The sequence below is a fragment of the Rousettus aegyptiacus genome, unplaced genomic scaffold, assembly GCF_014176215.1.
Source record: "Rousettus aegyptiacus isolate mRouAeg1 unplaced genomic scaffold, mRouAeg1.p scaffold_m13_p_4, whole genome shotgun sequence".
In the NCBI taxonomy this organism is placed as follows: domain Eukaryota; kingdom Metazoa; phylum Chordata; class Mammalia; order Chiroptera; family Pteropodidae; genus Rousettus; species Rousettus aegyptiacus.
In genome coordinates, this window is record NW_023416307.1 from 30389202 (window position 1) to 30674352 (window position 285151).

A 285151-nucleotide genomic window follows, 5' to 3' on the forward strand; every position below is an offset into this window, starting at 1 on the left:
CGCAACTTTATCCCTTTACACTATTGCCCACCCAGGTATTGCATAGATAAATTCCTTGCTCATCAGGTACCCCCAGAAGGTTAAAGAGTAGCAATAATGACCCAGTTATGTGAAGATCTTAATTTCTGGTCCAGCTTCAGCCCTCATAGCCAATAATTCATGCATCTTTCCATCCATTGTTCAGTAAATATAAATCACTGATCAATATACACGAGGCAAGCAGTTCTAAAACCTGAGGATATAACTGGTACAAGATAGAAAAGGTCTCCAGCCTCTTAGAAGCCTGTTTTCCAATGAGGTGAAATAGACAATAAACAAGTGTACGAATGAGAATATTTGGAGAATGGTAAGTGTTCTTGAATATATTAAAGTGGCCCAGAGATCCAGGGAAGGGTGAGGCCAGGGCTTTGGCTGAGGGTTAGGGAAGGCCTCTCAGAGGAGGTGACATTTGAACAGATGCCTGATAGAGAAAAGTTCAGTCACACAAAGATCCCAGGAAATGGCTCCAGGTAGGAGACGGCAGTGCCAGGGTCCGCAGAAAGGAAGGAACTCTGCTTGTTCAGAATGAGGCTTTGTGAGTGAGGGGGAGAGCGCAAAGGGCTTTATATGCCAGGGTCGGAGGGGAGGCTTGAAGCAGAGGAGTCTTGTGCTCTGATGGAGAGGCCCCGCTGGCTGCTCTGGACAGTGGACTGCAGTTAGGAGGCTGTGGCAAGAGAGGCGCATGGCATGCATTCGATAACAGCATGGAAATGGGAAAAAGGCAGATTCAGAATATATTTTTAATGTAGAGACAACAGGATTGCCTTAGAAGCATATTATAAACACTTTCCATAGAGTCTTCAATGCCTTGATTTATAATGGCTTCATCACTTAGCTTGCAAAGAAACGAGAGCAAAAAGTGTCCAAATTTAGTTTCATAAGGCTGCCATAACAAATTACCCCCAATTTAATGGCTTAAAACAACACAAATGTATCATTTTACATCTCTGGGGGTCTGAAGTCTGAAATGGCTCTGGGGCTAAAATCGAGGTGCCAGCAGGGTTGGTTACTGGAGTCTCTGGGGGGAGAATCTGTTTCCTTACCTTGCTCAGCTTCTAGAGGCTGCCTGTGTTCCTCCATCTTCAAGGCCATTGTCACATCTCCTCTGTCTCTCCTGCCTCCCTCTTTCATTTATAAAGACTGGTGATTACACTGGGTCCACTCAGATATCCCAAGATAGTCTCCCCACCTTGAGAGCATTAACTTCTTCACATCTGCACGAATGTGAAAGACAACGTAGTCACAGGTTCTGGGATTACAACGTGGACATCTTCGAGGGGGTCATTATTCTGCCTACCATACTCTTCATAGATTTTTATTCCCTTGCTGCTTTCTTTATTGTCACATGTAACCATTTCTAAAACTTTAGCATTCTTTCTATTAGTTATACATTCTTTTCTTCTTCCCTTCCTTTATTTAACAACCATTTTCTGTGCATCTGCTATGTGCTAAGCACTCTGCCAGGCATTGTGGGGAGACAACTATGTATCCATCCAGTCTCTACCCTCATGGAATTTGCAGTCAGCTTTCCTGAATAGCCTTGTTACTGCTTCAATTAAAGTGAGTTGGTTGTCGTGCAAGGACATTGCAAACGAAGCAGTCGCCACATTGCCACCTCTGCTGAGTTTCTACCACTGGAGTCAGTAAAACACCATTTAAGACACAGGAAGAAGCATCAATAGATTCACCAAAAAAGGAGAGAGCTAACAACAAAGAGTGGGGGTCAAGATGTGAAGTCTTGGTTTTCACAAAGTGTGGAACTGATCTCTCCTGAGTAGGCACTGGTGCTGTGGTGGCCTCTAACGCACTCACACAGGGCTTGCTGCTGACCAGCACTATTGTCTCTGACCACTTCCTCACTTCTCCAAGTGCAACCTTCTGGAAAACATCTGAGCCATTTATTGGCAAATATCCCATAATCTAGTCTCAGGAAATGCTTTACAAAACACTTGGCCCCCAAAGATTCCTTATCTCTTAAAGATACATACTAAAATATTTATAGATGAAAAGATACAAAAGTCTGGGATTTACTTATGAACAAACCATTTGGGAGGAAATGGATAGGTATAGATGAAATAAAACTGGCTGTGAGTTAATAACTGTTAAAGCAGGATGATGGGAAGGCTGGGGTTTTTTATATATATATATATTTTTTTGCATTGTTTGACATTTTTTAAAAAAAATTAATGGGAAAAGGCCTTACATTTCACTCTATGTCATTGAAACAAACTTAACATTTGGATATATTTTGCTTTTAATAATTACCTAGATTAAGTAAATAAATAAATTCAGGCTTACAAATACCTGACAAAACAACCATTTTCTACAGGCTCTGGGAAGAGCTGGGAAGAGAAAGTGCTAGATCTCTTGCCTGCTGCTCGTCTTGAAACAATAATGGTACTGTCCTCCAGGGAAGAAACACATAAAACTCTGGAACATTATTCTAGTAATTAGATTCAAAGGGCAAAAAATATCATCTGGGAAATGGTAATTTAACTTGAGTAAGAGATAATCGTGGTTCTTTATGATGGATGTGATAAACTGGCGTGACCTGTCTCAGAATTTTCATACATTAATTTCTAGGCAGTATATTAGCATTAGACTCCTTTTGGAGCATGAAAGTGGTTGTCAGTCTCAGGACAAATTTGAGAAAAACAGCTGCGAGATGGATAGACTATTCTTTGGAATGTCTTCACTTGCTTTTTCAGCATTCCTGTGAGGCAATATTATGCAGTGGAAAGACCACAGAATTTGAAGCCAAAAAACTTGACTTCTACCTCAAATACCCGCTTTGTGACTTTGGGCAAGCTATATAACCTCACTGAACCTCAGTTTCTTCATCTATAAAATAGGCCTAATCATATGTACTTTGCCAGGATGCCATGAGGATTATGGGTAATGTATGTAAAATGCCTCTCCCATCACAGTTACTCAATTTATGGTAGCTTATTGTATTCATAATTGCATGTTCCTCTTTACCACACTCAGTAGTTCCCAATATAGTGCCTAGTGCACAGGAAGAATGCAACAAATGTTTGTTGCATTACATTGAACTTTGAGACAGTAGATAGAGTTAATGGGAAGTATTAATAATATTAGAATCCTCCCCTTTTCAGGTCACTCATTCTCATGAGAGCTTCTCCAGCTAATTGCCCAAGCCAGAAAACAGACCCATTTGTGACAGCTCCCTCTTCTTCCACTTCACATTTAATCAGTCACGAGATTCTCTTTGAGTTCTCAATTAATTATCACTAGACTCTATTCACTTCCCTCATATCCTACTCTGCTACCACCTTGGTTCAAGACCATCTTCTTTTTCATCTTGTCTATAGCAAAGTTAGGTCTCCTCATATCTGTTCTTACTCCTCTACAATCTTTTCTCTTCACTGTAGCCAGAGGTATTTTTTTCTTTTTCTTTTTTCCTTTAAATTATGGAAAAGTTTAAATAGTCACAAAAATAAAGAGTATAATAAACTTCCACGTACCCATCACGCAGCTTCAATAATGATCAATAATTGTCCAATTTTATTTCCTATATACCCTACCCACTGTCTCCAATATTCTTGGATTATTCGAAGCAAATTCCAGACGTCATAGCTTTTGAGGGGGCATCTTTTCTTGGATTTAGAATACAATTCTAAATCCTTCACGTGGCTTGTGGTGATCTGATCCCTGCTGACTTGACTTCTCCAACTATGGATCACACCTGGCTAGCCCCCCTCCCCAGACCCAGTCAAACTGCCTCTTCTCAGTTCCTCCTGCATTTTATGTTGTCTCCTTATGGTCCTGAGGCCTTCAAGGCGGGCTATTTCTAGTGTCCTGTAAGCTCCTCTTTTATCCTCTTTCGCTCTCTTTGTTCAGCTTCAGCTACTCCTGCTTCTGCTATCACCCGGCTCATCACTGCTCCAGAGGCCCCTCACAGCTCTCTCAGTACCTTGTGCTTCTCCTCCAATTATATATAGAAAATTTTGTAAGTAGTCACACAAAGTTGTCTTCCCTGTTAAAAATAAATTCTGTGGGCATAAGACTGTGTCTTATTCCCTCATGAGGCATCCAGCAAATGGTTCAATGCCTTCCATATAGGGGGCCCTTCATAAACACCTATTGCTAGACCAGTGTCCTAAACTTTTTATAACTACAAGATCAATGTGCAGACCTTTAAGTGTATTTTGTTATAGTTAATATGACTTCTTTAAAAGAGTGTAAGTTGCATTATGCTAGACACTGAGGATTCAAAGATGAAAATACATGATCCTTCCTCAAAGAGCTGAGGCTAGTGGAAATGACAGTCATTTAATTATTTGAAAACTGGTAATTTCTCATATATTATATATAGAGGCCAGAATATTTAATAAGCTAGAGAACCTGCAAAGTGTCAGACAACTAAGAATAAATGGAAGTTCATTATAAAAACGACAGCTAACATTTACTGGGTCCTCCCTTTGAGGGGCCAAGTATGGGACAAAGCCTCCTTTACAAATGATTACATTTAACCTTTACAAACAATACTCTTTAAGAAATGACTTATTCCCATCTTGCAGATTAAAAACAAAAACAAAAACAAAAACAAAACCCCACCAAGGCTTTAAAAACTTAGATAACTCTAAGTCACCCAGGATTGAAATTAGGAGTCTGATTCCAGAAGGAGCACCCCTAAACTTTATGCTGGTGCTTATGAGTAATCTTTGAGAACTGCTGCAAGAGGAAAAAAAAAGGACACTTCACAATTCATCAGTGCTTTCCACTTGGTATGCTGGTTTCAGGCCCACGTATGCACACCTTCATAGGAAAACAGCGGCTATTGAAAACCTGTTACTGATAAGGCCAGGTTCCTGGGGGCCTAGGGCACTGAATATTAAATTTGGACTTTGTACCAAGTCTTACCTGCAAAGAGAAATATGCTAGAGGCTCTCAGTTTGTGAAGCTGCTGCCCGCCATGAACTTAGCCTATCTTCTCAGCCAAATTGAAAGCTCTGCATTGTTTTCTTCACTGCACAGTATATCCCGTCTGCTTATCTTCTACAGATGGGTACTGACCAAGAAGAAATTTATTATATTTTAAAAAGGAGAAATTGTTAGGGTAAATTGCATGTGTGGACCTTGAACCATCAAAAGAAATTTTGTGTTAATTATGAAATTTGGAAATTTGTTTTTCACTTTTTATTAAGGAAAATTTCAATCATATACAGAGGTAGACCAAATAGTATAATTTCCCTCCAAATACACATCACCTTGCTTCAACAACGATCAACTCATAGCCAATCTGTTTCATTGACATTGTCTTCGACTTCTTCCCCCTTTGTTTTACTTGGAAACATATATGTTTGTGAATGTTTTGAATGCTATGCTCAGCTGATAAAATGTAGAATGTATGAAATCAATAGAACAAATAAACATGACTTGGTCAGCAAGATATTTGGGGAAATAGGAACAAGAAAGAGGAATAGGCTTGTGTGGTTTTGACCACAGAAAAGACAAAGAACCAGTACAGGTTATTGGTGGCACTTTCCATGGGTGGAAAGTTTTGATTACAGATGAGGTTATGTGGTGAGTCTACCTATTAAATCAAGTTTCTTGAGCATACCGTCTCTGCCTTTTGTCCCCCCACACACCCCCGCATATTCACCACCAAGATATTTAAGTCACTCGTCTGAGGATCTAGACTGTTCCCCACAACGCCTCCCCCATCTTGCCGAAGCCATTGCTACATGAAAAAAAAAAAAAAAAAAAACCCTAGAGGAGCACTGTCAATCGAAATATGATGTGAGCCACACCCATAACTTCACATTTTCTAGTAGACATATTGTAAAAGTAAGAAGAAATTAGTGAAATTAATGTTAATATCATATTTTATTTAACCTGGTATATCCAAAATATTATCATTCCAATATAATCAATATATTATATAATTTATTATATAATATATTATCAACATATTATATAATTTATTATCAATAAATTATCAACATATTTTATATTATTTCTTTTGTACTATGTCTTTGAAATGCAGTGTATATTTTATAGTTACAGCATATCTGGATTTGGACTAGCAATATTTTAAGAGCTTAACAGTTATATGTGCCTAGTGGCTATTGAGTTGGACAGAGCAGCCCTAGAGACCCCAGGGAAGGGAAGCCAATGATACTTTGCAATTTACCTGAAAATAACGCTACTAAAGATTTCTGGTAAAAGGCGAAGTACAATGTGTGCATGCTAGGATTCTCCAGGAAATCTACTGAAATGAATAAGAGAAACAACAACAATAAAAAAAGATTAGACAAATCCAAACAAGGAAATAACTACAAACTCCAAAATCCAGTCTATAAAGAAATGTTCTTTAGATCTCGAGCAAGGCTGTAGCGAGCAGAAAGGAAATTAGCCATTCTGGAGAGTTCCTTTAGTTACAACAGCGTGGTAAAGTTCAGCCGCTCTGGGGACTCAAATCCTGGTTCTATTAGTTACAAACCGTATAGCTCAGACAAGTTATTTCATCTCTCTTTGCCTCCAGTCCCTCATCTTTAAAACAAGAGTCATAAAAAGGATGGTCGTAAATTTAAATGAAGTAATACATATCAAACACTTAGAACCCATGCTGACACAACCCCTGTTAATCTCTCCATAAATATTAACCATTAAAAAGAAAAACAAAACAAACCCAACAGTAACTGAATTGTGGGTGGACGAAGAGGAATGCGGGAACTGAGGCAAGTGGGGCTGATGATAAAACTGAATTCATAAGACATTTTTGTTTTCTCTGGAGTCTGGGTTCTATCTTAATGAAGTTGCTTGGGAGTGGGAGGGAGAAGAGAAAGGAAACCAAAACTGGTTTTGCAGGTGCTGACCAGTGTCCATTAAGCACAGTCACTAGTCAAAACACCTGTTATCTATGAATTATTACAGGTGTCCACAGCAACATCTTACTTGGGCAACCTGCTCACCTGGAGGGAAATTATCACATTGAGAAAAAGAACAACATAGATGACTTGGAAAGAGCATTCTGAGGCAGCATTTTCATTTTGAAGTTGTAAACTATGCTGGCTCACTCCACTGACCCTGTCCAAACTGTTTTTTAACAAAGAGCAGACCCAGATACATATAACTGCTCACATATATAGATGAGTCAAAAAGAAAAAAACTGTGTCTACGAGCATACTACCCTAAACAAGCCTGATCCCATCTGATCTTGGAAGCTAAGCAGGGTCAGGCCTGGTTAGTACTTGGATGGGAGACCACTTAGGAAAATCAGGTGCTATAGGTGTAAAAAAAACAACAATAATAAAAAATAAATTAAAAAATAAAATAAATAAGGGATTGTAAGCTGATAGGTCCTTGCAATCTGTGAAGTCAATCAAGGGTCGCCTTGCCTAAAAAATAAAAAGAGAAAAAATGCAACTTAAGCTATACGCATAGTACAACTAAAAAAAGAGACAAGTATATAAGAATATTTAAGAAAAATACTTCAGTCTCAAAGAATTTAACAAGCACCTATGATTCATTGCTAAAGAGTTTCAGAAGGAGATATGCGAAGACAGAGAGAAAGATGAAGTAAAATGGTATCAACCATGAAAAAATGAAATATAACATTGAAACCATTTTGGAAATAAAAACCACAATAGAAGCCGGAAGAAGTATAGATATATCTGTAAAAAGAATCAATGACTTGGCAGATGGGCTGGATAAAACATAGAAGGCAGAGGTAAAAAAAGAAAAAAAAGACAAATCAGTGATTAGAGAGAATAGATATGAGGAGAGATGACTCAGAGAATATGGTACTCATCAGCCCTTGTGGAAAAGGTTATTTGCAAAATCTAGATAATCAAAAGACAGTTCAAGATAAAGAATTCAAGAATCAGAGAGACATTCCGTTAATTGGTGGTGAGCAATAAATCCATGTAAGTATCAAACTAAGGTAAACAATAGCAAGAATTATTACAGAGCAGAATGAGTGGCAGGGTCGACATTGTCAATGTAAACAACATACAGGTGGTCTAGGAGGGCAAGCTGGGCATCTGGGCCCAGAGACAGTGAGGCCTTCATTGCAGCAGCCACCAAGGTGTGGTTTGGCCACTGTTCCTGTCCACCGAAGCGCACCTGGCTCTCTGGTCTGCCCAAAGAGTCTGTGTTCTTTCCTTAAAAAAAATTTTTTTTAAACTTAAATTAGCCACAGTTAATTCTCCTGTTTGTCATTAAGACTCTGACTAAGTAATTATTCAAGTAAAATTTAAGAGAGACAATATGTGTGGTCAAACTGGTAAGTGTCAGAGCAAACTGATGTTCATACATAGTTGGTAGGGATGTTGCATCAAACTTTTGGAGCAATTTGGGCAATTTGGCATTTGATTAAAATTTTAAACATAAATCCCTGTGACCCATAAATTTTACTTTCAGGAACTTACCTTACATATTTAAATACACTTTCATTCACTCAGCACTGTGCTAGGTGATGGAGATACTGCAACAAACAAAACAAACAAAAATCTCTACTCTCAAAAAAATAAATCCTTACCCTCTCGGAGCTCAGATTTTTGGGTGGAAGGATGGAGGGGAGACAGAGAGCAACAAAGGTAAACACTTAAAAGATACAGTATGTTGGAAGATGAAAAGTTCTAAAAGGAAAAGAGGAAGCAAGAAAGAGGACCAGGAGGTAGCAGGCACTTTGTAATTTGAGATCAGCGGTCCAGGAAGACTTTTATGTGAGTAAAGACCTGAAGGAGGTGAAAGATTAAGTCATGTAGTATTTGGAATAAGAGAGTTCCAAAAAAAGGAAACAAGTGCAAAGGTCCTCAGTGCAGAAGCATACCCAGCCTATTAAAACAACACCAAGGAAGCTTTTATGGCTGAAGCAGAGAGTAGAGTGTGGAAGGAGATGATTCAGAGATGTAATGGCAACGGGGGCAGACAGTGTAACTTTATAAGTTGAATTTTTACTCTGAGAGGGTAGCCACTGGAAAATTTTGAGCGGAGAGGGATAATATTTGATTAACATTTTAACATGACTCTTCTAGCTGCTACATTGCAGATGGGTTGAATCAAGGCAAGAGCAAATACAGGGAATAACTCTGGAAGCTATTCCAATAATCTAATCAAGAGATGGATGATGGCTTGGACCTGGAGTGGGAAGCAGTGGAGTGAGGAGAAGTGGTGGGCTTACATGAATGGACAAAGATGATCAAGTCAATATCATTTATAATTGAGAGAAACTAGAAATAACCTAAATGTCTATTAATGGAATACAGGTTTAAAAAGTTGCATTACTTTTTTTTTTTACTTAAAAACTTCGTTAGTGTTTGAAAGCGTGTATTTTTTTTAACTAAAAATCTAAGCGACTAATATTAATTTTTAATGCTATTTAATTTCAGCAAGAGGGCTATGTTATAGTTTCAACAAAAGCATGCTCTGGACCATTAAAATATCTTGTTTGGTTAAAAATACAAACCCAGAATCATTGAAATTAGAGTTTCTTATCTAAAAGACAGAGTCAAACAGAAATATGCACCTGTACCTGTTAAACCAGTATGTCAGCAGTTCATGATTGGTCACAACAAAGCATGTGCTTCTTTTCTTTTTAAAAATTTTTGGTGGAGCTAATATAGTCTAGGAAATGAGGAAGCAAGATGCTAGGCAAGTGATGGTTTTCAATGAAACTTTCAAGATTGACTTTTTGTTGCAAAGCATTTGAGATCTGATTGTGCAAAAAGATTTGTTTTAGGGGTGAAACTGGGAAGTAGATTTGTGATCTGAATCTACATATTGACAGGTATCCATTTGGTAGAGGCCAAAAACTGTTAGATGAGAATTATCTCAATGATCACTTATTAATCACACCAGATGCCAGGAACAGTGTCTTGTGTTTTTATGACAACTTCTAATTTTACACATGTAATTTAGTTTCACAAATTTACCCAAGGTCATTAGCTAAAAAAATGGAAGAGCTGAAACTCTTACTCGGATTGTCTGATGCCGAAACCTACCCTCTTTCTGCTGTAACACTTTGTATTAGTAGGGTTGGCTAGATGGGTTTTTGAGTCTGTTTTTTTTTGTAAAGAATAGTGTATCCATTAGAATTGTATTAAGTTGCTGTAACAAACCCTGATCAAGGGTACTTTAAACAAGTAAAGGGATTGTTTTGCTCACGTGATAAGAGGACTGTAGATAGGCAGTTTGGGTTGGTGCTGCTCCTCCTTTTCTCTTTACTGTTGCCCTGCGGTCACAAAACACGGGCTTCCTTTCCCACCTGATGGCAACCTCACAACCAGAGGGCAACAGGAGAAGGGGCAGTGGTGTCTGCATCAGGAAAGTAAAAACCTTCTCATGATGCTCTAGGCAACTTCCTCCTACATCTCATTGGCTAGAATTGAGTCCTGTGACTGTCCCAAAAGGCTTTCTGGGAAAGTGAGCATGTTAGTGTGGCACCTTGCTTCCCTGAGCAAAATCTGAGTTTTCTTAAAAGGAAAAATGGGGGAATGATTAGTGCGGAAGCAGTAAGCAGCATCTTCCCCATGATGAATATCTGACATTAAGAATATTGGAGGAGGAACAGCTCCCTCAGAAGTGCCGCTGGTTTAGGTGGATTCCAGGGACTCTGGGCACCACTGTTGATGAATTTTGCTGCAAGAGAGGCAGGAAAATGTAGTCTATGTTTTAGGCAGCCCCGGACTCAGGTTCAGTTCTATTTTTATGGAAGGAGAGAATGGATATTGGGGAATAACCAGAGGCTCTGCCACAGTTTCTCCACCAGCCCTGGAGACAGCATTCCCCTTGTGAAGGAGTCTGATATGCACAGCAATATACTCCTTAATCATTTTTAGACAGGACGGGTTATGGGGTAGTTGTTGATACAAGCTTTGGGAATGGAGAGATAGTAGTGGGCATTTGGGGATACTTAGAGATGCTGGGAGCATCCAAAGACAAATTCAGCCTCCTGGATTGGCCTGCGACAAGGCATTTAAGAATGCAGGCTGGATGCTCAGAGACACCTAGTCCCAGCCCTGTCAGTAGAAAGGCACTTCACCTTTCTAGTTCTCATTTTCCTCTTCTGTAAAGGCGAGTAAAACCCTGCCTTGTAGGGTTGGTGTGAGCCTAGGTTGAAGTGATGCATGTCCAGCTCCTGTTTTATGCTAGATACTCTATGGATGATGGGAAAATGATCTAACTCCCACAACCCCTGCCCTAACTCAGCTTACATCCTCTCCTTCTCAGCTATATGCACTTGCCATTCTGCTGTCAGAACATGCCCTCTGCGCAGCTTTCCACTTATGGCTTTGCAGCAGTGGACTCTCGGCTGAAACACCTCACATCCTGGTGAATCCTGTAGTCCTTTATGCCTCAGTTCACCTTTCCCCTTCTCCAGGAATTTCCTCTTTGACCTCCCCAGGTTGGGTCAAGCCCTTCCTCAGTGCTCTAGCAGCTCATACTTAATTCCATCATGGTTCTTATTGTACCCTCAGGCAGGCCTTAACTACGTTCCTTGCAAGGCTAGTCCAGGCTCTCTGGGAGATTAAGACAGGCCCAAGCCACTCCCCTTGTTCAAAGCCCTGCATGAAAAAGAGGAGGAGGAAAGTGCACCCTATTTTAAATGTTTAAATGAAAAGTCCTAGGTACTTAACAAATATCTGCTGAGTATCAAATTAGCACTGTTGACGCAAAAAAAGACAATAATGTAAGTGTGCTATTTGCAAATGTGCTATTTGCAGACTTTTATTTGCACTACAGGCTGTTTCTTAATAGCATGCACATTTCAAATTCTGTCCCCCGTGTATACCCCAACCCGGAGGCAACTGCCAAAGAACCTCTGACCACCCAACTGGGGAGGTGGAAGCTCCTTGTGCTGGGGTTGGGGCTTCAAGAGCTGGCACGCAGAAGGGGGTCTCACTGAGCGCCGAGCTTCTTCCACTTCTGTCACCCTCCACCTGCACCCTTATGATGGGTGTCACTTCTCCCAGCTCCTCTCCCGCGGGTCCGAAGGGGCAGCTTTCGTTGGGTTTTGCCGCCCCGCCGGCAGGCGGCGCTCTCCGCCGATCTCCCGCCGGGGTCGCGACGGGGCGTGCGCGCTCAAAGGCTGCTCGGTGCAGACGCCCGCACTTCCTGGTCGAAGCGGCCCGGGTCGCAGCGGGGTCCCAGGGGCGGTGCTCGCCGCTCCCTCCCCTCCTCTGGGGAGCGCACGAGGCTGCCCAAAGCCAGGCGGGCGGCAGTGCTTACGCCCCTCCCTTGGCGATCACCTGGGGCCGAGCGCTGCAGGTGCCGATGCGGCGACCTCGTCGCGTGTTTGGTCGGGCGCCCGGCGCGTGGGACGCGGAGCGCTAGCCGGGAGCCGCCGCGCCGCAGGTGAGTCCGGGTGGTCAACGGCACCCGCCGCGCTCGCCGCTTCCCAGACGGGCGCTCTGCGCGAGGAGGGAGAGGAATCACCCTTCCAGAGATTCTGGGGCTGGGGTTTCTGTACTCCTGAAGAGGTCCTGGTCTGTGTGTTGAGGAAGAGCGGTGTTGGCTGAAAGCTACAGATGCCAAACCTGACGTTTTTGGGGAGTGGGGGGTGGGGTGGGGGTGGGTGTTGCGCAGCCTTCGCGCCTGGAGCTCTCGTGGGCTTGGGGACCAGGAGGACAGCGGATGGAACCTGGTGGCCAGGGTTGGGCGTATACTCACACCCAGACGCTCGCATCCTGTTTTCAGGGGAGATAGCTCTTAAATATTATACATATATGATTTTATAGAAGTAGATGTTTGTAATTGCCGCGCACGTGTGTTCGTTGGGGCGGACTTTGCATTCCCCCTCTCCTGGGCTTGGGGAGTTGGGGGTGGTATCTCCGCGCGCACCAGGCTGTGGGATTAAGCCCCAAGGCTTTGCAGAGCTGTTTGTGTTTGGAGACCATGGCGCCCGGGTTGGTTCCTCTATGACTAGCCTGAGCTGGTTCGAAATTCTCTCTAGATAATCTGGGACTGCCCTCGAGAACGCGTCGGCTGAAGCTCTTTTTCTCACCTAGGCAGGTGGCCTGGTACATGGCAGCAGGGCCCGCTCCCTCGCATTCCAGAGGCTACCGCGAAGAATGCGATCACTTCGCCCTACCTTCTGCAAATGATTCGGGTAAGGGGCTGGGGCTGTTGCTCAAACTCAGAGCTAAATCCCCATAGATCAGAATTGCAGAGGACCTGAATGAGTGCTTGGGTCTCAAAATTACTAATTGCCTCAAGTTAAATCGTTTCTCTTGTGGTTTTCAGACTTAACTTCTCTGGTTATAAAACAGAACAGAATTATTGAGAATTGCCCGTGAAGACAAGCCTGGCTGCTGTGAGAATCAAAGGAACTGTGGTTTAAAAGCCATTTAAGAGACATAACACTAGTAATGCAATGTGTGAGCCTTGGTTAGGTCCTGAGTTGATGAAAAACGTTTTATAAAATTGGGCCAAGAGGAAATTTGTACTGGTTATTTCATAGCATTAAGGATGTTAGTTTTATTTAGTTACTTTAGGTAATGGTATCATGATTACAGTTTTCTTTTTTTAATTCTTATCATCTTTTAGAAATACATACTAAAATTGAAATACAGGTTGAGGATTTGCTTCAAAATAATCCAGTTCGGGGGAGTATTGCTAGTGGAGTAGTGACAGGGGGCCAAGATGAAAGGAGATTGGCCATGAGTTGTTAATAATTGAAGCTGGATAAAGGGTATGGGGTATGGTATTGCTTACTTGCACTGTTGTCTCTACTTTTGTATGTTTGGCATTTTCCTTTCAAAGTACCACCACCACCTGTGAAGCTTTGTTTGGAAGGCAAGGCTTTCCACAGACCCTTAGTCTTTGTAAATTGGGTGTAAAGACTGCCTCTCCAGCCTCAGAAAGTCTTTTTTAACCTCACGGGTGCCGCTTTATTTTGCTCAGAAAGTGTAGGGTGTTTGCTGAGTGTGGCAGAGCTGAGCGGATCAAGTTGATGCAGGTGGATGCTGCATCAGCTTTTTTTGTACAAAGGGCATTAGTAAGCCTGGGGTTGAGTTGTCTCCAAACAGACCGGTTGTGTAAAATGTGTTAGCAGCTTTTCTGAACTGCCCAAATCCTTTCAAATTACACTCATCAAAAAACAAAGCTCAGAGTAATAAACACACCCATGTGCACTTAGGATTTGTGTACATTTATGGAAACATTTTATATATCAATAAAAAGTGTGTATTATAAAACAAATCATAAGATGAGTGGAAATCTACTTATTACCTGAAAGAGACTTTAAACATACACACTTAACTTTATTTATCAATGTCGTTTAAAGCTTGATTTTATAAAACACAAAAAGACATTTTTAAGAGTTCTGTATCACTGGAATTTAAACAGTAGAAATATCGATAGCTTTTTAGGTGTAAGTTACATACATTAAAATAAAATAATTGGAGTTTTTTTCAAAATATGGAAACTATACAAATGAAATAAATGACAAAAGGACCTAGTAGCAATATTTTGATATTTATGGCTTACCAGTTACTTTAGGATGTAAACAAAGATTCTGAATATTCAGACTTCTTTTGCTGTGTTTCACATTCAGATATCTCCCTATCTATATTGAGTAAAGCTGCTCGACCAAAAGGTCTGATTTAGGAAGGCATTTAGCTTTATAGCAAAACTTTTTCCCTCTATATTTACCACCTTCAAAGGAATTGACATTGTAGCGCTGATATAATGTGCTGGTTGCCTTTTGAACAGTGTGCAGAAAAATTATGTCCACCCTATGAGAAGTCAAACTGGTACCAAAAAATGGGACAATTAAGCATAGCTTGGTGAAGTATGTTAAGTTTCCCCATCTAAAAATTGACCAGTGAAATAAAACACGTGAACTATAGTTGACTTCAGGAAAAGTACATTTGAGAATTACATCATTGTTGTCATCTCATCTTAAGTCATTTACAGAGATTTTGTAGGCCACCAAGCTATTTACTTTGTGGGTTATAGTAGTGAAGGAATGAAGATGGGCTTGCTCAGAACTAGTAATGAACTGTGGTCCTGACTCTTCCCATTTTTCAAGTACAACCAAATTATTGTCTGTATATATCAGTACATCAGATGAACAGGACACTTAGGTGGCAGGAACGTGACTGTAGCTGTGATCTGTCTGACCACTGAGCGGATTTCATCTTGGATAGCCTTCTGAGACTTTTCTCTGGGTGCGCTGTCATCTTTGGCAGTCTTGTCAAACTCGATATCAAATTGCCATCTTTCAAGGACCTCACTGCGTTCAGTGTTTGAGATGACTGCCACCAGTTTCTGAACTGAACACTTGTACAACCAATCTGTCAGTTGTTCCACCACATTGTTTAGGTATTTCATGAGCTCAGGACCAGTAGTTACAAGCAACGTGAGTCCATATTTCTGCACTCGAGTAAAGGTTTCAGATGGATATCCGCCATGCCGACATAAACTGCCGTTAATGCCAAATGAGAAGAACTCGGCCACAATTTTGGCGTTCCTACGCAGGGTGGTGCCCTGCTCCCGGGAGAGCTGCAGCACCACCACCGTCCCCCCAACTTATTTTTTTTTTAATGTCCTTTTTTTTGCTTCAGGCATCATGACATGTAAATATTTAGCAAAGAATTGACTCCTAAAAAATTTCACACTATTTGTTTCTTTTCTGAGAACCCTGTTTTGAAGAAGAAGGACATGGGGAGTAATATCTTTACTGTATGCATTCAATTTGCTCGTTTTTTTCCCCTTCCTCTGGATTTATCATATAATTCTTACTCATTCTGCCATGATTAGTAATTTGGAAAAGTAATGATTGTTTTAGGGAGCTATAAAAGTTCAGTAGAGGAAAGGTAGGCATGCTTCTCAAAGATAAACCCATATTTCTTAGCAGCTTCAGTGGAACTGATTTTAAGGCCTATTTGCTTTTAAGAGAAAACAAGCCAAGTAAATGTTCTTTGTGATAGTTGAAACGTTAGACAAATTTCTTCAGACTAGACCTTGCCTAGTATAGATTTGCTAGTATAAAAGAAGTGTTAAAGATGCTTTAAAGATTCAGTTGAGGAAATGCCAAAGCATGTCTCAGTTTTCTCTCAATGTATGGAAAAATGAGAGAATGAACAAAAGTCCCCTTACAGTAGGAAAATATCATAATGAATTCATGATATTATGTAAGTGAAATTGTTTGGCTTGTGGTTCAGGTTTCTTTGTGTGAATAAAAGATATATACTTCTGTTAAGTGACTTTATTTTCTGCCTTAGTTCTCTAAAACAAGAGCATGGAGAGAGGAAGGAAATTTCCTGGCCCTTAAGTGACCAGGCAGTGACTTAATAATGTTTATTCTCCCTCAGTGTGAAGATAGTGGAATTGAACTCTGGAGAGTGGATTGCTAATAGCTATTTTAAGGAGTAACCACAAATGTGACACCATCTTCTCCTTCCATCATGTTATTTGAGGGTATAAACACATTAGAAAAGCAAATTAGTGCTCTCTTGACCTAGAAATGAGAGGAAAGTGTGTTGACAATCAGAGCAGTAACTCTTCTAATTTGTAAGCACTCTGCTTTCATCTACATCGCTTCATCCTATTCTGTGAGGTGGAGCAGCTGAGCTGGAGGATTATTTAAGTTTTTAACAGATGAGAACATCGAAATCTAAAAGAAGCTAAGTAAGACTTGCCAACTCCTTTCTTTAGCGATATGGGGGAAAGAAATTTAACATTTGTTGAGAGTTCATGGTAGTCTTTACACATATATTTTTAATTCTCACAAATGTCTCTAAGTTGGGTATTGTCAGCTTGATTTGCAAATGAAATTGTAGATAAGAGTGGCTAATAGTTTACTTGAGGTCTTGCAGCTAGTGAAAGTAGAGCCAGGATTTAAATTTAAGTCTATTGGGTTTACATTATTTCCAGCCTCTGTGCTGTTCCACACTACCTTTAGCATTCAGCAGAGCTACGCACCCAAGAGTTAGTTGGTTAATCTAGGCAAGCTGTGTTTTTATCACACTTGACTGCCCTGGTTACAACCTGGGGCCACATGGGCCACATCCAAATAACAGAGAGGTTTTATCAGGCCAGCATAGAGTTAAAAAGAAAACTGAACCAATGTTGAAAATTGGGAGGCTTCAAATATTCTAACCACAAGAATTTCCAAAGGCAGTACCGAAGCAGCCTTCTCTCTAGAGAGTAGTAGTACACTCCTTGGTCTCTACCACTCCCTAAAGTGTCCCGTGTCCTTAAGGTGGTGGACAATAGTGCTCACACTGTCGTTTCTCTTACAGCATGAGGTCTTTCTACATGTGTGTCTATCTCAAGTGTGATAACAAAAGGTAGGTTGACAGGTTCTTGTCCCTAGAAAAATGGGAAAGGGTATATTCCTTTGAGGGAACGAAGAGTCTTGTGTTCACTCTGCAGTGCTTCCATGTCAAAAAAATACAAGATATGTCATTATTTTTCTCATACCCTGTTAGCTTTATTTATTTACATAGAACTTTAGAGTTTACCACCTCTGCAGTACAACAAAAAAATGGAATACATTTGTGGGCAAGCTGCCCTGGAGAAAAAGAATGCCTCTAGAATCCCAAACCACTAATTCTGTGTGTAGGTGAAGATGCGTCTTGGAAGGTCCCCGGGGCATCCTGTGGAGATGGGGCACCAAGGAGCCCTCTTTCTTTAAGCAGCCTGATATTGGAGTCCAAATGGATCCTGAGCTTGTGCATTGGCTCTCTGTGGCTGCTCTGAGGGTTCCCAGGACTTGTGTGTGAAGCTACTCCTTATTCTTCATTCTCTGCCCAGCCCTCTCCAGCTAATCACAGGTCTGTTCCTACACACTGCCTGGATGTAGCTCTGTCTGAAAGCTCTGCAGGGGTGAGGAACCGAGGTGCTCACAGCTCAGCCTTTGAGAGCTTTCTGTGTTGCAAGTCCAAGGGTGGCCTAATTTCCTCATTTTGAAATTTTCTGTTAAGTGTCATGGGACAGATGTCACATTTGTCTATACCTGGAATTTCATTACAGTTGAAGCTTCTGTTCAGATCTTTGTTTCCTTCCCCTGGATCTGAGCATTCACAGCTCTGTGGGGTAGGGGGTCAGGGGGTGAAGAAGGGCAAGAGGAAGTTGGAACCTTGTGGAGTGGTTTTGAGGAAATGTCATATGCTGTTTTGAGGAATCTGTCACTAGAATTATCAGTCTAGTTATGTACATTGTGGTGAGGAAGAAACTTCACCTTTCAAGTTACTTTCAGCTGGTGTAATAAGTCTACATGAAACAGATTATCAAGAGAAAATAACCAAATTTAATTATATAGATACATATATGAACCCCACGTACATAAGAGAGTCAGAGACCCACATACACGAGAAGTTCAGGGACAAGAGGGAAAATGAGATATATGTGGCATCCTGAGCCAAGGATGAGGTAAGGTGCCTTGGGGCTTCAGAGGAGAGAAAGGTCATTCACAAGATGCTAAGAAGAGCAGATGTTCAGTAATTAGAAGTTCTCCCTGCCATGTAGATAAGCTATAAAATGTTATTTCTTGTAAGGTCCTCAATTTAAAATCCTTAAGGGAGAAGTAAAGGTTTCTTGTGAGCCTACAGAGTTTCAATTGCTGTCAATTCAAAATAATTAACATGCCAAAGTGTGGCATGTTGGGGAGGCTGATTCTGAATGAATCCCTTCCAGGTGCCCCAGTGAGAGAAGAAGATTAGAACAAAGGAGGGCTGCACGCGCCTCGTTTGGTTGAAAGACATAAGCTTGGAGACTGAGGTGTTCTGTAAATGCCAGGCCATTGGTTGATTGGATCCTTTCCAGGAAAGCTCTGGGATTCAGGTGTGTGGGTTCGTGTTCCCTCAGGTAGGTGATCACTCGCTCCCTGGTCAGATAGGCAGGTGGCGAGGAAAAGTGGCTGGCTGATCGATTATCTGCCAGAGCAAACAAAGGAGAGAGAATGATCCTGAGTGTGGACTCCAGCCAGATTGCTGGATTATTTCTGGTTTTTCTCCCACCTACCTGCGTAGCCTCGACTATTTTTTTTAACCACTCTGCGCCTGAGTTTTCTCCTGTGTAAAATGGAAGTACTAATAATACCTACCGTGTTGGGCTGTGAGGATTAAATGGTATGTCAGTGCCTGGCATGGAATAAGGATTTGCTGTGGATTAGCTCTTACTGTTGTTAGAACCTTGCCTCCTTCAATTTTGCCTCTATTTGTGAGGATGGAGAGGAGAGGGTCCCCATAGATTTAGAAGGAAGGCTACAGGGTGGAAATGCTTAATAGCTCTCACCTCCCTATTTTCAGGGTGAGCTGTGGGCTGCTCATCTGAGCTGCCTCGTGGCCTTAGAGAAATGTTCTCCATGACAAATGTTCACAGGGAGTTGGAGCAGCAGCAGTTTTGGATTGATGAAGAGAACTGGGCTGGAGCGGGTGGCTGTGAACCCAGGGCTTTAGGGCTGTTGTTTGGGGATTAAAATCCACACTGACTCTGGAAAAGAGATACAATCCCCTGACATTCTGTGTGGGCCCAGACTCCACCCTGTTGTGGAAGAGCAGACTGGTGTCAGTGTGGAATAGGGGTGGATATAGGAGTCCCAGCCCCATGGCTGCCACTGCTTGGCAGAAGCTTGCAGCCGACTGAGTCCTCGGTGCCTCTGCTGTCAGTTGGGGATAAGCACACCTCACCGGAATGTTGTGAAGGGCTAATAAAAATGTTATGAGCAGGCATGGGGAAGGACTGTCTGACTTGCCCTTTAAAGGTGAAATCATAGAACAAGTACACCAGCAGGTTTAAAGATGTTGATAACTAATATTTACATAGTACTTTTTATAGTTTTTAAAAGGGCTGTCTAATTGGACCTTCAACCAGGGGTGCAGGTTTTTTTGTTTGTGTTTGTTTCTTCTGCCTTTTGCTGCCTGTCAGGAGAAATATAAAAGTGAACTAAGGTTCAGGCCAGAAATGAGCCTAGAAATGAGAACCTAGGAATGGGCTATTCATTTTATTTTATCAGAGAGAGCAACACAAGTTTGTTTCCCTTGTTCCCTTAAAAAGTCATAGTGAGCAGTGATATCCTGGGGAGGGAAAGGGAGAGATTCAAAGCTGAGGTGTTCCCAGGAAGCTGAAAGCGTGCATTGTGTCCAGGGAGGCTTAATGGACGGGCAGCTGGTCCCCTCCAAGCAGTCAAGGCAGACAGAGGTCACCCCTGTTAACCGCTCCTGCACAGACCATTTATAGAAGTGCCCACTGGGGGTCAGGGAAGAGGAGAGGCCTTGGGCTTTTGGACTCCTTCCTCTTCCTGCCCAGGTCCAGACCTTTCTTCCAGTAAGATATCTAACAGCTCCACACCCCTACCCCGTCCCCCAGCTAATAAGCCCTCAAGCCTGCTCCCTTCTAACCAGCCCTTGAATGGGTTTCTTTCCACTGCCTCTGCCGTTTTCCATCGTTATTCTATTCTCCATCGCCTCCTCATCCTGCTTGGCACCTTCCCTCCTTTTAACTTATTTTATTCTGGAGAATTGAAGGAAAAGAATGTCTATGAGCTCACTATCGAAGGGTCCAAAGCCATTAACATTGTGGTGTGTTTTATCCCACTTTAGTTTTGTTTGCCTTTGTTCTTTATACATTTAATACATTTTACCATTTTATAAACATTTAATTCATTTTATGTAGCCTTTCAACATAGTTGTCATAGTGTGATTAAAGTGTGTCTTTGCATTTTTCCATGTCTTTATAAATATCATTTGTAGTGATTGCATGCTATTTCAGCCATTTTTTTAGCCCTTAATATTTGGGAAAAGTGGTTACTCTTTTTTTTTTTTTTTTTTTTTGATTTGGTAAATCATTCTAAGTTGAATGTATATAAACTTTTGATTCTGTGATATGTTTTGTCTTCATCACTGGTTCCTGGTTCCTGGTTCCTGGTATAGAGCTGTTGGTGAACCGAGTGTCTTTTGTTATTTATAATAATAAGCCCCTGTCAACCATACCTTAGTTTATGCTAATGAGGTGCTTCTTGGTTGATGGGGAGCTGGTTGCCAAGGGACCCAACCAGGTGATTAGAGAGTTGCAGCTTTCAGTCCCACCTCCTGACCTCTAAGAAGAGGAGGCATACTAGGAATTGAATTCAGTCACCAGTGGCCAATGTTTTAATCATGAAGGTGAGGGCATGGAGGTTCTGCACCCTTTCCCATACTTTGCCCTAGGCATCTCTTCCAATTGACTGTTCCTAGGTTGTATCTTTTATAATAAATCAATAAGAGTAAGTGTCAACAAAAATTTCCCCCCAAAAATCCCTCCCTCCCCCCAAAATATTAGAAAATGGAAAGACTTGATTCATGTGAAGTTTGCAAACCCGGGAGATGCAGCCTCTGGTAGAAACCAAAAGTGTGCTCCACAGAGACATAGGGAAGGCTGCCTTTTATAGAGGAAGTTCCCACACAGGTCCCCAGTTAGGTCCATTTTATGTAAATGAGGTATCCAAATTCATACAATTCTGATGGCATGAATCTTACAGTCCTGATTTGTAAGCATTATGCGTCCTGATTGAGGATATAATTGTGCAGTTCTGAGGGGATGAGGCAGGTCTCAGTTCATTGGTTGAAAGATGAAACCAAGAACTCTCGTAATGATAGTTGGCTCAGAATGGTATAAATGAGCAGGGCACAGTTTGGGAAACCAAGACTTCAGTGTGAGGTTCTGTCCGGGTATAGAAAAATACTTAGAAAGCCCCTGTCAGGAGATAGCTACTAGACTCTGATAACTTATGAAATTTGGGCCCTCAATCGATCATTAGGGGGTCCATCCCAGCAGATAAATTTCTTCTCTGGGTTCACATCAAATGAATCTTTCTTCGTGGGGCTTATGTAAAGTGTTTCCCTGAGGTTTGTGAGCAATTAAAGCAAACTATTGAACCTGAGGGTCATTGGACTCCTTGATTTATAGCTGCTTGTTAGAAGTACAGGTGACAATCTGGAACTTGTAAGTGACATCTAAAGTGGGAAGCAGTCTTCTGGGACTGAGCCTTCTACCTGTGGGGTCTGCACTAATTCTGGGTAATTAGTGTTAGAATTGATTGGTATAGAAAAACCCACACATTTTGTGTCAGAAGTGTGAGTAGAGACAATGTTTTTACATTTTGATTCCAGTTCACATTATTTGGGACAGATTCCTATAAGAATAATTATTTAATAATTATTGAATCAAAGGTTTTAAATAGTAAAAAGTTCTCTTTTCTTTCCTCTCTTCCCTTAAAATTCTTCTGACTGGTCAGATAATTCAAATGACATACAGCAGATTAATAGGAAAAAAATTAAGTTTTAATATGGGGAATTCACTTAAGCATGAAAATTCCAAAGACAGCAAGGCAAAATGAGGTATATATATGTCATTCGGAACTTAGGGATAAGTAAGGCAATTCACAGCAAGATGAAAAGAGTTATTGTTTAGTAAACAAATGTGTATTGGGTCATCTTGAAAATGGGAGAGGAGACTTTGTCAAATAGGCCTTTCTAGATTCTCCTTGTCAGTCACGCCTAGCTCATATTAAAATATAATCATCTTATGATGGTAGCTTCCTGCCTGAAGCAAGTCTTTTGAATTCTTTTAAGCAGTAAGGGAGAAGGTCGGTTTCTTCCTGAGCCTTCTGGGCCTTGATTATTTTCAGCTGAAATAATCTGCATGCCAGAGTGGCAATTCTTAGGGCAACTCGTTCAGCACCACTGGTTTTTAACCTCCCCATCCCCCATTCAGTAAGACTATCTGAGGACAAGAGCACATTCTCTCAGTAACATGGATTCAGAGATCAGCAGAATCTCTGGGAGGCAGGGGAATTCCATTATGTTCCCCTGTGAGAAGCCCTGATATATACAGTTTTTATCTTGCTTCTATAGTTTAACATTCTATGTCAGCATTTTCCAGTTCTTTAAGTTTTCTGAAAAGCTTTTTTTTTTTTTTTTCTCATGGCTGCAGGTAGTTGTCTATCTTATGACTATCATAATTCATTTGATTACTTCCCTCTTGTTAGGCATTTAAGTTGTTTTGATTCTTTTGGGTCAGGAGAGTGTTCTGTATGTTAAGTACGCCGAAGTGAGCTGCTCATGTAGTAATTATTTCATTCAACTCTGATTATTTTCTTATGATAAATTTCTGGAATGGAGGTACTGAGTCAAAAGGCATGAACATTTTAAACACTCTTTAAAATGCAGCAGGAGTGTAGGAGGTGCCCAGACACTGTACCACCCCCCTCCCCACCCCGCCCCAGCAGTGGGCAGTGTGGTCTGTAAACAGACTCTCCTGGGATGCAGCGGCCATGCCTAGTTAGTCATCACACCTCTAGCCCCGGCCTAGAGCAGACTCTAAAGTGTCTGGGGGAGTGAAGAAGTTACCAGAAAGGTAGGTAGCTAGCTGCCTGTGGTGGTGGCGTTTCCTTGCTCCTGGCCTGAGTCCCAAGTTGTAATAGATGCCGCTGATCAGGCAGCAACTTCCTTCAGGGTGTGTTTGCACAAGCTAGCCTTACCTTAATGTGGCTGGAGAGGGCTGGAGGTGGAGCAGAAAGACCTGAAGTTAATAGAGGCTTGAAATGAGGACTTACACGAGTCCTGAATCTACTGGACCTGACTGGTATCGAATTTGTTTTTGTTTCATGTCTGTGTCTGTTTTGGTATCTAACACTTTTCCTCCCACAAGCAAACCAGGAAATTCATGTTAAATAAACTTTATTCTGTAAGGTACACTCAGATTTTGATATAAAAGTGAAATATCAGCATTGTATTTGTGATTGAGCCACTGTTTGAACTTGGATGCCTAGAATATGTTTTTGGCCTTCCATAAGTATTTTTGGAGTAAATGAGTGAATGAATATACAAAGAATAAATGAGTTTGACTGTTTTATAGCATACATATGTTAAATATATATATGTGTATGTATCACATGGCATAATTAAAACATTTAAAAAAGAGTATTAAATTATTATCCAGTCATTTATATTAACTATTTGACATGTTATGATTTCAGAATTGATACACACCATATCTTCTTTGGATCTGAAAATAAATACAATTGATTGATTTCATAGTTTGTCTAGTAGTAAGTCTTGTTTTTGGCATTTTTAATCATTTAAAAACTTACTGAGGTACATATAGTAAAATACACAGATCTTAATTGTTGCATTTTGATACATGTATACACCCATGTAAAAAACATCACTGTCAAAATACAGAAGCATTTTCATGCTCCAGAAAGTTCTCTTGTGAACAGCAATCTCCCTACCCCGGAGGCAATTGCTGTTCTGATTTCTAGCACCAGAAGTGAGCTTTGCCTGTTCTTAACTTCATATAAATGGAACACAATACAATAATAGAAAAAAAGAGAACACTCTTTTATAAATGGAATATATAGTATACAATAGAACAAAAGTGTCTTCTTTTGTCAACATGTTTTTGAGATTCATGCATGTTGTGTTTTTCAGTAGTTTGTTCTTTATTAATAGCCAATATTTCATCCTTCGATTATACCACAATTTATCCATTCTCCTTGGAAGACCATTTGGATTGCTTCCAGGTTTGGCCTATTTTAAATAAAGCTGCTATGGACATTCTTGTACAAGTTCTTTAAAAAAAATTTTATCGAGATGTAGTTTATGTGCCATAAAGTCATTTCATTGTAAGTGTGCAATTCTGTGGTTTTTATAGATTTGAACAGCCATCACCACAATCTAATTTTAGAATATTTCTATCACCTCCAAAGTTCCCTCTTGTCAGTCCTCACCCCTAAGCCCAGGCAGCCATTTATCTGCTTTCTGTCTCTTGCCTTTTTTGGATATTTTCTATAAATAGAATACTAAAATATGTGGTGTTTTGTGTCTGAACATTCGTATACAGGTATTTGTGTAGACCTATATTTTAATTTCTCGAGTCTGGAGTGTAATGACTGGATAATATAATACTTTTATGTTTTAACTTTTTAAGAAACTGCTAAACTGTTATCCAAAAATGAGAGGTTTGATTTGTTCACATTTTGGCCAGCACTCAGTATTGTTAGTTATTTTGATTATAACCTAATTGTAGTATCACTCTGCAATTTTAATTTACATTTTCCAAATGATTAATGATGTTGAGCACCTTTCCGTGTGCTTATTAGTCATTCATGTATCTTCTTTGGTGAAATGTCTAGTTAAGTCTTGTGCTCATTTTTAAAATTGGATTATTTGTCACTATCATCTTAGTGAGTTTCAAAATTTTTTATATATTCAAATAAAAATATTTGAATAAAAATGTTCAAATATATTTTAGATTCTAGAGGTAAGTTCTTTATCATATATATGATTTGTAAATATTTTCTCCTTATCTATGACTAATCTGTTTATTTTTTAAATGCTGCCTTTTAAAGAAAAAATTTTTAATTTTGTTGAAATCTCAGTTATCAATTTCTTTTATAGTTTATGCTTTTAATTACATATCTAAGAAATATTTGCCTAACCTCGTACAAGTCTTTTTTTAAAATAGACTTTATCTTTTAGAGCTGTTTTAGATTCACAGCAAAATTAAACAGAAGGTACAATTTCCTGTATACACCCTGCCCCACACATGCATAGCCTCCCCGATTAGCAATGTCCCACATCAGAGTGGTATATTTGTTACAGTTGGTGAACAGACATTGACACATCATAATCACCCCAGATCCATAGCTTACGTTACAATTCACTCTTGTTGTTGTACATGCTGTAGGTTTGGACAAATGTATGTCATGTACCCATCATTATGGTATCATACAGTATTTTCACTGCCCTAAAAATTCTCTATGTTCTGCCTATTCATCTCCCCAAATCTCAAACCCCTAGCAACCACTGTCATCCCTCTCCCCACCAATTCACAACATTATTAAGGCAGGTTGCCAGCCACCACATTGCTATCTAGAGTTATAGATAGTCATAGGTCATTGGACCTAATGACATGTATTCACCATTATAGTATTATACAGAGTGATACTGAAAATCCTCTGTGCTCTGCTTATTCATCCCTCTTTCCCTTCTAACCTCTGGCAACCACTGACCTTTTTACTGTCTCCATAGTTTTGCCTGTCCCAGAATGTCATATAGTTGGAATCATCCAATAGATAGCTCTTTCATATCAGCGTCTTTCACTTAATAATATGTTTAAGTTTTCTTCACGTCTATTCATGGATTGATAGATCTCTTTTTATAAAGTGCTAAATAATCACAGTTTTTCCAGTCACTTTCAAAGATCATCTTGGTTGCTTCCCACTTTTGGCAATTATGAATAATATAGCTGTAAATACTTGTGTACAAACTTTGTGTGGACATAAATTTTCAACTTCTTTGGATAAACACCAAGGAGCACAGTTACTGGATTGTATGATAAGAATATGTTGAATTTTGTAAGAAACTGCTATATTGTCTTCCAAAGTGGCTGTACTCCCACTAGCAGTGAGAGTTCCTGTTGCTCCACATCCTTGCCGGCATTTAGTGTGGTCATTTGTGGACACAAATTTTTCTCTCCTGGGTAGACTACCTAGGAGTGGAAGTACTAGAGCATAGGATAGATGTATATTAAAGTGCCAGACTGTTATCCAAAGGGTTGTATCATTTTACATTCTTATATCTTTTCTTACATTTGGTATCGGTTTAATTTTAATCTGATAGATATGAAATTGTATGTCAGTGTGGTTTTAGCCTTTTCCTGATGGCTAGTGATGCTAGGCACCTTTTCACCTGCTAGCAACCATTTGTACATTTTTCTTTTGAAGTGTCTTTTCAAGTATTTTGACCATTTTTGTTTTGATTTACATGTCTTTTTACTATTGATTTGTAGGCAAGGTAGGTAGGTAGGTAGGTAGGTAGATAGAGAGAATAATGGATGGAGGATGGATGGATGGATGGATGGATGGATGGATGGATGGATGGATGGATGGACGGACAAACGGATGGATAGACAGACAGACAGTCAGTCTGGCAGTCTGGCAGTCTGGCAGTATGGGCACAAGTCCTTTGATAGATAGATGTGAATACTTTCTCCCAGTGTGTTTCTTGCCTTTTCATTTTCTCATGAGAAGAGTTTAATTTTAATAAGTCCACTTTATTCATTTTTTTTTCTTTTATGGTTAATGCTTTTGCGTTTGGTTAAGAATTCTTTACATACCCCAAGGTTGTATTTGGAAAGATATATTCCTTTGTTTTCCTTCTGGAAGCTTTAGAGTCTTAGTTTTTATTTTTAAACCCACAATCCATCCTGAACTAATTCGTATGTATAGTGTGAAGCGAGACTGAGGTGGTTCTTTTTCATTTCGCTATCCAATTGGTCCAGCACCATTTATTGAAAAGACTTTCCTCCTTCGAATTGGTACTTTCTTGTCAATCAAGTGGACTGTTGGAATTCTCTACTCTGTTCTGTTTGTCTGTTCTTAAGCCAGTACCATACTTGTCTTCAGTTCTGTAGTTTATCAGTCTTGAAATGAGGTAGTGTAAGCCTTCCATCTTCATTCTTTTTTTACCCTTCTGGCCCTTTGCATTTCCTATACAAAGAATTTTAGGATGGGCTGCTCAATTTCTACAAAAAAAAGCCTAGTTGGATTTTGATTAGGACTGCATTGAATCTCAAGCTGGGGAGTGTCGACATCTTAACAATATTAGTTTTCTTAGGTCTTAGTTTTTCTCACCAGTGTTTTATAGCTTTAGCATTAATGTTTTATACACGTTTTGAAAGTGTTATTCCTATATATTTTATGTTTTTGAATCTATTATAAATGGTAGTTTTTATACTTTCAAATCTTGTTTATATTTTTATATGCAATTTTCAAAATTGATCTGCAATCTTACTAAATTAGCTTATTAATTCCAATACATTTTTGGTAGATGCCTTGAGATTTTCTGTATATATAAACATCGTCTATCAATAGTTTTACTTTATTTTTCTAATTTCTGTGCCCTTTTTTCTTACGTCACTGAACTGGCTGTGACATCCTAAAATGCTGAATATAAGTGATCAGAGCAGATATCCTTGTCTTGTTCCCAATTTTCACAGGAAAATTGTCTTTCACAAGTATAATAGCTGTAGATTTTTCATAGGTCCTTTATAAGGAAGTTTCTCTCAATTTCTACTTTGCTGAGAAGTTTTTATCACGAATGAGCATTTAATTTTCTCAGAAGCTTTTTCAGCACCTTTCAGGATGATCCTACAGTTTGTTTTCCTTCATTCTGTGTATGTAAATATGTCTCTTTTTCACTTGTTGGCACTTTCTCCTCACCTCAAATTAGGGAAAAGACTGCTATTTTAGTTCTAACACTTGAACATCTTGGCATCATTCATGGAATGTAGGTCGGTTCAGGAGTTTAATTTAGACACTTTGAATTAGACAATCTCCATAAAACACTTTATAAACTAAAAAGCACCATATGTATTTAGGTAGAATTATTTGACCAAAGCAACATGCCTACCTGCTCCCCCAAATTTCTCTTAATCTCTGAAACTTCTACCATTAGGCTCATGCTTTTTAAAAATCAGTCTGTGGAGAGATGGGTATGTTATATTTTCCGATTCTGGAAGGAGTGGGAACAAAACAGACGGCTGTTTATGGTAGTAGAGTAAGCTGGTATAGGTCTGTGATACTATTGTCAAAGACTTATGGGAGAACTAGACACTGGTTGACTGGGTAGCCTGTTCTAGATTGTGTGATGGCCAGAAAAGGATCTCCCTCAGGTGACTGGCCTGGTTCACTTTCTCAGGAATGACAAACAGACTCATGGTTTTGGAAACCACAGACGACTGAACTTGAGCAGCATCATCTTTCTGGTGGTTGAGTCATCTCGCGAGCTGGGTTCCGTAGCTTGGGGCTGCGAATCAGGGCTCAGGAACTGTTGAGCGTGATTTCTGATTGGTACTTTCTTGGTCATTCTATGCTCAAACCCCTTCCTGTAAGTGCAAGACTAAAGTTGATGACAGTCATTGAGAACTCGGAAGTAATCTCTAGTTTAAATGTCCTTTGAATACAAAACCTTCTATAAGCATGTTTGCTAAACAGTCATCCCATACATATTTGGACTTTTCTGATGATCATACAAACAACACTAGCTCCTAAACTAACACAGCCTGCTTTTTAACAATTCCCATTCTTATGACCCTTTATAACTGTTTGTCTTATGAAGCCCTTTCTCATATTTGTCGCTTCTTTAGGGATATTCCTGTTTATTGAGATCTTTCTTAAAATTTGGTAGCAAAAACTGAATGACTAGAACAAGGTATGGGGATTCCTTTCTCCTTAATTCTGAACATGATACTTGTATTATCTTTTCCTACCGAAATGATGATGTATAGTTTGCAGTAAATAAGAAGACACATTGTGAGGGAGGGATATATGAAAATATGCATCACCAGAATATTAATTTACAAGCAAACTTAGGGCATTGGGTAAAAATTAATGCTGGCTATAGGGAAAACTAAATCATTTCAGTGTAACCTAATTTTTTCAAGAATGTTATAAGGAATGTTAAGTGCAATATAATCATCAGTGGCTCAGGGAAACATAGTTTAGTTCAGATGACACCACAGTTACATAGTGGGAAGATCATACAGAGACATAAAAGGTTTGGTGCTGGTGTGGGACAACTCTTTTCAGTTAACCTTTCAGAGAATAGTCTGGGACGCTATTTAATCAGTTTTAATCCCTGACCAGTAATGTGTGTATGTTTATTTGTGTGCCAGAGATGCTGGATAAATTAGGTACTTAGAAATTGGACAAGTCAAATGAAGGCTAATTAATTTTGTAAGTAGGAAGTTCAAATTAGAGAATGATTGGCTCTGTGCCTGTTCCTGGCAGCAAAAGCCCCTGGGCCATGATGAATCTCAATGCAGTTGAGCCATCAGTAACTGTAATACAAGTACATGCAGAATACCACATTTCATGTCAGTGCTCAGGTTAAGAATACTTACATGAGGCGGAGAGCAGGTAAAAGAGTGAAGGCTTACAATGGGTAACTTTTGCAACAGAAGTTAATGAATCATAGAATTAGAAAGTTACTGTTTTGCAACATACCAAGAGGGGAGGGATATGAAAAGGAATAATTAGAAGTATTTTGTATTAAGTAGGATGGGCTAAAATGCTGTAAAAATTGACAAAAAATGTAATGGCGCAAATCCAATACAAGTTTATTTCTCTCACTTAACAGTCCAAATGGGTATACCAGGTCACTGGGTGGCTCTGTGAACAAGTGTTTGGACCAGAATATGTCAAGAGGATATAGGAGCTAGCCTGGAGGAACTCCAACAGCACACATTTAGAAAAATGTAGGTATTCAAAAGAATAATGGTGGCAGTGGATGATAACACACTGAATAAGTCCATGAATCCAGGGAAAAATTGCCAGCTCATAAAAGCAGAATGAATCATAGGATTAGAAAGTTACTATTTTATAATTCCCAATATGGTAATTGATTCAGGCAAGGATGATGGATGGATATTAAAACTATTAAATGAAACTTTGTTTTGGAACAGCATAGTCTAACAGTCTCAAGGTATTATACCCTAGGGATTAATTATTGATTACAAAAGGGAAAAGGTACCCCATACTGGAAAAATATGGCAGACATGTCTTTAATTAGGTGATCTAACTTCCCATGACCAGTTTTAGACAAACTGACATAATGGGACACATAATCCAGATAGTGTTCTTGAAGAAAATGTTTGTCTAATAATTACATGGACAAATCCAGATTGTGCAATATTCTACAAGACAATTAGCCTAGTCTTCAAAAATGTCGGGGTCGCTCTTGCCAGGCATCTGTCACAAGAGTGACATTGTTTTTAACCCTGTATGGCAATTCCACATGTACCTCCCAGATGCCCAGGGAAGACACGGAGACCTGGAAGCCCAGCTTCTTCCTTGGGATCATCTAACTTTTAGATGATTATCCTAACCGCTTCACTGTGGGAGCAGACTGTGGGCTCCAGGCAGGTGCAGCAGACCTGCATGTCCATCCGCGGGAAAGCTGTGGTGCCGACAGGCGAGAACACTGAGGTGCACGAGGCCATCCTGGGGCACCTGGAAAACGGCCCAGCTCTAGAGGAACTGTCACCTCATGTCCACAGGCACGGGCTTTACGTTCACGAGGGAGGACCTCACCTGAGATCAGCAACGTGCTGCTGGACAGTAAGGTGCCACTGCCCCGTGTGAGATCTCTGTGTCAGCCCAGAACACTGGTCTATGGCCCGAGAAGACCTCCTTCCGGGCTTCAGGCGTCACCACTAAAATCTCCGGGGGCACCACTGAAATCCTAAGTGACACGCAGCTGATGAAGCCTGGAGACAGTGGGAGCCAGCGAAGCCACACTGCCAAACGTGCCGGACACCCGTCTTCCCCTCCCAGCTCCACAGCCAGCAGGTGTTTGACAGTGGCAGCATCCACAGCCCTCTCCCTTAAGGGGCAAACAGTATAGTTTATTTTCCAGGTTTAAAAAAAATTTTATTTAATGAGTAATGCTGGGTATTTTTTCATGTTTAATCCCATTTATCCTTTTTTTGTGAATTGTCCCTTCAGATCCTTTGCTCATATTACTTGGGCTTTTGATCTTTTTCCTGTTTGATTTCCAAGAGTTCTTTATAAATTAGGGAGATTAATATTTTGTAATTTTTTTCTAGTTTGTCATTTTCTTTTGATTTCGTCTGTGGTTTTTATGCCAGGAAGTGTTGTTTATATTTGAACTTGTCAGTCCCTCGGAGTTCAAAGTATCTCTGGTTTCCAGTGTTGTGTAGGAGCCTGACTCTACCCTGATTTTTAAAAATATCTTTTTATTGAAAAACAAGATACAGAATCATAAAGCATACACAAACATGTAGAGCTTAATGAATTATCATAAGGCGAACACCCTTGTAACTTATCTCTCAGGTAAAGAACTAAAACTGCTCTGTCAGCCCCTTCCGTGTGACCTCTCCAAACCCCAGCCCCTCTCCCTGCTTTTTACCCTTTAAAACATTATTTAAGATGTCTTTTACGTGTCTTTCACTGTATAGATGACTTCTCCAAGCCTTTTTCTCCCTTGTTCTGTTGAAGAACGAGACCGCTGGACCTTTAGAGTTTTCCACAGTGTGACTTTTGCTGATTGCACACTCATGGTACAGCTCAGTATGTCCCTCTGTCCTCTGTATTTCTTTACTTTTTTAAAAACAGCCTTATTGTAGTATAATTGGCATACAGCAAACTGCACATATTTAAGGTGTAGAATTTGATATCTTTTGCCATGTCTGCACCCATGAAAATACCCCATCAGGATAGCTAATACACCTATAGGTGTGTTTATGTTTTCTAAGATTTTATGTAAATAGAATCATGAAGCATTCTTTTTGAGCCTGGCCTCTTTCGCTCAGCATAATTATTTTGAGATTCATCCGTATTGTTGCATGTACTGATAGTTGCTTCCTTTTCGTTGCTGAGTAGCGTTCCATTGTATGGATATACCACTGTTTTGTTTATCCATTCACTTGTTGATAGAAATCTGGATTGTTTCCAGTTTTGTGTTCTCTATATTTCTTGCATATTGGCAGCTGGGTCCAGAAATTTGATCAGACTCAGGTTTAGTCCCTAGGAGGCACAAAATGTCCAATTTCTCTACCGTTGTGATGATCATTGCAATAGGTACTTAATGTCTACATCTCTTAATTCAGGGATGGGAGGTTAGGGGAGAAGAGCTAATTACAAAATGGTGGAATGCTAAATCTGAGATTTGTTTTTCATTTAGAAATTGGAACACTCTTTGAAGAAATACTTCCCCTCATCTACTACTTGGTTACCCAGTGGTACCTCTCGTTTAAGGCAGCGTAGTTCCTTTATTCTTTCCCTTAATTTACTCATTTTTAATTTACTCTTAATTCTTTCTATATGAAATGTTTTTCCTCTTGAGAATTGGTAATCTCTTCTCTTATCACTGTTTTGAAATTTTTGCTGTGCCTCAGTGTGGGTCTGTTTTCTTCCATCAAGGTGGCCACTGATGGACACTTACTGTTTTTAGTTCTAGAGAATATTATATGCTTTTCTTCTTTGATTTGTTCCCCTTCAAGTTTGTTCTCTTTCTCTGACTCCCATTATTCAGATTTTGTACCTGCTGGATTGGTACTCTTTCTTATCCTTTTCTCCATCTATTGTTCTGTGTTTTCTGGGAAATGGCCTGAACTTTATTTCTAACTTCTGTTCAGTTTATCATTTCTGCCATCATATTTTTATTTCCCAAGAGTGCCTTATTTTCTGTTGTTTTAAACAGTTTCCTCCTTTTGTTCCATGTATGCAATATTTTCTCCCTGAAAACAATGAATTTCTAAATAAAGTTTTCTTCTAGCATGGTATCTTTTTCTTCCAAGTTATTTTTATGTTTGTGGGTTTGAATTTTCATAGTAGAGATTTTCTTTGACTAAGGATCTTTGGATGTCCAGTCATATTTTTGGGGTAGGGTGCTATCTAGAATGTTTCTGTAGGGAAGACTCAATGTCAGTACTTTTACATATTTCTGTCTAGGCTGATCACTAGAGAAGGATTTGTGGATATTTATGTTTCGTGATAATGGTATTCCTGAAATCCAGGTGAGGAAGAGATGTCTCAACTTTCAATATGTATAGTTTTATTCAGACTCCATTTTCAGCATTGAACCCCCCTGTCTGTAGCTCTTCCCACAGTCGAGACCCTGTCTCACACTTGCCAGAGGAGAAAACCCCCATTCTTAGTCCATAGCTGGGGTGAGACAGTCACCTGTTGCACTGAGTCAGGGAAGGGGTCTGGGACCTGTTTGTTTCATCTGCCTCATCTTTGCATCCCTTTTCAAAGTTACCTGGGCCAACAGTTCCTCAGCCTTTTGAGGATCCCGAGGCATAAATTAGGTTGGCACTGTGCTATATCAGCACTGCTGGCTTTCTTGTCTATTATCAGTATATGAGAGTCACCTGAGGATTTTATTAAAATGCAAATTGATCCAATGGGTCCATGCTGGAACCTGAGATTCTGTAACTGTATTTATAACAAGCTCCTGGGTGATGCTTATGCTACTGTTCCTTGGACCATACTTTTGAGTAGCAAGATGCTAAGTCATTTGTCATTCACCCAATCGTTTTTCTAGCCTCTGGATTTTTCCCCCTGGTGTTTACTCTCACATTCTTTTGTCCTGGAGGTTCATGACTTTAAACAAACAAACAAACAAACACATAAAATAAATAAACCTACACAAAATTTCAAGCAGATACACAAATAGCATAACCATTAACTTATAGACAGTCCTGCCCTATTTACAACATCAATACCCATCAAACACATACTGTGTTTCAAAGCAAATTCCAGAAAACATCGCACCTGTAAATATTGCAGTATGCATTTTTAAAATAGTTTTTTTAAATAGCCATAACAAACACCATATACTGGCTTAAATAACAGACATCTATTTCCTCATAATTCTGGAAGCTATAAGTCCAAAATCAAGGTCTCAACAGGTTTGTCTCTCCTGAGATCGTCCCTTGGCTTACAGATGGCCACCTTCTTATTGGGTCCCCACATCACTGGTTCCTGTGTGCACCCATCCCTGGTGTCTTCCCTTCTTCCAAGGCTACCAGTCAGACTGGATTAGGGCCCACACATATGACCTCCTTTAAAAGCTCTGTCTCTAAATACAGTCATATTCTGAGGTACTAGAACTTAGGACTTCAACATAGGAATTTTGGGAGAACACAATTTTCTGCCCATTACAACAAAATATCATTATCATGCCAAAAATTAGTAATTCCTTAATATCCTCAAATGTCTAATCAATGTTCAAATTTCCAGTTGTCATTTATAAGTGTAATTCATTGTTTTAATGAATTCAGTAAGTTCTACACATTGCACTTAGTTGCTTTATCTTAAGTCTCATTTAATCTTTTGTGTTGATACAGTTTATTTGAAGAAATAAGTTGTTTGTCTGGTAGAGTTTACCACCATCTGGATTTTGCTTACTGCATCCCATGGGGTTAACATGTTCTTTTGTGCTATTTTTTTGTTTGTTTGTTTATTTAGTACATAAATAGTTGAATCTGCAGGCTAATCAGGTCCTAAGTTTTTAGCAAGTCCATTTCACAGGTAGTGATGCATCCTTCATCTCTCCCTTGGGTGTTCATAGCTGTTGATGACCATTGGCTGCTTCCACAAGTACATCGGGGGTCCCAAAATGACAGTTTTCAAATTTCATTATTATTTATCCATTTATTAGAGTACTTGTAAAAAAGTAGACATCCTCTCACTTTTTTTGTCACCAAGTAGTACAGTTAGTATAGAAAAGACAGGAAAAATGCTTGATTCTTTCCTTGTATTTTCCAGTTTAAAAACATAATGACTTGGTTTCCTAGTATCCTTAAATGTGACAAATTTGGTTGGCTTGTTCATTTTAGAACCAGTTACAGACTCAATTTACTGATGTTTTAGTGGTATGAGAGAGAGTAGAAGTAATTACATTTATTCAAAAAACCATCTTCAGTGGATGTTGTGTCATAATTTATGCAGCCAGTTTCCTATTGTTGAATATTTAAATTTTAGGTTTTTAATTCCATATCCAGTACTGATATGGACAGCCTTTAAAAATGTAATAAAATACACTCATTTTCAGTGTATAGTTTGAATTTTGAAAAATGCATACACTTGTCAAACCACTATCCCAATCCACATATAGAACACGTTCATCTCTACAAAAGTCCCTGGTACTCCTCTGCCTCTGCTTGGCTCCAGAGTTCCACTGGTGGTCTCTCCAGCCTGATAGGTTGGTTTTGCTCTTGTAGAATTCCATATAATTGAAAGCAAACCATCTGTACGCATTTGTGTCAGGTATGTGGAATATTTACAGTTTGAAGCCATGGCAAATAAAGCTGCAACACACTTCTGTGGGTCTTTTTGTGGATGTAAGTTTTCATTTCTCTTGAGTAAATAGGAGTATTACTGGATGAAATGGTAATTGGATGTTTAACATTGTAAGAAACCTCCAAACCATTTAAACAATGTATGAGAAGTTCTCTTTGCCAATACATGTCAGTCTTTTAAATTTTAGCTGTTCTAGTGTGTGTAAAGTGGTACCTTGCTTGGGGTTTTCATTTGCATTTCTCCAGCGTGTCTATTCAAACCTTTTGCCCATTGTTTTTTTTTTTTTTAATGAGCTACTTTATTGAGTTGTAAGAGTCTTTTTGTATTCTGGATCCAAGTCATTGGTCAGATATTTACTGTGAATATTTTTTCCCAGTTTATAGCTTGCCTTTTCATTTTCTTAACTACGCTTTAAAAGAGATGTTTGTTTTTTCAACAAAGTCCAATTTATCAACTCATGTATTTGCACGAGCGCATGTCCAAAGGAAGCCAAGCCTGCTGTTGTGGGTTGACTAGTGTGCCCCAAAATTCATGCCCATCCAGAATGTCATCTTATTTGGAAATAGGTTTTTGCAGCTGTAATTAGGTACGATCATACCAGATCAGGGTAGGATGTAAATCCCTTGACCAGTGTTCTTGCAAAAAGAGGAGAGGATAAACAATGAGACGCGCCAGGGGAGAAGGCCACGTAAAAATGGAGGCCAAGATTGGTGTGATGCTGTCACAAGCCAAGGAATGCTAGGAGCCACCAGAAGCTGTAAGAGGTATGGAAGGATTCTCCTCCAGAGCCTTCAGAGGGAGCACGGCTCTGCTGACACCTTGATTTCAGACTTCTAGCCCCCAGACCTGTGCAAGAATAAATTTCCGTTGTTTGAGCCACTCAGTGGTAATTGTTATGGCAGCCCTTGGAAACTAGTATGTCTAATGCAGGATCAGAAAGATTTTCTCCTGTTTTTTTTTTTTTTCCCTAGAAATATGTTTCACTTCTGCATTTAGTCTTATTCTCCACTTTGAGTTTATTTCTATATCGATGTGAGGTAATGGTTAAGGTTAATTTCTTCCCATACGGGTATCACTTTCCAGTACCATTTTTAGAAAAGGTTGTCCTTTTCCCTACTGAATTACCTTGCAGTTTTGTTGAAAATCAATTGGCTATAAATAGTTAGGTCTACTTTTGGATTCTATTCTGTTCTGTTGACTTATAGGACTCTCCTTATGTTAATACCCACCCTCTTTATTTCTGTACCTTTAATAGCATGTCTTAAAGTCAGGTAGTGTAAGTGCTCCAACTTTTGTTCTTAAAAATTATTTTGGCTCTGCTAGGTCCTTTACATTTCCATATAAAATTATAAAATCAGCTTGCCAATTTCTGCAAAAAAAAAAAAAAAAAAAAAAAAACTTGCTGAAACTTCCAGTTCAATAATCAACTTAGTGACTGTCATTTGGATGTCACCTTTTTGTAAAGCTCTTTCACATACATAAATTGGGTCCCTTTCTACATTTCCAGTTGTGAGCTGAACCATTGAGACTCACTGCAGAACACAAGCTTTGAAATCAGACCCGAGCACTTCAGCTCCAGCACTTATCAGTCGTGCAATCTTAGGAAGTATGTTTACTAACTCCCAAGCCTGTTTCCTCCTGGGGAAAAATAATACATACCTTTTATGATTACTGTAAGGAATGTATGAAAGGTATGTAAAAGCCCTGGGCAAGGTTCAATACACAATTTCTCCCATAGGCTTTCTCCACTCGTCAGGATCAGCAAATCTAGCTATAGAGCTAAGTCCGTTTTTTTTGTGTGTGCAATAGACCATGTTAGCTGCGCTCTTCTTCCCATTGTACTGTTTCATGCACATGGTTTTGTTAAACTTTTCTGAGTATGCATAACACAACTGATTAATATTACAATGAAGTTATTCAGTTTACTGCCTATTTAGAAAAGATATTTTACTCAATCATGAGTGTACAGAGGACTTCTCAAAAGCTACGTGAAGTGTGATATTGCAGCTGATTAAGTATAGATGAGAATTCACCTGTCTGCTGTTGAGCCAGACACTAAAGCAATTTGTGAAATGTACAACAGTGCTACCTTACATTTTCATTTTAAAAAAATGTGATTTATATTAACATTGCAATAAGTGTCAAAGGGTCCTGTAACCAAACAGGATGAAAACTGCTAGTTTACACTCCAAAGCCTGTGGGTGAAAACTACAATATAAGCAAATATATTATATTTAGATATAATAGATGCCATATTATATGCACTCATATCTCAGGGGCTTTGGTGGACTCTGAGTATCCCTTTTCTTCCTTTTGCTGGAAAGATTATAAGCAGTTAGTTACTGGCTGTAATCCCACAAAGTTATAGCTTTTCTAAACAGAGATCTGGAGCCAGTTATAATGAACTCCAATTACTAAGATAGCTATTAGTGATGGTTATTTTTGTTTTCTGTCTTTCACACAGTGTTTATTCATGTGGCATTTTGGTATGAAGGGAACCGAAAATAAGATAATTGAAGGCCATAAAACCGAAGTAAAATAGGAAGGTCATCAGCCGAGAAAGACCTACAGGAGTAAGCAGAGTAAGTATGGTGGGGTTTGTTTGGTGTTTTAGTTTTTTAAAGAATTGGATTATAAATAGAAAAGCAGACACTGGGTCAGTGAAAAGAAATCATGGTTTGTTACCTTCAGGCCCTGCTAATACTTCTAAACTGGCCAGATCACAGAGCAAGCCCAGCGATGTCTTGACAGGACTTCCATGTTAAGTTTTTAAGTTGTGTGGAAGCAATAAGAGTTGGTTCATAAGTTCTTTAAAAAATTATTCAGGAAAAGAACTGTTTCTCATCAATCTCTGAATCCCTAGAGTTAATGTCAACATTTTTCAAGGGACAGTTCTGGACAGGTTGCCTATCAAAAGACTTTTCTTATCCTAGGAGTTGGTTTAAAGAACAAAATGTTTGAATTCTGAGTATTTTTTAGTGGTTTTAAAGGAGAAGTGGGGTATAAAATTGTTATCACCTTAAAAAGTATTGATTGATTTCCATGATCATGAGATTCAGGAACCATTATAAAACGACCCAAACCTCATTTTCTGATACACTTCCTTTCAGGTGCTTTTTATTGCCTCCAAGTTGCACGTCTTTCCTAGAGACTCCCCCCCCCCCCCATCTTGAAAGCTTCTAGCTTTATGATTCTCTTACATATTCCATTTCAGACACTTGTCTTCTTTCTTCACATCCTCTTTTAAGGAGGTTCTTGGTTAGTGCCTTGGTGGCTGTAGCTGGTCCTCCTCCTCCTCCTGCACCTTTGCTGGCCTTCCTTAGCTCCTAGGAGATACTCAGAGTTACTTCCCTTCTCCAGGGACTAGCCTGCTTTTCTGGCTTTCCAGTTGGCCCCACTCTGGGAGTCAGTGATGAAATGGAAACGGGTAACATCCCTTAGATGTTGCCTAAACGTGGATTCCTTAGCTTATTTTAATAGGAATTATTAAGGATGAAGTGATTTTATACAGATAATTATTTGACTATAAAGGTACTTTTTAAAAAATGGGTCTTTATAAACCCACATTACTTCTCTTCCTTACCCCCATTCTAAACCAACATTTGCTATTTAAAACTAGGCCTGTTTTTTTCTTGGCAGAGAAGGACTACACGTGATCTTATCATTCCATCTGCATTCCTTATCCAAGTAACACACATCTAAGGCCAGTGGCATTTGTCAAGGTTGTAATCACGAGTCCATGGTCCTTGTATATCGTATCACAAATCTGGAATGGAACTTTTTCAGGAGAGGGTCAAATTAAACTATGTGGTAGAGTTGAGTATAGAAAATAAGTTGAGCATACAAGAAAACTTGTTTCATTGGTTCTCTTATACCTATAGTTATAGTTAAATGATTATTTATAACCGTCTTTAGATATATGCACATGTGTGTAAATAGACCCATTATTTGTGTACCTTAATAAGTGAACTTATGACACGGAAGATTTATGGCCATGAGAGTATGTTAAGGAAAAATTGCCATGACTTCGTGAAGAATGGTAAGACAGACTTTATTCAGGACCACTGCAAAGGTGTAGGGACCATGACAGTATGGTTTAGCAGTGATGGAAAGAGATTGGGCTTGACTCCAGATACAAGTGGGAACTCACAGGCAAGGAGTAAGGTGGGGGTCAGTGGATGGAATATCACTAAGGAAATGGCAGGGGTAAGATGAATTCTTGCTGAAGGCAGGCCAGGGTTATCACACATCGCCTGGGGGCATGGTCAGGGATGAGGAATCTGCTACCAGGGGAGGTCAGATAGGGAACATGAGAGGTTCCGGCTAACCTGACTTAGCAGGATTCTTGCTAAAACTGGAGAATGAAAAGACAACACCGAAAGTTCACCTCTCTTCTCAACTAGGAGAAAGACTTAGTCAAGTTAGGATTCAGTCTGTCAATAGGACTGACAGCCCTCTCCTACACTGATTTCTTTTTTTTATTCTCAGACAATATCCTCATTATTTTCTTGAAACTATTTAATCATTGGTTATGTGCTTTTAATCAAATTCAGTTTTTTCACTTTTCAGACTTGATATTCCCTTATTTTTTCCTTAAAGTTTGAGAAATTAACAGACCTAGAAGTATACTACTACCATATTATTAAGTCAATGTGTACATTTTGTTTTTTTTTTATATACATGTATAACGTCTCAAAAATTAGATGACATGTTCCTGCATAATTTTGTAACCTACTTAACATTGTGGAAATTTATATTTTTTTTAACATGCAACAAATTCATAAGGTTTAACATTTAACAAGTATAGAAAAGGTGGAGTGAAAAATAAGTCTTCCTCTAAGTCAAGAAACACTTTTAATGGCATAATAGTATATCGTAAGGATGTACCATGTATCATTTTTAACCCATTTCCAGTTGGCATTTGTGGATGAGTTTGTTACTGTTTGTTTATATTGCTTTGTTTTATTTTATAAACACTTGTGGTTGAACAACTTTGGGTCAACTGTGATTTCTTTTTTAGGATAAATTTCCCCAATTTCCTTCCTTCTATCCTTTACTGATTTCTTCCTCTCTGACCTTTCATCACCTTCTCTTTTTCCTGCTTCCGAATGCATTTATCACTCCGGCCTCAACTCCCATTCCTTTGCCTTTACCCAGCACTTCTCAATGTTCTCAGGTATCCATACTCAACCCCTGTTCCTTCCCTGTGTTGTCTCTTCTCTCCAGGTGCCATACCATGCCCAGGAGATAAATCTTTATCTTTCTTTCCTTTGCCAGTGTTCCCATTATTTTCAGCTGACTATCTGTTTTATGTCTTTGAGCTTCAGAGATTTAATCTGAATGATGATCCTGCAGCTAAAAAGTTTTGAGAATTGCTAGAGGGCCCCATAAGCATTATTTCTAAAATTCACTGACAAAGAGACAAAAAGCGGGGGTGAGGTAACATTGTCTGGAGTCAGAGTGGGACTGGGTTAACAGCTATCAGTGACTGTTCTGAGTGTTATCATCAGGCTATTGTAAGCCTGTGTTTTGGCTCCAGTAAATAAAAGTATTTTATCTTTTTACAGGTCATTAAAACCTATACTTATTACAAGTTTAATAATTTACAAGTAACATTATGCTTATAGGTCTGAGAGTTCTGGATATTCTGGGTCTCAAAAAATGATCAGAGTATACACATTAATTCTTCCTCATATTCCGTAATCTCTAAGTATTATGAGAAATATAAATTCCTATTTATATATTTATTTAGGGAAATGACTGGATTAAATTAGACTTTTTGGGATTACAGGTGCTTGCACTTTGAAGTTTTACATAGAGATAGCATCAAGATAACATCATGGTTTTCTTTTTACTTTTCTTCGCAGGGATGGAAAATAAGCGAAGCACTGTTTTATCATATATACTTCAGCAAGCCTTCTGAAATTTAACTAAAAATATGACTGCTTTTTCTTCAGAAAACTGCTCTTTTCAGTACCAGTTACATCAAACAAATCAGCCCTTAGATGGTAACTGTCTGCTATTCTTAATTCTATTTGGAAAAATATTATTAAATATCTTCACATTAGGAATGAAAAGAAAAAGCACCTATCAAAATTTTATGGAATATTTTTGTATTTCGCTAGCATTCATTGATCTTTTACTTTGGGTCAACATTTCCATTATATGCTACTTCAGAGATTTTGTACTTTTAGGCATTAGGTTTACTAAATATCACATCTGCCTGTTTACTCAAATTATTTCTTTTACTTATGGCTTTTTGCATTATCCAGTTTTCCTGATAGCTTATATTGATTATTATCTGAATCTCTCAAAAACCACCAAGCTTGCATTTAAGAGTAAAAAATTATTTTATTTCTTTACAGTAATTTTAATCTGGATTTCCGTCTTTGTTTATGTTTTGGGAGATCCGTCTATCTCCCAAAACCTGAACGCACAGAATGTTTATTCTTATCGATGTCCTTTCTATGTCAGCATTCAAAGTTATTGGCTGTCATTTTCCATGGTGGTGATTTTATTTACGGCTTTTATAACCTCTTGGTCAGAAGTTATCACCTTGGTACAAGCTATTAGGATAACTTCCTATATGAATAAGACTATCTTATATTTCCCCTTTTCATCCCACTCTAGTTATACTGTGAACTCTAAAAAAACACTCTTGCCCAAGCTGCTTATCTGCTTTCTCGGTACCTGGCTACCATTTGTATTGTTTCAAGTAATTATCCTTATACTTAAAGTAGAGATTCCAGGATATATTGAGATGAACATTCCATGGTTGTACTTTGTCAATAGTTTTCTCATTGCTACAGTTTACTGGTTTAATTGTCACAAGCTTAATTTAAGAGACATCGCATTACCTGTAGATCCATTTGTCAACTGGAAATGCTGCTTCATTCCACTTGCAATTCATAATCTTGAGCAAATTGAAAAGCCTATATCAATAATAATCTGTTAATATGTTACCATGGTAAAAATAATTGAAACTTACAGCTACAACAAGAATCATCATTTTACAAACAAGAAATAATGATGACTCAGGACCTATAAAGAATGAACTGAACCAAAGCTGCCTCCTCCTCCTAGTAATCTTAGAATGTGTCTCTTGGGCTATGATATTATTTAGGTTATTTTTTTTTAACAAAATAATTCCAAGAAAATTGTTTATACCTCTTCAGAAAAACTGCATGTTACAGATGTTAATTTAATACAAAAAGCGAAATAAACGAGTTGACATTTGACCATACTCGTGTTTGTGTTACCCAAAAAACTACTAGATGCAAACTGTTACGTTAATCTGAGGTTGACTGCCAACTATGATACAAACTTAAACATTTTTATTAAATTCAAAGCAAGAAAATCAAGATCATTTTCTTAAAATGAGATGGTATGAATATTCTTTAATATAAGAGGAAGGTTAGCTCAATTTAAACCTAGCTAATTTACAAAAAAAATGTTTTTAATGCAAATATTCCTGGAAGCAAAATTTCAGTTGCTTGCTTCACAGAATTGGGAGTGGTGACTAGGTCTCTTTCTATGGCATATCAGATTCATTTTCAGTTATGTTATATGTCACTTGCATGTCAAATTATAATTACATTGACAATGTATCACACTATAAAAAAGTAAAGTAGGATTTCTTATCCTCAGAACTACTGACATTTTGGGTTGGATAATTGTTTTGGGAGGCTGTCCATGGGATGTTTAGCAGAATCCCTGCCCTCTACCCACTAAATGCTGGTGGCATTTCCTTCTCCAGTCATGACAACCAAAATGTCTTCAGACATTGCCAAATCTCTTCTGGTAGGTGAAACTGCCCCCGGCTGAGAACTACTGGAATAAAGCAGTCTGAATGGCAAAATAAGTCACCTTATGCATTAAACTACATAGACAGTATCTGATTTTGCAGTATCTAAATCTTGTTCTCTCTGCACTGTTACTTTTCCTCTAAATGTACTGCTTTCTAATTGAATAACATGGGATTGCTATCTAAAAATATATTGCACTTAATTAGTAAAGATTTATACTCTGCAGATTTTAAATCAGGAAAAGTTATAACTTTTTCAAACCCCTCATTAAGCTTTTTGTTTACTTAGAAATGTATTCCCTGTGCCTCAGGAGCTTAAAGAAAAAAAGAAATTATTCAATAGACCAGCCAAATGGAAGAGGCTTTTATTTGTAAAGAAATGAACTTAACAGCTGGTCTACAATATATTATTGAATTATAAACAGTATAAATAAATGATCCTGTAGGCCCACTAACCTTCCATCCAGACCCACATGAAGCAATGTTACAACAATATTCTATGTGAAAATGTGCAGGTAACAAAGGTGCAATTACAAGCAAGTTTAAGCAGCAGAATATAAGGTGCTTTAATTTAACAGTTAATGTTGCCATCAACAAACATTTGAATGCTTAATTTTACTTCACTGAATACAGACACAACAAATAGGAAAATCTAAAATTCATACACATGCTACTTGTTAATATGAAAGTGCCTTTTCTTTTTTAAAAAAATACACCAAATGGACAATCTTTTTACATAGATCATGGTGTGCTCTTATAATGCAAAATTAACTTCATTTTTAGATTATACAATTTAAAACTGTAGCTATAGACACCAATATAGGAATGCTAATACTAAAAGTGCTAAAACTAATTTCCTGTAAGGAGGACTCTAATACAATATCCAATGTAAAGAATACAACTATATATAATCTTAACATTTGTTTTCTGTAAAGAAAAAAAAATTGTTTTTTCCCCTTGGTGATGCTTTTGTTCATTCTGGATGGATAAACTGAAAGTCTTTTTTAAAACAATGGGAGGAACCAAAAGGAGGAATTAAAAAAAAATCAGTTAACATGTGCTTGAAGCATCAATACTTAATATTAAAAAAAATTATCACAACATTTGCCTTTGTTAAAACAACAACAAAATTTTAACAAGCAAAAAGACAAAAAGCACTTATGCAAAAAAGAAACCTGACATGTCTGCCACCAGTGTTTGTACCCCTCCTGCACACTGTCTACAACACAGACCTTCACAAGCTCACTCCTTACTCTGAGGATAGTTTTTAGAACCTATCAAGCTTTTGAATTGAGATGATTGGGAAGTGGTTAAACATCTTTTAAATTAGACATCTAAAATTATACCATCTTGGCACGCTCCATCGACTTTCTAAATTTTAAGAATGCGTATACAAAAAGTATATGTAATATATATTTTAACATAAAATACATGAAATTGAGTAAATTAAAACATTTTAAAAGTAAATTTTAACCAGTGCTATGGAAAACTTTTACACCCAAACTAGCTTGGTTACTTGGATGTTAGTGTTTCTATTTTCAGTTTGTTCTAGATTCTAATCTTACATGTAGGTGGACATTTTCCTGCTTTAAAAAACTGACTATAATGCATAAAAGGTCTTTTTAATATTAGTTATTTCCATTATTTATCTTTATAGAGAATGTCAGTATAAGTGATGTTAATATATAAAGCTGTGTCAATAGGAATGACAATGTAATTCACAAAACCCTCAAGTGGTAAGGAATCTCAGCCCAGTTAATAATCGACCTCATTCAATGTTAATTTCCCAAATACTTATCAATTTAAACATGGAACTGTTTTATGTTTACCAGTTCTGCATTTTAAAGAAAACCTTCCTTTACCATGTAACACATGGGTGCTTTCTAAAAAGTAGATATTTGTAATAACAATATATTTTATATAATCTTTCTTGCCTAAAAAACAAAACAAAATAAAAATAACCTGTTCAGCAATCTCCTTTGAGATTTTTCAGTTTTAGAAAATTACTTCACTGTCAACACGGTATAAAGCTTTTGTAGTTAAAAACATGTAAGTCAGTACTAGCTTCTTAATATTGTTCTGTCACACACCCTATGTAGCAACACCTCTGGAAGAGGTTCAAGTGTCAAAATAATTCTTAGAAATATGGGCTGTCCCAACAGTCTCAAAATGTAAATCCTTAATGTCAGTTAGGTACCCTTAATTTTGTAACTTAATCAGGTTGACTGTTTAGTATATGAGATGTTATATGAATTGATGTGATTCACTCAGATCCCTTAGATGTCATCTAGCCTAATACTTCCCCCAGTGCATAAAAAAATTCCCTATCAGTTCCAACTTTACATTCAGTACATCAAGTAATGATAATTACGTCCATTATTTATTTAAATTACAATCAAAATTTTGTTTGGGAAGATTTTACTTACTTATTACTAGTTCTTTAAGTCATGTACACCATATGGCACATAGTGAGTGGTCAAACGGTTTGCTAAATGAATGGATTAATACATAAATAATAGTGCTCATATATGTTCATATATCCAGTGGTTAACTAGCAAGAAGCATTTATAAAAATGTCCGCATTTGCTTGTCCATATGAATTTTCTACCTTATTCCTTAGGTGAACAAAGACTGTAGATGACCCAGGAAATGATGCTTAAAAATTAGTATCTTTTAGCAAAAGCTAAACCCCAGTTATATGTCATATTAATTTAATGATTATATTCCTCTGTTATTTACTATTGAAGTAGACTATTTAGTACTACCCTAAAACAAAAATTGACTTAACAAAGCATTCTAAACAAAGGTTTTAAACACTGGATGCTTCTGGTTTGCTTGAAACAAGGCTGACAATGAAAAGTTCCTTCTAAAATAGGTTGATGTTTATTTCACCACCACCCTCAGAAACACCAACTTCTTCATCTTCAAATAAAGCTCCAAAAAAGCACAGATTTAACACTGATAATGTTCCATAAACTATAACTTTTAAGCCAATATTGATGGCTACTATTAATCCTTAAGCAGATTACTAGAGTCAGTTTAAAAAGGAGGTCTAAAGGACTTACTATAGTACTTTTAAATTTGAAACTATGCCATCTTAGCATAACTGGTTTAAATTTATATTGGTTTCTTTTTTTCCAAATTAAAACTCATTCATTACTATACTTCTTTTAAACAATACATTTTAAAACCTCTGCACAGTTTTTCTTTCTATAGATTCATATTTACGCCAACAGTATCACTGGGCGTAACTATACTTTTCAAAGATGGTAGAAAATAATATTTTTCTAGTGTACCTCTTTAACATGAGAGAAAAACTGTCATCTTTATATAAAATGTTCATAAGCTTTAAAAAAAAAAAAAAGGAAAAATGAAACATTCACGGGAAACATTTCCCAGAAGGTTCCGTAAACATGATGCTTAAAAGGTGTGTGTTCATGTTTTAGAGCAGAAAGGGAGAACTTTCATTTGGGAAGCTGGGCATCAGACCTGAACAGGCGGGGTCATGCCCTTTTAATTATGTATACTAAGGTGAAAGTTGAAGAAAAGCCAAATGTTTTTCTCTGGAATATGATGATGATAATTATATTTGTATTAGTGTTTTACAACTTTCAAAAAAAGCTTTCTCATAGTATTATTTTAAAATAGATTAAGCTCTGAAAATAATATGTAAAACTTTAGACATCTTTAAAATTAAGGAAACTTTTTCCAAAGAAGTAATATAATTTTTAATGTTTTAGTAAAGAAATGGCTTGTGTTGCTGCTCTGAAGGAAATTATAGTGATACATTTTCTGACTTCTAGCAAAAGAAGATCTTCCCAAAGAATTCTTTTAAAGATGTACAGCTTTTAATAGGTTGTAATTAAATTTTAGTAAGACTGCATTTACTTTTCCTACTACTGTATTTGTGCTTATCTAAACTGAATCACAATCTTTCAGATGAAATCAAACATTCTAGATGTGTAGAATGCCAATACTGATGAATGTGGATTAAACAGTTTACATCATGATCCACACTACTGTACATCAAAGAAACAGAGGTACACTTGTGTTTACTGAAATCACACTAATAAAGATAAACCTATAGCTCTTAGACTGACATACGACCTAGCAAATAAAATATGCTCTTAAAAATGCTTTTCTTTATAAAAATCTCCAAGGTTGATTCAACTGTGGTATCTGAAAGTACAGACTCTCTATAATTCTGATAACTCAGTCATAATGATTAACCACTGAGTTTCTGACAGATATTCCCCAATTATAATGTCACTTTTTCAGACGTCAAAAATCACTAACTCATCTATCAGTTGATAGAGTAAAAGAATGAGTTTGATTACAGGTAAATCTTGACATAAAACTATAACTTATTGTTATAACTGTGTGTGATCCAACCATTACAACTTCTTATTTTGTACTACTGAAGGCCATATCCATATAATACACAACCTCACTCAGTTAACTATACTGTCCTCTTGGGTTCGGAATGCTTTTCCTTCTATGTGTCTCCTCTGCTTCCCTATCCTCCCTGCTGGAAAACCTTCCTCAAGGCCCAGCTAGCTACATATGTGGTGCACAGGAAAGACTGAGCAAACACTGTACATAGATGGGCCAGTTTCCACTGCCCAAAGGTTTCATTAAAACATGACTGTTAGGTATTAGAAAGCCCTGCCTCAGTTACCTCCCTAAAATTAACCCCATTACAAAATCCTCTGTGCATTTTTAGGCAAAATTCTCTTCAAGAAGAAAGTTTTCACCTGGAGTTTTCTTGGGACCAGAGGCTTTAGGGGAGGTAAGGAGTTAGTTAAAGCCCTTCCATGCTGTTAGGTAATTCTCAGTGCCAGCTGCATATATACAGGTTGTGCTCCTGCTAATCACCAAGGATGAGGGGTCTTCAAACCACACACTATAACCAGGCTGTTAACAACCAGGCTGGTTGAAAATAGATCTTTAAAATGTTTGAAGTATTCAGTCAGGATTTCATCTGCTCGATATGGCTGTGAGGATAGCATCATTCACATACATCTCTAATAGTTTATTCTCTCCAAAACTGTTTACACACACGTAAATACAATCTAAGACTGTAATGTATGTGTTGCCTCCCTACCGTACTTATGCCATGGTGGTACCAAAACCCTGCAAATGCAAATAATATGACTTTATAACATTTAATTGAACAAGTCCATGATGTGGGGCACTGTAACAGATTTCATTCTAATACTAGTATTTGAGTAAGTGTCTGACTATAATTTCACACTGGATATATAAAGATTACTCAAAGGCATGGGCACAATACTTATTCCATACAGTTCTAAGTGTTTCAACACACCTGGAAACAAAAATAGGAAGTGGGCTACTTAAGAAAAATCATTTCTATTTAAAACTAGGTAAAACATGAACAGTAACTTCAAAAGTGCAGAAATTTGTTCAGTGTTGAAGTGGGGTAAACTAACAAGTAGCAAGTCTCTCGCCCACCTCTCTCCATTCTCAAGTCTCTTCATCAACATTTCCTCCCTCTCATTCTACCTTCTCTACTTCTTCTAGCCCTTAAACTGGGAGTAAAAAATGTCTGTTTAGAGGATGCCACAGCAAATTAAAAGTACCATCATGGAAATAGTTAAATGCCACTTAAAAAGTGACAGGTTTGGGGAGAGAAGTCTGTCTCATACTATACTAATTTATCAAAGCTGCATAGCTGTGTCAGACACATACATCCCTATACAAGGCTTGATGAAAATCCATGGCATGTAAAAAGTAATTTTCACAAACCAGCTGTTGATTTACTTTCTTAGGAACACACGACTTAAAGGAAATAAGATTTCAAACTTGTAGGGTTTGTTTCCCTCAATAGGAAAAGAGTGCATATCAGTTTAAAGAAGTCAGAAAATGCAAACTTAGGTAGCAAAAGCAGGAAGAACTTCCCATATCCCCTTTCTGCTTGTCATTCCCTCTGAATCAAAATCCTAAAACAAATAGTGAAATAAAGGAAAATGAAAATAATAGCTTTCTCCCCACCTATATCATACTAAAACTGTTTAAAGCTCAAGAGAGAGGTGGACGCACAATGTTATCATATATATCCATTATATGTAACAAGCTTTGAAATTAAGATGGGTTAACTGTCTACAGAAAGACAGCTGAATCAATGGTGAGAACTACCAGTTAAAAGCAAATGAGCCATTTCTAAATAAAAACTCACTTGAAAAAAGCAAGTATATTTTCTGGTATGTTTTGAATGAAGACAGCAGAAGATCTGGACTAGTCTTAAGATTATTATAAGATTTAAGATTATAAGGTGCTCTCAAATGGAAATCCCTCTTATAAGCTTTCTTGGATACTTAACACAGTGCTAGGCACAGGGGCTTTTAGTAAGTATATAATGACTGCTATTAGAAAAGGGAGTAAATAAAGGAGAACCTATAACACAGTTCAAAGTTAATAATACCTTAAAGGCTATAGATAATATAGTTATGGGAGGTAATCATTATTGCAAGGGGAAATCTATTTCCAAATGATCAATTTTATATTACTCATTTATTATCTACAATAAAGTTTTAATTCTAGGGTAGGTTTCCTTTTGTGCCCCTCCCCTCATACAGTGGGCCATCTTCTACTAATGCTTAGCCTATACTAGTGTTCTGAAATTGCAAGATCAGGGGAAAAGTCAATCGTGTGACAACTGTCACAATGAAAACTGACTACAGAGTACCTACCTTTCCTTGAAACTTTAGCCCAATAATTTAAAATGTGATATAAAGAAATATGTAACATAGACTATAAGCTATTGTAGGTCTGGAACGTGAGCCTTACACTATATTACACATTCTAATCCTACATGTAACTATCAGTAAACATTTTTTTTTTTTTAAAACATGACTACACAAAAGAATCCCACAAAGCATACATTCAAACAAGAGGCATCTAAAGATTAAAAAAATTACCCGCCGTATTTTTGTATAAAAATAATCAACATTCTCTAATGTACACAAAGCCAAAAGATAAATATCTGTGATGTCTTTAATGACATCTTTAGTCTTCTACTAGCTCAACACAATCTTTGAAAAGAGCAGTGACAATGACTGAAACCGTTGGACTCTTCCTCACTTACTGAACTTCTGCTAAATATCTGTGTGTTCCTCCAGTTATGAAAAATTTCCATTGTATGGTAAAGATAAGATAAAAAAGGACTGAAACACATTTTTGATGTCCAGGACTATAAAGCCCTCAGGGCTCCCACAGCAATTTTGTTTTAGTGTCATAAATCTAATAGAACACTAACTTCAGTGAAAGGTTCTGTTTTAAATTTTTTCCCTTTTAAACATGTACATACTAAATTAGATCTGATTATTCAAAAGATATCACTTGGTAAGTGCTTTGTAGGAAGCATGCAAGGGTGTATTCAAGAAAAAAGGAATATATATTCTCGCTAGACCCAGCATGTTCAACATCAGAAAAAATGTGAAGACCAAACACATACCTGCTATAAACTAATGCCTTGCCAAAAGGCTGTACAATGGTTCATCAGGTATTTTATGCCTTCATCAGTACAGATGAGCACAGAGATATGAAAGACAATATGAATCAGTACCTCAGAGTCATTATTTGTATGCCGGGCCTTATTTTATAGGCCAATTTAATGGATTTTTATCCCTTTTTTCTAGTATGCATAAACTGGGAAAAATACTTTAGCAGAACATTGAATGCTACCTATCTGGAATACTTCCATTGTATAATGTATTCCTTATCATGTTTCATCTTTTAAAAATATTCCTTTGGATGAAAATGAAACATTTATCACTCCTACATCAGTATTTCTCAACCTTGGCACTACTGACATTTTGGACTGCATAATTCTCTGCTGTGGAGGGCTGTCCTGTGCATTGTAGGATATTCAGCAATATCCCTGTCTCCCACGTGTTAGGTACCAGTAGCAACCCTCCCTCTTTCCCCCAAGCTATGACAACCACAACATTCTTAGGTGTTGTCAAATGTCCCTTGGAAAGCAAAATTGATCTATGAGAACCACTGCTCTAAATATACAAAAACTAAGAGTGAAACTTTCTCAGCCACATCAAATTCCTGGTCAAGTTTGGAATAGAAACCAACTCTTTTCATTCCAGATCAGTATTATTCATGCTAGAAAGCAATCCTTTTTATAAACTTTCTAACAGACATGTTTTTTAAATGCATACTGATAACTCATTGCAAACAATTCCAGTCACTGGACTCCTAAATTATTCCTAAATTATCTCTCATGACAACCTATAGAAAACTTATAGGGTAGAAAAATGTATAAGAAAACAATCAAAAGAAGAGAAATGTAAATCATTAAATTACTTTTAAAAGGATTCTTTATATTAATGATAAACATTACCTTTAAAAATTATCTAGTATAACACGTTTCTTTGAAAAATATCATGGCCCTCTATAACAAGTCTTTCAATGTTACATGTAACCTGTAAAATTAATGTCATCAATGTTGGCTAATTATGAAAATGTATGATGAATTATAATATCTGTAGAAGAAATGTCAACTTTTAATGCAGAATCCCAATGTGCTTGGCTATCCACCACAATAAGTGATAATATTCTAGGCCAACCTGAGCCTTTACCTTACAAGTTTGTTTAAGAAGAGTTACATTGCTGTTATCTCAAAGCCTCATGATCCTGTTAAGATTCCTTCAAAGAGTTGATGCGTGCACAGATCTTTAGGGCCGGGCCTAGCTTGATATTCATTGCACTCATAAGATGGTCTTCTTTTAGCAAGAGAAGGGCTTGTCCATCAATCTCTTGTGCTCTGAACTCATCTGCGATATCCTGGCAGCCTGCAGTATGACCAGAGGAAGTTAGAATTAATATACAACAATTAGATGTTATTCCTAACAGTCAAAGTTATGCTCTCACTGGGTCTGAGTATCTGAAATACAGGCCTGAGAAACAAATGAAATTTATTTACGGTAGTCTTGAGTTCACTCCTAAAGAAGAGAATATTGTTTGGCATTCTGAAAATAAGAACAAATACAAAATCCAGGTAAAGCAATTTACTTGGAATTCTTGTTCTAAAAATAATATTAAAGAAATAATTAGTAAGAGAAAGGTAAAATGTACAAATTAATCTAGAAATACCATACCTTCCCAAAAGGACGATGGTGTTACCTCAAAGCATGTCACATATATAACAAGTTTGGATTAACTATTATACCTCATGAACTTATCATTCTATAATATATCCTTCACATATAGGTATAGAGAATAAAATATAACATTCTACCATTTAATTAACAATTTAGAAATATTTTGTTATGTACCAGAGTATCACTTTCATTTTCATTTGTACCTTATTCTAATTTACAATCTTTGATTGCAAAGCATATCTAAAACATTTTTATTGTTCACTCAGGACAGAACCAATCCATCAAAATTGTAGTATCACTCTATTGCAATGCTGCTGAAATATACTGCTTGACTTGTAATTTTAACTTCGAATCTTAATATTACTGGACTCATCTCCGCTTTCAATAAAATATAAATTCTCACTGAAATTATAAGCTTGCTGGCTAATCTTGCCAAATAACCAATATTTCAGCTCCCAGTATAAAGCAGGTACGTTAGCAGGCAACAAAAATAATGCTAGCATGTAGCTGAACCTCAAATGTTTTTATAATGCACCAAATTTTGTACAACTAGGTTACTGAATAAACTTCCCACTAAGGATGAAAGAAACCAGCAGAGAAGGTAATAAATTAAGGATCCAAGAGAAGAGAGAACGCAAAAATGTAGAAACTTGCTTAGACAGTAAAACTGTAAAAATGTATTTAAGAATAAATATAGCTTAAAGTCTATTCAAATCGGCATTCCCAGGGAAAATACAAAAACATAATAAAAAATGGAAATGGTTACATTAAACATTTGGATACCACAACTTTGCTGGAATGATCATCTTTCTACTGCAAATGTATTACCCTCTTGTTTACATAAGATAATGTTATCCCTATAACCCTAGGACCAAGCACAAAGCATTGTAGGTGCTATATATATATATTTTTTTGGATAAGTGAAGGACAATGAGTGAATAAACAAGGAACAAAAAATAGAATCTGCTACAGAGAAATTATCTGTAAGAGTAATATAAACTTTTTTCTGTATTCATCTGTGTTTCCATCTTTTGGTTATTTGTCATCTTCACCGTTGGCGGTGTATTTCCTGTTTTCTATATAGCAGCCAGCTTATCAATTTCTCTATTTTAATAATTTACCAGACTTTTAAAAACTGACATTTCAAAAGTACCCTATGCAAAATTGTTATGGTTTTTTCCATTTACCGTAAAAAGAAACTATATATTAAAATGGGATTACTCACCATAGAAAAAGCCCCTTTTCTTTTCCCAGAGGTAGCTCTCAAAACTGGGCAGACAAAACTGACTAATCTTGCATCTAGTTGTGAGTTCATCCACTTTATATGAAAGAACTAATGTTCTTCTCTCTTCAGTCGTACTCATAAGAACACAGGAAAGAAAAGAAGAGAGAGAAAGATAGGGTAGGGCTTACTTAGATTAAAAAAATAGGAGCAATGAGAAGTAATGAGGACCATAAGAGCTACATTTGGGAATAGAAACAAGGAGTTCTCCATGAAGAAAATATATAGCATGTTCCTTCCTCCTGTTCCTCTGCATTATGAGATCCCTCTTCAAACATTTTCTTATAGGTGGACAGTAAATTTAGCAAAATAATAAAGAATGAAAAGTAGGGAAGCAGCATGATCAAAATGAATGCATTGGCTTCAAAATTTTAGATCACCACTTGCTTAAGCCAACCACAAAAAAAAAGGTGGTTATACTACGTTAGTATAGAAATGAAAAAATAAAGTAACTTAAAAAAGAAAAAGAAAAATTAAATACACTCCCAGAAAATCATTAGGGGAATTGAATTTTATACAAATTTAGATGTTCAAGATATACTGCACTAAAGATCCATGGTTTCTGGCATCCTAGGGACAAAACATACATCTCAACTGCAGCAACCAGTCAGCTTAACAGGCTTTACACCAGAAGCAGCCACCACAATGGGCATGGACCTCTGCGCATGAACATGGGTCCCAACTGAATTTGGCAAGCATCCAATCACTTTTCCAGCTAAACCCCAAACAAACTCACCTCACACAAAAAAATGACCTCCCTAAGGTTGGTGAAAAGATATCATCTGCCACTCAATACTAAAGAATAATCAAGTCCCACTACTAGTATGAAAACTAGTAAAGAGTCATGTTTCTAGATGATTACTACTTTATATGCCTACAGAGAAACCAAATCTACTGCAGATTCACAGATCAATAAATACAGAATAAACTGATCTTTGCAAAAGGCAGTTCATTATCAAGGAAGAGTTAAAGAAGAAAACTGCAATTAACTGAAAATAAAAAGAATCGTTTCTATAGAGAACTTTTTAATGCACGAAAGTTTAGAAGAAAATAATTTTGCACTCTGGTAACAGCTCTGAGATTTGGGTGTACTGCATACTAGCTCTATTATGGCTTCACCAGGATAGTTCACAAGATGGCATTACAAAAAGAGAAGAGAAAACTCTAGGAATAATAGGTGCCCTGATGAAAGAGGGAAGCCTATCCTCAACTGGAAAGAAATAAAATATAAGAGATTATAAAATTTACAAACTTGTTCTCTGAAAAAAAAAACAAAAACAAAAAAACGTGGCAGTAAGACTACTTGGGGGATAAAAAAGCCCCGAATGAGCTAAGAGGCTCAAAAGGCCAGAGGAACATAGAGAAATGAAGATAAAGGCATATTCTGATAGGAGATTTACCTTAAGCTACAGGCATTATTCTGAAAAAGCTTTAAGAGGATAAATAATGATCACACAAATAAGCTTATTATTGAGCCTACCAAAGCAGTTTGGAAATATTCTCATTTAATCAAAGAAAAGCAGAGTTATATTAAGCAGACAAACAGTCCCAAGCAATTCTTAATCATAAAGCAGTCTCCTTTTAATGACATGTAATGTTCTCTAAACAATTGGCAACATAATTGTCCTGATGAACTCAAGAAGACAAGCATTTCAAATTATAAGCAGTAAGTTGTTTTTTTTTTTTTTTTTTTTTAACTCAAAGCAAGAACAAGACAAAGGAGCTAGCTAGTCTTTATTCTATTAAAAGCAGTCATGAGTAGCCTCATAGCAAATGGAAGCTTGGGAAAATTAGAAAATTAGCCGTAAAAAAAAAGCACATGAAGTGACGGAAAATTCACCACTATCTATTACTTTTTAATTATTTCACCACTTTCCTCAAAGTATGAACCAGCCCTCCTCCCCAAAGTAAAAGAAATATTTCCCCCCAAATGAGAAATCTGGTTGACAAAGAGCTCATGTTCACTTGCAAGACTAAGACTACTAAAGATGATAGAATCAGGAGATCAGATAGCTCAGGGGATCCAGTATAGATTCCGGGGTTAATTCTGAAGATATCTACATTGGTCTAAAATCTAAAATTTATTTCATTAAATATTAAAGCCACAAACAATAGTAAAGACTCACCATCCTCTAATACGTCAGTTTTAAAGCAGACTCTAAACCCATATGGTCAGCACTTAACTCACACCTAAGTTTTCTTAGGTACGTGCTTAAAAATCTTCCTATGAAAAATGTATCCCTCTTTAAAAAATTTCTTCTTTCTTTAAAAGTGACCATATCTTGTTTTTCTAAAAAACACAAAAACAAACTTATTTAGCATTTCTAAAACAAGCTATTGAAAAATAACTTAATAAAATCTCATAGAATTCTGTATGTAAAGTGAAATGGCTGACAGATTTCTTTCAAAGTAGTAATACTTCAGAATATACTTTATTCACTCACACAGCTCATTAGCTAAGTTTGCTTCTAAGATAGTGGCCACCTTCACAGAAAGATTAATTAGCAAAAATAGCTGGATTAATTTTAATAAGTCTGTAGACAAGTTCACAGGGGATATATTTTTCTGGAAAGCTTGTTTCAAGAGAAATGGTATGATTTACAATAAAACCAAAAGGGAACATTTTCAAATCTTGTTTTCCATATTTGTAAGGCCAAAGTGAATAAGATTTGCTGCTTTAAAAAAATATATTGCCTTAACATATATAATCAGTGTGAGTCTTATGAGCAAAAGGTACAGCTGTCTTTCATAGCCAACCCCTTGGAGAAAGTGGATATAAAAGCTTATTGTTGCATTAAAGAAAAAAGATAATGAACATAAAGACTAAGCTGATGGGAAGAATACCAAAATGAGAGAGCAGAAAACATAAATCAGAAAGTTACCCTCAATATTGGAAAAGAATATCATAACTGAATGTTAGCTGTCTACTTTAAAAAAGCAAATTTCAGATGTATTCTTGATGTCTACTTATTGCAAAGAGTCAAGAATGCAGCTTCTTTTAAAAGAAGCAGCTTGAATTTAAAAAAAAAAAATTTATCATATTCTAAAAGGTCTTGATTACTTTTCAAAAATGTAAAAAATTATAGTCTCTCTTATTTCTTTTTTAAAAGGTTAAATTAGGAAATGAGGAAACAGAATAGAAAAATAGAAGAGCAGAAGGGAAGAAGTGTCTGACTCAATCTCTCTACTGACCTCTCGAGAGAAATCAGACTGAAGAGAAGAGAGCACCTTTAATATCTTCACCGGCTGAGGTGTCACAGCAGAAGCAGGACTAGTCAGTTTTTATCGACTTGGGGGGTATGAAAAAATACCCAGTTGTGCTGAGGGAATAAGCAAGAGGAAAGAGATCACATTTCAATAGCAAATGCCATTTAATTTAATACATATACATAAGTACTTCTCTAGACCTTTTGTGCGGCAGGTGTGGATGGATCTAAAATCATTCCTGTGTGTGAATGCACAAGAAAAATATTAAGGCCAAAGTGCTAGACTACATACCAGGCAAAGAATGGATGAAGGCCCAGACGTCATCGACTGTCCAGATAGAGGGCTCTGTTTGTGCAACTGGTAGCAAGTCACTGTTCTCAGGGATTTTCCTAATTCTCACATCCCGGAGCTCACGCTCTCTTTCCCGCTCACTCTGCCTACGCAGACGTGTTGTCATAGCAGATGGCACAGAATCTTCATGAGAAGCCAAGTCTTCTTCTGCAGATGGATAAGTAATTGGAAGCTGGAAAATGTAGTACAAGTAAAATACAGCATTGCACTTTCCTTGCATTTCTGAAAAGGGTATTGTACATTGAAGCAAGGTTTCTACAGACCTGCCTAAGGATATGTTCTCTTGCTGCCCCATCAGGGCCACTTGGACGACGGCCACGATGCCCAAGACTTTGATTATCAGGCTTACGATTCCAACGACTAAGTGCAAATTTTTTAGAACAGCTAACATTGTACCTAAGAAATTCAAGTAAGAAAAAATATTACATGATATATAAGACACTCCATTTAGTAGTTCATTATGACTTTAAAGTGAGTTGTGAATCACTAAATGCCATATACTTCATCAAGGACTATAATACCTCAGAAAATAAACCATAGTGTTCAATGGGTTGACTTATGCTAACAGTCAAAAATTGGCTTCTGCATATATCATAATTTAGCTCTCAATATAATACTGGACACCTATAATAAGGCATTGATTTTTTTTTCCTAATAACGGCACAATAGGGGGAAACATTCTACAAAATAGAAAGGATAATGGATTTTTACAGCAGCAAAATAATACCTCAGAAATAATACCTCAGAGAAAAAGAAGTGATGGATTTAACTACTTAGATGTTCATCCGAACTGATATTATCCCAAGTAATAATTTCTAAACGAGGATTAACAAAAAGAGGTTAATAGAGTCAAAAAGAGGAAATCTCAAATGGATAGTAAAACTTTTTTCAAATATTACTGAAATCAAAGAGCAAAAATGTAAAGTTGAGATTTCAAAATTACACAAGGAATTCATAGCTCTTACTCTTTGGGAAATTTAAAAATACAGAATTCTTTAAGGTTGGTTGAAAGATTTTAATTTTATCAAAACAGACTATCAAATGTTTTTTAATACAGACCACCTTTAGCTCAGGGGCCATACAAATATAAGATATAGGATTGACTTGGCCTGGGCATAGTTTGCCAATCCCTGCCCTAGAGAATGAAAAGGAATAATCTAAGAAACAATTTTTGAAAAGCTGTAGAAAGGCTAAGAAAAATATATGCAGTTACTTTTTTTACACATATGAAACTGCCATTATAATTTATTTACTGAACTTTTTTGCTCTAAGATAATACTTCAGAAAAATGAAAAGAATAAATCCCAATTAACTTTGCTAATGATAACTGTTCTAGGACCAATATACAGATACCAAAATAAGTTTTCCTCACCTATGTTTAATGAAAATATCAGGAGGCGGAAGTAAGGAGCACTATGAGAATGAATAGGCTTTTTTTTCCCCTAAAAATATAAAAAAGAAAAAAGTGTCCAGATGGCCACTTCATTTTACCTCAGAACAATTAAAGAAGCTCCTCCCGTGTTAATTATGCTCATCTGTGGGCTCAGCTCTGTCGGTTTCTTACTGCCATTCATATCAATTGACAAAACTTCTTTCCCATTGACAACAGAAAAAAGGGACTAACTTTACACTTGCTGTTTAATCCCTAAATATTTATATCTCCAAGGCAGACAGGCAGTCATGTAAACAGCAGCAGTTCTTCCCTGACCTAATTTATCCTCCCTTTCTGCTCTCTCACCTGCATTTTCCTACATTAGGACCCCTAGCCTTCTAAAGAGGTTCACCTGAAGGTATAATAACATGATAACTCAGCAATCATCTCTGAAAGAAGAGTGACGGTGTTAAATGTCCTGAAATATTTCTAAATAGTCAAAACGTTTAAAATATGTTGAAAAGCAGTCCTTTTCCCTCTTTTTTGAATCTCTTAAAATCAGAGAGCCACTATTCTTTCTTGTGGTATATGCAAACTGGAAAATTCCCAAGTTAAACAGGAGTTACATAATTTGATTAGGACTATCAATGACCTAAAAGAATATCTGAGTAATAGACTGACCATTGAGAACCATTTTTGGAGGAGAATACTTCTACTAGGTTAATAGTACAATGCTTATACTAAGTTCTACTAAGTATAATTAGTGACACAATACTAAATAACAGGTTCAAGCAAGAAATTCTCTAGATGTATACAATTAAGACCTTAAACTCTTTTTAGAACAGAGAACAAATTTCAAAATAATCAACCTGTGCATACACTTCACCTTTAGTGGTAAATACCTATGTTAGGATTTATTATGTTGACTGTAAATAAAAAAATCAGCCAGATATCTCTCCAGCAGAGTTGGTTTATTTTAGAACAGCAGGGAACAATCCAGTACATGCAACCACAGAGAGTCAGATACTTCTTCCCTTTACTCTGCTATTTTTCTGTTCCATTTCCTCAACAAAAGAGAGGAAATCCCTTTATAGAGGCAAAAATTAAGTTGGGAGGGGTTATTACAAAGGATTTCCTGTTGTGCTTTGTGAATGAAGGACACAGGGCGTGAGAGCTCCCCCTTCTGGCCTCCCTACTTCACTTTAAATGAGGTTTCTGTGTTAATGAATTTTTTACAATCATCAGAATTGGAGGGTTTTTTTTAAATGTAAACTAAATGAGACGAGATCAATGAGGATACCAAACATTTCTTTTGTTATTAATACTATTCACCTGTAATATTACTAGTGAAAACACAGATTTAGAAAACAGATATTTTGCTGATAATGTAACAATGTGCAGAACTTAATGCTATAGCTATTCCACTTAGAAACCTAAAATTAACAGGACGTGGTTTAAACAAATGAAAACAAAATAAATCCAAGTATTTCAATACTGATTTAAAAAATCGGGTGATATATATTGTTTTGATATCTTAAGTATTAGTCTGTTCACAGGAAGGATTCTCCTAAGCATCTTCTTACCATCGGGAGATTGCTACTTCAGTATTAGATTATGCTGGAAAACTGTTATGAATTTATAGTTCTCACAGAGCAAAATTTAATAACTAAATACCAAAGCTGCTCCGAATAATACCTATTTGATATTATTCCTCTATATTATAATATCTAGTTTTGACTGATGGTAAACTACAAGTTTTTTGGTTTTGTTATACTGGTTGTTGGTTTGTGCTTTAAACTCAAGAGAACAGAAATACCTTTTGGCACATGACATGGTGCAGAATCGTTTTGACCGAAGAAATTCATTAGCATATCCCATCTTTCCGCAGAATTCACACTTAAGCAACTCACTGTCCATTTCTTCTAACGTTTCTAGAAAAGAAGAAAAGGAAAAATCTTACAAAAATTTAATTGTGGAAAATTTTCTTTTAGCCTTAACTTTGGCTGGATGCTACTAGTTCAGATCCTCTGGGAAACTTAAAGGAATGGTCTTTTAATTTTTCAATCCATAGCCACTTTGGCAGGACAAAAGCCTCCCAAAACGACCACCTTTACCAATTCCCTCTTTCTCCTGCATAAAAATTTTATGGAGTTTTATCTACATAAGCAAGCAACACATTTTAAAGTTTCGTTTTGCTAAGAGTCCAACATCTCAGAAATGTGAGAATAACTTTATTAAGCACTGTAAACAAAATTAAAATGAGTAAGATAGTCACTACACTGCAGGAGGAACATTTTCAAAAAGCATCGTGTGGGATATAAATTTGGTACACTGTCCTATGGAGATATACAGAAGAGAACATTTAATTCTAACTGGAGAGAATGAGGATGACTCCAAAAAGGTAAGAAGGTAAAATTTCAACATGTCTGATTTTAGAAGAACATATTAAAATAATTAACACTCTCAAAGATCCACAGTATACAAAAGAATATATAAAGTTGTACACATCTAATGATAAAACAATCCCAACTTTGTTATATTAAAACAAAAAACATTTAATCTTTAAAATCACAAATAGTTTTGTGATTTCTAACCTCTGTTCCTTTTCATCAGGATGTTCTCTATTAAGTTAGAGCATCCTTTCTCCACCTCTACATCCATAACTTTAAGTCATCCTATAGGACCCAAAGAAACTTCCTCCCTAAATCCTCAGGTATTCAGCAATCGCCTATAAGCAAGCAACTTAATCTTCATGACCCACAGTTTTCTCATCTGTAAACTGGAGTGTATAATACCTTTCCCAAAGAATTGCAGTGAAGATTATATGAATGCCCAAATTAAGTAGGCATAAAAAAGTGAGAGTTCCATTTCTTGTTTTCCCCATGAGAACTAAGAGTACCAACACCTATAACAGTGCTTAGGAAATACTTCAATGAAAACTGTTAAATTCTTAAAACCACCATATTTTCCCATTTTCTTGCATCCTCATAATTTCTATCCCAAGTCATAAGAAAATATGCAAAAAAGCACTCCACTAACTAAAACTTGTGGCTGTGAGCTCCATAGGTACTTTCCTCTGCTATTTATTTAACCAAGACTTGTTAAGATGAAGAAAGGGACTCTCAAATGTAGACCTGGATAACATATACTCAATATCAGTAAGTTCAAGCACTCATATTACCCTAGTGTTATTGAAGAAGGAAATGGCAAAGTACTAAATCTTGCTGCCAAATGAAGGCAGCAAGAACTACTAAAAAACATGCTGTGAAATAATATTTGAAGTTCCAAGGGATATCCAAATACATTGTCATGACTGATCAAATCATGAACTGGCAAGTGATCATTTTAAGGAAATTTTCAAGACTAACTTCATAAGAAAAAGTCATCTATTTAGTAGAAATGAGGAAGAAATAGTCTCAAAACAGGTAAAATAAAAATTGCTCCTTCCAACAACCTAGAGATGGCTTTAATACAGCTGTAGGCTTTAATACATTCCTGGGACTTGATGTCCTAACTTCTGAGAGTACTGTTTTAACTTTGTTAAGCATGTACCCTGACCTGACCTTGAAAAGCCTATACTAAAGACAGAATTTCTCATTCAACCACCACTGCCACCAATTCAGCCCCAAAGACTCCATTCCCAAAGTAGGTTCCATTTTCAGACTATACTTAAAGCTCTATTTCAAGTTTTAATTAATGAAAAAACAATATGCGACACTTGATAAAATACCTTATGAAGAAGAAAGAAATGTTTTTACTAGTAAGAGAAGGAAGATAGATCCCAAACAAGTATGGTCTAAAGGTTAACAAATCTAATGAAAATAGAATATCAGTTTTATTTCTCATAAAGAGCAGAACGTTAATAGATTCCAAAATCTCTGTTCTGTTTGATCAGAATTTTAACACATTTGGTTAAACACAAGGCTACTCTAACATTTGTGAATAAAAATTTACACAGGCAAATAAGTTTAAAAACTGTTGCTTTAGCTAATAAAGACTGGATTCTATGGCAGAGACAGCTGGTAATTCTCCAATATCCACTCTTCGCTTTTATCCCACAGTAACAGAATCTTAATTTTTAGCTAGGAAAGTGGACACTAAGAATAAAAACTAGTTTCTGCCCTAGATATGGCCAATTTCTGAACAATGACATATGAATGGCAATGCTTGCAAATTCCATGTGGTACCCTTTCTCCTGTCTCATTGATTAGAATGTGATCATGAAGATGAACTATCTTGGAAATGGGAGCAACATTCTAGGGATGGCAGAGCCTTAAGACACTGGGAGCTTAGGTGCCCAACATCATGGAGCCCCAGACAGCTTACTCTTGGGCTATATTAGAGAAAATTAAATTTCTATTCTGTTTAATCAAATATTATTCTGGGTCTCTAATGACGTGGCCAAAAATATAGACTCTAATAAAGGTCCCCAATTTTTTTGTGTGAGAAAGTTACTTTTTCATTCTCCTAAAGATCTGAGCTCACTTGAGGATCAGCAGTAAAAAAAAAAAAAAAAAAAAAGGCGAGACAGAAACCATGATCAGTGTGATTTATCATGGAAAACATAGATATTTTGGTAAACCGCAATCTACTGGTTGTAGATTATGGCTATAAACTGGTCCAAACAGAAAGATGGTTTACTCTTTAAAAAGAGAATAATCCTCACATTACACTGAATTAAACTGAATATACTACTAAAACTACAGCCACTAAATAAGTTACCTCACCATTTCACCCTATAGGACTTACATAAATACCAAAATACACAATAGAAACACATCATAAAATTACCTTGGTAAATTATGAACTATTTAAAAATTTTTGGCACTTTTTATGTAAAAATTTCTCCACTATGAAATAGCTATTGCCTTTTTGTTGAATATATTTAACATGTAACACTGTAAACTGAAGGTATACAACATGTTAATTTGATAACTTACATATTAAATATAATTGCTGTTGTAACAGTATTTACTACTTCTATCAGTTTACTTAATTATTCTTTCTTTTTAATTGTTGGGATAATTAAGTTTTACTTTCTTAGCAACTTTGATGACTGTAGTATAATACTGTTGTCTATATTTGTTATACTGTACATTAGATCTCTATGGCTTATTTACTGCTCACTGCATAGATTAATCATCTTTAAATCTTCCTTTTCCCTTAATTTGTCTGGCATGTTGTCCTATTACACTACCCTTTGCCTTGTCTTCCATCAATTCTTTCTTTCTTCTTCCCACTGTTACAAGTACATGCCAAATCTCCACATTCATCCTACAGATGACAAATAGTTTTTCCAAAATCACTCCTATTCATGTCACCTGCCTGAATATCTTCAGTAACCATCCTCTTGACAACATGATCAAGGCCATGATCCGAATCAATGAAAGATAAAATATATCATTTTTGCATTTATTTGTATTTGTTTTCCTGCAGTCATTTTGTACACCACTTTGACTTTTATGGAACATTCACTATTAGAAAAAAGTCTATAAAAAGAGGATTCCTTGACATTAAGGAGATTTAGTGGTATTTTTCTCTTTGAACAAATTTAATCACCTCTTCATTGAAGAGTACATCCTTAATACAATTATAATATCTACCTGATAGTAAACATCAGAATATAGAAAGTCTAAAACCAAACTACCCATGGAACCTCTAAATTTTTAAGCAGACTCATTAAAATAGTCATATTTTTAAGTCTGCTTCGAAAGACAGAAAAATTGTTTCAATGATAAATTTTTAAATTATTTTTATATATAATGGAATCTTTCCCACCCACATTCTTTCAAAAGTCAAACTAACAGTATGCAAATTAATACCAATCTCGCTATTTTGATTATTTGGCCATTAAAAGTCTGGTTAGATTTCTCATTATTTTAGTCAAATAATGCATTATATGAGAATAAAAGTGAATATTTCCAAGAGAAAAATCTGCGAGGAATAAAAATCCACAAACCTTCAGCAATCATGTCTTCCATTTCTGTGTCAGATGAATTATCTGCATGCTTTGTATTATTCTGTAACTCTGGCTGAACACACACAGAATTTATCACCTGATTATCCAAAAGAGGCCTTTTTTTCATAGGCTGTTCTATTAGTAAAGATGAACGACTCACCTTCAAAAGAAAAAGAATAAAATCAAATAATTTTTAAAACTTTCAGCAATAAGTTGGTTTCTAAAAACCTCTTTGAAAAGAATGATATGTGATAATTTATTTGTTCAACTGATCAGATCCATTCATTAAGTGGTTAGGCAATTTGGACACAGACACTTTATATTTCAGATCATCAGCAATATGGATACTTCAAAATCTTTGTCAAATGGAACCTAGTGTCCTAGTTTAGGCAAGCAGTTAAGAAAAAGTCTTTAAAAATCAGTTATAAATTTTGATTACCCAGTATCCTTAATTTTTCTTCTGCAACAACTTTTAAGATCTTTCATGTACATTACTCTTTATTTGTAGGGTTATCTCCTCAGAATAGATCATTATTATGTATATTTTAAAGATAAGGGCAAAAAATGAATAGAAGACATGAACAGACATTTCTCTAAAGATATACAGATGGCCAACAGACATAAGAAAAGAGTCTCAACATCACCAATCATCAGGGAAATACAAATCAAAACCACAATGAGATACCACCTCATACAAGTCAGAATGGTTATCATCAAAAAGTCAACAGTAACATGTGTTGGTGAGGATGTAAAGAGAAGGGAACCCTCGTGCACTGTTGGTGGGATTGTAAATCGGTACAGCCACTATAGAAAAGAGTATGGAGGTTCCTCAAAAAAATGCAACTAGAACTACCATACCACTCAGCAATTCCACTTCTGGGTATTATCCAAAGAAATCTGAAACCCTAATTCGAAAAGATATATGCACGCCTATGTTCAACACAGTATTACTTAAAATAGCCAAGATACGGAAGCAATAGGTATCTATCAATAAATGAATGGATACAGAAAATGTGGTATATATAAGCAATGAAATATTACTCAGCTATAAAAAATAATTAAATCTTGCCCTTTGCAATGACATGCATAGACCTAGAGGGTATTATGTTAAGTGAAGTAAGTCAGAGAAAGATCATATGACTTCAGTTATATGTGTAATCTAAAAAAGAAAAATAAAAAAATAAACAAAACAAACAAAAAACAGACTCACAACAGAAATCAAACTGATGGCTGTTAGAAGGGATGGGGGAGGTGGATGGGTAAAAAAGGTGAATGGGAATATAGTCACTAATATTAAGATAACTTTGCAGGATGACAAATGATTGCTAGACTTAGTGTAGTGATCACACAAGAAGGGTATATAAATGTCAAATCACTATATTATATACCTGAAACTAATATAATATTGTATACAAACTATAACTAAATAGAAATAAATAAATAGGAACTAATGTTCGAAGTGTTTAGGTGATTTCTTTATAAAAACTGAAAGACTAGAACTCATGTCTCCTGATTCCTAGTTCAGCAACCAAATCCACTGTAATCACAAAAAGAAATGAAAAAATTTGCAAACATCAACATTAAAATCAATGAAAAAATTCACTTATGTTCAGTATACTTGGTTAAGTCATAAGTAATACTTATTTTAGAAATGTTTTCAGCTAAAACAATCCAGATCAAAAATATTTACTGATTCACTAGTGAACCCTCAGTTAATCTGAAAAAAATAGAACCTCTAATTCTATTTAAGAATTCTGGTTAAGTCTCTAGTATCTGCCACATGTGGTGAACAATAGCTTACTGGAAATTGCTACATTTAACCTTAGAGAATAATCATCCATAAACTTTTAAATTTTGTTCAGTTAGTAAATTTAATAAGCCTCAGGTAAAATTTATAAGTTATTGCTGAAAAATAACATAAAGTTCAATGCTGCTAAAGGTATTGACTTCTGGTGTGTGAATAAATTTAAATAATCTTTTCAGAAAATAATTTAGTAAGATATACTGAATCTAACGAATACATATGTAATGTGATTCAATACCTGCATTTCTAGGAATTTACACTAAAGAATGTGGACAATTTATGTACGAAGATACTCTTTTCAGGACTACTTGAAGAGTGAAAAAGTGGAAACCTAAATGTCCGACAAAAATGAAGAATTATGTAAATTATAGTTGTGCATAAAGTGGAACATGGTTATTCAAAATGTTTCCAAAGTACTATTAATCATGAGAAAATAAATGCTCAAGATATACTAAGTGAAACCAGAACTATATAAAATAATAATCTTGATCATATGAAAACATATGTCGTGGTTATTAATGGGGATTTTTCTGTACATTTCCAAAATTTTCCACTAAAAAAAAAAATGTATTACTTTTATAATCTAAAAAAAAACCTGTAATTGTCACTAGTAATAACTGATAATAGCAGCTCTGGCTATTAAGTGCCAGGTACTACACAGAACAATTCATGCATATTTAATCCTTATAACAATCCTAAGAGCAAAGTATTAATCTCCATTTGCTAGATGAACAAAATGAAGATCAAAAAGACTGAAACTCAGAGCCAGGATCCAAACACTGAGGACTAGGGAGAAAAGACTTCCTCCACTCAGTAAATCGGGATTCTCATAGGGGATCCAAGTTTAATACACACATAGTAAAGTGAAGACATAAGCAACCAACTATCACAATGCAATATCTTCACTACCCATGAATCTGAAAAGTCAGAGAATTCTAAGGACTTCAAAATAAAATATTTTTAGGGTGAGTGGGTAAAGGGGATCAAATATACAGTAGCTGAAGGAAACTGGACTTTGGGTGGAAAACACACAATAGAATATACAGATGTCGAATTATAATGTACACCTAAAAATTATATTATTGTACATAATTAACCAATGTTACCCCCAATAAACTAAATAATAAATAAATAAATAAATAAATAAATAAATAAATAAATATTTTGTTTTCTTTGATTTTGGCCACTTGTCTTTTATTTTCTAAGGAAAAATGTTTTATCTCTGATAATAGCATATAAATTATATATAGCTACTCTCAAATTATAAGACTTTCTAGTGATAGATATGGCAGCTTCATTTTGAGGTGAACATTTTAAAGCATTTAAAAGTCTGATTGAAGGCTGAGATTTAAGAATAATGAAAAAATCTATTTGATAATTATAAACCATCAACTGGGCAACATAGAAGTATTAGGTCACTGGGAAGTTATTATTTTCTGTACTCAAGTTAAAGTTCCCAAAGTATCACATTATACAAGAAACACCATTTAAAGAAAAATACACTTAGGTGTCATTTCAGTCCCCTAAGAAGAAAAAATAGAAAAGTTTATTTCATTGGAGTAAACTTCCAACTACCTTTCTATAAAAATTTCTGATATCCTTATAGAGTGAAAACTTTCTTCTTAGTTTATACTTCTAAATAGCTAGCATAAAATTCCAGAAATATATTAGGAAGACATAAAGGATATGTGTAGACATAAGTTCTAGATAAAAGAATGACAAGTTTTCTAAAATAAAACTACAAGCTTTTTATTAGCAATAATAGACTAAATTTTAAATAATGCTACATGAATAATTTTAAAAATATAAATTTGCTTGTTACTTACAGGAAATGGCTCCAATCCCTCCTGAATCACAAAGCCTTCAATAACATGGGTCAAAATTTGTGGTTTAACAATGGCCTGTGGAGGTCTGTTTTCTATATTGGGAATACTACTGGGCATAGATGTACTATTACTTCTTGTGGTAGCAGCTGGAAGTAAGAGTGGAGGAGGAGGAACAGAAACATGTGAAGGATCTGAAGGAGATTTAATTACTGAAGCACTGACTGATGCCACAGCAGGTAATTCCACTTGCTCTGAAAAAAAAAAAGAAAATCATTTTTTTAATCTCTAGCATTCTGTCCAGGCAGATATGAAAGTTCAAGAATAATCATCAATAACAACAATAGTTAATTTCCGGTGCTTTAAAAAACCACTCTAAAAACTTTTTATTTATGATTGCATTTAATCTGCACAATGACTTTATGAGATAAAAACTACTATTATCCTCACTTTACAGAAGAAGAAGTAACTTGCTCAGTTGCCATTTCAACCATGGTTAAAAAGAACTGTCCCATAAGACATGAATATGTTCTAGAATGTCAGTTTAAAAATATTGAAATTGTTGCATTAAAAGAATTTTTAAGCTACATAGGTATTAAATTCCCTATGTTCTTGTTTATATATTCCAAATGGCTGTGGGGGCAGGGGAGCAGGGGGGAGTGATACTTTGAAAATATGCTTAGATAAATAGGGATCATGAAACCCATAGAATAAACAGAGATTTTAATGAACTACACAGGTCACATCACCTATATTTCAAGCAGTAAGGCTAATCCAAATCCATGTACAAATGTTCTTTGAGGGTTTTTTTTACAACTCTTCAATGGTACTATATGTGTCAAGGAGAACACTGCAGTACCAGGCAATTGCAAAATGTTGGGGTGGATCACTGTGATACCTCCTCCTCAAACTCTTGAGGACCACAATAAGATAAGACCTAGTAGCAGACTTTACCTACCCATTCAATAGCACTAAACCTTTAAGTGGAAATACAGAACCAGCTGATAGCTGAGAATATCAATGAGTACGGATATCTGAGAAAAAATTTAAAAGAGCAGTGATTTATGAAAACTGAATCTTAGATGGAAATAGTCCCTCAATTTTTGCACATTAATTTATCTCATGATTTGATGAGAGTTATTCTAAATACCAACCTTCCTGCTTTTCCCACTTATATACAATAGGAGAGTAATATGTACGAAGTAAGTTACAGGAAGACTCAAGTCTACATTGTACTTAAGACAGTTTAGCCAGATGGATATGCTTGACAGCATATTGGACTATACCCTGAAAGGAAAAAATGTGAAGACATTCTTGTGTTTCAGTATTTCAAAAATGTTTAAATTTCCTTTGAGTACCATTAGTAATGCTTATTGGGTAATTAAAGTCATAATGCAAGGTTAGTATCCAATTACTGTAATCTGCTTAATCTGCTATTTCTGTCTTTAAATCAAAATTCCAGAAAATCTGCAACATCATAAATTCATTTCCAGTATACAGAAACTACAAAGATTTCAAACTATAGATATTTAAAATCTCTCTTTTGAAGTATTGCTTTGAATAAGCAAAGGCAAAAACTTGTCTTAAACATTTTATATAATTTTACTGACTAAATGTTTTCTATTTTTCAGGAGGGGAAAAAATTGGAAGAAAATTGATTTCCCTGCTTCTATGCTTTCCAGAGATTCACACTGGTAGGAAGGGAATAAAAGCTGGTAAGAACCGAAGGGTTAGAGATGTGGCATACTGAAGAATAGAGGGCAAGTGTTGCTTTGGTAGCAAAGTCACTGTCACATTACAATTTGTTTCTATGCCTGTCATAATGGTTCTTCTTACCTGGAATGATCACAAGGGGCAAGAGATATTCGAAAAAACAGAATACTTACACAAAGCCTGAGCAGGGATCGGTAAGTTTTCTATAAAGGAGAATATTATCTCTGCAACTACACAGCTTTGCTGCAGTAGCAAAAAAAGCAGCCATAGGTAATATTTGAACAAATGAACATGGATGTGTTGTGAAAAACTTTATTAAAGAACAATGAAATTTATACTTTATATAATTTTCACATGACATGTTACTTTTTTTCGACCATGTAAAAAATTTAAAATCATCCATAGCTCATGGGCTATACTAAAACTGGCAGCGGAAAATATTTAAAGTGTGAGCTAGTTTGTCACCTAATGTATCCTTTTTTAGGACCCTGACACTGGGCGAGGTCATACTGTTTTAGTAAAATATCTAGGATTCACAGTTACTTTGATATTTTAAGGAGGAGCATATACAAAAGATTTACTTGAACTTAAAAGTATCACTGAAGTATTGAATATGAATTTGAATGCTTTAAGCTCAAGAATTTTTTAATCCATGTCTCCACTAAGAATTAATGAGGTTTAATTTAAGTACTGTCTGGGAAAGAACACTCTGAAAAGCATTTACTCAGTCTGGATCACAGCAATTATTAAGAATGTCAGATATGACTTAGAACACTCTGCGATTTTGGAAAGTATAATTGAAATCTTTTGATAGAATTTTGATTTATTCCAATTTGTTTGCTAGAAATAGCTTGACACATGAATCTGAATGGGCATATGAAACACATCTGTACAAACCACTAAAAATTAGAAGGCTATGATGTTTTTTTCATTTTGGTGGTTCCTCATTAATTGTTCTAATTAGCCCTCATCAAAAAAAAGTCTTGAATTCTAATGTATGCTTTCCTGCAATTAATTACATAACAAATTAGTTTAATACCATATCTCATGAAAGAAAAAAGACTTTCCGACTATTAACATTTATCCAATAAAAATTCCCCTCAACTTAGATATTCCCTCACCTAACAAAGGATGTTCGGAAGTCAACTCTTCTCCTCTCCCCACAGTTATAGCTGCTGGAGACAGTGTGGGTGGTGGTGGGGTTCTGTCCATCCGGACACATTCGTCTGACTCTTCTGGCATTTCTTCCTCACACACATCTTCTACTTGATAGACCTACAAATGACAAATCACGCCACCTTAAAATGTTTCTAAAAATACATTTAATAAGGCGTTAGTTTAAAAAAAAATAAATTCTAAATGTTTAAACTTAAAAACAAGGCAAAATGACTATATGACAGATTGAAAACAAAACTTTTAAATTCACTCAAATGAAGTTTTCCTAATACTTGATGATATTTTACTAAAAGCAAGTTGTAGATCAGTATCTAGGCTACAACTCACTAAAGCGTTCTAAAAAGGTGAGTCGAGTCAAGCCATACTTTTAATTTTGTGAATTAAAAGAAATATTTTGATTTTATGTATTCTTGGAATTTACTATTGTTTCTGTTAACTTCTAAATGTCATAAATTAAAACAGATACTATTTTTCAAAAGCACATTAAGTAAATCTCCAAAATGACACACAACATATCAGGAAATATACTGACTAAAGGAATACATCCCAAGCTCTTTATTATATTTATGTAAATTAAAGATTGAATTATGAAAAGTAATGTCTGAGTACCTAGAAAAAAGTATGTATGCAATTATATCTTTACATCTTTTCTTTAATCTTCTGATCTACTCAAGGATCTAATGATTTTTTATAAGTCAATCAGGTAAAGAGACAATATCTATCCTTGAAATAATACACACATATACACACATCCCATCCTAAACCACTTGAGACACTAATTTTAGTTTTTTAATATTGTTCCATACTTACAGAAGAAAGTTTTTAAGTCTTTAACTTAATTACTTTATTATCCAATGGTAAAGATTATACTTAAAAAGAAAACATGGACTCAAAAGCACTCTGAAAAGGAACCTCATAACTTAAAATAACTAACTTATTAATATTTCATTATATTATCATTATTTAACCATTATTTTTGAAAGATGAGAGTTTACAAAAAATTGCAACAAAGCAATTCACCTCCCTTCTTTTTACATATAAAGCTTATTACTTAAATGTACAAAGGTTGTGAATTCTTAAGATTACTTACCCAAACTGATTAATATTTCTAATAAATGTTAAAAGAAAAATCTTTAAACAAACTTAACAAAAAACTTTAAGTGATTATCTAATATTGTGCATTTTTAATTGAAAAAGTTAGATGATTTGATGTATATGTAATCAAATAGAAAAATGTCAAGATTTCTGAAACTAACATAAACCATGTTAGAAAAAGGACTACTACTTCATCTACAAAAGCATATCCGATAACAGTGAAAATTAAAAAAAAAAAAAAAAAACCTTTCCTAACTTTCTAAACCTCTACTAAGTAATCTTTTCTTTTGCTTTTTAAAAAAATTTTAAGTCTCATTGTTACTGTTAATTTTATATCGAATATAATATCCAGAACTGTGATCTGGATTAGCTACTAAGTAGACAACATTTTAAAAAGTATTTGTTCAAAACCCTGCATTGGAGGCCTGTTTCCAAGAGAGATTTCTTGCCTTATGTCTGGATCCCCAGAAGTGATAGTAGTTGTTTGTTATTGTGCAATGGAACAATGATTGCTAATATGCAACAATGATTGCTAATATCTGTCCATGATAACTTTTTAAAAATGATGATAATGTCCAATACAGGGAAAGTCATCCAAAAAAATGTCCTGGAAGTTAAAGGGGGAAACAAAGACCTTCGAGTGGGGCATCCACTGTAGTACTGATTATTTTAATTTAAGGGAGTGGTGAGAATTCTGATTCAGAGGTAATTAGCCAAGTATGGATTTACCAACCAGTTCAATTGTGTAGGTGTCACATTTTTTTTAGATATTACTTTCCCTCCAAAGATCATTATCTTTTTTTAAAATGCTGAAACTTTTTAATATTAATGTTGTCCCAAGTTTTACAAACACCTACTACAGTACCTTTTAAGGAATCAAAGTCTGATCATGCATAAAATTCTGTTTTTAAAAAATAATGTGAGGCATAACACAAATAACATATTCTGAAATAATCCATCAAAGAATACTGTAAAATACTTTTCATTCTTTATAGTTAAACCTAACTACACACACTTTCTTCCAAATCTCCCATGTAAAGACAAAATAAGTTCATGAATAAAGAAGCAGGCAAAAACAGATGTCACAGACAGCATCATCAGCATAAAAAAACCCTAAATTGCAACAACTAAAATATTAAATACAGCAAAGAAGTAGAGATTTACCTCACAAGATCATTAGAAAACTGCGCATCACAATTTTTGTTTAGCTCATAACTACAACTATTCTAAAACTAGAATGCCTGACCAATCAACCTCGATAAAGTATATTAGTCCTATCTGTCTTCCTTTCTTAAATAAACCATGGAACAATAAAGTATATTAGTCCTATCTGTCTTCCTTTCTTAAATAAACCATGGAACATTAGTTCTAAATGATCTACTCTCACCAAATCTTATCACGTCTAAATGAAAAATCTTAGTTTTATAGATATATCTTTTTAAAAAACACACTGATTTTACTTTGATAATTCACACTTAACTTTCGAATTTTCACATCTCTTAAGTAAATATATCACTATACTTTAAATACCTGAGAAAAACCAGGAAACTGTGAAGAAATGTGTAATTCATAAAATGTCATTTGATAAAAAAACAGATTTGATCAAAAGTGATAAAAGAAAAACATAACAATTTAATAAATAGGCTTTGATATTCAAAGAAAAGTAAAAGAAGGATAACATGGAAACACTGATAGCAAGTATGACTATACCAAAAAGAGAAGCTAAAGTTGTTATTTTCATGGGGGAAAAAAAAACAACTTCCAAAAATGGGGTGACAAATTTTTAAAAATTTTAAGAGATGACAGAAGTAACAAAATAAGACTGTAAATACTTTTAGCTTTCATTTGTTTTGATATTTCTATCTCATATATGTTCCTTCAAAGTATACCCTAACAAAAACAATTAGAAAAACAAGGCATACAGAAAAATTTTATTCTTGTTAAAAACCAATTCACTGAACTAGAAAGTGAGAATATAAATTCGATTCTTTGAAGGTACTATACACTTTGAAACCTATGTTTTTATGTTACAATATCCACTGTAAACTCTTTGAAACTCCATTAAAAGAAAATACGGAGACAGATAATTGAATGACAAACTTATTTCTAGATGCCCATTATTTTTTTGTCAAGTTCTGTTTTTAATAAAAGTGAATAGGAAGTGGAATTCAATCTTCTTTACACCTATTAAGGCCAGTCTGAATAAAGAATAAAGAATTTATAAATTTGCATTTTGAGAACCAAAATGTTTCCCATTAAGGAATAGACTTTCAAACTCCCTTCCTTTCTGAGCTAATGGTGATTAGTCTTTAAGTAATAAAATCTCTTCAGTGAGGTTTGATATAAAACTTCTTTAAGAACTGTTTTCTTAAGTTATAAATTAATTATGAATTTAATAATTCTCCCTAAACATTTATAGACCTTATATAAATTATAAAAGTGCTTTAGAAAATGTTTAAAGAAAAACGTTTTTCATTTCAGGCAACATGTACCATTTTTAGAGGTTTATTCTGGTAAATTTCACCACAATATAAATTTTTCAAAACTTTTACTCCTTCCAATGGATTTTTTTCATCCTCAGTATTCAGTTCATCCACTGAGATTTTTTTTTTTACTTTTTAAATGAGAGATATTTTAAGTATATATTTTCCCTGGGAATAAATTTTAATCACAAGTTGAATATTTCTAAAAGATGGTTTAGAGTTAATGTTTTGGCAAAGTTGGATTCTTTCCTAGAATAAATGTTTTTACAAAATTTTAATTATAAAATATAATTTTACCAAAAATGTACATCATACAAGCATACCTCCACCTTGAAATGAAAGACCTTAATGGCCCAGGACTTCAGAATGCATACCACCAAAAAAGGTTAGCTAGATAAACCATACGTTTAAGAACATACAAGCCAACAGAAGGGATCTATGAAGGATAATCACCTTAAGAGAAAAAACTTTGTGCAGATGACACTGGTTCAAATGCATTCCCTTGGGGAAAAAAAATCAACTCTGTAAAGATAGCAGATGGATTTGTTTAAATAGTAATAAAATTAACGCGGGACTTTAATAACCATCACAAATTATCAAGCATGCAACCACACTACAACAAACAGCAAATTTTTTTCTTTCCATACAACAAGTTCGTCAGACACTAACAGATGGAAATTTCAAGCTTTTTAAATTCATAGGCATGTAGATCTAGCGATACAACACAATGTGGGAGAAAATCGTTTTTACTTTCAGTACAGCAAGAAAGTCAAAGAGCTTCCAAGGGCTTACCACTGGTGGATCAACAGGTGCTGGCGGTTGTACTTGTAGGTTTACCGCAACAGTCTGTGGAGGAGGAAGAGTCTGAAATGGCAACTGGACCAAAGCTTCTGCAGCTGGAAGCTCCTCTTCTGACACCAAAGCATTCTGCACCAAAACCTGGCCCTGGGACAGAATTTCAGGCTGCACTTGTAAAGACTGCATAGACTGCAAGGGCAGTGGTGGAATCTGAGCTGGAGGAGATGTTGACATCTGTGGAGGGGTTGCAATTGGGATTGGAGAGGACTGCAGGGTTGAATATTGCTGGTGTGATGCTGGAGACACAATCTGCTGACCTGGGGACACCAAGGCAGACTGCTGAACTGGGCCAATGTGTACAACAGGGGAAGCTGGAAGTGAAAGATGGGATGGAAGATTCAGCTGTGCTGTAGGTTGCACCTGATTAGCAGTGGACTGCTGCAAGTTTGGCCCTGGCTGGAGAGCTGATGACACAAGAGGGTGTGGCTGAATAAGTGCTTGTGGATGAATAATTATAGTAGGAGACTGACTTGGTGAATGAGGTGGTGGAGGAGACACCACTACAGACTGCTGTGCCGACTGTGACTGGCTAGGCGACACTGTTAAAGGAGGGGGATGACTCTGAATTGGTGAACAATGCTGTGACTGAGCATTACTGGGAGAAGGAGCAAGGCCATGGTTTTGGAGTGGTATACAGTGCTGGGATGGGGGTGGATCTTGAGTTGGATTTTGGAGTGTGATTGGCTGAATTTGCTGTTGCTGCTGCTGTAGTATCAGCTGATGATGGGAAACCTTGGGAGGTGGTGAATGAAGAGGAATCTGCTGATGTTTTATTAGAGGATGAGGCTGAATTGGAGGATATGTAGCTGTGAGAAAAAAAAATGACAATTAGTATTTATATTAAAAATATCATAGAAAATTTTAAATCTAAAGGAGGAAAGTTTTTACGTCAGAAGGTCATAAACATCAGAAATCTATTAAAAGTCTTCCAGACAAGAGTGACTTAAAATATAATGACAAACAACTTTTCCTTGGAAAACTATAAAGATTTCATAAAATAAGATATACTGTGATAAGTTCCAAAAGAAAACCGCCTAAAACAATTACTTTATGAATCTGAATCTATGCATGATTAATTCTTATTACATTTTATAGGTCCCCAGAATAACTGCATTAATTTTTACTTTTTCAATAATTTAAATTTTATTAAATTTATTGGGGTGACACTGGTTAATAAAGTTATATAGGTTTCAAGTGTATACTTCTATAATACATTAACTTTTAACAAAGTTTATCCACTTGAATTCCTTCTTTGGTAAAGAGAGCAGTATCACTAAACAAGTTTAATATAAAGATAACTTCAAAATCATAAAAATGCAACATTAAAATCTATAGAATAAAGGTCTCATCTTTTCTATTCTATATCTAAACATTCTTCCAACTAATCAGTAAATGTAATTACTATAAAGCCTCTCAAATAAGTTTTCAAATTGAGCCAAGATGAAGAGTTGGTATTTGACCCAGGAAAAAAAATGTTTTGTATAAAAAGTTAATTCAGTTAAGCAAAATAGATGTGTGAAATTTAGAGCATGGTCAAATAATCACCATAACTAAGATATGAAATTTTAAGGACCCTTCAAAATACAGATCACTAGTTGCCTGCAGAGAGAGTAAGGCAATCAGAAGTCCATATTGTCTAAAAAAGAAGCTTGTTTTACTTCTCTCCCTCAACAAAAACAAAAAAAAACCTTTAGTAATCTGTAAATGATAGTACCAGATTTCTCCACGGAGGAGCAACTCACAACAGGGATAAGATATGTAAGAATTAGCAAAATCAAGTATTCCCATCATTATGCCTTTCCTGCATACTGGTGCATATGTTTATACACAGAGAGATGCTGGTGAAATCCTCTCTATCTGAATGAGAATGGAAATTGGATTCACTATATATAAATGTACAATCAGTATGTTTTATACCTCAAACAAATATAATATTGTATGTTAACTGTAACTGAAAATAAATTTTAAAAAGAAGAAACTCAGTTCACTAGAAGACAAACTGAAAAGATAGGTTAATATGTAAAAATTATAAACATTTAAAATAGATCTAAAGCCTGGCTAGCTCAGTTGGTAGAGCATGAGACTCTTGAAATAGAACTAAATACAAGACAAAAGCTTCTACTAATCTCAGAATGTTAAGCTAGGCTATAATGTCTTACATCTATTTTTATATTCAACCACACTGTGACAAAAGCCTTATAAAAAACTTCTAACAACTTCTAACCAAATTTTTGCTTTTGGTTGGTTAATAGTTAAAATTCTGGAGATCCTTTAAGGAAATTAACATCTAGTTAACATCTCAAGAAAGAGGCATTTAGAAAGTTCAATAAATATCCATGAATTATGAGGAAAAAAAGAATTTTAGATCTAAAATTCCATCTAACAAAATAATATTCACGTAACTAAATTGGTACTTCAAACTAAGACTAAAAATTTATGTGAGCACTTTATAAATGTATTGATAAAGACTCTATGTAGAGTATTTGATAAAATCTTGGATTTCTATATAGAGCCTCTCCACCAACGGGGTCAAGGTACTCTTGCATCTCTCATGTGAAAAAAAAATGTCCGTGGAGTAGGTAGGTATTATTATTCCCATTTATAACAGCAATGATAGCAATAATTCAACTCTTTAGGTTATAATTAAAATTTACATGTTCTTGGAGTACAGTGGATATTATAGTCACAGGAATAAAAATTTTTTCTGTGCTCTAGCAAGTAAACAATATTTTTTATATTCTAGAGTTGATAACTGAATAGATTAATAGTTTATCCTTTTATCAAGATTAAATTTTTCTTTGATCAGAAATTGAAGTGAATCTATTATATATCAGTCCATAAGTCCAACTGACAAGCACGTATATTACAAAATAATTATAAAGATATCTGAAACAATACTTCTGTATAAAAAGAGCCCTGGCGCTCTGGAGAATCATCATCATGTTTGTTTACTTCTCTGATTTTAATACACACTTTATTATTGTCGGGGGTCTTATATTTGGATAGTTAATAATTGGCATCATCTCTCTCACATGTAACAGAATTCTTTAATTTCTGTAAATAATTAGATATATTATTGGAAGCTATTAAATATATTATTTCATTCAATAGTTACAACGGCCCCATGAAGTAGACAGGGTACTACACAAATCCAATATATTACAAGTGAAGAAACTCAGCATTAAGTGACTTGCGTGAAATCTCAAGAACTCACAGTCCTGAGTCTCGGTTCCTATTAGGGACTAAATGTTTGTGTCCCCAAAAATTCATACTGAAGCCCTAAGCCCTAATGTGACTATATCTGGTAATAAATCCTTTAAGAAAGTAATTAAGGTTAAATAAGGTAATAAAAAAAAAGCGGGACCCTGACCTAGTAGAATTTGTGCCATTATAAAAAGAGTTAACGGGGAGCTCGCTATCCTGTCTCCTAGCACTCAGATGAAAGGCCATGGGAGGACACAGCTAGAAGGTAGCGATCTGCAAACCAGGAAGAGAGCTCTCACCAAAAACCAAACACTGCTAGACCTGGATCTTAGACTTTACAGCCTCTATAACAGTGAAAAAATAAATTTCTGTTGTTTACACTACCCAGTCTATGGTATTTTTTAATGGCAGCCTGAGCAGACTAATACAGACTTTTCACTACACACTGAATTAATATCTGCAAAAAATGGTGTATGTTTTTCTCAACTAGACTAATTTCATAAAAGCTCTAAAGTACTATAAAAAACTTGAGCTCTAAAATAATAATTTCTAGACATCTAGTTAAAGTTTATTATTATATATTAAAAACAGAATTATTAACTACCAAGTGGAATGCCACCTGCAAGAAGAAATGAATAAAACCAAATGATTTAAGCACCCTAGAAATACATGTAAGGAAACAATAACCATGTCCATTATAATACCACAGTACATCAGAACACAAATAGATTTTTTAATATTTGAAAGTGATCTGTAGGATCAAGCACTTATCTAACTGAGGAAAAGGATAAATTACCAATTCAAACATCTCCAAAAAAAAAAAAAAAAAAAAATAGCTTCAAACCAACTTCCCAATAGCAAGAGCAGAAAAACTAAAAGGGTAGGAAAAATATAGCTTTTGACTTTCTAAAAGATATAAATTGCTTTGAATAACTGCAGCATAAGGCTTGAAGGAATTTTAACAAATTTATAACTTTGATAGCTGCAAAGGTTTATGTGATTTAGGATGTTCCATTTGGTTTAGTTTCTAATCAATGACACCATGGAATACTGGAGTTTTGCTAATACGCATAAGATCTAAATTTGGAATTGCATTTGTTCTGAGACTCTTTAATGGTTTCAGCTTTCTGGTCACCTCCATACCTACATAAAATATTCCCATCAGAGGAGGGCAACTATAAGGATATTATCACACTATCAATGACAGGGGGAAGAATAAGTGTCAACTAGAACCAGGTATTGATAATTCAGGAAGACTGAAAATCTGAAAGTAGATCTCCCTTGCTTGAACTAACCCTAAAAGAGTTCCTAGCTTTCTCTGAAGGCAGTATTCCCTTTACAAGGAAATTAACTTACCCTCCTTTATCATCTATCAAAACTAGGGAATCACCAGAAACTGTCCCCTGAGCAGTCGTTCCAAGCACAGTAGGTCACTGCTGCCTCCTCACTGACCCCTTATCAACACTGGCCAGAGACTGGTTCGAGGCTAAGAATACTCTGGATATTTCAGGATAAAAATTCTGTTGTCAAGCCATAGAGAGAGTAGGATCTAGCACACAGACATGTATAAAAAAAATTCACATCTAACCATACTATGGATAAATTTATTAATTTAAACATTATAAAAAAGACTCCACTAATCTAGATTTAAGCATAAGCAGTGATATCTAATTAGTAAAAATGGAAAAAACTGTAATATAACTTCCACAATTCAAATGGGAAAAAAATAAATTATTAATCCAACAAATATTTACTGTCCAAATATTGTAGATCAGTACATGTAAGGTAACAGTGCTCTCCAGATAAAAGGATGAAAAGGTGATTGTGAAGAAAGACTATAAGAGTTAATAAATGTAAACTGCCTGACACATAAGTGCTCGATATTATTATCCTACCCTCAAAGAATTTACTATCTAATAGAAAAGCTAAGATCAGTTAGTATATAAATAACTATAAAAGAAAAAGTACTATCAAGGAACATAAAAATGCTATACCAGTTCAAAGTAATGAGAGATTTCTAACTAGGGGAATCAAACTATTCCAACATTTTGAGATTGGGTGATGTAGAGAATGTTATAGCAATATTAGCACAGAGTAAACATGAAAAGAGAAATAGGTTTAGGTGGAGAAAAATCAGACTTTGGTAGTGTAAAACGAATCCTTAAAAGTAACACAGAGTTATAAAAGGATAGAAAGAGGATGCTTACATGATGAGTTTGGATCAAAAGAGGATTTTGTTTTAATGAAACATATGCGAAGTATCTAGCCCAGTGCATAACACACATACACATACTTTCAATAAACAATAATTACACTGGTATAAAAATATGTGCAGATATATTAATAGGGGAAACCTAAATCTTGAGAAGCAAAAGAAAAAATCCAGCATGAGGAAGACAAAAGATACAATAATAACTACGAGAGAAGGTCATGACCAGGTAAAAAAAAAAGATGCAATCAATGACAAAGTAAATAGTGCTAACTTTAAAGAAGGCAGATAATTCCTTATCTTATTAGATATGAAGAAAGCTCAACACTGAGAAATTCTGAGATAGTAATGAAACTCACTCTAGATGGCCCCAGCATTTTCAGCATGAGAACCCTGTAGCAAGGTTATCTGTAAATAGCAGACGAAGAGCATGTAGAATTCAAAGATTAACAATGAAAATGACTTCGTTGATTCCCTAACGTCTTCTTCTGAGATGAAATCAGAGATGGAAAAAAGGCAATGTGGTAAAGACAATCATTATGCATAATTCTTATTTTTGGAAAGTGATAAATTTTCACCTATGACAACTAGAGCATACTAAATAAGCTACAGGTAAATCTTGTTTTCAAAGCTAAAAGGTTTTATTGCTATAATGAAAGACCAGCACATTAAGAAGATGTTATTCAAATGTCAACTGACCAAAAAAAAAAAAACTATTTTATTATTATAATTCGTCTTAGCTATTGGACTCTTGATTTTTTTCAATATTGAAATGTTCTTTTTCTTAACTTATAAAATGCACATTTTAAAATGTTTTAAAAGTATCATTCTTGTTCCAGCAATGAACATCTTTTGTTTTGCTCTGCCTGTTAAGAAAATGAATAATGCAACTATTTTCAACAAAGTTTTATCCCACCTGGTGCTATTAACTGGTGAATACTTGATGTCCGGGTGACAGCTGTGCTTCGTGATTCCAGACTTGGACTTTCTCCTTTCTTATTACTTTCTGGAGAAGGATCTCGTTGGCTGATTTTAGAGCTGGTCACTGTTGTTTTGTTATGACAAATTGTCAATGACTGAGTCTGACTAGTGCTTTTTGGAGGACCATTCTGAGAGCTAGATAATACACCCAACTTCTGGCTGCGTAATGTTAAATTCTGAACCTGAGAACCACATAACAAAAAATAAGGATGAAACAAGTGATATTAAATGATGTAGTCATTACCATTATAACAAAATGACAACACATTTATAGTATGCTTTTCATACATAAAGCACCAAGCACTTGAAACAACTGATTAATCCTGAAGAAAAGGGGACTTATTCTAAGTAATCTTATCTTAAATATTAAGTGGCATTCATAGATAAATATATAGATAATATATGGCAAATGAACTATAAATATGGGTAAATTACTCTGCAACATATTGCATTTTAGTTACCAGCTGGGAGACAGTCAAAGAGAAGGAGGAAGAGCAAGGGCATTCCAGATAAAGGGGAAAACTTGAACAAAGTTGCAGAGGTGGGAGAGCCCAGGGTGTATAGGAAAGAATGAGCAACTCCTTCAACTTCAGTCTCACTTCTCCATGCCAGGACTGTGAAACATTTTAAGGTTAAAAGCACCTCATAAACTTGTGAGAAGTTACTACATATAATTAGAGTACGGGTACAATACTGTTGTCTTAATAAAGAGATAGAAGTAACCAAAAAAAGTTGCCAGCTCTAAAGAGATTATAAAGAAACACTAATTTTGTAAGACAACAAGTTCATCAAATCACCTACTTCATTGTGATAATTATATAAAGCATTTCCCATTAACTCTTATTTTAAGATAAGTTAGATTTCTGTTGTTATTATGGAATACTCACATGCCTGTGAGAACAGAGACCTCATGAACTGAAAAGATTGTGCATGGCCTAGAAATGGTTTCGTGATAGCTCCTGTCAATATCCCAGGGTATTCTAAACACTGCCAGTCTGTATGGTGCCAAGGATTATTCCAATTACTCTCTCCTGAGGTTTATAACACTTCCAAATAGCAAAGCAGAAAATGCCTCTCCAACAGTTGTCTAAGTTTTTGCCTATCTGGAATGAATGCACCAAATACATTTACGCTAGCACTGGCCCTGGAGGGAAATTGAAGTAAGAGATTCTAATGTGACAAAGCAAATGATAGATTGGGACTTTATCGATATTCTTCAGTTTTATGTGTGTTCTGTCTCTACAACTGTATCATTAACTGATACTAAAGGATATACTTTCTCTTTCCCAATACTAAATGCAGTATTCAGCCAATAACAGGTACTAAACAAATGTTTACTTCAGGGCATTTGAGGTTTTAATAAATTCTATCCTAAGCTACTGAAAGAATTTTCTAAGTGAGACCATATGGAGTATCTTCTCTGATTTTTGTCAACTATTTCACAGCAATATAAGTGGACCCAAACCTGCTGTACTATTGAAGTTTAATGCAAAAATAAAATATGCTAAAATCTATATTTCTCATCTTGCCACTCAAAGCCCTCCAAAGTCTAGGCCCAAACTACTTCAAGTCCCATTTTCCACCACTCTAGTCCACAGTTCTCATATTCTACCCAAAAAGTTCTGCTCACCCTTATCCAAACTGCCTTGCCTTTCCTTCATTTAGAGCCCTGCTCAAGTTCCCCTTTTCTAAAATGCCCCTCTTCCTCAAAGCTCTTTCAAAGCCCAGTAAAAATCCTACTCACTCTCCCAAAGAAACTTCCCTGAAGTCCCTGGTTAGAAATCATTTCTCTTCCCCTATATAATGCTTTTCCCATAGAATTTGGATCATATTGGTCTACAACACTGACAAATGCCTAGCTTATTTCAGAATTACTCATATCTGTGTCTGTAAAATACTCAGACTCTGGCTGGCAGGCTCTCACATCTCTGACATTCATTTTTGTACACCCCGCAGTTCAGTGCTGCATAAATAAAAGAAACTCCAGAAGTCTGAGGTATACTCCTCTATCTGAAATATAACATGGAACTTTTTTTTTTTTGGAGGGGGAGAGGGGTAAGTATTTAGTTTTATTTATGGTCTTCTTAGGCTAACAATAAAATCTGTTCACATTTAACCAAAAAATCTCAATGAATATCTGAGATACATTAAAATCTTGAAAATTTGAGAATTTGAAAATTTTCCTTCAGATAAAAAGCATATTCACAACGTAAATGAAAATTTGACACAATGAACCCTAAAATCTGCAGCAGTCCATTTCTATAGAATATACTCTTTTCTTCTAATTTTCCATTTGTTTTCTGGAATTCTGAAAGAAAATGTATATGTGTGCATTTTATATATTATATACTATATATAAATAGATTTTAGACTATGGCGAAAATATCTATGGTCATCTTGGCTTGAACAATTACAATAAATTTCAAACACATAAACTACACTTCTAAAGTATTTTACATATTAATTTAGCTATTAATAGAAAGATCACATAATCAGATTTCCTTGACAGAGCTTCACTTTTAAAGAGAACCCACCTTTTCTATTCTAAATAAAGAATATTAAGATGTGAAAAATAAATCCTCTTTTGCAACCCAGAACTCATCATTCAGTATGAGTTTTGATACATATAAGAAGGAACATGATTTAAAAGAAAAAAGAATATTAGGGTACTCTAATGTCCAACTTTCATTTCATCTAACTTTTCCTATGATCAAATTATCTAATTTGGATCTAACAAATAATGCATGAATAATCATACCATCCCTTCTTTGCAGATGAGGAAACTAAGATTTAATGTCACATTGCTAGCAGAAGAGCTGAGCTTCTAGATTTTTAATCCAAAGGGCTGTTTTCTCCTCAATTCTAACAACATTTCCCAGATAGCCATAATAAATAAGATATCTTACTTTGCTATAATCATACTTTTATAGTCTTATGATATCTTTTTAAAAATCACATTTTTTTGAAACTAAAAAAAAATTTTTGCATGGTGGAAAGAAGGGATGGAGCATTTAAAATAGTAAATAAGGGTAGGATAGTCCAATTTTCTCACGTCTGACAATATGCTATAAATAAATATTAATACTAAGAAAAAATTAACTTATACTGACTTCTATCAGTTAAAAATATTAAAATAAAACTTCAAATTTGGTATTTCTTAATTACAAACTATTTTAAAAACTCTAAATATTAGCTTTAAAATCAACGAATTAGAGCACAAATTTTTCAAAACTAACAACCATGAACTTGAGGAAAGTTAACCACAAGAATATTCAAGGTATTAATATCACCTACCACTGCCAGCCTCATTCACTACCATTTCAAAAGCATAGCAGAAAAAAACGTTTGTAGAAAAATTCCTAAAGGTTAATCCATTCCTTTGGTTCTTCAAAGTCTATCCTTGAATTAGGTCAGATTATCACAGAGCCACTTACTTACCTGGATCACATCAAACTGAAGTCACTTTCATAAATTACTTTGACTATGTTCATAATGCTATTAGAGACACCATAAGATGTTTTCTCCTTAAGAATCCACAAGATAGACTGTGCTCTAGAGCGCATGTTAGTTGTATTTTCCTTACAACTAGTTTATTTTATCTTGGAAACTGTAAATCCTTTAAATGGTTGCATTTCTCTCCTTACTATTATTAGCTACCTCAAAGCTAAGAACCAAATTTGTGACTCATCTTTTGAGAATGTATAACAAAAATAGTAATTAGTGGCATGTGATATCTAAGTGCCAGGTAGTTATGCTAGGTACTTTATGATTATTGTCATATTTATTCCCTGTAACAACTATGAGCTATTATTTCTACAGTGAAGAAACTGAGGCTTAGCACAGGTAATAATAACAGCTAACTTTTAGTAAGTGCTAGCTATGTACAAGACACTGTTCTGTTTTTCACTTATTAACATATTTAATCCTTACTATAACCCTATGAAGTACACATTATAATTATTTTCTAAATATTTGTTTTGTATTGTCGAAACAGGTGAAGAGATTAAGGATATACACAGTGAGAAAGTGGTAGAGCATGTATCTCATATTAAATAACATCTGGCTTCAGAGTCCAAAGTTATAAACCCTATGCTCTACTTATGACCTTGTCTAAAATCAACCAACTGCCAAGTGACAAAGCTAGCAACTACTGCTAAAGTCAGAATTTGAACCCAGATACCCATATTCCTTCCCTTGGAAAAAAAGTACTAATGAGTTCCTATAATGATCCAGACACTAAACATACATATCACTCATTCTTCGAATTAGGCCCTGCAAGTATGTATAACTATTAGAGATGTTTGGTAACTTGTCTAAAACCATATTACTAGTAAACGAATAGTGGGAGTTGAACTTAAGTACATGCAGGACTTCATGCATGTGATCTAAATAGCTACTTAACTACTAGCTCCATGCTTCTTTCCTTTATTTGTGTTTTTCTTACACGTTTTCAATTTACCTTGTTTTATTGTATGTATCTTATAACTCAATTAAAATTTTAGCTGCGACAAAGTATAAATAAGAAATAAAATTTAAAATATTCTGGAAATTAATCATTATCTAGCTCTATTAGGTTTTAATAAACCGAAACCAAACAATAAGATCACCACTTCAACAAATTTATTCCACAAAGAGATATATAAAAGTTTAGAGCTGAAAAAACCTTAAAGTTAACAAAGACAAAGTTCTCATTTTATAAATACGTTGGAACTAAAGTCCAACAAAGGGAAGGAATTAAAGAGGGTCACAGAGCTCATTAGGAGAAACCCGAGTTTTAACTGATCATCATCTTTATATGCTGATAAACGAAAACTGGCCTTTATTATTAAATAATATATAAAGAGGTTTTATAAAAAGTACCAAAGATTATTATTACTCATTTTTTGCTTTTTACCAGAAGACTGAGACTACTAAATTAAAAATAAGAAGCCAAGATTGACTCTAAGGTACACCAATTTCTACCGTATATAGTCTAAAACATTAACTACGGAAAAACATCAAAATATTTTCATACAAAGTAATATTCTACTCAGTCATTTTAAATTAAAATTTACTCAATACATTTTTATCAACTTTAATGAGGTGTAACTTACATATAATGAAATGAACAAACCAGTTTGATGAGTTTTGATGTGTATATACCACATTATCACCACCCCAATCAAGATATAGAACATTTCCATCTCACTGAAAATTCACTCATGCCTCTTCCCAATCTCCCCAACCTTCTGCCTCAGGTACCACCAACTGGATTTTTTTCACTTTAGTTTTGCCTGTTCTGGAATTTTATATAAATGGAATTAGAGTATATATACTCTTTGGTATCTGGCTTCTTTTGCTAATTATAATCCTTACTATAGAGATGCATCATCAGTTGTTTGTTCTTTTTTATTTCTGAGTAATATCTCACAATCTGTTTATCCATTCACCAGTTAAAGGGCGTTGGTTATTTCTAGTTTGGGGCTATTCTGAACAGAGCTATGAACATTTGTGGATATATATCTATGTGAATATATGTTTTCAAATGTCTCATGGCAAACATCTAGAAGTGGAACTGCTGGGTCACGAGTTAAGCATATGTTTAACTTTATAAGGGACTGACAAACTGTTTTCCAAAGTGGCTGTACCACTTTACATTCTCACCAGCAATGTAGGAGGGTTGCCCCCACATTCTTGCCAGTCTCCTTCATATCAGCCATTCTAGTGAGTGTGCGGTAATATCACTATGGCTTTGATTTGCATTCCTATAATGATTAATGATGCTGTGGATTTTTTCATGGTCTTCTGTATGTTCTTTTCTGTTAAGTGTTCAAATCTTTTCTTCATTTATAACTGAATTGCTCATGATCTTATTATTGAGTTGTAAGCATACTCTGTATATTCTGAATACAGGTCATTCGTTCAGAAACATGTACTGTGAACATTTTCCCTCAGTCTGTGGCTTGCCTCTTCATTTTTGTAACAATGTCTTCTGAAGAAAAGTTTTTAATGTTGATAAAGTCCAATTTGTCATTATTTTCTTTTATGGTTAGGGCTTTTTATGACCTAAGAAAGCTTTGCCTACTCTAGAGTTGTAATGATACTCCCTATGTTTTCTTCTACAGGTTTTATAGTTTTGGCTATTACCTTTAGGTCTACATTCTACTTCTAGTTTATATTTGTGAATGGTGTGAGGAGAAAGTTAAGGTCTTTTTTTCCTGTAGTACCAAAGTTATATTCAATATTCTATTAATTTTTTTCGTTAAATATTTTATTCAATTTTTAATTTAAAATTTGCCCAATTTGACTCATTTTTAAACTTAAAAACCATCTTATTTAGTTATTACATAACTGCTTACAAAGGAATCTGCACAAAAGAATACATCTCACTTAAGGGAAATATGTCTGCTTTACAATAAAACTAAACATACGGTGTCACAGCAAAAACTCATTTCACTGTTACATAACCTAGATATCTGTTTAATGGTATTTCTATAATTTCTATAGAAAAAAATTTCTTGATGTTCTTATTGTATTTTATTAAATTTCAATCTGAAATGTATGACAACGAGCACTGAATCCATCAGTAACTTAAGCACAATATATGTTTATCTTTAACCTGAAGATCCAGAACTCAAGTACCACATTATGAAGCTAGACAAGCTCACCTGAGTAGCTGCAGACTGACAGGAAGATGACGATGACGACGAGACAACAGGAATGTCAGACTGTACAGCAGCCACAGTGGTAGCGGGTGTGAAAATCAGCTGTACAGACAGAAAAACCAAAAAAATACCCTAAGACAAAAGAACATGTCTCACACACAATGTAAAGCAGGCAAGAGACTGAAATCTGTGACAGAAAGACAATGCAGTTTAGGACTTCCTCCTAAGCAAAAGGGTTTACATGACAAAAAGAAGTTTCTGATAATAGAGAACTCAAAAAAAAAAAAAAAAAAAAGAAATCAAACATTTTTGAAACAGCTCATGATTCTGATGAGTAGAAAAATAAATCAGTGCTCAAAAAAGAATATTTTGGTAATATGAAATCCTCATACCAAATTCTGCCCCAAATAAGCTATTATATTTAAACTTCTCCCAACTCAAAACTACTGTGGCAGGATTAGACAGCAACAGCCACTACTCTTGAATACAAATTAAATTTGAGAAACATGAAAAGAAACACCAAAAAGTCTTTTCAGCCCTGTTTATCACAAAGGATAACCATGCCACTATTTCACTATCATATTTCACTCAACTACATAGATTTGTAGTATAAACCGAGGTTGCCCTTGATTTTAAAATTACCTATATAAAGACAAATTCATTCTAAAAGTAAATGCCACAACATGTCAAAATTCAACACCAAAACAGCCTGCAAAAAAGCTTCACATCAAAAACTAAGAATAAAGGAAGGAAAGACATACTCGATTTATTTACTTATAATCATCTCTTTTGAACTGACTTTTTCAATACTAAAACAGAAGACCATTAATTTAAAAAGGCAATACGATTACTCAGGGATTATCCAACCCAACTTAGTAAATTATGACAGTTGTTTCAAAGAATATGTAAGTACTTTATTTCAAAATTGCCTAGAGTTAATCAGTTCTTCAAAAACCATTCCTGTTTAAAGTTACCAATCAAAGGATCTTTTAAACTTCAGTCTTTTATATACTAAATTTAAGTGAATTAAACAACAAAGTGTAACTTTCAGGAGAAAGTAATTTCCAGAACAAATAGCTGAAAGCACTAAACCTAATTTAGCTTAAACCATATGAAACTACCAAAGGATTAAGAATAGTCAAATTACAACCATTTCCAAAGGTTTAGCCTAATTTTAAAGCATATTATTAATTAAATAAGATTTCATGGGGGCAAAAAAAACACAAAAACATGGTAATAGCTACTAAATAATCTACATATAAAAGGTGGGTCATGTCATTGCTTTCTGTTAGAAATATTATCTCTTTGCAATATTAGTTGAAATCTGAGGAGCCAGATAAATACATTCAGGTCATTGGACAAAAAATAGAAATAAATATATATTAGGCCAAAGCTTTTTTCCAGCTATCTGTAAAGACATCAAATAAAGTAAATGTCAACCAATATCTACATTTCTTAAAGAAGCTCAACAGTTAAATTAGGAAATCAGTAAGTACTATAATACAGAATAGCCAAATTAACATTCCTATATTAATAAAAGATCAAAATGAGCACAAAAACACAAATCACCTTGCGGAATTTGAGATGGAACTAACCACAGCTAAGAATTATCTGGTAAATTACCAGGAATTTCAATCCAGATTTCAGAAGATTCCACAATATAAATTCTAACAAAGTTAACGACCAAGTTAACATTTCTATTTCATCAAATCTAAGATATTAAAATACACAATGATTTTATATATCACCAATTATAACTGTAAGATGCCATCAATTATAAAATGCATCTCGATTTCAGAGATGTTAAAATGTGAAAAAAAGTTTGAAATCAATGAAATTTGCTATTAAAAAATAATCGCTATGTTACAGAATCTGTTAGCCTCCCAATGTTGCTAATTACTATTTGATACATCAAGAAGGCCTATTAATTAAAAGTAGAATTTTCATGACATAAATGTACAAGGGCTAAGCACATGCACATAAAAAATTGTTAAACATTTCTTAAATATTAAAAATGTCTCTTATTGCATCAAATGAAGAAACGTTTTGATCTCTCCCAAGTCCTTGAACACTGAAAAACTTTGGTAGCTCACATCTTACCATTTGAGCTCGTAGATACATTTGAGCTTGGCTTGCCGTTAGGGTAGGGGAGGTACTCCCTAGTAACATAGTCTGTTGGGTAATACTGCCGCTGGTAGAACTGGAAGCCTGGGAACGGCTTATTAACTGTGCAGGTGTAGGAGAAGTGGAGAGGTTGATCTAAGGAAGAAAACATATTAGGTCATAGGCTTCCATTTCTTGCTTCCATGTCACTGAATTTCATCAAGCCGCAGTCAGGCAATCAATGGTATATACAGTGGCTAAGGAACCTAAAAGAGAGGGCTTCATCTTTAACAGATGCTCCCCCCCTCCCTGCTTTGGGCAATTATTTGCACATATGAAAACCGATAGCATTTACTGATTAGTAATTAGAACAATTTTAAAGGACATCCTCAATGCGTCCCAATAAGATTCCAGTCTCTTAAAATATCATTTTCACTACCTCCCAAAAATTAAGTCTAATGTTCTATTATTTTAATATTCCACGTAACTTAAAATATTCAAATAAACAGTTTACACTATTTTGTCAGTTTTTGTCACATCCTGAGGGGTTTATGAAGTAAACAAAAATTAAAAGATAACCCTTTCATATATATAAAAACATACATGTAACACATAATTAGTATAACATTCCTTCTCAAAAGCTCTCAGACAAGAAACTACAATTGCTACCTGTTGAACAGATGGAAAATCCTAAGTATTTGTTATAAAATTAAATTATAAACACTATTTTAAAGTTTAAAACTGTATAATCTATTTCTAGGATACATAACAGACTAGTAACTGGTTGTATCTGTTAAAGAATAAACTAGTGCATAGTCTATTTCTAGGATACATAAGAGACTAGTAACTGGTTGTATCTGTGAAGGCACACTGGGTGGGGGAGGTAGGGCACAGGGCAAAGGAAGACATGTATGCCCTTTTTTGTCTTTCCAATATCATACCATATGCATGTAGTATTCACTTTAAAAATTAATAACATTTTTAACAATAGTAATATAATTTGACCTCAAATTATTTTTGTGGATAAAGTGGAGAATAAAATTAAGAAATCATTTACTAGACTTTTGATTCAAACAACAAGGCAGACTGGACTAATACATCCTTGTGCCAAATATACTCTCTGAAATGCCAGATCAACATGAAAAATTAGAATATATAGCTGAATTCAAAAAAGGAAAGGGGAAAAGGAAATTTCTAGGTGCCAGAAAGGAAGAAACTCAATGACGTAAAGTTCTAGCTGACACCAAAACAGTCTAGGGGGATACTAGCCTACGGATATAGAATACCTGGTTTTTTGAGCCTATTTCATAGAAGAGTTGCAAGTAAATCTCCCATTTTGAGCCAAGATCCTCAAAAAGGTTGTTCAATATGTGAAAAAAGAGCTGAGAAACAAGAAAGAAGCTTGCCATCTGCCCTGCTCCCCAGAGGGTGAGAGGCTCCTATAAGAATCAAAACTCCAAGCTTGTGCCATGTGAGGGTACAGAATCCATATTTACACTACCTGTAGAGTTCCATAATCCATCCCAAATATTAGCATTTGCACTAGTCCAGGACATTTGTTAAATTGAACAAGTGACTGAGGATGCTGAATAAAGACTATACAGGAAGACCTCTTGATACTATTTTTGTAACTTCCTTTGAGTCTATAATTATTTTAAAATAAAAGTTTAAAAACTTTTTTGTTTTTAAAAACAAGAGTTGGTTAATTCTCTAAAATTAGCTGTATCTCTTAAGTATTTAATTTTAATAAAATACTTAAACCTGTAATTCAGTACAGAAACACAATATAATATACAGAATTAGTCTGTAGTCTGGCTTTTACTTCTAGCACACTGCTAAAACACCACTTGCAGTAACCACCGATGCCCTCTACCGACAAACTCAGTGATGCTTTTCAGACCATTCCCTCTCAATCGTCTTTACCAGCTCTACTTTCAGGCTCAACTCCAAAATATTCATGCTTTGTTCTCAACACTTTTCTTCTTGAATTCCTAGATTATCGTATCTACTCCCACAGTTTCAAAGACTTCAATCCTGATGACTCTCAACCCTTGATGACAAACTCTTATTCTGAGTTCCAGATAAAAACACCTACAGAATGCATCTTTCTGGAAGTCTCTTACCAACTCAAACTAAAGAAGTTCAAAGACCAAACTCATCATCATCCCTTCTTAAACTACCTTCTCCTCAAATGGCAACTGGCATTTCTAAAATCTCCCAAAGCAGGTTATCTGGGAGTCATCCTGATTCCTCCCTCTCCTTTACCCATGTGTCTTATTATTTCTACATCTTTATTCTCCTTGTTTTCAAAAACCTTGATTTTTAATCACTTAGTTTGAGAATCTGGGCACTTAACACTTTCATTTGGATTAAACAGCTGCAAATTGATCTCCCTAACTTGGAATCTTGCCTCCTCCAATTTGCCAGATAACCTTTCCCTAATTTTACTAATATTAATCAACCATTTAAAAATCTTCTGGATAATGTTCAACCTCCCCTGACTCTCTAGCATCAGCTCCTTCCACTTCTCCATACACGCCCTTCACATTAGCTGTATTTGCAATGTCATGATCTCTCAGGCCTATATGGCCCTGGTAACAATGCACTAGACTGAACTGATCACCTCCCTACCCACAAACCCCACCCCACCCCCAGCTATATAGTAACAACTCCCTCTCAAATATATTCTGCTCTAATATAGAGCAGGCATCCCTACATCCCATAGTAAAACTCTTCTTTTTGCCTATTATCGTCCATATACTTCTAACATATACTTCTACTTCATTCATCTAAGTAAGTTGCTTAAGGGTGGGAACCATGTGTTATTCATCTTTATATATCCAATATCTATAAAAGTGCCTTCATTCAATAAGTTTATTAAGTTAATAAAAGTCAGGTTATTTTAAGGCATACTTCACAATTTTAATGTAATATATAAGCCCATGACAAAAAGCATGTGTGTATTAAAGAGACAAAAAAATTGTTATAGCCCCTAACAGAGTAAAAATGCAGATAGTGTAGTGATATTAGTACAACTATATTTTTGCTGTGCTATATATTATTAATAAACCTCCACAACCTTATTCTTCTTCTATATCACGCCATAAATACATACTTTGTATAAAGCCTTGCTCCAAAGATTAAATCACTTAGCAGAATAAAACTGTACCCAGGTTTTGCGACTCATGTATTTTGACATTCAGGGGGCTTTCCTATATCCTGAAAGCTCTAATTTAGGTCATTCTATACTAATAATGTCTTGGCACTTTTTTTTTTTTCAGTCAGTGATAAAAGGTGAGAGGAAAAAAGGGAGAGAGAGAGAGGGAGAGAGAGGCTGGCTAACTGACTCTAGTAAAGACAGACCACATACTCGTTAAACAAAAACATAATAAAAGTCCTTTTGAAAAACGACTGGCTGATAGCCAAAATATGTGAAAGTACTCTTTAAGGAAGTAGAATACAAAGTACAAACAGAATGCTTTTCTTTTTCTTAAAAAAGAAAAAAGGAAGAAAACTAAATAGTAACTTCCTAACCACCTGCATTCCACTTTGTCTAAGTTGTGAGACCAAAGGACAAATATGGTTATTTTTATATTTCATGTAGTAAATAATATTTCAGGCAGTGCCTACTAAAGAATGCCCAACCCATGAGAGCAAGGAGATCAGTGCCTACCTCTGCACGAGGCACATCTCCACAGCTGGCCTAACTTTAAAAACTTCCCTTCCTTTCTACAACTGATAAGGCTCTTCTCTATTTTCTGCTTTGCTCTACTAACCTGAATCAGATGCTCTTAACTTTTTCCATTACTTTCTCTGTCAATTCCATCCCAAGACTCTTAATTCTCTTTTACTTTAAAGCCCTGGCCAATCCTGGCACGTCATACCTCAAACTCTACACTTCATAAAGAAACTTTAGCACTAATACTGGAAGCTCTTTCCCCACTGGCACTAATTCCAAGAGTCACCAAGTCTGACAAGAAAAGCCACTTAGTGACCAACCACCTCTTGGTGCCCCCAAAAGAAGGTTACACAGGGTCTCTGGCCCAAAGTACTCCCTTAGAGCCAAAGCCCATTTGAGAGCCATTGCTACCATTTGACTGGTCAGAATCAATCAAGTATATCTACAGAGACACACAGTACACAGACATTAAAAGAATGATGTATACCTGTATTAAAGGGCATGAAAATATCTTAATGACCCACTGTTAGTGAAAAAACTGCAGAATAACATGTAAAGTATAATCTCACTTACATAATTACATACGAATCTCTATGTATATATACGTACCATTTGAGAAAAATATATTGAGAGAAAATGACTGCACTGTATAATACACACAATAATGTAGAATAGTTCCCCCTTATCTGTGGTTTCACTATCTGTGGTCAAGTCCACAATTACTAAATGGAAAGTTCCAGAAATAAACAATTCGTAAGTTTTAAATCATGTGTCAGAGTAGCATGATGAAATTTCACATAATCCCACTCTGTCCTGAAGAAGATGTGAATCGCCCCTTTGTTTAACATATCCGCACTGTACCCATTAATCAATTAGCCATCTATGTTATCGGATCGACTGTTGCAGTATCATAGAGCTTGTGTTCAAGTAACCTTATTTTACTTAATAGCCCCAAAGCTATTCACATAACTTTTATTATAATTGTTCTATTTTTAGTTTTTGTTGTTAATCTCTTATTATATCTAATTTATAAATTAAACACTATCATAGGTATGTATGTATAGGAAAAAACATAGTATATAAAGCATTATTATCTACAGTTTCAGGCATCCACTGGGTGTCTTGGAATATATTTCCCGCAGATGAGGGACTACTGTACTCATAAAACTGTATATAATTAGATTACACACACAGACACACACACACACCCTGGAAGACTGGTCACCAAAAAGTTAAAGATGAATAATGTCTACTAGGGGTAAAATTTGGGATGATTTATATTTTCTTTTTTAGTTTTTGTCTTTTCTAGGTAGGAATTAACTTCAAAATCAAAGTGGAAATGCTGTTTTCCTTTTTTTTTTAATGTTTACTTTGCTATATTGTTTTATCACTTTAGAGAAGCATATAAATTTTCTTGCCTCATTATTGAGTGGGAATTTGTGAGTGATTCAAATATATAGAAGTGTAAAACACTATACAGAAATTTCAAGTAATAATATCTACCCGTGAAGGATTTCTTTTTTAAGGAATGTACATTTTTAATAATGAAAAGAAATAAAATGCCTACACTATTAGAGAAAACCTTTAATTCTATTTTCTGCAATACAAGCTATAAAAACAACAGCAAAACAAATAAAAAAATCTCACAATTCCCCAATTGCTTTCAGATTTTGATACCCCAGAAAGAAAAGCTGCAATGCTGAAACATTAAAATATTGGAAATTACTTAAAATATCCAGCAATTGAGATGCTTATGTAAGATAAAGCGCATCCATACTGTGCAACAATACAGAGCAGCTTAAGTGAGACTGAGCTCTGCGTACTAACCTAAAAAAATCTCAAGACACATTGCTAAGTATAAAAAACAAAATGAAGAATACCTACCTGTGTTTACTGTGTGTTTAAAAAAAATGTGTTAAATATACACGCACATTTCTTTATGCTATATATGTCCATGATGCATAGGTAAAGATCTGGAGAGATATCCAGCTAATTGAGGAGACAGAAGGACTGACGGGGAAAGGAGGCTGAAGGGGACTTTGCACTTTTTTACTTTTTCTCTGCTATTGGACTATTTTACCAGAATGCAGTAAAGATGCTTGTGACAATACAAATATTCAGGTCACAGTTTTATTTTAGACTAGTAATAAGTTTAACAATAGGGTTCTAAGCTCGATCACTTGAAATCGTATTTTTTAAAATTCTTGAAAAGTTGTAAAACTTAAAGTACCTCCTAAAATAGATAACAGAGGATGAGGATGTTAGCAATAGAACACCAAGAACGACTGTTTATAAAGCAAGTAATTTTCTCTCAAATAAATTTGTAATGGATTCACTTGCATGTGGGTGAGCTGATTTAGACATTTTTAGAGAAACCTGTACATTTTTAAGGTTCTTGATCTAAAAATAATTTCATTGACCCAATAAGTGTTACTCTTAGTAAATTTTTAAAACGAAAATAACTAGGTATGTATCCAAAAATACATAACAGAATATTCAATGCAGGTTGACTTATAATGACAAAATGAAAAAGAAAAAAACTTAAAACTGTCGACAAGAGATTTTTTTAAAAAGGTAGTATATAGCCATTATAAATCATGTTTATAAAACAATAAATACAGAGGGTAATGGTCTGAGCACACCTATTCGCTTTCTCTACTACTAAAACCCACTGAAATAGGAGCTAATACAATAACGAAAAAGATAAATCTGGACTCTGGGATATTCCATTAAGTGACCCAAGGTCTTCCAAAGTCATGAAAGCAAAAAAAAGGAGGGAGGAAGACAGGCAGACCTTTTTATATTAAAGGAAAATAGCATGACATCCACAGGCAATGTGTGATCCTTAAATCCTACATGGGAGAAAAGGGAATAAAAGGTATTTTGGAGACTCCGGAAGGAATCTATATATGGCATATATACTAGATATTATTTCTTAATATTAAATTTTTTAGGTGTGATATGGTACTATGGTTATATAGGACAATCTCCTTCTTGGACAATACATGCTAAAGTACTTTGGACTGAAGGGTCATGATGTCATCAACTTATTTTCAAATGACCAGGAAAATAGTGTATATGAAAACAGAGAGGGACATACAGCAAATATGGCAAACTTAACAAGTGGTATAGAGAGCTACATGAAAGGTATGCAAAGGTCACTGTTTAGTTTTTCCATTTTTCTGTAGGTTTAAAAGTTTTTTAAAAAAAAAACTTGGGGATGAAAGGACATCATCAAACAAAAAAAACATAAATAAAGTAAAAAACAAAACAAAACAGAGGAGGGTGCCATCTGTATCAAGATATTTCATCATATTTCTAGACTCAAAGATGAGATCAAACTGATGGAAGAAACAGAGAGCTGGAAGCTATAGTCCAGAATACATGAGAAAATATACCAGAGTGAATTTAGACCCACAATTTAGAGACATGGAAGTAAAGTTAAGAATTGGAGCTGGAAACTGAAGGCTTATCTACAGGTCTACCCAAGACACAGATTTGCTAGTCATAACCCCACCCCTCTCCCACCTAGAACAGGCATTGAGACCTAGAGAAAAAGTCCTCCTCTAAGTCAAAGAACCACATGGACACTTGTACCTTGAAGTAACATTCTCCTTATTTTGAAACAGCTGCTCACCAGACTAATGGCCAGCTTCCTACCTGCATACCTTCAATTTTAAACTGTCAAAATATATTCTTCCCACTGTCACCAACGCTGCTATTCCCCATGCAAATACAGAAATTCTAATCAGCCTTTCCACTAAGGAAAGAGGTCTACTGGGGGCAGACCAATCTTCAAAACAAGGGAAGAAACACACCTTAATTAATATATATAATCATTCTTAACTGGTCTACGGCTATGCCACCCTGAACAAACCTGGTATCTGATCTCAGAAGCTAAGCAAGGTCAGCCCTAGTTAGTACGTGGACAGGAGACCACCTAGGAAGACCAGGTGCTATAGGCATAAATAATAAAATAAATAAATATAAATACATATATATAATCATTCTTAAATATAAGCAGAAAACCAAGCATTTTTAGAGAAAACTGCTTTCTCTTATAAGAGAAAAACCAGCAGCATGAAAGAAAAAGACCAAGATAGTTCCTAAGGAAAATAAATTATTCAGGAAACAGAAAAAAAGGTGGTTTAAAATCTGGTAAGTATTGTAATAGAGATTCCAAAATATTTCATTGATACAGAAAAACATGATACTATGAAAAAATAAGAAAATGCTCTTAGAAATTGGAAATACAATGGCTGAACTAACTTTTTCTAAATATAAAAGTTTTTTAAAAAGGCAAGGAAATATCCCAAAACAGAGTAAAAAGATAAAGACAGAAATGCGTAGAAAGCTAAAAGAAATAGAAGGATCAAGAAAGACCAACATCCAGTTAAGGAGCTCCAGAAAGAAAGAACAGAGAAAATAGAAAGAAATATTTTTAAAAACTTTTTTAGTTTCATATACATGAACACTAAACACCTAGTTTTCACACTAAGAGAGTCCAACAAGTGTCCTGCACAATAACATCTAGATGCGTCCTCATGAAACTCCAAAAAAGTTGAACAGGCAAATCTAAAATGATTTGTCTAGGCTGAAGTGAAAGAACCAATTGCCCCCAGAGGAATGATTATGAAACTTAACATCACCCTTGTCTGCAGCAATACTAAAATTTTTAAAACAATGGTCCCTGCTCTCAAATTTCCTAAGAAAAATTATTGTCAGTGTAGAATCTATATAAAAATAATTATTTAAAAAGATATGGGGAGAGGATTTTCCCATATTGTCAATGTAGAATCTATATAAAAATAATTATTTAAAAAGATATGGGGAGAGGATTTTCAGGCCTATAAGGATTCCAAGTTTATCTTCCATGTACCCTTTATAAGTAGTTATTAAAAGATATTTATTCTATTAAAAGAAAACTTATTGTAGTGTCCTTTGACTATTTACATTTCTGTATCCTATAATACACTGTACCCTAAAACTTTCGTTCACTTGGAATCCTCAGCACCGAACACCATGCCTGGCACCAAGTGGGCATTCACGAAGGATGTACTGGCACAGATTATCCCCATGAGCATGGGAGACAACACAGAATCCTACTCAGGAACAAATTCCTGAAAGTAAGCACTACTGTTTCAGGATCATGAGCTCATCATGAATCCTCTCCTTTGTAAACTCTACATATTTTTTCAGGTTCAGGTTAAGTCCCATACAAGATGCATTCCTCAACTACTCCTATCCCCAAAGATCTCTTTTCTGTTAACTCCCACAGCATTTATCACTTAATTATATACTGTTATGTTGCTTACTATTTGATTTGTCTAGGTGTAATTCTTTAAATGTATATTACTGTCCCTAGGGGAAGGGACTTTGACTCAACTGTACCCCCCAGGGAAACAAGCACAATGTTGGAGAACAGATAGATATACAGTACCTGGTAATTGGCTGCCCATCCATAACTGGCAACAAAATAATCTCATCACTGAGGTCAAAGTACACAATTTCTTCTACAACACAACTGCAGGCAATCAGAATATATTCTAAAATGATTCTCTGCATTGCAGATGGTCAACTTGTAGTAATCAAGAATTAAAATTTTATGCATTACACATTCTAGTTGATTATATGCCCAATAACTTCATCTTTCAACAAATATGTTCTACACCTACTATATGACAGGCACTGTTTTTTATAATAAAGTACTTAAGAAACTCTGACATAATATTAGATTTACATCTAAACTACTGGTTTTCAAACTTTGTTTTTAGAAAAACCTTTCTTCAAATGTAATCTTATCTAGAACTCCCAGATTCAAAGAGATCACAGAACTGTTCTGTCTATAGCTTAGGATAATGCCCAGAGCTGCATCTATCTTAGTCTGCTTGGGCTGCCATAATAAAGTACCACAGACTGTATGGCTTAAACAACAGAAATTTATTTCTCACAGTTCTAGAGGCTGGGAAGTCCAAGATCAAGGTGCCAGCCAATTCGGTTTCTAGTAAGAGCTCTTTCTGGCTTATAGATGGCCACCCTCTCACTGTGTCCTCCCAAAGCGAAGAGAGATCTCTGGTGTTTCTTTCCTCTTTTATGAGGACACCACGTCTACTGGATCAGGGCTCCATCCCTATGACCTCATTTAACCTTAAATCACCTCCTTAAAAACTCTATTTCCAAAATAGTCACAGGAAGTTTAGAATTTCGACATATGGATTTGGGAGAGATGCAATTCAATGCATAGCACCATCTCTTTTACACTTTCTCCTTGATCTAGACATCCAGGGACATCTGGATGAAAGGACTAAAAACCATCTAATTAGACACCTTAATTTTCCATAAAAGAAAACTAAGGTGTAAGAGGATTAAATGAATTGCCCTAAGTCATGTCACCAGTCAGTCATAGAATTAAAGACTAGAACCCAGGTCCTTTGTCCCCATTCTACCAAACTTTCTCTCATGATACTCCACAATTGATAGTGAAGTCATCATGTACTCATAACTTGAATTTTCAAAGATGCACAAGACATGACTAATCACCAGACCTTCCACATAAACTCCAAACTCATATATCCAATGTCTTTTCAACATATACAGGTGGGTCTCTAACATACCAAACTTAAAATGTCCAAAACCAAACTCCTGATTTTCTTTTCCAACACCCGCTTCAGCAGATCCTTCCAGATACTCAAGTTAAAATATTAGAGTTATCCTCGATTCTTCACCTTTCTTCACATCTTTCACGCATCCATCACCACATCCTGTTAGCTCTACTTTCAAAACATCAAAATTTCTATAATAAAATACTGGAGAAAAAAATATTCAGAATGTGGCTAACCACTCCTCATCTCACCTGTCACCGTCGTGGTCCAAGCCATCAATCTCTCTCTCTTAGATTACAAGAACCAATTATCTGGTCTCCCTGCTTTTATCTTTACTCCTTAGAACCTAATCTCCAACAATATAGTTAAGTTAAAATCTGTGTGAGATCACATCACTTCCCTACTGAAATAACTCTCCAATAGCTTCTAAACTCATGCCAAGTAAAACCCAAAGTTTTTATGATCTCATAATTGAATTACATCTCTAACGTCACCTCTAAATCGTACTCCCAATCATTTCACTCCAGCCACACTGCCCTCTTTCCTGTTCCTTAAACACGTTTGCCTCCTTCGCCTTCTTTCAAATGTCATCTTTATTAGCAGTACTTTCCCTGACCACTCTCATTAAAAATAGCAAATTCCCTCATCCCATTCCCCTTCCTGGCTTTATTTTTCTCTATAGTACTTAGCACAATCTGACATTTTATATACTAGCTGACTATCTGTCTATCTCTAGCTCTATAAGGACAGAGATTTTGTCTGTTATGCTGCTGACACATATTAAATGCTCAATAAATATTTGTGGATTGAATATTATGTATGAATGAAGTCATAAAACTGGGCTTCAACAGCTCACTTGGTCTAGCACCATAACTAGAAACCATTAAAAATAGGGTTTTTCTCTTTTAGACAGAATAGTACAGTGAATTAAAGTCAAAACACCTGGGATTAACATAGATTTTTCAGGCCTGAAAAACAACAAAGAAAGAGAAAGGCAATGAGATACAAACAGCCTTTGAGTCATTTATAGACTTATGACTGCAATTTCCAGCCACATAATCCTTTCTGGCTGAAAATGCCCAAAGACTCTGAAGTATATATGGAATGACGGCACTTCCTTATATTAAAACAAATAAAATTAAACATAGGCTATCTATGTACATTAGTATATAGAAATGCACAGTAATAAGACAGGCAAACTTCACACAAAAAAACTATGTCAAGGTAAAGGGTACTATGGAAGGGGAGAGTCATTTTTGCTCTATTGTCTGTCTCAGATAGCAATCGTATATTTTTTATTTAGGCGATATAAAAATTAACAAAATAAAGTTCTAATCTTCCTCAGAGATAACCACTGATTAATAGTTTGTTGTGTATTACAGATTTGCTAGGAAGATGGAATAGACATACTTTTCCCTATTCCTCCCCTTAAGTACAACTAAAAATCTTGCATGTTACATATAATATAAACATTAAAACAATCCTAAAAGGTGGAGATAAACAGATTGGCTAGAGACCTCAGGACACAGTGAACGACACTGGTTGTAAAGCCCTTGGATTTTCTTTTCATCTCATACAACCCAAACTTGGAGTTAAAGAAGTCGATAACCCAGAAACACTGATGGATGGACACAAATAAAAGGCCCAATGGAAGACCGCTCTTTCCAGAATAAATGACCAGGAAAGGGACAGCCTAGCAATATAGAAATCTTTTAGATAAAAATTTCTCTACTTCCGCCAAACACCACAGAAAACATTGTGGCCCCACCAACACCCACAGCAGCAAAAACCTAAACTGCCACCCCTCACTGCACTGTCATGAGGCACCCAACCCCCACTCCCTCCAAAGGGTGAGTATCAGCGAAGGCCAAGTAGAGAGCCAGGACTTTCACCCCAGCCAAGCAGTGATAGGCCACCACCACCAACAAACTCCAACACTGCAGTATTAGTGAAGCCCACATGGGGAACTGTTACAGGGCAGTCCTATCTCTCTCCCCCAGGAAGGCATACGTGGAGCCCTAGTGAGGAGCCAGAACTCTCACCCCTATGCAGCAATTACAAAGAACACCTCCTTGTGTGTCAATGGAGACCAAGAGGGAAACCTGGACTTCTACCCCTATATGATAGTCACGAAGTGGCACATGCTCCCTTTCAGAAGCCAGCCAAAAAAGAAAGTTTAAATAAGATCTATAGTCCCACTACATAATAATGAAAACATCCAGGTGTCAATCAAAAATCATTCATCATACCAAAAAGCAAAAAGACCTCAAACTGAATGAAAAGCAATCATCATAAAAATGTTTTGAATGAGCAGTTATGAGCCCATTTGAAAGAAATGAAAAAATGTACTCTCAGCAAAGAAATAGAAGATAGGAAGAAAAACCAAACGGAAAGTTTGGAACGAAAGAAAAATTGAATAACCTAAATAAGTTAAACGAGATCATACCAGACATTCTTACTCCTTTTTTTCAACTTAATGCCTAATAAAAATCTAAGTCTCTCTATAAACACACATAAAGCATTTTTAGTAGCTTTAATATTCTATTATATGAGTTAACCACCATTTATTTAATTAATCCTCAATTAATGGACATTTATGTTTATCATTTTTCACTATTATAAACCATGAATATCTGCATAATTATGTAATTTTTACATAATTATGTCAGTAAATGACATCACCTAAAATGACAGTGCTACATGAAAGGGCATGCGCAGGTTAAATTTGCATACACATTACCAAATAACCCTCCAGAAACACTGCACCAATTACATTCCCATTAGTAGTGTATGAGTCTACCTACTTTCTCACAACCTTGCCAATAATGGATGCTATCTCATGTTTTTGTTTTATAATTTGACGAGTGAAAATAGTATATCGTTGCTGTTTTACATACATTTATTAATAATATGATAAATATATTTTCATGTGTTTAAAAACCAAAAAGTCTTTCTTTCGAAAATTACCCGTGCAGGTCTTTTGTGAATTTTCACTGTTAAATTTCTTTTAACAAGGAAACTGCACAATTTCCCAGTATGTGTGCAACATAGCAAATTAGTTTTGTTTTACCCTCTTTCTCAAAATAAATTACACTATTGAGTAGATCTACCTGTAAATTTGATCCTGATAACTCAAGTAAGTGTAAGCTGAAAAGTATAATTTCTAAAATGTGAATTTCACAGAAAAAGCTAGAAACATTTAGGTGTCTATAAAGGATATGACATTCCTTAGTATGTCACAGTAATGCATGGCCTAATAATCCTACATTGTATATTTCAGGTTTTCATTATACTCAAAACCACAATCACTTACAACCACTTAGAATCACAAAAGATCTGAATATAATCAGTGGGAAAGCCTGTATAAGAAATAACACAAAAATATTTTTAAGACTCAGATTTTCAGTTAAATATTAGTTCTAAATTCTTAAACCTTATCATTCCTATTTCTAGGTACTTGTTACTCAAAGAGCATTTCAACAAATGTAACAGCTTTGCAAATATTAACAGTTTACTTTTGGAAAGCGATAACTAAAATTTCTAAATCTAGGGAAAAAATTAGGGCACTTACAGATGTCTGGGACATACTTGACTGTTGTGTGACACTTCCTGTCGGGGATGTAGATGGTCTTCCACTGGACAAACTTGCCTAAAATAATAAGATCTTTAATAATAAGTCTATAAAAACCTTAAGTTAAAAATTTTCTGGTACCACAATACCACAAAACCACAAGAACTCAAAACATCTACGTATGAACCAATTCATTTTATAATCAATGTGGATCAAGATTTGGCCATAAAGATTAAGAAAAAAAAAAAAAGCTGAATGTTGAAAACAGGAGACCCAAAAGCTAGTCTTATTTTAATAGCTACACTCATTATTAGTTTTACTCTACAGGTTTCTGTCTTCTTTGAAGTGGAATCACCACTCCAATGTTATGAAAAAGAAACTAAAGCTACATCAAGTACCAGCGGGTTTCAGTTTCCTAACTCATATCATAAATACGTTATTTAAAATTACAGTACCAAGAAAGAGCAACAGCTGGGAGGTGTTTACAACAAAAATAAACCTTTTTCAGGTTCACTCAACTGAGATCTTCTTCTAATAACATTGAAGATGAAATCTCACACATAGTTTTATTTAAATAAACAGTGGAATATTAATGAAAATATTTTGTAAGAAACAAGCATTTAATCATAAAATCGTCCTGTTATCAGCAGGTATAGTAAGATTAGATTTTAGAAAGGTGCGTATACATATTTTTATATAAAAATTTCTGGAGGGGTACATATTAAACTGTGATAGTGGTCACTTCTGAAAAGTGAAAAACAGCAGTGGATGGTGAAAAAGGATACTTTACTTCTTATAAACAATTTTATACTGATTTTTTTAGTAAGTGTAAATTACCTGCATACTAAAAAAGAAACATTTTTTGTTAAAATGTAAATATAATTCATGTAACCCTAAGCATTCACTGTTGTACCTAGATTTTTACACAAAAAATCATGACAGTAGCATAGCATTTCTGTGATGCAGATAAAAATCAGTGGTACAAAAGCTAGTGGAACCAAAAAGATCCATTATTTTTTAAAATTAGCTTCAATTTGGCAGCCTATTATATTTCCTTAAAAAATAATCACAAAGCATCTGAGAACTCTGAAAAAATACCCAATATATTTATTGTTAGTAACTACCCATAGATAACATCAGCTTTGGCCTCATAATTCTCATTTCGGTCTCACCTGAACAGCGGCAAGGCTCTGAAGCTGGGAGCTGCTTAAGTGCTGCTGCTGAAGAGCTGCAGTGTGCAGCATCAAGTGCTGTTGCTGAGCTGCATACATTTGCTGAAGGTACTGAGCAGCTGAGCTGGGGGGACGATGCAATGCCTGTTGAATTACCTGTGATAGGTCAATTTAACAAATGTCAAACCATCAAAGTATTAAAAAAGTAGTCTAAAATTTCACTACTTTAATATTCTGCATCATCAAGCTTTTAACACAGTTCTCTCCTAATTACATATCACCAGGATTCATTAATCTGTAAAAATTAAAACTATCCAGTATAGGGAATTCACAAAAGAAAAAAGGGCCAAACAAGCATTTTAAAAGATCTTTAGTAGTCAAAACTTACAAATTAAAACAGGATACTATTTACCAATTTTTCAGAAAAGTTTTAAAATACTACTACTTACTGGGAAATAAGACATTTTCACAAATGTTAGTAAGAATGGAGCTGATATAACTATTTTGGATAAAACTTGATAGAATTCAGGGCTTGAATGTAGAGAGAAATATGTATAATCCTGCAGCCATTAATAGTAATGTGGATCACTGCTGTCCAATATAGTAGCCATTAACCACATGTGTCTCCTGAACAATTATAATGTGGCTACTGAAACTAAGAAATTTAGTTTTTAATTTTACTTAATTTTAATTTAAATATAGCCATATACAGCTAGTAGCTACTATATTGAATTACACAGATATATCTGTATTAACAAAAAAAAAGTTCCCAAATATATAAGCGAAAAAAGCAGATTATTAAATAGAGTGTATAGAGTTAGATACCATTTTTATGTTAAAAAATTTGAAAGAATATTCAGGAAAACATTAAAAGACCACCAATGGGTAGTTAGATGAGGTGACTTTTATCCTCTCTTTTGTATTTTTCTTTAAATGTCTAAAAAACTTAGAATGGATATTAATAATAATCACATAAAATAGTGATTTCTATTTCATGAAATTAGTTTTTCAAATGTAATTTTTCAAATGTTTTCGAATTTTTTTTAAATGTCAGCAATTCCTTGTTTTAATCATGTCAACACAGACTAAAGCTATTCTTACTAAAAATTCCTGAAAAAGTAAATCACTATGAATATTTATTATAATATAAAAGCTAAGCCTGAAACTTCATAAATAGATAAATGTAGAAAAGTCAAAAATTCTAACAACAGAAAATCCTTTATCTGTCCAAACTGGTACTGGTAAGTCATGACTATGCCTGTCCTCTGCAACTACATCCCCAAGTCACATCATGCCCACAGTGACTGAAATGGCAAAGAACCCTAATAGCAGCATCAAACTAGAGTTTTCAAAGAACTACAGGAGTGACAGAGACATATCCTACAGCATGAGGGTCTAAGACAGGACACCTTGAACCACGAAGCCATGGAATTTCTTTATGCAAATTCCAAGAAAGCATATTTCTTTGGGTTGCTTGCTTTCATGTGTTCACATCTCATCTCTTAACCATAAAATGCTATACTTGCTACTGATTCCTGTCACAAATCAATGTAGCCTTCTGGCCCCTAGCTTCAGGGGACTATAGCCCAGCATTAAGTAATTTAGAATTATAACAATATGTCTCTTTTGGTTAGATAAATCTGTGTTCTTCTAATTCTATAACAAAATTCTAAAATCAAACTGAAATAACAAATTAGAATAATCTCTTTCACAGATGTTTTTATCATAGTAATTTTTTCTGTTGTCAGTATAGTCTTTCATTACTGCCCAATGCTATACTCATGGGAGAGAGACTTTTTAAACACAAATTAAAAATATAGGACACTGTTCTTATTTTGTTCCTCTAAAGGAACAAACAAGAAGGTTACACAGAATTCACAGGACTGAAAAAGAAAGCTGGAAGGTATTAAAGAACTACTTAGGTTCAATAATAGTTCAATAAGTATTGATTTGACTACATTTTAAGGGAAACAATTCTGTGATCTCATACAAACTTGTGAGATATATCTGTATCTATACTTCTCCAGCAACACTTTTTCAAAAACTTTATTAAAATATAGCTTATATACAATATTATATTCATTTCAGGTGTTGTTGTGATTTGACATCTATATACTTTGCAAAGTGATCACTGTAACAAGTCTAGTAATCTTCTATCACCATACAAAGTTATAATATTACTATATTCCCTATGCTGTACATTATGTCCGAGTAACACTTTATTTTTTAGCACATCCAGCTTAAAAACTAGAGAATGAAATAAGCATATTAAAAATACCCAATCACCTATCTGTATGTTCGAAGACTTAGATCCTCTTCCCTATGTCCCTTGCCTCAGAGAAAGGTGAAGAACATTAAGAAATTCTGTATTCTGGTTTGAATTTCTGAACTGACTGGATCTCTAATAATTCTGATTCTACCAATGGTATGAGTTGAGAATCCTAAAACACAGAACAGTAAAATAGCCATTATACTTGGACAGTTACTCTACAAAAAATGAATGGGAAGAGGACTGTATCACAGTTATTTTCAGGGTAGAATGCAACTATGGGAATTCTATAAAGTAGGCAGGTATAATGGAAAAAATAAATCACAGAGTACTTAAGGGCACAACTCTCAAGGAGAACTTACTATGTGAGTTTAGGAAAATTATTTAGCCTACTTAAAACATCGGTTTTCCCATACATAAAATGAACATAATAACAGTATCTACTTCCTAGAGGTGTGTAGTGAGAATTAAAAGAGATAACCTGTGTAAATCATTTACCAAATGCTTGGCACATAGCAAATGCTCAATAAATATTAGCTATTATTATTTACTGGGTATATTTAATGTGCCCACACAGTTCTAGATGCTTCCTTTAATCTTCATAATAACTGATCAAGTAAATGGTCTCACCCTCATCTTACAGTTTCCTGAGGCTCAAGGAGATTATGTCACTCACTCAAAGCAACATAAGCTACTAAAATCTAAGGCTGAAACTGCATAAATGTAGAATTCAAACAAAGAACATGCCCTTTTTATGCAGTATCACATTGCCTCAACTACCATTATTATAAATAAACCAAGTAAACTTCATTTTTCAACTCAGTGAAGAGCCTAAGACTTTTCCTAGTTAAATATTCCCTTCCCACTCTGCTCCTAAGAGCTTTAGAATGAATCTTTCCACTCAGGTTTCTCAGACCACGTGGGTTTAAAATGAACCTCTTAAAGCATCTACAGACCTGAATAGATCTCTGTAAGTGTATATTTTGGGTTTAAATATAAAATAACCCATAACAACCTAGACACATTCTGCATGTTAGAACTCTAGATTGTCTCCACATTGTAGCAGCAGCTAGAGACCTTCCAATTATAATTTTAACATATCACTGTATAAGCTACATGCTGACAACTGTAAGCTCTCTCAATAGAATGATTATTAACTTTTCGCTTGTTTCAACCATTAACAATTCTAACTGTACTCATTTAGAGGACAATGTGTAACTTATTGGAGGATAAGAAACAACAGATTCATCTGGCTTAAGCAAAAAGTAATGACATCCTAAATCTTAGCCTATCCATCATTATAACTGAAATACCTGTACAGCATGCCGGTCTGAGCCACTGTAGACAGAGATCTGTGGTTGCTGCATTCGAGAGGAGGAAGTGGTGATAGTGGTAGTGGTGGTGCTACTGGTTGTTGTCGAAACAGATGTTCCAGGGTTTGATTCACTATCCATGGCTGTACTGTGGTCCTTAAATCTGGTAAATAACACAAAGGGTGTGTATTAGCAAAAGCATTATCCTACAGGCTCATAGAATATTTAATTATTTGAAAGACATAATCAGCAATAGTCTAAATTTCTAAAGTGGCCATCAAAACACAAATACCACAGTCACCATAAGCACTTAGAAAAAGTACTTCACAAATATACACATTTAATACTTAATACCAACTAAATTTGAATTAAAATGATTCAGGATATGTGACTCCAATAAAGACTGGCCTAAAGCTTATCTTTTCATTATTGAAAGAAGATGAGTGTTTTGAAACCAAAACAGGTGATGAGAGAATACTAAACTACCTAGAAAAATAAAAAACCAAGCAACATCAGAATACTTTGAAATATTTATATTCTTTTGACCATAGTAATTACAAATTAAAGTCATTCTAATCTATACGTTAAATAAGATGTCTAAGGACTTGAGTGAATAAACTTCATTTGTGGCTACTGTATACGCTTTGCTTTAAAAATAAGTTCTCTTAGAAAAAAATTAATAAAAAAATCACTGGCTTTTCCTATAATTAACAACACTGTCGTTACTACATCTAATAACTCTTATAAGCAGACTACTCTGGGTAGAAAAGCAGCTGACAACAATTTCCCCACTTCCTCACAAAAAATCTTTTTCACAAAGAACTGCCTGAAATTTTGAAGGCAGCAGAATTATGTCACTTTCCTCAGGTATAGACAGTAAAGTGCATTTTTGTACAAGACTTATTGATTTTGTTTTCCCTCCAGTATTACAAATTCACTTCGCTATTGTACAAAATTCCACTAAGCACAGAATCTGTATCTGAATAAAGTCAAACAACATTTTAAGTCAATTCTGAGGGCCACAATATTGTTAGAAACTGAAACCACGAGTAGTTTTTGTAGGGTTAGAAATGCACCACAATGGGAAAAAGCACACATGAGAATATACTGGTTTTATCTGCCTTTTCTTCTGAGAAACAAAATCTGACCCACCTCACATTAGCGGCATTGACATGAATGTAACAAGAACACTTTCTACTTCAGGAAAAGACAAAGGAATTGGGCACTAATTGTGTTCATATACATTACTCCCATATGGTGTCCTTTTATGTCCAAGTTTTCTTTGTTCTTTATATCATTTATGTAAATATTTATAGACTCTTCAAGGAATCAAATGTTTTAAAAAATAAGTGGAAAAGTGAAAGAAAAAAGGGGGGAAGCTAACTTCACTTACTTTTTTTAATTAAGAAGTGACTCATAACATCTTGATGCTTGTTTTTTAAATAGTTTTTAAAACTGCCTTCCAATAATCAAATTACAGCCTCAAATCAAACTGTTCAACGTTATACAGATTAAGTGGTAGATAATGTAAACTTTTTCCAAATTACTGGCTGTCATAACACTTATGAACTGCGTGCCAGGGATATGCAAAAAAAAAAAAAAAAAAAAAAAAAAAAACTCAGCTGAAATTCTGGTCCTTTTAGAGTGCTATTCTGCTCAACCATATCCTGAAATCCAAACCCAATGGTAAGCAGTTCAGTAATTATCCAAAAATGGTCACAGAGAATCCAAATTTCAGGCACAAGTCTAAACATCGATGAGCGGAACCAGCCAAACCACTGAAATGCATTTGGACACCTGGCACAAAAGAACAATTTTTGTAACTCCACCGTCTACGCACAGTAAAGCCTGCAAAATACATCCGGCAGTCCTGGTGCACAAGAGGCCTACCCAGGAAACACTAAGTTTGGGTCGCTAACTATGCATACCATCACACCGCCACACAAGAATGTGGCCCTCTAGGGAGTCATCCACTCTGCAGCCAGAGACCTGAAGGAAAGATCTTTCTTTCCAGAGTGTTTTCAGCCTGGTCAGACCTGCAGGACACCCCTCTGCTTTAAGGCCGGCGCTGGGACACCTCCTCCATGCCTGCCGGGGGAGGGTGGCGAGCAGCTCCACATCTCCGGGTCTCCCACGGAGTAGGGTGGCGCCGGGGCGGGAAAGAAGGGAGCGCAGAGGAGGCCTGGCAGTGCTCGCCCAGCCCACCCAGCCTCCGCAGGGCCCCGGCGCGGACAACCGTGACAAGGCTGCCCGCGGGGCCCGCTGGCAGGGATGACAGCGCCTGAGAAGCCCACAGGGGCTCATCCCCCCGAAAACCCTAGTGGCCGAGGTCTCAGGGGTGATCCTGCGCGCAGGGCCCCGCTGATCCTGGACCAGACGGTAGAAGGGGCGCTCCCGCCTGGAGGTTAACTGGACGCTTTACACTTCGCCTCCGCCCCCCGACACGGGCCAAGCAAGCTCCTCTACGATAAGGAAGCTCTCGAGTTTCCCTTTCCCCGCACTGCCCGCGAAAGAGCCCTGAGCTTTCCCCTTGGGGACGTGTCGCTGCCCCACTCGCCCCCCGGTTACGACATCAGTCACCAGCAAGTCACTCACTCCGCTTCCGCCATCTTCTCTCCTCCATCACTAACACTGGCTGCGCATGCGCCCCCCGGCGGCGGCGGGCGGAGCGGCGGGGTGGGCTCGGGCCCCCGAGGTCACGTGGGGTCGTCGGCTCCCAATTCCACCCTCGAAACTCAGGCTCTGCTTGTCTCTGAACAGTCACCGGGTTCCCCAACTTAGATACCAGAAGCTCACCTCTAGCCCCTCGCTTTCTCTTGCCTAGGGTCTTCCTCTTGGGGAGGGGTCTGTAACCAAAATATGAAAAGTCTTGTTTAGACTGTTAAATTAAAAATTGTAAGAATATATAAAATATATCAAAGCTTATGCAAACTGCAGAGTGAGATGAAAGAAAATACCAAAAGGATTATTAGATGCTTAGGTCTCAGAGGGAAAGAAAATGCCGTGGTGGCTGCAGGGCTATTACCTGGGAAGCATTAGAGTTTGGAATCTGAACCAGCAGTCCCCTCTCTTTCGCTCAAAGTGTTCTGGATGCTGGTCAGGTGGGTGGTTAAGGAATCATCTTGACTATCCTGTGAATATCATTTATGTCTTTGGCATGAATTTACTGAGTACTTAGGATTGCAAACAAGAATACCATAGACTGGGTGGCTTAAAAAACAAACGGTTATTTCTCCCAGTTCTAGAGGTTGAGAAGTCCAAGATCAAGGTACTGTCAGATGTGGTGTCTGGTGAGAGCCTTTTTTTCTGGTTTGTGGAGGGCCACCTTGTTTGCTAATGTGGTCTGCAAGCTGGAATGGAGACTAGTTTGCTAATGTGGTTATACATATGGCAACCACTGTGAGTCAGAATGAGACAAACACAAAAGTGAGTATAAGAAGTCCCTTTCTTCCAAGAAGTCTTAATCTGGAGAGTAGAACGGGTTTTATAGGTATCCACACAATCTAATGTGTTCTGAAACATCCATTACATGCTTTGGAAACCTTAAGTTCAAGGAATAATAAACCTTTACTGCCTTTCACAGAAAAAAAAAAGAAAGCATAGTCGTCACAATGTCTTCTTTGTGCATTTTTTTTTCTTTTTCCCCTTCTTTAATTCCCGTCCCCCCCTCCTTCCCCTACTTCCACCTCTGACCTGTGGATGTTGCAGTCTCCCCTTAAGAACTGGATCTCTGAAGGTGGGGCGTTTCCTCCCACGCACTTGTACAATTGTGGTGCGCACCCAGGGCCTGCCACCCCAGGCACACTCTAGGGGCCCAGCGCACCCTGGGTATGTCCATGACTCCACCTGGCGCGTGAACGCAAGGCCTTCTGCATTAAAGCGGACGTGTTAACCACCACACAATGGAGCCAGCCCCTGTGCTTTTAAGCTGGTGAAGTCACACTAATTTCAAGAACTGAGAAAGTATGATATAAGTCTCATAAAGTGTAATGCAGTCTAATGAAAAGTAAAGTATACTTGATCTTAAAAATCTTGGGTTCCACAATCTCACTAAAGAGGGGAAAAGAACACTTCTGATATAAGCTAAATTGTCCTTTCACCTTATGTCCCCATCTCATAACATTGTTTATTTACCGTATTCTCCTCTCTGAGAGCAATTCCCTTCCTATGACTCCTGGGAGAACTCATTGAGAAAGTCCCCTTTGAAAAGTCCCTGTAGATGCTAAAAATAAGATATTGCTTCTTTTTCTTTTTTTTTCTGACATGCTCACGTGATATCATTGTCATTCAACACTCAGTAGTCAACTGTCCATTGGAATTACTGAAATTTTTCTTTAGAAAAACAATAATGAAGAAAGCAGTCTTAGACATAAAGATGGCAAATGCATAAGTCAAAGGGGTATTTGGAATAAAAGAGCCAAAATACTTTCTTTTGATCTCTCTTTCTTAAGGCCTATATCTATATCGTCACCTCATGCAGATTGGCTTTACAAGTCAGAATGTGTTAAAGTCAGACTAGTATTCAAAACTCTAACCCTAACCCTAACCTGACCATAAATTCCTACTCTGACTGGTGAACCACAGTGACATTTGGGTCTCATGTAGTGCCAGTGCAGAGCCAGTGTCCAGTAGTCCCCAAAAGATCTGATTATTTCCATTTTCCCAGGGCACAGTTACTCTGGAAAAAAGGTTTCATCTCCTTTGATGAAAGGAGAAACAGTAATAGTATAAATTTTTTGGTAGTATACCATTGTCCTGCCACTTTGCCCCTGCCACCCTAGGATCCAATTACTATTGCATTTAGGTTTCCCAGTTCAGTGACTGCAGTTCCCACTGTAAGGTCTGACCTACAGAGAGGAGTGATATCAGAGGTCTTCAAAGATGCCCAGGTTCCCCTTATATACTGCTATGGACTGAATATTTGTGTCCACCCTCTAATCTGGTGAAGCCCTAATCCTTAATGTGATGATATTTGGAGCCTCTGGAAGGTAATTAGGTCATCAAAGTAGAGCCTTCATAAAAGGGATGAGTGCCCTTATAAAAAGAAATATGAGAGAGATGATCTCTCTCCCTACCATGTGATGCTACAGAAACAAGATACCCCCCTGCAAACCGGAAAGGAGCCTCTCACCAGACACCACATCTGACAGCATCTTGATCTTGGACTTCCCAGCGTCTAGAACTGGGAGAAATAATTGTTTGTTGTTTAAGCCACAAGTCTATGGTATTTGTTATAATAGCCCTCTTTTGGGTGTTCCGAGGCCCAATTGCCAATATGAAGGGGAGAAGTGATTCCCCTACCAACAAACAATTCTTGGACACTCTACCCAGACATTGGATTCCACATGTTAAGGGTTCACTCCTACAAGACTGTCCCTTCATCTGCACTTCAGATGCCGGTCAAAAGCCCAGGCTGTTACCAGTGCTTCTGATCAACAGGTAACAGATTGGAGATTTCAACGACACTCTCCTTGGACTTCTGACTCCAGTACCAAGGCTAGGTTGTTATTGTTACCTGTGCTTCTGACCTAGTGACTATAAATCAGAGGTTCCCACATCCCTTCCTCAAGTTCAATTAATTTGCTAGAGTGGCTCACAGAACTCTGAGAAACATTTTATTTACTAGATCATTGGTTTATTATAAAAGGATACAACTCAGGAACAACCAGATGGAACAGGTGTATAGAGCCAAGTATGCAGGAAGGAGCACTGAGCATCCAAACCCTCTCCAAGCATACCACTCCCCTAGCACCTTCATGTGTTCACCAACCTGGAAGCTCTCCAGAACCCTGTCTTTTTAGGTTTTGATGGAGACTTCATTGCATAGTTACGTTTGATTAAATCATGGGCCAGTGGTAATTGATTTAACTTCCAGTCCCTCTCCCATCCCTGGAGACAGGGGGTGAAGGGAATGGGACTATAATTACATAATTGGGTTTCCTGGCAACCAACTCACATTCTAAGTGGGGTCTAAAAGTTACCTCATTAACATAACAAAACACAGCTTTAGGGCCGTCTTCACTTAGAAAATTACAAGGATTTTAGGAGCTCTGTGCCAAGAATGGGGTTGAAGACCTATTATATATTTATTATAAATCACAGTATCACAAGCCCAAACTGATTAACACAAGCCCTCGAGCCAAACATAGCTTGCTACTTGTTTTCGTCCAGCTCTCAAACTAAGAATGATTTTTACCTTTTCTAATGACTGGGGGTGGAGGGAATCAAAAGACAATAAAACTCTGTGACAAGTGAAAGTTATATGAAATTTAAATTTCAGTGTCCCTAAATGAAGTCCTATTAAACACATATTCGCTCATCCATTGATGTACTATCTACAGCTGTCTTTGTGCCACAAGGGCAGAGCTGAGTAGCTAGCTGCAACAGACACCATAATGGTCCACTTACTATCTGGCCCTTGACAGAAAAATTTTGCTGACCTCTATTCTATGGCACTGACCTTGTGCTGGACCCTTTCAGGGTAGTTAATACAGCACACACTCTGACCTATGGTTCAACTAGCCTGTGATCGCGCTCATAAGATCCTACGTGGTGAGACAAAAAGTCCAGCAAACCCAGACTTGAATACTGGGCTAGCTACATTACCAAGTGAGCTACCTTAGGCACGTGGTTGAACTGCTTCAAGTTTTGGGTTTGTAATGTGAAAAAAGAGGAGACGACACTTTATAAGATTCTTGTAAAGTCTTAAAAAGTAACATGTTAAATCTAAAAAACTCCTCTTTTTCTTTAACTTTTTAGCAAAGTCTTCCCTCACCTAGATGTGTTCAATACATGTCATTGAGTATGCCTAATGTGCAATAGGTATTCAATGCTTCAAATAGTATTGAAACTGAAAAGACATGCTATAGTCTTGCCACCTCTCATCTCCTCTAGCAATAATCAGTATGTTAATCATATGCTTATAAGTCTTATCTTCCCTTGCATATCTGTGGGCCTCACTGTACACAATCTCTAATGTATCTCCTTCGGTGCTAAAAAGTAGAAACATGGAACACTAAAGCTGTAAGGGACATTAGATGTCATGTGATCCACACTGAGAAAGAATCCATAGCAAAAGAAAATTTTGAACTCTGATCGCCTACTGATCCTGTCCAGAGCTTTTTGCCTTTTGCCCCAGTCTTACTTCAAGAGAATAGGTGTTCAATTAACACTTGAAGATGTTATGTACTTTCACTTCCATTCTGCTTTTATGCTTTGTGTTTGCTTAACATCATGGCAGCCTAGAAGAGCTGTTGTAAGCAGCGCTTTAGAATCAGACAAACAAATATGAATTCTGGCTCTTCCACTCAAATAGCAGTGTAATCTCTTGCAATCCTATCTGCTCCACCTTTAAAATGTGACCTCATCTCTGGCCACACTATCATGAACATGCATGAAATCATCAAAACACAAACCAAATCGGACACTTCTCTCTAACTCCCCTGTTATCAGCCAAGGCCCAGCTACCGGACCACTGCGATAGGTCACTGTGTTTCTATTCTTGTTCCTCTACAGTCTATTCTCCACCCAGCAGCCTAAGTAAGCTTTTAAAATGTAAATCACCCAGCAGCCTAAGTAAGCTTTTAAAATGTAAATCAGATCATGCCACTGATTCGATGCTCAAATCCTCCAGAGGCTTCCCATCACACTTAGCAAAGAGCCCAGAGTTTTCTCTTGTTCACTCTACTCCACCTGTACTGGCCTTGCTTTTTCTCCTCTGCACAGCTGGGGAGCTGGGAGTGCCTTTCAGATCTCACTTCCTCAGCTCTTTCAGAACTCTGCTCAGAGAGTACTCCCCACCATCTACCCTAATATGGTCTTCTGACTTTCTGTCCCTAGCCCACTTCAGTTTTCTTCACAAGACTGAAATGCACCAGATATTATGTTATGTGCATATCTGTTTATTTATTCACTACTCCCATCAACCTCTGGGTTGTAAGCTCCATGTTTTGTTCACTACTGTATTTCCAATTCTTAAGACATTAAGTACTCAATAAATATGCATTGAATGAATGAAGTTACTTAACATCTCCTATCCCCAGTTTCCTAACCTGAAAATAGGAATATTTACCACAGTTAGAAATAAAAAAATGAAATAATGTATACAAACAGTAGAGCATAATAAATACTCAGCACAGCTATTATTGTTGCTCACTTTTTTTGGTTATTTTTGTCCCATATTATTATGCTCGAAGTAAAGGAAAATAATCCTCCAATTCTATTTCCCAAGGTTATGATATTTTAAAATTATAAGGTAGTCCTTACTTTTGAAAGTTAGCATTATCCATTTTTTAACTTGCATCTGTCATTTTTTAAAATATTTAGTGTCAGTAACCAAGAATAAATTTTTGCCTATATGCTCTTAATGTATTAAAATAAACAGTGCCATATCAGTTTTATATTAAACCTTAATTGTAGTTTTCTATTTATGATAGATAAGTTTCTTTAAATACATAAAATTCCAGAGATGACAGGAGGCAGAACAAAATGCATTGTAGGGAACAAGCAAAGCTAGTAAACAGGGATGAAAAGTTGGGGAAAAGTTATATAGCAGAAGTGTACAAAGATACTGAATTTGATTTTAACATTTAGCTTTAGTAAATCCTGAATATAAAATTGTGCAAAATTTTAAAGAATGCAGAAATATATATGAAGTAGAAAGTGAAAATCCCCTCTTTCCGTGCCCCCGATCATTATTAATAGGCTTTTGTATATTCTTCTTGATTTTTACGTGGCATATATATAAGTGTATATATCTCTTTCATTAAAAATGGCATTGGACCAAACATACTCTTCTGCACCTTTTTTCACTTAACAATATGTCTTTCCATGTCATTGTGTATGGTTTCCTTTTAGTTTTCCAAACATCAAGCTTTGCTTACCTAAGGGCCTTCCATTGAACACTGGAATATTCTTTCCCATACTTTGTAAATCTAGTTCCTTCTTTCCCTTTAATTCTCTGCATGAATATCATTTCTTTGGATATATTTTTCGTGATCAATTTAGAGAGTCCTCTCCACCATTATTCTCTGTCACTACACCATATTTATTTCCTTTGGAGCAAGTACTACAGTTTGTAATTGTATGTTTGTTCATTTGTTCTTGCCGATTTTTTCTATCTAAACTGTGACGCACAAGGACAGGGACCGAACCTGTTTTGCTCATTAGTATATTCGGTGCCTATCACAGTGCCAGGAGCATAATAAGCTCTCAATAAATAAGTGTTGGACGATAAACAAACTTGTAATTAACACATTAAAAAAAGTATATTTGATCTTTTCTTCCTTTGCACAGTGGATGGAGTATTGCCTTCTTTTTTCTTTAGTTCTTTATTTACTCTTAGTTAAGAAACAATATATACTTATCTTGATTTGTACCTGAAATTTGTTTTAACCAGAGACAACTGCTTTTAAAAGAAGAGTTTATTATTTACAGTTCCCAAAAGAAGGGGGTGTGGCACACAATGCAGAACCACATGGGGAAGTGCCAGGGTCAGAGGCAGGAGTAAAAAAGAATGATCCAGAGCCTTTATTGTGGTTTCTGCAGGAAGAAATGAGCGAAGCAGGATAGGAAAGTCTGAGCAAATTTGAGACTGACAGTTTGAATAATTTTGGCAGGCTCTGGTCTATAGGGGTGGTCTCTAGTTGTCCAGTAACTGGCCCTGGGGTGATTTAGGGCTAGGGGAATATTGTTTTGGTATGTGAGAGTTAGATAAAGGAGTGGTTGGGGATACCAGTTTTGGATTGTTTGTTTGCATATAAAAGTCACATCCACAGGGAAGTCATTGGCTATCTCTAGGTTAGCTAGCTCCAAGAGGGGTAGTCTCTCTGTCAATAAGACCACCGAGATGTCAAAATACCATAAAATATACCCCCCAAAACATGTTTAATACATTTCTTTATTTAGGTATTATGAAAGTTTATTGTTAAATTCTTTGGATGAAAGATAAAAACATTATTACTATGTAGTGTTTTAAATACACTATATACTTATGCAAAGCACAGTACAATATGCATTGATTTCAGAATGATTTGTTATGATGATTTAATGTATATCTAGTTTTATTTAAATAATTCGTATGATATTGCCATATTTTGAGAAATGCTTTGGTTACTCATTTGAAGCAGTTTTAAGGAAATAAAACATGTAACACCTGATAATTTTCTCTTACCCAATATCATACTATTTAATCTTAACCTACAATAAATGTCCTCTGTCTTAATATGATATATTTAAGAGCCAAGAAGCAATTTATTCTTTGTAACAAGTATGGAATATTTTGTAGGTAATTAAATGTGTGTGTGTGTGTGTGTGTGTGTGTGTGTGTGTGTTTGAATCTTTGCCTATTTCAATGCAGAAAGAGAGGTAGGGCTGAAAATATGGAGTTAAAACCTGAGTTTAGGCATTGGTTCTGCTCATTTCTAGCCGGAGCTCTTTGATAATTCATGTAACCTCTCCGAACACCAAGTTTATCATCACAAAAGTAAGGATAACGGCAATCTTTACCAGATGATCTTTAGGGAGAAATCAAGTAATCTAAATGTGATTGTATTTGTCAAAGTGTTTTGTAACTACAATGTGCTATGTGCATGTGTTTACTTTTACAGCAATATGCTGCAGAGACATTTGTTTCAGAATAAGAATTCAGAAGGTTTTTTGTTTTTGCTGCAATTGTAGAAGTGTTCAAGTGCAAGACAGGCCAGAGGGGTGGGGATACTAAAAATTGATTCAGGAAAAGAATAATAATTCGTTGTCTATTTATTTAGTGAAATTTTGGGTTTAAAGGTACTTCCCATCAATGAACTTCAAAGAGCTTTGAAATATTTATTTCTTTTCATAATATTTGAAGTCAGTTGGGTTAAAGTTGTCGTCATTTGCTCTCTGAAAGGGAAATAAACATGCAGCAAGTTACATAACCTGCTTAAGTCAAAATTGGAACAAAGGCTTTCAGTTTTGCCACATAGTACTCAGACTGGAAATTGCACTGCTCCCCCATAGCAAGTACTTTCTTTTGCTGGACTCGTCTAAGGTTTTGTTTTATCAAAATACTTGCGGATGCAAGCAAGTAAGATATAGAAAATCTGTCATTGAATGATTATTAGCAACTCATTATCAGCAAATAGGCCACATCAAGTGCCTCTAAGATACAGGCCTTAGGTTACACTTAATGAAGTTAAGAATCTGAATCCTCCCCTGCGGTACCAGAGTTACCATTTTTATCTATTCTGGGCCACCCTTTCTCCTGCTTTCATTTAAAGAACAAATATCTTCACATTCCTCTTCTCCCTAAAACTTTACTGATTTAGGACTAAATGTAGGACTAAATCCAAAGCTGCTTCCTTGGCTTATGAGGTCCTTATTTTCTGACACTAAAACACCTTCTTCTGCTTCTAACTGCCTTTATATTTAAGCCTCTTTGAATTTCTCACCATTCAGATACAAGCTTGGTCTTTTCACTGCTCTACCTTTACACTCAACATTAACTCCACTAAAAATGGCAAAAAGAAGAGATTGCAGGGAGAAAGAGAAGATACACTTGTTGAATACTTATTGTGTGTTCTACAAATAATCTTACCTAAGATATAGTAATAAGATATCTAAGATATATGCACAGCAGACCCATGAAGTAGGTATTATTATTAACCATTTTGATGATGAAGATAATTATTTTAGCAGGATTAAGTAACCTGTCCAAGGTCACAAAGCTAGTAAGTAAGTGGCAGGACTAGCTTTGAGACCAAAGTCCAACTCCAAAATACATGTTCTGGCCTGTTCCATCTTCAGACTCTCTCCATCCACTGTTGTTACCTGGCATTATTCTTCAGATTCTGCTCAACAGAATCTTCCCTCAGCTTTCACAGCCTCTCCCAGATGGATTTAGCTGCTCCCATAGAACCCTGTTTATACTCCTCTACTAGTACTTATTGGGTATTTGTTTTTAATTGAGGTATAACTCACATAATATAAAATTCATCAGTGTATATTCACAATGTTGTGTAACTGTCATTACTAATTCCAGAACATTTTCATCACTCCAAAAGAACCTCCATGACCATTAAGCAATCAATCCCCATTTCCCCTTCCCTGCTATCCTAGCAACCACTAATTTGCTTTCTGTTTCTATGGATTTGCCTATTCTGGACAGTTCACACAAGTGGAATCACACAACACATGGCATTTCATGTCTGGTTTCTATTACTTAGCTTAATACTTTCAAGGTTCATCCACATTATAATATGTTTCAGTACTTCATTCTTTTTTATAGATAAATATTATTCCATTTTGTGGATATACCACATTTGGTTATCCACTCTTCAGTTAATGAACGTTTGGGTTGATTTCACTTTTTAGCCATAACAGATAATGTTTCTATAAACATTTATATACTAGTTTTTGTGTAGATATATGTTTGTAATTCTCTTGGAATTGTTGGGTCATGTGGTAACTTGATGTTCAACATCTTGAAGAACTGTCAAACTGTTTTCCAGTGCAGCTGCACCACTTTATATTCCCACCAGCAACATATGAGGGCTCCAATTTCTGCATATCTTTGCCAACATGAATTATTACCCTTTTAAAAAAAAATTATTATAGTCAACTTGGGGGTGTGATGTAGTATGTCACTGTAATTTTCAGTTGCATTTCTCTAATGACTAATGATGAATATTTTTTCATGTTTTTTGGCCATTTGTATGTCTTTGGACAAATATGTATTCAAATCCTTTGCTCGCAAAGAGAAATTGAGTTATTTGTCTTTTTATTGTTTAGTTCTAAAACTTCTATATCTGAATACTAGGCCCTTATCAGAGATATGATTTGCAAATGTATTCTCCTATTCTGTGGGATGACTTTTCACTTTTTAATAGTGTCCTTTGAAATACCAGTGTTTTTAATTTTGATGAAGTTCATTTTATTTATTTATTTTTTTATTTATGCTTTTGATGTCATAAGAAACCAATGCCTAATGCAAGGACACAAAGATTTACGACTATGTCTTCTTCTAAGAGTTTTATAATTTTAGCTCTCCCATTCAGGTCTTTGATCCATTTTGAGCTAATTTTTGTAAATGGTTTACATAGGGATCAATTTTATTCCCTTATATGTGGATATCTAATTGTTCCAGCATCATTTTTAAAACTAAAACAAAGACAAAACTATCATTTCTCCAATTGAATTATCTTGGGCCTTATCATGTGTTTTAAATAAATGTTTATGACACATATTTGCTACTGTGAGCTCCTTGAGGGCAAGTTCCTTTGTATTCCTATTTCCGTGTCTATCACGGACTATGATATAGTAAATCCTCAACAAACATGTTCAATGAATGAAAAGCTGATTGCAGATTCCTAGCGTTCACCAACAAATACAAAGTGCCATAGGTTTTGCTAGGTGTTGAGAAGTTTTATACATGAAGCTCAAGTCTAGTGAATTTTTCAAACCAAACGTTTGCAAGGGGTCCTAGAATCTTGCAATCGTAGACTAGAATGGGTCTGTGAGATCATGGACCCCCTTGTTTGCCAGTAAGGAAAAGCAGAACTCAGAAGGCTAAATAGCAGCCTGAGGCCTACATCATGTAAATTTGCCAAGGGGGGTTTCGGGTCTCTTTGAACTTATATTCTATTATAAACTAACAAAGAATTTTTTCAGTTAGTTTTTGATAAAGTCCTTTCCAGATGGAAGACAATGCTTCTGTTTTATACCACACTTATCTTCTGAGATAACTGCTTATTAGAGATTTTTAAAAAATTTTCTCCCACCCTAGCTGTACATAATTACTCCTTTCTGTGATTTTTTAATAGATCTTACTTGCTCTCCCACAAAATTAGCAATCTGTTTTGTACTGTCTATTGTTATGGATTGTTATATAATCTTGAATTATTATTTATCACAGGTTTATGTGTGGCTTCCTAATAGACTACTCAAATAGACACAGGGGGAAAAATTAGTTTTTACATTTTATTGTGCCTACTGGACATGGAACAGATGTTTCTTGATATTATTTGTGTTTTTAGATAATCCATTTTGTTTTTCATTTTTTAAAATAAGAAACTATTAGGCCTAAGTTTCATTCTCTTTCCCCTTCCATAGATAAGACAACTTACTCTTATGTTCCTCTACTTGCTTTCCTAGAGGAATAGAAAAACTGTAGACCTGATAATAGGTATATGTATATATATAATTATATATAACATATATGTATATACAGAATATATACAATATATAGGCATACATGTAATATATACACAAATGTATTATATCTGCATATATTTATATATGTACTTATGTGTATATTTAAATATTCCTTAATATTACTATAAGAAGTTTTCAAATTCTATTAAAAGGATAAAAGAATTTGGCTAAGTTCCCCCAAGAACTCAGTAAATTAAACTAACTCTCAAGAGAACTCTGAGTTGTAGTTTTGAATTACTGAGTCAGAAAATAGAGAAAGCCATCCTGTTTCTCTTAAGCTTTCTTTCTAGTTATGAGGTGGAGGAAGGAGATAGAATAATCTAGCCTCATACTGAACGGTGCCTCTAGAACATGACCAGAATCTTTGCAAGCGTTTATCTGAGTTAAAATATAAAATTAAGACTAAATAAAAGGTTGCTGAATGAGAAAGAAAGAGTATGTCATGACATAATACTTAGTACACTGTTATGCCTCTATGGGAATATAACAAGTCTATTAATTTACTGTGATAAGAACAAATTATGTGTGGGCTAAAGTGATTCTCTAATAACAATGAATACAGACATCATTTTAGCATGGGGTTAGATCATGGAAAACTAAAAACTAAAAACAAAACTAAGGATTTTGTAAAGTTAGTTTTTTTCCTCATCTGCTAGGAATCCCTTAATCCCTGTTTCAAATTCAAAGCATTTTAAAATTATGCTAAAGAATATAAACATTGAAACAATAATAAAATCATTGTCATTTCACTTCTCTGGACTTCATTCATAAAATGAGTCCTAGTCTTTATGCTCCTCAAATTATAATCAGTAGATCAGCAACATCAGCATCATGTGAAAGTTGATTTGAAATGTAGAATCTGGGTCCCATCCTAGACTTTTTAAATCAGAATGTTCATTTTCACAAAATCCCCACTTAATTTGTATGCATGTTAAAGTGTGAGAGGACTGGCCTAGATGATATAAAGTAACTTCCAGCTAGTAAATTCTACCATCCCACCATTGTAGTTGAAAGGTTGCAAGTTAGGGAAAATGACACTTTCTTAGGAGTTGTGCTTGACTTGAGTAAACAGATTGCTCAGCAAGTTGAACTAACCTTTCAGGTCACAGCTTTAACAAGGCAAAGAGAAAATAACGATTTGCTCAGCTTTCTTCCTATCACACTAAGATTAATTTTAGTATTTAAGTGGACATAAAACAATGTAAAACTATTTAAAAATTAAATAATAGTTTAAAATTTGTTGCATACCTACAATTTTCTAAGTGCCAAAAAGAACTTAAAGGTAAGATTCCTACTCTTGAGGCACCTAATAAATACGGTAGCTTTGTTTTAAAAGTCTCAGTTTCTGGAAACCATTGTTGATTTATTTATAGGCTGATTTGTAATTTGTCATTAACCAGAACAGGAAGGCATACCAAGCCAATAAAATATCTTGTGCTTAAGTCACAGGGTAATAAGCACGATGTGTGGAGTGCTGTTCTCATTGACATTGTGCCAGTGATTAAGGAGTCAGGCATCAGTATGGACTATGAGTTCTGCTTTTTCTTCTGATATCTCTGTGGTCCCTATTAGGGTCAAGGTCAGCACGAATTCCATACAAAACGATTTGAGTCCAATAAGTAGGTGGAGGGGGTGAAGAAATGACCTAGCCCTCATGTCGAGGGAGAAAGGCTAGCAACCTCATGGGGGAGGGGAGTTCATTCCAGAGGCTGTGAAAGAACTAGATCGTGGAAGGAAGCCAATGCTAGGGTAGGTGATCTGCTGGAGCAGGGAAAATTTATTAGGTAATGTTTACATTTTCAATTGAATATACTATTCTCAAGAGCAAATTTTCCATTTCAAAGCAAAGGATAGTTTACATATGGTTGATTGTTATTGGTGACACCGTATTTGGTGTGTCAATGCCATTAAACAATAAATGATACTTTTAAATGAAGTTTCTATGTTTTGCTGGAGGCTCTTTCAACATCATTTTACCAGCAAACTTTGTGTCTTTCAGTCTAGCCAGACATAAGTGGGTCCTTCTGGATTCCAAAGAAGAGGGGTTAGTACTCAGCAGCTGCTGCAATAATTGTCATTTACTGGCACATTTGCATTTTGTTCTCTTTATTAGTATATGTCCTGACATTCTATTTGGATTGTAACTCTCTTGAAAAGAAAGAGAGAGCATAGTGCTTGGCATCAATTAACCCCATAGGAGTTAATTATGTTGAGGTTTCTTAGACTTCTTTAACTATTCAGTGACTTTCATTAAGTAAATGAAATGATTTTCACTAAGTAAATTTATAAATAAATTTTATATTTTATTTTATTACTGACTCTTTTGCTTAATGGAATATTCCATTGATGGTTAATTAAAACAAACCTCTTCTTTTATGTGGGTTTTTTTTTTGTATTAACAATATGCTATTTTACATTTTAAGAATTAAATAATTAGTTCAGTCTCAGGAAATCCTTATCAAGTAAAGCAAATGCTTACCCTTTTTCTTATAAATAGGAGGAATGAAGCAAAGTGGTATCATTCAGTGTCAACAGACATTATTGAGAACCTATTGTGTACTAGGTGCAGGGAACACAGAGAAAAAACAAATTATAGTCCCAACCTTATGAAAGTGCCAGCAAGAAAATAAATTATGATACTGGGCAATACATGCTGTAATTAATATATAAGCAGAGTGTAGAGCAGGAGTACAGAAAAAGAGGAAACATGAAGAGAATGGGTACCTAATAGCCAGGGGAGCAGAGGTGAGTTTGTAAATGGTTACTAGAGGAGAGTGGAAGTTGGTCAGGAGTGGTAGGGACTGAGTTAGGGAGGGCATTTCAGTCTAGGCAGAGGGTGCTATATATATAAAGACAGGTATATGTGTCATTGGCATCAATGAATGAGCTTTTTTTTCTTTGATTATCAGGGAACCTATGACATGAATTTTTAAGTTATTTTAATTTCAAAGTGAAGACATTTTGTTCCAAAGGCAAAAATAAGTGAAGGCCCAAGCTGTTATATGTCATTATCTGTTGTGTGGAAGAGAGATTGGGGAACTATAATGGAAATAAGTTTGTGTGGATGGAGCAAAGGGAGCATCCAGATAACTTGGAGATAAAGTTGGCCTAATGTCAATGGGGCAGTGAGAGGGCATAAGAGAAAGAAGGGGGAAAGGGAAGTCATGGGATATTGTTTGCTACCCATGCTGACGCAGTAAGGTTAATTAAAGGATAAAAACTAAATTCTCTTACTAACCTCAGCTGTCAGGGCTCTCATCAGGAGTTTAGGTCATGTCTTCTGCTCTTGAAGGTTAAGTGAAACAATTAATGTGATATTAGGACATGATTACACAGGATCCGTGTCTACTATTTATTATCTCCTTCGCCTTTCTCTAAGCAGGTTATTTTCTTGGCTCTACATTGGGACATGCATTCCGATGATGACAGAATGAAAGAAATATTGGCCAAAAATATTTAAAATCCCTTAAGCTTGTGGATTTGAGCATTAATTATTTTTTTCCTATTAAAGTTATTGCAGTGAGCCAAAGGCAAGCATAATTCAGCCCAGGGCCCAATCTTTATCTCCGAAGGTCACAAATTCCCTCCAAATGATCAGGACTTGCAGTTTAAACATTTTTCTTTCCTTTAAATGACATTATCACATGCTCAGTGTAACCACTGAAGAATGCTAGGTTAAGAGCAGCAGGCTTATCCAAAGTTGAGGCTATTAATAAGTACCATTTTAAGTACAACAGGAAGAAAATGGGCTGTGGGAGGCTTGTTCACAGTGTCTACCATTGACTTCCCATTTTATAGCATTTGGTTCTCAGTCGAGAAACAGGCATGAAAGATCCAATAGCAGAATTTATTAGATGATATAAAAAACATGGCAAACAAATGTTCATATCTGGTCCTTGCTGCAGGGCTCAGTAGTGATGCTTAATTAAGACTGAACATAAAGGTCTGTCTATTCCGATTAGTCATTTTCTTGTTGGAGCAGCTCAATCTCTAGAAAGAAAGCCAGTTTTTCCTAAAGATATGATTAATGTGATGCCAGATTCCTTTTAAAGCCTTTTATAGACTCCTGTTTTTTTTAAAACCAAAGAGATGGCTCAATATTTTCTAGTATTTTGTTGCTAAAAATAACATCATTTCCATGCCCTGATCATTCTATCTGCATGACTGTGCCTTATATCTATTTTAATTGCATCATATTCCATGAAGAGCTCCCTGTATACTCTCTCATTAATGAAACAACCATAACTGGTGAAAATTATAAATTGAAAAAATGATCACTGGCTCAGACTGCGAAGCAATTTATGCCCAGGGCATTGTCAAAAACACTGGGGCAATCAGTTGCCAAATAGTGGAAGCTAACAACTGGGACTGATATCAATGAAGGCAAAATAGCCAAAACTTAATAGGGAAATGAGTGAAAGAAACTGTCAAAGAGAACCTAACTAAAAACACCGTCATTCCCCAGAGAAAGGAGGAGTCAGGGTGACAGTGTGCATGCCAAAGCCGCACCCCTGAGGAGAGGCATTAGGGGCTACGCACTGTGGTGGAAATAGAATTTACTGAATTTGTCTAGCTGAGTCACTAAACAAATAAACAAGCAAACACCAACAATGATGACAAGCCCTGGAGCCAGTCTGGATCAATCTTCAGAGTTGCTACAATAGAAATGTATAGTCTGAGACCAAAAAGTGATGAGACATGTAAAGAAACAGGCAAGTGGGACCCATACACACAGAAGCTGCCTTTTAGATGTTGGCCTTAGCAGACAAAGACTTCAAAGCAGCTATTATAAATTATCTTTAAACAACTAAAGGAAACCATGCTTATGAGTATAAATTCAAGATTTCTCACCAAAATTTTAGCAAACTGAATTCAGCAATATATAAAAAGGAGTATTACCATAACCATGTGAGATTTTTCCCAGGAATGCAAGATTGGCTTACATCCAAAAATCAATTAATGTAACATACTATATCAATAGAATATTGGACAAACCACATGATTAACTCAATAGACACAGAAAAAGCACTAAAAAAACCCCAACACCCTTTCATAATAAAAATAGTCAACAAACTAGGAATGGAATGAAACTTCTTCAACCTGATAAAGGATATCTATTTTAAAAAATGTAGAATAATCATCACATTTGATGGTGAAAGACTGAAAACTATCCATGTAAAATTGGACATAAGACAAGGGTATTCACACTCTTCTCTTTATTCAGCATAGTACTACAGGTTCTAGCTAAGACAATCAGATAAGAAAAAGAAATAAAAGGCGTCCAGATTGGAAAGATAGATGTAAACCAATCCATATTTTAAAAGGGTATAATCTCGTACATAGGATATTCTAAGGAATCCACTAAACCCTATTAAAACTAATACAAGATATATGCAAAATTAATTGTATTTCTATACACTAGCAATGAATAATTAAAAATGAAGTTAGGAAGGGAATGTAAATTGGTGCAGCCACTATAGAAAACAGTAGGGAGGTCCTCAAAAAATCAAAAATAGAACTATCATATGATTCAGCCCTCCCACTTCTGGGTATTTATCCAAAGAAAACATGAACACTCACTCAAAAAGATATCTGCACCCCCATTTTCATTTTAGCACTATTTATAGCAGCCAAGACATGGAAACAACTTGAATATCCATCAATGGATGAATGGATTAAAAAAAAAAAAAAGGGATACACACACACACACACCCAAAAATCTTATTCATCTGTAAAAAAGAAAAATATCTTGCCATTTGTGACAATGTGAATGGGTTGTGAGGGTTTTACACTAAGTGAAATAAGTCAAACAGAGAAAGACAAATACTGTATGATCGCATTTATATATGAAATCTAAAATTTAAAAAAATAAAAACACAACCTAAACTTATAGATACAGAGAGCAGATTGGTCGTTGCCAGAGGTAACAGGAGGAGGAAGGGAAGAAATGAGTGAAGGTGGTTGAAAGGTATAAACATTCAAATATAAAATAAACAACTCCTGAAGATGTTAAGGTATAGCATGGTGATTATAGTTGATACTGTATTATACATTTAAAAGTGGTTAAGAAAATAAATCTTAAAGTGCTCATTTCAAGAAAAAAACCCAGTAACTATGTGGTGATGGATGTTAACTAGACTTATTGTGATAATTTTGCAAAATTTACATATGGAATCATTTTGTATACCTGAAACTAATATAAAACTATGTCTTTTATACCTCAATTAAAAGAAAAAGAAAGAAAAAAGAAAAGGCAGGAAGGCAGGAAGGCAGGAAGGCAGGAAGGCAGGAAGGCAGGAAGGAAGGAAAGAAAGATTCTGATGCTCAAGATACCACCCTGAGGTTCTGTTTCAATTGGTCTGGGATGCCCCTGCTACCACCACCAAAATAGTTTGTAAAATCTCAGGTGATTCACATGTGTAGCCAGAGCTAAAAGCCACTGGTGTCAGAACCATTTTCTGTTCTTATGGGCTAACTCAAATTCTAAAATCTCATGAATTAACACACTTTCAAGTAATTATTTCTCAAACAGTTCAGGATTCCAGGCATATAAAATGCTCACTTAGAATTCTAGAATAAAAAGAGGAAAAAAAAATGAAATTAAGAAAAGTCATTTATAATAGTATCAAAAAAATAAAATACTTAGAAATAAATTTTACAAAAGAAATGCAAAACTTATCCTATGGAAACTATGAAGCATTGTTGAAAAAATTAAAAATCTAAATAAATAGAAAAGACATTGTGTGTTCACAATTGGAAGGCTATGTATACTATTGACATGACCATATTCCACACACTTCTCTACAGATTCAAAAATATCCCTATCAAAATCCCAATTGGCTATTTTTGAGGAAATTGACAAATTGATCCTAAAATTTATATGGAAATATAAAGAACCCAGAACAGTTAAAACAATCTTGAAAAAAGCAAAGTCGTAAGACTCATATTTTCCTGTTTTAAGAGTTACTACAAAACTACAATAATGAAAACTGTGATTTTTGCATTAGGATAGATATATACAGATCAATGGAATAGAATCGGGAGCTCAGTATTGGTCGATCGATTTTTGACAATGGTGTGAGACAATTACATGGGACAAAGATAGGCTTTTTAACAAACGATGCTGGAACAACTGAATATCCATATGTAAAGAAATAAATTTAGATCACTTACTTATATTACACAGAAAAATTAACTCAGTTTGGATCATAGACCTAAATGTAAGCGTTTAGACTATAAAACTGTTAGCAAAAAATAGTTGTAAATCTTCAGGACCTTAGGTTAGGCAAAGCCTCCTTGGACATGACACTGAAAACATAAGCAACGACAACAAAATAGATACATTTGACTTCATCAAAATCAAAAACTTGTGCTGCAAATGATACCACCAAGAAACTAAAAACAAAACCAAAACCAAAAACAAAACCAATAACAATGCACCGAATAGGAGAAAATATTTGCAATCATCTCATAAGGGATTTTTTCCCCCCAGAATATATAAAGAACTCTTACAACTCAATAAAAAGAGACAGATCACCCAATTTAAAAATGGCCAAAGGATTTAAATAGACATTTCTCCCAAGGAAATACACAAATGGACAATAAAAACATGAAAAGATGATCAACATCTTAGTCAATAGGGAAATGAGAATCAAAACCATAATGAGTTACAACTGTCACAACCACTAAGATGATTGTAACAAAGAATACAGTCAATAATAAGTGCTAGCAAGGGTGTAAAGAAATTGGAACCCTTACACAAGGCTAGTCCAAATGTAAAATGGTATTGCCTTTTTTGAAAAGAGTTTGGCATTCCCTTAAGATGTTAAACAGAAAGTCATCATACAACTCAGCAATTCTACCCTTAGATATACACCGAAGAGAATTAAAAACATATCTCACACAAAAACTTATACATAAATGTCCATAGCACCATTAATGTGAAACACCTATACAGTAAAACATTATTCAGCACATACGGGAATGCAGAACTGATAGGCTTTGACATGGATGAAACTTGAAAACATTAAGCTCAATGTAAGGAGCCAGATATAAAAGGTCATATGTATGATTTCATTTATATGAAATGTCCAAAATAGGAAAATGCCTAGAGACAGAAAATATACTAGTGGTCGCCAGAGGCTAAGAATGGGGAGTTACTGCTAATGCATGTGCAGTTTCTTTTTGGAGGAATAAAATTGTTTTGGTATTGGATAGTTGTCATGATTGCATAACTTTGTGAATGAACTAAAAACTACTGAATTGTACACTTTCAATGAATGAATTACATGGTATGAGAATTATATCTCAATAACGTTGTTAAAAAATTAAGGCCATGCTTTCTCTGACAATCACAACTAAAAGGTTTCATGATTCAGAAATGGAAAACTTATTTATATGGTGGGATTGATGTAAATTATCAATATTATAGATTCTTTTTTATGACAAAGTAAGCAATAAACTTCTGAGAAAATGGTTACTTAACCTCGAAGCATGATGAGGCCAATGATAAAGGATTTTTCAAACTGCTAAGGAATAAGGATCCAAAATAAAAAGGTTTTCGTGCTTTACTTTTCTAAAGTCTCACTTCCCATATAGCATAAATCTCCTTTTCTATAGCATTATATTCTTTCAGATTTGTCTCAAGTATACCAAATTTTCCATTAATCTGATTAAATTTTCATAATCTCACTTTACAAATAGTTTATATCCATAGCTAACTGATTCACATTTAACATGCTGATGCAGGTCCCCAATAGCCAAAAACCCAGATACCAAGTCTTTCAATGGGGATTTTTATTGAGCATATAATCCAAGTTTGTAGCAGTTGAGGAACACCATACTAGGCTGTGTCACAAATAACTCTGCTGAGTCAATCTCCCAGCCGTATTTTATCATAGTAAAAAGAAGTTATTTCTATGATTAATCTAACCCGTTTAGCATGGGTTGGTACCATCGCTGATGAAGGAACTGGATTTGTGTTACCTCTAATTGCAGTATGTGACAGAGCCAAGACCAGTGGATCGTCAGGGACTATGCTACAAGGACGGATTCTTTAAACCCATGGTTAGCCAGTGTTAACAGAAAAAAAAAATGCTGATTGATGGATTGGATAAATATCATCGTGCACCTGATCCACGCAATGGCGATATACTAGGGCATTGATATGGGGACCACAAAAGAAGAAAAGTCAGTCTTCCATCGTATTTTCTAGTTGAGTTTCCTCCTTTACTACATTCATTATTATATTTGTTACATTATTCTTTCTATAAAATAGGCTGTGCTAAGCAGGTAACTGAATTCTTGTTCCCAAAAAAGGTACTGTATAATTGAGATGATTGATGCAATTGGAAGGAAAAATTTATCAGAGAACAAAGTCTAGATCGTGACGAAACTCAGCGACCTGAGATACCGAAGGTGGATTCAGGATTTCCACGCCGACGGCTCCTGGAGAGCGTGCAGGAGACAGACTGTCAGCTAGAGGGCGGGGCGCTCTACACGTAAGGAACCTCAAGTCCCAGAATGCCCCAGGGACTCCAAATCCCAGAAACCCGCACTACAAAACTACCCGAATCCCAAGTCGGCTGACCGCGGACGCGACCAAGTTAAGAAACTGGGTGAGATGTCGCAGCACTTTTCCACTACCATTTTCCCTATAGGGAGAGGGCTATTTTACAGAACTATAGTTACACGAACCTTCGCATTCTCTCAGTCACAGCTTCCACGACAAGCCCCCTGCAGGCGTATTTGATGTGATGGTCAGCGTCTTCCATTCACTATCCCCCTTTTTCTTGCAGCCGGCCATTACGGCTCGAGTTGGATCCGTGGTTGCGCCCACCCTCCTCCGGAATGTGGGCCTTTGGAGCCAAAGAGGTGGGAGGAACCTAGGCTGGGAGGCGTGCTGGGCCCGGGCGGCCGTAGAGGCGGCGGCAGCTGCGGGCGGTGGGAGGAGCCGCGCGGTTCCGGCTGCCGGGGCGAGGCGACCCTTAGGTCCGCGCCGCGGGCGTGGAGAACAGGTAGGGGAGCGGACATCCGCGGCTCCGGGAGAGGCTCGGGCAGCCGAGTCCCGCATCGCGCCCCCGGCACCCGCGGCCTCTGGCTTTGAGGCGGGGGAGTAAGGAGATGCCGACCCAGAGGGACAGCACAACCATGTCTCACCCGATCGCAGGCGGCGGCAGCGGGGACCATTCGCACCAGGTCCGGGTGAAAGCTTACTATCGCGGGTGAGTGTCCCGGGGTAGAGGGGTAGGAGGGAGGGAAAAGACCAGTTCGTTTTGGCCTGGAGGAGAGAGTGAGAGGCTGGAGATGTTGTGGCGAGTTGGTCTGGGAGGGAGACCCTGAGGACTCGGGATGGAGACCGAGGGCTCGGGGGAGGAGCATGGAGCGCTGAATTGGGGCACCCCTAGGGTGTGCAAAGCTCCCGGGAGTAGCGCGGCTGAGGGTCCAGAGTAGAGTCCGAGAGAGAAGCTTTGGAATAGAATAGATCCACCTGGTGGGTTCGAGATACTCTCCTACCAAGAAATCTACAAGGGTTTACGTCATTAAGTCTAGATATATTTGGGGTTGAGAGTTGATTTCGAGTGATGCCTCAGTTAATTAAGTTTGCTATGGGCTTTAAAGACAGGACTGCTTCAGTTTGCTGACCCTTTTGATTTCCAGCAGGCCTAAAGCCTCTGGTTCTCCAAGTCAGGTTTATTTTCATCGCCTAAGAGTTAACGAAGTGCATCTGGACTGTGGTTCGGCTGCCAGTAAATTAGATAGTTATTATTTAAGAGTTAAGTTGGTGCGTTTTCAGGATGTGCATTAGATACTTAGTCTCGCCAGGATTATGTTGTGTATGTGCAAATTAAAATATTGCGAACGCAATATTTGCGCTCATTGTTGCTTCAAGGATCGTCCCATAGGGTGAAGTATTGCAAGGTGAGAAGAGGACGAGCCTAGGCACAGCTTGAAAATCTGTGGCCCTTACTCGTATTATTCCCTAAGTTATAACTCCTTTGATTACCAGAAATAATCCAGTTCTGAGATCGTTGTATTAAGTCATATTCTGTAATCAGTGACCTGAAGTGTCCCCCTTCCCTTGAATTAAGTTGTAGTTTGAAATTTCTTTGAGATAATTATGTTTAGGCACATTGGAAAGCTGAAATGTTACTATGAACATAAAGGTTTGAAACTAAGGGTTAACAGAAAACCCAGCCGTTTTGGCCTGTCTTACAGCTTGTCCAAGCAGAAGAAAATTGCTATTAAAAAAAAAAAAAAAAAAAAAACCTCAAGCACTAGGAGGTTGAAACTGCAATGCATACTTTTACATTCCTGAGAGGATCAGTGAAGATAGCAAACTTTAAAAATGCCTCTCGTTTTGATTTCAAAGAAAATACAAGCCTCTAAATGTCTTACTGATTTGATATAAAGACACGCTAGTTCGGTTTGTGTGCTGCCATGAAGCCCCTGACCTCTGTGTATTAGCATGACTGTATTCAGTAGTTTACAGGAGTTATTTTGGACAGTATCAGTGTTTTTGCTTAAACTGATCAAGGAAGTCTTGGTTTTAAAACAATACCAAGAAGTGTGTGTAGATTTTTTGAAAGTTTGTAATTGTCACAGAACTGTTTTGACTTGAGGATGGTCAGCTATGAACTTTGCACTGTGGGGAAAAAAGCTTTGCTTTTTTAATTTGATAGATGAGATATTTCACTTTAGAATGTGTTCCATTTTATAATGTCAACAGCCCATGAGTTGTTTTAATACATATTCCTTTTTTTTTAAGGTGTCCGATTATTGACAATTTAAAAACTAGATTAAAAAATGCATATACACTCATAGTAAGAAAGTGCAAATCGTACAGAGGTATAAAATAAAAAGTTTCCCCAGCTCATCCTCCCAATCTCCAGAGGTAACTACTGTTTACAGTTTATTTTTGGTTCTTCTGGCAGTTGCTTTTTTTGCTTTAAAAGTTATACTACTGTTTTGTGATTTATCAGCTTTAGATAGTATCTATTGATACTCTAAGATGAGAAATTGGGTGCACACTACCCTTTGCCTTTTCCTGGTGCCTCTTGATTTTTGATAAACTGTTATTTTTGGTTCAACAATTTACTTTTGTAACTTTAAATAATATACATTCTTTTTTTAATTGTGAGGCACTCATCATAAATTCTTGACTTATTAAATTTAGATAGTTTCCAATGATTCCAGCTATGAAAGACGAAGAAACTAGTGCTTCTCTCTTTTTTTCCCCATTTTTATTAGTTTGACAAATGTAAATAGGCCTAATTGGTAAATTTAAATCATTGTGAGCTTCTCTTTTGCAAAGAGATCAAAGTCACTATATTTTAGAAATACATTATCATATATCTTAGTTTATTGCTCCAATTATTTAAAAAAAGAGACAGAATAAGGTTATATAACCTGTTTAGTGCTTGACTAAAAGTTCTCCCAAGACATTCAAGTTAACATTTTCTAACACCTAGGAATTTTTGCTAAGGAATGAAACAACCCTTTGCTCTTTAGTGCTTTTAATTTAATATAAGCTTTCTAATAGTACCTTCATTACAAGACTCATTTAAAGACAACATCAGTACTCTAAATTGTACCAATTTCTGTCTTCTGAAATGAGATCTGTTAAGATTATATGTTTATTAACAATAGTCTAAACTGATGATTATGATATTACAGTCAGCTGCTCATTACTACAGATGAAACTAAAATGAGTCACCAGTGAGGATAGTTAATAAACAGGTTGGCTAACTAGAACACCTACCTAATTTTAAATTAGAAAATCCTTCCTCTATCAAGAAATAAAAGGACAATCTGCACTGGGAAAAGTTTCTTTTTCCTCAGATCTTCTGAATGGCCATTATCAGAGAGTTTTCCCCTATTCCCTTTTAACAATTTCTTTCCAGTGAATGTTGAACCTTAGAATAGCAGCATCTTTTAGTGAATAAATTGCCCATTCAAAGATATGTATAGTGTTATAATTATGTTAAATTTGTTTTCACTGTAAATGCGATGTCTCTCTAGATATAGCAGACATTTAATTAGATTATTTTCTAGTTTTGAAGCAGATTAATAGCACTGAGAATTTGGTTTTATTGAAGACCCCTTAAGAGTACCTGTCTCACAGCCTAAGAGTACTCCTCTTTGCTTGCCACGGTAGCTTGTCAGTGAGTGGCCTTCCTTCTTAAATCATTACTTAGTGGTGTTAGTTTGGAGGAAGAGAAACAGGTTTTGTTGGTTAGTGATAGATTGCCATTGTATGTGATTATCCTTTTTTAAAGTTATTTGATATTTTGGAATAAAATTTAACAAGAAAATGTCTCAACTACTCTTTTCTTTACATTATAAGTGTATGGGAAAGTACAAAAAGCTTGTAAAATATGCTTTTTAAACCACTGCCGTTGAGCAGTTATGATAATGCAGAGGATTCTTTGCTTGCACATCTACAAATAAAACAATCGTTAACTTGTACATTTGGAATGTATAGCTGGTTCAGTGAAGAAATGGGCAGGATTTTTTTTTTTCACTCTTAGCAAGTCTTGACAAGACTTGTTTTTAAAAGTATTGCAAAATAATTTTAGTGATATACTTTAGTAATGATTCTAAGTAAATAAAAATAATATATTGAATTGAGGTTGGGGGAATGTTAGTTATTGGTCCTGGAGCTTCTGGCGTGGCACCTAACCGAAGGGTAACTGCTCCATAATTTTACCAGAGAAAAAGGACATGGTGGCCTGGTGCCAACAATGAAAACCAAAACAACTCTCAAATATTTAAATTAGAAATCGGGGAGATAAGTTGCTTGTTAGCAGTGAGGACTGAAGCTGAGGGTTGAGGGAGAGGCTAGTGAGGCTGGGACCAACCATGTGCAAATTAAAGGCCTAAGGAAGCAGAAGAGAAAGAAGCAGCGCTCTACAGAAAAATTCTCCGTAGAGGTCCATGATAGCTTTCTAATACAACTCCCAGCCCTCTTTTTAAGATAACTCGAATGTTTGGTTTTTTTATGGTTGAAATGAGCCTAATTAAAACATGAATTTTTAAAACTCCAATCTTGCTTAGGATTTCATATTTTACTTAAGTGTGTTTAAACCCAGTTTAATAAATGTTGTCGAACATCTACTATAAACCAGGCACCTAGTACTAGGGTGGGCACAGAGGATGTAGAGGTGGATAATACAAGGCTCTGCCCTTGAACTAAGAGACCTGTAGGAGGAAAGATATAGAAGAGTTAATAGGTGTGTGTGCGTGTATGTGTAAGGTACTTGCAGGATGGATATTGGGGAGGAGTTTGGGGTGAGGGAAGCCTTCCTAGAGGATGAAATATTGGAGGCTTTTAAAAGATAAATAGATTTGCCCTGTGGATGGTGATGTTGGGTGGGGCATCATCATTCCAGGCATTGCACAACTGCATGATATGTTTGAGGAATTAAGATCATTTTAGTTGGTAGTCCCACATGCATGCTTTATTAAGACACAAAGTGAGAAGTGGAAACTGATGAGCAGTAAGGCTAATATGAAGGTTCACAGGGACTAATTTGTGAAGCCTCTTGAATATCTCATACTGTGTGCTTCAGACTTTTTCTCAATGCTGAAAGTTTTAAGAAAGAGAGATGCATAATTAGATTTTCATTGTAGAATGAACACTCTTGGAAACAGTATGGGAGATAAATTGGCAATGGATGAGACTAATTTGGAGGCTTTGGAAGTAGTCCAGGCGAGAGTTTCTGAGGGGATGGAAAAGAGGATATGGATTCAGTGGCGATTTTAGGGGGTAAAATCAATATGAATTAGAGACTGATTGCTTATAGGGAAGGGGTTGGGTTCTGACAACTCATAGTTTCTTATTTGAGAGAGGCTAGGGACTGTAGAAGGAAGGTATTTGTGGAAAGGGCAATTCTGAATTTTGAGCCCAAGGTTCTTTGGGGGCATCCAGGTGGAAATGTCCAGAATTAATTGAACAGTCATTGTGTTCTGCCTCTATGTTCCAAGCACTGTGCATGACAGCTAACCCATACAGGAATGTGGATGATAGAAACCAAAATACCACTAGTGGCCTAATATAGATCACAAAGGCAAGGCACTAAAGCTAAACATTTTAAATACAGAAATGTATAAAGTGGAAGGTTCCCCCTATTACTTCCACTTACTAGGGGGTAGCCACTGTTAATAGTTTGGGATATTATACATCATATCTATAAGTATAGATATGTGTACACACATACACAGACACACCCATTTATTTTTCCAATAAACAGGTTCATACAGAAGTTTCTGCAACTTGATGTTTTTCATTCATAGTCATCTTTCCATGTCAGGATAGATGATATATAGAGATAGATAGAGCAACCTGCCCTCACACGATAATTTATTTAATCTTTTTTTCTCATTGATGAATATTTAAAGTTGCTTTCATTAAATTACTATTTCAAATCACACTGAAGGAACTTTCTTGTTTTTAACATACATTCTTGCACACATGGTCAAAGATATGCCTGTTTTAAAACTTGGCAATTGTCCTCCAAAAACTTAGGAATTTACATTCCCAACAACTGTATGGATGAAGCATTTCCTTTTGCTCTCATTGCATGTTATCAGTCTTTTAAATTTTGCCATTAAGATTGGCAAAAAATATTAAATTTTTTTACAAGTATCTTTTTATATATTATCGATCATTTGTATTTTTTCTGTGGGTTGTCTTTTTATGTCTGTTGCCTATTTTTTCTCTTGGATTCTTTTTTTTATTATTAATCTCTTTGAAGGGACATTCATTGACATTTTGCTTGTTAAAAAAGTTGCCAGCAGTTCTCTAACCTGTTGCTTGTCTGGAGTTGCTCTTTTTTATTAATCAAATTCGTCCTTTTCTTTATGGCTTCTGGGTTTGCTTTCTTTAGTAGATGTGTTTCTCATCTAAAACTCTTCTATTTTTTCTTCTATTATGCAGTTTTTTAAGTGATCCTCTTTTCAATCAATCTGGTATTTGGAGATTCAGTTATTTGTGGGGTACTAATACAACTTAATTTTTTTGAAAATGTACTCGAGTAATACTAATATTGAGTAGGTTGCTCTGACAGTTGAATTTGAACTGGCCACAGTGTTCTAATAATTTCTCAGTTAATTGTCTTATAGGTAGATGATGTCATCTGTAGATAAAGATTTTGCCTCTTCTTTTCTATACAGCTCATTCATTTTTCTTAACCATTTAGCTAGGTTTCCCAGACAGTGTTGAATTTTAGCAGTGATCGATTATTTAATGAAATATCAATAGTTAGAAAAATTTGATAAATAATCTTCTAAGATGCCCAGTCCCCTTTCTCCCTTTGAAGAATGTTAAAAATCATAGAAACTTTTTTTCCCCGTAGAATCATGTAATGTACCCACAGGTTCCAAGAACTGTGATAAGTGTTTGGCATTTGTTTTTATTTAATCTTCACAAAAATATTCAAAGGTAGACATCATTATCTCTATTTTATGGATGATTACATTGAGCCTTAGTGAGCTACAATACAAAGCTGAGTCTTACCCTTTAGGGAATTTTCCTTTTTACTATATCAAAGAGGCTTTTAAAATTACTTTTTTTGTTTTATTATCATAGTCATATTTCACAGTTATTCTTTTTGAGTCAATTTTCTATCTCCTTGATTATTAAGAAATAGAAGTTTCTTTATGACTTCTGTAATTAGCAACTAATTTGAAAGATGATACTTTGAGAATGTATGAATACTCCATTCCTCCAAAACCTCTTACCCAGTGGTTTTACCATTTATAGGTAATCCTGCCTAAATATATTATATTGGTGATTACATTTAATTTAGGAGAAAAGTTATATTGAGATAACAGAAGGACCAACTGTGATTCTTTTCCAGGTATATTCTGAAAGCAATTAGTCCTAAGGAAAAATTTTTGATTCCATATTTTAGAACATAGTAACATAATGAATGCTTAAAGCAGTTTGTCTTCTGAAGCCCAATAACAAGATTAAAAATGCTTTTTATTCTTTTTTAAAAATTCAACTAAAATTGTATCTAAATTTGTCATTTTGGAAATCTTTGTGTTGAAGCAGACTATATTCTTTCAAAGACCAGCGGTAAGATAATTTGCACTAACACTGAAGTTAAAACCAGCAAAAAAAATATCTTTTATACATAATTTGTTTTATACCTTTAAAATGTAGTATCTTTATTTTGAAACACATTTTTAGCTCAGGTACTATAAGGATCTCAAGATTGTGGAGTGTATGATGCTTTCCCAATTACTTAGAGAAGTGTTTATATAAAACTCCCTTAAATATTTTAGTTCCTGGAACCTAAGGAGTGGCAGTTGATAAAGCATGACTCCTTCATTGAGTCTCTTTAGGAAGTATGTACTTAAGTTTTTTAAAGATTACACAGATGTTTTAAAAATATTTGTATCTTTCAATAAATATTTTTTAGCTCTTGAAAAATAAGATTTCTGAAAAATCCCTATTGTTTATAAACAAGCTTACATGTGTGTTAATTTTAACTCCATGTGGACCTTTATAAGGAAGTCATAATTTGAGGATGTCTGATCACACTAATTTCTTTCCCCTTGCATTCAAAAGTGGTAACACCACACCTGTTCTTTGCCAGAGAAAGTCTGTGGGAGCCTTTCCTTCTCTTCTGATTTCATTCTAAAATATGTTACTCAAAACCCTTACCCTCTCACACTAGTAAACCTGAGAGTATTTTGAAAGAAAAATTGCTTTAAGGTAAGCAGGTTCTCCTTTAATATCATTAGAAAAGTAAACGGTTTTCTGTTTTTATTTTTTAAATAAAAAATTAAAATGTTTAAAACAATTTTATTTATAGAAGTTATTCAAAATTTGTTTTATATTTTATTTATATTTATTAGAAAGTAAATTTTATCATACTTTTACATGGTAGAAAAAGTAATAATAATCTATACCATTCAGAAGGGTCTAAATACAAAATACATCTTTTTATCTCTAGTCTTGCCCCAATCCCCAGTTCTACCACCCAGTGTTAACTACTTTAAAATTTTATTTTGTTTTATTATAGCTGTCGACCAATATAAAAGATGAGAAATTTAGCACTTCTTCATTGCCTCCTTCCTATTTTTAGTTCTCTTGTGGTTAAGTACAAAGCTTAAATAATACACCTCTTATTTTTCTTTTTTATTTATCATGTGATTAAAAAAAAAACTCTATTGAATTTATCTACCATCTTAACCATTTTAAAGTGTATAGTTCAGTAGTTAACTACATTCATATTGTTGTGCAACCAATCTCCAGAACTTTGCATTTGCAAAACTGAACCTCTGTACCTATGGAACAACTCCTTATTTCTCCTCCCCCAAACACCTGGCAACTACTGTTCTACTTTCTGTTTCTATGAATTTGACCACTGTAGATACCTCATGTAAGTGGAATCATACAGTATAGGTCATTTTGTGACTGGTCTTTTTCACTTAGCATCATGTCTTCAAGGTTCAAGCACGTAACGTTGTAGTACAGGCCAAAATTTCCTTACTTTTTAATCCTTTGTGTTTATGTACACTTTTGGTTGATGGACACTTGGGTCGTTTCTTCCTTTTGGCCATTGTGAATTATGCTGCCATGAACATGGGTGTCCACATATCTCTTATAGTCTCTCTGATTTCAGTTCTTTTGGATATATATACCCAGAAGTGGAATTGCTGAATCATATGGAAATTCTGGTTTTACATTCTGCACAAGGCTCCTGTTTATCCACAACCTTGTCAATATTTGTTATTCTCTTTTTTGATAGTAGCCATCCTAATGGGTGTGAAGTGATATTTCTTATGGTTTTGATTTGCATTTCCCTAATTATTAGTGATGTTGAATATCTTTTCATAAGTTTGTTGCTCATTTGTATATCTTCTTTGGAGAAATGTTTGTTTACGTCCTTTGCCCATTTTTTATTCAGGTTATTTTGTTATTGTTCCCTGCTTTTATTTTTAAATTACTAGTTTTAGGTAGTGTATTGACTCCCCACTAGGAAAGACATTTTCGATTTCATACTTCCTTTCACTTTCTCCATATCTTGATTTTTTCCTTAGTAATTTTTACATTTTGAAGGTTTATAACATTATTCTATTTTTTAACTCGTAGATTTTTCTTTAAAGTGATTTTTAAAAGCATTTACAATAAATGCTTATGTAAATGTTATGCACTTAGGCCAAGAAGTGTGATTAGATGCTTAGAGAAAGAAAATTAATCTTGTGTCAGTAAAATTTCTCTTTTTAAAGGTTCCTCTTAACTTTTTTTTTGTTTGGGGCTGGTATGTTTTCTGGGTCAATTTTATCCCATCTGTTTTCAGTCATCTAGGACTTTCTCTTATTTTATAATCTGCTACCGGTGTCTTTTTCGTTTTTTAAGGCTTTGATAATTTAACATTTCAGTGGGCCCTTAGCATGAAAGGCAGTCGATGTGTGTAAACAGAAGCATCTGTGTGTTGTTTTTAGAAGTTTGGATTGTCTTTATCTCTCTAATGAGGTTTCACTTCTATTTAAAGCATTATATGAACACATAATGTTTTAAAAATTTATTAAGCATATAGAAAGGCTATATGCTAGGCACTATTCTAAATATTATAAATATTAATTCACTTAATCCATTAAATCCTTATAATACCATATGAGATATTATTTCTATTTTATAGATGAGGAAATTGAGCCACACAAAAGTAACTCCTGTTACTTAGCTGGTAAGTGATAGAGCTTGGATTCAAAATCAAGCATCCTATCTTTAACTTTCATGGTCTTAACCATTATACTGTAGCTAGATCTTATAGGCCTTTCCTCAGGCTTTCGTTAGAGTCCAACATGTGACACCTCCCTTGACTTAACATTTATTAACAGAATGTCTACTCTGGACCAGATGGTGCTGCAACTATTGGTGATACAGCCATGACCGAAACAAAGTGCCTCCTCTCATGGATTTTATACTTATTTGGGGGAGACAGACTATAAAATAGGTATAATTTATATGTACTAACAATGTATGTTCTCTGAAGAATAAAAAAAATTAGCTTCATGTACTAAAGTAGACTGATTAGTCTCTAAAACAAGGATTACATTTTTCATTAGCCAGTCTCTATAAAGTGAGATTGACTGTTTATATTCATTATGTTTTTGTCAAAAATTATCATCTGATAATAGCTATGCATTGAATGGATACTGCTGTGGAAAGTGGTGTCTCAGATTAGCATGCAGAAGGTTTATTCAGGAGTGCTCTTGAGACTGACAGCTGTGAAGGGAAGGGAAAGGAAGGAATCACACTTAGGTCGGAAAAAAAATCAAGATGCCCTAAAGTTTCAGCAGAAACCTCAGTGGACCTCCAGGGAGCTCTGAAGATGAGTTGACACTTCGGAACTTTCTCGAGTCACATCTAGGACCTTTATTACCCCCACATCTAATCAGTTATTGGTTGTGGGCTGCTCTAGGAAGGGTATGTGACCGTACTGAGGAGTCAGATCTCTGAAGGAGGCTGATAGCTGGGGATTGTTTACTGGTACCACTTCTAGCAGTTGATGTAATGTTCCATTGCTAATGGGGACTGCTGGGGGTGGTGGGGTAGAGAGGGGGAAGGTCCAATCACAACATCCACCCAAGAATCATTAGGAGATTTGGATTTGAATTCATAGTCTGTTTCCTAACTGAGACTCTGGCAAATATTCCAGAGTTAAAAGTGTTTTTGCTTTTTAAATCTGTAAAATAGGTTTGTATGTCTCATTTGATGGTTATTTTGAGGATTATATAAGATAAAGTTTGTTTAGACATCTAGAACTTAATGGAACATACTAAGTATTTTATAAATGTTCATAGGCAAAGGAAACAAGCAGTGACATTTCCTTGTCAAAAGTGTTTTTTCTGAAAGATTGGTTTCTCCTATAAAATCTTGTACATTCAGTTAAATATTTGAGTCCCAATTATGTTAATAGTTATATGCATATGCTAAAAAGTCTAAGAATTTTTGTCTTCCAGTTTATAACTTAGTTGAAGATGTATTATTAGTATATAATTAGTTAAATAACAAAAGATGGAACATAAGATACTTGAGCAGTTTTAGAAGTAGAGACCATTGGGTTTGTGTGGTTGGAAAAGTATTACTGGAAGTTGATGTTGAAGTACCTGTTAAAGATTGATTCCCACCTCTATCCGTAAACTGAGTCTTAAATAGAGGAAATGTCGGGATTAAAGCTTGGATCATCAAGGTCTCATGTGTTGGGGTTGGGAGTAAACCAGATAGATGTCCGCAGTAGAGTATTTGTGTTGGGAATGGTGGGATCAAGTTGAATAAAAATTAGAACCAGATTATCAAGAGTTTTAAATGCCACACAGAGAACTGGAATTACAGATTTAGGAGACCCCTACATAGTGATAATAGTTAAAACACTGAATGTAAATTAGGTTTCAGAGAGAAAGAGTGTGAGACAGAGGCAGAGAATGAGTATGACAGCTGGTGTAAAGAATGTCTTGTGACTGAAGACAAAAAGAATTAGGTGTTCAGAATAGTAGAAAGAGCCATGGAAGCATACTGTTATGAAAGCCAAGCAAGAAGGTTCTAAGAGCTAGGGGCAGAAATAACTATGAGATGCTTAGGAAGAGAATGATTATCAAGCAAAAACCATTCAATTTCTATGCTTGGCTCTCTGCTTACCTTTAAGAGCCCCTAAGACTGCACATGTAACACTTTTTTGCAGATGACTAAAAATTTTAATTTATTTCCTTCTCTATGTTCCAACTAATCATATTTGTTCATAGTTCCTAACACAGTATAATTTCCTTCCTTCAACAAATATTTATCCTGTACCCATTGTGTGCTAGGCACTGCATTGGCCACTAGAAATAAAATGAACAAAACAAAATCTCCACTTTCACCAAGCTTACATTCTAGCAGGGATAGGTGGTCTACTATAAACCTAGGTTTATCTTTCTGGTAGTAGAACAGGTAGGTCAGAGAGGTAGCCAGGGCAGGTACACAGGGCCTTGTAGACTGCTAGGGACTTGGGATTTTGCTCTGCTTGAGAGACAAAAGACATTTGAAAAGTTTAAAATGGGAAAGTCATAAATTGCACTGATTTTGTAAAACCCTTAGAACAGAGTCTGACACGTAGAGGTCGTTATATAAATTAGTCATTCATTTGACTTATCTTTGAAAGGATGACTGTGGCTGGCTACTGTGTGTTTAGATCATAGGGAGCCTTCTTATGGCTCCTTGGAGGAAACCCCAGGCTTCTGCTCTAAAACATTTTGTTGAAATTGTAAGTTTTATAGTGAATAGCTAGCTGCTAGTTGAACTTGTTTAAAGACTCTTGCTTACACATTTATGTCTAGTTCTATGTTTTTTGGGTATGAAGCAAATTTAAAGCCAATTTTAGCAAATGGGAATTCTTTTGAAAAAAGGTAAAACTTAAGGTGTAAGATCTAAAAACAATGCTGTACAAAGTGGTTGACATTCTGATGGTTAGTTAATCTGTGAAAGTTAAGGTCGAGGAAGAAGACATGACAGATCTTTGTCAAATTATTAAAGGGCCATTTCTTGGACAAAAGGTAGACTTTTAGGGGAGAGGAGATCTGGAAGTAATGATTGGAACAGTTTTTCATTAAATATGAGGCAGAGCTTATCAATAATAGAGCTATTCATTGGAAGAGTGCAGTGCCTTACAAAAGAGTGATCTTCTGATAACTAATATTAAAGCAAAGGTGGGACTACTTACCATCTCTTAGAGGAATTAGGGTGGACCTCTTGAGTGAAAGAGATTAAGGTGTCTCAGAAATCCACTAGTTTTTAAAGCATTACTTAATAGTGATATTTTATTTTTTACTTTATAGAGATAGTTTACTGGAAGCAACACAGTCGATGCACACACAGAATAGCTGAAGTCTATCAAATTGTCGGGCATTCAGTAATGTGTAGAGCATTATTAGTTTTAATCATTGTCAAACTTAAAATTCTCTTTCTTTTTCAGGGATATCATGATAACACATTTTGAACCTTCAATCTCCTTTGAGGGCCTTTGCAGTGAGGTTCGAGACATGTGCTCTTTTGACAATGAACAGCTTTTCACTATGAAATGGATAGATGAGGAAGGTGAGTGATAAAGAGAGGGCTGCCTGTGTAAGCATTTGATTTAAGATACTATTTTGTCATTTGTGTTTAAAACATAAAATTCCTAATTAAGGAGCAAAAGGTATATTAAAAATTTGATGTCATTCTTATTTTTAAGTATTTAAATTGAAAGAGTACCAAAGAGCACAATCTTTTTGTCCTTTTTACCCTGAAATAGTGAAATCAAATGACTTTTTTCCAGCATAAGTAAACATCTCATCAAATAGTGTAATATTTTACTTTAATTTTGAATGTCTTATATTTTAAGAGACTTTCAGTAATTTGATAGTAATTTACTGATTATTACTTTGAAAAAATATTATGAAATAAAAGTAATTGTGACATTGTTTCAAAGATGACGACAGAAACTCCATACCTTAGTGAGTTGTGTTCAGAAAACATTTATTGACTATCTATGTGCTAAGGATAGATATTTTTTGTTCTCAAGCTCACAATCTCATAGGGAGGTGAACCTATGAATAACAAATGTGGTCAGTTAAACATTAATACATAGAACCTTTGCCTTCAAAAGGAGCAGCAACTATATATGCCTGAATATCCATGATATTTGGACTAAACCTATAACAAAGAGTAAAAGTTTTTGAAGTGGAGGAGGTGAGAGGAAAACCATTTACGATCAAGAATAAGATATAAAAAAGGGACAGTGGTATGAAGAACAATAATTCACTAAATCTGAAGTATGGGGAGTGGTGAGGTATGAATTTGGCCTGGATCCTTCCAACTCAAAGTGTGGTCTGTGGAACTTAATAGCGTACTCTCAGGCCCATCACAGACTGCTGAATTAGAATCTCTATTTTATCAGGGTCTACAGGTGAGTTGCATGAATATTGAAGGTTGAGAAGCATAGGATTAGATTCCCGAAGGGTTTGCAGACCACATTAGACTTTATTTTACACGGCAGAATGTCAGTGTAGTTAAAAGGTACCCTAAATATACTAGTTTTGTATAATGGTTTTCTATTGTCGTATGAATGGAATTTCATTTTAAGGAATGTCGTTATAATATTTAGCTCAATATTGGGGCCATTTCTATGTTCTCTGATATAAGAGCCCTGGAAAGATACTATCCCAGCTCTAAGCAATAGGTAAATTCAAATCTATTTTAACTTTTTAAAGTCATTTTTTAAAGTTTCTCTAAAGTAATCTATGTTCACTGTTTGGGGGGTTGGGGGGGAGTAGTCCATGAAATTTAAAAAGTCTTTTGTTCTTTCTCTTCTCCCTCACCAATTACAGCCCTAATAGGAAACCGTTGGTAAAAGTTTATATATTCTAGGTATTTTCAATACCTAGACAAACATTCTTGTTTGTGTTTGCTATTTATAAGCACACTTCTTTTTACACAAAGAATTGTATATGAACCGTTAAGCAATATTTTCCTTTTACACTGTGTATTGGACAATTTTTTTATTTCAGTGTGCATCTGTTTGCATCATCACTTTTATTAACACTGCATAGTATTCCATATTGTAGATATTTCATGATTAATCCCTTATTGATGTGCATTTGGACTTTTTCCAGTTTTTTGCTACTATGAGCAGTATATAATGGCCATTTTTAATGTAATTTTGTGCTATTGTGTGGGATTCTCTTTAGTAAATTTGCAGAATATGCACATTGTAAATTTGGTAGCTAGTGATAATTTGCCGTCAGAAAAAGTTAAACCAATTTATGGCACAACTATATTGCCCTTACCAGCCTCTCAGATATTATGAGTCCTTGACATTTTTTGAAATCTAATAAGTGAAATGCCAGCTTGGTATTTTAACTTCTGCATTATTTAAGAGTAAGACTGAGTATCTTCGTCTATTCAACTACTTTTTGACCTACTGTATGGCAAGGTTAGCTTACATATTATTGTAAATGATGTGGTTACCTTATAGTATGCCTTCAGCCTAAAAATGAGACTATATAATTTAGCATAGTGCATAGAATACAGTTGGCATCAATAAACTGAATCTTATCTTGAACCAATGTTATTTTCATTTTAATCCTGTTCTGATCATTTCGTGCTATCTATTTGCTATTAAGGGTTTTTGCAATCAGTGGTTTTCAAACTGTAGTGTGCATAAGAATCACTAGATAGTGCATTTTATTAAAAGAAATTGGTTTAGAAACAGTCCATTTAAAAATCTTGTGGTACCATTATACTTTGTATTATCTTTGCCTAGAGAGTTCTGTCCCCAGATTGTCACATGGCTATGTCTTGTCATTCAGGTCTTAACTCAGATGTCGTGTCCTCCAAAAAGACTTTTACCTCTATTCATTTTGGATCTTATTTGTATGATGGAATGTAAGCTTGAAAGCAGAGGTCTTGTCTTTCACCATGGACCACCAGTGCCTAGAGCAGAATCCAATAATAGTATACTCAAAAAATATTGTAAATTGTACAAAGGCTAGTAGCAAGCCTTTTCTCAGATTAGTTTTATGTCTGTTATCGAAGATTTAAGCATTGGGAGTTTTGGTTTATTCTACTTTTCTTCAACAATAGCATATTTTAATTAACAGATTCATGTAGTAAATTATCTGATGAAACAGTCTAATCCTGTTATAATGATGTTCATAGTTCTGTCTCTCTAAATAGCTGTTAAGTGTCCTAATTTTCTGGGGAAAGCAAAACTGTAGCCTTTGCTTCATTCAAGTAAAAGGTTAAACTTTCCATTAAGATCTATCGATTCCCATGTGATCCTTCTTTGTTTAATTGTTACCGGTCTTTTCTTAATTTTAGACATAGAGAGATAGTTGTAATTATTTTTAAATTCCCTGCAATTATTTTTCAGTTGTAATTTTGTCACCTTTATTTTTAGCCATAAAGGCATTAGGACTTCCTTATCTGAAGAAAATATTTTCTCTAGGATCAATGCAAGTACTATAATTTTATTTCTCTAGTTTATGAGAAACACTGTTCTAGAAGTTAAACATTTAATTATGGGATTTTATGTTAGAGCAAATAAAAATTATGACCTTACTTCATTCCTTTAAAGAGATTATTTCGTGACTACCGCCCTTTTTCCTTGTGTTCAAAACCAGTTTTACTCATTTGTTTTGATTTGCTTGTGGAAAAACTGGTTTGCTTAATGTAACTAAAGATTTTAGAATGAATAGAAATTTTCTAACAATCATACCCTATTTCTCATATGTTGGGCAGAGAATGATAAATGTGACTTTTTAATTAATCATGTTTTAATTGTGACTTTTTCTTTATACTTTTTGTATTTAGAATCTAATAGTATTTTCTAAATTTGTAATTTTATAAATTTCTAATTTATTTAGAATCCAACTACCTGGTTTAAATTTAACCGTGTTTCTTTTCTGTCATTTTTCTTTTACTAGAAAGTAGCCTTTGGATATTTTGTTTCTTGTTAAAGTTTTTTTTTTTTTTATTAAGGTTAGTACAGGTTTTTGTTATAAAAATATTGATTCGTTTGAAGGAAAAAGTATCTTTGGGAATCCTCAGATCCCCAGAAATAGCTGCTGTAAACAAATTGATGATGTCTTTTACTGTGAATACACAACTAGAAGGGACAGGATAACAATTTTTTTCTTTCTTACAAATAGACTGATATTGTACAAGCTGTTATTTAAACCTTTTTCACTTAACGTGTTGTGGATAATTTTACACATTAGTGCATGTAGATTTATCTTGTTCCTCTTGAATGTCATGTGGTATTATATAACTTGGTCATACCCTAATTTATTTAATCAGTTCACTTTTGATGAATATTTGGGTTGTTTGTAGTTTAACTATCAAAATTATTTATGCAGAGACTATTTTTGTACATATATTTTTTGAGGCACCTGTATTGTATTTTCCATAAGGTAAATACCCTGAAATGGAATGTGTCCTTGATGATAGGTGGTATCAAATTGACCTCCAAAAATATTGTACCTTTTGTTATTCATTCACCCAAAAATATTGTACCTTTTGTTATTCATTCACCCATAATTATGCTAAGTGAGGTGGGGGAAAGTTGAAAATGTACATGATTTTCGGAGAGCGAGAGAAGGTATTATTTGGATATAGTTCTTTAATTCATTTCCTGTTGGTTTCAGTAAGTGAGATTTATGCAAATTAAATATGAATATAAGCATTCTTTGCTATAAAGAGTATGGAGTGTTTCTGAATCCTAGGAGGATAAACTTCCTTACTCACATTATAGATTCTGATGTGTTCATAGGGGGCAGATTGAATCCCAAGATTTAACAAAACCATATTTACAATGGTAAGAAACAGACTTCCAAACATCTTTAGTCTGGTTTAATTTTAGCTGATGTATTAAAAACTAAAATAGCAAATCATTCTTCATACTTTTTCTTATCATCCAACACTATATAACCATGGTAATAATGTCAGAAAAAAATGATGAGGGGAAAGCTTTTTGAATGAATCTATATTCAGTGTTATTTCAGTTGCTTAGATAGCTGTATTATGGCTCCAAATCTGGAAATTTTAAAATGATAATCAGTATCAATAAGAAAAACTAGTCTACAGCCATGCCACCCTGAACAAGCCTGATCCCATCTGATCTTGGAAGCTAAACAGGGTCAGGCCTGGTTAGTACTTGGATGGGAGACCACTTAGGAAGACTAGGAGCCTGATAGGGACCAGGGCTCCCAGACCCCAGCTTATGCTCTGGTTTCTTGCACGGTCTGTCCTTGTTGGCATCCCCTTCTCTTCCCTAAGCGGCAACTACTATCATAGGATACTTTATAATCCAAACTGTTCTTTTACTCTCATCCCTTCATCCCTAAGCAACCATTGATCTTTCTGTCACTATTCTATGTATATAAATGACAAAATATAATAATTTTATGTGCTTTTAAATTCCTATAAATGGCATTTATTCAGCACATAATTGTGTAAGTTCCCTTTTTTCTCTGGGGATTATGTCTTGAGTTCTGTTCATGTGGAATGGACACTAGTATACTCCCTTTTTTAAATTCTTTTTTTTTTTGTCATTATATATACATAACATAAAATTTACCATTTTAACTGTTTGAAGTGTATAATTCAGTGGCATTAAGCACATTCACAGTGTTATACAACCATCCTGGTTAACCATTTCCAGAACTTTTTCATCATCCAAACAGAAACTCTGTACCCATTAAAAACTCCTCATCCCCTCTCTTCTAGCTTCTGGTAGCCTCTCTTATGCTTTTTGTCTTTATGAATTTGTCTATGACTTTGTCCCTAGGGCACCTTTGGTTTTGAAAGATAATTTTCCTGGGTAAATAAGTTTAGGTTGACAATTTTTTTTTCATTCAGTGCACTTTCTTCTTGCTTACATTGTTTCTGATGCAAAATCCGTCAACTATCTTTGTATCTCTAAACATAATGTATCTCTTTGACAGTTTTTGAGATTTTTCTTTTTATCACTGGTTTTATGCAATTCGATAATGATAGACCTTACTTTAATTTTCTTCATGTTTCTTGTCTTGAGGGTTGTTGATCCATAGGTTTCTAGTTTTTATTGAATTGGGGGAATTTTTGGTCATTATCTCTAAAAAAAAATTTTTCTGTCATCAGACTCCTCCTTCATAGAATCCAGTTATGTGTATGTTAGGCCTCTTGAAGTTGTCATAAATCTCAGTAATGCTCTATTCTTTTTTATGTTTTTTTTCTTTTTCTCGGCATTTCATTTTGGATAGTATTATTGTTGTAAATTTGAGTTCATTAATCTTTTCTTCTAAATGTCTAATCTGCCATTATTAACATCTAATGTAATTTTTGGACATTAGAGTTTTTATTTCTACACGTTCGGTTTGAGTCTTTTAAAATATTTTCTGTGTTTATATAACATGCTCAATACATCTAGTTTCTTGAACATATTGGATATAATTATAATAATTTTTAATGTCCATGTCTGTAGATTCTTTGTTCTATGTCAGTTAAGGGTCAGTTTCAATTGATTGATTTCTTCTGTTAAGGGTCATATTTTCTTGTTTCTTCACATGCCTGGTTATATTTTATTAGATTCTAGACATTGTGACCTTTGCATTATTTAGTGTTGAATTCTTGTTATATTTGAATTCTTGTTAACATTTCTGAGTTTCCTTCTGAGATGCATTTAAGTTACTTGGAAACAGTTAATTCTTTGTTGCTTGAGTTCCAGTATGCTAAACCATTTTTTCATTTATTTTGTCTATTTTTATTTTATTTTATTGTTTTTAGCTGAAATGTTAAATCCAGTTGCTATTACTCCATCTTTTCTAGAAGTAGAAGTTGAGAATGGGCAGCTTCATAGGATAGTATATGCTTCTGTAACCACTGATTTCCACCTTCCAGAAAAAGAAAGTGAGAAGCCAGAAATTCATTACTTTTGTGATTGGGCCCAATGTTGAAAGGATTATCACCTAAACACCATAGCATTCTTGGAATTTTAAGCAATGGTACCCTTTAGAGTAGGGAGTACAGTGACTTTCACAAGTGGTATATCATCTTCTGGACCCAGTATCCAGAGGCAGGGTGGCAGTGGGAAGATCCTGGAGGGAACAGACAGTGAATCTGAAAATCTAACATCAGGGAGAGAGGAGTGTGGTGGTGCTATCTCAGGCAAATGTTAAAGGTTGCCAATGGTGGTTTTAGGCTGTGTTAATTCTTTCAAATGTGGGCACTAAATTCAGTCATATGCTAAAATATCTAGTATAACTAGTGTTATATATGTTTCATATTGTGCATTTTGTCAGATTATCTCATAAATAATTGGATCTTACATAGACCCCAAACACTTTCAGGTCCAGTGCTCTACTTCTTTCTTTTTATAGATGAGAAGAAAATATAGATGTATTGAAAAAATGTCCATTCTTAGGAATGCAGGTTGGTACAGCCACTATGGAAAAAGTTTGGAAGTGCCTCAAAAAAAATAAAAATAGAACTACCTTTTGACCCCGTAATCGCACTTCTGGGTATTTATCCAAAGAAAACCAAAACAATAATTCATAAAGATCTATGCACCCCTGTGTTCACAGCAGCACTATTCACAACAGCCAAAATATGGAAGCAACCTAAGTGCCCATCAATAGACAATTGGATAAAGAAGTAATGGTACATATATACAATGAAATATTACCCATTAAAAATTGAAATCATGTCATTTGCAGTGACATAGATGGACCTAGAGGGTATTATGTTAAGTGAAATAAGTCAGACAGAGAAAGACAAATACCATATGATTTCATTTATATGTGGAATCTAAGGAACAAAATAAATGAACAAACAAAATGAAAACAGACAAGTACAAAGTACAAACTGGTGATTGCCAGATTTGAGGGGGTTTAGGGGCTAGTTGAAAAAGGTGGAGGGATTAAGAAGTACAAATTAGTAGTTAAGAACAGTCATGGGGATGGGGAGTACATCATAGGGAATATAGTTAATAATATTGTAATGGCTGCGCGTAATCAGGGGATCACTTTGTTAATTATATAAATGTTTAATTATTGTGTTGTATACCTGAAACTAATGCAAAAATAAATAAATAAAAAGGAAAAAAACCAGTTCTGCTGGTTAATATACAGATTTCATTACCTTGAAATTTTCTGAATTAAGCAGACCTCACTCTAGGTATATTCCTGTTTTAGACTGTGAATTTGGACTTTAGTAATAGAGTCAGCCTTCAGAAATAGCTTTCTTCTCATCTTTGCTTCATGATGACTCTCCATGGAAGGTTTAACTTTTGAGTTATGTGTCCTGCTTTATCAGGCATTAAACAGTTGGCTCATAAAGGTAGTATTGGAACTAAAGACATTTAGTCCAATAAAAACAAAATAGATTTGAATATATGTAATGTCAGTGATTAACTCTTATTGTCACACTTCCTTGTGGGCATTCAAAGGTATCAGTCTCTAGGTACATGTTGAAAGCAAGTGCTTGACTTGGCCTACATTTCAACCAACAGCAAGTAGATAATAGTCTGGCACAATGTAATAACTAACAAAAAGGAAAAATTGATTTTTAAAAAATATGGTTACAATGATGCCTTTCACAGTAGTTAATTCCATTTATAGCTTTTTATCAAAGTGCATTAAAGCTACACCTATAATGGACTGAGCATACTGTGAGTCATTTTAAATATATGATCTTTAGTTTTCTCATCATGCTTGCAATGTATGTAATACTCCTGTGTTTACATAGGCGAAAACTGAAGCTCAAAGAAGTAATTTCCCTCAAGTCTTACAGAGAGATGGGATCCGCAGCCTGGGAGTGAGCCTGGGTGCAAAGTACTACAGGACACCTCTTTGAGAGATTTTTGATGTTCCTTTTTTAGAGGCCTGACTCAGGCGTTTCCTGAGAACATTATTTATATAACATTTATTTATATTACACACACAGCTTTGTAATCTATGGCTGATTTTTCCTTTTGTTCTAGAAGCACAGAGCCATATAATAAAAGTTGCTATGAATTGAGAATATAACATTGTTCTCCAGGGCACACAACTCCTTAAAGGTTTTTCCAAACTTTTTACTATTATTGTAGATGCTTGTTAAGAATTTATTTAATATGAAGTCAACATTAAAACAGAAAACTATAAAGACTCCATCCATAATCCCATCATCCTGATGCAGAACCATGTTTATTTTTTGGTTTTTCAGGAGTTTTTTTTAAACAATAAATTTATTTATTTTCATTAGTTTCGAGTATACAATACATTGGTTAGACATTTATATAGTTTGTAAAACGATCCCCCTAATTGCTCCTTCTCTCCTCTGGTTTTCTACCTAGCCAACATATTAATGTTAACTGCATTCCCTACGCCATGCTCCCCACCTCCGTGACCATCTATCCACTTCTAATTTGTACTTCTTTAACCCTTCACACCATTCTCTCAGGCTCTCAACTCTGGCCCCTCTCTCCATCACCAAATTATCCACTATATTCGTGAGTCTGTTTTTGATTAGTTTGTTCTTTTTGTTCCTTAGGTTCTACATACAAGTGAAATCATATGGTATTTATCTTTCTCTGTCTGACTTATTTCACTTAGCATAATAACCTCTAGGCCCATCCATTTCATTGCAAATGATACGATTTCATTTTTTTTTTAATGACTTTATCCAATCGTCTATTGATGGGCATTTAGGTTGCTTCCATATCTTGGCTATCGTAAATTGTGCTGCCATGAATATTGAGGTGTATAGATCTTTACAAATTATTGTTTTGGGGTTTTTTTTGATAAATACCCAGAAGTGCAATTGCTGGGTCAGAAAGTACATCTATTTTTAATTTTTTCAGAAACCTCCAGATGGTTTTCCATAGCGGTTGTCAGAACTGTGGTTATTTTTCATAGAGCCTGATAATCTTTTCAATAATCTTTTCTAAATTTAGTTGTTCATTTTATATGTATTTTGAATGTTTCTTTTGCGCTATTTTGTATTTATTTCTGAAGTACTTTACCATTGAGATGCTCCCAGGCCATAACAGATAGTATTTAATCAGTTTTTGTATCCTTTTCTGTTTTTCTGCAATTAAAGAAATCAAAGGCCGTCTTAAAGAAGTGGTTTACCTGCTGAGGTTGCTCAGAAAGTGGGGTTTTTTGATTCACAGACTACTGCAGTAAAGTTATCCTAATTGCAGGAGTCACTTGAATGTGGAAATCAATTTGTTGGGTGTTGAATTTGGTTCAGTCTTTTTAGGCTTTTTGGAAAAATTTGTTGAAATATTCTATTAGGACATGAAAATCAGCCAGTGAGTCTACGGAAAATTTAATTTAATGTTTAAATTTTTAAAAATCAAGATGCCCCCAAATAAAAAAAAATTTAAAAAAGATGCATATAAAGCATTCATTGATGTGTGTGTGTGCAGAGATAGATACATACATAGATATCAGTATACGCATACATACATATGCATACATGTGAATATTACATATGTTTCTCATTATTTAGAAAACAATGTGACATGTTACATGAGCTTACATGTATTTGCCATCATGGACTCAGTTTCCTTACCTGGAAGTGTTCAGATTCATTCTATTTCTAGATTCTTCCAATATTTCATTATTTGGAATTAATTTAGTTAACTGGCTTGTTCTTCTAACTTGAACGATATTTGTACACTCAATGAAGTATGAAATTTTTATTCTTTTTATATTGCTATTATATTTTTTAACTTTGGCGTACACTTAATGTACTTATATAGAAGCAAAAGTTTTTCAAAACCTATATCGAAAACAAAATATAAATATATTAACTTTCATATGTGTGGCAAAATACAAGAAATATGCATAACTGAAAAAGTCTTTTTAAATGGATTATTTCTTTGAGGCAAGGCAAAACAGACTTTGCTTTTGGACTAGAGTGTTAAGTTTATTATCAGACTCTTATAAAAATGCTGCAGTAAATATTTTTAAAAACAGCTTTATTGAGATAATAATTTATCACTGAAAGTGACAATTCAGTGGTTTTTGGTATATTCACAGTTGTGCAGCCATCAGCACAATTTTAGAACATTATCATCACCCAAAAAAGAAAGCCCATGCTCATTAGCAGTCACTGCCTATTTCCCCCTAAGCTCCTCTCCTCCATAGTTCCCACATTAGGGACAACTGATCTACTTCTCTCTTCTGTAGATTTACCTAATCTAGACATGTCATATAAAGTATTAGTATTTATTCATTTTTTTAATGGCCGAATAATACTCCATGGTATGGACATACCACATTTTATTTATCAATTGATGGATTTTTCAGTTATTTCTACTTTTTGGCTGTTACGAATAATGCTGCTCTGAACATATAGTTAGAACTATTTGTGTGGATATATGTTTTAATTTTTCTTGGGCATATACCTAAAAGTGGAATTGCTGGGTCAAATGGTAGCTATGTTTAACCTTTTGAGTAACTACCAGACTGTTTCCCAAGTTTCAGCACCATTTTACCTTCCCATCAGCAGTATGTGAGGATTCTAGTTTCTCTACATTGTTACCAAAATTTATTATTTTCAGTGTACTGCATTTTGATCCAAAAATGGTATATTTGTGCAATCTCTTTGAATCATATTGGCCTTACTATTTTTCATCTAGCCTCTTAAGATATCAACAAAACTAAGATAGTTATAAAGTAAGTATATACAATAACCATTATCTTTCCTTTATATAGATAATACTCAATCAGAAAGTATATTGGACAAAAACATTTCATTTACAGTAAAGCATAAAAGTTATTTATTAAATCAAGGTATAAAATTTAATGATATATATAGAAACCTTATAAAGAAAATAAACAAAAATAATTGAATTTTATAAACAAAACTCGAATGAATGGTGTTGGGGAGAAGCAACATGTAAAAGGTAAAAATGTGAAGTCCCTACTGATAAATCTATAAAAAACACAGTCCCATCCAAAATTCTAATTGGATTAAAAAACAAACAAACAAACAACAGTTTTATCTGGAGAAAAAAATGCTCAAGGATAAACAGGAAAATTCTGAAAAAAGAAATGTGAAGAGGGAAGACTTTTCCTGATTATGTCAAAAAAACACCCTAAGGACAGATATAAGAATAGTAACAACTGAGAGAAAATATCTGCAGCATTTACAAAGGATTTCTGTCTCTAATATAAAATATGTAAAAGAGGAATACATGAAAAATCTATTTAAAGTATAAATAACTAATTCAGAAATGAAAAAAAGCTCAGGGATCACTAATCAAGTAACAAATACTTATAATAAGATATCAGTTTTCACCTATCAGATTAGAAAATATTTAAAATTTAATAATTACCTGTAGGGAGCTAGGAAAAATGCATTATCTGTTGAGTATATGTGTCATAACATTTTTGGAGTTACTGTTATTCCAAATTTTGGGATAATCATCAAATATTAGGCACACTTTGAATTAATTATACTTCTAGAAAACCATTATGGGAAGTTATTCAAACACAAATATTTCAGTTCAAGAATATTTATAATTTACCAATAAAAAGAGCTGAAGTACTAATACATGCTACAACATGGATGAACCTTGAAAACATTCTAAGTAAAAAAAGCCACACATTAAATACCACATATTGTATAATTCTATTTGTATAAAATATCTAGAAAAGGAAAATCTAGGGTCTAAAAGTAAATTAGTGGTTACCTAGGCGTGGCAGCTGGAGAAGAGGTTGAGGGGAAATGCTGAGTGTAATGAGTAAGGATTTTTTTGAGAGAGAGCTGGTGAAAATGTTCTAAAATTGATTAAGGTGGTAGCTGCACCGCCCTTTGAACATACAGCCATTGAACTGTAAACTTCAAGTGGGTAAATTGAATGCTTTGTTAATTATATCTTAAAGCTGTTATTAAAAAATTAGATTATATCTAGCATTTAAAAAAATATATGAAATACTACTTCCTTAGGTAAGGCTTTTCAGAAGAGGCGGCATTTGTCTTGGATCTTGTAAGATTCACAGAATTTCAAGATTCAACTTGAAAGATGGTGGGAAAGATGGTAGCAAATAACAGATCACCTCAAAGCTTAGTGACTTAAAAAAGCAATGCCACCATTTTATGTTATAATCCCTCATACTTCCGAATTGACTGGCCCTGATGGCCTCATTTGAGCTCTCTCATGCAGTGGCAATCAGATAGCAGCTGGATCTGGAGTCACAGGGAGGCACCCCTGGGATGCTGGCATAGTTGGGTCTCTCTCCCTCTCTGTAATTTCAGGATTTCTACTCTCTATGGTTTCTTCTTATTGTCTTTACCACAGAGGTAGCTGAACTTCCTACATGGTGGCTTCGGGCTCTCAAAAACACAAAAACCAAAAGGTGCCAGACTTTTTTAAGGTTGAGACCTAGAACTGATACAGCACCACTTTGTGGCTTTTTCTTAGTTAATGTAATAGTCACAGCCAGACCCAGTGCACATTGCTGTGCAACCATCACCACCGTCCATCTTCAGAACTTTTTCATCTTTTCATGCTGAAACTCTGTGCCCATTAAACAGTAACTTCATTCTTCTCTCCCACCATTCTGCTTTCTGTTTCTGTGACTTTCACTAAGCACTGTATATAAGTAGAATCATACAATATTTGTCTTTTTGTGAATGGTTCATTTCACTTAGCATAATGTCTTTAAGACTTCTTCGCATTGTAGTATGTGTCAGAATTTCCTTTTTAATGCTGAATAATATTCCTTTGTATGTATATACTACATTTTGTGTATCCATTCATCTGTCATTGGAATCTTGGATTGCTTCTATCTTATGTCTATTGTGAATAATGCTGCTGTGTACATGGGCATACAAATATCTTTTGGAGTCTCCACTTTAACTTATTTTGGATATACACCCAGAAGTGGACTTGCTGGACCATGTGGTAATTTTATTTAACATTCCTACCAGCAGTAGACAAGAGTTCTAGTTTCTTCACTTCCTTGCCAATATTTATTATTTTCTTTTTTCTCTTTTTCAATAATAGCCAACCTTATGGGTGTGAAGTAGTATTTCCTTGATTTGCTTTTTCCTAATGACTAATGATATTGAGCATCTTTTCATGTGTTTATTGGCCCTTTTCAAGACTTTGGAGAAAAAAGGTTCAACTTCATTTTTTGCATATGGTTATGTTTGGATATTTTATAGTGAATTTTTCTTAGTTTTTATAGATTTATATAATGGTATTGTGATTACATTAAGAGATTTTTATCTAGAGTTATATTTGCTGAAAATGATACTGTGGAGGGGTATAAGTGAGTGAGTATGAAAGTGAAACAAGGTTTTGTAATATATTTGAAAATTTCCAAAATAAAAATTTAAAAAGAAGAATTGGTAAACCAGGAGAATTGTGTTTTAGAAGCCTAGACACAGTTTCTGTAGTCGGTCAGAGGGCGACTTTGTTAGATATTGTAGAGAGGTCAGCTAGAATAAAGAAAAGATGCTATTGATTTCAGCTGCTGTTTTAGAAGAGTGAAGTAAAACCTGATAGCAGGATTTTGAGACATACACGGGAGACAGGAATATGGAGAAAGCAGTGTGGGATCACTCCTGATTTAAGAAAAGTTGTTTTGAATAAGTCTAAAAGGTTACAAACCTGTAATTAAGAAAAGAAAAAAGTATGAAGTGAAAAATCAAGGACCATATTGCTTTTACCTCCCCTTCTTCTCACCCATCTCCTCCAGTTTCAGCCCACAGTTTACTCTTAAGATGTGTGGCTACTGAGCAAATGGAATGGCAATTGAGTAGGAGAGAGATTTTTGAGAGGGAAACTCAAACATGCCTTTGCTTGAGAAGATCTAGTAGAAGGAAAGCAAAAATAAAAATGAAACTAAGGGCTTAATGGAATAATACCCAAAGAAGGTAGAGGAAAGTAGGGATTCAGTGGGCAAGTTAGAGAAAAAAACAGGCACTCATTTCTTTGAGACAACAGGAAAGGAAATGACTTCATTTTTTTCTCAAGTGGTAGACCAAATTCTCTGCTGAGAGTAATAGAGGTTATAACAAGGTTGGTGGCATCTAATGTGTGGTAACATTTGGTGTAAGCACAGCAGTGAGCAAAATGACTTTTTCGTTGAGGAATGCCACCCCACAGGGAGATGTGTCATCTTATTGATTGCCAAGGATGACTCAGTTTTTTGGCTGGTCAACTATAAGGAAGGTGTTTTTCCTTCCCCCCTCTGTGTGTAAGGTGACTAAAACTATACATTTATATTTAAAAGCAGTTCAAATAGGACAGCACTTCAGTCCAGAGTTCTTTGTTAGCCGTGCTTCCTTTCTGTGAGTCTCTTGAGTAGGCTCTCGGGGGAAGGGAGAATTTGACAATATGTTTAGTTACATGAAGAGCTCTAAGAGACCATGTTGTGGCGATGGAACAAAGGAAAGAGGTAACAGAAAGCATGTCCCTGCCCATTAGTCATATTACAGTGACAATCTAAAATGTGGTCAGTGGTAGATTCTGTTTGCTATATTTGGAATATATACATTATTGAGAATTAAATGGTTTTATATGTACAAAATTTGGTATCTGTGAACCTTGGAATATTCTGTAGAAATAGAAATGGAAGTTATATTATCTACTTTAGAGAATAGAATTGTCTAAATAAATACCTAAAGAGTTGTCTTTGTCAAATATTTCTCTCTATATTTATGTAACTTTTTTCCTCAAGGTTTTATGTAATGGAAATTGTTTACTAATCACATTTAGAGGATTTTAAAAGTGGGCTTTACTTTTTATATTTTGTAGGAGACCCGTGTACAGTATCATCTCAGCTGGAGTTAGAAGAAGCCTTTAGGCTTTATGAGCTAAACAAGGACTCTGAACTCTTGATTCATGGTAAAGGGGTAGTCATTTCTTACTCTTCTAGAGCAATATATATATTTTTTAAATAACCCTATATTCTTGACCATTGTAAAACAATCCTGATGTTATTTTCTTAATCTCTATCCCTCATCACTATGTAATTGTCCTTATTCAGTAGTTTCTCAATTGTGAGAGAAAGTAAAATCAGTCACTTCTCATAATCTTGCGATATTTGTTATTTGTGTATGCCTTCTTGGATATTAAAATTTGATCATCGAACAGTGTTTCATAGCAAAGTTTAGGGTAGGATTTAAGAATCGAAAGCCTCATTAAATCTGTCATCCCTGTGCAGTTTTGCAGTGTATGCAAATAATGATCTCCAAAGGTAAGGTATCTTAAAAGTCCTTTCTTTGTCGAAGGGTTACCAGTGAAATTATTTACACAGTTCTTACAGGTATTACTGTGTTAAACATCCGCAAACCTGAAAGGTAGGTGGTAGTAGAGAGAAAAAACCTAAATTTAGCCGTCATATACATTGTAGACCTGGGTTGTAAATCTAGGTGTTCTGATTCCAAATCTGTGTTCTTTTAATTCGGCTGTGCTACTCCTCAGATTTTTATGTCACGTAAAACTTAATGTACTGCATTTAATTGCAATATATTGGCAATATTTTATGGGAGTTTTATGAGAACAGACCTAGGGAACTCTTTAAAACTTGAAACAGATACAAATCTCCCGTAAGTATATTGAATGATTTAAATGCCTTGTTATAATTCCCTTATACTTTTATATACAGTATTTTTTTAAAACAGTATTTTGCTGGTTTTTTCTTCCTTAAGAATTTGACATAGCGACTCCCCAAGGGATCTTTAATCTAATTTGCTAAGTTCTTAGCAGAACTTTACAAGTCTTCCATTTTTTGGATCATGTCTTTCTAAAATAAAGCTATAATGAATGTTTAAAGATATGAGTGATCAATTAAAACCAGTTTAAGCTTTGTTGCTTTTAGTACTTTATCACAGATCTGTTTTCAAAGGTTAGCTTATATTCTGGCATACTCTGTGCTCTTTAATAAACCATGTCCTTTTGTACATCACAGACTACAAATAGTTGACTAGATGTTCTTAAACATACAATTTCTTTATAAAAATGGCCTGAATTTGTTTGTTTATAAATATATAGTTCTAAGATAAAACTTACGTTTTTGGACTTGGGTACTGTTTCCAGTGTTAATTTATTCCTAAGTTTAGAATACATCTTTTAAAAACTGTACTGGTTTATGTTCATATTTATATACATTTTATAACTTAATTTTAATTCTTCATTGCAGTAAACTTGTTACTACAATAAGGATTTAAGGAACTAGTTCTTAATGATTTCTCTAAGGACAAAAAAATCAGTGATATAACGGACTGAAATGAGTAATTTGAGCTTCTAATATGTTATTTATGGACGTTTATTTTCGTAAAACTTCTTTTTGACGACCCTGGTAAAGTGGGTCTCTTTAAAAAGTAATACTGACCATATGCTAAATATCTTGTGTCAAGAGAGGGTAAGGTTGAAATTTGGGTCAATTTTTTGATATTTGAATTCTGTGTAATTTGCATGTTTTAAACATGTATTGATTTTAATTTATTTTCTTTCAGTCTTTCCTTGCGTACCAGAACGTCCTGGAATGCCCTGTCCAGGAGAAGATAGTGAGTGTTCACATACTTCATAACTTTGAATAAAGTTGTTTATGATACAGTGGCACAAGTCAAAGAAGTCAGAAATAGAATTTTTAATTCATTTGATTTTTTTTCCATTCTCCAATCTAATTTGATTATAATAGCAACTGCCTAAAGTCTCCTTTTGCCAGATCAAAATCAGGCAGTTGTTATTTACAGCTTACTGACATAATTGTGTGTTATGCATTGAAGGGGAAATTAAGTTAATTTTAGGTCATGTTTCTTCCTAGTTTTTAATTTTGGAAATTTTCAAAGCTACGAAGAAGTTGAAACAATGTTAAAAACAAAAATACCCATATATTCTTTGCCTAGATTCAACAGTTTTTAATATTTTCTTTGTTTGCTTTAACTCTAGATCTGTGCACACAAATGCACACATATGTATACATAACAAACACTTGTTTTATATTTTTGCTGTACCATTTAAGATTAAGTAACTGACATGACACTTTACATACTTAAGCGTGAGTCCTTAGGAATTGTTACGGGATTTTGAATGTCCAAGCTAGTAAGTTAGTAATGAATGAATCGAAAGAGTCAAACAGTTATTCAGTCTGATGTAATTTAAGTATGCAAACTTGAATATGATCATAAGTTATTCCTTTGCTATCTGGTATAATTTATTTGTTGTGGATATTAAGCAACTCATTTTTATTTGTGTTTTCTGCACATATATATCCATGACTTTAGAAGTAATTGTGGTGTTTTGCTTTGAATTAAGTGAAATAGTTCTAAACTTTCAATTCTATGATTCTTCATGCAACTTGGTGAAAAGAGAAAATTAAACTCTGAGCATTTGTACATGGAGTTGAATGGGGGCCATGTACTATATCAGAAGATGGGGAACTATAAGGAATAGGTAAAACTCTGAAGCAACAGTGAAACTTTTAGGTTTGTATTCAGCTAGGAATATTCTGCTGTAGTTCCAGTGGCAGATGGGTTTAAGCCAGTATAGGCTGCCTTCAGCGAGCTGTTGGAGAAGCAAGCTATTCTCCCTTTGGCCAACCCAGAATTTTAAAAGACTTGCCATTGTAGCAGACTTTGGCCTGAGTCCCATCACCAGATCTATTATAGGTCTGTAGCACACTTCCCAGATAAAATATTATTTCCTAACTTTTCATTGTATTTCATGCCCATTTTCCCTCTTTAAATTTTGCTGCTGGAGATTTTAACACCACTCCTTCCAGCATGACAAATATTACCAAATTCTAGTGCATGGGGGGAAATCGATAGCCATTAATGTGGTTTCTGCGCTCTTTTAATTTGTAGGAAACATTAACATGTTTAAATTTAAGATATTATTAAGTTATAGTTCATGAAAGTTTCTGAAATAAGATGTTCTTTTAGGTGAAGATATTATTAACAGTAACTTTCTGCTTTGGTTACTCCTAACAGAATAAATAATTAAAAATAAAAGCTGTTATATTTAAAGTTGTGTATTATACTATCTCAAGATTTCTTATTCAGAGAATTTCAGCTGGTCTTTTCTATCTTAATTTTGCTTTAAAATGAGTTTAGAAACCTAATGGAATCTTTCTATATATTAACTATTACTGTGGAATATTACTGTAAATGACCAATAGACTGTGTGTGTGTGTGTGTGTGTGTGTGTGTGTGTGTTGAGTGTTGAGTGTTGAGTGTGTATGAAAAATAATTATTGATTTAACCAAAATTACACAGATAGTCTAGATTTAATTTTTGTGGAATTTTTTTAGGAAAAGTATTAATATAAAACCCATTTGATGGAAGGTTATTGAAGAAGAGAATATCTTATGTGGTTATAAAATGACCCTGAGACATCTGTAAGAATACTTATAAAAAGGAAAAGTACCTTTACAATGAAGAAAACTAGGGATCGCTGCTTTTTAACAGAGCAAACACCAGGAGTGGGAGTCAGTAATCTGATATTTATACATCTCTTGATGTAATGTGATAAGAAATACACATTGCCCATGTATTGTTTTTACTAAATAATTAGAGTAGGTATTTAATAATGAGGAAACTAACAAATCCAGAATGTAGGACATAAGACAGCTGCCTAGACTAAAAAAAAGTCAACATCTTGAAAACAAACAACAAATAAAGCAGAATGAATGTTTTAGCATACATTAAAGAGACAAAAAAGGTATACCATCAAAATACAATGCCTGAATCTTGATTGGATCCTGTAGGGAATATGAACGATACTTTGAAGGCAAATGGGGAAATTTGCATGTGAACCATGTATCAGGTAATATTGAATTCATATTAATTTTCTAAGACATGGTAATAGTACTGTTCATAAGTAGAATTAGAGAGAATGAACTTAATCTCAAGCAGTGGACACTTAGGTATTTAAGGTTGAAGTGTTGTTACGATGTTTGCAACTTACTTTTAAATGATTCAGATAAAAAAGTATGTTAAAAAGAGAGGAAAGCAAAATGTGGCAAAATGTTAGTCATTGGTAAATCTTGGTGAAGTTTAGTGTTCTGTTTTTTCAACTCTTCTGTGGGTTTAAATTTTTTCAGAATTAAAATTTGGGGGAAAATGAACAAACAGAAAAGCAATAATAGTTGTTCAAACATTTATATTCCATGGACTTTATTTTCATCTAGTCCCTGAATGAATGTTTTGTTTTTTCACTTTCAGGTTTTTACCTGTATGTATTTTTTTCTTGCAGTGAATATCATGAAAAAAAGAAATCACAGACTTAATTGTAATAAAATGGCTTTTATTCACATTTGCTCTTTTATTAATTTTTAATCTCTCTTCAGAATCCATCTACCGCAGAGGTGCACGCCGATGGAGAAAGCTGTATTGTGCAAATGGCCACACTTTTCAAGCCAAGCGTTTCAACAGGGTAAACCCTCGTTTGTTGAATGGGGATAATTTGAGACTTCTATTTTTTATCTCTACTGTAAAAGAAAGGTAGCCTTGTTCTTTCCTTTTAAAGAAATAAGTTGAGTTACCTAACATTCCCAGTTACCTGTGTTCTTGAGGTAATTTTTAATAGCATCTCCTTTCACTCTTAAAAATGTTCCAGATCGGCTGATTAATTATATTGTTATCCCAGCTATAAGAAAGTCAGATTTTTAAATATAATTTAAGATAGCCAGAAAATAAGCTAGGTTTATTTTGAAAACCATTTAATATTATAATTTTAATTCTCACTGTATAGAAAATAATAATTGCAAACACTTATTTAGCTTTTACTATGTACCAGGCACCTTTCCAAATGCTTGACACATATTGATTTATTTAATCCTTACAATAACCTTGTGAGATAGGTAGTATGTATTTCCACTTTATAGATGAAGAAATCGAGGTGTAGAGCAGTTAAATAACTTGCTCAAGATGACACAGTAAGTGACAGAGCGAAGGTCTGAAAGTAGCCTGTCTCCAGGAGGTCATGTTTTTAACTATTCTTGATAACTATAAAGTTCTGGACTCCCATTTCTATTTTAAAACTAATTCCATGTTCTGAACTCAATGTAAATAGAAGCCACCACCCGGGGTTCCCAAACTCTTGTTCTCAGTAGCACTGATATTTAAAAAGGTTCGAATTGAAAAGTCACTTTAGGTATTGTTTTTTAAGAGATCAGGGCTTTGATTTGACCTCTGAACAGTGTGGAAGGTTTATTTTTGCCTGGGAATCTTTGTACAGCCTTTTCTGCCATATGTTAAGTTTAATTTACTTTTTCTGTTTTTATTACTCTCAATCTAATTACGTGAAGACAAACTTCTTGGACTTAAAACAGAAAACAACATGATTGTAAATTTCACTCTCTTTAAAATAAGTTCTTTTCTGTTTATTTTTTCCTAACCATCAAAGCTTTGGAAAAGTATGTATGATGAAGAGATTTGAGTTAGAAAAGGAAGTTATTTATTTTTACTATTCTATGAGCAAACTGTTGGGAAATGATTATAACCCCTTTTTTTGTTACTAAATTCTGTTGAATTACTCTTTCCAGCGTGCCCACTGTGCCATCTGTACTGATCGAATATGGGGACTAGGACGCCAGGGATATAAGTGCATCAATTGCAAACTCTTGGTTCATAAGAAGTGCCACAAACTTGTCACAATTGAATGTGGGCGGCATTCTTTGCCACCGGTAAGACACAATCGTCTAGTTTTAATAGAGAATTTTTGATGGTACTACTAGAAGAAAGGGCTTAAATGGGGGTGTTAAGGAACCGTAACTCAACAGTGGGCATAAGATCGCTTTACAGTCCAGTTAAGATAGTGGGAATTCTGGAACTATTACCAATTTGTTGGTAGGATATAGTTAACTTTTTTGTTTAACCTTCTACAAAATCCTCTGGTATAAATTAGGAAGATGTAGGGAGAACCATTTAAGAGATTTTTTTTCTTCTAAGCTAAACTCATGATTTTATAGCTCCCATGATTCTGGCAACTGTACTAAGCAGATATCAGGTAAGAGTCAGAAGCTTCATGTTTGCTATTTAAAGTGTCAGATTACTGAGGACTCTGCATTTAAACTTTTGATTTTTCATTTTCTATTTAAATATGTAATTAAAACATGTTCACTATAGAAAAAATAGAGAATACAGATGAGTAAAGAAAAATTAAATTAAATCCTCCACAAAATCTACCATCTAAAAGTAATTGTCATTCGCGTATATCCTTCCAGAACTTTTTCTGTGCAAATTTATATGCATAGACATTTAAAATTTTTCCACACGGAAAATTTTAAACATATATAAGAGTAGATAGAACAGTATAATGAACTTCCTTGTACCAATAAATCATCCTGCTCTAACGGTTACTAATTCATGACCAATTTTGTTTCATCTATACCCCACCTATTTAACCTGCCCTTGCTCTGTATTATTTTGAAACAAATGCCAGACATATTTCAGTATGTACCTCTAAAAGATAAGGACTCTTTAAAAACTGAAAACCAAATTCTTTATATCAACTATCCATCCAGGCAATGTTCAAAATTTCAGTTATCTCATAAATGTTAGGATTTTGTTTTTACAGTTTTCATTATGAATTGGAATCTAGTTGAAGTCCATATTTGCAATTGATTGATATATGTTTTAGATATTTTTAAATTTATAATTCCTCCCCACCCTTGCTTTTTTACTCTTGCTCTCTTTTTCCTTCTTACAATTACTTGTAGAAGAAACTGTATTGACGTTTAAAGTGTCCTTGAATTTTCTCTTTGCTTTTTCCTTGATTATGTTTAAAATGTTCCCCTGTCCTCTTTATATTCTGTATATTATAGTTGGATCTAGAAGTTTAATTAGATTCTGGTTTTTGTTTTCTTGTGGGTTGTTTTTGAGAAGACTTCGTAGAAGGTGGAGTGATTATTCATCAGAACACGTAATATTCGGTTGTGTCTCGTTCTACATACTTTTAAATAAGAGTGGGATCATATATGTACTATTGTTTTCTAACCCATTTTTTTTTACCAAACAATATATTTTGGCCATCTTTCTATATCTATTTAGCTATCTATATTCTCATTTTTAGCATAATATTTTGTTACATGTCTGTACCATAATTTTTTTAACCTGTTCCCCATGATAGAATATTTGAGTTGTTTCTTAAATTTTCCTATAAAGAAAATCATAGTGAACTTTCTGGTAAATAAATTTTATTATTTTCTTAAGGATTCAGAAGTACTTGGTTAAAGGATATGCATTTTTAGAAAGATCTGAATGCATCTTTCTAAATTGTCTTCTAGAAAGATTGAACCATGTTATTCATAGTAGCTTCTTTGGGCATTATGAAAATAATTTATTACTAGTAGCTCTTTGGTATTAGAATTATTTAGCTAGTTCATATAAAGTTAGAAATAGGTTTGTTGTTAGGGAGGTAAAAGTCCAATCTCAATAAAAAATAGGTCAGAAATTTCAAACAATTTATCCTGGTTACTGTTGACATTTTTTAATATTCTTAGGTGATAGATGATTTGTGTAATTTTATAAATGTGGAAGAAAAGAGGGACAAGGTTAGTGATTATATTTAGGATAGTGTAAAACACATTGAAAAACGCATGAGCCTATCTCTAAGGCAGCCTTAAATTATAACTGTATAATTAATGCTCCTTCTCAAACTTACCCTTTCTTGTTGGCATTCATTAAACTTGGGTCCAAGATTAATGAATTAGTAACATTTTGGTTTGAATTAGCTTTACCTGAAGTTATTGACAGGTGGCTGGTTAGGGCAGTTTCTAGGAAGTATTTCTTTTTCTTTTGGGGGTCACTGACACCTTTGAGACTTTAGAAAAATGAAGAGTCCTCAAAATTTTGCACATAATTTCAAGAGGTTTATAAACATCTTGAAGTCTATCTTGTGACCTCAGTTAAAGGAATCAAGTACTAGAGACTCCTTTTGCCAGAGACTAAAGTGAGAATATGGAAGTGAGCTCAAAGGAAGAATCAGTAATGTAGAGGAGAAAAATTAGAGTTTAATTTGGTTTGTAATTGTTGGTCTGAAATTAGTTTTGTGTTTCTTCTGTTACTCTGTAAAATGTGACTAACATTACCTCATTCACAGGACTATTATATTGGTTTCATGTAATAAAATTAAAAGTGAATTAAATACAGTATTATAATTTTTACTTATTAAGATATTCTTTTAAATTTTAATTTTAATATACTGTGTCTCATCAAAATAATGTTTCTGGATTTATAGAGATACAGAGATTTCAAAAGAATTCACTAAGTTACTGTTTCTTTGGAAATGTTTGTAGGAGCCAATGATGCCCATGGATCCATCATCCATGCACTCAGACCATGCACAGACAGGTAAGAATGTCAAGAACCATTGTTCTTTAACAGAACACTATTTAAAGACTTCTTTAGGTGACTCTTGCACCCAAGTTTAAAAACATTTAGGTTCTTCCCAAATAAAAGTTAGACAACCATATTTTGCAGTGGTAATATTGTAGTAATATTTAACAACACATTTGGCATTTTAAAAAGACAACTGTGTAAACTACAACAAATGACTATTTTCTGTAATTTAGATAAATTACTTTTGAGACCTTTTTAAATTCAGCAAACCTAGTTATTTCCAATAATGAAAACATACTGATTTTGTGGACCATGTTTACTAAGTTAAAGTGACCTGTTTTTATTAAAAGTTATATTATCAGAAGGAGAAGATGTAAAAGATAGAGATGCAGTATAGAAAATTCAAAAAAGATCATGTAAGTTCAAGTGTTAAGTAGATACAAACCTTAAATATGTATCTGGGAAATGTAAAGAGCAATTAAATGGGACAGAGCATCCTGATCTGGGACGAATCAAGAAAGGTAAGGCAAGGCAAGGCAAGGAGTTTTTCCGAAAGGACAGAATGCAGTGTCTTATTCATGGAAGAAGCTGGTTATATGAAATATAGGCTTTTTTCCTCCCCAAGTTGCTTCAAGCAATAGAAACCTAGAGTCCAATCTTTGTCAGTCCTTTGCTTCAAGGGTCCCCAGCTCCTGGGCCGTGGACCAGTACCAGTCTGTGGCTTGTTAGGAACCAGGCCACACAGCAGGAGGTGAGTGGCAGGCAAGCAAGCAAAGCTTCATCTGTATTTTCATCTGCTCCCCAGTGCTAGCATCACAGCCTCAGATCCACCTCAGATTACCAGGCATTAGATTCTCATAGTAGCACATGCCAAAAAAGATTGAGGACCGCTGTTTTATTTGACTTATGTGATAAGATGATTAGGAACATTTTGAGTATGAAGAAGTGAGGAGTAAAAACCAGAGACCCTCTATCTCCATGCCTCAGTCATGCTAAAATAATTTAATAAGGTTTGTAAAGTAACCTTTATAGAAGGAATTGATTAATTTGTATAGAAGATAAATATTTTTAAAAGAGCAAGAATATTTGTTAAAATCTGTACTTGGCTACTTACTTACTGATTGGTTCTTGCTTTCTTAATCCTCATTCTAGATTAGAATTTAACTCATATTAACATACAATTTGTTGTTAGTAGCACAGGTACTTACTTTTAAATGTTGAAAACTTACTCAAATAAAATCTAAATAAAAAATCAAATCAAGAGAAAATTTAAGTTGAACTCAATTAATGGATGTTGTATTTTTCTTTTTTTTTTTTTATGTTTGGGATTGGGTTTTTAGTAATTCCATATAATCCTTCAAGTCATGAGAGTTTGGACCAAGTTGGTGAAGAAAAGGAGGTAAGATAATTAGTCTCATTGTAAATAATGTCAATAGCTTTTTATTTAGTTTTTTAGCCAATATAATTTTTATTTATTTTTAGACAAACTGTTTATATCTTTTTTTTTTTTACATTTAATTTTTTTTTCCCACCCTCCCTCCATCCCATCCCCTCTGGAAACCACTAGTCCATTGTCCATGTCCATGAGTCTCTTTGTTTGTCCTGTTCATTTGTTACTTTTACATTTATGTCCCACATACAAGTGATATGTGGTTTTCAACCTTTTCTTTCTGGCTTATTTCGCTTCATATGCTTATTTCAAGGTCTATCCATGTTGTTGTTGCAAATGGCAATATTTCATCACTTCTTATGGCTGAGTAATATTCCATTGTATATATGTACCACAGCTTCTTTAGCCACTCATCTATCGTAGGACGTTTTGATTGCTTCCATGTTCTAGCCACTGTGAATAATGATGCTGTGAACATTGGTGTATGAATATCTTTTCGGATATGGGTTTTCAAGTCTTTGGGATAAATACCAAGAGAGGGATTGCTGGGTCATATGGTAGATCAATTCTTAGTTTTTAAGGCACCTCCATACTGTTTTCCGTAGTGGCTATACCAATTTGCAGTCCCACCAGCAGTGTATGAGGGGTCCTATTTCTCCACATCCTCTCCAACATTTGTCATTACTTGTCCTGTTGATGATAGCCATTCTAACAGGGGTGAAATGGTATCTCATAGTGGTTTCGATTTACGTTTCTCTAATAGCTAGCAATGTTGAACATCTTTTAAAATATTTGTTGGCCATTTGTATGTCCTCTAAGGAGAAGTATCTGTCCAGGTCTTCTACCCATTTTTTGATTGGTTCATTTGTTTTTTTGTTGTTATTGAGTTGTATGAGCTCTTTGTATGTTTTGGATATTAGTCCTTTATCGGAGGCATTATTGCAAATATATTTTCCCATTCTGATGGTTGTCTCTTTACCTTGTTGACAGTTTCTTTTGCTGAGCAAAAGCTTTTTAGTTTGATGTAGTCCCATTCATTTATTTTTGCTTTTACTTCCCTTGCCTTTGAGGTCAAATTCATAAAATCCTCTTTAAGTCCAAGGTCCTTGAGTTTAGTTCCTATGTTTTCTTCTATGCATTCTGTGGTTTCAGGTCTCATATTCAGGTTCTTAAATCTATTTTGAGTTAATTTCGATGTGTGGTGATAGACCACAGTCTAGTTTCATTCTTTTGCAGGTGGCTTTCTAGTTTTCCCAGCACCATTTTTTGAAAAGGCTTTCCTTTCTCTACTGTATGTTTTTGGCTTCTTGATCAAAAATTATTTACCCATATAAATACGGGTTTACTTCTGGACTCTCGATTCTGTTCTACTGATTCATATGTCTGTTTCGCGGCCAATACCATGCCATTTTGATTACTGTCTCTTTGTAGTATAATTTGAAGTCAGGCAGAGTGATGCCTCCAGCCTCATTCTTTTTTCTCAGGATGGCTTTGCCAATTCGGGGTCTTTTGTGCTTCCATACAAATCTGATGATTTTTTGTTGTTGTTCTATTTCTTTAAAAAATGCCAATGGGCTTTTGATGGGGGATTGCATTAAATCTGTATAATGCTTTAGGTAATAAGGTCATTTTAACTATGTTGATTCTTCTAATCCAAGAGCACAGAATATCTTTCCATTTCTTTGTATCTTCTTTGATTTCTTTTAATAGGGTCTTATAGTTTTCATTATATAGGTCCTTCACATGTTTCGTTAGATTTATTCTTAGGTATTTTATTCATTTTGTTGCAATCGCAAAAGGAATTTTTGTTCCACTTCTTTCTCAGACTTCATTTTTAGAGTATAGGAATGCTATGGATTTTTGGACATTGATTTTGTATTCATAAACTTTACCGTATTTACTTATTGTTTCTAGTAGTGTTCTTGTGGAGTCTTTAGGATTTTCTATATAGAGAATCATGTCATCCGCAAATAGTAACAGTTTGTCGTCTTCGTTTCCTATTTGGATGCCTTTTATATCTTTCTCTTGTCTGATTGTACTCCCTAGGACCTCCAATGTTACATTGAATAACAGTAGCAACAGTGGACAGCCTTGCCTTGTTCCTGATCTTAGAGGGGTTTTTAGTTTTTCACCATTCAGTGTAATGTTGGCTGAGGGTTTGTCATATATGGCCTTTATTATATTAAGATACTTTCCTTCTATACCAATTTTGTTAAGGGTTTTGATCATAAATCGATGCTGTATCTCGTCGAAGGCTTTTTCTACATCTAGTGATATGATCATATGATTCTTATTTTTTTAATTTGTTTATGTGGTGTATCACATTAATCGATTCGCATATGTTGAACCATCCCTGTGCCTCTGGGATGAAGCCCACTTGATAGTGGTATATAATCTTTTTAATATGTTGCTATATTCGCTTCACAAGTATCTTATTTAGGATTTTTGCATTCAGGAGATATTGATTGGTCTGTAGTTTTCTTTTTTTGTGTTATCTTTACCAGTATCAGGGTGATATTGACTTCATAAAATGAGTTGGGAAGTATTGCCTCCTCTTTGATTTTTTGCAAGAGTTTGAGGAGAATATGTATGAAATCTTTGAATGTTTGGTAGAATTCACTGATAAAGCCATCTGGTCCTGGACTTTTACTTTTTAGTAGGTTTTTGATGAGTTTCAATTTCCATAATACTTATCAGTCTATTTAGATTTTCCAAGTTTTCTTGATTTAGTCTAGGAAGGTTGTATTTTTCTAAGTACTGGTCCATTTTCTCTACACTATGAAATTTGGCATTATATACTTTTTCATAGTATTCTTGTATGATCCCTTGTATTTCTGTAGTGTCTGTCATAATTTCCCCTTGTTCATCCCTGGTTTTGTTTATTTGTGTCCTTTCTCTTTTTTCTTTAGTGAATCTAGCCAAAGGTTTGTCAATTTTATTAACCTTTTCAAAGAACCAGCTCTTTGTTGCATTTATTTTTTCTTTTTTTTTTTTCAATTTTATTTATTTGTGCTCTAATTTTTATTATTTCTTTCCTTCTACTGACTTTAGGCTTCATTTGTTTTTCTTTTTCTAGTTTTTTAAGATGAAGCATTAGGTTGTTTATTTGGACTCATTTTTGTTTTTGAAGGTAGGCCTGTAATGATATGAATTTTCCTCTTATGATCGCTTTTGCTGTGTCCCAAAAGTTTTAATACGTTGTACTATCATTATCATTCATGTCTATGTATTTCTTGATCTCTCTTTCTATTTCTTCTCTGACCCAGTAATGCTTCAGTAGTATGTTGTTTAATCTCCATGTATTTGTGGTTCTTTCCACTTTCTTTTTACAGTTGATCTCTAGTTTCAGAGCATTATGATCAGAGAATATGGTTGGTGTGATTTCAACCCTCTTATATTTGTCAAGGCTATCTCTGTCTCCCAACAGGTAGTTAGTCCTTGAGAATGTTTCATGCGCATTAGAGAAGAATGTATAAGCAGCTGCTTTGGGATGAAAGGCTCTGTAAATGTCAGTTTTGTCCAGTTGGTCTAATGTGTCATTTAAGGGTGTTATTTCCTTATTGATTTTCTGTTTGGATGATCTGTCTATATCCGACAGTGGGGTATTTAGGTCCCCTACTATGATAGTGTTTTGGTCTCTTTTCTCCCTTTAGTTGTTAGTAATTGCTTTATATATTTCGAGGCTCCCTGATTGGGAGCATGAATATTAATAAGTGTTATGTCTTCTTGCCGCATGATTCCCTTTATCATTATGAAGTGTCCCTCAGTATCTTTCTTTACATTTTTTATTTTGAAGTCTGTTTCGTCTGATATTAGTACTGCTACTCCCACTTTTCTCTGAATGCCATTTGCTTGAAATATCATTTTCCACCCTTTCACTTTGAGTCTATATTTGTCTTTAGAACTGAGATATGTCTCCTGGAAACAGCATATGGTTGGGTTTTGTTTTTTGATCCAATCTGTAACTCTGTGCCTTCTTATTGGTGAGTACAATCCATTTACATTTAGGGTGATTATTGAAATATGAGGTCTTCTTATAGCCATTTTATCTTTTGCTTTCTGATAGCTTGGTGTTTCCATTGCTTTCTTGTCCTTATGTTTCTGTTTTCTTTTTTGGTTGGTTTTTGTGGATTTTCCCTTTGGTCCTTCTTGTTTTATGTTATATACTTTAATTCTGAATCTTTGGCATGTGGGTGCCATTACAAATACATAAAGGATAGTTCTATATATAGTCGTCCCTTTTCTTCTGCATGCACCTTATCTCCATTCCCCTTTGCGAATTTGGATCTTCGAACCTTCCCCTTTTCAGTCATCATTGCCTCAGTTTGTCCCTGTGTATGCTGAATGTTCATTACTATCTTGCTATAGCAAATCTCTTCTTACTTTAAGCTTATAATGCCCCGTTCTTAGTAAGGGTTGCACTTCTCTGCTTTTATCAACCTGCTAGTCACCTTATGCCTAATCATGTATTTTTTTTTTTTTTGTCATTTTGTTTTAGGTGAGCTGACCCCTTTCAGTATTTCCTGTAGTTCAGGCCTTAATAGTGAAGAATTCCCTCAATTTTTATATGTCTGGAAAGGTCTTTATTTCTTCTTCATATCTAAAGGAGAGCTTAGCTTGGTGCATTATTCTTGGCTGGTAGCTCCTTTTATTTAATAGTTTGAATATTTGATTTCACTCCTTTCTGTCATGGAAGGTTTGTGCTGAGAAGTCTGACAATAATCTAATGGGTTTTTCTTTATAAGTTACCGTCTTCCTTTTCCTGGATGCCCTGAGAATTCTGTCTTTGTTTTTGATTTTTGATATTTTTGATACCATGTGTCCTGGTGAAGGCCTTTTTGGGTTGAGATAATTGGGTGTTCTATTGACTTCTCGAATTCCAAACTCCAGCTCCCTCCTTAGATTTGGGAAGTTCTCGTCAACTATTTGTCTGATAATGCTTTCAGACAATCCCTGCTCCTTTTCCTCCCCTTCAAGAATTCTCATTATTCTTATGTTTCCTCTCCTGATTGTATCAGCTAGTTCTTGTATTTCTCTTATATTTAATTCTTCAGTTTTTTTCTTCTTCCTTCTGATTCATTTCTAGATTTCTGTCTTTGATATCACTGATCCTTTCCTCCATTTGGTCAACTCTATTTCCCAAGCTTGCTATTTCATTTTTCAACTCGTGCAGTGTGTTCGTCATCTCCAGAAAGTCTATTTGGTTCTTTTTGAGGGTTTCAATCTCCTTGCTAAAGAACTCTTTCTGCTCATCTAGTTGTTTTTCAACTCCTGAAATTGTTGATATGACTCATTTCGGAACTCACCGAGTTTTTTCCGAAGTACCATCCTGAATTCTCTGTCATTTAAGTCACATATTTCTATGTCTATAAGCTTATTTTCTAGAGATTTTTCTCTTTCTTTTTGAGATGCCTTGTCACCTTGGTTGTTCATAGTGTTTAATGAACTACTTCTCCACCTGGGCATTAATGGAAGTGTGTTCTGCTTTTTTTTCCAGAAAGGAGATTTATTATATAATGATTTCTAGCCTATTACAAAGAAGGTGTTTTTCTTTTGGTTTCCAGTAGGTGGCGTCTAAGCCTCTTGGATCTCTGATTTATATAAAGTCTTAATAATGTCTTTTTTTTCCTTATAGATGTTTAATCATCCTCGCTACCCTCAGTCTCAGTTCCTGTCAGTGTTAGCGACAGTTTTGGTAGCATTTGCTCAGATTCCCCTGGGGCTCCATGGTGATCAGTCTTGGAGAGTATGGAGGGAGGAGCGCTCTGGGTTGGGAGTTGGGGACTGCGGCTTCGCGTCGGTTTTACAACCACGGCTAGTAAAAATCAACTTATTTTTCTGCCATCCTGTTTCTCTGCCTTCTGTCCTAATGTCTGGGCCCTGCCACTGGCTGCAGAGAGCTCACAGCTTTTCCAGGCAGGTTGTTCAGGGAACTTGCTGCTGCTTCTCCCCTCCCCCTCTTTCTACAGGAAGCGCTGGTGGCTGCTGCTTTATTTCTTCCAGTCCACTGCCCGACACTCTGGGGTTCTGACCTGTGATAGCTCTTATGCATAGATCCCATGCTCAGATGTGCTGGTGTGCAGTTTGGGTGTATTTTGTTTAGTTTTAGATGTTCAGCTTATTGTTGTTTCAAGGAGAGAGATCTAGGGACGTCTCTCACTCCACCATATTTAATCCAATCTCGTCAATAGCTTTTTAATAAGATGACATTGTCAAAATATGACAAATTAACTAGCTTAGATTTTAGATCATAATGATAAAATGCAGGAATGATTTTTAATGATTCTAGCATTTTATTATGATTTAATTTGATAATTAAATTACTAATTTTATTTAAATTAAATAATCTGGTAACATAATTTATTTTCACTTTAAGAAAGCATAATCTAAAAATTATTATGTATTTAAGAATGGTGTTTAGAATACTTAGCAGTTTAAAATATAGTTCTATTTTATGAGCTTATTATTATTTAAAGATTAAATGACTTTAAATTTACTCTCCCTTCTGCTTTTGGTGCTATTTTTTGTCATATTTAAAAATTGTGTGTATATTAGTGTTTGGAAACAGTCAGTCCTTATTTAGGTTTTATTCTTTTTGTTCTGCATTCCTTCTTGCATGCCTGTGCTATATGAGATCGATCATCTTTCTTCTTGAAGAACTCGATGTTTCCTTTAGTGAGAGCCGACTAGTGATGGATTTCCTTAGTTTTTGTTTGTCTGAAAACATTTTTATTTTACTTTTATTTTGAAGGCTATTTTTGTAGGATCTAGAATCTTATAGGTCATTGGGATAGGGTGGGGAATTATGGTCCTTTTAAGGTGACATTCCCCTATTTTCTGGCTTCTCTCACTTCACTCATTCTTCCTATTGTTTCAATGAAAGTACTCTGCTTTTGCCCCATTCATTCTCCTTTGTAGTTTCTAGTTAACCATATTTAAAGTCTGTACGTTGCCTTATCTTCTAACCATTCTCTGCTTTCTGAATCTGCCCTAATCTGGTTTCTTTTTACTCCTTTTTATTTTCCTTGTTACCAAATCAAATTATTATTTCTAAATTTTCATGTCTGACTTTTCTTTTGAATCTTTTTGTTCAGTTTTCATAATTTTGTCTTCTTTGTCCTTATTTATCTTAAAATTTTCTCTTTTCTTTTCTGAATATGCTTCAGAAAATTCATACTTAATTCTCATGGATACATCTGTTGATTGTGTGGTGAGGATTTTGCAGCTATCTAATAAAAGATCATCTTCAGTCTTCTCTATAAATTACTGGAAGCCTACATTTCTAGTTGTGAATGAATTATAAGGCTGATTTTGTATTGGAGCCTTGGTATTATGTAGAAAGAATGTTTTCCATGTTTGTTTTCTGCTTATAGTTTCCAGTGTTTCCGAATATGTCCTCTCATAACTGAGATTTCATATATCAGGCTTCTTGCAAACTCATCTTGTTATCCCATTGTAACTTCTAACTTCAAAATGAAAAACCAACTCATTATCTCAACAACTCTGTCAATCTTACCCTATACTTACACTTCATTTTTCTATCACTGGTACATCAGGCTCCCAGTCACCAAAGCTGGTATTGTTTGTTTCATTCGTGCATCTTCATTGCTCCTACACCCAAAGTTACCAGATCCTTTTAAAGACACCCTTTAACATTTCTCAGATTTCACCTCATTCCTGTCACCACCCACCCCTCTGACATCAACTCATGAATTCATTCTACCTCTTGAGTAGTTAGATTGTATTATTTGGAATGACATAAGAGAATTGTTAAGAACTTAAAATCAGAAAATATTTTTAAAATCATCATAGGTATAACTAGGTGTTAGAAATATAATTATGATGCAAAATGCTTCCAGGTATAACTAACTCTTTGATATAAATGTTCTTAACAGGCAATGAACACCAGGGAAAGTGGCAAAGCTTCATCCAGTCTAGGTCTTCAGGATTTTGATTTGCTCCGGGTAATAGGAAGAGGAAGTTATGCCAAAGTACTATTGGTGCGATTAAAAAAAACAGATCGTATTTATGCAATGAAAGTTGTGAAAAAAGAGCTTGTCAATGATGATGAGGTAAACACAACGATTGCTATATTACTTTTAAACTGTACTTCTAAACGATTATTTCTAAATTGCATAAGTGTACCATTTCAGAGAAAACCTCAATGTCTGTGCCTTATTATTTCAGCCTGCTTTTCTAAATATATGCTTCAATCAGATTATATAGGATATATCTAAAGTAATCTAATGATTATTAAATTAAAAAAAATCAAGCCATATTATTAAGGGAAAGTTGATTGAGCTTTGTAAAAGTTTTCTAGACTGTTTTGTAATATTGAAAGATTTACTGGTGGTATTTTTCTTTTTGTATATAAATTGTTTCATGATTATCATTGCTTTTGATATTCAGCCTAGTTAATAAAGACATTTGTGATAATTGAATTGCTAAGAACAAATTTATATAATTTCGATGACATTTCATTTTTACATATATTTCTTTCATTTTAAAATAGGATATTGATTGGGTACAGACAGAGAAGCATGTTTTTGAGCAAGCATCCAATCATCCTTTTCTTGTTGGGCTGCATTCTTGCTTTCAGACAGAAAGCAGGTAAGATTGAAAGACAGTGCCATGATTACTGGGCTTTACACTTGGTATATTACACCGTAAGAACCCTTCCTACTGTGATTCCTGAAGTGGAAGTCATGGATACAGACATAACAGTATTATGCTATGTTTCCTGCCACTCACTCTAATCAGTGATATCAGTTTGGATTAGCATGAAGAAATTACCTGTTTAAAAAAAAAAAAAAAAAAAAAGGTTGTAATTATGGCTGTAGAAACCCAACCTTTTAAATATCCCTAAGATTTTAGTTTTAGGTCTTAAAAGTTTCCCAGAGTTTACCTAGGGGGAGGAATCTTAACTTCTTTACCTTAAATGACAGTTGAAAATGACTTATCTTGCAAATGCTACATTTGGAGTGGGAGTGAGAGGCTCTGGATTGCAAGTGGTACTACTTTAGAAGTAGGTTACAGAATTATTATCTTGCTAGTGTACTTTCTTATATCTTCTGTCATTAAACAGCTTTCTATTCCAACTACCCTTTTGTTTTCACTGAATTCCTGGGATTTTTGTTAAGGGTAGATCATATAAAGTACTGTCTATGTTGTGACTGGTTTCTGTAGTGTTTAAAATGCAAAGTTACACAACCTTATCATGGGCCTTGGTTTCATGAGTTCCCTCCTGTGTTTTAGATTGTTCTTTGTCATAGAGTATGTAAATGGAGGAGATCTAATGTTTCATATGCAGCGACAAAGAAAACTTCCTGAAGAACATGCCAGGTAAGTTTTTTGTTTATTGTTTGTTTGGGTTAGATTTTGAGGGGAGCTGTGGGACTCTTTATGTGCCAGTGGTTAAAAACAGTAGATAAATCATTTATTTTGATACTAGTTAATTCTTTTGTCATGAAGAAGCTAAGCTAAAAGTTATTTTACATTATAATATATAACATCATACATATAACATATGTTATATAATAATATAAGCAATTAAAAAGTAAAACAGTATTAAAGGGGAAACTGTTAGTCTGGTAAACCCAGTAATTTTCAAATATTTTGCCTATTTGGCATCAGCCTCTGAAGTAATTGATGAATTAAGAAGCATTAATCTTATCAGGTTTGCAGTGATCTAGGACAGTTTTTATTAGAGGATTATTATTTGTATATACTTGAGTAATAAAACAGTTCCTCTTAAGCTATTATGTAATTCTGACTATTCTTCTTGTAATTATAATTTTTTAATTGTTCTATTGGCTTTTTGTCCTATGATCCCATGCATGTTGATGAATAAGAGCAGAGTGTTAAATTTTATTTATTTAGCATCTTTCTTTGATATTATACAGGATTGTAAGTTGTTTATATGTTGGAGGAGTTAGATGGGGAAGGATCATGGCCTTGGATAAAAATTGTGATCATCAGTGCCATATTTGTTTTGTTACTCATAATTAGTTATTCCCACCCTTTTTTGCTTCATGAGAGTAATGTCAAAATGAAGTGTATGAATTTATAAATGTCTGTAACTAAGGGTAGAGATGTTTTTAATTAAATTTATTGGAGTGACATTAGTTAATAAGATTATATAGGTTTCAAGTATACAATTCTACAATATATTAGCTGTATACCGCATTGTATGTTCACCACCCAAAGTCAAGTCGTCTTCTGTTACCAAATATTTTATCCGGTTTACCCTCTTCTACCTTCTCCACCCCCTTTTCCCTCTGGTAACCACCATAATGTTGTCTGTGTCTCTGAGTGATTTTATTTTTTTTAATTATTTATTTAGTGGAAATCTTGCTGATTCATTGATTTTTTTCCTTGTCAGAAAGAGATAGTATCCTTCAATTTCATAAGAAGGTTTAAATTGTATGAATCTAATCTCAGAGCTAAACTTTTTTTTTTTTAAATGTACTATATGTTTATTGTTTATTTACGCTTTATCAAACAGTCACCCTTCACAGCAAAGCCACAGACGATATTTCGAATTGTGAACATAGCCAGTATTTGTTCCTTGTTTGTTCAGTTGGACTTGGGGAAAGTCGTCTAGTTTTACTGTATTAAAGTGCCAATTCTGGTCTTAAACCATCTTTGCTTTTCTAGAAACCGAAATGTAGAATAAGGGCTCAAGTTACCTATTCATAAAATTAAGTAGCTACAAGTTATGTAATATGTACCTCCAAATATGATTGTGATAATATTCACCAAAGCAGCCATGTAAACCAGCTTGGGTGTTTCAATTTTCTTTATTCAGGTGACAAGTTCTGGTTATCACCAATGAGCTGGGGGCACTTTTTAAAACTTTTTTCTTTAATAGTAAATTTTATTGTCGTAGAGTGATTTCTTTCAATTCCTTTTCTAGAATTTTGGTATGTATTTTATGGTTCGAGTAGTGAACTTTTTTTTTTTTAGTATTTTTTCTATTCTAGACCAATTAGTGGGTCTTAGCATTTTGAGAAGTCACTGGTCCCTTACAGAAGTGATGCAAGCTGTGGAAACTCTATAGATATAAAAGATGTACATACAACTTCCAGTTGTAGGAATATGGACTGCCTGAAGTCCATCCAAGGACCCAGATTAAGGACCCCTGTTCGAGACTTTCAATTTGTTAACTCACAGTGAAACTTTTGTAATTGTGTTTTGGGTTTAGATATTTTAAAGTGGTACTTCACTTGTGTTTGATAGTGTTCCTAAAATCATTGGAAGAAGAAAATCTTTTGACATGGTTTAGTTGTTTTATTTGCAGATAGGAGTAGGACTTACATATTTTCCTCTAGAAACTTACCACAATTGAAAAATTTGAATCAGATGAGTTGTTTTCATTTTATTTTAGATTTTACTCTGCAGAAATCAGTCTAGCATTAAATTATCTTCATGAACGAGGGATAATTTATAGAGATTTGAAATTGGACAATGTATTGCTGGACTCGGAAGGACACATTAAACTCACTGACTACGGCATGTGTAAGGTGAGAGAAGTTATTTTGGTAATATAACTACAGAGGTGGGGAAATGATTACTACTTTATTTAGAATACTTTTTGGAATTCTAGCGCAAAGATAAATTTATTTCCTAACCATTTATGAAATTTCATATTTTTTGTATTATATGTGCTATGAGTTAATTTCTCTTTATTGTCTGCAACTTTTGGTCTTGAAAGTTGTGACACTATTAAAAATCTAAAAATAAAAATTGCATATAGTCCTGAAACTTTAACACAACTACTTGCATATCACCATCAAGTTTTTGTCTCTTAATTATAACTCTTAATTTAAGATTTTCTTAGGAAATCTAACATTTTTAATAATTAAAATGTAAATACCTGACATAAAGTACAGCAGAACACAATAAGAATTTTAGTTATTCTCAGGACATGTCCTTTTTTTCTTGGTGGTTTTTTCTTTTTGTAACAATGTTTTATTTAAGGGCTCAGTCTTTTTCCACAAAATGTGCAGGGAGCTACACACTCCTTGTTAAAGTAGCTGGGACAGAATTGTTCTCACACAGTGATATGGTGTGTGAATTATATTCCCCCATTCACTTGAAGGAAGTGCCTCCAGATCCAAAAGATTATTTAAAGGCTAACATTAAGTAAGACAGTCTAATAGGACTGTAGATTTAACCTTAATATCTGTTCATCAACATTAGAAAAGAAAATCTTCACCTAAAGGTACACAAGTTTTATGTACACAGCTCATTTTATCTTTTCTTATATTAATTTTTTTCATAAATTTTTCTATTATGTTAATTTTGATCATAAATAAGTAGAGATTTAGTAGGTAACCCTTTGTGTATCTGTCACTCAAATTTACAATGCCTTTTGATCTGTGTGTCATTTTTCTCCCCAGTGGATTTTTTCCTCATTTCATTAAAAAAAAAAAAAAAAAGAATAATAAAGAAGTCTTATAATTTGTCAAGGGAAAATAAAGCTAAACAGAAAATATGAAGAATGTTAACCTTGTTAAAAAGTGTACAAATAAAAACAGTGAGGCTTATTTTGCATGCCCAGATACTGATTTTATAATTATAATAGTCTACAAGAGTTTAATGAAATGGACATTCTCATATGTCGTTGGTGAGTGTATATATTGTTGTAACCTTTTTAAAGTAGTTTGGTGGAGATGTATCAGGAATCTTTAAAAATGGCCATATTCTTTGATCTAGGAATTCTGCCTCTGGGATATCTTGAGTAAATATTTTGGTCTGTGAAGATAGGTTTATGATGAAAATTTTTTATTTTTTATTTTTTTAAGATAAATATTTCAGATAATTGAAATGGCTACTGGTAAGGAGATGATTTAAGGAAATTGTGAAATGACTAAAAAACATGGCATACAAAGTCATTTAAAAAGATATTTATAAAAAGTTTATAACAATGTAAAATGCTTATAACATTAAGTAAAGTTTTAAAGTATATTCTCTCATTCTGTATGTTATATATCCTATTATGTATTCTGTTATGTAGCATCACATATTCTGTTTACTTTTACATTTTTTTAAAAGTTATTGTAATGCGTATGCATTACTTAAACAGTGAAATTTACAAAAATGAATTAAGGCTTTCTTTCTGTCATTTTTTGTTCCAAGAAATTTGGAAATCTTGTTTTGCCTGGAAGATTTTATGAGAGAATAATTTCTTAATCTTAATGAAAAATAATATTGGTTTATTTTACATCCTCATTCCTTCTGGAGATCCTCAACCAAATTAATCAGGATCTTTGATAAATCTTAGAGGTCTTATTTAGTAAGTCTTTAAATTGGTTCTCCTGTCTACCTCCCTTACTGTCTTTCCTCCCTTTGCAGGAGCTGCTTAGGAATCACACACACAAAAAAAATCTTTGGAATCACAACATATTACTTACTAAGTATTTATTATAGATGTGTTATATTTAATAGAGTAAAATTTAAAGAAAAATACATACACTATACTCAGGATATCTCTGGAGGGACACATAAGAACCTCATAACAGTGGTTGCCTCTGGAGAGCTGAAACTGGATGTGTCAGGGACAGGAATGGAAGAAGGCTTGATGTGCAATCTATGTCTCCCCTTTTTTTGTTATTTGGAATTTGTGCCATATAATTTAACAATAGGTAAATGGTTAAATTCTACGTACATGTGTTCGGTTGAATTTTATATACTCAATAATAGGAAGTATAAAGTAAAAAACATCCTTAATTGTATATTTAATATTATTCAGCTTGTTTTTACACTGTCTTTTATTGTTAATATCTTATTTAATTGCCTCGTGGCTAGAGAATAGTCTGAATAATATTGGTTCTTTGACATATATTCCCTTGTGATTTAGTATTTGGTCAATATCTCACGAATTCTTAAAAGGATATATAAGGAGTTCCCTGTCTTTTACATACTTTCTCTTCCCTTTCTCCACACACAGATATACATATTCTTTGTAATATATATATATATATATATATATTTAGCTCTAGCTTTTGTCCAAATCTTTCTCTGCTTGCTAATTTTTTTGTTTGAGTGATCTATCATTTCTGATATAAATGGGTTAAAATCATCTGTGATGATTGGGGATTGTATTATCAGTTGGCTGTGGTAACAAGATATGATATAGACTAGATATCTTCAAAAACATTTATTTATTATGGTTCTGGAGTCCGGGAAGTCCAGGATTAAAGTGCCAACAGATCCACCGTCTGGCAAAGACCCTCTTCATGGTATGCAGACGGTTGTCTTCTTGTTGTATCTTCACATGGCAGGGAGAAGAGAGGGCAAGCGCTCTTCTTATAAGGACACTAATCCCATCATGGAGGCTTCAAACTCATGACTTAATTACCTTCCAGAGGCCCCCCTCCCAGTGGTATCACATTAGGATTTCAGCATATGAACTTGGGCACACAAACATTCATTCCATTTCAGGAATTGTGAAATTCTAATAATTTTGTCTGTTTTTACTCTTTGTATTTTGAGGCCATGTTGTTATGTACATACAAATTTGTTATAACTTTTTGGTGACTGTTGCATTTGTTATTGTGTAGCTTGTCTATTTATGCATATTAGTGTGTTTTGCCTTAATTTTCTCCATCCTATAGCTAGTAAAATACAAAATCAAAAAACATGTGCCTTAAGAACAGCAACTAGCAGGGAAACATCATAATGCCAGCTGTGGTTGTGTTAGGTGGGCTTTAAAGTGCTTCTTTATAAAATGTGATTCCTTTTACTCATATAATTTAAATTTTTCTATTAAATTTTTACTTGTATATAAAATTTTTAATGCAATTTTTATCTAATTGAAGTGACTCTTTGCCAACAACTAATGACGACAGCTTTTCTTTAAGCTTTTTAGTGGCAGTCCATGATTTTAATAAAAAAGGCAACTGTGTTAGTGATATTTTATTTAAACTTAATAAGTTACCTACAGATGCTGAGCTTATATAATAGATAAAAGAGGTGACTTTAAAACAGAATTTTGGATCTTATTATTTATTTCCTTTTTTCTTCTTCTTTTTTTAAAAAAAAATAAAAGGAAGGATTACGGCCAGGAGATACAACCAGCACTTTCTGTGGTACTCCCAATTACATCGCTCCTGAAATTTTAAGAGGAGAAGATTATGGTAATAAATTAGTAGGTGGTATTTTAGTTACATGCTAGAACGGTGGTTAAGTGTGGTGCAAATTGCATTATAGTACACTGTAGTATTTCAATACTGACCTTATTAATTTAAAATTTCTTGATCTCCTTGAACCCTACATGAAAACCCCAGACTCTGCAATGAAAGACAGTGGATCCTAGGCAATATCTAGAGTTATATATTTGCATAATATTTTATTAACGACAGCACTAAAGAGCACTAGGCACTATTCTAAGCAGTTTACAAGTATTATTAAGTTAATCCTCTAAATAATTCTGTGAGGTAAGCACAGACGATAAAACTAATGTATAGGAAGTTTAAATAATTTCCTCAAGGTTATACAGCTAGAAAAAGGCAGAGTAGGGATTTAAAACTTCAGCCATGTAACCCTAGAGTCATGAACTTCTAGAAGATTGTTCAGATTTCCTGGAATATTTCCCCCAGGAATCTTTAAAGATAGTGGAGAGATTGTCAGGAACCAGAGGATATGTCTATCTTAAGAAAATGTTTTAATACTTGGGTTCTGGCCTTCTGATTTCAGCAGATGTAAAGGATGTACTTTTGGTAGCTACTCATAATCTGATTCCAAGATTCTTCAGGGGTCTTTAATGAGCTAGCAGAAGATTAAGTTTTAGACCAAGGAAGGTTATTCACAAATGAAATTTAATTATATCCCCAACACAAAACAGTAGATACAGGCCATGAGTATGAAATTATAGATTTATTTTCATATTTTTTTTCATATTTTTTATATTTTTAAAGTTATCTTTTAGGGACCTCCCTTTGTTGATAAATGAAATATTCCTATAATCCTCAATGCCTACCATGATAGTTATGTATTTAGAGTTTACTTTTTCATTATGTAATAAAACGAATCAGATTACTGACTTTCAAGAATTAAGATTGGATAATTTTTACTTTAAAATTTCTTTTTTGAAGGATTCAGTGTTGACTGGTGGGCTCTTGGAGTACTAATGTTTGAGATGATGGCAGGAAGGTCTCCATTTGATATTGTTGGGAGCTCTGATAACCCTGATCAAAACACAGAAGATTATCTCTTCCAAGGTAATTTGCAGTATTTTACACAGATTCTCTGTAAATAATGTATTCTAGGGCATGAACGAGGGTGGCACAAGTTATTGCTTTGAGTAAGAAAGAGGAAAATAATCCGGACAATGTACATCATAATATGTGAGGCTTTAATTGTTTGGAATACATTCTTTCTACCTCAGTAGTCTTCAGTCCCATTTGCCAGTTACCTTTTCATTTTCAAAAACATAACAGATTCCTTTGGATCGTGTGTCACAAACAGATTGGAAGAAGGAATCCTGTGGCTAGGGGGGACATGGACCCAAAACTGAGTGCTTAAGTTCAAGAACAATATGGGGAAAAAATAGAGTACCAAGAAGAGGGATTGAAAGGCAGGCGGGGGGAAGCCCCACAATTGGGAATACAAACAATTGAACAGAACAGGAACAAGCCGATAAGCACAGGACTCCCAACACATAATCCAAAGAAGTGTGAAGACTGCCTTAAAATTCTGCATTTAATAATTAAGGCCATCCCATCCCAGGAAATGAATTTTATATAATAGGAAATTCAGATGAACATGAAATATGTGGAAGGATGTTCAACCTCACTACTAATTAGGGGTATGCACATTAAAACATTAATGAACTACTATTTCATATCCATCCATTTAGCACAAATTTTGAAGTTGATAATACCAGTGCTAGTGAGGATGTGTAGCAACTGGAACTCTCATAGACTGCTGGTGATAGTGAAAGTTGAGAAAACATCTTTGGAGAATAATTTGGCAGTATCCAATAAAATCTAATCTAGTAATATGTGCTATATATACATTTTTCAGATATTAATTCATTTAAACCTGATAACAACCCTATGAAGCAGCTGTTATTTTTATTCCAGTTTTACAGACGAAGAAACTAAGGTCCAATAAGGTAGTCAAAGAATAAAACATATGCATATAAATGGTAAAAAACCATGTATAGGTTAGAGGCTATTTCTGAGAAGGAAAGAGAGGAATGGGACTGGGAAAGTACATGAGATAGATGCTTAAATAGTGTTTTTTCCTGCTAAAATGCCTTAAATATCTCATAATAAAAATATAAAGATTAAAGCCATGTAAACGTTAAATATAATGCCATTAATTTTATCTTTCCAGTTATTTTGGAAAAACAAATTCGCATACCACGTTCTCTGTCTGTAAAAGCTGCAAGTGTCCTGAAGAGTTTTCTCAACAAGGTATAAATAGTGTATAAAAATCTTTAGTGGTTTAGCTCTATATGAATTAAACTGGTAAGTAGGTTCACACAATGTAAAATTCCAGAATAGCAGAGGATGTAGTTAAATCTGGGATTTGTCTCTTCACCAGAGTGATTTCACATTAGATCCTGAGATGAGTTGTCCTTTCCGTTTTGCCAATATAATATACTCCCAGCTACGTATTATGTATGGTGTTTTTAACGTAAATGACATATACCTTGTACTTAATTAGGGAAAAATTGCCTCTTGGGGGATAGTTTCAATTATACTTTCAGTTGTAATATTGAATTTTCTTTGGATTATTATTCATAGACCCTCTTTATTTATTGAGCAATTGGGGCAATAGTGTTCTCTACAAATTCTCATGTCTGTTCTCTACAAATTCTCAGGTTTTTATGTAGGTACTATTACATAGGCATGATTAACTAAATCATTGGCCATTGGTGATTGAACTCAATTTCCAGCCCCTCTGAAATTGGAGCTCAAAGTTCCAACCTCTTCATCACATAGTTGTTTACTCTGGCAACCAGCCTCCATTGTCAAGTATCTCTAGAGGCCCACCAAGAGTCACCTTATTAGCATAAACTTAGGTATGATCGGAAGGGATTTGTTGTGAGTTACAAATGACACTTCCATCACTCAGGAAATTACAAGGGTTTTAGAAGCTCTGTGTCAGGAACCTGACCAGGTATATATATATACTTCTTATTGTAGCACAATGATCTTGGCAATCATAAATCTTATTTTAAATAAGATTTTTTAAAATAAATGGTAGTTTAGAATGTAGGTCATTGTGCATTATCTTCTAAGATAAATAAGATAATGATGAATTTTAATGAGATAAGAAATTGAAACTTAAATGAGTACTTCATATGAGGAAAGACTTTAACTGGAAACCTAAGCTTTAACACAGTGAAGAATGAAGGTGAAAGGTGTTAATATGCAAAACAAATTGCCTTTTATTAGAAAGAAAAATGGGAACATGTTCTCACTCAGTAATGAATAAGCCAAGGCTTTTTACAAGTTGCATTCACCTTCTCAGTCCAATGATTCAGATAATGGTTGTGTCATTATTGTACACAGATTACGGATTGTTGCCATAATTAAGGGTTTTTTAATTAAGCTAAAAAACTTGTGAAGTTTGGGGGTTTGCATATTTCGACTGTCACCGTAACCCATGTCAAAGAAATAGCTGGATGTCACTCATTTTCCTCCCATTTTTTTTTAGCAAGGACTGGTGACATAGCTTCATTTTCAGTACATGATAACTAGAGAAGGAGCCATGAGGAAATCGTAACATGTCATAAGCTTCAGATACTCATTTGCATCTAGTGTTGTACCTTCTAGAAATGAAAGGTAGACCATTATGATTTCAGATATAAAGGTGTAACAGACACAAAACACAGGTCACAAAGGTGATGTATTCTATTACATGATATTCACCCAATTTTGAAACATTTCTTTGCACTGTAGGACCCAAAGGAACGATTAGGTTGTCATCCTCAAACAGGATTTGCTGATATTCAGGGACACCCATTCTTCCGAAATGTTGATTGGGATATGGTATGTAAATTTTGATTGTTTGCTATATTAGATTGCATTATTACCTTGGGCCAAATTTATTGTCTTAAAAGAATATTGGAAAACTAGTATATCGCAGATTAAATTATTTAAAATCGTTCTCTAAAGTGCTTTTAAAAAGCTTTTAACACAGCTCCGAACATTAATTTAGTGGAGCAAGTTGTGATATTATTGATACCTGCATCGATGTTCAGATTTATAAATCATTTTCATCATTATGAGTGTTGTAGAACCTTGCCTAGGGACTCACTTTAATAAGACTTGGAAACATCTGACAGCAGATGAGAAATGTGGAGGTGGAATTTTTCTAAGAATACAGGCTTGAGCTGTCATCCAATATGTCTTTCTAGATGGAGCAAAAGCAGGTGGTACCTCCTTTTAAACCAAATATTTCTGGGGAATTTGGTTTGGACAACTTTGATTCTCAGTTTACTAATGAACCTGTCCAGCTCACTCCAGATGATGAGTAAGTAATTCTATAGACCGAAATATTTTTAAAGTTCTTTGAAAGTCCCATTTTTAATGGCTATGCAATGTTTTATTATCATATTTACTATAATTTATCTAAAAATTCAGTTACAGGATGTTTGAACCTATTATACTGTTATAAATTATAACAATAACTGCCGTTTTCTATTTTACTTTACATGCGTTATCTCTGATTCTCACAACAACCTTGTAAACCTAGTTATTATCATCTTCGGTTTACAGATGAAGAAACCCAGGCTCAGAGAGATTAAGTAAAGTTACGTAGCTGTCAGGTGACAGAGCCAGGATTCAGACCCAAATCTGAGTGACCAAGGCCTGTGCTCTTCCCACTGTGTTGCAGTTTTCCATTCTGATGATGACCAGGTGTCTTGAGTTCCTGCAGATTAAGATAGACTCCTAGAAATGGAATTAGGTTAAAGGGTATGAAATTTTAGAGCTCTTGATATGTATTGCCAAATTGCTTTTTTAAAAGATTGCATCAGCTTATCAAGTCCAGCCATCAGTGATATGACATATTTTTTGTGTTTATATTACATCTTTTTAAAACATGGTTTAGGATAACTTGGGAATATTTTGATCATTTACATGTCTTTGCAGATTCATTCTCTCATCTCAAGGAGGCCCTTACTGCTTGGCAGTCATTTGCATCTTATTAATTCTTATCCCATTCCTCATAGCAGCTGTTCTAAACTGTCTCAACATTTTAGAAGCCTTCATTCCTACCCCTGCCTCCATCACTCTTAATGGATTAACCTTGCCTTAACTTGACTGCAAGAATTGAGAATACCTTGGTGTGAGCTCTCTCCCTTTCAGCTGTCACCAGACCGCCTTGCATCTCAAAATTGATCTGTCTTCTCAAACTTTTTCTTTTTCCCTATTCTTGGAAGGCTATCCCTCTTTTACAATGGGTGCCCTCTGTTTTCCCAGACCTGTTTCCTTATTTTCCTCCAGGATTTCATTTTGTCAGTTGCCTCCATTAAAACACCTTTAATTTCTCATTTTCACTTTTTTTCCCTCTGCTTATAAACATGCTCAAATATGTTTCCCTCCCCCTGAATCTTAGCCCTTCTTTGAAGCACCATTTTTATCTCATTTTCTTTTCATCTTCAAGCTTTTTCAAAGGCAGCTAATAGATGGTCATGGTAAAGGAAAAATAAATAAGCAGTATCTTTTACCAAATGCCTTCAGAGTAGTCAACGTTGATTATAGTCAACATCGATTATGTTGTACTTTCTTACTGCCAGCACTTTAACCTCTTACAGCACTTTAACCTCAACGTAACCTGCTCTTTCAGCTTTGAAGGTTGAATGACTTCTTAATTTCTAAATATTAAGGTATTTTTTTGATCAGTTCCCATCTCCCAAGATATCTATAAAGCATTTGGCACTCACGGCCTTCCTTTGGTTGTCACTGTCTATCCTGGTTCTACTTCATCTCGGTGACCATTTGTCATCTTTTTTTGTCCTGTCCCCTTGAGACTAGAATGTACTGTGGTTCTGTTCATGACAGCCTTTTCTTTGCTATATGCACGTTGTACTTTGGAGATTTCAGCCAGCCCTGTCGCATAGATACCAGTTACTTAAATGACTCCCAGCTTAATTGACAAATAATTATTGAGCAAAAGGTGCTCCACTAAGTACTAGACATTCAAAGATGATCAAAACATAGGCCCATCTTCAAAAAAGCTTACTGCTTTCTAGAAGAGAGAGATGTATACAGAATCATTATTTTGGACAGCACCATGTATCAGAAAGAGCACTAGATTTAATCAAAAGATAGATTTGAATCCAGACACCACCTTTTACTAGCTAGATAACCTGGGTGTGAATTACATAATTTCTCTGAGGCTATTTCTTCTTGTATTGCCTAACTCACGAAGTTGTTGTGAAGAATAAATGAGTGATGGTTTCTAAAGGACCTAGCTCCCACCCTGATGTCTGTTTTGAGCCGCATTTCCATCTCTTGTCAGACAGCATCTCCCCTAGCTCATCAGATAAGCTCCTCAAACATATTAAGTCTGAAATCAAAGTAAGTCCCTTTCATGGTCTCTCTTTCTGTTGTTCTCAATCAGTTCCTTGTTCTTATTCATCTTTTTCTGCTCATTGCACCAGCATGTATTCCTGTATTCAGATTTCAAGTATCAATGATTGTTGACTCTTTCTTTTCCTTAACTAGAAAATATCTTCGGCTGCCAAGTCTATGTCTGTTTTTCCTTTACTTCATCATTTGCATCAGATCCTTCTTTTCCATTTGCATCGCCATAAGCTCAGTTTAGACCTTTTCCAAATCAGACCTACAATATTATACCATCCTCCTAATTGGGCTCCTTCTTAACTTTGCAACCCATTCTATACATCTCATGAAGTACCACTCCAGTTCTTTAAATACTTAAATCAGAAACCTTTAGTAACTCCTGCATTGCCTAGAAGATAAAATCTAACCTCTTGGCTACCATTTAAGGCCTCCCACCATCTGTTCCAGCCTAACTTAATAGCCATATTTCTCACTATATGTTAACACAAATGCTGTGTTCTGATCAGTCTCAGTTACTCAGCATTCCCTGATAGTGTGCTGTTAACCTTTGCTCGTGCTATTTCCTCTGTATTCTTCCTTCATTGCATCTGTTGAAACTTTCCCCATCTTTTAAAGCTATCTCAAATGCAACCTGATCTTTGATGGATTGAGGTAAATCTCCTTAGTGTAAACATCACTGGATTCTTTGAGTTAGCCATTACCTTCCTTCCAGCATCGTCTGCCACTTAACACCCTTCTTCTCTTCCTGTGCTCCAAATCTAGTAAATGTCCTGTATTTCCCCAGACCTAGCATAGTCTTTCATCATTCTATTCAGTAAGTGTTTGTGGAATGAATGCTGCCTTTTTTGATTTCTAGAAGTCACCCTTTTCTTCAGAACTGTGGTTAGAACATGACTTAGCTTGTCCTGTCTGAAACTTAACAGATACTGCTTTCTCTTGTAGCTTTCTTTTTTGTACGAGGTACCTTCCCTCCTTGAACAAGGGCACTATACCTATGTAACTGTGCTCTGCACTATGGTGTTTATGTTTGAGTGTTAAAATATTTAATAGTACTACTCACTGATCACGTTTGAAATAGAAGCCCAATATAATAGAGCGTCCACCTCTCCACGCCCTGCGACCCACTACTCTGTGGTGGTCGCTCCTTATTCCAGGTGTCTCAGTGTTCTTACTTATTCCTTTTGCCTTTTCCTTTTGGTTAACTTCTTCTGGGATTCTCTTCACCATATTCCATCTGGCCTTTGAAGTGACTACTAAATTGAATACTAGTTCAGACCTGGCTGTTTACCTATAGTTATGGATGTTGTTCAGGTCAATAGTTAAAATTAACAAGAATTGTGACAACTTGCACCTCTTTTATTCTCAGTCTTCAGTTTTAGACTACCTTTTAGTATAAACTTATTCACTTATTAGTCTTTTTTGATTTTTGGTACTCATGAATCTTCTAGATAATATTTTGGGATTAATCTAAAAACTCGTAAAATATTTTTTCCATAAGATATATAAATTAGCCTTATTATTTGTGTCTTAACCTTATTTTACAACTTAAATAAAAAAATTGATGAAATCTTAATTATGAAAATTAATTTACTTTTTTCAACAGTGATATCGTAAGGAAGATTGATCAGTCTGAATTTGAAGGTTTTGAATATATCAATCCTCTTTTGATGTCAGCAGAAGAATGCGTCTGATCCTCATTTCTCAACTGTGCATTTTGTTTTTGTTGCCATTTAATGCATGGAAAAGTCATTACCAGCCTGGAGCCAATGAACTGTTTTATATTTGCCACCTACAGAAAAACACTTGAGTATCTTCTGTTGTTGACTGTAAGAATCAACTATTACATCTAAGTTTAATTATGAAAAAAAATTGAGACTATTTCCAGGTAATCATGTCAAAATTTAGTTATACTGATAATCTAGCAGGCTACTGATTAGTAACGAAGTTGTCCTTTTTTCCTGAAGGAAATACCACTCCTTTTAAAAAGAGTATCTGTTGCATTAAGGCATATGGTGGGATTATATCATAAGCCTCCCATGATTTTTATCATTCTTCTGTAAGTCATTAAAGTGGTTAATTTTGGGAAAAAGATTAATTCAAAGTACAGCAACCTGTTATATTACCTGTTAGTTTCTGAATTCTTTCTGTTTAAAAATTCAGCTGTAAATTTTATCATTGCTTTGAATAATTAAATTATTGATTTTTAAGGCAACAATAATTAAATTGAATGATAATAAAAGGTATTGCTTGCTTAGAATTGGGGAATACAGATCTTTCCTGAGGAAAATAATAGACATTTTCTTAAGATTTCAAATCATTAGCTATTTTAAAAAAATTGATACAAGTGATTTCTTTAATATATTAAGGGGTTAGCTTTTAATCTTGTCCCTTTAGCCAGAACTTTAACTGGAATGTTAATACATGTTGTTCAGAGGATCCAGGATGCAGTTGAATGGAAAATTACTGAGTATATAGAAAGGAAAACATAGAAATTTAAAATAGATACAAAAAATTTCAATGGTCATATTTATGTCTTATTGAAGAATAAATCTCACAGTTGCTTTCTGTGATTTGATTTAAATAATAAGGAAACACTCACCTGATACCAAACTTGTAAATACATTCCACCTGTCAGGCAGAGGCAGAATGTATATGATTTTTACCTTATGATTTAGTATACAGGAAAAGAACTTATCTTCTAAACAATGTGTTAACCATGATTATTCTTCCCCCAGACCATACTACCCATATTTTTGGACACTTTATGGCATCGTCAGTGAAATCCAAGAAAAATAATAAACATGAATAAACATTCAGGACATACACATACATACATACTCACATACATCACAATTCTAACTCCTTAAGTGAGTTTTTGTTAAGTAGGTAACACACGTAATACAGAGTAGAATACATTTCAGGGGCAAAGTTCTTCAAATTATTTTTATTCGTGTTAGTGTTTAGCAATGTATCATTTAAAGCACCAGTCCCAGACCTTTTTGGCACCAGGGACCTGTGCTCCTATGAGAATCTAATGCCTGACCTCTGAGGTGGAGCTGAGGCGGTGATGCTAGCACTGGGGGGCTGCTGCCAACACTGATGAAGCTTCGCTCGCTCGCCTGCCGCTCACTTCCTGCTGAGTGGCCAGGTTCCTTATAGGCCACGGACTGGGGGTTGGAGCCCCTGAAAAGGGATACCAGTGATAGCATCCTTCTGTGGTTTAAGTATTCTTTTTATGAAAAGGGATTTAAAAAGTAACTATAATCATCTAAATTACTTATAATTGCCCAATCTTAGTACAATTTAATTTTGGGGAGAGCTATCTAGTCTTAAACTTAGAATGATTTAAAATTTGTAGGCATTTAATTAATTAACTTTGGGGGGGGATGCTACATTTCATTAGAAATGTAATTTTTTCCAAAGTTTCTGACCATGTATACTCTCTTTTCATTAATAACTAAGTCTAAAAGCAATGAAAACTTCAAAGGAAAAATGTTGATATACATTCACATGTTTATTTTAGAGGTATATATGTTTCTTTTAATACCTGAAACTTATTTTAAAACAAAAAGCAGTATTCACTTCAAACCATAAACTTAGAGAAAATTCTGATATCTTAGGTCAGTAATATGTTTATGATCTTGCTTTTAAGTGGTGCTGTTTCCCCTATGATATTAGTTCTAAAATTTTAGGACGTGGAATAATCACCAAGGAAGTTTAAAATGCACATTACTGTTTCTACCTTAGAATTCTGTTAGGTCTCTGAATGAACTACATTCTGAGAAACATTTTTTATGAGTTATTCTTTTATTTTGTCCTGTAGTTAAATATTAGAAAAGATTATTCATGCTAAAACATTTTGAGAAGAGGTAGGCAGTGAATTACATATCAATAATTTTAAATAAATGTTGAACAAATAACTTCTTCAAATTAGATCTCTTCTCAAAAAAAATCCATCAGTGTTCTATCAATAATGTTACAAATGATGAGCATTTTTCTATGATTAAGTTTTAAACACTATACATGGTAGTCTTTTGTTTTTAAATCTTTTTTTTTTAACTAGTAAGATTCACTGTGTATATTTTATGTAATTGCATTACAAATATGTTTTTAATTATGTTCTGTTTTTTGTAGTTTTTAAGTGCCATGTCAATTCTTTTTATATTATACAGAAGTTCTCTCAAAATACTCATCAGGAGAATAAGGCAGTTGATAGTCAGAATGGTTGGAATTGTGATGTTCTAAGAAAAAAATTTATTTTGTATAAGCATGTGGTCCGATCATTTGCTGTATATGCAGCCTTAATTGAATAGCAAGTATTTTACTTTGTACATTTACTTTTTAAATTTTGTTTTGACTTTTGTCATGTAGAGTATTGCCTTGGTCATCATAATGTAATCTGTATTGGTGTACTTTTTTTTTTTTTTTTTTACTTTAAAATCTTTAAATAAAATGTTTAATACCCATTAAGATTGGAATGTATTTAATATGTAGCACCAGAAATTTGTCGAAGGTGTATCAAAATTTGTTTAAAAAGGAAAATGAGAATTTTAGAGTTGGGAATTTTGCTGTATGTAAAACAGCATTCTGGTAGTACTGATGCCATATTGTAGACTGGAACTCATAAAATAATTTAGTATACTTATAAAATTTGCCCTTTTATGCATCTCTTCTGTTGGTAAACAAATTATTGAAAGATCAGCTGAACATAGAACATTTTAACTTTTACAACTGAAGCAAATTTCAACTATCAGCAGATTATTCCCAAATTGTGTTCTACAGTGATCTAAAGTTTAGAACTCCTTTCTCACTTCTAGCTAATGTCCATATATAAACAAGTGTGAGCCTGGTGTCCCACATCTACAGTCATCTTTAACATAAGTTAATGTTTCCTTTCCTTCACAGGAGAATTAAATCTTAAGTGCCTTAACCCTTTTTCTTAATTGACTTGTCAGAGAGCTGGGGCTTGTGTATTAAAACCGTCAAAGACTGATCTCCTATGTCTATTATTTTATCCTAAATTCAACTCTTGCTCAAAATGGAGTTAAAGGCAGTATTATTAAATAACTGTCCAGGCAACTCCCTGTACCAAATCATAAATTTGGTTGTTTTCTTTGAGTTAGTAAAATCCCAAAAGAGTCCAAAGAGGAGTTTGATGCTTTATGGAAATTTTGCATTAGGCATTTCATTTAGACACTGGGACAACCAGTTCCTCCCTGAAAGGTAAAAAGACTTTTACCTTTAAAATTCAACAGGTTGGTTCTGGATAACTCTTAGCAGGGAGTCTGAGTAGTTTGTTTCTACAGTTATTGCTCCAGAATATACTGAAATTTACTATGCATGGTGCTAAATAAGGCTAATAAAAAGGCAAACCTCTACCCATGACATTCAAGATGGAAGACACATTCAGAGAAAGATGTTTGTCTCCACAACAAATAGTCCAGTATTAAAAGCCAAATAAGTACAGTAAAACACATACATTATGTGGTCATGGTAGTTTATCAGCTTCACCAGTGAAACCTGTTTGAGTTTTGCTTGACATATAATTGATCCATGCTAGGAATTTTTAGGTTTATGGTAGATTCCACAAAGCTTTCAAAATACATATACACTTAATAAGAGTAAAATCTTAGATGCTTATGTATACATAGTATATGAGATCTAATATGTATATACATGTATATATATCTATATAATATATGGTTATTTTTGGCTTCTGAGCTCAGAAATATGAATTGAACTACATGAGAATGGGAGAGAAATTTGTCAGATACTTCTGCTTAGATTCAATCCATCTTTGAAATTTAGAACTAAAATGAATCCAGCTCAGAATTTGAGAGTGATTTTTGGATGTGAAATGGGGCAATACAATTCACTTTCATGAAGCAATTTGTGCCTTATAGGTATTAACAGTGCCTTTTTACTTGAATTAGTATTTCGAATGTTTTTATTGAAGAAAATGAAATTACAAGTTTCTAAGAATTAAGTGGCTATGTATTTAGTGTGAGCTTTCACAGGATATCTGAAAGTTATAACCTACGACAGATGGAGTCACTGGATGCGAGAGAGCTTTAGCTTAAGTTTTCATGCACAGCTTAGCTTGTTAGAAGCAAATTCTGATTGCATAAGAAAGCAAGCCCATTGAAAGGCTCTAGCAAAATCCTTGAAAAAATTAGACGCTTTGTTTTTTCCATAAAAGGGAAGTATGCTGGATTTCTAGAGGTAGTGCCACGTAATCAGATTTAAAACTTACATGATATAAACTATCTGCAATGTGGGTGGCTACCCTTGGTGACATTTTACATTATTCATAATTAGTAAAATCATGTAAAGGTAGTTAAATACAAAACCTAATTCTAACACATTTTATGGCCCTTTACAGAAAGTTTTTTTCTAAGTAAAATTTTTTCTAGGAACTCTAGACTTTTATTTAAAACTCAGATTATAAAATTTAAGGATAATGAAAAGGTGCATTTGTAAACAATTTGACTTGTTTACCCTTTTTAAGAATATTTTAATGAAATTTGAATCGGTGTGCCAAACACTTGATATTTTGCCAAATTATTCCTTTTTTTAGGTTAAAAATTTTAATGTATGTATTTATTGGAGGCTTTACAATGTGTCTAGTACTATATTGATTCTGCAGAATTTAGAAAAGTTTTATCATAAGGAATTTTTTTATGATATGAGGAATAAATTCATTCCAGGAAAGTTGGCTTAAGTTTAAAACAGAAGTCTTTGTGTATGTTATCCCTTTAGGCAGGGGGTATATGCTGTGATTAAAATAAAAATTAACATTCTCCCCCAAGTACTAAGATCTGAAAACTATGGAAATGGGGGACACAGCTGTGTATCAGGTTCTCAGAATAAGATTTCATCTGCTTCACCACCACCAGGGGCCAGTCTTGCTGTAAGGAAGGTCAGAGTTGCCAGCACCTTAGCCCTCTGGAGGAGGCAGTATATTCACTCACTACAGGCCGGTTACCAAGATGTTCCAAGATTTTCCCAGTGCTGATTATGTGTGTTTTGATTTTATAGAACTATCAAAAATACACCATTTGAAATTGCTCTGAAGGAAATATCAAATATGTTATCTGTGGGTATGGCAAGTTTTCATAGAATTGCCTTTAACTATTTTGGGTGTTAGAACTTCCATAGTTCTTCAGTACAGATGAGGACCTACTTTGTGACCTGCACTGAGATATAGCAAGCAAAAGTCTAGTCATGTCTTATTTCATGCTGTCTGGGCACTCTTCCACCTATGAAGGATATCTTTAGCTGAAAATGAAATGGGCTGACGTTGATCGTTTCACTACAGACAAATTCAGTTAAAACAAAATCCAAGGAATTGTCCACATCCTTTAGTTGTGGGATGTTCTATATTAAATATTCATGGCTTTAAAAAGTGTCTTTCACAGATTTAACCCATAGATATTTGTAGGCACTCAAATTATCCATTAAAGACACAATTTCAGAATTTTTCACTATGTCTCTATTTCAAAAACACTAAACACTTCTGTACTGAAGATAAATAGTTGAAAGCATCAGTTTGCCAAGGAAAAAAATTTTCATGGTATTCCCAGTGAAAATTAATTTCCACCATGCCTCAATTCCAGGCAGTTATTTACTCCATTGCCCCAAATAACTGATTGTACAACGTGCCGTAAGTTGTGTTAAACAACCTCACACCTTCTCCTTCACAGGTTTTTCATCAACAACCTTTTTAGATTTGTTGTGTTGTTGATACCACTTTATAATCCACACATTGTAACTTGGTAGTAGGAGTAACTGGGAAATATGAAATCTGTCCACTTACAAAGTATTCTTAAAAGTATAAGAATTCCTTCTTGTATTTTGAAGTAGAAGAGAAAGCTTTGATTTTTCAGTGATGCAAAAGGAAATTAAGTTTCCCAAGGAAAGTTGGTCCTTGATGTCGAGTCCACCCATAGAGATAGATCATTTATGAATTTTAATAGCTGACATGGGCCAAGCATATGCTAAGTGTTCTGCACACATTTCATTTAATCCTAACGATCCTCTGACAGTGTCTCACTCCAGAGCTGCTAAACTGCAGCCTTGGTAGGTGTGACCTCAGACTAGCATATTAAGCTAGTTTCACGTTAAATTTTGAGAACCACTAACCTGTATTAATATGTACTGTTATCACTGTTCAACAGATGGAAAAAAAAAAAGATTTAGGGAAGTTAATTTGCTCAGGGTCCATATGGTTCCAGTGTCTAATGCTTCTTAAGACAGTTTAAATAAAGTTTGCTCTAAAACCTCAGTCTCTTTTTGAGATATTACACACTATTAATGCACTGTTTTTCAAACTCCGTCTTGCTAACTAAATCCTTGATGGCCATCTTCGTGGGTCTGTTTTGTCTCTTCTCTACAACTGTTTGTATTGCCTCAACCCTGCCAGCCTTTTCCTATGATATCGCACTCCATCTTTCCCTGGTTTGAGCCTCCCACATCATAGACCTATGAAATACACTTTCTTTCAACCACTCAGAACTGTGAGGTGGCCTTTCAGAAACTGCTCCTATGTTGAACATTTGGTGTGAGCCTGCCCAGTAAAATAATCCTGTGACTGGCCTCTGCCTACCTATGACTCCCTCAGAACAAAAAGTCCAGGATGCTGCTGATTTCCAGGAAACTAGCGTATTCTCCACAACACACACACACACACCCCTCTAATTCCACTAGGTGACTGCTGGGGTTCTTTTTAAAATTTATTTATTTAAAGTTTCAAGTATACAGTACATTGGTTTAGACATCTATATAGTTCATAAAATGATCCCCTCAGTTGCTCCCTCCCTCCTGTTGGGATTAGTTTTGTTAAACATCTTGGAGTTAGTTATACCCATGTGCTGGTTATCTGTGGTGACCATCCAGATGTGACTCTAGTAAGGTAGCTTGCCCTGCACTCTCATTCCCATTCTTTGTTTTTGCTTCCCCCAACTCAACCTTCCCTCCTCCCCCTTAACATTTCTCTTTTACTCACTGGGACCTTCCTTCCTGGGTAAATGAACAAAAATGTTCTCCGCCTATTTATTGCACTTTCCCTCCCTTCTGACCCATCCCCTGAGGACATTGCTTTTCCTGTCACCTTCTCAAGTGGAGGCTGTGAGTTCTGATTTCCAGGATTTAGCAATCTCCTGCTTCCTTAATGCCACTGCATGCTGTCACTCCGCCTATATATGAAAACCTACTTCTTTGGATTCATGCTCTGTGGCTTAGCCAACCTGTCATTTAACATACTCCTACTTTTACATTTGAGGACGATTTGGCACCTGTCTCACTGCCCTAAGGCCTGCCATCTTCACTTTGAGATAATGTCTCGGTGACCCAGGGATCCAGTATCCAACCAAACACCAAATCCTCTCCTTTCTTATCAGTCTTTTTCCTATCAACACTTGTTTCCACCTAAGGACCTCAGCACATGCTTTTCCTGTGTTTGTAATAATCTCCCCCAACATCTCCCTTCCTCATAGTGGTCACCTTATATCCTTCAGGTATCTATATCACTTCCACAGAGTGGACAACCTAAGGCCACATTATCTAGTGGGTCTCTCCACTATTCTCTATCATTGTACTTTGTCTTCTTCATGGCATCTCCCACAATGTATAATTATGTATCTGCTGGTTTGTTTTATCATCTGTCACTTCCACCGATAAATCCATATGTTCCATGAGGATAGGGGACCGGTCAATTTCATTTAACATTGCAGTTCCAGAACTTTGAGAACAATACTGGGCACATGGACCCTCCGAAAATACTTATTAAATGAATAAATAAATGAGCGAATGAACAACTGATAGCTATATACTTTGGAAAGAGATAGCTCCCACTGGCTTTTGGTTTCTCCGTGAGTATGGATTGGTAGGGAAACTTTCACTGTTCCAGCATAGTTTGGGCTAAGGAACTGGCATTTTTAATAGACCATGCCGAAGATTTTTATGCTTTAATAAAGTTTGGAAAACTGCACTAGGAAAGGCCCTCACCCACATACTAAATGCTGACCTAGGCCGTAGTCGGGAAGGTGAATCATTCTGGGGTTTCGTGGAATTCCCCAGCACTGATGCAAACAGAAGCTTTTAGAAAAGGGCCCCAATTACACAGGTAATAAATGGAAATCAAGAGAAATAAGACTCCTGAAATAGTGCAAACTGATAAGTGTAGAGAAATTTTAGTTGATTATTAGTTTTCTGTTTTGTAAGAGTTGCTTAGGACAGAAGGATTTCTGATTCTCCTGAAGACAAAAGCAATTCTTAGATTGCCTCTGTTGCCTTAACCAGGGGAAAACTACTGAAAATCCTCAGTGGCAGCACATTTCACCTTTGAAGATGGATTTGGTTCTCAGAAATACTCAAAAGCCACTCAGGGTCAAGTTTAATGTACTGGCAAACCTGAGAAATATTGCTCTGGAATTATGGACTTTAATCCTCCCTCCTTCCACTCCCTGACAAAAGAGCCTCTGACAGGAAGACTTCTTGAGGTGACTTCTGGAGGTAAACAGGACATTTTGCTCCTTCTCTTTGGCTCACAGAGGAAGACTTCAGTTCTTCTCAAGGGAGATCCAGAGACCCAGAGCACCTATTTTTTTTCTCCAGCACCATGATTCTTAAATGCTGTGCCCTTCATCTCTGCATTGAGCCCACTGAAGGTAACTCGGGTGCTTGCTGTGGGCCAGAAGTGGGGAAGGTCTAGTTCTGAAGCTCTTCCAAAGCTTCTAAGAATCCAGAAGAAGGTTCAACTAGTTCTGCACTCCAGGCTCCTCATGATAGGACTTCATAGGATTGAGGCGATGGGGATGAAAAGAGAGGCATTGAACCTCTAGTTTAAAATCCTTGTCACAAGAAGCTCACACAACTTCAGGGGCTCATCCCCCAGGCCTTTGGGAGTCCTCACATGGAAGCTAAGAGAGCGGGACTGTCCCACCCAGAATCCTCCACCTCTTGCCCCAGTCCCTGCCCCTTGCCCACCCTTGTTACCACATAAGTAACTGCTATTTTTACCCCACGCCCCATCTCTATTGCTAAGATGGGTAAGGGAAACGTAGATATTCTGGGGCTGGAGAAAGGGAGGAAAGAATTGCAATTGCCTTGCTTTTGTTTTCTGGGGGTTTTTTTTGTTTGTTTGTTTTTTTAATTTGTTCACTTCTAAATTTCTTTTTTAAAAAAATCAGACATCTTGCATTGTGAGGATTAATATCCTATGGCTGCAACTCCATCTCTATATTTAAGATTGATTCTTTTCCTGCTAACATAATTCTTGGGCTTTTGGGACCTAAAAGAGCATCTATCTTTCTTTAAAACCTGGAGTAACATTATAATATCTCTGTTTATTAATCTTGACTTGACAGAAGCTATGTATGATTTGCCCTTCCCAATTTCCTGTTTGCTTCACCCTCTGACATTAGGCAAAGAGATGTTATAAATGATGGTGGACTGTACTGAACTATTGCTTTTAGTATTGTAGGTTAAGCAGTTCTAAGTGTGAGGACCTAACTATCATTTCTAACACTATCTATATGACACATCTATACATCTATAGAAAGATGGTCTATGTTCCAAACGAAGGACAGATATGCAAACTAGTGGACCTAGTATTACCATGGAAACAGTCTCTATATGTATGCATGAGTGGTCATACGCATCACACACATAAAGTGATGGCCTGGGGCATTCTCGCTCTAATAACCCTCTTGGGGCCTTGCTGACTCTCTGGCCACACTGACTATTACTTAGGGTAGCGTACACTGCTCTAACAAATAGACCCGTAAGGCGATAGAAGTTCAAATCTTCTTCTCAACAGTCTAGGACAGATGCTCTGGGTCCAGAGCTGGGAAGGACCCAGGCTGACGGTGGCTCTGCCATCTTCAAACCATAGGGAGGGGAACGGCTGGAAGGCCTGGTTGTGGGAGGTTTTCCAGCCCAGGCATGGAAGTGACTTCCTCACTTAGGCTCACATTGCTTTGGCTAGAACTCAGTCCTGAGGTCTTTCCTAAAGCACAGGAAGCTGAGGAATGTCAGCCAGCTGAGTGCCCAGGAAGAAGAGGCAGATAGACATTGGCGGCTTGCCAGCTGCCTCCACCAGACTGAGTCAAATCAGATGAGAAGCCCTGAACTGACCCTTGGAGAAACATCAGCAAGTTTCAGGCTGAGATGGATCAGGCGGGAAGTCCTGAACTGACACTCAGAGGATCACCGGCACAACACCCCCTTGGCTCTTGGTGTCTGTAGCTATGAGCTCCACTTTGACCACCCTCCTTGATTCTGGCTCAGCTGGACTCCAGCTCCTTTCCGTGGTGTCCTGCTGTGCCCTGCTCCCAGTCAGCATGGCCCTGCCTCAAGTTCTCAGTCCCTCCTTGCCCCCAGGATCTGCCAACCCAGTTTCCTGGTTCCTTATTCAGCTGCCTGCTGGACTCCTTGGCTTTTGGTTCATGTGTCTTGTGAGTCTTCTTCTTTTCCTTTTAACATGGACAACAGCACCAGGCCTCTGAGCCCAGGCCCAGGCCACCGCTGTTTATAGTTTCCTCTTGGCTTTAGGACTTTGGTCTCTACTTCCGGTTCTCTTACCTCCATCTGACCTTCCTCTTGGCTGACGGCAGCTTCGCCCTTCTTGAAGCTGTCCCTTTCACACTCAAAGACACTTGGCTTCCTGTTCCCTCAAACCCCAGGCTGTGTCTGTTTTAAGGGCCTGGGTCCTTACCTTGGGCGTGTCACCTTCTCCTCCCTGTGAGGAGCGTCCTAGCTGGGAATCTTTGGTGGCTCAGGCAATTCAGACCACAGATAGACATAAAATATACTCAGTAAGAACCCTTCATTTGTCACTTAACATAAGTCAACAGCCTTGTAATAGTGGAATTTCTCATGTAGGTGACCTGGCACCTCCTTCCCCATCTAAGTTGGAAAGCCTTGGTCTATAAATAATGTCCTAAGTATTGTGGCACATACATATATGCTTCCTTGGTTACTCCACAGTACCTAGCACAAACTAAGTACTATCGATACTAGGCTTTCCCTTGTCCATTTATTATTTTAAGGAAAATTTTTTGTAGTGAAGATTTAGATGATTTAAAATGCTGGATACTCAGCCCTTAAAATAAATATTACCAATGAAACAATGATAGAATAGACAATAGAAAAGGCTGAATATATAGCATGACTGAGGAAGATTATATCAAAAACTAAGAGAAAGGTGATTTAAAGACTATATATACTAGAATGATATAAAGCTAGAAATTAACTATACTATTCTGAAGTTTGTTTTGCCATTGTACTTATAACATGGCTTGGCCATGTTTGTTTGTTTATTTATTTATTTAGTTCCTTATTTAACTTTTTTATTTGAATTAAAAAAATTTTTATAAGAGTTTATTTGAGACAAACTGACAAAATGTGCTGGGAAGCAAAATCTCAAATGCTCCTGTGGCCATGTTTTTAATAGCATTACAATTACATTTTGAAATGAGGATCTGTCTTGATAAAAATATGGGAGCTATAAAGAGAAATATAATGCATGCTAAAAGTTGGCCTGACCAAGAAATTCTTTACTGACTCATTTATTTCTATCTTTTGGCTAAGTGGACCTGGAGAAGAAATTGTAAGTTATGGAATGATAGTCAAAATTTGAAAAGGAAGATCTGCTAGGTAGGAAACAAATTCTTCTTTACAGAACCCAACTCATTTGAAGTGAGGGGGAAAAAACTGATGGATGATTTAAAAGAAAATGTTTGACTGAAGTCTGCCTGCTGTACCCATAGCTACCTGCCCACAAAAATGTAGCTCCCTGGTGACAGCTGCACTAATTATAGAAAAACAAGTTGACTGGAAGATGAATTATGTAAATTTACGTGGACTGAGGATCCTGTTGAAGCATTTAGGAATTTTGATTACTAAAAATAAACCTAGGATTTTCTCACATTTAAAAGCAATTAAAAGATAGACAATTTGCTATAGTCTTAGAATGAAATCTAGATCATTATTAGCATTATTATAAGTTACTGGTAGGTAACAGCCATTTTGTGGATTTGAGAGGAAGTATAAAGTGCATTTTAAACTGTAAGTTTAGATTTCATTTTTTTTTTGCTTATAAAAAAAGAAAGATTCCCAAAATGTCACATTTTTCTTAAATCCTCACTGTTAAAATAGAAGCCTGAAACTTTCCCTGCTCCATTTCAAGCAATTTTCTTATTTTAAAATATAAATCTAGCCTAAAGGCAGAGGATTAGAAAACAATAAAGACTGAAAAGCCACTAATTCTTCTGAAAGAAAACCTTTTTTTGTTTGCGTTCAAAGATGGGCCAGTGAAATCAATACCTCAATAAAGATGCTTAGCATGACTCTTTACACATTCAGAAATTTAATAAACTCAGGTTTAGTAAACATGTTAACAAAAGCAAATGAAACTGGTATTTAAAATTTTTCTCAGTGAAACATTCCTCAACATTTAATTTAACATGCTGTAATTTTAAATGAATCTTTTTTCCTACTCAGACACATTGGGAATGCAGCTAAACTGTTTCAGTCGCCCACTCACTGAACAAAAGGGGGAAAAAAATGACATTATTTGTTACATATAAGGAAGGTGAAGGATCTGCCGCTGAGGCAGCACAGTTCACAGGGGACCTTCTCTCCTCACTCCCCGACACCACAGCACTTAGCGTAAGTGGGAAAAGCACTGTTACAGCCAGGGCAGAAACCTGCGCAAATATAAAACGCCCTGTGTTTGTCATCACTCTCACTTCCCGAGTATGTATATTTTAATAATCTACAGTTCAGGCCGGGGGAGGGAATACCCAAGCCTTTTTCCTAATGCAGATCTCTCACGATTTGTGTTACACTGAAAAGCCCCGTGCAGACAAAGGACAGCTTGAGGATACCGAGTGTTCATGTTTAGCACTGACACAGCACTTTCCTCTGTATGTGCCTTACAAACAGTAGCTCATTAAGAAGAACGACACCCCTGCAAGGTATTTTAGCAGGATGTAAAAATGAAAACCTACAAGCAAGACAGCCAGGATGCATAAATCATGAAGTGTTAAAGCAACATGACCTGAAAACAGCAGGATTCCCTCCCCCTTTTCTTGCTCTGTCTTTTGGGAAAGGCAGGAAGTTAGATTTTATGCTAAATGGTGGTGGTGGTGGTGGGGATTGTGCCTGGGTGGGGTGAATGGGGATGGGTGGGGGGAGGGTGATAAAGTTCTAAGTATCACATTTGCAAAAAAAGGAAATGTTCTGCTAACTCTCAGAGAAGGGGCTTCAGGGATATAAACCTTTTAAAAGTACCTCAGAGAATAGAAAATCAATACAGTGTTTAATTAATCTAGTGCAGACTGACTTCACATAAAGGAACCCCAACCAGAGAAGTGCCACACTGGGAAATCTGACAGTGCACAGCTGGAGAGTCTAGGATGGTAGCATGTGGCCTGTGGTAAATTAGGCATTTTCCGTTCTTTTAGGGTTAGGGGAGGGCATCGTAACTGCCCTGTGATCCAACTGCACAGACTTTGCTCACTTACTTGAAGAAAGCGGTCTCAACAGGTAACAGCATTAAACAATGGCAAGTGGGATCAGTTCAATAGCTTTTAGAGGATGGGATGAGTGCAGTTCAGAAGAATCTTCAGTTCAGGGCTTTGGATGAGGAAGACTACTGTTCTAACTAATTCTGTAACCCAAGTCTCTGCTTTGTTCATCTTTATTTGGTTTAATAATCTCTATCTGAAAGCGGGTGCTAAAAAATGAAATGAAATGGACATAAAACTGCTTAACCGCAGAGTGAATTGTAGTGTTAAGGGTAGAAAATTTTCAAATGACCAATTTCTGCTTCCATTGTTTAATGTTAAACATGGTGTAGTTCTAGGAGATATTCTGTGCAAAAATATGCTAATGTTAAGGGTGTTGTTATCTTGTGTTAAGATATGTTAATGGCCAGCCTCTGCTTCTGTAAACCTGTTTGCTTGCTAGAAGAGGTTTTGGGGCTTTTTAAGCTATTCCTTCTAGAGGCTGGGGGCTGATTCTCTAGTGGGGAGAATCAGTCGCCGGCCAGCTAATAAAGGATCATAATTAATCTCATTTGGCTCCATGGGTCTCAAATTTAACCGCACCACAACATTTGGAGGCCCCTAAAAGAAAAGGGGAGCATCTCCTAAGACCCACGACCCCAGCCACCTTGGGCGAGGACCTGCCCCATCTAGGGGACGGCCGCTGAGAGACGTTCCTCAGCCCCAGACGCCAGGCAGACCCGCCCAGGAGGGCTGGCGGACAAAAGGTACAATTCTGTAACAATTGGGCACGAGCCATCTGGAGCAGCTTCATCGGTGAGTCAGACTGCACTACAGGTATCCAGGTTTCTGGATACCTGTCTGGGAACTAGTGGAAGGCTGGACGCAGCAATACTTCACTAGTTCAGTCAAGGTCTGAGACGTCAGACTTGACTTCTGGTATTACAGGTATTCAGGTTTCTGAGTATCTGTCTGTCTGTGAGCTCTAGGGTACGTCTAAGTTTCGGCTTAGCCTGGCTGCCAGTAAGCCCTAGAGTTTGTCTAAATCTCCGTTTAGACCTGTCTGTGAGCTCTAGGGCACGTCTAAGTTTCGGCTTAGACCTGTTCCTGTGTGTGGGCCCTAAGAACTAGTGGAAGGCTGGACACGGCACAACTTCCCTAGTACGGTCAGGTCTGAGATGTCAGATCCTGACCCAGTACCTGCCTGATACGCTAATGTTTTGTGTAACTTGTAGTCTGTTTTGTCTGTCTGTATTATGTCTGTCTGTCCGGACTGGTCAAAATGCACTGTTACCTTATTGCCTTGGCTTTCATAAGCGTACTCCATATATTGATGTGTGGTATTTTAATTCTTTCCTTAGGTCTGGCCTCCGTGGCCCCGTCTGATTGGACGCTAGGTCAGAAGCTGATCCCAGCTCTGGTTTATTTGACTTTGTGGGGGTCTTGCCTGTTTTTACTAACATGGGTCAGGCTTCTTCCTGAAATTGTCCTACCTCCCTGACTCGTCGAACCAGGCAGCAGTCCTGGCCCCACTCCGGCAATTGGCTCCCCAGGTTAGGGGAGAAACTCAAAGGCCATTCATGGTCTGTGTCCCTTTCTCCACCAGCAATCTGTACAATTGGAAACACCAGAACCCCTCATTCTCAGAGAAACCCCAGGGATTAACCTCTCTCCTAGAGACTATTTTCTTTACCCACCAGCTGACCTGGGACGACTGTCAGCAACTCCTCCAGGTCCTGTTTACCTCAGAGGTTTGGGAGCGGATCCAGAGGGAGGCTGCAAAGGTGGTATTAGAGCCCAACGGGCAGCCTTCCACCGACCCAGCCCGCATCCAACAGGTTCTCCCGAACACCCGTCCGCCGTGAGACCCCAACACCGACCAAGGTAAGGAGGCTCTCCAACAGTATCGCCAGCTTCTGCTCCAGGGCCTCGGGTCTGCCGCCCGATGATCCACTAACTTATTATGAGTCGCCAGCGGCATTCCTGGAATGACTCTTAGAGTCGTACTGGTTATATATTCCTATTGACCCGGAGGACCCTAATAATAAGAGGGCTGTGAATTTAGACTTTGTCAGTCAGTCGGCCCCAGATATTAGAAAGAAATTGCAGAGGATAGAAGGGTTTGAAGGAAAGAACCTACCTGAGCTGGTCGAGATCAACCCAGCTACCCTACTGCCAAACCCTGCATGACTGCCTTGAGGTCCTAGAGAACGTCACCTGCACCAGACCGGACCTGACAGACAGCCTTTGGCCGAATCCAGATACTACTCTATTTACGGGTGGGAGTAGCTTCGTCTCAGAAGGAGTCAGGTATGCCGGGGCTGCAGTGGTTACTGCTTAGACTGTCATCTTGGCTCAAGCCCTAAGCCATGGCACTCCAGCTCAGCGGACTGAACTAGTAGCAGTGACTCAAGCTCTTTGGTGGGATGAAAACAAGACTGTGACAGACAGCAAAGGAGGCTGCCAGAAAACCAGTGGAGCCAAATGACATTCTGCCGGCCCTACCGCCCAGGGCGCTAATGGATACCCCTACCTACACTTCAGGAGAAATTGAACTATGCAACAAGCTGGGAGGCAAAGAAGAATCTGCTGGGTGGGTTAGGCTCCCGGACGGCCGCGTTGTAGTACCTGAAGCCTTGAGTCGAGACCTTATAACCCAGGTTCACCAGAGAACTCACTTGGGAGGAACCAAGTTAACTGAACTGTTAAAAAGAGACTATTACATTCCGGGGCTGCAACAAATGGCCAAACGGGTATCATCCCGGTTCCACATCTGCGCGGACAGGCACCGGGGGAACATTGAGAGTTGGATTTCAGTGAGGACAGCCCAGGAACCTTCGGATTCAAATACTTGCTTGTGTTCATTGACATTTTTTCAGGATGGACTGAAGCCTTCCCCACCAAGTACGAGACCACTCAGGTAGTAGCAAAAATTAGTCTCAGAAATAGTGCCTCAATTTGGCCTGCCCGTAACACTGGGGTCTGACAATGACCCGGCGTTCATCACCCAGACCAGTCAATCTTTAGCCAGAGTTCTAGAAATTAATCAGAAAGTTACATTACATTTACAGGCCTCAGAGCTCAGGACAGATAGAAAAGATGAATAGGACCTTAATGAAAACTTTGAGTTCAAATTAGAAACTGGCGAGAACTGGGTGAGCCTCCTTTCCTTCCGTCTGTTGAGGGCACAGTGCAACCCCTACTGTAGGGGGATCATGCTCTGTAAAATCATGTTTAGAGGACCTCCTCCACTTCTCCCCAAACTAGGGAGGGTGGGCTTGCAGAGGTCTGTAACTTCTCCCTTCTTGGGTCCTTGCAGGCTCTCCACCCAGTGCGGCAAAGGGCTCACCAGTTGGTCTCCGTGGCCAGAGTCCCACCTCGGTCACTTGCCCAGCCACAACTTGCCTCACCTGAGTCTCACTGAGGGAGGACCTTTCCTGGTTTTAAATATCTTTTCTAAATGTAAATATTTAAATAGAGTTTTTGTTTGTTTCATTTACTGCATCAACCATGGTTTCAGAATTTGCCTTTTGTGCAGCTTAGTTTCAAAATCTGTAAAATTGGCTAAATATCTTGTGTATTGATTCATACATGTAAGACTAATGTGTTCATAAAATATAGATAATTGTATAGCTTCAGGTAAAAAACCTTCTGTTTTTATGTTAATCATTCAGGCATTATTAAAAATAGCTTAGCTTTGGTCAGACCAGGGCTCAGCGACAGGAGCAACACCGGAGGACAGGATCTTGGTGTGAGAGCATGTTTAACTGGTCCCCGTGGTTGACTACTCACTCTGCTTTCCTCTATTACAAGACATTATTGAGACCTTGTATAATTAATTGGTTAACTACGTATGTAAAAAAGGGTGCAGGCAGTAAAACTCATGGTTTTCAGAACTCACTGCCCACCGCTCCAGGTTGAGGACTCAATGATTTGAATTCCCCTAGAAAACCAGTAGGGAATGTTAAGGGTGGAAAATTTTCAAGTGGCCAACTTCTTCTTCCATTGTTTAATGTTAAACAGGGTGTAGTTCTAGGAGATATTCTGTGCAAAGATATGCTAATGTTAAGGGTGTCTTATCCTGTGTTAAGATATGTTAATGTCCAGCCTCTGCTTGTGTAAACCTGCTTGCTTGCTAGAAGGGGTTTTGGGGCTTTTAAAGCTATTCCTTCTAGAGGCTGGGGGCTGATTCTCTAGTGGGGAGAATCAGTCGCTGGCCAGCTAATAAAGGCTCATAATTAATCTCAATTGGCTCCATGGGTCTCAAATTTAACCGCACCACAACAGTAGTTCTGTCTTCCTTGTGACCGCAGGCGTGCTGCGGATAGGAAGGAGGCAGTTACAGTTCTGTCCCAACCCAAGGAGGTCTGCCATTGTTCAAATCAGTTCTAGAGTCAGCATCTCAGATACCCTCCAGTACCCTGAGTTGCACCGTCCAACATGGCAGCCATGAGCCTATGTCCTGCAGAAAGGAATGTGAAATATTTTATTAATGATTTTTATACTTATTACATATTGAGTTGAGACTATTTAATACATATTGGGTTAAATAAAATATATTAAAATTCTACGTTTTTACTTTTTATGGAAGACTTAGAGTTACATGGGGAGCTCAAATTTGTGGTTCACATTATTTTATTTTATTTTTTAAAATAAAAGCTTATTTTTTAATTACAAAAAATCACTTTGGCAACCACAAGAAAAAACAAAGGCAGGTCCATGTCTATTAGAATTTAAAAGAATTCTTAGCAAGATTATTCACCATCAGTATTAACAGAATTAGTGGTCTTTTCAGAATAAAATTCTTAATGTTCAAAGTTGGTGGGGAGCCACATCTCAGATTTTGACTACTCATTAGAAGAATTCAGGTAGGAAAGGATATAGACATTTTATATATATATAATGTCTATATATATATATAAATATGTTCTAATGATTCCTTTTGCTTTCTTGCAAACCCTACTCTGCCATTATGACCAGAAGTCTCCCACATTTATGTTTCTATTGGACAACGTGGCCCCAGAACATAAATATCAAATATCTTAGATTACATACTTTGTCAATTACAATAAGTTTGAGAATGCACTCCCAAAGTATGTATATTTTTCTGTTTATAAGTATACTTTATATACATGAGAATACATATAAAAATAGAAAGCAAACATATAAATGGAGATCCTCATATTTTCTTCCCACACCCCGAAGATCACCACGCGTACCCTGGGATGTGCTCATGCCCCTTTGGAAACTGGCTCCTTAGAACTGGTTTTTGATGAGGCAAAGGACCCATTTATCACACTCCTTGAGGAATAAGGGACCTGGATGATTATAACTGGAGAAAAACAAAATTACCATAAAAATTGTAACACTACTCAGATTGCACAAGTACAACCAAAATGAAATACTACAACTGTCACAACATGAATAAGAAGAAAAGGCTAATGATAGGCTCTTCTTAGTTTCTCCTGCAGAATTTTGTTGGAGGGTGGGCAAGTGGAAGAGGGGCTACGTGAGAGACAATGAGATGTAGTCCAGAAGCTATCTCGTCACAGAACTTTACGGGAGTTGGGAAGATGTCAATCATTTGAATCAAAGATTTTAGGGAAGAGTTTAAGGCACACTCTAGGTTCTCTTTGATAACTTCTCTTACCACCACCACCTATAGTAAAGAGGGACAGGCTCTGGGTTTCTAAAAGTTAATAAGAGGAGAGGGAAAAGAAAGTGCCAGGAAAAAAAGAAGTAGAGAAGGAATCCTTGCCTATGTTCTCAAATTCTATGAGCAGGGATGCGGAGTTTGCTCCATGTTGAGCCCCAAGAGGAAACAAGACCTTTCTGATGAGAAGTATTGGGAGATGCTAAGATATGAGGGCAGCAATGTCCAAGTCTGGTCCAAGAACTGAAGAGATTGTGGGTTTGGGCAAGGTATGGGGACCTACGTCTATTAGAGACCAGAGAACCTGCTCCATATATTCTAGAATACATGGACCCTTTGGATCTCTTGCATGACCTTAGGGACGGGGAGAACGCCAAATCATGACTGACATTAATTTCCTGGCAGCAGAATTATTTGAATTAGAGAGACATAGAAAAGGGACAAGTTTTAATAACAAAACATGTTTAATTAATGAATGTACATAGTTATGTAATTTAAAATGTCAAATAGAAATGAAAAGAAAAGTCCCTTGTCTCACCTCCACACTCCAAATTCCCACTGCCCGGGAATAACCACCTTCAACTTTTTAAAGTGTGTCTTCTCCCATTTATCTCCATAATTCTAAATAAGGTATTCTTATTATTTCTGAAGTTTTTGAGTTTTATGTGTTATCGAAGGACTTCTTATTATGGAAAGTGAACTCAACTCTCTTACACACACACACACACACACACACACACACACACACTTCTCTCCCTCCTCTCAATATAGTTACATCACCATTTCACAATTTGGGTTATTAATAGAATGTTTACATTATTATGACTACAACAGTTTTATTCACAGGTAATATATTATGATTTTCCTTTCTTGAAGGAAAATAACTTTTTGTTTTTTTCTGGAGTTAATAAGTACCTTTAAAAAACTGCTTAGATTTTTATTTACCTGTTTATCATTCATTCATCTTCAAGCTTTCTCATTACACAATAAGGCTCTCTCAGTATGTTCACACATTAGGAAATGTGTCATTTTCTGTCCTTTCTCATCCTCCTGCCCTAATCTAGACTGGAGTATGCTTGTCATCCTGAGTTTTTCCTTTCCATCAGTCTCATATTTCCCTTTGTCCTCATCTCTTGTAATTTTTTTGTTCTTTTGGGTTCATAATTACTTTATTCATTTACTTCCCTTTTTATGAGGGTTAAGGAAGGTACAGGTAAAACTTTCAGGAGGGCTGCTTATTGGGTTGTGGGAACACAATGTTTTCTAACCTCAGCCTTGTAAAGTAAAAGTTACAGTGGCCTCACGGGACCAGCAGCATTTGAAAACTGTGACCAGTGTAACACCAATGACACATTGAAAAGAAATTCCTCTGCCAACAGGATCTGACTCCAACCATCTGCATGACAGTTGGACTTCATGGTAGAAAGTAGAACCCTCTTAAACTCTACTAATTTTGTTCTATAAATACCAGATTTAAGTAACTCAGAACAAATCATTTTGTAAGTTCTGGAAAGTAGCTCTTAGTCATATGGGAAAGCACGTATGTGATTGTGGGTCATTCACCTCCAAGGCCCAAAGCAACTGCTATAGCCTAAAGTGGAACATTTTGAGCAAAACCAAACTATAATGGATTGAGGAGGATGATCATTATTCTGAAAAATGGTAGATAAAAAGAAAGAATCAAATGTTCTACCTTTTCTGAAAATAAAACAGCAGAAAACAAAAACAAACACATGAAACTATACCTAAAAGTGACCAATAGATGGTAAAGGTGAGAGTTCTTTTTAAAAAAACATTTCCAGCTAATAAATGAGGAAGGAATAAATTATATTGGAACCTTAAATGGAATAATTGATCTAGGCATTGATCATCAATGGCTACTGAAACCATTTGCTGAAAACTGACAGGGAACTTTGTAATAGACAGATCAGGCTGATAACACCTGAAAATACTGACCAATCTTAATATTACAAAAAAGAGACAAACAGACATTATGTGTCCCATATGATGTAAACAGGAAGTATACAACACTGTCAATAAAATGTTTTTGCCAACAAATCACATGTCATCTGATCAAGTCTCTAGATTTTACTACCACTTAGGAAAATAGAGGGAGCAGGAACATGCTAAATTGATATTATAGGAATGCAGTCAAAAAAATCATCAAAAATCAGAATATAGAAACTCTGTATCTATAATGACAAGTTTCTTCCACAGATAAATTGCAAGGAAGTAACTACAGATTCAGAGACTCAAGAAACACTCTTGAAAGTGATTCTTGATTCAAATATACCTACTATAAAAGCTAGCAAAACTTTTATGAGACAACCAGGAAAATGTGAACACTGACTATATATTTAATAATATTAAGGAATCGCTGTTAACTGTTTAAAGTATGACAGTGGTATTATGATTGTGTTTTACAAAGACTTTTTGTTGTTTAGAGATATATTCCAAAATAGAGAGGCTTATTTCATCTGCCTTCTTTGTCCCACAAACTGTCATCCCACAGGATCGGCTTCTTTACAACAATCAGAAAGCTAGTGTAGGTGTCCATGCCCCCTGTGGCTTGTCACGGAGCCAGCTCTGTGTGGAGTTGGTCTAGGTCTCCAGAGCCAAAGAAGATCCAGGGTAGCTGGCCACTATGAATGGTTGTAATTGCTGAGTGTGAAATGTGTGCCAGAGTCAGTGATAGGGAGTAGTGGGGTCATGGTAAATTGAAGAATACATGCCCTATCTGAAAACAATCAAATTCAGTGAAGAGGGTGGTGGTGGTGGTGGTGGAAGCAGGTGAACCCTGGAGACCAAAAAGAGCACAGCTCTAGGCTATATCTTTTAGCCAAATTCATGATCCCTGTAGTAGAACTAAGCCTATACTTGAGCTGAATCTAGGACTTTTCTTGGAAGTACAACTTTTGGCCAGATCCATCTCTTTGACTATCTGTAGAGAACGCTAGCACCTAGTCAGAGTGGATTAAAAAAAAATATGCTTATTAAACAGACAAAGCAAGAATGTGTAGGAAATGAACTACTAGGAAAAAGGCAGGCCCTTTGGGTAGCCTGACTCTGTTGATTTAATGATAAGAATCTGTACACTAAGTGTGTCAGCCAGCACAGGAAATCCATCCTGCCGACGAGTCAGAAGTGCCCCAGTCAGGACTGTGGTCACATCGATTGGCTCCAAAGGGCACTCTTTATACATATAGGCAAAGGGCATATCTAGACTTCCCAGCCACTGCAGACTTTCCTGGACACTGAAAAGGAATAAAGGGGTGGGGTATTTGGGGCCTAAGAAAGAGGCAGGAAACCGACTTCTTCTGTCTTCCCTGTGATCGGTTGATTTTTATTCAATTTAAAAATAATTCTGAGATTTTTCCTGAATACTAGAGAAAATATCAGAATGTGGTAGGAAACTATTACTAAAACACAGGATTTTTGGTGTGTCTCAGAATCTTGTTCACCAGATAAGATTATTAATTCATCTAGGGGTAGCAGATAGGCTGACTACATCAACTTCTGCATTGCTAAGAACAAATACATATTCAGAGGATACGGAAACAAAAAGATGCACTTCCTGCCCTACCAGATCTTACAATACAGATGAAGATATAAGATCACAAAATTATATTCTAAGACATAATGAGATAAACATAAATGACTATGAGATTAAGAAAGGCTGAGATGGATAGACACGGCCTTGCAGAAGATCTGGGAATTGACTCCAGCTTTGAAGGGTGGTCTGAATTTCAGTAGTGTTAAGGGGAGAGAGAGCCGTCTTCTTATCTAATTCTTTCATGGTATACTAGATGTTTCCAGTGCCTACTTGTCTGTATTTCCTTCAAAGAAGCTGCCTTACTCAAAGGCTCTTTTAGGCAGTCATGTTTTTTATGTCCATGAACCCCCTGTTCCAGCAGGTTAGGCAACAGGTAGTTACCTGATTCAAGACTGTCACTCCCAGGTGTGGCCTGAGCAGCATAGCCAAGCTTAGAAAGACATTCTAAGCCCATGAGAGTCTCCTTCTTGACAATTTAACTGTAGAAACATGGAAAGAACTCATGTGAAAACATGCCAAGTGTAAATCAAAGTTAAGAGAGGAAGGTGGTGCCAGGTTACCTAGGAGCCTGAGGACTTTTTGGTTCCAGTTTCAGGTCTCCCTATAATACTCCACCTCTATGTGACTTTAGGTAAACAGAATGGATATCTGTTTCTTAACCGAACTATCTGATTAGATTATATGGACATGATAAATGGAAATAGTAACAGGTTTCTCTCTCTCTCTCTATTTATCTCTCTATCTCTCTCTCGGCTCTGAGACTGTTTTGGTACAAATACCTCGAAAGCCATCTTAGTGTTTATAAGGTGGTCATTGCCCTTACATTTGTATGTGAGCAGAATCAACAATGGCATAGGTTAACCAGAACTTTAAGTTTCTCTTTCTCTTACTTCCAACTTCCCTCCCTTCCTGCCTCCCTCTCTTTCTGTGCCATAGATGAAATAAGAGCACTGAGAAATTAGAGGCGAGAAATAATATCATCACACTAGACACAGAGTCAACACACAACTGTAGCTGGAGGTAGTCTACAAATCTGATTCTGAGCTCTTAAGGAGCTGGGGGGAACATGGTTAATAACAACCTTTTTAGTATTTGTAAAACAGAAGCAAAGCAGCTGTGGCTCAACAGAAATTTCTTTCTTGGGTCCAACACCATGTCATCCTCAACCAACAAATGACAGGTGGCTCTTTCATATAAAATCTCTTATGCAGATGGAGAGCATAATGCCAGAATCCTCCTAAGAAAGGGAACTCTCTTCTTTTTAAGTATGAACATATCTGATGGTTTGGTTTGATCCAAGGACAAAGGGGGAAGAAATATAGCATGCTTAGAAGAGTAGATGGCCTCCTGGCCCTCTAGGCAGTCTTTGATGAATAGCATTTGCTCTTTGATAAGAATTAAAGAGCAGAGAGGTTATATCCTGACAGGCAGAAATCAGATACGACTGATTAACAGCAGATGCATATTTCCCATATTTTGATATGTGGACAATCAAGGGAGCAGGTGTTATGGCTGGAATCATTTTCTGGAAGCAAAGAACCAAACCAGGAGAGGTGACATCAGATCTTCCAGTTTAGGTAGAGGTCTCAACAGAACATCTCGGCAGGTGCGGGGCTGCTGGTGGAGTCACAGGGGCCTGTGGGACACTGAACTCCTATTTCCTATTTATTTTGGCTCACCATGACCTCTGTATGTTTCATGGGGGGTCTTAGGGGGCCACGTCAGTGTGGATAGTTGGTGACAATTAAGTAATTTTGTAACATTAATTGGCAAGTTGTTCTCCATTTTCCTAAAATTATGATAATGCAGTGTTTATTTTATTTATTTTTAAATGTGTAAAACATACTGAATGCCTGGCATTGGTCCATGCAGGAATAAGTGACTAAAGCAAGCACATGAGGAAAATATTACACAGAGCTTTATTTGACAAGCTGATTTATTTAAAAATCAACAAAGTGGCAATGGAACTTCAGGGCAGTAATTTCACATTTATATTAACCTTTAATGAGTCCATGTGGTTTCTTTAAAATCTATATTACCTGTGTAAAGAAAATCTATTCATTAGAAATCCAGTATCTGATTTTGGTAACAGAGCCAATATTCATATCCCACAGAGGCCAATTCTAGTGAGTTTTAAATTCCAAGATATTTAACTTTGTGAATATAAGACTTTATTATCAACACTTATTTCCCATGCTATCAATTGAAAGAATATGTTGACCACCCACTATAACTAATTTACTTGGTAAATAAAAGGTTGAGTCATTAATGGATAAAACAACAGTGTTGTTAATATTTTTCTTAGGAAAATAACTTTTATATTTATATTAAGCATATTTGCAAATAACCATTTTATTGCTTGAGGTTTAATATATAACTTTATAATTTATTTGTGAAGAAAAATGTATATGTCTATACCAATCGGCCAATTCTTTATTTTTCTCTTAAATTGTAAAAAGAGAAAATCTCTATGGCGTACTTAATTAGTATCAATCCCTCTGAGCCAGGCTTCTTGGGTCAGACTATGTCTCTAGGTTGTTGGCCAACATATGGTTCAGGTCCCCACTCCTGACTTATTCTGTGACTACCTTTTGCTCATGAAATAGTCTAAGACCACAGCAAGGGACTATGAGCTGGGTGGGTTCTGTTAGAAAAGGATAAAGAAGTTGCATGCATCATGATCGATATGTTTCATATTAGAAGTTTTCAGTCTTTCTGTATTGTAAGCAACATTGATGTACACCCTTGTTATATCAATTTTTGCATTTGTCCATTAACTTTGTCAGAATAAATTTCTAGAAGATCAACTATTGAGTCAAAGGGTATGAAAATTTTAAATTTTGCTACTTATGCTGCCATATTTTTACCAATATATTTCTCTTAGTCTATTAATAGTTCACTTATTGAATACCAAGAATATAATATTCCCCCTTTTCATGTTTGTTAACATGTAAGAAATAAAAGTTTCACTTCTGTAATTAGCTCACAAAAATAGTTCAACCTTACAACCTTGTTCTTTTCCTTGATTTTCTGTAAAACTGTTTATGAAAGGATTTTAATGTTATTTTGGGAAATAGTCATACCTCTAGAATGTTTTTTACTTCAAGAAAAGGTTAGGGAGGCTTGACTTCTGCTAGGGAGGCTAGACCGAGAGAGAGAAAGATAAAATTCCAGGTGTTCTTTTTCACTTAATTTTGCAAATTTTATAAAGGTTAGAAAAAACAAAAAAAAACCTTCTCTCAAGGTGGTAGAACAGTTAATAAAGTTCGGAAAGCTGGGCCTGGCTGTCCTCTCAGGAAAGTCTGCATTTGTACTCTGTCCTCTTGGAAAGTCTGTCTGCATTTCCAAGTGGCTGCTCTGAGTGATCCTCCTGCCATAGTTGTCCCTAGGAGAATTTTTCCCTTTACCTTTTCTTTATACTTCCCTGGTGTAGAGTCTCTCGAACGTGAGAAGGCAGAGAAGTAGCTGGGAGCTTATTCAAAGTTCAGATTCCTGCACTCCAAATCCTGAGATTCTCAGATTCTGATTAGTTCTGGGGCTTTCGAATCTGTATTTTTTTTTTTAACAAGCTCCTCAGATAACTCTGGTACAGATACATGGTAAATCCCACACTGAGAAAAATTGTTTTGGGGGACTTTGCGAATACTTTTTGGGTGGGAGGAAATCAAACGTAAAAGTTTTCTATTAAAAAAATGTTTTTCTATAAAATAATTGAAAAATTTTGTTCCAGTAAGTCAGTTATGAGTCTTATCAAACAACTTTCTTAAAGAGGATATTGAACTCTGTCTCCCTAATACTTCTCCAACAAGAATGCTGCTGGTCTTTGCTTTTTTTCTACTAGCCATCCTTTTTAATTAACTCCATCTGTCTCAGAGTTTTCCATTCCTAACCCCTCTGGTTCTCCTGTTTTAATTGGGCCATAACTGATTCTACTGAGGAGCCCTAGAGTCTCTCCTAATTCAACTTTAGGAATTAATATTTTGAAGACAAATTCCTGGGACAGGTCAGGGAGGATGTGGGGAGGTCATTCGACTGTTTGCCAGGGATTGATGGGCCGATATTATCTGAGTGAGTTAGAACCTGGCTCTTTGCCTTGAAGGTCTGACACTTGATTTGTTCAATAAAATCACATCTAGTCTATGAGCAGGCTCAATTTAACCAAACTCACAGCATGCCACGCATTTATTTACAGTTAGAAAGGAACTGAAATATTTGCATTGGCACGGACCTCCCTTACATGTGAGCGGTGTTGGAAGCCCGATTATAATCAGAAGTTTGCTTCATGGATGACACATCAGAAAAAGGGAGGTTAAATACATAATTTACTTTCTGGATACATTGAGGCTGATGCATTCACCTCCACAATGGAGATAGCTTTACTAATCTTGATCAGGTAACCCTTCTGAGGGATACTGCATTTTGTAGATTTGTTGTAATCAGTTAAATTTTACTCTGATTAGAGAACCATTTTATCTCTTCAAAGTGACTTTGCCTCTCTCTGCTTCCCTCCTTTCTTCCTTTGCTTCTTTGTTCTTTTCTTTCTTTCTGTTTGTTTGTTTTGCAGTTAATTCTTGTTATCCTTTATCTATCTTAATACCCCTTTCCCAAGTTTCTGCATTGAGTGGGATGTAGGGATGCAGTTTACAATTACTGAGTCAGGCACTTTATAGTTGTCCCCTAGTGTTTCTGTACTACTGCCAGTTTTCTTATGATTCTCATCTTGACACTGCAAACCAACTTTACTATTTGCATCTTGTCACAGAAGAAAACCTATTTTCAACGATTAGAGAGCTGTGCTGTCCCATATGGTAGCCACTAGCCACATATGGTGACTATTTAAATTTAAATCTATTAAAATTAAATAAAATAAAAAATTAGGTTTCTTAGTTGCACTAGGCACATTTTAAGTGCTCAAATCCACATGTCACTAGGGCTTTCTATTGGATAATGTAGACATAGAACATATCCACCATTGCAGAAAGTTCAATTGAAAAGCACTGGCCTAGAGATGGTTACATTTAAAAGGAGCAAAAGGATCCTTAAGTATTTTCTATGCCAAAGTCAAAAAAAAAAAAGAGTATTTAATTGTTTGACTTTTTTTTTTTTTTAATCTAATGCTAGTGAGATTTGGCAGTTATAGTTAGCCCAGTGATATGTAAAATCGAAGTGTCTTTCTGCCACTACCCCATCTTTTTAATTTTTCCAGACCCTTTTGGTTGCAAGTAACAGAAAACAGAAACCCATTCTGACTAGCTCACACAAAAAAAGGGGATTTGGTTCAAGGTTGCATGCAGGAGCATCCAAGGACAGGAATACAGCTCAGCCTAGGAACAAACTGGAATCTAAGATATAGTCTTATCAGCACTCTATAAATTCTTCTATCTCTACATCTGCCTCAGTTTGGTTTCTCACTGCAGACTGGCTTACACTGCTTTTCCACTCCAGATACAGCAAGCATGACCACCAATAGCTCTGGAGATCTTATTTCCTCCTTTCAATACACTAGCCAGACTGAGGCTGGACTCTTCAGGGCTCATTCCAAACATCTCTAGGAAGGTGTTCATTGGCCTATTTTGGCTCAGGTGTCTAGTCCTGGTCCAAATGGCTGTGAGTGAGGACAAGGTCAACCACAACTGCGCGAAGCCCAGCTGCTGCGGCCACTGTGGCTCAGAGGGTGAGAACAAAACCAGGAAAAGACCTAGAGTTGGGCAACCGACCCCATGGGAGGCCATTTTCTCTCTACCATTCAGTGGCCCAAAACAACCCATTTTAGTCCTTTGCCTAAGCTTTCCCTCTCTGAGCTATGCAATAAATCTGCTCTATTTCTACATCCTCTTCTAATTAAGGTTTCTTTACTTTGTGTATGATTGCAATAGAATTCTACTAGGTGACCAGTTAATCTGTTATAGACAAAAAAACTACAGCAATGGTTTCAGATAAAACCAGAATATCACTTTTGTCATTTGATAGTGGGAATAATATTGTCTAATTCGAGCCATAACAATGAGGTTTAGAGATTAATAATAGTAGTAGTAGTAATAATAATAATAATAATATTTATTTGCTTTAAGTAATGCATTTTCAGTTTAACCTGGATATTAATGGAGATAAAATATCTTATGGGAATTTCAAACACTATGTCAGAAAGGTAGTGGGGCGGATAGAATCTTTAGTGATCCTCAAATCATAAAACTAAAATTTTTTTTCAGTTTTGAGAAATAATTGAAACATATAAGTTTAATGCAGAGAGCATATGGTTTGATTTGCATATACTGTGAAAGGATTACCACAATAAGTTCAACTAACATTTATTTATTTTCTCATACAGATATAATAAAAAGAAAAGAAAGGAGAAAAAAATAAAGGGAAAAAAATTTTCTCTCCCAATCACAGTCTTAGGATTTACTCTTAACAACTTTCCTATATACTATACAGCAGTATTGGCTGTAGTCATGTTGTACATTACATCCCTAGTACTTATTTATCTTATAACTAGAAGTTGTACCTTTGACCACCTTCCTCCAATTCCCCATCCTCCCACCTTTACCTCTGGTAACCACAAGTCTGATCTCTTTTCTATGGTTTTGATTTTTTTTTTTAAGATTCCAAATATAAATGAGATCATACAGCATTTGTCTTTCTCTGTTTGACGTAGTACTCAGTGTAATGCCTTCAAGATCCATCCATGTTATTGCAAATGGTAGGATTTCTTTCACTTTTTTTTTATGGCTAAATAATATTCCATTAATTCACCGAAGGATACTTAGGTTGTTTCCATGTCTTGGCTATGTACATAGAGCTGCTACGAACATGTGGGTGCAGCTATCTTTTCAAGTTGGTGTTTATTACCTTTGGATATATTCCCAGAAAGTGGAATTGCAGGGTCATATGGTAGTATATATTTAATATTTTTAAGGAACTTCCATACTGTTTCTCATAGTGGCTGTAGCAATTTACATTCCCACCAACAGTGCACAAAGGGTCCTTTTTCTCTACATTCAGGCCAGCATTTGTTATTTTATGTCTTTTTGAAAATGAACATTCTAATGGGCATGAGGTAATATCTCATTGTGGTTTTAATTTGCATTTTCCTAACGATTAGTTATGTTAAACATCTTTTTTCTGTACCTGTTGGTCTTCTGTATATCTTCTTTGGAGAAATGTCTTTTCAGGTCCTTTGCCCATATTTCAATTGGGTTATCATTTTATTGCTGTTGAATTGTTTGAGCTCTTTACATGTTTTGGAGATTAACCCCTTATTAGATATGTGGTTTGCAAATATTTTTCCTGTTCCATATGTTGTTTTTTTCACTTCCTTGATGGTTTCTTTTGCTGTGCAGAAGCTTTTAGTTTGATGTAGTCCCACTTTTTATGTTTGATTTTGTTGCTTATGCTTTAGGTGTCATATCTAAAAAAAATTATTACCAAAACCCGTGTCAAAAGCTTGTTCTTCTCTTTTCTTCTAGGAGTTTCATGGTTTCAAGCTTTACATTTAAGTCTTTAACCCATTTTGAGTTAGTTTTTGTGAGTGGTATAAGATATGGGTTCAGTTTTATTCTTTTATTGGTAAATATCCAATTATCCCAGCACCATTTATTAAAGAGACTGTCTTATCTCCATCAAGTATTCTTACCTCCCTTGTCAAATACTAGTTGACAGTAGGTTTTTATATTTATTTCTGGACTCTCCATTGTGTTCCATTGTTCTATTTGTCTGTTTATATGCCAGTACCATACTGTTTTGATTACTATTGCTTTATAGTATAGCTTGAAATCAGGAAGTGTGATAATTCTTGCTCTGTTCTTTCTTAGGATTTCTTTGGTTATTTGGGGTCTTTTATAACATAAACTTTTTTTTCTTTAAAAAAATTTTAAATTACATTTATTGTAGTGACATTGGCTAATAAAATTACATAGGCTGAAAGTGTACACTTCGATAATATATCATCTGTATATTGCATTGTGTGTTCACCAGCCAAAGTCAGATCTCCCTCTGTCACCATATATTTGATCCCATTTACCTTCTAGTCCCTCCCCACCCTGTCCCATAACATAAACTTTAATCTTATTTTTTTATATCCAGATTTATAGCCTACATAGAACTCAGACTTGAAAATCATGTCGAATCTTTTACACAATTCAAAGGGAAGGATTTATTTAGCTAAGTGATCTTGAGCACAACTATGAACCAGTTACTTCATCTGTAAAATGACATAATAATAACCACTACCTCATAGGGTTGCTGTGAGGATTAAATGAATTGTTATAGGTGAAGCGCTTAGAATAGAGCCTAGCAATAGTACACACTATGTAAATGTTAACATGGGTTATTATTTTTTCATGCATTGTTTCTTAAACTGTAGGTTGCAATGCACTGATAGTGAATTGTAATATAAAGGAACAGAATAGATAAGAATAAAATATGAGAGAGCATTGCACATTAGAAAGGGTAAGAATTATCATAGGTTGTGATAAATATACCACAAAGCTTGGTACAACGTTACCTACCCTATGTTTCAATATTTGCTCTGTTTTGGCTAATTCAAATTAGTCCTTACAGCTTATTTGAATGAACATGAAGAGTAATGATGAGGAATGGAAGCTTCACTTATATGGGTCAAATACATTTGGTTCTAACGCCCGCTCTGCTGCTGATCAGCAAGGTGGTTGGCATGTAACCCAAACTCTGCCTCTACTTCTCTTTTAATAAGTAAAATAAATTAATAAAGAAAAGGGAATTTTTGTATGTATCTCATAGGAAACTGTGAAGCACTTTGAACTGCTTTCATAGTCCAGCAGTGCATATTAGACAACACTTCTCAACTTACAGGTTTCAAATCATAGCTTGGGAACATCAGAACTAAATATGACTCCCCTCCCCCTTTTTGGGGAGGAAAAACAGAGGAAGTTCTCTGATTTGCAATAAATCAAACTTTGCCAAGCTTTCTAAACTCTCATGAAATTCCTAGAATTGACGGTGAAATACTCTTAATGCATCTGTTATATTGACTTTACAGTTTATTGCAATTTAAACATTGAACATTCAACGATTTCTAACATAATATTTCTCTATTTTACCATTTCTGGCTATTCCTTTTGTTTCCTTCTTCTTACTTCCCTTCCAATTTCATAGAATCCAAGTTAAAACCTGAAAAACAGCTGTGTGACACTATTCAGGAAGAGGGGTTAATAGTTTTTAAGCATCTGGTTCTCATCTTATTTAAAGCATGAAAATGGGAATTGGGATCTTGTAGATTCAGTATTGACGTGGCAGCTAAGAGGAGAAAGTAGCCCTGAGGAGAAAGCCTAGTCAATAACAGGAAGGAACTTTGCACTGACCGGGACAGCAACATTACACTAATGTGGGGAGTAAAGTGCACGCGGGAAGAGGATAGGTAGGAAAAAGATTAAAGTGCTATGAGGAAGTTAGAAAGCATTGTCATCATCATAATTCTGACAAGTAGAAATAAATGAAAAGCTACAGAAAAAAATGAGATGGAAAAGGAAATAGTTGAGATTCTTCTGTGAAATTGAAGGATTTTGTAGCATCTGACTTGCTGCTGAAAAAGTTTTTCAAAAAAGTTTTTTTTTGTTGAGGATCAAGGAAGGGGAGGAAGCACTAGAACCATCAAGCTGCAACTAGTTTCTCTCCTTGGAAAAAGACTAGAAGGTGTAAACAAAAACACAAGCCAGTGTTTGTATGCTAGATAAACATTTATTTGACTTTTCTTTCCCCTCCTTCACAAACATAAAAATACTTTACATTGAATGTTTGCATTTTGCCCTATCTTTTTTGTTTTTATATTCTTCGTAATTACTATTAGATCATTATTAATAGATCAGTAAATGGGGACAAGAGAAAAGAAAGCATTTGCCTCAAACCATTTGTCAGGTCAGAGGGCAGAACTGGTCTTGGAATTTATAACCTCTAAGTTCTTGGTTTCTATTATTAGCAGATGGCCATAACTACTGAATAAGAAATTCTAGACAACCTAGTACCAGTTAGTTTGGATCTTTTATCCGTACTGCTTAGTGGAAGATGAGACAATGGGTAGGGTTTCCCCACCAACCCCCACTCATTTGGAATTCTTACATGCACATATAGGCACACACTCTCAAAGTGGCCTTACTTAACATCTACTGGCAGGCAAGAAAGTGTGTAGGAGTCCATGCAAACCCATCTAATTGCCATTTACTAACCAATACTTAGGTTGACTTCTCATAATCGATGGAGACCATCAGTATATGGGAATTACAACATTAATTACCTCACAGTGCTTATTCTTCTAAGGCTTGTATTCTCTGTGTCTGTTTGTTTCTGAGATAAAGAATCATTATCATTTGTTTCAGTGTTTTTAATTCATATTATACAACTCTATTGATAATTTCTGAAAATCCTTAAGTAGGCCTGCAAAAAATGTGTGAGCCTCCCCACCAGCATAAGATTTATGTAAATGAACCTTGTTCAGTTTCACTTCCATTCAAAGCTGTACTTTTGAGGCCAAGACCTTGGGAATTGAAGGGCAAAGTGAACTTTAATTTGGTACATTTTATACTTTGGTGTATAATGAAAAAAAAAAGTCCTTAAAGCTTATTTGGGTCTAGCCACATTTGCCTGTTACTATTTCTCAAACAATTGTACATAAAATCATTGGCACAAAAGAGCCTTCTCTCAAAAACAAGATTCCTGGGGAAAGCAAATCAAAAGAAGAGGGGAGGGGATAACGTGTTTGATTTCTTAAAAGTTTATTTACTGTCCAATTTATTGGTCATTATGCCATTGGACATGTTAGCAAGTAACAGTTTTTATAGCTGATAAAACGAGTACTAAATTGTATCATTAATTACAGTTTGGAATCACTTTTTTTAAAAAAAATCTGTCATTTGATTCCTAAAAATGGTTTCTTCTCGCTAGGCACGAGTAGGCGCCGAGAATAGACTGGATGCTGTCTCAGGACCATCCGTCCGGTCTTCCACATCAGCTCTTCAGCCGGGCCTTCTGAATGTTCTCCCGGTTCGAAAATCTATCCCCCAGACTCGCAGATGCTGTTCTCCCCCCACTGGCTCTGCACAGAACATCATTATCTTTGCCGAGCTTCTGTCTCTATGGCAATAACAGATGGGAAGTGCTACGGAATTATTCATGTTCAGGAAAGGAGGCAGTCAAGAAGGGAAAGGTGGAGGGGTGGGAGAAGGGGCACGACCTGGGAGAGGGGGCACGACCTGGGAGCACTGAGATGGGGGCAATGGGGCAGTAAGGACAGGAACTTCGGAGTGGAGGGAAGGAGAGGCTTGTGACCTCTGGTAGGCCCACTGGGAGGACAAGAGGGGGGAAAAAATTAAGGTCGGCTCTAAATGTGGACCCCATATAAGCGACTTCGAAAAGGTAAAACCAGAAGAAATTGTTCGAAAATGGGAAAAAGAAAAAAGGGACAAAGCTTAAGTCTTCTGAATTCTATGCATTACGACTTGGTGGACTATTTCAGTTCCTGATCTTGCGGTGGGGGTGGAGAAAAGGGGATTTCTTGCTGTTTCGAAATGTGACGGAGCAGCTCGGCAGAGTTCTGTATGCTAATTGCCTATCCTGGGAACACCGACCAGGAAGACCACCCTGAGGGTCACAGCCGGAAGCTCTTACTTAAGTCGTATCTTTTTTTATCTCATGTTCCCTTTCAAAACAAAACCCCCTCAGTATACCCAGTAGAAACATGTATTTTCTCCCTCCTCTTAGAACCGAGGGAGCAGTCTGGTAGGGAGGGAGGCTGAGAAGTAGGAACAAAATGCTTTCTCCCGGTTTCGCCGGAACTTTGGCGAGTCCTCCAAGCCTGGCCTGAAGGCGGATGGAGGTCAGCTCAGGGAAGGCGTCTGGGCGGAGGCCGCCCGGGCAAGGCGGAGACCGCCGGGGTGGGGCGAAGCACAGGCAGCTGGCTGGGCGGCCCTCGGGCGGGAGGCCCCACGGGGGCGGGGGGCAGCCCCGGCGCGCCGGGGAGGACAGGGCCCACACTGGGGGCGCCGCAGGGCGGCCGCCACCCGGCTGCCTCCGGGGCGGGGCGGCCCAGCTGCGGCCCCGCGGGGGGAGCGTCGCCCGTGCCTGACCTCGGGCGGCGGCGCTCGGCCGGGCTGGCCCTGCCTCCGCCCAGCCGGCTGCTGGGGTCGCGCACAGTGCACCGCGCGGCCGCCCTGCCCCCTCTCTCCCTGTCGCGCGGCGGCCGAGCGGCCAGGGCGCCCCCGGGTCTGGCCCGTCACCACAGAGCAGCGGGTGGGGCGGGGGCGGGGCAGTGGCTGTCCCAGACAGCCGGCTGGGCGACTCAAGGAAGGAAGGAGGGAGGGCGACGGTGGGGGTGGGGCGGGGAGGGAACATCCTGTCTGCGCCGGGTGCACCGCAGACAGCGTCGCGCGCCAGCCGCCCAGACGGCGCGCGGAGCCAGGAGCGCCAGGCGCGCGCCTTGGGGGGAGGGGCGCGCGCGCGCGAGACGACGGGGCGCGGGGGGGCCCTGAGGAACCACAATAGGCCAGACGGCGCGCGCGTCCCCGAGGGATTGGAAGCCGCGAGGTGACGGTGGCGGGCCCGCGCGCGCGCTGCCGCCGCTGGCTCGGTTCCCTCCCCTCCCCGCCGCCCTCGCTCTCCCCCGGGCGGCCGGAGACGGCGGCGGCGTCTGCGGGAAGCCGTGTGTCTCCGCAGTGACGTGGGCGGGCCGAGGGCTCGGTGACGTCAGAGGGCTGTGTGTAGCGATGTGTGTGGGGTTCGGAGCGGCGCCGGCACAGCCGAAGGGAGCGGGCGAGCGGCGGCGGCGGCGGCGGCGGCGGCGGCGGGCACAGGTGCGGCCCCGGCTCGCGGGGGGACGCGGCGGACGCGGCGGGAGGCAGGGGTCGCGCGGCCCCTGGGGAACCCGACGGCAGCCGCGGGGGTGGCGAGGAGTTAACAAAGCTCGTCGAGCTTCCGCGGGCGTGGAGGCCGGAGTCCAGGGTCCGGATGCGCGGGTCCCGGGTGGGGTCGGGGCCAGCGGGGTCGTGGGCGGGTGCCCTACGGCGGATCGTGCCTCGCTGACCCTGGGCGATGGGCGTGGGCAGAGAAGGGCGCTGCACTTGACCCTAGCCGTCGGGACCCCGGAGACTGGGACACCCGTCACCGTCCCACCTCCCTTCCGCTGCCCGTCTGCTTTCTGCGGGGATGCCCCGGGCTAGACTCGGTCGGTCGGCGCCCGGCGGCGTGGGGATTCCGGCTCGGCGCCCCATCCGCTCGCTGACCCTTCTCCCTCAGGCCCCCGGCGGGAGGGCGGGCGATGGTGTAGCCTTAGGGGTGCCGGGGTGACGTCCGAGAACTTCCCGGGGAGAGGGTGCACGGGGGATTTCCACAGTCCTCCCCGGGGCCTCCGCAGTGGGACCGTGTTAGGAGGGCACTCGGGGTTGTCCCAAGTCTCGGGTGGGGGTTGGGGGACTCCTCTTCCTCCACTTCCCACTACCCCCTTTGCACACCCCAAGACGTCCCGGGTCCCTTGTCTCCCACCACTCCTCAGGTTTGAGATGGGTGGGTGGCTTTGCGTGGGCGGAAGATAGCAGGGTTGAGGGGACTCTCCAATTCTAGGTCATGCCTTTCTGCCCTTTTTCTTGGTTTGTGTTGGCTGGGGTGTTCCTGTGGTGGGCGAAAGTCACTACGTTGGCTAGTGGCTTTGGTCCTTAACGCATTGGGTCTGTTTTAAGGTAAATTGCTGGGAGTTTGAGAGGTAAAATTTTCTATTTATTGGATTTCTTTGGGGTTTTCTCTCAGGATAGAGTGGAAGAAGAATCTTTTTTCCCCCTCTTCCTCCATTTGCAGTCTTTGTGAGGTCTGTCTGCCTTGTGCTTTTTGTCCCAGATTAGCCTTGTTCAAGGATGGAGATTCCCAGGCATGGAGGCTATAGTTTTTGGCTTCCATTAATCAAATTCGTTAACCTTTTAAAGGAAAGTTAATTTTTGTCTGTAGTCACTTCAGAAAAATAACATACACAGAAGATGAATTAATGCACTTAAGATTGTAACTTAGTTACACATGGTAGATATGTTAACTCATCCGATTTTTGGAGATGAAACTAGTGTTTCTTTTTAAATTAGAAGATGAAGTAATGGATTGTTTTAGTTAAAGTGACACAGCTGGAAAGCCTCATACTGAGTTTGGGGGAGGTGGTCTGTTTAAATAGGACGTTTTTCTTATTCTGAGTCGGAGTACTCCTCCCTTTTGAGGGGTATTATTACTCCTTTTACCTGTCCCCCAAATTTCCTTATTAGATGAAGTTTCTTCTAGTTAACTGGTGTTAGATTGAAAGAAATCACTCAGGTGTCACCTTTGGTAAAGTGAACTCAGGTTTAAGATTAAGAAACTGGTTTCAAACTGACCCTTTGGCCTCTGAAGCAAATTCAAATGTAACTCCTCCCCCCGCCCCATCTCCCTTCTTTTCCAGATTAATTAAAAGAAGAACAAACAGTAATCCTTGAAGATAACTGGGCAGTTTTTCTTTAAATCATCTTTAATTGTAAAACTTCAAGTGGAGTCAGAGGCTCTTCTTACTGGCCTGACGATTTATACAAGTCTTCAGTTTGTCAACACAGACCAACAGATCATCATTTTTAGAGAAGATTTTTTTTCTTTTTTTGTTTTCCTTGGTGCCAAAAATTAAATTTGGGTGCATCACTCGACTCGTGTTTGTGTCTAGGTTTTATGACAGAAGTAATTCCATAAACTTTTCACTTGTCTTGCTTAAAACCAAACCAAACCATTGCATTGAACCTGAACATCTTGAATTGAGAGAATTTGTAACTTTATGTTAATGCATCTGAAGAATTTAAAAAAAAAAAGGTTTCCTCAGAGGTGCGCTTCTTAAAATTCTTTATTATTGGAAACAAATTTTATAGCAATTGGAGTGAAATTTTACTAGAGTATAAGCAGAACCAAACAAATTTCAATGTTTAGTAATTTAGGAAGAGTTCTCTTTGGAAGTTTAAATTTTCTATGAGAGTAAGTTACAATAAGTATTGGTATACATTACTTTCTTCAAGTAAGCAATTAAATAACAATGCAAATCTTAGATTTACTTATTTAATACAGTAGTTTTTAGCAATGGAAAATCTACAGACAAATTTCTCCTTGGTTCAGGGCTCGAATAAAAAAATGAATGGATTGGGAGATGATGGCAGCCCTCCAGTGAAAAAAATGATGACGGACATTCATGCAAGTGGAAAAATGATGATAAACAAGATACCAACAGTAAAGAAGGAACACTTGGATGACTATGAAACACCAATGGAAACTGATGCAGAGCATGTCAAGCGAACCTGTAGCTCTGTGCCTGAACCTTTACATTTAAATCCCAGTTTGAAACATACTTTGGCACAATTCCATTTAAGTAGTCAGAGCTCTCTGGGTGGACCAGCAGCATTTTCCGCTCGATACTCCCAAGAAAGCATGTCACCTACTGTATTTTTGCCTCTTCCATCTCCTCAGGTTCTTCCTGGTCCACTGCTCATCCCTTCTGATAGCTCCACAGAACTTACCCAGACTGTGTTGGAAGGGGAGTCAATTTCTTGTTTTCAGGTTGGAGGAGAAAAGAGACTCTGTTTGCCCCAAGTCTTAAATTCTGTTCTCCGAGAATTTTCACTCCAGCAAATTAATACAGTGTGCGATGAATTGTACATCTATTGTTCAAGGTGTACTTCAGACCAGCTTCATATCTTAAAGGTCCTGGGAATACTTCCATTCAATGCCCCATCTTGTGGGCTGATCACACTAACTGATGCACAAAGACTTTGTAACGCTTTATTGCGGCCACGTACTTTTCCGCAAAATGGTAGCATACTTCCTGCTAAAAACTCATTGGCTCAGTTAAAGGAAACTGGCAGTGCCTTTGAAGTGGAACATGAATGCTTGGGCAAATGTCAGGGCTTATTTGCACCCCAATTTTATGTTCAGCCTGATGCTCCGTGTATTCAGTGTCTGGAGTGCTGTGGAATGTTTGCGCCCCAGACATTTGTGATGCATTCTCACAGATCACCTGACAAAAGGACTTGCCACTGGGGCTTTGAATCAGCTAAATGGCATTGCTATCTTCATGTGAACCAAAAATACTTAGGGACACCTGAAGAAAAGAAACTGAAGATAGTTCTAGAAGAAATGAAGGAGAAATTTAGCATGAGAAATGGAAAGAGAGCTCAATCTAAGGCAAGTTTTTTTTAATAGCACTTTTGAATAACTGATGGTTTACTTTGCGATCAAAAGTATCTAGAATATAATTGTGTGTTAAGAAACGACATGCAACAACAATGGAACCATGTAATGTTTGTGTTACATGTTTTAGTCTATAAAGTATGTTCCTGTGTGTGTTGTCATTTGAGCTTTCAGACAACCTAGTGAGAGAATTAGGATTATTCCCATTTTACAGGTAAGGAGAACGAGGCTCAGATCAAGTGGCCTTCCCAAGATTATGTAGCCAGGGAGTGGAGAATTTGGGGCTTCTATCTCAAGTTATATCCTCTCACACATCCTGCTTTTTGATGAGTAAATCTGTTGTTTTCCTAAGATTCAAGATAATTTACACTTTGGTGTTATCTCATATCCAAATGGTATAAAATAGCTAGTAAAAACAGTTTTGGTGGTGAGCTCCAAAAAGCATTTTTCAAAGGTACATCTAGGAATTCTGACATTGTTTACATACTTGAGTATTTAGGAATAATCAGTGTTGGAAACAAATGGAAAAGAAAGATTTTACTGAAGAATTGGTGATTCTAGTCACCAAGATTTGCTTTAAAGGAATAATTTAAAATTGACAACTGGAACAGATGAAAGGTTCATTTTAGGCTAAATACATGTAACATAAAAACCTATCAACAAAGAGATCTTAAACTTATTTGTTTCCCTCACTGTATTATGTGGTAGGCTAAACTAATATCTCCATTCCGAGAGTTTGAATGCCTGGGTTATAGATGAGATTTGGGTTACTAAATAGTTTGTCGGCCTAGTTTTTAAACATATTTTGCTATTTGATTAAAATCAGTGTAATAGCTAACACTAAGTGTTTGAAATGTGGCAAGCATTGTTTTCAGCAGTTTTACATGTGTAATTTTGTTTGATTTGTACAACAAAAGATTGGCCGTGTTTCATTTTAAAGAATCTAAGTTTTCCACTATTTTTATTCCTTGAAATAATCTCTGCCCTTTCTACTTCACAGAAGAAATGAATGGAGCATATTAAATGACTGAAGGTTATTCACAGCAACTTAAGAACTTGGGCTAGAATCTAAGATTTGGTATCCTGTGCTTTATTATAGTTCCTTTAGGGTTTTGAGGGAAATTTAGTTAACAGTGTAGTTTTAAGATGGTGATTTGCTTTTCAAGCCCCATGAAGATAATTTTAAATTAATTCAGGGTAGTTTGCTACTGCTTCTTCCAAAGGGTCTGCAGGTCTTTGAAATTCCTTGCCTGTGGCTACTACATTAGTTCGTGTTGTTTATGTGCAGTTGTAACAGATTTTGAAGCAGGAGTGACTTCAAGCCAGTTCTCAAATTGCTGGACTTGCTTATGGCTGGGCTGCACCCATGGCAAAGCTTGTGTTTAGAGATTATATTCTGAAAGTGTGGAATGCCCTATTCAATATTTGATGTGTACCCCCAAGTTATTTAGGGGCTCTGCCCTTATGTGGCCATAGATGGCCACCATTTTTGGCCAAATATTCTTGCTCCAATCTTTGTTGCATTCTTTAGGATAAACTACTTTTCTTAATATTTCCTGCTCTGTGTTTATGAGAAAAATATCTGAGAGCCATGATAAGGATTAAAAAAAATAAAAAGGATGATGAATTTACTTCACTGAAACTGAATCTGCTAGGGTTTGGTTAAAATGGAAACCACCCTTCATCTGGATATAGTCCTTTATTGTCTCAGAATTTATTAATTTGGATTTATTTTTTATTTGGGGAAGATGTGAGAAGTTTTCCATCTTTTCCTGTTATTTTTTGCAGTATGTTCTACAGTGTTTCTGGTATATTTTGGTATTGTTTCCGACTATGTGAATTTTAAACAACTTAAGAGAACTTAAAAATTTCAGCAAACCTTTAAAGAAGGAGATTTTTTGGGTTCATGTGTAATACATACTTGAGTGGTTGTTTTGTTATACTTGTCTTTTCATTTCACATTTAAAAATTTACTCCTTAAAACTGTGAGGTAGTTCTTTTTTGAAGGTCTGTCGAACAAGGTTTCTCAAATGAGAAACCAGTCTCAGATGGGTCACATGCTCCTGATTGTATAACAGGTAGGTGGTAGACTCAGGAGTTCAATGCAGGCATTCTGACATAAGGTCTAGGACTTTTAACTGGTTTTCTCTAAAGCAAATTTAGTAACGGAAACTTAAAGTCAGTTTCATATAATGGTTCTTAACCTCTGTGTTAACTTGTATTTAGACTAAGATATTTAACTGGCAAGAAAGGCAAGGAGATAGTCCTTGACTGGGAAACATTTTTCAGTATCATCTATGATTGCCAAACGAACCATGTTAGGCCAAGGAAAAGCTTATTTTTAAAAGTTGAAAGAGCTAAAAAAATACATATGTACACATACATATGTATATATATATGTATGTACTAAATATAACCTTATATAAAGGACTCTGTTTAGTGTAACTATGAATGTAATTTTATATATTTATGTAGTCAAAGTATTGTTTTTGGATTAAAAAATAAACCTTGAAACTAAATAGGCAATTGTTTGAAATATAGCAACCATTATTTCTAAGGATGAAAATTATATTAGTGATGATCACCAAACCATTTGTATAGCTAAAAGCTATATTTAATTTGCATAGCTAATAGCTGTATTTAATTTGCATCGTTAGTAGCTATATTAAATTAAATTAATTAATTTTTAAATGCCTATGGCACTTTGTAGTCCTAGGTGGTCTCCCATCCAAGTACTCACCAGGCCCGACCCTGCTTAGCTTCCAAGATGAGACAAGATCGGGCATTTCAGGGTGGCATGGCCATAGACTGTAGCTATATTTTAGGTGAGAGAAATAAGTGGTACAAGGTCAGTGTTCTAAGTGAAGGACTGACCATTCTTTGTAGAAACTAAAGCTATATTTTGAACTTTTTTGCTCACGTCACTACAAGAAATACACTTGAGTTTAGATCTGCCTAGGTTGCTTTGCAAAATGATGTTAACCTATTTATCTTTTCAATCACTTGAGTTTTTTGTGCTTTTTATTAGAAAAATGGTTATCGTATTTCACAGTGTACAAATATATGCAAGAATATCATATTCCTGATTCTTCTTATTCTCAGTAGATATTTATTTATTTGATCTAATTCTGATTTTGTTGAATCTTACATTCTCGTCTGTGGGGAAAAAGGTTGTTAAGCAAATGGACCATTTGTAAATAAAATTTGAAGGGTGATATTATTTTCAAAATCATTATCTATGATGCAAGTAGATGACCTAAAGATATTAACTAAAAAGTTTCCTCTTAAATCTTATTAAATATTTCACTATTTTTAGTTTTGCATTTTCCTTTAAGTTCATCATTTCTACAGAGGTCATTGGAATAATGATAATAGTACAAAAAATTTCTCTACTCCTGTAAGCTACTATACTTTTGTTTCAGAAGTAAATATACTTCCTTGTTTAGGAAGTAAGGAAATATACTAGAGAGAATGGACCACTACGAAGAGTAGTTTTGGGACAAAATGTGTTTTAGTAATAATTGTGGTAGCTTTGATTATCATTTGTTACATTAGTGGTATAGTTTGCATTGTTATTAGCAAAAATTTTGATCAAGTTGGGACTTGGTTAGAATCAAGTAAAATATTTATTCCTATGAGGGGCCAGTATGAATGTTTTTTCTAACCTTCTAAAATTAATAATTGTCTTCATGAGTTTAGAGACTGTTTTTCCTGTTTTTCCAGAACATAGTTTAGTGTCTGGCACGTCAAAGGCACTCAGTGAAATTTTTTTCCTTTACTGATTAAACTTAAAAAAAAAAAAATCACTTTTATTTTAGAATATTTGGAATTTTTTGGAGAAATGATGGTTTGACCTTTAATATAAACACATAATTTTGAAATAAATGAATAACTGATCAAACGAGAGTTTGGATGTGAAGCATTTGGGAAGTTTAAAGTCTTGAAATGCAGGATGATACTTTAAACTGTGATTGAACTATTTACTATGATATATTTGGGGATTTTTTTTTCCTTTCCCCAAACATTTCAACTTACCTAGAATTATGTGAAGATATTTTTAAGACAAATAAGATAACTGAGTGTTGGGTTCAAATGTATCTCACTCTTAGTTGTTTGTACACAGGAATTACACTGGTTGGATATTTGTTTACCTACTAAAATGAAATGTGCAAAAAGAAGGTGCAAAACAGATTTGTTATAAAAATTGTTATAAGAAGGACATTTCAATGAAATCTTTAGAATGGCTTTGGGAATAGTGCCCCCTTATGGTTTGGGAAATACAGAGTCTGTATATTTATTTTACCATTAAATGGTAAAATATTTAAAAATGTTAATATTTTTAAAAGTATTTATGATTAAAACCTTAGAAATTCTTTTTGTCTGAAAAAATTAAACTTCAAGGAATCAATGTTTACTCAGCCAATAGCGTTCTCATAGCTATGCATACATTATAATATATGCCACTGGGAGTACAAGTATGTAAACAGGAATTGGGTTAATTTCAGTCTCTTTAGAATTCTGGGAGTGGAAAGTGATTGTGGAGTCAGAACTCAGTTTGTTCAAGTAAAGAGATAGAACTAGTTATGAATAGCTTTAGTAATGGCTTAAACCTGTGTTTTGCCTACATACAGAATTTTGGTCTGTTGAGGGTTTTATATACATAAGGATTTTACTAGACTACAAAAAGCAAAAGGAATATATAATTAAACCATACACCTTTTTTAAAAGGTATAGTTTGCTTCATTACTACAGTATTAGAGCACCATGGTAGGCAGAAAGAGGAATGAATAGGAAAGATATACAATTAATTTACAGGTTATTTTGATTTCAAGACTTAAAAGTGTGTCACAGAAATATGTACATAAACATTAGATGAAAGTGACCTAAGGCAGGAATTCATCTAGTTTCTGAATCTAGAATGTGGTAGATGCTTAATAACGGTTTGAAATAACGGAATGAAAAGTATTAGTAGCCCTATAAAGTTACCAGTGATCTTTGAGGAAGAACATAGGATAAGTTTTAAAGAAAGCATTTTATTTTTATTCGTGATACTGAATTTGAGATTTCAAATAGCATTTAAAGTGCATATTTTGTTTATCTTATGAGAACAAGGAATAAAAGTTTAAGAAACTAAATACCATTTTGGTAAATAATTCTAGGGCTTTTATTCCATGTTAAAATTCTTTGGTGTGATTATGAAAGCAATGTAGACCCTTTGTAAATACTACGAAAACATGTTCTTCATCATTTCACAATGGTAAATTTACCATTGTAATTTATTCCTTTGCATATGTAATACTTTGTAAATCTGTGCAAAAGCATCTATACATTGCACAAGTGTTAATACAAGACTAGTTATTGAAATAATACTTTTGGACCAATTTTAAGATAGGTTGCTTAGAGCAGTATTTTTCAAATTACACTCTCATTTACGCAGCCTTTTTTTTTTTTTTTTTTTTTTTTAAATCTGGAGGCCCTTCAGAAAAAGATTTGAGTGATGGTTTGTTATTTCTCTGAAGGATAGTACTATTTGCTACCTTGTAACACTATTTTAAATACTTTAGAGAGAAGGTAATTTATTGCATACAGTGGATGCCTGGGGGCATTTGGCCTTATTCTCTTGAGAACCCCAGGTGAGAAAGAACCAGGAAGCCACAAAATCAAATTAGTGGATCACCAGCATTAAAAACAAAACAAAGCAAAATAGAGTAAAAAAATAGAGTACATTTCGTATGGGTAAATTAGTTAATCTGCATTTTGCTATTGTTAATTTACATTGGGTAAAAGCCAAAATAATCTAAGATTATAATTTTTTTTATACCATCTATACTGAAATGGGATAGAACAGCATAAGTCCCAGGAGGTAACAGGATTTTTTTTAAATCAGTTTGTTCCTTTTCCTTCAAGTTGTAATGGGAGTGATATATACTACTGACTTCACATGGCTTTGCTTCCATGAAGAATTTAACAGTTGCACATTATAAGAAAATGAGTCGTTACTTTTCCTGTGAGCATTTTAAGCACTTTAAACTGGCTTTGTGAGGTAGGTGGTATGATCTTTCAGTGTGGGGGACAGCAGTCCTTGCTAGAACTCCTGAAGATATGTCTTTGGTAAGTTAGTGGAGATGCTTAGATCATATTGTTGCAGTTTTGCTTTAGGTTGATAAATTCTAATTACAGTGAAGTGAGGCACAAGACTAAGCCTTAAAATCCCTTAAGTAGCTATTTGCTACCTTGTAACACTATTCCTGTTTCAGTTGTTGAAACACTCATTCACAAACATGTTGGAAGTGCTGAGGAAACCTGATCCTGTACTGAGAGAGATTCAGTTTCTTTTGGTAAGAGTTGTTGGCAGCTGTCTCTTAGGATGTCTCTTGTGTCCTTCTGAAATCATTTATTGACCACTTGAATGTCTTAACTATTATACACAGTAAAAAGACCTTTACAGGTATATTCACTTTATACCTAAGGTGTTTTTGCTTAACTATGTATTCAGTCATGTGTTTAGTAAGGTTGCTAATGATTTATGTTGTAATGTGCATTTAATATGTATTATATTTTATTATTTAATCATACCATTAGGAGAATAGAATTAAATTTAGCAACTTATGGCCCTTACATTTACTGTCTTAAGAATACTAAAATGTATAATCTTTACCTTTTATATTTTAAATAATTTTTCCCACATATTTTAAAAAGATTTAATTTTGATTTTTAGGGGGATTTTGAAAATCTTACCATTATTTTGAGGCATCATCTTACTTTCTTTAGTTCATCAATATTTGTCACTAGGACTTAAAGACCATAAATATTAATCTGTTATTGTAATTAAAAACTAGAGCATCACTTAAAAGCAAAGTTATTGAAGATAAGTCTAGGACTTTAAAGACTTTTTAAATACAAATTGGAATGCTTGTGTATGAATAGTGCTGAGTGGGTGAAATTGCTACCGTATCTAGAAAGTAGTGGCAAAAATGCTTATTGGGTTTTTTGGTTTTTTTTTTTGTTTTTGTAAATGAAATCAAGTTCTCTAAGTTATTTCATTGTGAGACTAATCATTGTTCTTCCAAAACACAATGGTTCTTTATTAGGAAGTCTGATTATCAAAGGGTCATGTATACATAACACAGTAAGTTGAAATTTAGAGAAACTTTCATAAAACATTCCCTAATTTTTACTTATTTAAAATTGCCTCCTTCATACATTTTGGTATTGTTTAAATTTTGCTTTCCTAGACATTATTTATTGTTTTATGACCTAAAGAAAGAACTTTTAGAATGAAATAATATGCCTGATATTTTTCTTATGTGCTTCAGTGGAGAATGCCATCTGTTCATTTTGTGGTAGATAGTGATGGGGAAGTTGGGTGACAAAAGCATTTAAAAATGTTAAGGCTCTAGCTTAAGCTGAGTGATCTACTTCTCTCCTTTGCCAAGTCATTTAATGTATTCTGTTTCAATATTTAAATATACAAAGGGAATAAATTATTTCCATATTGAAAGGTAAGGTAAAAGGCAATAGATGCACATCTCTTGGTATCTTAATTTTTATTCCTGATCAGTAGTAGCTTTACTACTATGCGATTTAATTATGTTGTTCTTTTTTTGAAGACCTAATTTGTATGTTGACATAAATGCAGAATAGATGAAAAAATCTGGCATGCCTGCAAATGTTCTGTTGTGTAATATGTGCTTTTCTTAATTATTTTTAACATGCAGTTGGCATAATTTGTTATAAATGTATTTATGGCTTACCACAGCATATTAGGTAAAATTAACTGCCAACATTTTATTATGGTTGGTGTACATTTCCCCATAATTTACATTTAATTTGTGGATCTGATCTCTAAAAATATATCCCAAAGACCTTTGGGCCTCTGGTACTTTTTGGAGTAGGATATGGAATGTGAAAGAGACTATCTTGTAACTATCTTGGTAGCAGAGTAACCTTATAAAAGGCTACCCTGGGAGTTAATGAACAATGTTGTCATTCAGAATTCATTTGACAAATATTTATTGAATCCCTACTACATGCCAGGCATGCTGCTAGGTACTGAAAATACAAAAGTAAGACGCTCCTTGACCTCAAGCTGCTGTTCAAGTTGAGTCCAGGCAGCCACTCATCAGGGATTTTGAATAGGGAATTCAGACATTGGCTAAGGGACTGCACTAGTTGATCATTAAGGAGGATTTCTTTGGAACCCCTTATCTGTGACTCTGTTAGTGGGATTGTGTGAGTATAGGAGATCAAACAAGGGACAGAAACTAGAGAGGGATGGATGTTTAAATAAATGTACTAACAATTATTTAAGGTGGCATTTGAAGTGTAGAAACATCTTAGGTATAAAGATACATGAGTTTGTCTTTTTTTTTTTTTTTTTAAGGCGGGGCAACCCTTGGTTGACCTCACAGATTGCAAGGACTGTGTCAGTTTACAATCCCTTATTTTTTATTTTTTTATGCCCACAGCACCTGGTCTTCCTAGGTGGTCTCCTAGCCAGTGAAGATACTTGAGTTTAGATCATGAATAAAAGTAAAATTTACACAAATCAAGCTGTCAAGTTTTGAAATGATCAAAATTGAGTCAGATTTTAAGTCAAGGTCTTTGGCCAAAATTTAGAATTTGTTATTCTGAAGATTTGAGATTCCAGATATCCAGATAGGAAAACTTTTTGAACATATAAATAGTTTTAGTAACTTTAATTTTAAAAATCTGGAAACAGTTTATTTCTTGGGCAGTACATTGTTTCAAATATAAAACTGATTTAAAGTGGAACTTTTATTTTCTGAATAGTGAATTTAACAAATGACTTATAGAAAAGAAATTCTTATTCAATTCAAGCTGATCTTATATTTCCTTGATTTGTTAGTGTGAGCTTATCCATACTAATTAACACCTCTTTTATCATACAGTGTTGGGGTGGCAAATGTTCTGCCTAAGTGAATTTTCTAGATAATGAAGCTACTCTTCTCAGCACCATGTTTTTTAAAACTTTAAACTTTGTCATGAATTCTACAATGTCTTAATAAGTGGTACGTAGTATGGTATATATGTATGTGATATACTATTTAGATGTATAAATATAGAATATAATTTAATGATGTCATGTTGACTCAAGACTTTTTAAACATTGGTTACTATACTATGTTGTGATAAGGGTTGGGGACAATGGAGATATATTGAATTATTTGCCTGGCCTATAAAAAATCTCTCAAATTGTTTTGCTTTTTGAATCAGTTTTTATGTTGGCGTTCGTTAATTCTCCTCTCCTTAGGCTGTCAGCTGTCACCTAGCATCTATCATTTAGTATTTCTGTTGCCAACAATCAGCTCCCTTTCTAATTTACTGGTAGAACTGAACTGTAGATTGAGAAACTATGTAAACGAGTGATTGATTTACTTTATTAATAAGCAGTTGATTTTGCCTCAGATTCTGAACTTCTTTAGAATATTTGATCAGGATTATGAAGTTTTTAATTTTTGTTTTTTTAAAATCTACTCTAGAGGCTAGAGGCCATTACTGAATAATCAACTCTTAAATCCTTTTAAAATGTTATCCCCACCCCCCATCATCTTATGGTCTTGTTAGTTTTTCAAACTTCTTGCCTAGTGATTCTCAACAAAAATGTCAGTCTCCTACCAATACAAATTACCATATTTTTGTTTTTGGCTTTTAATTGGCTTTGAATCATCTGATTGGTCAAGTCGTGTAATGTATGCTCCAAAGCCGTTTCCTTTCCATTTTCAGCCTGTTGTGTTGGCACAGTGGGTTACTTGTCAGGCCCCTCCTGAGGTTTTTCATCCCTCATTGGTTTCTGATCAAACCATGGACAGTTTATGAATTGGTTTTCCTTTAATCACAACTGCTTAGCATTGGAGATGTTTTCATTCATTTTACTAGTTTCTTGGTTCTAAACTGAATATCAGGATGTCAGTTGGAACAGTTTTCCTAATTTCTTGGTATTTAGTGGCTGTCCCATCGAATGTGATGTTTATCCATTCTCAAATAAGGATGTCATTCTCCACACACCTTAGCTAGTTGCAGAAGGGAATGGAGCCTCTCAGAGGCAGGGTCCAAAGAATATCCAGCTCTCTTTTTTGTCCCATCTTTCCTTTAGCTCAGACCCAATTCCCTTCTCCCTCACACCACTTAGATTTGTCTGTTAACCTATATTTGTTGCTCACCTGAACCATGCCTCCTTTCAGTTCATTTTCTCCTTTTCCATTAGTGAATTGCTCTCTTTTAAGATACCCTTTTCCCAAAAGAAGAGAGTAGTTACTATAATATGAAATATTTGTGTGTATATGGAGGGGAGACAAAGTAATAAAGCAAACCAAAATAAGGGAGCAGTTAGTAACACAGGTTATTTATTCTTTTTCAGTTTCTGAACTTCAGTTTTCTAATCTGTAAAACAGATAATGATATCTACATAATGAAGTATTTTTTAGAATTAAGCAGGATGTATAAAGTTTTTATCAGGTAGATTCATTAAGTAGCTAGTTACTTTATTTACAGGTACAGTTTATGGGGAAATACAGTTTACTGATACGTGTTATTAGCAAAGTGGATTCACATTTAGCTTGGCAAAGTATTTATTGCTGTAGAATATTATATGCTAATAAATACCGTATGGATGGAGTATATTCTAGCCGATTGTAGAAGAATCAACTTATAAATGCTGCACATTTGCAGAATACTATTATTTAAAATGGATATAAAAATAGATTCCATAAGTATAAAATTGGATCAGATCACTTGTGGGAATCCATGTTTATATGCATAGTGAAACTATTCTTGTGATGGGAGAGTTCATGTAGCAGTCTCTTTGAGTTTCAGGTGAGCAGACATGGTACTTTAAGGAAAGATTGTCTTTTTAGAAGATGACCATAATTAATGTAACTCTTTGTCAGGGTTCTCCGGAGATACCCTAAGGCCCTATCACGTTGACACATTAAAATTTTAACCATAACATCTCTCAATAAACTTTCCCTTCTACATTTTTCTACAGATAGATACACCGTCAGGAATGGAATTACCATCATGGTATCCTGTTATAAAGCAGGAACGTGATCATGTTTCTCAGACACATTCATTATTACACCCCAGGTGAGTGGATATTGGCTCGTTAGTTTATTCATTTGTTTGTTGGTTCATTCATTCACTAATTTATTCAACCAACATTTATATGTTAGGTCTGTTCTAGGCTTTGGGAATTCATTATTTAAGATAACTTTTTCTTGTATTTCTGTTTTTTTTTTTTTTTTTGCTAGAAAGAAGTCATTTCCCTTTTGCCCTGAAGTAAAAAATGAAAGTTTTCTTTTAATTTCCTTACTTCCTTTCAAGAGGTGAACCAACTCTTCAAGAGTCTAGTGTGCAAGTTTGATATTTTAAAAAGAAATCTTTTCGAAAATTAGAAGCTTTCATCGTAACCACACCCCTCAACATCAAGTTTTTCTATTTTAAATAAAAATGATCTTAGTTTGCTCTAAGTTTTGCAGTTTATTATTGCTGTTTTATCAAATACGTAGGAAATACTGAAGTATTTTAGAAAGTTTGTTCTGTGGAGTTTGATGCAAGGACTGCCCAGTAGCTGGGGCAGCATTCAGAGTGCCTGTTCTCTCTCAGAGCTTTGTAAGGGCCCTGGGAGCTCCTCCTTAGCCCTGTGGTGAACCCAGCCATAGCCATACAGGGTGGGACTGAATCAGCCTCACTACAACAAAGAGTAATGATTCCTTCCTTTGGAGGGAGGGGGGTAGTAGGCAAGAAAATGGTTCTCCAAAGTAGCATATAGTCTTGATTTCTTTCTGGCATAAACCTTACCTACTCAGCTGTGTAAAGTACTTCATGCTCTTAGTTCTCAAGTGGTTTTGAAGGTAGGAGAAGAGACTGATTTTCTTTTCCAGTGAGTACCTTTTTCGTGCTTAGAAATTACTTTGTGCGAAATAACAAAAATTTCTTGTAATTTTGCTCTTATCGCCTAAAGTACTGACTTTTTCAAGAATTCTTTTTTATGCCCCTTATTTTCTGACTTGTTATGTTGTCTGTTTTGGTTAAAAAAAAAAAAATTGTTTAACCATTGGAATGGATGTAACACATTTTGCTTTTTACCTAAAGGTAACACATGTCTTATTATGCCTTTCTTTGTTTTCAGCTACTACTTATACATGTGTGATAAAGTGGTTGCCCCAAATGTGTCACTCACTTCTGCTGTATCCCAGTCTAAAGAGGTCACAAAGACAGAGGCAAATAGATCCCTACCACAACAGTCAGAGAAGCCTCACAGTGGTGGGAAACATCAGAAAACAGTGTCTTATCCAGATGTCTCACTGGAGGAACAGGAGAAAATGGATTTAAAAACAAGTAGAGAATTATGTAGCCGTTTAGGTAAGTATTCAGAACTTATCTTTTTAAAAATCAAGTATCTAATAAACACCTATTCAGCATTTTCAAAGAAGATTTCTATTAAGAGAACTTTTCAGGTAATTGAAGCTTTTATTGTAAAAAATGCCACCTTTCAATATTCTGACTATTTAGAACCTCAGTTGCTATACTTTTCTAGAATGGTGATAGTTACAGAGGCTAATGAGATTGATGTATAGGCTACATGGCTTCATACTGCAAGTGATTTTTGTCTATTTTTTCCCCATCCTGCCTTTTCTTTGCTGTCAGATTTCTTCATAAGGTCTTTATTTTTCTTTCTAATTTGCTGTGAACTGAGAACCTGTTTATAATGCTAAGAAGTATATGTAACAGTAGTTTGGTATAGGACTCAGGGAAACTTAGTTGTGGAATAAAGAAGGATAGAAAACTCATAGCTGTGGGAGCCAGGCAGATGGCATGAATGCAGAATGCTGGCTGGATAGCTAAAAAAAAAAAAAAAAGCCGCTTAGTTACAGCGCAGACCAAACAAGATATGTTCGTTTAAATGCTTCTTATGTTACCCTCCATCTAGCTGCAGAGCTTTGCTTATCACTTAGGTAAGTTTAACAGTTATTTCAGCTTTTTGGGACTAGTTGAAGAATCTTCTAGTCATTTAACTGTTTACATAGATAATTGAAATTCTTGGAGAGTTTTCTGTACTTTAATTTTGAGATTTTTAAAATTTAGTTTTCTTTGGCTTTAAGTATGGTAAATAATTTGATGTCCCTTTATACCCTATTTGCATTATATTTTATTTCCCAGATTAATGAATTCTAGTACCTTAAAAAAATTGAGATATAATTCATACCTTGAAATTTATGCTTTTAATGTGTACAGTTCAGTGGTTTTTTAGTAAATTCACAAAAGTTGTGCAATGATCACAACTATTTAATTTCAGAACATTTTCATCACCCTAAAAGAAACCCTGTAATCCATTAGAAGTTACTGTCTATTCTCCCCATTCCCCAGCCTCTGTCAACCACTAATCTAGTTTCTGTCTTTATAGATTCTGGACATTTTCATATAAAAGAGATCATACAATAATGTTGTGGCCTTTTGTTGTCTGGCTTCTTTTGCTAAGCATATTTTCTCAGTTCACGTACTTCTTTCCTCTTTTATGGTTCAATAATATTCTATTGTGCGGATAGCTGTTTACCATGTTTTATTCATCACTTGATGGACATTTGGACTGTGTCCACTTTTTGGCTGTTCTAAACACTTATGCACATGTTTTAATGTGGATGTATGTTTTCATTTCTCTTGGGTATATATTTAGGAGTGAAATTGTTGGTAACTCTGTGTTTAACATAGGCTGTCAAACTGTTTTTCAAAGCAGCTGCACAATTTTCATTCCCACTAGCACTTTATGAGGGTTCTAATTTCTGCATCTTTGTCAACACTTGTTATCATCTTTCTTTTTGATTATAACCATCCTAGTGGTTGTGAAGTGATATTTCATGGTTTTGATTTACAGTCCTCAATTACTGATGATATTGAGTGTTTTTTCATGTTTTTATTGGACATTGCAAATCTGGAGAAATGTGTATTTAGATCCTTTGCCTATTTTAAAATTGGGTTATTTCTCTTTATATTGGGTTGTAAGAGTTCCTTATATATTTTGGATACTAGACCTTTATCAGATATATCATTTGCCATTTTGTCTGTTGTCTTTTCATTTTCTTATTAGTGTCCTTTGAAGCACACACGTTTTAAGTTTTGATGAAATCCAATTTATTTTTTCTTTGGTCCTCTATAGGTGTCATGTCTAAAACACCAAGGTCACAAAGATTTACATATAAGAGACTTAGCTCTTACAGTTAGGTCTTTTATGCATTTTGAGTTAGCTTTTATACATGATATGAGGTTTAGCTTCATTGTTTGTATGTGGATACAGTTGTCTCAGCACTGTCAAAAAAAGAATATTCTCTCCTGATTGAATTGTCTTGGTGCCTTCATTGAAAACCTGTTGCCCATAAAAGTAAGGGTTTATTTCTGGACTTAATCCTTATGCCAGTACTATACACAGTCTTGATTTCTGTAGCTTTGCAATAAGCTTTGAAGCTGTGAGTCCTCAACTTTGTTACTCTTTTCCAAGATTGTTTTGGCTATTTTGGATTCTTTGCATTTCTCTATGAATTTTAGAATTAGCTTGTCAGTTTCTGCCACAAAACCAACTAGGATTTTGATATATATTGTATTGAAAAAGTAGATTAGTTTGGTGAGTATTACCAGCTATCTTAGTCCATTTGGGCTGCTATAACAAAAGTACCATAGACTGGGTAGCTTACACTCGAGGTCCCCAACCCCTGGACCACAGAACAGTACCAGTCCGTGCACGACCTTTTAGGAACTGGGTTGCACAGCAGGAGGTTAGTGGTGGGCAAGTGAGTTAAACTTCATCTGTGTATGCAGTCGCTCCCCAGTGCTAGTATCACTGCTTCAGTGCCACCTTACAACATCAGCCATTAGATTCTCATAGGAGCACTGGTTCCTGGTGCCAAAAAGGTTGGGGAATGCTGGTATCATAAATATTTATTTTTCACCGTTCTGGAGGACCTGTATAAGGTCAAGGCATCAGCAGATTTGGTATATGGCAAGGGCCTGCTTCCTGGTTCATAGCCATCATCTTTTATATATTTTTTTAACGCCTGCAGCATCCAGTCTTCCTAGGTGGTCTCCCATCCAAGTACAAACCAGGCCCAACCCTGCTTAGCTGCCAAGATCAGACGAGATCAGGTGTGTTCAGGGTGTCATGGCCATAGACAATAGCCATCTTCTTACTGGGTCCTCACATGGTTGAAAGTATAGGAGAACTCTCTAGAATCTCTTTTATAGGGGCATAAATCCCATCATTGTGGCTCTATCTGTATGACCTAATCACCATCACATTGGAGGTCAAGATTTCAACATATGAATTCTAGGTAGGAAGGTATCACTAACATTCAGTTCATGGCACCTTCTTAATAATGTTAAGTCTTCTAATCCATGAACATGGGATACCTTTCCATTTATCTAGGTCTTTAATTTCTTTCAATGATGTGTAGTTTTTATTGTTCAAGTCTTGTACTACTTTTGTTAAATTTATAAGTATTTTTTTAATTTCATTTGTAAATGGGATCTTTTTTTAATTTGTAGATTGTTCTAGTGACTTTTTAAGAGTGATACTCATACTCCTTTTCTTCATTTTTGCTTTATAAAGATCCATTAATCTCAAATAATTCTGTAAGTAAAAAGAAACCCGAGTCTACCACTTGCAACTCAGTCAGAGACACAAGCAAGGCGGGAATTGACCATGATGCTGCAGCTTCATCTCCACTTCTTGTCAAAGATGTCATTTGTGAGGACGATAAGGGAAAAATCATGGAAGAAGCAATGAGAACTTATGTAAAACAGCAAGAAAAATTGGACTCAATTTTGCAGAAGAAGCAACAACTTCAGATGGTAAAATTATTATCTAAACAATAGCGCATTATGAAAAAATACTTCTGCATATTCTTAAGATAAGTCGAGATGAGATGCTGCTGATCTATTTAAGATCATTCAGTTTTACACTCATAAGCAATTTTAATATACTTTTACGTTTTTACAGAAAATAGTTTTTCAAGGTAATTACTTCTACGTAAAACTGATATGACAACTGACTTTTAGATATTATATGTCCTATTTTTTCATGAATTTAAATTTTTAACATGATAGAAATAAAGTAAATACGATTTGTGTTGTGATTTTTTTAATATTACAGGAAGTTGAATTGTTGAATAGCTCTAAAGCTATGAAGGAACTCACTGAAGAACAGCAGAATTTACAGAAAGAGCTCGAATCTTTACAGAATGAACATGCTCAAAGAATGGAAGAATTTTATGTTGAACAGAAAGACTTAGAGAAAAAATTAGAGCAGGTAATGAAGCAAAAATGTACTTGCGACTCAAATTTGGAAAAAGACAAAGAAGCTGAATATGCGGCACAGGTAAGAATTACTGTTTGTAGTGCTCTTTCAACATGGAAATTGAAGCCATTAAAGAAATTATTTTCTGTCAAGCTCATTTTATTGGGTTAGATTTCAAAATAGTTAATTTTGTTATAAATAACTTTATGTTATATTACCCAAGGTAATTTTTTGACCTCGATTGCTTTATTACTTTAAAATTTTATTGGATTTCCATAGTTTAGTTGCCCAAATTGCTAATCTCCATCTGAATATCAAGTGTTATATTATTTTAATGTAGTATATTAGCTTTCAGACCAAAAAATTAATAAACACGAAGTTGTGCACTATGTTTAAAAGCACTGGGGCAAAAATGAACTTGGAGAATATGAACAAATAACACTTAACATGAGCAGGTGGTGATGATGAGAGGTGTGCTAAAGCTAGGGCATAATGAAAATATGCTAGGTGTTCACTTCTCTTGATCTTTTGTTTTTCCTTCAGTTCAATGTCATCTCAAAGTCAGATTAATAGTATTAGATATTCAAAAGATTGTAGTATGCATGAAATAGCTCATTTTATAAAGATGAATTTGAAGGAAGATCTTTGCCATTATGTGAGGATTAAATGGAAACACAAAACTGAATGAAAACTGACAAAGTTGTTTTAAATCACACAGTTGGCAGAACTAAGACAGAGATTGGACCATGCCGAGGCGGATAGGCAAGAACTCCAAGATGAACTCAGACAGGAACGGGAGGCAAGACAGAAGTTAGAAATGATGATAAAAGAGCTAAAGCTGCAGATTTTGAAATCAAAGACTGCTAAAGAATAGAAACCTTTTAAAGAGGTTCATCTGTGTATTCTCAACAGGGTTTATTTTTGTTTGTTTGCTTTGCTAATTGAGTTCCAAACAGCTTATCTGCATGAAGATAACTTAGGTGTTTTATCCATTTGTAGATCAGAGAAAATGAAGAAATTATATATATTAGTACATAAATTTTTACATTTTCCAAATGAATGGAAATGTATGTTTCTTTGTACTTTTTTTTTTTGCAACCAGCTTAGTAACAGTACTCTGTGGTTTCAACTATTAGATCACTTGCCTATATTTCTAATGCAAATTTAACAGTTGCATACTTTTTAAAAGCTGCATTGTATGGTGGAAAATAATTGTGGTCAATTTTGTTATCCATATTTCAGACTCAATTTTAGATAACAATGGTGGTGTCATATTTCATATATATAGAGCTTAAGGGGTTGAATCTCCAGCTTTTTCCCTTAACGATCTACTTTCTAAGTCGATATATTTATTATTATTTACAAAATTTGCTTTTATTTTTGTTCATACTGTGGAGTGAATTTCCATCAGTTTTCTTCTTTTTAATGTCTCCCAAGAGACATTTTGTCAAAAGAGGAATTTCATTGATGAGGTTATAGCACACCCCATGGGCATAAATGGGGAATTATAATATGCTTTGTTATAATCCTGCTGCTAAACACGAGAAGCAGTTGTAATTTGCTTTTTGGTTTATACATGGTTATAGTTAGATTTTTTTTTTTTTTTTTATGAGGTAACTTCAGGAGAGAGAATAAAATGTAAAAGTTTCTGAACTTTTGTTTATGTTTATAGTGGTGTGAAATGTTAATGTTCTTGAGAAAAACTGATACTGTTGATGTACTGATACTGTTTCTATACAATCCATAATCTTCCTGTACAGTTTTATATGTAGTTATGGGTCTTACTGAAATTTATATAATTTGTTTTCCTTTAAATTGTAAAATATTAAATGTCTTGAAGGTTATTTTGGACTTTTGTATGTTTAAATGTTAAGTCTTACCAAAATTTGCACGAATGGACCATTTCAATTACTACTTATTATCAAAATCAGGAATTTACAGTCAACTGATTAGCGTATGATAGGTTAATATAGGGAGTTTTAGTCACCTACTACTAAAAGATTTTTAGATAATTTTTAGAAGAGAGGAATTCTGTAGTTTGGTAGAGGGGCAACATCTTCTGCACTTTTTATTTTTTTTTTGGCACAGAAAAGTCTCATTCCTTAATGGCACATTTCATATTAGTTAATTTATGGCTTAAAAGATATTCAGTAAAATTCTTAGTATGCATTTTTTAAAGGAAGTTTCCTGAAGCTACTATTATTAATCGATGTTCTTATCCCATGAGTTTTATGTTTCTCATGTTCTCGCATAAGGTACTGAATGAAATTACTTGAGAGCTAAATTTATTTTTAAAATAAATCAGCTAGGGTTAAGGTTATATACTGTTCCCAGCATAAATAATATCTACTCAAATGATACAGAACTTCAAAAATTAGTAGGTTAACATTTCACTTGTTATTTTTATATTTTGCTTAGTGGTACTAATGTATCCTAAATGAATTTTTGTACTTTTTTTTTTTTTTTTTAGGTGAGGCAACCCTTGGTTGACCTCACAGATTGCAAGGACCTTGTCAATTTACAATCCCTTATTTTTTTTTATTTTTTACGCCTACAGCACCTGATCTTTCTAGGTGGTCTCTCATCCAAGTACTAACCAGGCCTGACCCTACTTAGCCTCCGAGATCAGACGAGATTGGACTTACGAATTTTTGTACTCCCCAAAGTATAGTTTCTTCGCTAGAGTATCATCTAAATGTGTATTATCTATTTTCCATTTAAATTTTACTGTATCAATCCTACAATTAAATTTGTTGATTTTTAGAATCTTCTCAAGGAGGAGCAAATGTAAAAATGACATAGAGGAACAAATTTAAAATGACCTACCCTCATAACACTTTTTATTTAGACGGAGAAAGAAAACTCACAAAGGCATTTTATGATACAATTTCACTTTAGTCGTGAATTACCCGTGTTACAGCTAAGGTTTTTAAGAGACAAACGCAAGCTCCTGTAGTTTGATTTATTTTTCTAATTCACTCAAGATCTTTCTGTTATTTAGTAAATGTTAAGTTTACTTAAGTTTTAACCCAAAAACTTCTAAAATAAATTGCTTCATCTTTGCAATATTTTACTTAGAATCACAAAATTCTAAGCAATGCTTAAACACCTTTAAATTGTCATAAACTTTTAACTTAGAATTGAGGAAAATATTTTTTTCTAGTTCTTCACATAATGAAAACTTGTCACGTGAAATTGTGTAGTCTTCATTTTCCAGAAGATACATTGATGTGCCATAGGTTTCTGTCTTAACTTCCTTGAAAATAGTTTTTTAGTCACTTGTAAATATTATACCTATTCTAATTAAAAATAATTTTAAGTTAAACTGCACCACATAGCTTGAAAATATAGAGATTTTGTAATATTTTAAAAGTGGCCTCTATCACTTCTCAGCCTTTTGGCTAAGATCAAGTGTAGTAGTATCTGTTTTTGTCAGTTTAATAAATAAAAGTGTCCTCTGCTAAAATATCTTATCCATATAAACTTATTCTTCTATTCTTTGCATGCTCATTTTGTGTATTGATTGCTAGCTTAAAGTTTGTGTTGTTTTGTGTGCTAAATCATTAGGTAAGCAGATTTTTCCTCAGATTTTGTAATGTTCTTTTTAGGAAAAATATAAAAATACTTACTTTAAAAAGCTACATTAAAGGAATGGCCTATCGAGAGTGCTAGAGCATCTTTACAAGGAAGAGAAGATAGAAAACTAACTTACTGGGTGATGAGTGATGTTTAATTTGGGTGATGATAGTTTCTGTACTCGATGAGAAAAAGGTACCAAATCTATAAAGGTAGTAAATGTAAAATCTGTTGTCATTGAGGAAGCTCAAAACCACCCTAATTTCATAAATGCAACTAACACTGTAAAAGGATTTAACCAACAACATAGGTTTGGCTTGTGCTTTAGTTTTGTGAAGCATATTCTTTTGCTTGAATTTCTGTGTCCATGAGAATTAGGATGCTTTTATGCTTCTTGAACTAATTTTATAGTATACTTAATATATTACCTGTTGCAATATAAAATCATTTGTACATATTGAATTAAAAACCAATTACTAAAGTAGGCGAAATAGACCAAGTACAATGATATTTGCAGGTTATCCATAAAGTTTAGACAAAACAACCAATTTATGTGCACGTCTGTGACTTCTTTTTGAAGGACAATAAAATCATAAGGAAACTCAAGTAATATGAAACATGCTCAAGGCATTTCTCTAAAATTAATTGTAAATCTGGTGCTGAAGGTTTTTGATGAGCTTCTAAAATTTTCTTCTTAATGAAAATACATGTTTTGATTGTTTAGGGACTAATCCTCATTTTTATTTGCTTTTATGCATTTAATCCATACAATAGGACATTAAAAATTAATGACAAAAGTTGTGCTCATACTGTATATCTATTTCTGTGCTTGGAACTACTTGTTTATAGTTTGTATTGACGCTGTCAGCAATAAGGGACATATTACTGCTGTATTACACATTGTGGGATTGAATAATTTAAACGGCTTACTTTTTTTCAAGTATAGAGTACTTCAGCATTTCCATTATTGGAAAAATTCATGTAGGTATTCTGTATTGCATCTTGTTTAAAAGGACAGTGTTTTTGTTTTTGTTTTTGTAAAATCTTTCCATTTTAAATGGCTTAAACTACACAATAAAAATTGGGGCCTTTTTTTTTTTTAAGTAATAGAATTAAATATCTTATATAGTGCTACTGTTTTTGAATTAGAAAATGTTAAAATGTAAAAACTAAAATTTAAAAATTAATCCCAGAAAACAAAATAGTATATTAAATTAGTTGAATGTAAAAGAATTTATAAGATTTTCTTTTTTCTTTTATATAGATACCTCATTTGAAAATAAAGCACAGCATACTTAAAATAGTTCTAGTTTTAAAAAGTCCTACTAAAAGAATTGCTAAATATAGGATATCTTTTGGGGAATTATAGTTTGGGAGAAGTAAAATATACTTGGTTTCAACCATTCTGTTAGAAGTATTTGTTTATCCTGATACTATTAAGCCAACACAGTAGTCTTAAATTATTTCAGAATTTTTAATCTGTGAAGGCAGTAAATGAAATACCTGTTCTGCAACTGTTGAAACAAATTGTTGACTATATTGACCATAATTCGATTTAAAAATTTGCCAATGATGTATAGTTTTATGGTTAAAATTGCTGTGGTTGGTTGCATTACGTGACACAAAACTGTCCTCTACCTCACGTGAAATAAATATTTTATATGGTTTTACTATAAAACAAGACTCATCTATCTGGTTACTTAGTTTACAAAATTTGAATTATATTTATTGAAACATGACATACTGTGCTCTTAGCTTATACCTCAATTGTATTTTGTGCTGTTTCCATTTTCATGCCTTGTAAATAACTTGTGTAGATTGTGGATTGAATTCCAAATGAAAACTTTTAATGCCAATAAAATTGATTCAAGCCATCTTAGTATCCTGTATGAACTCTACTTGTCTCTTAAGGTTGACATTGTCTCCTTTGCGCTTTTAAAATAAAATCTTATTCATTACACACTAAGTGATTTAGTTGAGAAACCTTTTTTAAATTATACAGTGTGAAATTTATGCAATATTTCAGGTGATGAATATACTGGCATTTAGTGATCATTCTCTTTCATGATACTTGGTGTCATGCTTTAACTTATCACATACCCACAACTCTGGTATTCGTTATCCATTACTGTATAACAAATTACTCCAAAGTTTAGCAAATTACAGCAACAAATATCTTACACAGTATCTGAAGGACAGAAATCCAGGAGTAGGTTAGCTGAGTGCTGGCTCAGGAGTCTTAGAAGGGTGCAGTTTTATGTTAACCTGGGCTGAAGTTTTGGTGTTACCTGGTGACTGCTTCCAAGCTCACATGTGGCTATTGACAGCCACTCAAGTTCCTCACTGTGCGTACCTGTCATGGAGCTCTTCATAATAGTGATCCAAAGGAGAGAAAGAGTGATGCCACAATCTGATGACCTAGACTCTTAAGTCACACACTGTTCCTTTTGCCCTATCTTATTTATTAGAAGTGAGTCACTAAATCCGGCCTATATTCAATTCTAGGGATTGCACAAGAGTGTGAATACCAGGAGTCAGGGATCATTGAGGGCCATCTTGGAGTCTGGTTACCATACCCTCCAATTATTTTTTTTCTGTGGCAAATATCCATACCGTAAAAGGTGTCTAATTCAGTGGCAGTAGGTACATTCACGATGTGGAACTATCACCACAATTTCCAGAACTTTTTCATTATCTGAAACAGACTATACCTATTAAACAATAACACCCTATTCACCTCTCTCCCTCAGCTTTTGATATCCTCTATTCTATTTTCTGTCTATGAGCAGAATCATAACTATTTGTCCTTTTGTGTCTGACTTCTTAGCACGCGTTTATGGTACAACCATGTGTTATAATTTCATTCCTTTTAAGGCTGAACAATCCATTGTGTGTGTGTATACTACATTCTGTATGTCCATTCATCTTTTGATGGGCATTTCGGGTTGTTTGCACATTTTAGCTACTGAGAATAATGCTGCTATGAACATTGTTTTACGAGTATCTGTTTTAAGTTCCAGCTTAATACTTTTGGGTACACACCAAGAAGTGGAATTACTGGATCATATGGTAACTCTATATTTAACTTTTTTTTTAAAGCATTTTATTTTATTAGTTTCAATATATTGGTTAGACATATGTTTACCTTTTTGAGGAATCACCAAACTTTATTGCAGCAGCTGCTTCATTTTATGTTCTCACCAGGAATGCACAAGGTTTCCAATTCTTTCATATCCTCTTCAGCACTTCTTATTTTCCATTTTATTGGTAATAGCCATCCTAATGGATGTGAAGTGTTATTTCATTGTGGTTTGATTTGCATTTCCTTAGTGACTAATGGCATTGAACATCTTTTCATGTGCTTATTGGCCTTTCATATATCTTTGAAGAAATGTCTGTTCAAGTCCTTTGCCTATTTTTTAATTGGGTTTTTTATTGTTGGGTTGTAGGAGTTATGTGTTCTGGATATTGGTCCCTTGTCAGATAGATAATTTGCAAATATATTCTTCCATTCTGTGAGCTACCTTTTCACTCTTAATAGTGTCCTTTCATGTACAAAATTTTAAATTTTGATGAAGTCCAGTTTATCTGTTTTTTCTTTTATTGTCTGGGTTTTTGGTGTCATAGCCAATAAATCATTGCCAAATCCAATGTCATAAAGATTTCCCCCTGTGTTATCTTTTAAGGGTTTTATATTTTTAGCTTTTACATTTAGGTCTTTGATCCATTTTAAATTAATTTTGTATATAGTGTAAGGTAAGGTTTTTGATGTTATTCTTTTGTATAAGAGTATCCAGTTCTCACCATTTGTTGAAAACTATCCTTTCCATTGAATGATTTTAATACCTTTGTTGAAAATCATTGCCCATGTATGTGAGTGTTTATTTCTGGGCTGTTTTATTCCAATGGTCTATATCTGTTCTTATGCCAGTACCACACTGTTTTGATTATGGTAGCTTAGTACTAAGTTTTAAAATGAGGAAATGTGAGTCTTCCAAATTTGTTCTTTTTTAAAAGATTGTTTTGGCTATTTGGGGTGTCTTGAAATCCTATATAAATTTTAGCATGAGATTTTGTATTTTTACAAAAAACACCATTGGGATTCTGATAGGGATATCGAATCTATGAATTTCATTCAGCAACGTTTTATAGTCTTTATTGTACAACTCTTTCTTCTCCGTGGTCAAATTTATTCTTAACTATTTTGTTTTTGATGTATTATAAATGGAATTCTTTTCTTAATTTCTATTTTGGATTGTTCATTGCTAGTGTGTACCAAATGCAGTCGATTTTTGCAAGTTGATTTTGTATCCTGGAACTTTGCTGAATTGATTTATTAGATCTAACTCTATGCGCGCGTGTGTGTATAGTCATTAAGAGTTTTTACATATAAGAGCACATCATCTGATAGCAGATAGTTTTACTTCTTTCTTTTCAGTTTGGATGCTTTTAATTTTTTCCTTGCCAAATTGCTCTAGCTAGAATATCTAATACTATGTTGATAGAAGGGTGAAAGTAGACATCTTTATTTTGTTCTAACCTTGGAAGGCTTTTAGTTTTTCACAATTGATATGATGTTAGCCATGAGTATTTTACATATGGCCTATTTATCATGTTGAAGAAATTCTCTTCTCAGTTTATTGAGTGTTTTTATCATGAAAGGGTGTTGAATTTTATCACATAAATTGAGATGATCGTATTTTCTTTCATTCTATTACTATGATGTGTTACGTTGCTTGGTTTTTGTAAATTGAACTATCGTTTGCATTCCAAGGATAAGTCCCAGTTGCTAGGGTGTATAATCCTTTTAATGTGTTATTTATTTGTTTGTTTGTTTATTTGTTTATTTAATTGAAATATTTGACATCTACATTGTAAAAATTTAAGGTATGCCACTTTAATTTGATATGTTACATATTATGTAGATGCTATTGAATTCAGTTTGAGGATTTTGTTGAGGATTTTTGCATCAATATAAGGGTTATTGGTCTGTAGTTTTATTTTTTCTTTTTGTAGGGTCTTAGGTCTTGGTATTGGGGTAATTCTACCTCATATAATGAGTTAGAAAATGTCTTTGATTTTTTTAGAAGAGTAAGAAGGATTGGCGTTAATTCTTCTTTAAATGTTTGGTCTAACTTGCCGGCGAAGCCATCTGGTTCTTGGCTTTTCTTTGTTTGGAGGTTTTTGATTACTGATATAATCTCCTTACTAGTTATAGGTTTATTGAGTTTTTCTGTTTTCTTCCTAAGTTACTTTCTAAGAATTTGTTTATTTCGGCTAGGTCATCTAATTTGATGGCATATGATTGCTCATAGTATTCTCTTAAAATTCTTTTTATTTTTGTATAGTAGGTTAAAATGTACCTATTTTCATTCTTGATGTTAGAATTTGAGTCTTTTTTTTCTTAATCTAGCTAAATATTTGTCAGTTTTGTTGATTTTTTTTCCCTATATGCAGTTCTTTGAGCTTTTTGGATTTGTAAATTCATGTGTTTCATCAAATTTGCAAAGTTTTCAGCTATTATTTCCTCAAAAAAATCTCTAGTCCCCTTTTTCTCTTCTAGGACTCTTGTAATGCTTCAGAATTTCTATTTTGTTTCTTTTTATAATTTCTATTTCCTTAGTTCTTTGTACAGGTTTCCCTTTAGGTTCTTTGAACATACTTAGTATAGCTTTAGTTTAGAAAGCTTTTAAGGGAAGGTGTTTAGCTCCAGTGACAATGATTAATATTCGTGCTGACGTGGCACTGACACTGCTAGATACTGGACTTACCACAGTGAGTCAGGCACAGCCCCTGCCTTTGAAGAACTCCCAGACACCCTGAACACATTGTTTCAAAGCCATGTGGCCAAGTTCTTTACAGAAGGGTGGGGGAGCATGAGGAGTTCAACCTGGAGGGTGAGGTATTTTCCTGTTCCAAATGACACCTGAATAGAGCTTGGACAAATGTGAGCTGTGGGGAGGAGAGAGCTGTGGCTAGGTTGGAAAGCATTCTAGGCAGAAGGAATCGCATGAGGAAAGTTTTCAGGCTAGTAATGAATGCAATATTATATACTTTCTGAGAAAACAATTCAAACAGTTAAATTAGAGACAAAACACTATAATATGAATAATTCACATTTTGATAAAAGCATGCACAAGCCCTATGGGAACCCTTTAGAACTTTGTAGGAAGACACAAGGGCAGTCCTGTCATAGGAGGTTCTTGGGCTAACAAGTTTTAGGTGACTGGAAAGTAGTTGGGTGGAGAAGGTCATTTCCTGCAGGATGGGTGGTGTAAAGTATAGGGAATGAGAAAGTGTGGTAAATCTATGAGGAGCTACCGAGAAGTTCATTATAACTGGTGCGGATGCTGCTTGGGGTAGGGAGCTGCACAAAGAAGGGGAGGGGGCGCTGTGAGAGTTGTGTCATAAAAGTCCTGTGTAATCTTGTATCCTAAAGGGTTTGAACTGTGTTCTGAAGGTAAAGAAGACTGCCAATGAGATGGTGATGTAATCATCAGGATAGTCACCTAGTGTTTAGGGACACAAGCATTCTTTATAGAACCTTATAATAATGAATATTTTAAAATGTCGAAAATATTTTAAATTAAAAAGTTATTTTTTTCATTATAAAATTAACTCCTGTTCATTATGGAAAATTGGACAATACCTAAAGAACAAAAGAGAGAAAAACCTTCAGTTTCATTGTCCAAAGGAACTGCTTGTTAACATTTCTGTGTATATTTTCCAGATATTTATACGTATTTAAAAATCAGTATCCAACTATACAGATATTTTGAAATAAAAACTAACAATTCATATTTTAAAATTTATAATTTATAACATGTCATCTACTTCTTAATTGAATACAACTGAAGCGTAAATTGAAAAACTCGAACATTTTAACAGTAAATTTTCTTAGACTTTTAGAAGCTGGATCAAAGAATATACATATTTTAAATCCTTTTACTATGTATTGCTAAATTACTTTTGAAATGGAGCGTATCAGTTGTGCTATTGGTATTTTGTAATGTTCATTCTTATTTTTTTTGAATTCCTTTTTCATAGCATTAATGAGAGGCTGTGAGAGCCCTCCAGTGGCCAAGCTAATTTCTGCAAAAATATTATTAGTAAAATTAAAAAGGAATTATATCTAGTTGTTAAATCTTAATGGCAAAAAGGGGGGAGTGACTAGAAATTTCTTAGCTGTTAAAGAAGCCCTTATTCTGTAGTTAGAGAAGAGATGCCATTTGCTTTCCTTTCAAATTCTTATTCATCTGCTACCAAATAATGAAATGTTTTGAATTTCGTTGCTATGTAATTTGAAGGTTAAGATATTATATTGGTTTTAAACAGGGTTACAAACAAATGATTAACTATTTTTGGTATAAAAGCTAACATTATTGAGTATTTACTATGTTGTCCATTTTACATATAGCAATACATTTAATTCACATAGCAATTATAAAACAATCATTATTTTTAATACCATTTACTGACAGGAAATAGAATATTAGTTACTAAACAGAGTTACTTAATAAAAAGATTAAATAACTTGTCCAAAGTCAAGTTATTTACACCTAGTAAGTAATGGAGCCAGGATTCTAACTCAGAGTGCCCTAACCACCCTGCTCTAATGTCTCCCTTGGATCTTGGTGTCCAAAAATGTTCCCATTCAGGATAATTTCATAAAGTAGAATCTTTATGTAACAAACAAACAAAGGAAAACAGTAGGTAAGATTGAGACAGAGGCTTCTCTTCTGACCATTTTTTTAATGGCGCAGTATAGTGTTGATAACATAATTCATGCTTTTGTATTATATACTGAATGAATAATAAGAGCACACATGATAGTTTAGATCACTTTATAATTCATACATTTTTGGTAAAAGACTTAAAGTTGGACAAATTGCTCTGTATTTGGATGTCCTAGGTAGCTAAATGGAAATAGCTGCTCTTAATTTCTAAGAGAATTCAACGATGTGGCTTTCTAGTTAATTTTCTTTTTACTTTCATTACTTTATTACTATTATATTTTTGGAAAATGTCATTTCCAGTTTGAGCTAAAAATTACTTTTACTGTTCCTCAGGAAGTGTGATCTCCTACGTCGAATTAGACACTATATAATCCAGTGTATTCTGAAACTGCTGGTCGAGAAACAGATAAATAGAATTGTCTGTTAGAAGGAAGAAGGGAAAAATACGTTCTGGAAAGGACTCAGACCTAGCATTGCAGGTGCAAGCTTTTCATTATTTTGCTTTATTTCCACACTGAAGGAGGAGAATTTTGGAATAAAATGGCTTGTAAAGGAATGGTATTACAATTGAAACACAAAGGTCAAGAAACAGAACCCTGAAAGGGCAGTTTTTCACCCACAGTAGCTGAATTTGAAATTCTAAATGGAAGTAACTTGAGAAAGTGCTGCTCTTCTTTTGGTGGAGATACTATGATCGAGACCAGCATCTCTAGGTGATCAGACTTTTCAGCTTGAGACCCGAGCAGCACACATCCCTTCGATTGGAGACGGCTCTGTTGTACCGAGGACAACAGTTGGGTACCCAAGACAACAAAGGACCTTCACTTGGTCTCCTGCTCACTCCTAGACCAGTTCTCATCCTCACCTTCTGATATATTCTGCACCTTGTCTGAATATTTGTATCTCCCCCAACTCATTTGTTGAAACCTAATTTCCAATATGATGGGACTTGGAGGTGGAGTTTTGGGAGGCGAATAGGTCATGAGGATGGAGCCCTCATGAATGGGATTAACGCGTTTGTAAAAAAAGCCCCAGAGAATTTCCTTGTCCTTTCCACCATGCGAGGACACAGGGAGAAGACTGCCAGGAGGAGGACTCTCACCAGAAACTGAATTTGCTGGTTCGTGCCTTGATCATGGACTTCCAGCCTCCAAACTTGTGAGAAATAAGTCTGTTGTCTATAAACCACCCAGTCTGTGGTATTCTGTTATCACAGCCCAAACAAAGACAACATCCTCGTAAAACTTGGAGGCTTGCAAATTCAATCTCTCTCTTTCTTTTTGAACCCTTCAGTTAAGCTCCTTGAACAGATGTATTTTGAGCATCTTTATGTTTGCTAGGCACTGTGCCACGCAGAGGTGTCAATGTCAGCAAAACAGACAAAACTCAAAACTCACAGATCATGTCGTTTTTGAAGTCTATGTTTGATACATCTGTATATTGGCTCTCTAATCCTCCTCTTTAAAATGTCTACAAATAAGAATATCTGAAAACAAGAATTTGTACTACAATATTTATAAAATGTGTGTGTATGTTAAATCTTTGAATTATCAAATATTAAAGTCCACCAAAAGGATTTATCTTTGAAATGGGAGTCTTATTAAAAGTGCTTTATTTTTAAAGAATAATCTCACCTAAGTAATTTCATATGTCCTGTTTTCATATGTTTGGTTTCCTAAAGAGATACATCTTTCTTAATATATGAAGAAAGTTTTCAAAGAGCAATGTACACTTCATTTGGGTCTAACACTCCCATATTTGGAATGTGGGAAGTTGCAGTCAATCATGTTCTCTGTTAAGACATGAGCCCCCTTATACAGACGTGTTTTACCAGCCATGCAATGATAAAAGACAACCACTAGTAGTCACTGCGAGCCCACTCCTTTCGTCCAATCTTTGCTTTCAATACAGGCTTTTAGATGCTTGCCTGCAAACACTTTTGCCAGTACAATGTACATCAGCTCTCTAACTGAATCATATGTTAGTTTGATTGACTATTTTTAGGTGTAAATGGTAGAAAAACAGTTAACTAGGCTGTTTCCTTTGTTTAGTAAGCATCTGAGGTTTAGGGCACTATCTGGCCTCTCTAATTTTCCCCTTTAAAATGTCTTCAAATAAGAATAAGGTTGAGAAACTTAAGCTTAAACCATAGGAAAGACTCTTACATTTTTCATAATGGGAAGAGTATTGGACCTAAGATTGGAAGATCTGGAATCACGTCTCAGGTATATCTTACTAGTTTTGTTATATACTGCAGAAATGTGAAAAGATGGATGGCAGGCATGACAGTTTTCTGAGAGAAAATTACTAGAACGGTCTTTGTCCAGAAGGTCTGGGGACCTACTGTTGACACTTCTTTCGGGTGACTGGACTCTGAGAGACTGACTCTTAAAACTAACAGAGTGCCTGGAATGGTGGTAGACCTGGAATGTCATTTCGTTAAGTTATGCTGTGTGGAAAGTCAGATTCTAATCACAGAAGGGCCTGGGGCAGAGAGTCACAGCCAAGATTACTCGAGGGACTTCCCCTCTATATAGAGAACCTTGCCAAAGGGACCACATCCTTGAGTCTACGGGCCACCACACCATCTCCTATGGATAGTAGAAGATTCTTATGGCCTCTGTCTGCTTCTTGTATCCCAGTGCTTTGCGCTTTTCTGGCTGCCCCACTTAACTTTTCAATAGACATGCTCTCTCTTTCCTTATATGGTTAATTCACACAGGTTACACTCCACCGGCCTGCTTCAAAGGGCCTTTTGTACACCTGTGCTGGGGATCATTTAGACATTCACTTTATGGTTTCTCTCCTATTAATACACAATGATAATCAGTTGATTGCTTTAGCTGTAGCCTCTATCAAAGGCAACTCATGTTTCTGATTGTTTTATATTGCTTATGAATAATACTAAGTAGCTAGCATTTATGAGTGCCTAGTACTGTGCTATGCACTTTATATAAGTTATCTCACTTAATCCTCACAATAACCCTATGAGGGTGTCTGCTGTTCCTCCTTTATAGATGAAGAAATTGAGAATCACATAGGTTAAGGGACAACCCAAATGATGAAATCAGAATGTGAACTCAGAAGGTTCCATTCCAAGATCTTAACAACTTGACAACTCTTTCTATTGTTCGATGCTCGAGTTCTGAAATCTGGCTTTGCAAATGCTTCTGTGCACGTGACCTGCGGTGATCTGGGCATTTTTGATTTCTGATTGGTTGAATTTTTATCATTAGAATATCAAATGCTAAGGGAGTCACAAGAGTGCAGATTTTATAACTGCTTTTTCAGTGAAATGATGTTGCTTGGGTTTTATATTTTATATTGTACTAATACAAAAGCTGCTTTTCTTAATGTTCTAAAAAAAAAAATACGTCTGAAAACATCCAGATCAAGAGACTGGTGATGAAATGCCCCCAAACACAATGGCTCACATAGAAAAGGGACATACTCCTATAAAATAGTTTCTGCAAATCAAACTTGTATGAATACAGAAAGAAAACATAAGAGTGCAAAGGCAAAGAGTTCTGAATCATCGTTCACTGCTTAATAACATTAGCCCAGCTTGATTGAGGACTTAATTTGCACCAGACATTGTTTTAAGTTCTATATGCACATTAATTCACATAATCATCAAGAAACCTATGAGGCAGGCATTATTTTTATTCCCACTTTATAAATTCAGAAAATTGAAGCCCAGAAAACCAAAGTAACTTGATTTCACTAGCTAAGTGGTAGGGCCAGGATTTGAACCCAGGTAGCCTGGCCTTCTTAACCACTGTGCTCTCCTGAATAATTATGATGGCCCTTGTACTTGACACTCTGTGATCTATTACAGCGTCTTTTCTTTGTGCACTTCATTTGTTTGAGGTCTCCTCCAGGCAGTCTTCCCTGGAAGATATGGTGATTTGCCCCGAGCCCCAGCATTAGGAACAGCTATGGGACAGCTCGTACCTATGATTTATGATCTTTATCTTAGATTTAGAATGTTGAGTAGGAAGTTTTTGTGCTTGGTGACATCCTTCACACCTTTAAATCTCATGATTGGTGACTGAGATATAATAAGATAAGCCAATTGTATAAAAGGAGTTAAAACTATTTAATGTCAATATAGCCTAAGGAGAACATCTCTACATGATAAAAAGATGCATATAATGGGTCTTATTTGAATTACTGGAGAGAAGATGGATTAATGATGTTGATGATGAGAATTACCCTTGTGGAGCACTCCGGACCAGTGTTCTCATTGGTATGCAAATATTAACTTATTTATTTATAGTGAGCCTGGAGAAGTCAGCCTACCTTTAATGTGTCAAAAATGGGATACGTGAGCCTTTTAGGAATTTTCAGGAAATGATAATCAGGGCAGGCTCCCAGGACTGGTTAGTGAAGGGTGGGTAGTGAGATGCACACGTGGAATCTACTCCTTTCTAGCTGTGTGAACTTGGGCAACTTAACCTCTATCATGCTGTTTCTTTACGCACATTATGTGCCAACAATTATTCCTACCACAAAGGGTTCTTAAGAGAATTAAATGAGTTAATACACAAATATAGATGCATGTCCATAGTACATAGCACAGCTGGATAAATGTGAGTTGGTGGTATTGTTATCCTCACCATTATTATGGCCATGGCAGCCTCTGATGATTTTCGACCTCGGAAAAGGATCATTTTCTTTCTACTAGTTACTATAGTATGCTGAAAGTCTGTGTCTCTCCCTTAGGGCAGTTCCCAGCTCATCAGTTAAAATCCTGGGCGGTGGAGGAACTACACAGGGTACCCCTGCAAGTCCCACAGTCCCTGCTCCCATCTGGGAAGAGGGGTGGGCAGAAGTTCAGGAGGGATGGAGCGCAGCAGTGACCCAGAGAACGAGATGAGAGGGGCAAGAGGAAGAGAAATAACTCCCAGCAAAAGAAAATTCGAGGCTTACGAGAGCCCTTATGGCACTCTGCGTTTCTCGGACCTGGATAGAATTATTTTACTTTCCAACACTGACCGCGCGACACCAACGGGGCGGGGCAGGGTGATCGCCCCCCTCCCTTACTTAGTTCCCTTCCAACTCCGGACCCCGCCCCGCGATTGGCCAGCTCGACCCAGGGCCGTTGTCGATTGGTGCTCGTCTGCCGGGTCTCCGGGGTTTAAAGAGGGGGGCGGGGGTGCGCTGCCCAGCCGCGCTGCAGTCCCCTCCGAGCGCCTGTCGCTGTCCCAGCCGTGCGCCCGTCGCCTTGTCGGAACTGAGCTCGCGTGGCCTGTCGCCGCCTGGAGCATCCCGCACCCGGCAGCCGTCGGCCAGCGGCTCGCGAGCGCGGCGGGCGAGGACCAGGGCAGGCGCGGTCCAGCCGCGACGCGGGCACAGCTAGTGAGGGGCGAGGCGGGGGGACGCCAGGACGGCTATGATGGTGGCCACGTGTCTGCAGGTGGTGGGCTTCGTCACGAGTTTCGTGGGTTGGATCGGCATCATCGTCACCACGTCCACCAATGACTGGGTGGTGACCTGCGGCTACACCATCCCTACCTGTCGCAAGCTGGACGAACTGGGCTCCAAAGGGCTGTGGGCTGACTGCGTCATGGCCACTGGGCTCTATCACTGCAAACCCCTGGTGGACATCCTCATCCTGCCGGGTAAGGGCCCCCGCCTTCAAGTGGCTGCTTCCAAACCCTTTTCCTCCGGGCAGGGGACCCTAGGCAAAACATTTTGAGGGCCTGAAGATTGTTGGGCGTGTTTTTGACACCTTGAATCCCACCTCGTTGTAGAGGAATCAAGCAGCTGCGAACTTAACCTCTCGCAGCCTCGGTTTTCTTACCTGGAAGTGGGGAGAATAGAGGTGGCCACCACTGGCCGAGTCACCCTGAGAAATTAATGACCGGAGACATAGATGCATAGTAGGAACTCAGCCCATGGTAATAACTGTCGCCCACCTGCCGCATGCCCCCACTGTCGATTGACAAGAATACTTCGCCCCCGGCCGGGGCTCCTCCTGCACGCGCCCTGCTTTCCCGTTAGATTCCACGCGCAGAGGCGAGGAGGAGGGAGAGACCGCAAACACGCCAGCGAGTTTCCCTGTCCTCATGGGACCGGCGAGGCGTCCTGCCCAAGTTAAAGACCTTCTAGCTCTGCCAGATCGGTTCCCGAAGGGCCCAGAGCGCGTCTTATTGATCCCCACCCCCTGTCCCTGTTTGGGGCGTCCATCTGCCCTGCCAACCCTCCCGCTTCCGCACCCTTCCCGGTGCAAAGGGAAGAACGGCGCCCCTGGAGGGCCGAACTCCCTGTCCCCCCGCCCAAGGCTCACTGCCAAGGGTCGCCCACTCCCCGCCAGCCAGCGGTGTCTTGGAGTGGGGCAGGGGGAAGAAAGTGGTTAGCCTCCACTCTCCCCCGACGTGGCTGGGATCCCTATCTTCACTGGCTGCCCTGTTGCAAAAATCTGGGCAACAGTTTCAATTCAGATTTAAACCTTGAGCCATTTGGGTGATAGGTGAGGTCACGGACCCCCCTTCGGATTTTCTGCTGGGAATCTCTGTCCTGCCCGGCGGGTTATTGGCCCTGGCCTATAGTACAAGATTGCCCATGTGGGTCCTGTGCATTTAAAAGCATATCTCCGTTTCCTTAACAAGGGACTAATTTGGCCCCCAATCTGGGAGCTGGTCTCTTTGTGCTTACCCCTCCCTTCCATAAGTCTTTCTGTGCCCCCTTTAAGCTAGGTTCCCCTAAAGCGCTTCCTATTAGTCCTTGTCAGAATCTCCCCACACCCCTCCCAACCTCTTTGCTGCCCTGGCATTGGATCTTATCTCCATCAGGGCACTTTTCGACTTGTTTATCATTCACTATTTGTAAGTCCAGTTCTCCTACTGCATTTTAAATTCCAGGAAGATGTAGATAGTGTCCTTCTTTCTCCATCTTCTCTTGGACCCAGCACTGTTACCGATACATAGCAGATATGCCCAATGCATGTCAATCCTTTGTTAACTATCTTTTTCTCCATTTTGGACTTTTAAAATGACAAAGTCCCTGGGAACCCAGGTCTGGACCCAGCTTCACACAATGCTGGCATAGTATATCTTGGTCAGACTCTTGGATCCCATGCTCACAATCTGGGTTATTTGGACAAGTTACTAATCTCTACGAACCTCAGTTGTCTTCCTTTGAAAATTAAAATCAAACCAATCCCCTATTGTTTGAGTTGATTTGGACATTAGATTAGATTAAAAGAATGTAAATCTTGTTTGATATAGTAGATGCTCCATAAATGGTAGCTTTAATTTTTTATTAAAAGCCAGACAAGATATTCGCAGAAACTTTTGAATGAAGCATGGAATTATTCTCTAGTTCTTTTCCCTGAAATTAAGTTTACTAAGCATTCAGTGCCACGTGGTTTGCATTGAACATAGACCATCCGACAGAGGGGAGTGCATTTAGGGAGGTCCTCTTCTTTCCTACTCTGCCCATTGCTTGCACTTGGGTGGGGACATAGACACATCTCAGTCTCCATCTTTTGATTTTCAGACGTGGCCGTGGACAGCCTGCGCCATGAATTTCATAAGCTCGGTTTCTAGGTGACTGTCTCCATTGTGTCAGCCTCGGCTGTCCTACAAGCCAAAGGGGGCCCAGGGCTGTGGTCAGAGGTCCTGCCTCGGACTTCCTGTGGGTCCTTTCTGTGAATCTTCGAGTCAATAGATATTCAATTGATTGATTACCCTTAATTCTGAAGAGGCTGGGCTGGGCAATGATCAGAAGAGCACTCTTGTGAGTCTGAATTCTGGTAAAGCATATCTTCCTAGGGGACAGTGCTGCAGTTGGGTCTTGGTACACAAGGCAGGCTGGCTGGATTTGGTATGAGAGTCTTGGTGTGTGAGGCAGGAGTTTGGGCTTGTTTTTCACTTTGTCATTAACTCTGCAGCCTCCAGGCCATGCCACTAGCTCCGATTCACGCTAAGCCAAAAAGGGACAGTAATAACTGCAACTTTTTTTTTTCCTGGAGGAGAGAAAGTGTTTTAATGAGAATATATTTAAGTCCATCGCATTCTCCTAGCATCTCGTTTTATTTTACATAAATGTTGCACATATTGTAATCTGTTTTTTAATAAAACTGTTACCTGGCATATTATTTGACAGTATGAAGTTCCTGTAGTTTTGCTTCAGTCTTATTATTCGACTTGCTTATTCCTTCATAATTATATGTTTATATCATCTGTGGTGGCAATTGTGTTAACTCCAGGTGCCTCCCCTCTAGGAATCCCCAGGGCTGGAAGGAGGCCTTAAAAGTGATGACAAGGGAGTAACACCAGTAATAATAGCGAAGATTTTTAGAGTATTTAGCATGTGTTAGGCACTGTTCTAAGCACTGCATGAATTAACCAACTTAATCTTAGTTGAATTCTATTAGAGAGATGTAGGTATTAATATTATTTTTACTTTATAAATGAGGAAAATATCAAAACAGCATTTCAGTAATTTGCACTAGGTCACACAGGTAGAGTATATTAACAGCAGACTGGAACCAACAGCCCTTCCATCACAGAAGACTTCTTGAAAGATTTGAGTTTTCTTCTGAATCTTTCACAAGGTGATATAATAATGTAATTGGACTCTTGGTCTCTTCATCCTGGAAGCTTGGACAAGTGGTATATACCAGGGATCTCCATTCAGTCTCTCCAGCCCTCAATCTCCCTTTCCTGTCACTGAGTCACTTTAAAAGTCGGACTTGTGAAGTGATCATGGACCACACTTAACACATTCTAAATCCTGGAATGGGCAAGAGGGAGGGAGACAAGTAGTGCTGAATTCCTGTGAAGCAGGATTCAGATTCTAAGGGGGAAACTTGGTTTAATCCGCCCTGTCTGCTCTCTTGTGTCCAGGCTATGTGCAGGCCTGCCGAGCCCTGATGATTGCGGCCTCAGTCCTGGGCCTGCCGGCCATTCTCCTGCTGCTGACAGTTCTCCCCTGCATCCGAATGGGCCATGAGCCTGGTGTGGCCAAGTACAGGCGGGCTCAGCTGGCTGGCGTTATGCTCATTCTTCTGGGTAAGATAGCTTTCTCTGTGGCGCCCAATTCTGAGTAAACATGATGAATGTCAGATCTTGCTGCTGCTGCATCCAGTTTAAGAGACATGTGAAAGGAAGCCAAGTGAACCCTCTGTGGATTAGACCCCCCACAATATCCGTCCTTTTATGTTTCAAGGGCAGTTTACGCAGAGGGATAATTCGTGTCTGTGTGTGTAGGGTCTCTGAACGTGAACATAAGTTAACAAACAGAAGAAAAATTAAAGCTTTTGTGGGTAAGAAATACCGAAGGGAGAGACCAAGACGGAAAAGAGTTACAGGGTGGCTCTCCACTCAGGCTTCACAGTGGAATTCCTTTTTGAAAACACCTGTGCCCATGTCCCACAGCAGGTCAGTTGAGTCAGAATTTCTGGTTATAAGGCCAAAGATATTTTTTTGAAAGCTTCTCAGGTGACTCTTATATGTAGTCAGGACTGAGAACTTCAGTTAATGTATGAAGAAAGAATAGAGAAAGAGGAAGGCAATAGAAAAGTAAGATGTTGAGGGTGGTACATCACTAGGTGATCATTTAATCTTTTATTCAGTACGCATGCATTGAGCACCTGCTGAGTGCCAGGCCCCTCGGTAGGTACTGGGGATATTGGAAAAAAGGCAGTCTCTGCTTTGAGTATACTTAGGCATCTTGATAGAGTGTGGTATGTGTCCATCTAAAAAAGCTATGCGGGCTGTGCACACATGTAGGAAGGCATGTAAGCCAAGCTAGAGGAGTTTTCCAGAGCAGAGGCTCCCAGCAATGAGTTTTGAGAGTTAGAGGGAAGGTGATCAGGTCATGGAGAGGGAATATCCTTGGCCAGAAAATGGCATGTACTCATTCACTTTTCCAGATTACTCCCACATACAGAGGGCTCGATTTAACCACCTAGGGAGGGTCTTTCTAGCTATACTCTTTTCAGTAAATTCATTTTTGTTTTTATCTTGAGTGCTAAGTCTATCCGCACATTCCAAATGTTAATAGAATACATGAATTTTAAGAACAAGAATTTTAAGAATTTTGCTAAGTGCACCAATACGTCAGTGAGGAGAAACTGCTCTGCATATGGATGGGTTAGACATAAAGTCAAGTTCTCCTGGTCCAAGGAATTTCCATCCCAAACTGGTATCAGACCATGTGCTTAAGGAGGAAGGGATCAGGCTTCTGTGTGGGTCATTGCCACTTAGTGATGGTCACCCATAGGGACCATAGGTCACCACTGGTGAAGTGAAGGGGCATGAGAGGTGGGGGTACCATTTTACAAGATGGCAAAGGGATGGAGGTTTTTAGGGGCATGTGAAACCACAATCACAGAGAATTCAGAGGAGAGGTGTGTGTGTGTGTGTGTGTGTGTGTGTGTGTGTGTGTGTGTGGTCGCTGGAGTGAAAAGACCAGAAGACCACTGTAATTTCCAGAGAAGAATGTGGGCATGGGCATTTTGGTTCCAGCCACAAAGAACTTGTGTGGGAGTGTCTAATGGAACACACAGTCAGCATCAAGCGCCTTGTCCAACTCACAGCAGTCTCCTCTTGCAGTCAGGTCTCTGTATCTGAATTCCAACGGGTTGACCAAAGTTCTGCGGGTAAACCGGTGTGTGAAAAATAAAGATATAAAAACAAAGCACATATAGACGAATTGGTATAATAAAAAAAAAAAAAACTCTAAAACAACTGAATAGTTCAGTTGAATAGGCAGGGTTATAAAAGAAATAACCAGTTGTTTGAAACTTCCTAGCTGGATTAAATAAAGTTTTTATTTTTTTCAAATGGATTGGTAGGTGTAGACAGAATCATAGGCAAGTGAGGTGGCACTGAGTAGTGATGTGAGTTCCTCAGTCTGTTTGCTGCCTGTAGTGAAATGATGGAGTGCGTGTTGAGCGATATGAACCCCCAAGGAGGCTGCACCTTCTGGTCGCTCACTGTTAGGCCTGGATGGAGGGCACCGCTCCTCGCAGTCTTGTACCATTGCATTTCCAGCGTTACCTACTTCCTCTATGATTACTCCCGTCTGGATTTATTTCTCAGGGGGTGGCCACTTGCCTTTGAGTTCAACGTTGTTTTGACTGGAACAAACTAGCTCTGGAAATGTAAAGCTCATTGTCTCAAGTGTGGCACCTGCTGGTCTCCTGTGGGTCTTCTCCCCATGGAGGCAGAGTGCCTCGTTTGCCTTGTTGGCAGAAGGCAGGAGGAGCAAGAGAGAGTGAAGGCTCCCTTTGTGTTGCTCTGGGTTGGTTTCTGTCACTCCCTCTCCAGAGATGCCCGTGCTGGGCTCGTGTTGGGTCCTAGGGGTCACCGTCAGTGCTCCACCTGTGGTGTGGTCAATGATCAAAGGGGACCAGAAAGCAAGGGGGTTAGGGGGCCTGGGAGCAGGAAACTGTGTCGAAGCTAACTTTGATATGAAGACTGGAAGCACTATTAATTAAAATTAGTTCTTCCTGATCCTGAAAATCTTTAATTATTTTTCTGAAAGCTTAAAAACTATGTCTATTGTGCAACAGCTTTTTCTTCTCAGCAGTCTAAGTTTAATGGTGTGAGGATTTGGTTCCTGCTGTGAGGCAAGGAATGGGAGCCTGGTGCTGCTGGCTTCTTAAGCCAGATGAGTAGCTCAAGGAGCAGCAGGCTCCTCAGATCGGATCTGAGGCAAATCTAATCTGTTTGTGGTTTTTCAAAAGCCCCTGCTGAGGCAGGAGGTACCTATGTCCCAAGTTATCATTTGGAGTCAGATCGACTGTACTGAACCTCAGATTTACAACTTTCTAGTTGTGGGAACTAGGTCAGTTACTTAATATCTCTGAGCCTTTATGCAAAATGTGGACAATAATGTCTTCTTCTGAGGTGGGTAAGACTCATGAAATGATAACATGCAAGTTATGTAGCAGGGTGTCTGGCACATAGTACGTGTTCAACAACTGGTTCCTATTATTATTGCTATTGTTGGTTAGAACAGATAGAGAGCTAACCCACAGAGCAATTGGGGATTCTTTGGATCATGTCTAATTTCTGCAGGGTCATCTCCATATGTGGAACTGGTAAGCAGAGACTGGAAAACTAGGTTTAATCTTGGTCTAATGGAACTATTTCCTCCACTTACTTTGTAGGAGCCAGTGTGTAGGGATAAATAATTGGGATTTCTTATTTATTTCATTATAAAAAGCCACATTAAGTTGCCCAAACACAAATGCTCAAGCTTTGTTCTGATTCAGTCTAATTCTCACCTCACTACAAGTAAACAATGTACTTGATTTGGGTGTTTCTCAGGGAGATGGAGTGAGGAATCAAAAGAAAGGAAGTGTATTTTCTTTCCTAAGTGGAATCCTTTCATGTACTCTACTTTAAAAAAAAAAAAAAATAGCCCCAGGAATCCTATTCATATTGGAAAGAAAGTTGTTTTAACTTGGAACTAACAGGTTAATAATGAAATTTCTGTAAAATAAAGGATGTACAAATGTGTACAAATGTGGGACAAATTGAGCTTGTCATGCACATGGAATCAGATGTCCTACAGGGAACAGGAATCCTTGGCTGTGGAATAAATAGCAATGCTCTTGATCTTGGGGTCTTATTAGAATAGTTTAAAAAAGTCTTTTCCCAAACTTATTACCTTTATACAAACAAGACTCTAAATAATATTTTATATGGGTAGTGGGAAAGATGTAGCATCTTAATATGGTCGTGGCTTAAAATAATCTTATCAGTAAAATCAGAGGAATTAACTGCTTTATGGGGTTTTTTCCAGTCTCTAAATTTTGTGATGTTGAAAAAAAATGAACAACCATGAGACTGGCTTTTAAAAAAGGATATTGAAAAAAATATAATGATGTATGGAATAGAAATAAAGGGAAAAAAATGTTGAAAAGAGGCCAGGAAAATAACGTACTCAATTCCGTTGACTTGATCATTGTTGTATATATTAGAGCTTCATAAAAGTCATTGTTTAAGATGACTATATCTTTTGGCAGCTGTGTTTTCTTAAGTCAAAATTTAGAGAATGATAAATAAAAAAAGAAAAACATTTCTAGTTTTAAATGAAAAGGAAACAACAAATAAATATCACTCCGACCAACAGCTCATTTGTTAGAGGTGTCATTACTTATTGCTTCGCCTGTCTTCTTCTAAGTCGTCACCTCCAAATACACCTGCGCCATTTTTATTTAACTTTGTCACGTTGATTTAACTCCATATATTGCCATGTGTCATCTGATTCCTAAAGAGATTAGAAAACCTCATTTACATTTCATTGCTCTAAAATCGCCTTTCCAAGTAATTTCTTAGGCTATCAAGATCATTGTTAACTTTTAATAGGGGTGTATTCTGTTAACTAAAGAACACATTGTGTTATGTAATTTGAAACTTAACAAGAGAGGCAAACAATTTTATTTAATGAAGAGCAAGAAATTCTGCTTATAGAAGACCAACTCCAGTCAAATCTATATCTACACAATGAAGCTTTCTTCTCCCCTTCTCTCCTTTTGTTTGTCAGGCTAAGAATAGCCCCAACTTTATACTCTTTCACAAATAGCAGACTTTTCCCCCATGGGCAGTTAGCTATTACATTTTCCAAAGGTAGAAAGAAGAAACAGATTGAAAAATCTGAGTGTTAAAATTTCCATCCTGTTTTTAGAGACTTCATTTAAAAACAAATTCTGATGACATAAAAGAAAAACAATGAAAATTCGTTTCCTCTTTCTTCAGTTCTCTTTATCTTGTAGGTAACTGTGATTTTTTAGATTTTTTAAGAAAATAAAAAATTTTTCCTCAAATAATGGAGAGGACCATTACAAACTCGTGTGTGTGTGTGTGCGTGTGTGTGTGCATGCAAATAGAAATACATCTAGCAGGTCTTCTATGTCTTTAAGAAAGCCAAAAATCATTGCCAGTTCTATTAACATTTCATATGTTTTAGCTGAATAATGATTTGACTTGCATTTTTAACTTTATTGATTAAAACATAGTCCTCTTTTCCTTTAAACCACTGCTGAAATTGAGTCAATTCTCCTTTTTTTTTAGTTTGTAAACAGTCTTCATTGTGAGTTCAATTGAAGGTCACTGTTTCCAGTGAACCTCTCATTTCCCTTCACGTTGTGTGGCAGTCTGTCATCTTTTACTGGTTTTGATGTGGTTCATCTTTGAGAGCCACAGGAATTCCACCCAGAGTTCATTTATCTACTAGAAAATAAAGAGCCTGCTGGTGCTCATTTGTCTTGTTTTGCATGGATTATAGAAGAAGGCAGTCTTTAATGAGGCAAATCATGAGCTTGTGACTTTAAGTGTGTTAAAGTCACATTAAAGGTTTAGGATTTTGGAGTCAGTTTAGGTGTACAAAGTGGAAAATAGGCTTGAAATGAGACCTCTCATCCATCCATCCATCCATCCATCCATCCATCCATATCAATCCATCCATCCATCCATCCATATCAATCCATCCATCCATCCACTCGTCTAGTCCTATAGTTTCATTATTTAAATGTTTAGATATTTTTATGATATTTTCCTTTTTCTAGTGAATTATATTGGAATGAAACCTAACAAAATCTCTAAAACACTCAACATCAAGATTGATGATTACTTTTGGAATATTGAGCCTGATTCTTTCCCTATGTGAGGCTAATCTTGTTTTATTAATTTTCTTAGGAAAAGGAACGAATTAAATGAAATTAGAAGTAATTTCTTATCTTATTTTATAAAATCTAGACCAAATCTGGAAGTTGTTAGGTTTATGTGAAATGTGGGAAATGCATGTGTGTGTGTGTGTGTGTGTGTGCGTGTGTGTGTGTGTGTGTTGTATGTGCAAATGCAAAGAATTGAAAAATATAAAAATTTAATCATAAGCTGTTTTGAAACTATTTCATTGTTTATAGGAAAGATCAGTTGGATTGAGCCAAATCAGTTGTTTGGGAATCAAATCTTTTTTTCCCAATGGAATTCAGCTTTACACTCCCCACCTTTTCCTCTGTCAAGCTTGGGTGTTGGAAGTTCTCCCTAGGTTGCTGTTTTTGCCTACAGCAGATGAATTCCTACTTTTGGGGCCTAGGGGTGTTTAGCTGGATTGTGTATTGATAGGAAGAATTTAGAACTTTCTGACTGAAACCCTCCAGGAGAGTTTTTTGTTCTTTATCCTGATAGAGAAAGAACTTTCCTCTGTGCCTCGTTGGGAGTATTACTATGATAACAGCCAAGCAGTTCTTCAAGAGCGTGGATTTGGAAACTGTAGCCAGAGGAAGAGAAAGAAAAAGACTTTTTCCTGTATCTCAGGTGTTCAAAGCCCTGGGTTGGAAAAGGAAGATTCGGTTAACACTGTTCTTCTTGAGAACATTCTACTCATAGAAGGGAAATATATCTTCTCATGGTATCTCATATAAAAATATTACAAAAGCTGGCATAATTGTGCTTACTCTTTAAGAAAAATGCAACTTTCTAGATAATCTGTATAAACTCCTTACATATGTGAATAGTTTATAATTATTGGAGTGAATTTAGGCTGTTAGAAAGAGAATTTGAGCAATTCAAAGCCCCCAAATTCACCTTTTTCCTCTGAATTCCACTTGGAGTCTACACATTTTTAGGATAGTAATGACATCTATTTAGGTGTATCTATACTCAGCTTGTGGTGGTGGACTCAGTCTTTTGTCAACAAAAACCTAAGTTACATAAATGCAATGATATTTCAAAAGGTCTTTCAGACAAATCTTTTCTTTAGTTTAGAACTAATGTATAGGGCTTTTAGATTTGAGTATTTATGTTAAAGAAAAAATATATTTCTTCTCTGTGGGTATAGAGGTAAATTAGAAAATCACTTAGTATGAGTAGAAAAAACTTGCTGAATTGAAAATGTCAAGTGTACCCCAGGTCAGAAACATTGCAATGCCCTGTGTTGAAATTATTGAAGGCTTTGTGGCTAATGATGGAAACATTAATTATTATAAATCTGTCAACTTTAATGTCATCCCAACTTGAGTTAGCATTAACTAAAATTTCTGTCCTGCTTGTAGTTATGAGAAATCAAATGATAACAAAGGAAGTTATGGAATTACTTTATCTAGAGCTGTATCGTTCAACACAATAGCCATTAGCCACGAATGGTCATTTAAATTTAAATTAATTTAAATTCAGAATGCACTTTTTCAGTTTCACTATCTTCATGAGAAACCAGAGGTTTAAAAAAATTTTAAAGTCTTATAGGCTTTCGTTTTGTTACTGTGTTTAGGAGAAGGGGAAACGCTAAATGATATGGAGGCTACTTATTTTTTAAAATCTAAAGCAAATCTGAACGTTAGATTTGTTGGAGCAAAACCATACAGTTCTATCATTGTGATGCATCACAGGAAATATCATCACTGTAAAAACCTTGAGTGGGTAAATCCTTTTACTCTAAGACCGTTCATTTTTGTCTTGAGATTTTTGTGGACAGCATACCACAATCACACTCTTGCTGATACTCCACTGACGTCTAGCAACAATTCACAGCAAGAGAATTTTCATAGCCTTTTCGGGTCTTTGTAATGGGAATTGTCTAGAAAAATTGAAGTGGAAAATTGTAGTTGGTGCTATCTTGTTTTTCATTTCTGAATGGTCATTCAGTCATTCACCTGGTGTGCATTGAACACACACTATGTGCTTCGTACTGAGTTAAACACTGACTTTACGAACATGGGTAAGACATGAACCCTGCCTTCAAGGAACTTAAAACTTGGAATGGATAAGAGACATGTAAAGAGATAATTATAATACAATTAAGTAAGTATAATAATAGAACTATAACTTTGATATATAAAGTCAAGATATATAAGTAAGTGCAAATACATATTTTTGGACTTAAATGATTTATTTTTAGGTTTTTCCATTAAAGTTCTTTTGTCTCTGCCACCTGGTGAAAAAATAACGACCTAGTAGTTTGACATAAGCTTTTGATCAGCTCATTCTATAGATGCAAACCTTAGGTTCAGCATGCCCAGGGTGCAGAGCTGTGTGTTTTGAGTATTTTTGAATTGGTTGGAATCCAGGGGTGTGTGCATGCAGAGAAAAGGGTGGCCTGTCCACTGTACCTGGCGTGTGATGGGTATGCCCAATGAAAGGCTTCTCCATGTCTCCCCAGCTCTCTGTGCCATTGTGGCCACCATCTGGTTCCCTGTGTGCGCCCACCGTGAGACCACCATCGTGAGCTTTGGCTACTCCTTGTACGCGGGCTGGATCGGTGCCGTGCTGTGCCTTGTGGGTGGCTGTGTCATCGTCTGCTGCGCTGGAGATGCCCAGTCGTTTGGCGAAAATCGTTTCTACTACTCTTCGGGTTCCAGCTCCCCTACTCATGCCAAGAGTGCCCATGTATGAGAAGGCTGCCGGCCTGCCTGCGGAGGTGCCGCACAGGCCCAGCCATGGCCCCAGGTTTGCTCTGCTCAGTCACACGGGGAAGCCCACTCCTCTGTCAGGCTTCGAAGCCAAAGGTCTAGAAAAGCATCCTGTCTGGCATTTTGTATTCTTAACAACCCTCCTCCAGTTTTGTCGCCTTAAATCTTTAGCTCAGATAAGGCCCACACGTTTTCTCATGGTTTTGCCCACTATTAGCTCTTGGGAATTCTTTTGTTGTTCCTATCTATCTATCTATCTATCTATCTATCTATCTATCTATCTATCTATCTATCTATCTCTATATTCCTCACCCCGTGCCTTTAAATTTAACTACCTTGCAAACATTGCTGAGATGGGTAGGGGCGAGAGAAGTAAAAGCCGCTTTTCAGATTGTTACAGATGACACTGGGAGCCTCATAAAGATGCCTCTCTGTTCCCTCCCTCTCCTTCAGCTCCAAGGTCATTTAGTTATAAGTGATAGAAAAAGATAGAACTGGGGACGTGGGGTGGAGGAGGAAGGGGAATCGTGGAACTTTCCCTCCTTGGGGTTTCCCTTTTGTAAGCTGCGAGGCAAAGGGTGGGGAATATTGTTTGTGATTTTACATTTATCTGTACATACTTTTTCAAGAGTGATCATTTTTATAACCACGGTTTTCCTGAAATTCTCAATTTATCAGTATGAAGGAAATGAACCAAATAGACTTTTAATTATATGATAAACAGCACAAGTAAGTATAACTCTAACTGACATCCATAGAACATTTTTGATTTCCAGGTTGTATGATGTAGTTTGTAATCTGACACTTGCATATGATTCAACTTAACACATTTTTAAAAGCTTTTTTTTATATTTCCTGATTTTCATTCTGTTAGTTATCTTTAAGTGATATTGTTTTGTGATAACATAAATTGTACTGTTGAATTTGGCTTTACGGGTGTAAACACTGAGAGTGAATCAGTATCTGAGACCCCAAACTCTTCAAACATTGATGGTGCATTTTGTTCTTTAAGTGAAATCTGTGCAATAAAATAACAGACTGTCTGCAAAACTGACCTTAATATTCTGTTTTATTCAGAGGTATCACATATTGATTTTTAAAAATTCCCGTTATCTCTAGTATTTTATAGGAACCTGATAAGTGACGCAAGTCATCTGCACTTCCCTGAATAATTAAAATGTTATATCTTATTCACTAGATTGGGGTGGCAATGCATGGTCATAAAAGTGAAACCTAGATGTTCTCTAGGTTTCTTAAGTGGAGTGACATTATGGCATCTTTATGACACATATAAACGGTCAGCAATCAGAAACCGAGTGTCAAGCATTATACAGTTAAACTTTTTGAATCTACTTTGAACATTAAGTAAAGGAATTGGATAGGTATAAGAGGAAGTATAAGACAAACTTACTTTATTGGACCTCTAGCTAACAACACCTATGTGGATTGTTTTCTCAGAAGCATACATATAGATATTTGGAAATTTTGGACAAAAACAGACACACTGAGTTCATTTTTCTTTGCTTTTAATTCCTGAAGCTCTATCAAGTTATGATTCTGCTCTAAAAAACCAGATTACAATCTATTTTGGCAATATTTTTCCCAACAGTACTAATTTCATTAGCTGATAGTATAGTAATTGGCAAGTATTTCCTCTTTGGAAATATCCAGTTGAACTAGTTGTTTTGTAGATATTTGTGTGCATTAGATTATAGTCTGGTGGAAACTATTTCTAAATTACTTATGCAGAAAAGACAATTTTCATGTTGGCCAAAATATTTGATTAGGTATGATACAGTTTTTGTAAGGACACAAGTCATGTGATTATACTGGAAGACCTTCCTGACCTCATAAAAACTTGTCTGGGTATAATGATTGTAAATAGGAATGGAACAAAAGGCATTCGGGAGCCGGGGCTGGACAATTAAGGCTTTGGGTCTCTGCATCCTCTCTTCTCCAAACCATGAGCTTGGATCAAAAGTGTCAAATTGTCCTCCTCTCCTCTTATGGATGTATGTGCCCAGTCATCTACCTCCTTCCCTGAGCCCCACTTTTACCTGCACTTCAAATCTCTCCTAGCTGACCACTGTCTATCTAATTAGGGAATTCCATTTTGTAGGTCATAACTCCAGTGTCAGGGACATAAGGAGGGGTAGTTGTTCCTCTAAATCAGCACTGTCCGGTAGAAAGATACTAAGAGCCACATACGCAGTTAAAATTTTTCTAGGAGCAACCTTAACGAAGCTAGAAACAAACAAGTGCAATTACTTTTAATATATTACATTTAATCGATACATCTCAAATATTATTATTTTAATATGTAAACAATTTTTAACGGGATATTTATGTCCTTTTTGTACCAAGTCTTTAGATTCCAGTGTGTATTTAACACACATAGCACATCTCAATTGCACTAGACACACTTTATTGACTTCATTTTTTGAAATTTTATTTTATTATTAGTTTCAAGTATACAGTACATTGGTTAGACATTTGTATAGTTTATAAACGATCCCCCTGTTTGCTCTTTCTCTCTCTTGCTTTTCCACTTAGCCATTACATTAATGCTGACTGCATTCCCTATGCCGTGCTCCCCATCCCTGTGACCATCTATCAGCTACTAATTTGTACTTCTTTAACCCTTCATCCAACCCCCACCCCTCTGGTCTTCACCAGATTGTCTTCTATATTTTAAGTCTGTTTTTGATTAGTTTGTTCTTTTTTCCCTTAGATTCCTCATATAAGTGAAATCCTATAGTATTTATCTTTCTCTGTCTGACTTATTTCACTCAGCATTATAACCTCTAGGTCCATCCATGTCACTGTGAATGGTAGGATTTCATTTTTTTAATGGCTGGGTAATATTTCATTATATATATGAACCATAATTTCTTTATCCAATCATCTGTTGATGGGTATTTAGGTTGCTTTCATATCTTGGTTACTATAAATTGTGTTGCCATGAACCTAGGGGTGAACAGATCTTTATTGTTTTGGTTTTCTTTGGATAAATACCCAGAAATACAATTACTGAATCAAAAGGTATATCTGTTTTTAATTTTTTGAGAAATCTTCAAACTGTTTTCCATAGCAGCTTTACCAATTTACAATCCCATCAACAGCGTATGAAGGCTCACTTTTCTCCACATCCTCACCAACACTTGTTTTTTAGCCGCACTTTAAGAGCTTGGTGGATGCATAGACCTGGTTGGTAGCTATCGGATTGGACAGCGCAGTGATAGAACAACAAGTCTGCCTCAGTAACCACCAAGAGGGATTCAGTCTTGATGGTTTTGTCTGCTCTTCTTAAAGCTCCATTAGAACCTGGGAATTACAGTGTCAATAATTGTCACCCACGGAAAGACAATGTCCCCAATCACAGGTAAAATGGCACACCCAAAGTGTTACCTAAAAAAATAGGGAAAAGGGAATTCATGTGCTTGAAATCTGTTTGTGCCAGGAACTTCACACATCTAATTTCTCCCAACAGTCTTTGTTGTATAGATGAGGAAAATGAGACTTAGATCGCTAAGGTGAGATAGCCACTATTTATAGAACCAAAATTGGATTTAAGTCTAATGCTAAAGCCCTAGTCCTCCAATTTAAGAATCACTACTAGGAAGTCAGGTTAATGCAGATTCTTTCTGTTCACCACCAGAAGCCAACTCTGGGTGGTACCCCAAAATCTGCATTTTTATTGTATACCCTCAGTGGTTCTAATGAGGTGGTCCCTATGCAACAGGGAAGGGAAAGGCCTTTTTCTTATGCCTTTTTGTAGTGCAGCTAATTCCCCTCTTTGTCCCTCTTGGATGGCCCTCAGAGGAGAGATGACTTTGAAAGTTATATCCAGCTTCTGCCCACTCTTTGGCCTATTCTGAAGAGACCACATGCAGGGGATTTTCAGGCTGAAAGAACCAGTTTAGCTCATGCTTTCCAAGAATTTGGTATAAGCCAAATTAGAGACAGAATGTTTCAAGGAAATCTCTGAATCTAGGGGATGCTAGTTACAATACAGCAACAAAAAAATAGAAGATTGTGTACTTAAAGAATACAAGTTACATATTTGTGCTAAATTGGTGGTTTGGGATAACAATAGAACAAGGTTTGGTTCTATCCTGCCCTGTGTATGTGTGTGTGTGTTTTTTTAAACTTCGGATTTGTGGGTCAGTGTTTTTCTATACAATGTACACAATGTGAACTGCCACATCTTAAATGTTTGGCAGGACATTCATGCTCATGACATCACATGCTGGGAGGACAGGGAGGCCACTGTGGGGCTGTCTTCGGGGAGAGGCAGCATCAGTGCTGCCATTGAGATGTCCCCACAAAAGAGTGTGTGACAGCCAGATGTGCAGCTTAATAGAGACTGAACCAGAATTGTGGGTGGAACATTGGCACATGCTGCTTGTGGCTTGAATAGCAGCTCTTGAGGAATCTATATTTCTCTACCTCAACGCAGAATCTGAGAGCTCAGGCTTTGTGGCCCTGAGGCCGGGGGAGGGAATGGAGATGGAGGGACTTGTCACTGCTCCATGCCCCATTGTTGAAATGAAAAACGTGGAAATGTTAATTAAGCTCTTTCCAGAGGATTGTGGAAGGTAATAATTGCTTATGTTTTATATCAAAATTACCTTCCAAATAGCAAGGAGCACCCAGTTGTTAAACAATCTTGTTAAATGGCAGATTCTGATCCAGCATGGCTGTGGGAGGGCCTGGAATTCTGCATTTCTAACAAGCTCTCAGGGGATTCCGATGGTGTTGATCTGGAATCACATCTGGAGTAATGTAAAAATTTTGAATACTGTAGAACAATACAAATAAGTAAATAAAAATTACCCATAATTTCATTATCAGGGTGATTTCTTTCGTAGACATGCTTACTAATCATTTTATTTTAAAAAGCACGAACGTGCTCTACACATAGTTTTGTAAACCGCTTTTAAAAAGCAATATGTAGAGAAAATTTTCTATCTCATAAAGTGTTTTTCTAAAACAACTTTTTTTGTGTGGCCTTTGGTTAATAATGTATCAATATTGGCTCATTAATTGTAACGACTAAACCACACTAATGCCTGAGATCAATAACAGGGAAAAGACCACTGGGTTAGGAGGTTAATGAGATCTCTCTGTAGTACCCACTCAATTTTTAAGAGAATTTAAAACTGTTCTAAAAATAGAGTCTCTTAATTCAAAAATATACCCATGTACTATAAATGGCACAAATAAAGCAATATTTTTAATGTTTGCACAATCTTCCATTGTTTGGATGTATCATGTATCGATGTAAGAAATGTCCAAACCTATAGAGAATTTTAATGAGTTTATTTGAGTCAAACTGATAACAATTACTAGGAAGCAAAATCGTAACAGATTAAGAAAATACTCCAGAGAATGACAGTTTTGCAGCTTATTTATTACATTAGCGTCAAAGGAGGAGATATAAGGAGGATTGCATGATATTCATTAGTGGTAGATTCAGGGAGTGGGAGAAAGCAATGCGGGAAATCTCCGGGATTAAATAAAAAATAAAATGGAGGGACACACACTTCTTTTAATTGGTGGGTACAGGAGAGTTAATAATAGACATTTACAGTATTTAGAGGTGGTATGCAGGGGACAAGATGACTATGAGAAGTTTGTGCCCTGGTGCAGTGGGCTGTGCCCTGAGGGGTCTGGAAAAAAGGGA

At 36.0% G+C, this 285151-nt stretch overlaps 5 protein-coding genes, 1 non-coding gene and 4 pseudogenes across 23 annotated transcripts; 8 read left to right on the plus strand and 2 right to left on the minus strand.

Annotated features, from left to right (window-relative positions):
- Positions 1-7178: 7178 nt before the first annotated feature.
- On the plus strand, positions 7179-7297 carry LOC118602700 (annotated as a pseudogene).
- Positions 7298-28761: 21464 nt separating this feature from the next.
- Positions 28762-133708, minus strand: PHC3 (polyhomeotic homolog 3). 16 transcript variants are annotated; one of them, XR_001594758.2, is made up of 19 exons: positions 133522-133704; positions 109636-109798; positions 106054-106209; positions 104882-104959; positions 91027-91185; positions 88930-89028; positions 82218-82464; positions 75823-76694; positions 75484-75531; positions 71398-71551; positions 68567-68817; positions 64937-65096; positions 60794-60908; positions 57869-58001; positions 57546-57777; positions 52244-52456; positions 42688-42762; positions 39031-39156; positions 28762-37199 (listed from the first exon to the last, which is right to left on the minus strand). XR_001594758.2 is itself a non-coding variant. In XM_016127518.2 (16 exons), the coding sequence occupies exons 1-16, from the start codon at positions 133596-133598 to the stop codon at positions 52302-52304; spliced, it is 3099 nt and encodes a 1032-aa protein (XP_015983004.2). In that variant the 5' UTR covers positions 133599-133704; the 3' UTR covers positions 43984-52301. The 16 variants fall into 16 exon arrangements, 11 of the variants coding, with proteins under 11 accessions (XP_015983004.2, XP_015983006.2, XP_015983008.2 ...); XR_004950511.1 differs by lacking the exons at positions 28762-37199; positions 39031-39156 and adding exons at positions 53991-56337; positions 57240-57367 and having other exon boundaries at positions 40495-42762; positions 133522-133706; XR_001594760.2 differs by lacking the exons at positions 28762-37199; positions 39031-39156; positions 42688-42762 and adding exons at positions 53991-56337; positions 57240-57367 and having other exon boundaries at positions 43984-52456; positions 133522-133706.
- Positions 30811-37303, plus strand: LOC118601688 (annotated as a pseudogene).
- Positions 41704-46674, plus strand: GPR160 (G protein-coupled receptor 160). Its single transcript, XM_036219502.1, has one exon. The coding sequence runs from the start codon at positions 41769-41771 to the stop codon at positions 42783-42785; it is 1017 nt and encodes a 338-aa protein (XP_036075395.1). The 5' UTR covers positions 41704-41768; the 3' UTR covers positions 42786-46674.
- Positions 84814-84923, plus strand: LOC118602358. Its single transcript, XR_004950696.1, has one exon. It is a non-coding gene; the product is annotated as a small nucleolar RNA SNORA40 (small nucleolar RNA).
- A 17-nt stretch (positions 133709-133725) lies between the features above and the next one.
- PRKCI (protein kinase C iota) lies at positions 133726-198034 on the plus strand. Of its 2 annotated transcripts, XM_016127531.2 has the most exons (18): positions 133726-134048; positions 146793-146914; positions 162096-162185; positions 163799-163849; positions 166633-166718; positions 167830-167970; positions 170584-170638; positions 171967-172025; positions 179912-180088; positions 180529-180626; positions 181272-181358; positions 183403-183538; positions 187069-187156; positions 188114-188239; positions 189360-189439; positions 190934-191023; positions 191392-191507; positions 195168-195520. In XM_016127531.2, exons 1-18 carry the CDS (start codon positions 133948-133950, stop codon positions 195253-195255), a joined length of 1791 nt encoding a protein of 596 aa, XP_015983017.1. In that variant the 5' UTR covers positions 133726-133947; the 3' UTR covers positions 195256-195520. The 2 variants fall into 2 exon arrangements, with proteins under 2 accessions (XP_015983017.1, XP_036075394.1); XM_036219501.1 differs by lacking the exons at positions 133726-134048; positions 146793-146914 and adding an exon at positions 161579-161736 and having other exon boundaries at positions 195168-198034.
- A 32843-nt stretch (positions 198035-230877) lies between these two features.
- Positions 230878-252626, plus strand: SKIL (SKI like proto-oncogene). Of its 2 annotated transcripts, XM_016127537.2 has the most exons (8): positions 230878-231097; positions 232717-233123; positions 233409-234470; positions 245485-245582; positions 246628-246860; positions 250096-250337; positions 250639-250863; positions 251501-252626. In XM_016127537.2, exons 3-8 carry the CDS (start codon positions 233424-233426, stop codon positions 251654-251656), a joined length of 2001 nt encoding a protein of 666 aa, XP_015983023.2. In that variant the 5' UTR covers positions 230878-231097; positions 232717-233123; positions 233409-233423; the 3' UTR covers positions 251657-252626. The 2 variants fall into 2 exon arrangements, with proteins under 2 accessions (XP_015983023.2, XP_036075009.1); XM_036219116.1 differs by having other exon boundaries at positions 230879-231097; positions 232717-234470.
- On the minus strand, positions 249542-249660 carry LOC118602701 (annotated as a pseudogene).
- A 1537-nt stretch (positions 252627-254163) lies between the features above and the next one.
- On the plus strand, positions 254164-254270 carry LOC118602285 (annotated as a pseudogene).
- A 13019-nt stretch (positions 254271-267289) lies between these two features.
- CLDN11 (claudin 11) lies at positions 267290-279647 on the plus strand. The gene is made up of 3 exons (XM_016127549.2): positions 267290-267718; positions 270950-271114; positions 279216-279647. The coding sequence occupies exons 1-3, from the start codon at positions 267490-267492 to the stop codon at positions 279446-279448; spliced, it is 627 nt and encodes a 208-aa protein (XP_015983035.1). The 5' UTR covers positions 267290-267489; the 3' UTR covers positions 279449-279647.
- Positions 279648-285151: the final 5504 nt, after the last annotated feature.

Coding starts and splice junctions, on each gene's coding strand:
- PHC3 (XM_016127518.2), bottom strand. CDS start 133,598: ATGGAAGACGCTGACCATCACATCAAATACGCCTGCAGGGGGCTTGTC. Junction 104,960..106,053: donor AGAGCCTTGCCGCTGTTCAG/GTGAGACCGAAA, acceptor TTATTATTTTAG/GCAAGTTTGTCCAGTGGAAG. Junction 60,909..64,936: donor GGAAGACATGATTGCTGAAG/GTTTGTGGATTT, acceptor CTTCTTTTCTAG/AAACGTTAGAAGAAATGGAC.
- GPR160 (XM_036219502.1), top strand. CDS start 41,769: ATGACTGCTTTTTCTTCAGAAAACTGCTCTTTTCAGTACCAGTTACAT.
- SKIL (XM_036219116.1), top strand. CDS start 233,373: ATGGAAAATCTACAGACAAATTTCTCCTTGGTTCAGGGCTCGAATAAA. Junction 234,471..245,484: donor GAAAGAGAGCTCAATCTAAG/GCAAGTTTTTTT, acceptor ATTTTTCTACAG/ATAGATACACCGTCAGGAAT. Junction 245,583..246,627: donor CATTCATTATTACACCCCAG/GTGAGTGGATAT, acceptor CTTTGTTTTCAG/CTACTACTTATACATGTGTG.
- PRKCI (XM_016127531.2), top strand. CDS start 133,948: ATGCCGACCCAGAGGGACAGCACAACCATGTCTCACCCGATCGCAGGC. Junction 163,850..166,632: donor GCCCTGTCCAGGAGAAGATA/GTGAGTGTTCAC, acceptor ATCTCTCTTCAG/AATCCATCTACCGCAGAGGT. Junction 188,240..189,359: donor AGAAGATTATCTCTTCCAAG/GTAATTTGCAGT, acceptor TTATCTTTCCAG/TTATTTTGGAAAAACAAATT.
- CLDN11 (XM_016127549.2), top strand. CDS start 267,490: ATGATGGTGGCCACGTGTCTGCAGGTGGTGGGCTTCGTCACGAGTTTC. Junction 267,719..270,949: donor GGACATCCTCATCCTGCCGG/GTAAGGGCCCCC, acceptor TCTTGTGTCCAG/GCTATGTGCAGGCCTGCCGA. Junction 271,115..279,215: donor CGTTATGCTCATTCTTCTGG/GTAAGATAGCTT, acceptor ATGTCTCCCCAG/CTCTCTGTGCCATTGTGGCC.